This window comes from Bufo gargarizans, chromosome 4, assembly GCF_014858855.1.
Source record: "Bufo gargarizans isolate SCDJY-AF-19 chromosome 4, ASM1485885v1, whole genome shotgun sequence".
Taxonomy (NCBI): Eukaryota; Metazoa; Chordata; class Amphibia; order Anura; family Bufonidae; genus Bufo; species Bufo gargarizans.
This window is the reverse complement of record NC_058083.1, coordinates 536,557,566-536,801,502: the sequence shown is the minus strand read 5'-3', so window position 1 is coordinate 536,801,502 and position 243,937 is coordinate 536,557,566. Positions and strand designations below refer to the sequence as shown.

Here is a 243,937-nt window from a genome sequence, read left to right as displayed (position 1 = left end):
AGCCCCCATTCCCAGGAAGGGCTTTACTTGTCTAGAGGTGGCAGGTCGGGGCAAATTCCGTATCGCCTCTATTTTGCTGACGTGGGGTTTGAGGACGTGTTCCCTGGTACGACGTTTCCGTTCATGTGATGTAAGACCCACATATTGAAGACCGCAGGGAAAGCTTGCAACATAGACTACCCCAATGGTATTACATGTAATCGTGTGGGTAATTTGGTAAGTCTTATGACCAGTGGAATCTGTAAAACTAGTCGTAGTTAGAATGTTGATGCAGGGAACACAATTACCACATGGGCAACAACCCCATTTGGGGCCCTTGGATCCAAATAGTCTGGGGGAACTAGTCCCCTGATAATGACGTTGAACCAGAGCATCCCGAATATTGTTGTCTCGTCGAAAAGTAAGGGAGGGTTTGGAGTATAGATGTTGTTTCAAAGTGGGGCTCATACACAAAATTCCCCAATGTTTCTTCAATGATTCTAGAACATCATGATGACCTGAATGGTATGTAGTGATGAAACGTACCATACTATTCTGGGAGTTTGTGTTGCTTTCGGCCGTTGTTGTAAAAGTTCATCCCTTCTGGATCGTTTGGCTCAGAAATAGCCCCTTTTCAATGAGGATTCATTATAGCCTCTCTCCCTGAATCCTCTTGGTCAATTCTTGAGCTTGCATTTCAAAGAGATCATCCCTAGAACATATTCGCCTGAGCCGCAAGTATTGACCCGTAGGGATACCTTCAATCAATTTCCTTGGATGGGATGACTCTGCATGTAGAAGACTGTTAACAGAGGTGGGTTTACGATAAAGATCAATGTAGATATATCCATCCTGATCTACTTGTAGGAGTACATCTAAGAAGTCCATATTGTCTCGGCCAGATTTATATGCAAGATGGATATTAAGGTCATTTTTATTCAAATTCATCATGAAGGTATCCAACTCTTCAATGGTGCCCTGCCAAATTATGAGCACATCGTCAATATAACGATTCCAAAAGGTGCACCTTGTCAATGAAGGGGACAGGATCAGTGAGAAAAATGCCTCTCTCCCACAGCCCCAGGAAAAGGTTAGCATAGGACGGCGCACAGGCCGCCCCCATGGCTGTTTCCTGGAGCTGTAGGTAGAAAGACCCCTTAAAAATTAAGAAGTTATGACTCAGGGCAAAGTCCAAAATCTGTAAAATAAAAGTGGCATTCTCACCCTCAACATCAGACATTGCCAAAAACTGAGCAACTGCTGCCATTCCATCCTTGTGGCATATGGACATATAGAGTGATTCCACATCACAGGTTACAATCAGCATATCCTCCGCCAGTTGTATACCATTAAGTTGGCATAGAAGTTGGCATAGAATGTCTCCGGTATCCTTAAGATAGGAGGGGAGATTTTTAACCAGAGGTCGTAAGACATGGTCAACTAATTTGCATATGGGTTCACACATTGTTTGTACCTGCCACGATTGGGCGACCTGGTGGTGTTTCCAAATTCTTATGCACTTTAGGTAATAAATAGAATGTAGGTATTGTAGGGTAGTCCACATGTAAACATCTCAATTCCTTTTGATTGATAATGCCTTGGTCATAGGCAATACGCAATATCTTCCCCATGCCTTCTTGAAAGGAGTTCAAAGGGTTAAAATGGCAGCTTTTTGTAGCATGTGGTATTCCTTAGCTGACGAAAAGCCTCCTTTTCATATAATGTGGCTGGCCAAATGACCACATTGCCTCCTTTATCAGAAGGTTTAATGATCAAATCCTTCATACCCCTCAATTGTTTAATCGCCAAACGCAAATTTCCATCCATATTGCTATAACGAAACCTGGTTGAAGTCTTCTTCAAATCAGTCACTAGTTTAACAAAAATTTCTATATTAGGAAACATAGAAATAGGGGGGAACTTTTTGGACTCCGGCAATAGTATACTAGGTAATCTACTTACTGGGTCAGGGTCCTGTTCATCCAGCAGGTCACATAAATCTTGTATCGCTCCTTGTTCGTTATCTGAAAGTGTAGTCAAACGGTCTCCGTCCTTGTGAAAAATCTTTTTAAAAACCAAGTTCCTTGCAAACAGATTCAAATCCTTTATCGCTGTAAAAATATCAAATTTAGTAGTGGGGACGAAATTAAGACCCAAACTCAGAACTTCTAATTGGGTTTCCGTAAGGGACATATCTGAAAGATTACTTACCCTTGCTCTGGCTGGGCCTGATTCACCTGTGAGATATCGTTTATTGATATTCCGATTGTTGGACAACTCCTTCCGTTTTACACCTTGTCTCGTGGGGCGAGACCTAGCCACATCATTACTTCTTGCCCCTTCGGCATCGGTGGAGACATAGGAAGAGACTGACGTACTTCTGCTCCATGGTGCCATTCTATATTGTTTCCATCGGTAAACCCGTTTCTGCTCATAATCCTGACAATCCCTTTGAAATTTATTGGCCTTGCGTTCCTTAATTAGTTTTTCCCACAGGCCATGAGTACCCTCCATTTCTTGTTTGAAAGCCTCCAGATCCGTACTACTGAGTATCTAAGCTGGATATCAACAGTCATCAATTCTTTATCAACATCAGCCAGCATAGTATCATTTGCTGAAATAAGGAGTTTAAGAAAGGTAATAGAGCAAACATTGTATGCCTCTTCCCACTTAGTGTTCAACTGATCAAAATCAAGACCATAAGAAGGAAAAACTTGTACCCGTAGACCATGTGGAATCAGGTTTTTAGATACATACTGTTCCATAGAGGTCTTTGTGGCGAAACCAACCTCGCCACGGTGTTTTGGAGGGGGCTGTTTGCCAGCCTCCTGCCCTGGGATTATGGTCCCTTAAGTTATTGGGTCTTAAGGCACTTGGGACGGAGCCCTCTGTCCCTGGATTGCATCCTCTGCCTTACTTGCTTGGATGAAGCACATGGTGAGAACAATAGATAGCGGCCATTTTACCTCACAGACACTGTTCTGACTTTCCACACGGTGCTATCTTGCCTGTATTTGGTGCACAGAGACATCATTCAGGAGTTTGAAACTACCAAACAGGGGACACATTTATTAGTGACTATTTTCTGTATAACTTGTATACTTTCAGTGTAACTGTATCTTCCAAACTACTGAACGGATGTGGGTGAATTTTGGATATGTGGTTCACCCAGATCCCCCGGTTCCGAGGATATATTGGTTATGGGGTTATTGCATGTTTTGGGGTTCCTGTGATATGTTTTATAAAACTGTATTTCTCTGCCTTGATAATTATATTCGCCCTTGTGTTCAATAATCATCAGCGGCAGAGGGGAGGATTTTGTGTGGGTGTTTCTATTGTCCCATTGTGTGTTTAAATGGTGATGTCTGTCCTGTTGTCTCCACATGTGTATTGGCAATTTCCCTTTGTCCTGAGAGATAATTGGATTGCCTTCGGTTGTCTCCGGGACAGAGAGGAGGAAACCATGATGCATTGTGGGGATGTGTTGTATCTGTCCTGTATTTGCAAACAACTGTAATAAAAACCAGGCTGGGTGTGCCAGCACGTCAGACCACTGCTTGACCCTCAACACGGAGCCTTGTCTCGTTGTTGGGGGGATTCCCTGTATGCTGTTCGTCTGCTGGCGGCTATTCGCGAGGTTCCAGTTTGGAGTGCTGTTTTGTATCCAGTTCGGGATTTTGGTGTTCTGCAGTGGCTGTGCCTGTCTCTCAGAGAGGGGGCATGTCGCTTAGACGGATTTTGTCCCCTTGTCTGCTGAAACGGTCCGTTACAATTGGTGGCAAGCAGCGGGATCGTTCCTACAGCCAGAAGGACAGCTACAGGAGACACCATTTCTTTGGATTTTACAACTTAAGGGCAACGCATGTCCCAGTACAGCGACCCTAAAAGCACCAGGTTGGAACCAGCAGTGGAGTACAGATCCTCTGTTGAGGAATTTGACTGTATGATGTGGTTGCGGCTGAACTTCTTCGGACCCAATCCAGCTGAGAAATCCGTGAAGTACGTGAGGAGTCTAGTGTTCAAGACCCTACTATACCGGGCAGAAGGTGACGGTCAGCTGCCACGTTGGGTGGACCTCCATCGGAAGTTACAGTTGCGGGACAGAGGGAGCCCAGTCTCCATTCCCCAGCGGCAGTGTGAAGTGCAGGGAGAGGAGAGCAGCATCCTCCCTCCCCAGCGGCAGGCTGAGTTACAGGGGGCAGAGGTAGTTGTTCCTGCACCCCAGCAGCAGAGTGATATGCCGGGAAGGCAGTGTGAAGTGCAGGGAGAGGAGAGCAGCGGCCTCCCTCCCCAGCGGCAGGCTGAGTTACAGGGGGCAGAGGTAGTTGTTCCTGCCCCCCAGCAGCAGCATGATTTTTTGGGAATTGGGAGCCCAGTCTCCATTCCCCAGCGGCCGAGTGATGTACAGGGAATTGGGAGCCCAGTCTCCATTCCCCAGCGGCCGTGTGATCTACAGGGAATTGGGAGCCCAGTCTCCATTCTCCAGCGGCAGGCGGAGTTACAGGGGGCAGAGACAGTCGGTCCTGTCCCCCAGCGGCAGAGTGTCCAGCAGGGAATAGAGAGCCCAGTCTCCTTTCCCCAGCAGCAGGACACTGTATTGGGAGAAGAGACAGTCGGTTTCCCCCTCCAACAACCAGGCTCCAACCAGGCTTCTTCCATGGTAACGCTGGTACCAGGGCAGAGTACCGCTGATACCTGCCCACAAAGCAACCTCCACTCCAAGCCAGGGAGCAACTCAGAGACCGGGAGTACCAGCTACCAATATAACCTTGGTGAATTCACTGGACAGAGACAGGCTACTAAATTCAACAGGTCCAGTATTGGGTTGTGGGTGGGCTGCCAGACTAACTCAGGTACCGACCGGCGTGAGGTCAGGTATCTGGTTAGTCTTCCCTGGGGGGGGGGGGGGGATGTGTGGCGAAACCAACCTCGCCACGGTGTTTTGGAGGGGGCTGTTTACCAGCCTCCTGCCCTGGGGTTATAGTCCCTTAAGTTATTGGGTCTTAAGGCACTTGGGACGGAGCCCTCTGTCCCTGGATTGCATCCTCTGCCTTACTTGCTTGGATGGAGCACATGGTGAGAACAATAGATAGCGGCCATTTTAACTCACAGACACTGTTCTGACTTTTCCACACGGTGCTATCTTGCCTGTATTTGGTGCACAGAGACATCATTCAGTACTTTGAAACTACCAAACAGGGGACACATTTATTAGTGACTATTTTCTGTATAACTTGTATATTTTCAGTGTAACTGGCATAAAACTGCATCTTCCAAACTACTGAACGGATGTGGGTGAATTTTGGACATGTGGTTCACCCAGATTCCCTGGTTCCGAGAATATATTGGTTATGGGGTTATTGCATGTTTTGGGGTTCTTGTGATATGTTTTATAAAACTGTATTTCTCTGCCTTGATAATTATATTCGCCCTTGTGTTCAATAATCATCACCGGCAGAGGGGAGGATTTTGTGTGGGTGTGTTTCTATTGTCCCATTGTGTGTTTAAATGGTGATGTCTGTCCTGTTGTCTCCACATGTGTATTGGCAAACTCCCTTTGTCCTGAGAGATAATTGAATTGCCCTCGGTTGTCTCCGGGACAGAGAGGAGGAAACCATGATGAATTGTGGGGATGTGTTGTATCTGTCCTGTATTTGCAAACAACTGTAATAAAAACCAGGCTGGGTGTGCCAGCACGTCAGACCACTGCTTGACCCTCAACACGGAGCCTTGTCTCGTTGTTGGGGGGATTCCCTGTATGCTGTTAGAGACTGATTGCCAGGAGTGTAAGCTGATTGTATGCTTTTCCTGTTCGTCTGCTGGCAGCTATTCGCGAGGTTCCAGTTTGGAGTGCTGTTTTGTATCCAGTTCGGGAGTTTGGTGTTCTGCAGTGGCTGTGCCTGTCTCTCAGAGAGGGGCATGTCGCCTAGACGGATTTTGGCCCCTTGTCTGCTGAAACGGTCCGTTACAGTCTTATTCCACCAAATACGTAACCGTTTGTGTGAGAGATTATTGAATAAAATCTTGAAATAACGTGTGTTTCTTTGATGATCGATATCCTGTGTGAACTCACCACCAGAATTAAAAATAGCATCCACCTGGGACCTCCAGGAGGCTTCCCGAGCTAAAAAATCCATAGTACTGGAACGTCAGCAAAAAAGACAAATCAATGCCTGCAGGAAATAACCAAACACTTATAGTGAACAGCTCACAAAGTGAGTGTAAGTGCTAGGCCTACATAGCAGATATCAGCCCTAAGAGGGGAAAAAGGCATAGCACAGCTAGCAATGTATATAAACTTTATTAATGTACCAAAAAGAAAATAAGATAAAAACAATGACAAACAATACAATGGTGGATGAACGACACACAGGATGGATACAGGGATCACAATCTGGACAATGTACTAGAACAATTAATGAATAGGTCAAAGGAATACTAAATAGTTAATACCCAAACTGGGAATGTAATACAAAGACCTGATCAAAACCAAGATACTGGAGCCAGATACAATATATATATATAGTGCAAAGTGCAAAAGTACAATGTAAATAGACAATATAATGGACGGTATAATAAATAGGCATTCACATAAATACTCTGTAGACAGAGTTCAGATGGGACCAGTTCTCAATAACTTTCCTAGTAATTTTGTTTTCTTTTTGAGCTTCTTTTGGTCTTGATTGAATGAATGGATCAATGGATCTATGCATCTCCCTTGCTACTCCGCACACGAGCAAATATTCCCCCCCTTATCTAAGAATCCACCCCCTTTAGATTAGGGATTTACAATCAGGTAAGGTGGGTGTATTCGCATGCTAATAACACCATGATGTCATATTAACTAATATGGCATAAAACAAATGATACAATTATATATTGCAGGTGAACATCACAACTTTTAAGCATTTAAAACTGAATATCTAATAATACGTTCACATGACCTTCTTAATATACATCATTGAGGAAGGTCTTTTCCTGACACTTTTAATTACCTATATCCTGGACTTGTTGGAGTTGGCCGTCTTCTCCTATCGTTTTGAAATATGTGTTAACTTGATAAAAATTTTATATAACGGCTTTGATGCTTGGCATCGGAACTTGTATATTTCACTTATCTACATCCATGAATAACTATTGTTTTCAAATAACATTTACTCTTCTCAGAAATCCAATTAACATAAACTTACTTCATTGTTTCTGTACCTTCTACAATACCTTCTAAATGATAAATACATGGTATAATATATATATATAGTTAACTCTGCATGCAGCCTGTAATTGTGGGAGGAGCGCAATCCCCCTATTTATACCCTCTCCTACAAGCAGGAGGGCGCCCGTTTCCTTGCTTACCAGCACCTGCGCCTGACGTAACTTCCGGTCGCGTCTTTGGTCGTCATTTCGGTCCGGGTTCGTGCAGCCAAGGCGCATCGCCTCCTGTGAGTATCACCGCTCTGTGGCCCGGGCCTGCCACCGGCACCTCGTTTCCCTGCTTCACAACCCCAGCCAGAAGCTCCACGCAGGCTCCCGGCCTTGCGCCGGCTGCCGGATCCCGCGCCGGCCAGTCGCCTCCCCCTCCAGGTACCGGGCACCCTCCGGCGCATGCGCCGCAGGTTGGTGCGGCGCGGCGCAGCCCGGCGAAAGGGGGCGGGGCAGCGGCGCCGCTCGGCGAAAAGGGGGGGGCAGCGGCGCCTCAGGCTGGGATCAGGAGTCTGGCGGCCACACGGAGCGCTGTGGACAGGCTTCTCAGCATCCAGCTGGGGGGCCAGGGCTGATCATGTGGGGAGGTTCTGCGTTCCCATGGTCACTCAGATGCTTGGTCACTAGGGATGAGCGAACTCGAACTGTATAGTTCGGGTTCGTACCGAATTTTGGGGTGTCCGTGACACGGACCCGAACCCGGACATTTTCGTAAAAGTCCGGGTTCGGGTTCGGTGTTCGTCGCTTTCTTGGCGCTTTTTGAAAGGCTGCAAAGCAGCCAATCAACAAGCGTCATACTACTTGCCCCAAGAGGCCATCACAGCCATGCCTACTATTGGCATGGCTGTGATTGGCCAGAGCACCATGTGACCCCGCCTCTATTTAAGCTGGAGTCACATAGCGCCGCCCGTCACTCTGCTCTGATCAGTGAATGGAGAGGTTGCGGCTGCGACAGTAGGGCGAGATTAGGCAGATTAACTCCTCCAAAGGACTTGATTATTGATCGATCTGCAGCTGTGGATCATTGAGCTGCTGATACTCAATTGCTAACTGTTTTTAGGCTGCCCAGACCGTTTGTCAGTCACTTTTTTCTGGGGTGATCGGCGGCCATTTTGTGTCTTGTGGTGCGCCAGCACAAGCTGCGACCAAGTGCATTTAACCCTCAATGGTGTGGTTGTTTTTTGGCTAAAGCCTACATCAGGGTGAAGCTGTCACACCAAGTGCATTTAACCAGCAATAGTCTGGTTATTTTTTGGCCATATACTACATCAGGGGCAAGCTGCGCCCGTCACCAAGTGCATTTAACCCTCAGTAGTGTGGTTGGTCAAGCTGTGACACCAAGTGCATTTAACCAGCAATAGTGTGGTTATTTTTTGGCCATATCCCAGTCTAATTCTGTCAGTAAACGTATACCTGTCACCCAGCGCCTAAATACTAGGCCTCAAGTTTATATCCAGCTAAATCTGTGGTTATTGCTGTGGCTGGTCAAGTTATTTAGTGTCCGTCAAAGCACAGTTTTTGTTCTGGGTTGAAATACAATTCCCAATTTAGCAATTCCCTAAATCAGTGGTTTCTGCTGTATCAGGCCTACTTTAAATACATCCCTAAAAGGGTATTTAATATTCAAGGTGCAGATAGGGTCATTCAGAATAACTTCACACACACCCGCTACTGTGCATATCCCAGTCTAATTCTGTCTGTAAACCTATACCTGTCACCCAGCGCCTAAATACTAGGCCTCAAATTTATAGTCAGCTAAATCTGTGGTTACTGCTGTGCCTGTATTAGTGTAATACGGGACGTAAATAGATGCCAGATAGTGTTAGGTGTCTGTAACAAAAGGCCTGAATTTGAATTCAATACATTGGGTCAAATAATATATTTGTTGTTGTGGTGAACGGTAACAATGAGGAAAACATCTAGTAAAGGACGCGGACGCGGACATGATCGTGGTGGTGTTAGTGGACCCTCTGGTGCTGGGAGAGGACGTGGCCGTTCTGCCACATCCACACGTCCTAGTGTACCAACTACCTCAGGTCCCAGTAGCCGCCAGAATTTACAGCGATATTTGGTGGGGCCCAATGCCGTTCTAAGGATGGTAAGGCCTGAGCAGGTACAGGCATTAGTCAATTGGGTGGCCGACAGTGGATCCAGCACGTTCACATTATCTCCCACCCAGTCTTCTGCAGAAAGCGCACAGATGGCGCCTGAAAACCAACCCCATCAGTCTGTCACATCACCCCCATGCATACCAGGGAAACTGTCTCAGCCTCAAGTTATGCAGCAGTCTCTTATGCTGTTTGAAGACTCCGCTGGCAGGGTTTCCCAAGGGCATCCACCCAGCCCTTCCCCAGCGGTGGAAGACATAGAATGCACTGACGCACAACCACTTATGTTTCCTGATGATGGGGACATGGGAATACCACCTCAGCATGTCTCTGATGATGACGAAACACAGGTGCCAACTGCTGCGTCTTTCTGCAGTGTGCAGACTGAACAGGAGGTCAGGGATCAAGACTGGGTGGAAGACGATGCAGGGGACGATGAGGTCCTAGACCCCACATGGAATGAAGGTCGTGCCACTGACTTTCACAGTTCGGAGGAAGAGGCAGTGGTGAGACCGAGCCAACAGCGTAGCAAAAGAGGGAGCAGTGGGCAAAAGCAGAACACCCGCCGCCAAGAGACTCCGCCTGCTACTGACCGCCGCCATCTGGGACCGAGCACCCCAAAGGCAGCTTCAAGGAGTTCCCTGGCATGGCACTTCTTCAAACAATGTGCTGACGACAAGACCCGAGTGGTTTGCACGCTGTGCCATCAGAGCCTGAAGCGAGGCATTAACGTTCTGAACCTTAGCACAACCTGCATGACCAGGCACCTGCATGCAAAGCATGAACTGCAGTGGAGTAAACACCTTAAAACCAAGGAAGTCACTCAGGCTCCCCCTGCTACCTCTTCTGCTGCTGCCGCCTCGGCCTCTTCTGCTGCTGCTGCCTCGGCCTCTTCTGCTGCTGCCGCCTCTGCCTCTTCTGCTGCTGCCGCCTCGGCCTCTTCTGCTGCTGCCGCCTCGGCCTCTTCTGCTGCTGCTGCCGCCTCGGCCTCTTCTGCTGCCGCCGCCTCGGCCTCTTCTGCTGCCGCCGCCTCGGCCTCTTCTGCTGCCGCCGCCTCGGCCTCTTCTGCTGCCGCCGCCTCGGCCTCTTCTGCTGCTGCCGCCTCGGCCTCTTCTGCTGCCGCCTCGGCCTCTTCTGCTGCTGCCGCCTCGGCCTCTTCTGCTGCTGCCGCCTCGGCCTCTTCTGCTGCTGCCGCCTCGGCCTCTTCCTCCGCCTCTGGAGGAACGTTGGCACCTGCCGCCCAGCAAACAGGGGATGTACCACCAACACCACCACCACCTCCGTCACCAAGCATCTCAACCATGTCACACGGCAGCGTTCAGCTCTCCATCTCACAAACATTTGAGAGAAAGCGTAAATTCCCACCTAGCCACCCTCGATCCCTGGCCCTGAATGCCAGCATTTCTAAACTACTGGCCTATGAAATGCTGTCATTTAGGCTGGTGGACACAGACAGCTTCAAACAGCTCATGTCGCTTGCTGTCCCACAGTATGTTGTTCCCAGCCGCCACTACTTCTCCAAGAGAGCCGTGCCTTCCCTGCACAACCAAGTATCCGATAAAATCAAGTGTGCACTGCGCAACGCCATCTGTGGCAAGGTCCACCTAACCACAGATACGTGGACCAGTAAGCACGGCCAGGGACGCTATATCTCCCTAACTGCACACTGGGTAAATGTAGTGGCGGCTGGGCCCCAGGCGGAGAGCTGTTTGGCGCACGTCCTTCCGCCGCCAAGGATCGCAGGGCAATATTTTTTGCCTCCTGTTGCCACCTCCTCCTTCTCGGCTTCCTCCTCCTCTTCTTCCACCTGCTCATCCAGTCAGCCACACACCTTCACCACCAACTTCAGCACAGCCCGGGGTAAACGTCAGCAGGCCATTCTGAAACTCATATGTTTGGGGGACAGGCCCCACACCGCACAGGAGTTGTGGCGGCGTATAGAACAACAGACCGACGAGTGGTTGCTGCCGGTGAGCCTCAAGCCCGGCCTGGTGGTGTGTGATAATGGGCGAAATCTCGTTGCAGCTCTGGGACTAGCCGGTTTGACGCACATCCCTTGCTTGGCGCATGTGCTGAATTTGGTGCAGAAGTTCATTCACAACTACCCCGACATGTCAGAGCTGCTGCATAAAGTGCGGGCCGTCTGTTCGCGCTTCCGGCGTTCACATCCTGCCGCTGCTCGCCTGTCTGCGCTACAGCGTAACTTCGGCCTTCCCGCTCACCGCCTCATATGCGACGTGCCCACCAGGTGGAACTCCACCTTGCACATGCTGGACAGACTGTGCGAGCAGCAGCAGGCCATAGTGGAGTTTCAGCTGCAGCACGCACGGGTCAGTCGCACTGCGGAACAGCACCACTTCACCACCAATGACTGGGCCTCCATGCGAGACCTGTGTGCCCTGTTGCGCTGTTTCCAGTACTCCACCAACATGGCCAGTGGCGATGACGTCGTTATCAGCGTTACAATACCACTTCTATGTCTCCTTGAGAAAACACTTAGGGCGATGATGGAAGAGGAGGTGGCCCAGGAGGAGGAGGAGGAGGAGGAGGAGGAAGAGGGGTCATTTTTAGCACTTTCAGGCCAGTCTCTTAGAAGTGACTCAGAGGGAGGTTTTTTGCAACAGCAGAGGCCAGGTACAAATGTGGCCAGCCAGGGCCCACTACTGGAGGACGAGGAGGACGAGGATGAGGAGGAGGTGGAGGAGGATGAGGATGAAGCATGGTCACAGCGGGGTGGCACCCAACGCAGCTCGGGCCCATCACTGGTGCGTGGCTGGGGGGAAAGGCAGGACGATGACTATACGCCTCCCACAGAGGACAGCTTGTCCTTACCCCTGGGCAGCCTGGCACACATGAGCGACTACATGCTGCAGTGCCTGCGCAACGACAGCAGAGTTGCCCACATTTTAACGTGTGAGGACTACTGGGTTGCCACCCTGCTGGATCCACGCTACAAAGACAATGTGCCCACCTTACTTCCTGCACTGGAGCGTGATAGGAAGATGCGCGAGTACAAGCGCACGTTGGTAGACGCGCTACTGAGAGCATTCCCAAATGTCACAGGGGAACAAGTGGAAGCCCAAGGCCAAGGCAGAGGAGGAGCAAGAGGTCGCCAAGGCAGCTGTGTCAATGCCAGCTCCTTTGAGGGCAGGGTTAGCATGGCAGAGATGTGGAAAAGTTTTGTCAACACGCCACAGCTAACTGCACCACCACCTGATACGCAACGTGTTAGCAGGAGGCAACATTTCACTAACATGGTGGAACAGTACGTGTGCACACCCCTCCACGTACTGACTGATGGTTCGGCCCCATTCAACTTCTGGGTCTCTAAATTGTCCACGTGGCCAGAGCTAGCCTTTTATGCCTTGGAGGTGCTGGCCTGCCCGGCGGCCAGCGTTTTGTCTGAACGTGTATTCAGCACGGCAGGGGGCGTCATTACAGACAAACGCAGCCGCCTGTCTACAGCCAATGTGGACAAGCTGACGTTCATAAAAATGAACCAGGCCTGGATCCCACAGGACCTGTCCGTCCCTTGTGCAGATTAGACATTAACTACCTCCCCTTAACCATATATTATTGGACTCCAGGGCACTTCCTCATTCAATCCTATTTTTATTTTCATTTTACCATTATATTGCGGGACAACCCAAAGTTGAATGAACCTCTCCTCTGCCTGGGTGCCGGGGCCTAAAAATATATGCCAATGGACTGTTCCAGTGGTGGGTGACGTGAAGCCTGATTCTCTGCTGACATGAAGCCAGATTCTCTGTTACGGGACCTCTCTCCTCTGCCTGGGTGCTGGGCCTAAATATATGACAATGGACTGTTACAGTGGTGGGTGACGTGAAGCCTGATTCTCTGCTATGACATGAAGACTGATTCTCTGCTGACGTGAAGCCAGATTCTCTGCTATGGGACCTCTCTCCAATTGATATTGGTTAATTTTTATTTATTTTATTTTTATTCATTTCCCTATCCACATTTGTTTGCAGGGGATTTACCTACATGTTGCTGCCTTTTGCAGCCCTCTAGCTCTTTCCTGGGCTTTTTTACAGCCTTTTTAGTGCCGAAAAGTTCGGGTCCCCATTGACTTCAATGGGGTTCGGGACGAAGTTCGGGTCGGGTTCGGGACGAAGTTCGGCCAAACTTCTCGAACCTGAACATCCAGGTGTTCGCTCAACTCTATTGGTCACTAATTATGTGTTTATCATGATGGTTCTCTGGGTTGCCTTGTTATCTGTCAGGGAAGGTATGGCACTGTTGCGGTTATGCCTTCTCTCCTGCTTGTTATCACGCAAGGGCTGGGGGGGGGCCCGGCTGATGCGGGGGTCCCGGGCGGCAGAACTAGCAGCACAACCGCCCTGTCCAGTCAGCGGGCGCCGCTTCTCCGCCCTGTCCTTTTTCAAAGGTGTTGGTCCTGAAAATGTCCATGGGTCTGGCGCTCTACGTTATCACGCCAGTGGCAGGTCCCAGTTCACCCTGTGCTTCCTGATCCAATCACTCATATTACGTTTTTGTCAATATTCACCCTCTGGGTTGTTTAGGGTTGTGGTCTTCCTTGAATCTCAGGGGTCAGGTGTTCCCTGAACCACTCAGGTGCCATGTCTGCCCTTAAATTGCTCAGGGGTCCCGTCTTCCCTGAATCGCTCAGGTGAATGTCTTCCCTCGGTCGCTCAGGGGTCACGTCTTCCCTGAATTCTCAGGTGTTACGTCATTCCTGATACCGCTCAGGTGTCACGTGTTCCCTGATTCGCTCAGATGTTATGTTGTCCCTGAAACCACCAGGTGTCATGTGTTCCCTGAATCGCTCAGGTGTTATGTCTTCCCTGAATCGCTCAGGTGTAATGTCTTCCTGAATCGCTCAGGTGTAATGTGTTCCCTGAATCGCTCAGGTGTAATGTGTTCCCTGAATCGCTCAGGTGTAATGTGTTCCCTGAATCGCTCAGGTGTAATGTGTTCCCTGAATCGCTCAGGTGTAATGTGTTCCCTGAATCGCTCAGGTGTAATGTCTTCCCTGAATCGCTCAGGTGTCATGTGTTCCCTGAATCGCTCAGGTGTTATGTCTTCTCTGAATCGCTCAGGTGTAATGTGTTCCCTGAATCGCTCAGGTGTAATGTCTTCCCTGAATCGCTCAGGTGTAATGTCTCCCTGAATCGCTCAGGTGTAATGTCTTCTCTGAATCGCTCAGGTGTAATGTGTTCCCTGAATCGCTCAGGTGTAATGTGTTCCCTGAATCGCTCAGGTGTAATGTGTTCCCTGAATCGCTCAGGTGTAATGTGTTCCCTGAATCGCTCAGGTGTATTGTGTTCCCTGAATCGCTCAGGTGTTATGTCTTCTCTGAATCGCTCAGGTGTAATGTGTTCCCTGAATCGCTCAGGTGTAATGTCTTCCCTGAATCGCTCAGGTGTAATGTGTTCCCTGAATCGCTCAGGTGTAATGTCTTCTCTGAATCGCTCAGGTGTAATGTGTTCCCTGAATCGCTCAGGTGTAATGTGTTCCCTGAATCGCTCAGGTGTAATGTGTTCCCTGAATCGCTCAGGTGTAATGTGTTCCCTGAATCGCTCAGGTGTATTGTGTTCCCTGAATCGCTCAGGTGTAATGTGTTCCCTGAACCGCTCAGGTGTTATGTCTCCCCGTATTCGCTCAGGTGTCATGTGTTCCCTGAGTCGCTCGGGTGTCATGTGTTCCCTGAGTTGCTCGGGTGTCATGTGTTTCCTGAGTCGCTCAGATGTCATGTGTTCCCTGAGTCGCTCGGGTGTCATGTGTTCCCTGAGTCGCTTGGGTGTCATGTGTTCCCTGTTCGTTCAGGGGTCATGTGTTCCCTGTGTTGGTCAGGTGTCGTTTTTTTTTGCTGTTTTGCTCAGGTGTCATGTGTTCTCTGTAGCGCTCGAGTGATATGTGTTACCTGAATCGCTCAGGCATGGTGTATTCCCTGATTCGCTCAGGTGCCGTTTTTTTTCTGATTCACCAAGGTACTTCGGGTTCAGATCCACGCAGGGGTGATGGGTTCACCCCAGGTTGGGGCCCCTCCCCCTTTTTTCATGTTGTATTCCCCAAAATAGCATGGGTCAGGGTCTCGCAGTCTCCCCCTTCGCTCCATGAGGGACCGGCTGTTCGCATCCATCGCCGGGTATCATTCCAACACAGCTCATTTCTTCACGCAAACAGGGCCTCAGGCCACCAGAACTGCAAGCAAGCCACTGTCGTAGCGCCAGGTTCCTCCTTGTCCAGGTAAGATCCAGCCACAAGGCTGCTGTTGCATCCTGTCCCTGCGTTAAGTATACTTCTTCACGAGCTTCCATTCATAGGTCTTCAGCTCACCACAGAAATGAGTAGTGTTGTTCATTTCATTTCAGGTAAGTAGCGATCCTCACTCTTCGGTCAAACCCGTCCTCCTGCAGCTCTCGTTCTTGTTGTCTGGGGGAGGGGAATTTTTTTTCATCTGTTGTTTTCATACCCCCTCCATACAGCGTAAAGATGTCGCAGGCCCCGGAATCGGACGATAGCCTGTCTTTACCCGGGACCTCCTTGTTGGGGCGCGCCAGTAACCCCTCTCTGCGGAGCTGGACCATCCCGAAGCTCTCGTCAATCCAGCTGTCCCTGCTGCAGTTGCAGGCTACCATCGGCAGTCTGGCGGGTTCGGTAGCGGATATCCAAACCAGGATGGGGGAATTGGAGTCCTGGCCTTCGGCGGCGCCACCTTCCCCAGCCCCTCCTGCCTTACCTTTTACTTCCCAGGATACGGCGCCAGGTATGGTCCATGCCAGCCCCCAGATTGCCCCCTCGCACTTCATCCCGGAAAATCTGAAAAGGGGCATTCTGGCAGGGAGGGACGTCGACCTGGCGTCCATTCTCATCGCGTCTCAGGACGTGTCTGAGAATAAGGTGATCAATTGCGGGGAGGTCTCGGTGGTTCTCCGGGCCAAGGACGCCCGCCTTAACCGTAAGCGTTCAGCCTCGGGATACCATCTGCGGCGTCCAGCCACACAGGCGCGAGGAGCTGGACTCATACTTGTACCGAGTCACCGACTTAGGGTACAAGTACGGCGGAACCAACTTTTATGACTATCACCGGTCATTTTCGGCCAAGGCAGCCGCGGCCCTCGCCCAGTTCCAATTCATCACGGACTGGGCGAACCTCAACATGGAGTTGTTCTGTCGCCATTTCGCAGGGTTACAGGCTCCAACGTGCGCTGCGTGTCAATCTATTCAGCATACTGCCGAATGGTGTCCCAACCTCCCCACCCCGGCCCGGGAAGGCTTCCTGCCAGGCCCCTCTGGCTCTCAGCGGTTCCAGGGTTCTACTGACAAGCTGAGCAGGCCCATCAGATACTTGGGGCAGAGTCAGGTCTGCAACAACTTCAACGCGGGGGGTTGTGGTTTTAATAGCTGTCGAGCATTGCACATCTGCTCCCTCTGTTTCAGGGCCCACCCCCGCCCCAGCTGTCCGAAGAGACAATGCAAGAACCTATGACTAGCCGACATTAGCATCGAGCTCTTGGGCATCCTGCTGCAAGACCACCCTGGTCGCCAGTCAGTCCAGTTCCTTCTCGCCGGATTCGAGAGGGGCTTCCATACGGGCTTCATTGCCCTCCCTCAAGTTTCCTGGGAAGGAAGGAACCTGCAGTCGGCTAGTCAAGACCCGGAGGCAGTAGCCACCCTGTTGCAGGACGCGGTTCGGAAGGGTTTCCTGCTGGGCCCGTTCAAGTCCATCCCCTTCGCCACTTGGAGGATGAACCCCATTGGTTTGGTCTCCAAGCAGGCTTTTAATAAAAAGCGTTTAATTTATGACTTGTCGGCTCCACACATGTCACCTATCCCCAGCCTTAACTCCCTGATCCCGTCAGAGGAGTTCTCTATGTATTACGCTTCCATCGACGAAGCCATCTAGTACATACTGCTGGCCGGGGAAGGGGCTTGGTTGGCCAAGGCCGACAATGCGGACGCCTTTAAGCTGCTCCCCATCCTTCCCCAGTTGTGGCAATATTACGGGTTGCATTGGGCAGACGGGTATTATTTTGCCAACCGGCTCACCTTTGGGTCGAAAAGCAGCCCGTGGCTGTTCGACAGGTTCGCCTGTGCGCTGCACTGGATCCTTGTCCATCACGGGGGTCTGAACCTGGTCATCCATTATCTGGATGACTTCCTGGTCGTCGAGAGGCCCCAAGGCTCCCCCTCGGGGTTGGCGAGCTTGCTTCAGCTGTTCGCCGGTCTCGAGGTCCCCGTGGCATCCGCCAAGACATAGGGTCCAGGCACCAGGGTTACCTTCTTGGGCATCACCCTGGATTCGATCCGCATGGAGGCCAGCCTCCCCGCAGCCAAGCTGGCTAAGATCCAGGCCGCCGTTTCCTCCGCGGCCTCTTCCGGGGTCCTGTCCAAGCGGGAGCTCCAGTCCCTGCTAGGGTGTCACGGAAGGTGTACAGAAAACTAGAAGACACAAAATGAAGATCCGACTGACTGGATCCAAAACTAAGGAACCAAAGGGAGAGCCCTGCAACAGACCTGGCTCTCTCCCTAACTGCTCAGCCTATGCAAAAATCTCAATGGTAGATGATTGCATATCCTCGTTCCTCGACTGTATAACACCTAAACACCCTATAATAGTGAGGGGACACGACCACCGGCTCCCTACACTTGATACGGAGGGAGTCAGGGTCACCTGGGATCCAGCAAACAGGAAAACACGAATGAATGAACAAAACTTATCTGTAGAAGACTCAGTAGTAGCATCCAGCATGCACACACTCCAGGAAAATGTATAAACCGCAAAGTGATGCAGTATGGGAAGGGATTTAAAGGGATGCAATCAGTGCAACTACATGACAGCTGAGAGAGGCTAACAAGATGAGAAAACGAAAGCAAAACAAAAGGAACCTCAAGGAGGAGGTTCTAAAGAACATCTGTCAGAGCTTCTCAGATGTCTGGTGGTGACAGTACCCCTCCTTCTATGAGTGGACTACGGAGACTCAGAGCCCACCTTCTCAGGATGGGACCTATGGAAAGCCCTGATGAGACGAGTGGCCTTAATGTCCGTCACTGGGACCCACATCCTCTCCTTAGGACCATAACCCTCCCAATGAACGAGGTACTGGAGAGAACCGCGGACAACACGAGAATCCACAATCCTAGAGACCTGAAATTCAAGATTACCATCAACCACAATCGGAGGAGGAGGCAAAGACGAGGGTACAATGGGTTGGACATAAGGTTTTAATAAGGACTTATGAAAAACATTATGGATCTTCCAAGTCTGAGGAAGATCAAGACGGTAGGCAACAGGATTGATGACGGACAAGATTTTGTAAGGCCCAATAAACTTAGGACCCAACTTCCAGGAGGGAACCTTCAATTTGATATTCTTAGTAGACAACCACACCAGATCACCAACATTCAGGTCCGGACCAGGCACACGTCTCTTATCCGCCACACGCTTATATCTCTCACTCATGCTCATTAGATTATCCTGAATCTTTTGCCAAATAGATGACAAAGAGGAGGAGAATCTGTCCTCATCAGGTAAACTAGAAGACCCCTCTCCAGAGAATGTCCCAAACTGCGGATGAAACCCATATGCACCAAAAAATGGTGACTTATCAGAGGACTCCTGACAACAATTATTTAAAGCAAAGTCAGCAAGGGACAAAAAAGAACACCAATCCTCCTGATTCTCCGCCACAAAACAGCGCAGATATGTCTACAGATTCTGATTGACGCGCTCTGTCTGGCCATTCGACTGAGGATGGAAAGCAGAAGAGAATGACAACCGAACCCCCAAGCGAGAACAGAAGGCCTTCCAGAATCTGGAAACAAACTGTGCGCCCCTATCAGAGACTATGTCTGAAGAAATACCATGCAATTTGACAATGTGATCAATAAATGCCTGCGTCAGCGTCTTAGCATTGGGCAAGCCAGGAAAAGGAATGAAATGCACAATTTTGCTAAAACGGTCCACCACCACCAGAATCACAGTCTTCCCCGAGGAACGAGGCAGGTCCGTAATGAAGTCCATGGACAGATGTGTCCAAGGACGGGAAGGAATGGGTAACAGAAGGAGGTGACCTGATGGCCGTGAATGAGGGACTTTGGCACAAGCGCAGGTCTCGCAGGCTGCCACAAAACCCTCAAACGACTTACGAAGCGCCGGCCACCAGAATCTCTGAGCGATGAGATACACTGTGGCTCTTGCCCCCAGGTGCCCAGCAAGGACAGTATCGTGGTGCTCCTTAAAAATCTTGTGTCTTAAAGCGAGAGGTACAAAAAACCTCCCAGGAGGACTAAGATCAGGAGCCTCTGCCTGGGCTGCCTGCACCTCTGCCTCCAATTCAGGATAAAGAGCAGAGACCACCACACCTTCAGCCAAAATGGGACCCGGGTCTTCAAAATTCCCACCTCCCGGAAAACAACGTGACAGGGCATCCGCCTTCACATTCTTAACCCCAGGGCGGAACGTGACAACAAAATTAAACCTTGAAAAGAACAAAGACCATCTGGCCTGTCTCGGGTTCAGGCGCTTGGCTGACTCCAAGTAGGCCAGATTCTTATGGTCAGTAAACACGGTAATAGGGTGTCTGGCTCCCTCTAGCCAATGGCGCCATTCCTCAAAAGCCAACTTGATGGCCAACAATTCCCTATCTCCCACATCGTAATTTCTCTCTGCGGAGGAGAGTTTCTTCGAGAAAAAGGCACACGGTCGCCATTTGGCAGGAGAGGAACCCTGAGACAAGACCGCACCCACACCCACCTCAGAAGCATCAACCTCAACTATGAAGGGTAGAGAAATATCAGGTTGTACCAAGATGGGAGCGGAAGCAAAACTCTCCTTGATATTAGAAAAGGCCTTACGCGCCTCTACCGACCAGGAGGAAAAATCTACCCCCTTTCTAGTCATATCAGTGAGTGGTTTAACAACCGAATAATAATTTAAAATAAACTTCCTGTAATAATTGGCAAAACCCCAAAAACGCATCAGCGCCTTCTGATTCTCAGGAAGCTCCATGCGAAAACCAGAAGCGGAGAGAAGAAACCCCAGAAATTGAATTTCTGGAACCGCAAATACACATTTTTCCAGTTTAGCGTACAATTTATTCTCCCGCAGGATGAGCAAGACCTGACGTAAGTGTTCCTTATGAGTTTTGAAATCAGGAGAAAAAATCTAAATGTCATCTAGATACACTAATACAAATTTCCCCATTAAATGATAAAAAATGCTGTTCACAAAATGCTGAAAGACGGCTGGAGCATTCATCAAACCAAAAGGCATAACCAAATTCTCAAAATGGCCCTCAGGGGTATTGAAGGCCGTCTTCCATTCGTCTCCTTCTCTGACCCTGACCAGGTTGTATGCCCCTCTTAGATTCAACTTGGAAAAAACTTTAGCCCCAACAATCTGGTTAAACAGGTCCGGGATCAGAGGAAGCGGATAAGGGTCACGAATTGTGATACTGTTCAGCTCCCTGAAATCCAGACATGGTCTTAAAGAACCATCTTTTTTCTTAACAAAGAAAAGAACAGTGGCAACGGGTGACTTCGAGGGTCGTATGTGTCCCTTTCTCAGGCTCTCAGAGATATAAGCACGCATAGCGATCCTCTCAGGTTGGGAAAGATTGTATAAACGAGATTTAGGCAGCTTGGCGCCTGGGATGAGATTAATAGGGCAATCGTACTCCCTGTGCGGGGGCAAGTCCTGAACTCCACTCTCAGAGAAGACATCCGAAAATTCAGAGAGAAAAGATGGTACAGTCTTAGTAGCAACCTCAGAAACAGATGTCGTGAGGAAATTCTCTCTGCAAAAGTCACTCCAACCATTTATTTGCCTCGCTTGCCAATCAATGGTGGGGTTATGTTTAGTGAGCCAGGGTAGCCCCAACACTAGAGGAGTAGGCAACCCGCTTAGGATGAAACATGACACATCCTCAACATGAGTATCACTCACAATCAAACGGATATTGTGAACTATGCCCTTTAACGATTTCTGAGAAAGTGGAACGGAATCAATAACAAAAACAGGTATATCCTTTCCCAAAGTGCGCACCTGGAAACCATGAGTTATCGCAAATTGATTATCAATGAGATTGACAGCTGCTCCACTATCTACAAAAATCTCACAAAGAATGTTCTTGCTCTCTAGCGCCACCCTGGCAGGTAGGACAAAACGGGAACTACAAGCAAACGGAAAACCTTCAATTTCCACATCAACCTTGCCAATAGTAACAGATGGAACGTTTTTAGAGGATTTTTTTCTTTTTGTTCCTTTATTACTCTCAAAAAACTGCCTGAATCTCCTAGAGGGACAAATATTTGCCAAATGATTTATACCTCCACAACAGAAACAAACCTTCCTATGAGAGCTGAATCCTCTATTGTCAGAGGCAAGCAAACCCAGCTGCATGGGCTCCTGCTCAGAAGGGATTGAGAGCGACTGAGACCCCTGTGCACTGAATGAGACCGCCGCACTGTCCTTGGACTGAGTATGACAGGAAGGAGTGATCTCTCCTCTCTCTCCAAGACGCCTGTCAATACGAACGGCCCGAGACATGGCAGAGTCCAAGGAGGTAGGTCTCTCATGAAAGGCAAATGCATCTTTCAATCCCTCTGAAAGACCATGGCAAAATTGACTTCGGAGTGCAGCATCATTCCAACCAGTATCAGCTGCCCATCTCCGAAATTCTGAACAGTATATCTCTGCGGACTGTTTACCCTGGCATAAAAGACGTAGACTAGACTCAGCCAGAGCAATACGATCCGGATCATCATATATCTGACCCAGGGCTAAAAAAAATTCATCCACTGAACAGAGGTGCTGTGCCCCCACCGGCAGCGAAAAGGCCCAGGACTGAGCGTTATCCCTGAGCAGCGAGATGATGATCCCCACCCTCTGCTCCTCATCACCAGAGGAATGGGGAAGTAGGCGAAAATGGAGTTTGCAAGCCTCTCTAAAACGCACAAAATTCTCACTACCCCCGGAGAACGTATCCGGGAGCGAGATCTTAGGCTCAGAACAAACTCCATGAACGCAAGCTGAACCGGTCACCTGAAACTGAGAAACAGTCCTACGGAGATCTGCTACCTCCAATGAAAGACCCTGCATGTGTTCAGTCAAAAGTGAAACCGGATCCATGCTTGAGACGATTTTGGCGGTTTATAATGTCACGGAAGGTGTACAGAAAACTAGAAGACACAAAATGAAGATCCGACTGACTGGATCCAAAACTAAGGAACCAAAGGGAGAGCCCTGCAACAGACCTGGCTCTCTCCCTAACTGCTCAGCCTATGCAAAAATCTCAATGGTAGATGATCGCATATCCTCGTTCCTCGACTGTATAACACCTGAACACCCTATAATAGTGAGGGGACACGACCACCGGCTCCCTACACTTAATACGGAGGGAGTCAGGGTATCCTGGGATCCAGCAAACAGGAAAATACAAATGAATGAACAAAACTTATCTGTAGAAGACTCAGAAGTAGCACCCAGCATGCACACACTCCAGGAAGTTGTATAAACCGCAATGTGATGCAGTATGGGAAGGGATTTAACCGCCTCCGGACCGCCTAACGCAGGATCGCGTTCCGGAGGCGGCAGCTCTGCGCACAGTCACGCATATACGCGTCATCTCGCGAGACGCGAGATTTCCTTTGAACGCGCGCACACAGGCTGGTCACTTATTAACCCCTTATTAACCCCTGATCACCCCATATAGACTCCCTGATCACCCCCCTGTCATTGATCACCCCCCTGTAAGGCTCCATTCAGACATTTTTTGGGCCCAAGTTAGCGGAATTGTTTTTATTTTTTATTTTTTTCTTTCAAAGTCTCATATTCCACTAACTTGTGTCAAAAAATAAAATCTGACATGAACTCACCATACCCCTCACGGAATCCAAATGCGTAAATTTTTTTTGACATTTATATTCCAGACTTCTTCTCACGCTTTAGGGCCCCTAAAATGCCAAGGCAGTATAAATACCCCACATGTGACCCCATTTCGGAAAGAAGACACCCCAAGGTATTCCGTGAGGGGCATATTGAGTCCATGAAAGATTGAAATTTTTGTCCCAAGTTAGCGGAAAGGGAGACTTTGTGAGAAAATACTAAAAAAAATCAATCTCCGCTAACTTGTGCCAAAAAAAATAAAAATCTATGAACTCGCCATGCCCCTCATTGAATACCTTGGGGTGACTTCTTTCCAAAATGGGGTCACATGTGGGGTATTTATACTGCCCTGGCATTTTAGGGGCCCGAAAGCGTGAGAAGAAGTCTGGGATCCAAATGTCTAAAAATGCCCTCCTAAAAGGAATTTGGGCCCCTTTGCCCACCTAGTCTGCAAAAAAGTGTCACACATGTGGCATCGCCGTACTCAGGAGAAGTTGGGGAATGTGTTTTGGGGTGTCTTTTTAGATATTCCCATGCTGGGTGAGATAAATATCTTGGTCAAATGCCAATTTTGTATAAAAAAATGGGAAAAGTTGTCTTTTGCCAAGATATTTCTCTCACCCAGCATGGGTATATGTAAAATGACACCCTAAAACACATTGCCCAACTTCTCCAGAGTACGGCGATACCACATATGTGACACTTTTTTGCAGCCTAGGTGGGCAAAGGGGCCCACATTCCAAAGAGCACCTTTAGGATTTCACAGGTCATTTTTTACACATTTTGATTTCAAACTACTTATGACACATTAGGGCCCCTAGAATGCCAGGGCAGTATAACTACCCCACAAGTGACCCCATTTTGGAAAGAAGACACCCCAAGGTATTCCGTGAGGGGCATGGCGAGTTCCTAGAATTTTCTATGTTTTTAAGTTAGCGGAAAAATGATGATTTTATTTTTATTTTTTCTTACAAAGTCTCATATTCCACTAACTTGTGACAAAAAATAAAAAATTCTAGGAACTCGCCATGCCCCTCACGGAATACCTTAGGATGTCTTCTTTTCAAAATGGGGTCACTTGTGGGGTAGTTATACTGCCCTGGCATTTTAGGGGCCCTAATGTGTGCGAAGTAGTTTGAAATCAAAATCTGTAAAAAATGGCCGGTGAAATACTAAAGGTGCTCTTTGGAATGTGGGCCCCTTTGCCCACCTAGGCTGCAAAAAAGTGTCACACATCTGGTATCGCCGTGACAAAAAATAAAAAGTTTTATGAACTCACTATGCCCATCAGTGAATACCTTAGGGTGTCTACTTTCCGAAATGGGGTCATTTGTGGGGTGTTTCTACTGTCTGGGCATTGTAGAACCTCAGGAAACATGACAGGTGCTCAGAAAGTCAGAGCTGCTTCAAAAAGCGGAAATTCACATTTTTGTACCATAGTTTGTAAACGCTATAACTTTTACCCAAACATTTTTTTTTATCAAAGACATGTAGAACAATAAATTTAGCGAAAAATTTATATATGGTTGTCGTTTTTTTTGCACAATTTTACAACTGAAAGTGAAAAATGTAATTTTTTTGCAAAAAAATAGTTAAATTTCGATTAATAACAAAAAAAGTTAAAATGTCAGCAGCAATGAAATACCACCAAATGAGAAGAAAAGGAGGTAAAATTCATTTAGGTGGTAAGTTGTATGACCGAGCAATAAACGGTGAAAGTAGTGTAGAGCAGAATTGTAAAAAGTGGCCTGGTCATTAAGGGGGTTTCAGCTAGCGGGGCTGAGGGGGTTAAAGGGATGCAATTAGTGCAACTACATGACAGCTGAGAGAGGCTAACGAGATAAGAAAACGAAAGCAAAACAAAAGGAACCTCAAGGAGGAGGTTCTGAAGAACGTCTGTCAGAGCTTCTCAGATGTCTGGTGGTGACATAGGGTCCCTCAACTGTGCGTTCAAAATCATGCCACAGGGCAGGTCCTTCACTTCCCGGCTACTTAATCTCCTCCCGGCAGCCCCGGATCAGGACTCCACCGTCCAACTGGACAGTCACGCCATGGCGGATCTTCAGATGCGGCAGGCTTTCCTGGCCGGGTGGAATGGCATCTCCTTGTTTGTGCCATCCCCGGATGCAGCATCCCCCACGGTTTTCACCGTCGCCGCGGCCTCCCGCGGGTTTGCGGCCATCTTCTATCCGCAGTGGTTGGTCGGCAGTTGGCCGGTGGAACTTCTATCCGAGGCTGAGGCTATGAAATCCTCTCCGCTGTTGGAGCTGTACCCAATAGTGGCGGCCGCCCACGTTTGGGGTCCACTCTGGGCAAACAAATCGGTCATCTTCAGGACAGACAGTCAGGTCCTGGTAGAGGTAATTTCTAAGAGGAGAGCCAAGTCTCTCAGGATCATGTCCCTGCTGCGTAGACTTGTCTGGCTGTCCCTAACGTTCAACTTCCATATCTTCACTTTCCATATCCAGGGAGCACAGAACGTGGCGGCCGACGCCCTGTCCTGTTTTAATCTCAATGTTTTCTTTCAGGAACTCCCAGAGGCAGACCTCGTCGGCGTTCCAGCTCCGCCATTCAGCTCCCTCCTGCTGGACTAGAGCCCCTGATAGCAACCGCACGGTCATTAGTCCAGCGTTCGCTAGCCGCCAACACCGCCAGGAACTATGACGCCGGGTTCAGAATGTACAAGCAGTTCATTGACACCCATCCCCGGGGACTTCATAGCCCATTGCCACGCCCAACGCCACCTCTCATTTAACACCATCAAGCTGTATTTTGCTGGCATTCAGCACCATCGGATGCTCTGCGACCCCTCTGCCAAATCCATCTTTTCGAATCAGGCCATAAAAGCCACCCTCAGGGGCATTCAGAAAGTTAGCGCGGCAGTCCAGGTGCGCAGGCAACCAGTGTCAGGTGAGCTTTTCCACAGATTATCCATAGCCCTAGACGGTCTCCCTTTTGGGCACTCAGCGAGCATCATCACCAAAGCAGCCATGTACCTCGGGTTCTATGGGTTTCTCAGACCCGGGGAGTTCACCTGCGGCGCCATCTCCCGAACAACCCTGCTCAGGCGACATCTCGTCTGGCACTCCGACCACTTCATCCTGTCCATTCCATCCTCCAAGACCAATCAAGCTGGTCCTCCCACCGAGGTGGAATTCTTCCCTACGGCCAACTGTTGGTGTCCCATAAAGGTGCTCCAGGAGCTCCTGGCCTCCCTCCAGTCTCCCGCGTTAGACGACCCATTGCTCCCGATTAACGGTAGGCCCCTTTCTTTGGCCCTGTTTGTCTCCAATATCTGCACCCTGGCGGCAGGGTTGGGGTACAACCCTAGCACGATATCCGGGCACTCCTTTCGCATAGGGGCCGCTTCCGCAGCATCCAGTCATCAGGTACCGGCGCACGTCATCCGCAAGATGGGTCGTTGGCGGTCATCCTGCTACGCAAGGTACATTCCGAATCCGCGGGTTGAGATCTCCAGAGCTTTTCGTTCTTTGGCGGTATAGGTCCCATAATGCTCCAATAAATGCATTGCACCCTACTCCGTGCCAGTTCTCTTTTTGCCCACTTATTCAGGCCTTAACTCGTCACTGGCTCCGGGCACACTCCAGCCAGTTTAGGTCAGGGCAGTAGGTAGGCATGCCTATTCTGTTCCTCTCTCAGCTCCTACCACAAATAGTTAAAGCTGCATGCAGCCTGTAATTGTGGGAGGAGCGCCCTCTCCCTATTTAAACCCCCTACTACAAAGCTATGAATTAACACATGTGGAATTATATACATAACAAACAAGTGTGAAACAACTGAAAAGATGTCATATTCTAGGTTCAAAGTAGCCACCTTTTGCTTTGATTACTGCTTTGCACACTCTTGGCATTGTCTTGATGAGCTTTAAGAGGTAGTCACCTGAAATGGTCTTCACTTCACAGGTGTGCCCTGCCAGGTTTAATAGGTGGGATTTCTTGCCTTATAAATGGGGTTGGGACCATCAGTTGCGTTGTGGAGAAGTCAGGTGGATACACAGCTGATAGTCCTACTGAATAGACTGTTAGAATTTGTATTATGGCAAGAAAAAAGCAGCTAAGTAGGTGGCCATCATTACTTTAAGAAATGAAGGTCAGTCAGTCTGAAAAATTGGGAAAACTTTGAAAGTGTCCCCAAGTGCAGTCATAAAAACCATCAAGCGCTACAAAGAAACTGGCTCACATGCGGACCGCCCCAGGAAAGGAAGACCAAGAGTCACCTCTGCTGCGGAGGAGAAGTTCATCCGAGTCACCAGCCTCAGAAATCGCAGGTTAACAGCAGCTCAGATTAGAGACCAGGTCAATGCCACCCAGAGTTCTAGCAGCAGACACATCTCTAGAACAACTGGTAAGAGGAGACTGTGTGAATCAGGCCTTCATGGTAGAAGATCTGCTAGGAAACCACTGCTGAGGACAGGCAACAAGCAGAAGAGACTGGTTTGGGCTAAAGAACACAAGGAATGGACATTAGACCAGTGGAAATCTGTGCTTTGGTCGGATGAGTCCAAATTTGAGATCTTTGGTTCCAACCACCGTGTCTTTGTGCGACGCAGAAAAGGTGAACGGATGGACTCTACATGCCTGGTTCCCACCGTAAAGCATGGAGGAGGAGGTGTGATGGTGTGGGGGGGGTGCTTTGCTGGGGACACTGTTGGGGATTTATTCAGAATTGAAGGCATACTGAACCAGCATGGCTACCACAGCATCTTGCAGCGGCATGCTATTCCATCCGGTTTGCGTTTAGTTGGACCATCATTTATTTTTCAACAGGACAATGACCCCAAACACACCTCCAGGCTGTGTAAGGGGTATTTGACCATGAAGGAGAGTGATGGGGTGCTGCGCCAGATGACCTGGCCTCCACAGTCACCGGACCTGAACCCAATCGAGATGGTTTGGGGTGAGCTGGACCGCAGAGTGAAGGCAAAAGGGCCAACAAGTGCTGAGCATCTCTGGGAACTCCTTCAAGACTGCTGGAAGACCATTTCAGGTGACTACCTCTTGAAGCTCATCAAGAGAATGCCAAGAGTGTGCAAAGCAGTAATCAAAGCCAAAGGTGGCTACTTTGAAGAACCTAGAATATGACATATTTTCAGTTGTTTCACACTTTTTTGTTATGTATATAATTCCACATGTGATAATTCATAGTTTTGATGCCTTCAGTGTGAATCTACAATTGTCATAGTCATGAAAATAAAGAAAACTCTTTGAATAAAAAAGGTGTGTCCAATTTTTTGGTCTGTATTGTATGTTCTGTGTGTGTAGTGTTACATTGTATAATTGCTGTGTATAGTGTTACATTGTATAGGTTCTGTGTGTAGTGTTACATTGTATAATTGCTGTGTATAGTGTTACATTGTATAGTTGCTGTGTGTAGTGTTACATTGTATAGGTGCTGTGTATAGTGTTACATTGTATAGGTGCTGTGTATAGTGTTACATTGTATAGGTGCTGTGTATAGTGTTACATTGTATAGGTGCTGTGTATAGTGTTACATTGTATAAGTGCTGTGTATAGTGTTACATTGTATAGGTGCTGTGTGTAGTGTTACATTGTATAGTTGCTGTGTATAGTGTTACATTGTATAGTTGCTGTGTATAGTGTTACATTGTATAGTTGCTGTGTATAGTGTTACATTGTATAGTTGCTGTGTATAGTGTTACATTGTATAGGTGATGTGTATAGTGTTACAATGTATAGATGCTGTATATAGTGTTACATTGTATAGTTGCTGTGTGTGTAGTGTTACATTGTGTAGTTGCTGTGTATAGTGTTACATTGTATAGGTGCTGTGTGTAGTGTTACATTGTATAGTTGCTGTGTATAGTGTTACATTGTATAGTTGCTGTGTGTATAGTGTTACATTGTATAGGTGCTGTGTATAGTGTTACATTGTATAGATGCTGTGTATAGTGTTACATTGTATAGATGCTGTGTATAGTGTTACATTGTATAGTTGCTGTGTGTAGTGTTACATTGTATAGTTGCTGTGTATAGTGTTACATTGTATAGTTGCTGTGTGTATAGTGTTACATTGTATAGGTGCTGTGTATAGTGTTACATTGTATAGATGCTGTGTATAGTGTTACATTGTATAGATGCTGTGTATAGTGTTACATTGTATAAGTGCTGTGTATAGTGTTACATTGTATAGGTGCTGTGTATAGTGTTACATTGTATAGATGCTGTGTATAGTGTTACATTGTATAGATGCTGTGTATAGTGTTACATTGTATAAGTGCTGTGTATAGTGTTACATTGTATAGGTGCTGTGTATAGTGTTACATTGTATAGTTGCTGTGTATAGTGTTACATTGTATAGGTGCTGTGTATAGTGTTACATTGTATAGGTGCTGTGTATAGTGTTACATTGTATAGTTGCTGTGTATAGTGTTACATTGTATAGATGCTGTGTGTCGTGTTACATTGTATAGGTGCTGTGTGTAGTGTTACATTGTATAGGTGCTGTGTGTAGTGTTACATTGTATAGTTGCTGTGTATAGTGTTACATTGTATAGGTGCTGTGTATAGTGTTACATTGTATAGTTGCTGTGTATAGTGTTACATTGTATAGTTGCTGTGTATAGTGTTACATTGTATAGAAGCTGTGTATAGTGTTACATTGTATAGATGCTGTGTATAGTGTTACATTGTATAGGTGCTGTGTATAGTGTTACAATGTATAGATGCTGTATATAGTGTTACATTGTATAGTTGCTGTGTGTGTAGTGTTACATTGTGTAGTTGCTGTGTATAGTGTTACATTGTATAGGTGCTGTGTGTAGTGTTACATTGTATAGTTGCTGTGTATAGTGTTACATTGTATAGGTGCTGTGTATAGTGTTACATTGTATAGATGCTGTGTATAGTGTTACATTGTATAGTTGCTGTGTGTAGTGTTACATTGTATAGTTGCTGTGTATAGTGTTACATTGTATAGTTGCTGTGTGTATAGTGTTACATTGTATAGGTGCTGTGTATAGTGTTACATTGTATAGATGCTGTGTATAGTGTTACATTGTATAGATGCTGTGTATAGTGTTACATTGTATAGTTGCTGTGTATAGTGTTACATTGTATAGAAGCTGTGTATAGTGTTACATTGTATAGGTGCTGTGTATAGTGTTACATTGTATAGATGCTGTGTGTCGTGTTACATTGTATAGGTGCTGTGTGTAGTGTTACATTGTATAGGTGCTGTGTGTAGTGTTACATTGTATAGTTGCTGTGTATAGTGTTACATTGTATAGGTGCTGTGTATAGTGTTACATTGTATAGTTGCTGTGTATAGTGTTACATTGTATAGTTGCTGTGTATAGTGTTACATTGTATAGAAGCTGTGTATAGTGTTACATTGTATAGATGCTGTGTATAGTGTTACATTGTATAGATGCTGTGTATAGTGTTACATTGTATAGTTGCTGTGTGTGTAGTGTTACATTGTATAGTTGCTGTGTGTAGTGTTACATTGTATAGGTGCTGTGTATAGTGTTACATTGTATAGGTGCTGTGTGTAGTGTTACATTGTATAGATGCTGTGTATAGTGTTACATTGTATATGTGCTGTGTATAGTGTTACATTGTATAGATGCTGTGTATAGTGTTACATTGTATAGGTGCTGTGTATAGTGTTACATTGTATAGGTGCTGTGTATAGTGTTACATTGTATATGTGCTGTGTATAGTGTTACATTGTATAGATGCTGTGTATAGTGTTACATTGTATAGGTGCTGTGTGTAGTGTTACATTGTATAGATGCTGTGTATAGTGTTACATTGTATATGTGCTGTGTATAGTGTTACATTGTATAGGTGCTGTGTATAGTGTTACATTGTATAGGTGCTGTGTATAGTGTTACATTGTATAGTTGCTGTGTATAGTGTTACATTGTATAGGTGCTGTGTATAGTGTTACAATGTAAAAGTGCTGTGTATAGTGTTACATTGTATAGGTGCTGTGTATAGTGTTACATTGTATAGGTGCTGTGTATAGTGTTACATTGTATAGGTGCTGTGTGTAGTGTTACATTGTATAGTTGCTGTGTGTAGTGTTACATTGTATAGGTGCTGTGTGTAGTGTTACATTGTATAGGTGCTGTGTGTAGTGTTACATTGTATAGGTGCTGTGTATAGTGTTACATTGTATAGTTGCTGTGTATAGTGTTACATTGTATAGATGCTGTGTATAGTGTTACATTGTATAGTTGCTGTGTATAGTGTTACATTGTATAGGTGCTGTGTATAGTGTTACAATGTATAGGTGCTGTGTGTACAGTGTTACATTGTATAGTTGCTGTGTATAGTGTTACATTGTATAGTTGCTGTGTATAGTGTTACATTGTATAGGTGCTGTGTGTAGTGTTACATTGTATAGGTGCTGTGTGTAGTGTTACATTGTATAGGTGCTGTGTGTAGTGTTACATTGTATAGGTGCTGTGTATAGTGTTACATTGTATAGGTGCTGTGTGTAGTGTTACATTGTATAGGTGCTGTGTGTAGTGTTACATTGTATAGGTGCTGTGTATAGTGTTACATTGTATAGTTGCTGTGTATAGTGTTATATTGTATAGTTGCTGTGTACAGTGTTACATTGTATAGTTGCTGTGTATAGTGTTACATTGTATAGGTGCTGTGTGTAGTGTTACATTGTATAGGTGCTGTGTGTAGTGTTACATTGTATAGTTGCTGTGTATAGTGTTACATTGTATAGATGCTGTGTGTAGTGTTACATTGTATAGATGCTGTGTGTAGTGTTACATTGTATAGGAGCTGTGTATAGTATTACATTGTATAGGTGCTGTGTATAGTGTTACATTGTATAGGTGCTGTGTGTGTAGTGTTACATTGTATAGTTGCTGTGTGTAGTGTTACATTGTATAGTTGCTGTGTATAGTGTTACATTGTATAGGTGCTGTGTATAGTGTTACATTGTATAGTTGCTGTGTGTAGTGTTACATTGTATAGGTGCTGTGTGTAGTGTTACATTGTATAGGTGCTGTGTATAGTGTTACATTGTATAGTTGCTGTGTGTAGTGTTACATTGTATAGTTGCTGTGTGTAGTGTTACATTGTATAGTTGCTGTGTGTAGTGTTACATTGTATAGGTGCTGTGTGTAGTGTTACATTGTATAGTTGCTGTGTGTAGTGTTACATTGTATAGTTGCTGTGTATAGTGTTACATTGTATAGATGCTGTGTATAGTGTTACATTGTATAGGTGCTGTGTATAGTGTTACATTGTATAGGTGCTGTGTGTAGTGTTACATTGTATAGTTGCTGTGTATAGTGTTACATTGTATAGGTGCTGTGTATAGTGTTACATTGTATAGTTGCTGTGTATAGTGTTACATTGTATAGGTGCTGTGTGTAGTGTTACATTGTATAGGTGCTGTGTGTAGTGTTACATTGTATAGGTGCTGTGTGTAGTGTTACATTGTATAGTTGCTGTGTGTAGTGTTACATTGTATAGGTGCTGTGTGTAGTGTTACATTGTATAGGTTCTGTGTGTAGTGTTACATTGTATAAGTGCTGTGTATAGTGTTACATTGTATAGGTGCTGTGTATAGTGTTACATTGTATAGGTGCTGTGTATAGTGTTACATTGTATAGGTGCTGTGTGTAGTGTTACATTGTATAGTTGCTGTGTGTACAGTGTTACATTGTATAGGAGCTGTGTATAGTGTTACATTGTATAGGAGCTGTGTATAGTGTTACATTGTATAGGTGCTGTGTATAGTGTTACATTGTATAGATGCTGTGTGTAGTGTTACATTGTATAAGTGCTGTGTATAGTGTTACATTGTATAGGTGCTGTGTGTAGTGTTACATTGTATAGTTGCTGTGTATAGTGTTACATTGTATAGTTGCTGTGTGTAGTGTTACATTGTATAGGTGCTGTGTATAGTGTTACATTGTATAGATGCTGTGTATAGTGTTACAATGTATAGGTGCTGTGTATAGTGTTACATTGTATAAGTGCTGTGTATAGTGTTACATTGTATAGGTGCTGTGTATAGTGTTACATTGTATAAGTGCTGTGTATAGTGTTACATTGTATAGGTGCTGTGTATAGTGTTACATTGTATAGGTGCTGTGTATAGTGTTACATTGTATAGGTGCTGTGTGTAGTGTTACATTGTATAGATGCTGTGTGTAGTGTTACATTGTATAGGTGCTGTGTATAGTGTTACATTGTATAGTTGCTGTGTGTAGTGTTACATTGTATAGTTGCTGTGTATAGTGTTACATTGTATAGGTGCTGTGTGTAGTGTTACATTGTATAGGTGCTGTGTGTAGTGTTACATTGTATAGGTGCTGTGTATAGTGTTACATTGTATAGTTGCTGTGTGTAGTGTTACATTGTATAGGTGCTGTGTGTAGTGTTACATTGTATAGGTGCTGTGTATAGTGTTACATTGTATAGGTGCTGTGTATAGTGTTACATTGTATAGGTGCTGTGTATAGTGTTACATTGTATAGGTGCTGTGTGTAGTGTTACATTGTATAGTTGCTGTGTGTAGTGTTACATTGTATAGTTGCTGTGTATAGTGTTACATTGTATAGGTGCTGTGTATAGTGTTACATTGTATAGTTGCTGTGTATAGTGTTACATTGTATAGATGCTGTATATAGTGTTACATTGTATAGGAGCTGTGTATAGTGTTACATTGTATAGTTGCTGTGTATAGTGTTACATTGTATAGGTGCTGTGTGTAGTGTTACATTGTATAGTTGCTGTGTATAGTGTTACATTGTATAGGTGCTGTGTATAGTGTTACATTGTATAGTTGCTGTGTATAGTGTTACATTGTATAGGTGATGTGTATAGTGTTACATTGTATAGGTGCTGTGTATAGTGTTACATTGTATAGGTGCTGTGTGTAGTGTTACATTGTATAGATGCTGTGTGTAGTGTTACATTGTATAGATGCTGTGTATAGTGTTACATTGTATAGGTGCTGTGTATAGTGTTACATTGTATAGTTGCTGTGTATAGTGTTACATTGTATAGGTGCTGTGTATAGTGTTACATTGTATAGGTGCTGTGTATAGTGTTACATTGTATAGGTGCTGTGTGTAGTGTTACATTGTATAGATGCTGTGTGTAGTGTTACATTGTATAGATGCTGTGTGTAGTGTTACATTGTATAGTTGCTGTGTATAGTGTTACATTGTATAGTTGCTGTGTATAGTGTTACATTGTATAGTTGCTGTGTATAGTGTTACATTGTATAGGTGCTGTGTATAGTGTTACATTGTATAGGTGCTGTGTGTAGTGTTACATTGTATAGATGCTGTGTATAGTGTTACATTGTATAGTTGCTGTGTATAGTGTTACATTGTATAGGTGCTGTGTATAGTGTTACATTGTATAGTTGCTGTGTGTATAGTGTTACATTGTATAGGTGCTGTGTGTAGTGTTACATTGTATAGATGCTGTGTGTAGTGTTACATTGTATAGATGCTGTGTGTAGTGTTACATTGTATAGTTGCTGTGTATAGTCTTACATTGTATAGATGCTGTGTATAGTGTTACATTGTATAGGTGCTGTGTATAGTGTTACATTGTATAGGTGCTGTGTATAGTGTTACATTGTATAGATGCTGTGTATAGTGTTACATTGTATAGGTGCTGTGTATAGTGTTACATTGTATAGGTGCTGTGTATAGTGTTACATTGTATAGTTGCTGTGTGTAGTGTTACATTGTATAGGTGCTGTGTGTAGTGTTACATTGTATAGATGCTGTGTGTAGTGTTACATTGTATAGATGCTGTGTATAGTGTTACATTGTATAGGTGCTGTGTGTAGTGTTACATTGTATAGGTGCTGTGTATAGTGTTACATTGTATAGGTGCTGTGTGTAGTGTTACATTGTATAGGTGCTGTGTGTAGTGTTACATTGTATAGGTGCTGTGTGTGTAGTGTTACATTGTATAGATGCTGTGTGTAGTGTTACATTGTATAGGAGCTGTGTATAGTGTTACATTGTATAGTTGCTGTGTATAGTGTTACATTGTATAGTTGCTGTGTATAGTGTTACATTGTATAGTTGCTGTGTATAGTGTTACATTGTATAGGTGCTGTGTATAGTGTTACATTGTATAGGTGCTGTGTATAGTGTTACATTGTATAGGTGCTGTGTGTAGTGTTACATTGTATAGATGCTGTGTATAGTGTTACATTGTATAGGTGCTGTGTGTAGTGTTACATTGTATAGGTGCTGTGTGTAGTGTTACATTGTATAGGTGCTGTGTGTGTAGTGTTACATTGTATAGGTGCTGTGTATAGTGTTACATTGTATAGGTGCTGTGTGTAGTGTTACATTGTATAGGTGCTGTGTGTGTAGTGTTACATTGTATAGGTGCTGTGTATATTGTTACATTGTATAGGTGCTGTGTATAGTGTTACATTGTATAGAAGCTGTGTATAGTGTTACATTGTATAGATGCTGTGTGTAGTGTTACATTGTATAGATGCTGTGTATAGTGTTACATTGTATAGGTGCTGTGTATAGTGTTACATTGTATAGTTGCTGTGTATAGTGTTACATTGTATAGGTGCTGTGTATAGTGTTACATTGTATAGGTGCTGTGTATAGTGTTACATTGTATAGTTGCTGTGTGTAGTGTTACATTGTATAGGTGCTGTGTGTAGTGTTACATTGTATAGATGCTGTGTGTAGTGTTACATTGTATAGATGCTGTGTATAGTGTTACATTGTATAGGTGCTGTGTATAGTGTTACATTGTATAGGTGCTGTGTATAGTGTTACATTGTATAGGTGCTGTGTGTAGTGTTACATTGTATAGGTGCTGTGTGTAGTGTTACATTGTATAGGTGCTGTGTGTGTAGTGTTACATTGTATAGGTGCTGTGTATAGTGTTACATTGTATAGGTGCTGTGTGTAGTGTTACATTGTATAGGTGCTGTGTGTGTAGTGTTACATTGTATAGGTGCTGTGTATAGTGTTACATTGTATAGGTGCTGTGTATAGTGTTACATTGTATAGGTGCTGTGTGTAGTGTTACATTGTATAGATGCTGTGTGTAGTGTTACATTGTATAGATGCTGTGTGTAGTGTTACATTGTATAGTTGCTGTGTGTACAGTGTTACATTGTGTCAGTGGGTGTGTTGCAGGCCGTGACGTCAGTGCAGTGGTCGCGGTGCATTGTGGGAGTATCCGGATCCTCTGCAGCACCAGGGACAGCGCCGGAGCCGGACACGCTGGAGACTGGGGCGGCCGGGTCACCGCTGCGCCTGGAAGATGCCGCCCGCCTTCACATGAGCCGCCCGGCGCCGCCCTCTGCTCACACCCGGCACAAAATCCGGGCAGGACCGGAGCCCAGAGGTGAGACCGAGCGGGTGACCTCTGCGGGCGGGGGCGGCGTGTGCCCGGGGGTGACAATGACACCCGAGGGGCTGAGCTGTTTGTGGGGGGTCGGCAGTGTGTGTACGGGGGTGGTGGGGAGCAGAATGTGAAGGGGGCACATTATTATTATTACTGACAGGTGTAACTTGTATGTTTGGGTGTGATTATTAGTGACAGGTGTAACTTGTAGGTTTGGGTGTGATTATTACTGACGGGTGTAACTTGTAGGTTTGGGTGTGATTATTAGTGACGGGTGTAACTTGTAGGTTTGGGTGTGATTATTAGTGACGGGTGTAACTTGTAGGTTTGGGTGTGATTATTACTGACGGGTGTAACTTGTAGGTTTGGGTGTGATTATTAGTGACGGGTGTAACTTGTAGGTTTGGGTGTGATTATTAGTGACGGGTGTAACTTGTAGGTTTGGGTGTGATTATTAGTGACGGGTGTAACTTGTGGGTTTGGGTGTGATTATTAGTGACGGGTGTAACTTGTGGGTTTGGGTGTGATTATTAGTGACGGGTGTAACTTGTAGGTTTGGGTGTGATTATTAGTGACGGGTGTAACTTGTAGGTTTGGGTGTGATTATTAGTGACGGGTGTAACTTGTAGGTTTGGGTGTGATTATTAGTGACGGGTGTAACTTGTAGGTTTGGGTGTGATTATTAGTGACGGGTGTAACTTGTAGGTTTGGGTGTGATTATTAGTGACGAGTGTAACTTGTTGGTTTGGGTGTGATTATTAGTGACGAGTGTAACTTGTTGGTTTGGGTGTGATTATTAGTGATGGGTGTAACTTGTAGGTTTGGGTGTGATTATTAGTGACGGGTGTAACTTGTAGGTTTGGGTGTGATTATTAGTGAGGATCTATTATTACTCCTTACGTTAACATGTAGATTTTGGTGTTTTTTTGGGGGCGTATTTACTGCTCACACTGATGGTTCCAGGTGTCATTTATGGTGAGTGGCACTGCTAGCACTAGGTTTAATTTGGGCTGATTCTGATGGTTTTTATGTCTATTACTACTGCTAGGTGTAATTTATGTTCCAATTATTATTTGAGGTTGACATTTATGATTCCAAGTGCATTACTGCTCTGTGATGTTGACTTTAGTGATTCCAGGTGTTATTGGATGATACTGGTGATTCCAGGTGTTTTTGGTGGACACTGGTGATTCCTTGTATTTTTGGTTGACACTGGTGATACCAGATAGTTTTGGTTGACACTGGTGATTCCAGATAGTTTTGGTTGACACTGGTGATTCCAGATAGTTTTGGTTGTCACTGGTGATTCCAGGTGTTATTAGATGATACTGGTGATTCCAGCTGTTATTGGATGACACTGGTGATTCCAGGTGTTATTAGATGATACTGGTGATTCCAGCTGTTATTGGATGACACTGGTGATTCCAGGTGTTATTAGATGATACTGGTGATTCCAGCTGTTATTGGATGACACTGGTGATTGCAGGTGTTATTGGATGACACTGGTGATTGCAGGTGTTATTGGATGACACTGGTGATTGCAGGTGTTATTGGATGACACTGGTGATTCCAGGTGTTATTGGATGATGCTGGTGATTCCAGGTGTTATTGGATGACACTGGTGATTCCAGGTTTTATTGGATGACGCTGGTGATTCCAGGTGTTATTGGATGACGCTGGTGATTCCAGGTGTTATTGGATGATACTGGTGATTCCAGGTGTTATTGGATGACACTGGTGATTCCAGGTGTTATTGGATGACACTGGTGATTCCAGGTGTTATTGGATGACACTGGTGATTCCAGGTGTTATTGGATGATGCTGGTGATTCCAGGTGTTATTGGATGACACTTTTTATTCTAGGTGTTATTGGATGATACTGGTGATTCCAGGTGTTATTGGATGACACTTTTTATTCTAGGTGTTATTGGATGATACTGGTGATTCCAGGTGTTATTGGATGATACTGGTGATTCTAGGTGTTATTGGATGATACTGGTGATTCCAGGTGTTATTGGATGATACTGGTGATTCCAGGTGTTATTGGATGATACTGGTGATTCCAGGTGTTATTGGATGATACTGGTGATTCCAGGTGTTATTGGATGATACTGGTGATTCCAGGTGTTATTGGATGATACTGGTGATTCCAGGTGTTATTGAATGATACTGGTGATTCCAGGTGTTATTGGATGATACTGGTGATTCCAAGTGTTATTGGATGATACTAGTGATTCCAGGTGTTATTGGATGATACTGGTGATTCCAGGTGTTATTGGATGATACTGGTGATTCTAGGTGTTATTGGATGATTTCAGGTGTTATTGCTTTACACTGGTGATTCCAGATGTTCTTGTTGGACACTGGTGATTCCAGTTGTTATTGGATGATATTGGTGATCCCATGTTTTATTGGATAAGTCTAGTAATTCCAGGAGTTAGTGGATGACACAGGTGATACTGGTGATTCCAGGTTTTATTGGGTGGCACTGGTGATTCCAGGTTTTATTGTGTGGCACTGGTGATTCCAGGTTTTATTGGGTGGCACTGGTGATTCCAGGTTTTATTGGGTGGCACTGGTGATTCCAGGTTTTATTGGGTGGCACTGGTGATTCCAGGTTTTATTGGGTGGCACTGGTGATTTCAGGTGTTATTGGATGATACTGGTGATTCCAGGTGTTATTGGGTAACATTAGGCTACTTTCACACTAGCGTTCGGGGCTCCGCTTGTGAGTTCCGTTCAAAGGCTCTCACAAGCGGCCCTGAACGCTTCCGTCCAGCTCTAATGCATTCTGAGTGGACGCGGATCCTTTCAGAATGCATCAGTCTGGCAGCGTTTGGCCTCCGCTCCGCTCAGCAGGCGGACACCTGAACGCTGCTTGCAGCCTGGCCGTGCGGAGGCAAACGGATCCGTCCAGACTTACAATGTAAGTCAATGGGGACGGATCCGTTTGAAGATGACACACTATGGCTCAATTTTCAAACGGATCCGTCCCCATTGACTTACAGTGTCTGAAGCTACTTTGACACTTAGAATTTTTTTTACAATATAATGCAGACGAATCCGTTCTGAACGGATCCACCATCTGCATTATATGAGCGGATCCGTCTCAGATGGATCTGCTCTGAACGCAAGTGTGAAAGTAGCCTTAGTGATTCCATTTGTTTTTGGTTGACACTGGTGATTCCGAATGTTTTTGGTTGACACTGGTGATTCCGAATGTTTTTGGTTGACACTGGTGATTCCTGGTGTTTTTTTGTTGACACTGGTGATGACACTGGTGATTCCAGGTGTTATTGGATGACATTGATTCCAGATGCTTTTGGTTGACACTGGTAATTCCAGGTGTTATTGGGTAACACTGATTCAAGGTGTTACTGGATGACACTGGGTATTACAGGTGTTATTTGATGATGCTGGTGATACCAGTTGTTATTGGTTGACACTGGTGATTCCAGGTGTTATTGGATGACACTGGTGATTCCAGGTGTTATTGGATGACATTGGTGATTGCAGGTGTTATTGGATGATACTGGTGATTCCAGGTGTTATTGGATGACACTGGTGATTCCAGGTGTTATTGGATGACACTGGTGATTCCAGGTGTTATTGGATGACACTGGTGATTCCAGGTGTTATTGGATGACACTGGTGATTCCAGGTGTTATTGGATGACACTGGTGATTCCAGGTGTTATTGGATGACACTGGTGATTCCAGGTGTTATTGGATGACACTGGTGATTGCAGGTGTTATTGGATGACACTGGTGATTCCAGGTGTTATTGGATGACACTGGTGCTTCCAGGTGTTATTGGATGACACTGGTGATTCCAGGTGTTATTGGATGACACTGGTGATTCCAGGTGTTATTGGATGACACTGGTGATTCCAGGTGTTATTGGATGACACTGGTGATTCCAGGTGTTATTGGATGACACTGGTGATTCCAGGTGTTATTGGATGACACTGGTGATTCCAGGTGTTATTGGATGACACTGGTGATTCCAGGTGTTATTGGATGACACTGGTGATTCCAGGTGTTATTGGATGACACTGGTGATTGCAGGTGTTATTGGATGACACTGGTGATTGCAGGTGTTATTGGATGACACTGGTGATTCCAGGTGTTATTGGATGACACTGGCGATTGCAGGTGTTATTGGATGATACTGGTGATTCCAGGTGTTGTTGGATGACACTGGTGATTCCAGGTGTTGTTGGATGACACTGGTGATTCCAGGTGTTGTTGGATGACACTGGTGATTCCAGGTGTTGTTGGATGACACTGGTGATTCCAGGTGTTGTTGGATGACACTGGTGATTCCAGGTGTTGTTGGATGACACTGGTGATTCCAGGTTGTTGTTGGATGACACTGGTGATTCCAGGTGTTGTTGGATGACACTGGTGATTCCAGGTGTTACTGTATGACACTGGTGATTCCAGGTGTTACTGGATGACACTGGTGATTCCAGGTGTTACTGGATGACACTGGTGATTCCAGGTGTTACTGGATGACGCTGGTGATTCCAGGTGTTATTGGATGACGCTGGTGATTCCAGGTGTTATTGGATGATACTGGTGATTCCAGGTGTTATTGGATGACACTGGTGATTCCAGGTGTTATTGGATGACACTGGTGATTCCAGGTGTTATTGGATGACACTGGTGATTCCAGGTGTTATTGGATGATGCTGGTGATTCCAGGTGTTATTGGATGACACTTTTTATTCTAGGTGTTATTGGATGATACTGGTGATTGCAGGTGTTATTGGATGACACTTTTTATTCTAGGTGTTATTGGATGATACTGGTGATTCCAGGTGTTATTGGATGATACTGGTGATTCTAGGTGTTATTGGATGATACTGGTGATTCCAGGTGTTATTGGATGATACTGGTGATTCCAGGTGTTATTGGATGATACTGGTGATTCCAGGTGTTATTGGATGATACTGGTGATTGCAGGTGTTATTGGATGATACTGGTGATTCCAGGTGTTATTGGATGACACTGGTGATTGCAGGTGTTATTGGATGATACTGGTGATTCCAGGTGTTATTGGATGATACTGGTGATTGCAGGTGTTATTGGATGATACTGGTGATTGCAGGTGTTATTGGATGACACTGGTGATTCCAGGTGTTATTGGATGATACTGGTGATTCCAGGTGTTATTGAATGATACTGGTGATTCCAGGTGTTATTGGATGATACTGGTGATTCCAGGTGTTATTGGATGATACTAGTGATTCCAGGTGTTATTGGATGATACTGGTGATTCCAGGTGTTATTGAATGATACTGGTGATTCTAGGTGTTATTGGATGATTTCAGGTGTTATTGCTTTACACTGGTGATTCCAGATGTTCTTGTTTGACACTGGTGATTCCAGTTGTTATTGGATGATATTGGTGATCCCATGTTTTATTGGATAAGTCTAGTAATTCCAGGAGTTAGTGGATGACACAGGTGATTCCAGTTGTTCTTGGGTGATACTGGTGATTCCAGGTTTTATTGGGTGGCACTGGTGATTCCAGGTTTTATTGTGTGACACTGGTGATTCCAGGTTTTATTGGGTGGCACTGGTGATTCCAGGTTTTATTGGGTGGCACTGGTGATTCCAGGTTTTATTGGGTGGCACTGGTGATTCCAGGTTTTATTGGGTGGCACTGGTGATTCCAGGTTTTATTGGGTGGCACTGATGATTTCAGGTGTTATTGGATGATACTGGTGATTCCAGGTGTTATTGGGTAACATTAGGCTACTTTCACACTAGCGTTCGGGGCTCCGCTTGTGAGTTCCGTTCAAAGGCTCTCACAAGCGGCCCTGAACGCTTCCGTCCAGCTCTAATGCATTCTGAGTGGACGCGGATCCTTTCAGAATGCATCAGTCTGGCAGCGTTTGGCCTCCGCTCCGCTCAGCAGGCGGACACCTGAACGCTTCTTGCAGCCTGGCCGTGCGGAGGCAAACGGATCCGTCCAGACTTACAATGTAAGTCAATGGGGACGGATCCGTTTGAAGATGACACACTATGGCTCAATTTTCAAACGGATCCGTCCCCATTGACTTACAGTGTCTGAAGCTACTTTGACACTTAGAATTTTTTTTACAATATAATGCAGACGAATCCGTTCTGAACGGATCCACCATCTGCATTATATGAGCGGATCCGTCTCAGATGGATCTGCTCTGAACGCAAGTGTGAAAGTAGCCTTAGTGATTCCATTTGTTTTTGGTTGACACTGGTGATTCCGAATGTTTTTGGTTGACACTGGTGATTCCGAATGTTTTTGGTTGACACTGGTGATTCCTGGTGTTTTTTTGTTGACACTGGTGATGACACTGGTGATTCCAGGTGTTATTGGATGACATTGATTCCAGATGCTTTTGGTTGACACTGGTAATTCCAGGTGTTATTGGGTAACACTGATTCAAGGTGTTACTGGATGACACTGGGTATTACAGGTGTTATTTGATGATGCTGGTGATACCAGTTGTTATTGGTTGACACTGGTGATTCCAGGTGTTATTGGATGACACTGGTGATTCCAGGTGTTATTGGATGACATGTGATTGCAGGTGTTATTGGATGACACTGGTGATTCCAGGTGTTATTGGATGACACTGGTGATTCCAGGTGTTATTGGATGACACTGGTGATTCCAGGTGTTATTGGATGACACTGGTGATTCCAGGTGTTATTGGATGACACTGGTGATTCCAGGTGTTATTGGATGACACTGGTGATGCAGGTGTTATTGGATGACACTGGTGATTCCAGGTGTTATTGGATGACACTGGTGATTCCAGGTGTTATTGGATGACACTGGTGATTCCAGGTGTTATTGGATGACACTGGTGATTCCAGGTGTTATTGGATGACACTGGTGATTCCAGGTGTTATTGGATGACACTGGTGATTCCAGGTGTTATTGGATGACACTGGTGATTCCAGGTGTTATTGGATGACACTGGTGATTCCAGGTGTTATTGGATGACACTGGTGATTCCAGGTGTTATTGGATGACACTGGTGATTCCAGGTGTTATTGGATGACACTGGTGATTCCAGGTGTTATTGGATGACACTGGTGATTCCAGGTGTTATTGGATGACACTGGTGATTGCCAGGTGTTATTGGATGACACTGGTGATTGCAGGTGTTATTGGATGACACTGGTGATTGCAGGTGTTATTGGATGACACTGGTGATTGCAGGTGTTATTGGATGACACTGGTGATTGCAGGTGTTATTGGATGACACTGGTGATTCCAGGTGTTGTTGGATGACACTGGTGATTCCAGGTGTTGTTGGATGACATGGTGATTCCAGGTGTTGTTGGATGACACTGGTGATTCCAGGTGTGTTGGATGACACTGGTGATTCCAGGTGTTGTTGGATGACACTGGTGATTCCAGGTGTTGTTGGATGACACTGGTGATTCCAGGTGTTGTTGGATGACACTGGTGATTCCAGGTGTTGTTGGATGACACTGGTGATTCCAGGTGTTACTGTATGACACTGGTGATTCCAGGTGTTACTGGATGACACTGGTGATTCCAGGTGTTACTGGATGACACTGGTGATTCCAGGTGTTATTGGATGACGCTGGTGATTCCAGGTGTTATGGATGACGCTGGTGATTCCAGGTGTTATTGGATGATACTGGTGATTCCAGGTGTTATTGGATGACACTGGTGATTCCAGGTGTTATTGGATGACACTGGTGATTCCAGGTGTTATTGGATGACACTGGTGATTCCAGGTGTTATTGGATGATGCTGGTGATTCCAGGTGTTATTGGATGACACTTTTTATTCTAGGTGTTATTGGATGATACTGGTGATTGCAGGTGTTATTGGATGACACTTTTTATTCTAGGTGTTATTGGATGATACTGGTGATTCCAGGTGTTATTGGATGATACTGGTGATTCTAGGTGTTATTGGATGATACTGGTGATTCCAGGTGTTATTGGATGATACTGGTGATTCCAGGTGTTATTGGATGATACTGGTGATTCCAGGTGTTATTGGATGATACTGGTGATTCCAGGTGTTATTGGATGATACTGGTGATTCCAGGTGTTATTGAATGATACTGGTGATTCCAGGTGTTATTGGATGATACTGGTGATTCCAGGTGTTATTGGATGATACTAGTGATTCCAGGTGTTATTGGATGATACTGGTGATTCCAGGTGTTATTGAATGATACTGGTGATTCTAGGTGTTATTGGATGATTTCAGGTGTTATTGCTTTACACTGGTGATTCCAGATGTTCTTGTTGGACACTGGTGATTCCAGTTGTTATTGGATGATATTGGTGATCCCATGTTTTATTGGATAAGTCTAGTAATTCCAGGAGTTAGTGGATGACACAGGTGATTCCAGTTGTTCTTGGGTGATACTGGTGATTCCAGGTTTTATTGGGTGGCACTGGTGATTCCAGGTTTTATTGTGTGACACTGGTGATTCCAGGTTTTATTGGGTGGCACTGGTGATTCCAGGTTTTATTGGGTGGCACTGGTGATTCCAGGTTTTATTGGGTGGCACTGGTGATTCCAGGTTTTATTGGGTGGCACTGGTGATTCCAGGTTTTATTGGGTGGCACTGATGATTTCAGGTGTTATTGGATGATACTGGTGATTCCAGGTGTTATTGGGTAACATTAGGCTACTTTCACACTAGCGTTCGGGGCTCCGCTTGTGAGTTCCGTTCAAAGGCTCTCACAAGCGGCCCTGAACGCTTCCGTCCAGCTCTAATGCATTCTGAGTGGACGCGGATCCTTTCAGAATGCATCAGTCTGGCAGCGTTTGGCCTCCGCTCCGCTCAGCAGGCGGACACCTGAACGCTTCTTGCAGCCTGGCCGTGCGGAGGCAAACGGATCCGTCCAGACTTACAATGTAAGTCAATGGGGACGGATCCGTTTGAAGATGACACACTATGGCTCAATTTTCAAACGGATCCGTCCCCATTGACTTACAGTGTCTGAAGCTACTTTGACACTTAGAATTTTTTTTACAATATAATGCAGACGAATCCGTTCTGAACGGATCCACCATCTGCATTATATGAGCGGATCCGTCTCAGATGGATCTGCTCTGAACGCAAGTGTGAAAGTAGCCTTAGTGATTCCATTTGTTTTTGGTTGACACTGGTGATTCCGAATGTTTTTGGTTGACACTGGTGATTCCGAATGTTTTTGGTTGACACTGGTGATTCCTGGTGTTTTTTTGTTGACACTGGTGATGACACTGGTGATTCCAGGTGTTATTGGATGACATTGATTCCAGATGCTTTTGGTTGACACTGGTAATTCCAGGTGTTATTGGGTAACACTGATTCAAGGTGTTACTGGATGACACTGGGTATTACAGGTGTTATTTGATGATGCTGGTGATACCAGTTGTTATTGGTTGACACTGGTGATTCCAGGTGTTATTGGATGACACTGGTGATTCCAGGTGTTATTGGATGACATTGGTGATTGCAGGTGTTATTGGATGACACTGGTGATTCCAGGTGTTATTGGATGACACTGGTGATTCCAGGTGTTATTGGATGACACTGGTGATTCCAGGTGTTATTGGATGACACTGGTGATTCCAGGTGTTATTGGATGACACTGGTGATTCCAGGTGTTATTGGATGACACTGGTGATTGCAGGTGTTATTGGATGACACTGGTGATTCCAGGTGTTATTGGATGACACTGGTGATTCCAGGTGTTATTGGATGACACTGGTGATTCCAGGTGTTATTGATGACACTGGTGATTCCAGGTGTTATTGGATGACACTGGTGATTCCAGGTGTTATTGGATGACACTGGTGATTCCAGGTGTTATTGGATGACACTGGTGATTCCAGGTGTTATTGGATGACACTGGTGATTCCAGGTGTTATTGGATGACACTGGTGATTCCAGGTGTTATTGGATGACACTGGTGATTCCAGGTGTTATTGGATGACACTGGTGATTGCAGGTGTTATTGGATGACACTGGTGATTGCAGGTGTTATTGGATGACACTGGTGATTGCAGGTGTTATTGGATGACACTGGTGATTCCAGGTGTTATTGGATGACACTGGCGATTGCAGGTGTTGTTGGATGATACTGGTGATTCCAGGTGTTGTTGGATGACACTGGTGATTCCAGGTGTTGTTGGATGACACTGGTGATTCCAGGTGTTGTTGGATGACACTGGTGATTCCAGGTGTTGTTGGATGACACTGGTGATTCCAGGTGTTGTTGGATGACACTGGTGATTCCAGGTGTTACTGTATGACACTGGTGATTCCAGGTGTTACTGGATGACACTGGTGATTCCAGGTGTTACTGGATGACACTGGTGATTCCAGGTGTTACTGGATGACACTGGTGATTCCAGGTGTTACTGGATGACACTGGTGATTCCAGGTGTTACTGGATGACACTGGTGATTCCAGGTGTTACTGGATGACACTGGTGATTCCAGGTGTTGTTGGATGACACTGGTGATTCCAGGTGTTGTTGGATGACACTGGTGATTCCAGGTGTTGTTGGATGACACTGGTGATTCCAGGTGTTGTTGGATGACACTGGTGATTCCAGGTGTTACTGTATGACACTGGTGATTCCAGGTGTTACTGTATGACACTGGTGATTCCAGGTGTTACTGGATGACACTGGTGATTCCAGGTGTTACTGGATGACACTGGTGATTCCAGGTGTTACTGGATGACACTGGTGATTCCAGGTGTTACTGGATGACACTGGTGATTCCAGGTGTTACTGGATGACACTGGTGATTCCAGGTGTTACTGGATGACACTGGTGATTCCAGGTGTTACTGGATGACACTGGTGATTCCAGGTGTTACTGGATGACACTGGTGATTCCAGGTGTTACTGGATGACACTGGTGATTCCAGGTGTTACTGGATGACACTGGTGATTTCAGGTGTTACTGGATGACACTGGTGATTTCAGGTGTTACTGGATGACACTGGTGATTCAGGTGTTACTGGATGACACTGGTGATTCCAGGTGTTACTGGATGACACTGGTGATTCCAGGTGTTATTGGATGACACTGGTGATTGCAGGTGTTATTGGATGACACTGGTGATTGCAGGTGTTATTGGATGACACTGGCGATTGCAGGTGTTGTTGGATGACACTGGCGATTGCAGGTGTTGTTGGATGACACTGGTGATTCCAGGTGTTGTTGGATGACACTGGTGATTCCAGGTGTTGTTGGATGACACTGGTGATTCCAGGTGTTGTTGGATGACACTGGTGATTCCAGGTGTTGTTGGATGACACTGGTGATTCCAGGTGTTACTGTATGACACTGGTGATTCCAGGTGTTACTGGATGACACTGGTGATTCCAGGTGTTACTGGATGACACTGGTGATTCCAGGTGTTACTGGATGACACTGGTGATTCCAGGTGTTACTGGATGACACTGGTGATTCCAGGTGTTACTGGATGACACTGGTGATTCCAGGTGTTACTGGATGACACTGGTGATTCCAGGTGTTACTGGATGACACTGGTGATTCCAGGTGTTACTGGATGACACTGGTGATTCCAGGTGTTACTGGATGACACTGGTGATTCCAGGTGTTACTGGATGACACTGGTGATTCCAGGTGTTACTGGATGACACTGGTGATTCCAGGTGTTACTGGATGACACTGGTGATTCCAGGTGTTACTGGATGACACTGGTGATTCCAGGTGTTACTGGATGACACTGGTGATTCCAGGTGTTACTGGATGACACTGGTGATTCCAGGTGTTACTGGATGACACTGGTGATTCCAGGTGTTACTGGATGACACTGGTGATTCCAGGTGTTACTGGATGACACTGGTGATTCCAGGTGTTACTGGATGACACTGGTGATTCCAGGTGTTACTGGATGACACTGGTGATTCCAGGTGTTACTGGATGACACTGGTGATTTCAGGTGTTACTGGATGACACTGGTGATTTCAGGTGTTACTGGATGACACTGGTGATTCCAGGTGTTACTGGATGACACTGGTGATTCCAGGTGTTACTGGATGACACTGGTGATTCCAGGTGTTACTGGATGACACTGGTGATTCCAGGTGTTACTGGATGACACTGGTGATTTTTAGGTGTTACTGGATGACACTGGTGATTTTTAGGTGTTATTGGATGACACTGGTGATTTCAGTTGTTACTGGATGAGACCAATCATTCCAGGTTTTATTGGAAGACGGTAGTGATTGTTTGTGCTCCTACCTCTGGGGTTACTAATACTGCGGGGTAACACTGATGACTCCAGGGTTCATTATTACTGCCTGGTGACACTGATAATTAGATGGCTTATGATTACTGCAAAGTGACACCTACGATTAGAGGGTTCATTATTACTGCGTGGTGACACTGATGATTAGAAGGTGCATTATTACTTCCGGGTGACACTGATGATTAGAGTTATCCTGATTACTGGGGGGGGTGACACTGATGATTAGAGGGTTCATTATTACTGTAGGGTGACACTGATGATTAAAGTGTTGATTATTACTGCGGGGTGACACTGACGATTAGAGGGTTCATGAATACTGCCAGGTGACACTGACGATTAGAGGGTTCATGAATACTGCCAGGTGACACTGATGATTCGAGTGTTGATTATTACTGCGGGGTGACACTGACGATTAGAGTGTTGATTATTACTGCCGGGTGACACTGACGATTAGAGGGTTCATGAATACTGCCAGGTGACACTGATGATTAGAGGGTTCATTTTTGCTGTGGGGTGAGTGACACTGATGATTAAAGTGTTGATTATTACTGCGGGGTGACACTGACGATTAGAGGGTTCATGAATACTGCCAGGTGACACTGATGATTCGAGTGTTGATTATTACTGCCGGGTGACATTGATGATTAGAGGATTCATTATTACTGCCGGGTGACACTGATGATTAGAGGGTACTTTATTACTGCGGGGTGACACTGATGATTAGAGGGTTCATGAATACTGCCAGGTGACACTGATGATTAGAGAGTTCATCATTACTGCCGGGTGACATTGACGATTAGAGGGTTCTTTATTACTGCCGGGTGACACTGACGGTTAGAGATTTCATGATTACTGCGGGGTGTCACTGATGATTAGAGGGTTCATTATTACTGCGGGGTGTCACTGATGATTAGAGGGTTCATTATTACTGCGGGGTGTCACTGATGATTAGAGATTTCATGATTACTGCGGGGTGACATTGACGGTTAGAGATTTCATGATTACTGCGGGGTGTCACTGATGATTAGAGGGTTCATTATTACTGCGGGGTGTCACTGATGATTAGAGGGTTCATTATTACTGCGGGGTGTCACTGATGATTAGAGGGTTCATTATTACTGCGGGGTGACACTGATGATTAGAGGGTTCATTATTACTGCGGGGTGACACTGACGGTTAGAGATTTCATGATTACTGCGGGGTGACACTGATGATTAGAGGGTTCATTATTACTGCGGGGTGACACTGACGGTTAGAGATTTCATGATTACTGCGGGGTGACACTGATGATTAGAGGGTTCATGATTACTGCGGGGTGACACTGATGATTAGAGGGTTCATGATTACTGCGGGGTGACACTGATGATTAGAGGGTTCATTATTACTGCCGGGTGTCACTGATGATTAGAGGGTTCATTATTACTGCGGGGTGTCACTGATAATTAGAGGGTTCATTATTACTGCCGGGTGTCACTGATGATTAGAGGGTTCATTATTACTGCGGGGTGTCACTGATGATTAGAGGGTTCATTATTACTGAGGGGTGTCACTGATGATTAGAGATTTCATGATTACTGCGGGGTGACACTGATGATTAGAGGGTTCATGATTACTGCGGGGTGACACTGATGATTAGAGGGTTCATGATTACTGCGGGGTGACACTGATGATTAGAGGGTTCATTATTACTGCGGGGTGACACTGATGATTAGAGGGTTCATTATTACTGTGGGGTGACACTGATGATTAGAGGGTTCATTATCACTTCGGACTTGAGTGACACTGACGGTTAGAGATTTCATGATTACTGCGGGGTGTCACTGATGATTAGAGGGTTCATTATTACTGCGGGGTGACACTGACGGTTAGAGATTTCATGATTACTGCGGGGTGACACTGATGATTAGAGGGTTAATGATTACTGCGGGGTGACACTGATGATTAGAGGGTTCATTATTACTGCAGGGTGACACTGATGATTAGAGGGTTCATGATTACTGCGGGTTGACACTGATGATTAGAGGGTTCATTATTACTGCCGGGTGACACTGATGATTAGAGGGTTCATTATTACTGCGGGGTGACACTGACGGTTAGAGATTTCATGATTACTGCGGGGTGACACTGATGATTAGAGGGTTCATGATTACTGCGGGGTGACACTGACGGTTAGAGATTTCATGATTACTGCGGGGTGACACTGATGATTAGAGGGTTCATGATTACTGCGGGGTGACACTGATGATTAGAGGGTTCATTATTACTGCGGGGTGTCACTGATGATTAGAGGGTTCATTATTACTGCGGGGTGTCACTGATGATTAGAGGGTTCATTATTACTGCGGGGTGTCACTGATGATTAGAGGGTTCATTATTACTGCGGGGTGACACTGATGATTAGAGGGTTCATTATTACTGCGGGGTGACACTGATGATTAGAGGGTTCATTATTACTGCGGGGTGTCACTGATGATTAGAGGGTTCATTATTACTGCGGGGTGTCACTGATGATTAGAGGGTTCATTATTACTGCGGGGTGACACTGATGATTAGAGGGTTCATTATTACTGCGGGGTGTCACTGATGATTAGAGGGTTCATTATTACTGCGGGGTGACACTGATGATTAGAGGGTTCTTTATTACTGCAGGGTGACACTGATGATTAGAGGGTTCATTATTACTGCGGGGTTGTCACTGATGATTAGAGGGTTCATTATTACTGCCGGGTGACACTGATGATTAGAGGGTTCATTATTACTGCGGGGTGACACTGATGATTAGAGGGTTCATTATTACTGCGGGGTGACACTGATGATTAGAGGGTTCTTTATTACTGTGGGTTGTCACTTATGATTAGAGAGTTTATTATTACTGCCGAGTGACACTAATAATTAGCGGGTTTATAATTACTGTGTGGTGACATTAACGATTAGAGGGTTCATTATTACTTCCGGGTGACACTGACGATTGGAGGGTTCATGATTACTGCAGGTGACACTGGTGATTAGAGAGTTCATGATTACTGTGGGGTGACACTGACAAATAAAGGTTTTATTATTACTGCGGGGTGACACTGATGATTTTAGGGGTTATTATTAGTGGAGGTGTGTCACCACCAGATCTCTGAGAAGTTCTGATAGACGTTCTTCAGTACCTCCTGCATGATCTTCTGTTGTTTTGCTTTCATTTTGACATCTCTCCTCCCTCTCCCAGCTGTCATCTATTAGCAGTGATTGCCTCCCTATATATCTCCTCCCCATACTGCCTCACCTTGCGGTTTATATTACATCCTGGATTGTGCTCACTGCTAGAAGTTGCTACAGCTGGGTTTTCAGATAAGTCTATTTCTGTATTTGTTGTTTTCCTGTTGGCTTGGTTCTAGGTGACCCTGACTCCCTCCGTATTAAGTGCAGGGAGCTGGTGGTCGTGTCCCCTCACTGTTATAGGGTTTGCAGGTGTCACTCAGTCTAGGTACGTGGACATGCAACCTTCTATCACTGAGATCTTTGCATGGGCTGAGCAGTCAGGGAGAGCTTCAGGGCTTTAATAGGGGTCACCCTTTTGTTCCTTAGTTTTGGATCAAGTCAGTCGGATCCTTATTTGTAACTTCTTGTTTTCTGTTACACCATCCATGACATTATAAACCGCCAAAACCGTCTTAAGCATGGATCCGGTTTCAACCTTCATTGACCGCATGCAGGGCCTTTACTGGAGGTAGCAGATCTCCGGAAAACCGTCTCTCAGTTTGAGGCGACCGTTTCTGCTTGCGTTCATGGAATTTGTTCTGAGCCTAAGATCTCGCTCCTGGATACGTTCTCTGGGGGTAGTGAGAATTTTGTTCGTTTTAGAGAGGCTTGCAAACTCCATTTTCGCCTTCTTCCCCATTCCTCTGGTGATGAGGAACTGAGGGTGGGGATCATCATCTCGCTGCTCAGGGATAACGCTCAGTCTTGGGCCTTTTCGCTGCCGGTGGGGGCACGGCCCCTCCGTTCAGTGGATGATTTTTTTTTAGCCCTGGGTCAGATATATGATGATCCGGATCGTATTGCTCTGGCTGAGTCTAGACTGCGTCTTTTATGCCAGGGTAAACAATCCGCAGAGATATACTGCTCAGAATTTTGGAGATGGGCAGCTGATACTGGTTGGAATGATGCTGCACTCCGAAGTCAATTTTGCCATGGTCTTTCAGAGGGATTGAAAGATGCATTTGCCTTTCATGAGAGACCTACCTCCTTGGACACTGCCATGTCTCGGGCCGTTCGTATTGACAGGCGTCTTGGAGAGAGAGGAGAGATCACTCCTTCCTGTCATACTCAGTCCAAGGATAGTGCGGCGGTCTCATTCAGTGCATAGGGGTCTCAGTCGCTCTCAATCCCTTCTGAGCAGGAGCCCATGCAGCTGGCTTTGCTTGCCTCTGACAATAGAAGATTCAGCCCGCATGGGAGGGTTTGTTTCTGTTGCGGGGGTATAAATCATTTGGCAGTTTTTTGAGAGTAATAAAGAAACAAAAATAAAAAAGTCCTCTAAAAATGTTCCATCTGTTACTATTGGCAAGGTTGATGTGGAAATTGAAGGTTGTAGTGCTTGTAGTTCCCGTTTTGTCCTACCTGCCAGGGTGGCGCTAGAGAGCAAGAACATTTTTTGTAGATAGTGGAGCAGCTGTCAATCTCATTGATAATCAATTTGCTATAACTCATGGTTTCCAGGTGCGCACTTTGGGAAAGGATATTCCTGTTTTTGCTATTGATTCCGCTCCACTTTCTCAGAAATCATTAAAGGGCATAGTTCACAATATCCGTTTGATTGTGAGTGATACTCATGTTGAGGATGTGTCATGTTTCGTCCTAAGCGGGTTGCCTACTCCTCTAGTGTTGGGGCTACCCTGGCTCACCAAACATAACCCCACCATTGATTGGCAAGCGAGGCAAATAAATGGTTGGAGTGACTTTTGCAGAGAGAATTGCCTCACGACATCTGTTTCTGAGGTTGCTACTAAGACTGTGTACCATCTTTTCTCTCTGAATTTTCGGACGTCTTCTCTGAGAGTGGTGTCCAGGAGCTGCCCCCTCACAGGGAGTACGATTGCCCTATTAATCTCATCCTAGGCGCCAAGCTGCCGAAATCTCGTTTATACAATCTCTCCCAACCTGAGAGGATCGCTATGCATGCTTATATCTCTGAGTCTGAGAAAAGGGCACATACGACCCTCGAAGTCACCTGTTGCCGCTGTTTTTTCTTTGTTAAGAAAAAAGATGGTTCTTTAAGACCTTGTCTGGATTTCAGGGAGCTGAAGAGTATCACAATTCGTGACCCTTATCCGCTTCCTCTGATCCCGGACCTGTTTAACCAGGTTGTTGGGGCTAAAGTTTTTTCCAAGTTGGATCTAAGAGGGGCATACAACCTGGTCAGGGTCAGAGAAGGAGACGAATGGAAGATGGCCTTCAATACCCCTGAGGGCCATTTTGAGAATTTGGTTATGCCTTTCGGTTTGATGAATGCTCCAGCCGTCTTTCAGCATTTTGTGAACAGCATTTTTTATCATTTAATGGGGAAATTTGTATTAGTGTATCTAGATGGCATTTTGATTTTTTCTCCTGATTTCAAAACTCATAAGAACCACCTACGTCGGGTCTTGCTCATCCTGCGGGAGAATAAATTGTACGCTAAACTGGAAAAATGTGTGTTTGCGGTTCCAGAAATTCAATTTCTGGGGTTTCTTCTCTCCGCTTCTGGTTTTCGCATGGACCCCGAGAAGGTCCGCGCTGTGCTTGAGTGGGAGCTTCCTGAGAATCAGAAGGAGCTGATGCGTTTTTTGGGTTTTGCCAATTTTTACAGGAAGTTTGTTTAGAATGATTCCTCTATTGTTAAACCACTCACTGATATGACCAGAAAGGGGGTAGATTTTTCTTCCTGGTCGGTAGAGGCGCGTAAGGGCTTTTTTTTGGGAATCATGGAGAGTTTTTCTTCCACTCCCATCTTGGTACAACTTGATATCTCTCTGCCCTTCATAGTTGAGGTGGACGCTTCTGAGGTGGGTGTGGGTGCGGTCTTGTCTCAGGGTCCCTCTCCTGCCAAATGGCAACCGTGTGCCTTTTTCTCGAAGAAACACTCCTCCGCAGAGAGAAATTACGATGTGGGAGATAGGGAGTTGTTGGCCATCAAGTTAGCTTTTGAGGAATGGCGCCATTGGCTAGAGGGAGCCAGACACCCTATTACCGTGTTTACCGACCATAAGAATCTGGCCTACTTGGAGTCAGCCAAGCGTCTGAACCCGAGACAGGCCAGATGGTCTTTGTTCTTTTCAAGGTTTAATTTTGTTGTCACGTTCCGCCCTGGGGTTAAGAATGTGAAGGGAGATGCCCTGTCACGTTGTTTTCAGGGAGGGGGGAACTTTGAAGACCCGGGGAGGGGGGAACTTTGAAGACCCGGGTCCCATTTTGGCTGAAGGGGTGGTTGTGTCTGCTCTTTTTCCTGAATTGGAGGCAGAGGTTCAGGCAGCCCAGGCAGAGGCTCCTGATCTTTGTCCTCCTGGGAGGTTGTTTGTGCCTCTCGCTTTACGACACAAGGTTTTTAAGGAGCACCACGATACTGTCCTTGCTGGGCACCCGGGGGGTAGAGCCACAGTGGATCTCATTGCTCGGAGATTCTGGTGGCCGGCTCTTCGTAAGTTGGTTGAGGGTTTTGTGGCAGCCTGCGAGACCTGCGCTCGTGCCAAAGTCCCTCATTCACGGCCATCGGGTCCTCTCCTTCCGTTACCCATTCCTTCCGTCCTTGGACACATCTGTCCATGGATTTCATTACGGACCTGCCTCGTTCCTCGGGAAAGACTGTGATTCTGGTGGTGGTGGACCGTTTTAGCAAAATTGCGCATTTCATTCCTTTTCCTGGCTTGCCCAATGCTAAAACGCTGGCGTAGGCATTTATTGATCACATTGTCAACCTGCATGGTATTCCTTCAGACATAGTCTCTGATAGAGGCACGCAGTTTGTTTCCAGATTCTGGAAGGCCTTCTGTTCTCGCTTGGGGGTTCGGTTGTCATTCTCTTCTGCTTTCCATCCGCAGTCGAATGGCCAGACAGAGCGCGTCAATCAGAATCTGGAGACATATCTGTGTTGTTTTGTGGCGGAGAATCAGGAGGATTGGTGTTCTTTTTTGTCCCTTGCTGAGTTTGCTTTAAATAACAGTCGTCAGGAGTCCTCTGATAAGTCACCATTTTTGGTGCATATGGGTTTCATCCGCAGTTTGGGACATTCTCTGGAGAGGGGGCTTCTGGTTTACCTGATGAGGAGAGATTCTCCTCGTCTTTGTCATCTATTTGGCAAAAGATTCAGGATAATCTAATGAGCATGAGTGAGAGATATAAGCGTGTGGCGGATAAGAGACGTGTGCCTGGTCCGGACCTGAATGTTGATGATCTGGTATGGTTGTCTACTAAGAATATCAAATTGAAGGTTCCCTCCTGGAAGTTGGGTCCTAAGTTTATTGGGCCTTACAAAATCTTGTCCATATATCAATCCTGTTGCCTACCTTCTTGATCTTCCTCAGACTTGGAAGATCCATAATGTTTTTCACAGGTCCCTATTAAAACCTTATGTCCAACCCACCGTACCCTCCTCTTTGCCTCCTCCTCCGATTGTGGTTGATGGTAATCTTGAATTTCAGGTCTCTAGGATTGTGGACTCTCGTATTGTCCACGGTTCTCTTCAGTACCTCGTTCATTGGGAGGGTTAAGATCCTGAGGAGAGAATGTGGGTTCCAGTGGCAGACATTAAGGCCACTCGTCTTCTCAAGGCGCTCCATAGGTCCCATCCTGAGAAGATGGGCTCTGAGTGTCTGGAGTCCACTCGTAGAGGGAGGGGTACTGTCACCACCAGATCTTTGAGAAGTTCTGATAGACGTTCTTCAGTACCTCCTGCATGATCTTCTGTTGTTTTGCTTTCCTTTTGACATCTCTCCTCCCTCTCCCAGCTGTCATCTATTAGCAGTGATTGCCTCCCTATATATCTCCTCCCCATACTGCCTCACCTTGTGGTTTATATTACATCCTGGATTGTGGTCTCTGCTAGAAGTTGCTACAGCTGGCTTTTCAGATATGTCTATTTCTGTATTTGTTGTTTTCCTGTTGGCTTGGTTCTAGGTGACCCTGACTCCCTCTGTATTAAGTGCAGGGAGCTGGTGGTCGTATCCCCTCACTATTATAGGGTTTGCAGGTGTCATTCAGTCTAGGTACGTGGACATGCAACCTTCTATCACTGAGATCTTTGCATGGGCTGAGAAGACAGGGAGAGCTTCAGGGCTTTAATAGGGGTCACCCTTTTGTTCCTTAGTTTTGGATCAAGCCAGTCGGATCCTTATTTGTAACTTCTTATTTTCTGTTACACCATCCGTGACAAGGTGACACTGACGATTAGAGGGTTAATTATTACTGCGGGTGACACTGACGATTTTAGGGATTGTTATTAGTGGGGATGACACTGATGATTAGAGGGCTCTTTATTACTGCGGGGTGACACTGTTGATTTATGGGGTTATTATTACTGCAGGGTGACACTGAAGATTCCAAGGTTTCTTATCACTGCACTGTGAAAATTAGGATTTGTTCTGTTATTATTAATGCAGGGTGACACCTGTGATTACTGGGGTTATTTTTTCTGCAGGGTGACGCTGATGATTTCTGGTGTTAATATTAATGGGGGGTGATACTGGTGATTCCAGGGGTTATTATTACTGTGGGTGACACTGATCATTCCGGGTGTTGTTATTCTGTCTCAGTGTTATTACTACCGCCTGATAACACTGATGATTCCTGGTGTTGTTGTTGTTATGTCTGTGGTATTACTACCGCCTGATAATACTTATGATACCGGGTGTTGTTATCATGTCTCAGTGTTGTTACTAGCGTCTGATAACACAGATGATTCCGGGTGTTGTTATTATGTCTAGTATTATTAATACCACCTGAAAACACTGATGATTCCGTGTGTTATGATGTCTCAGTGTTATTACTACCGCCTGATAACACTGATGATTCCGGGTGTTGTTGTTATGTCTCAGTGTCATTACTACCGCCTGATAACACAGATGATTCCGGGTGTTATAATGTCTCAGTGTTATTACTACCACCTGATAACACAGATGATTCCGGGTGTTGTTATTCTGTCTCAGTGTTATTACTACCGCCTGATAACACTGATAGTTCCGGGTGTTATAATGTCTCAGTGTTATTTCTACCGCCTGATAACACTGATGATTCTGGGTGTTATAATGTCTCAGTGTTATTACTACCGCCTGATTACACAGATGATTCCGGGTGTTGTTATTCTGTCTCAGTGTTTTTACTACCGCCTGATAACACTGATGATTCTGGGTGTTATAATGTCTCAGTGTTATTTCTACCGCCTGATAACACTGATGGTTCCGGGTGTTGTTATTCTGTCTCAGTGTTATTACTACCGCCTGAAAACACTGATGGTTCCGGGTGTTGTTATTATGTCTCAGTGTTATTACTACCGCCTGATTACACAAATGATTCCGGGTGTTGTTATTCTGTCTCAGTGTTATTTCTACCGCCTGATAACACTGATGGTTCCGGGTGTTATAATGTCTCAGTGTTATTTCTACCGCCTGATAACACTGATGGTTCCGGGTGTTGTTATTCTGTCTCAGTGTTATTACTACCGCCTGAAAACACTGATGGTTCCGGGTGTTGTTATTATGTCTCAGTGTTATTACTACCGCCTGAAAACACTGATGGTTCCGGGTGTTGTTATTATGTCTCAGTGTTATTACTACCGCCTGATTACACAGATGATTCCGGGTGTTGTTATTCTGTCTCAGAGTTTTTACTACCGCCTGATAACACTGATGATTCTGGGTGTTATAATGTCTCAGTTTTATTACTATCGCCTGATAACACTGATGATTCTGGGTGTTATTATGTTCAGTGTTATTACTATCGCCTGAGAACGCTGATGATTCCGTGGAACACAGTCCGTGAGATACCGCACTGGCATTGCAGGAGCGCACATGCCATTGGTTGCTATGACACCGTGCGCTCCCGCAATGCCAGTCTGGTATCTCACGGACCGTGTTCCACGGACGTCTGCATGAGGCTTTATCCGGAGGTAGTAATAACACTGAGACATAATAACAGCACCCAGAATCATCAGTGCTACCAGATAGTAGTAATATCACTGAGACATAATAACTAAACCCGGAATTACTACCGCCTGATACTGATGATTCTGTGTGTTGTTATTATGTCTCAGTGTTATTACTACCTCCTAATAACACTGATGATTCTGTGTGTTGTTATTATATCTCAATGTCATTACTACCTCCTGATAACACTGATGATCTGGGTGTTGTTATTATGTCTCGATGTTATTACTACCTCCTGGTGACACAGATGAGTCTGATTGCTATTACTTTTGCATTTACTAATGGGTGGGTTTTGTTGATACTGGCAATTCTAGGTGTCATTCTTAGACCTCTTTCACACTGATGTTTAGTAGGGGTAGTCTGATGGAGCTTTTTGTATCAGGCATTTCTGGATGTTACCAGAAGAGCAGCTGGCCCTATTGACTATATTAGTTCTGGCAGAGATACAGCCGCATGCAGTGGTTTTTGTGTGGCCGGATCCTGGCATCTTTGGTGGATAGCGGGCGGATGTTGGGTATTCCCCATTAGAGTCAATGCAGCAGGGGGCATTCTGGTACCACCTGTCGGTGCTGGACACAGAAAGCTCCGGCAGGCTGCTCTTCTGGAACAGTCTGCCACAACTAGTAACGGCAGTATGAAACTAGCCTTAATGTCTGTTGTTACTAATCTTTCTTACTTATATTATTAATACTAGGTGTTGATATTACTGCCAGGTATAACCATTACTGTTTAACATTATTGATAATTCTGGGATTATATTATCACTGCCGGGTGTAACGATTTCCATAGGACATCACAGATTATTCCAGGTTCTATTACTTCCAGGTGTATCAGTTACTTTTGGACATCACTTAATATTTTAGTTTGTACGATTGTACCTATTACAGTTAGACATCACTGATGATTCTGGGTTCTACTATTACTTCCAGGTGTATTAGTTACTGTTGGACATCTCTGATAATTCTGGGTTCTACTATTACTTCCAGGTGTATCAGTTACTGTTGGACATCTCTGATAATTATGGGTTCTACTATTACTTCCAGGTTTATTAGTTACTGTTGGACATCACTGATTATTCCGGGTTCTCCTATTACTTCCAGGTGTATCAGTTACTGTTGGACATCACTGATTATTTTAGGTTGTACGATTGTACCTATTACAGTTAGACATCACTGATGATTCTGGGTTGTACTATTACTTCCAGGTGTATCAGTTACTGTTGGACATTACTGATGGTTCTGGGTTCTACTATTACTTCCATGTGTATCAGTTACTGTTGGACATTACTGATGGTTCTGGGTTCTACTATTACTTCCATGTGTATCAGTTACTGTTGGAAATCACTGATGGTTCTGGGTTCTACTATTACTTCCAGGTGTATCAGTTACTGTTGGACATCACTGATTATTTTAGGTTGTACGATTGTACCTATTACAGTTAGACATCACTGATGATTCTGGGTTGTACTATTACTTCCAGGTGTATCAGTTACTGTTGGACATTACTGATGGTTCTGGGTTCTACTATTACTTCCATGTGTATCAGTTACTGTTGGAAATCACTGATGGTTCTGGGTTCTACTATTACTTCCATGTGTATCAGTTACTGTTGGACATCACTGATTATTTTAGGTTGTACGATTGTACCTATTACAGTTAGACATCACTGATGGTTCTGGGTTGTACTATTACTGCCAGTTATAACTATTATTGTAGATCATTAGATCATTAGTGATGATTCTAAGTTATAATTTTGCTGCCGCTGTTACTATTACTGTTTGATGTCGCTAATTATTCTGGGTTGTACTATTACTATTGGATGTTACTGACAATTCTGGCCTTTACTGCCTTGTGTAACTACTAAATTACTGTTGGATGTCACTGATGATTTTTGGTTGTACTTTAACTCCTGAGTGTAACTATTAGTGTTTGACATCACTGACTGTTCTGGTTTTTCTCTTGCTGTTGGACTTCACTGATGATTCTGGTTTGTACTATTTCTGCCAGGTGTAACTATTACTGTCGGACATCAATTTTCACCCTCTCCACTCTACAGAAACTGCCTTTACTAAAGTGTCTAATGATCGGACAGAAAAAAGGAATGGCAACTATTCTCTACCGATTCTTCTGGATCTCTCTGCAGCTTTTGACACTGTAGACCACCATCTGCTCCTCACCATGCTCCACTCAATTGGCCTTAAGGACACTGCTCTTTCCTGGTTCTCTTCCTATCTCGCTGGCCGCTCCTTTAGTGCTTTCATCGGACAGACTATGAGTAGATTTGGCTTTTAGTATTTTCATGATGCTGATGACACCCAGCTATACACCCTATCCCCTGACATCACCCCTGCTTTACTCCAAAACACCAGTAATTGTCTCTCAGATGTCTCTAACATCATGTCCTCTCTGTATCTAAAACTGAATTTCTTTCTCCCATCTACTAACCCACCTAAACCTGATATTTCAGTTTCGGTCTGAGGCACTATCATAACACCTGGGCAGCACGCCCGCTGTCTTGGGGTCATGTTTGACTCAGATCTTTCCTTCATTCCCCATATCCAATCACTTACACACTCTTTTCGTCTGCACCTCAAGAATATTGCCAGAATCTGCCCTTTTCTTATGGTAGAAACGGCCACAACTATTGTTGCTTTGATTCATTCTCCCCTGGACTACTGCAAATAATTACTAATCGGTCTCCCTCTCACTAAACTCTTCCCCCTTCAGTCTGTCCTAAATGCTTCATCCAGGCTCATCTATCTGTCCACCCCCTATACTGATGCTACTAGCCTATGCCACTCACTTCACTGGTTGCCCATCCACCACTGAATACAGTTCAAACTTCTCACCCACAAATCTCTCCACAGTGCTGAACCTCCCACATCTCCTCCTCATCTCTGTCTACCACCCTACTCCTGCTCTCAACAGTGCTGCACCCCCATACATCTCCTCCTCATCTCTGTCTACCATCCTACCTGTACTCTCCACAGTGCTGCACCCCCTACATCTCCTCCTCATCTCTGTCTACCATCGTACCCATGCTCTCCACAGTGCTGCACCTCCTACATCTCCTCCTCATCTCTGTCTACCATCGTACCCATGCTCTCCACAGTGCTGCACCTCCTACATCTCCTCATCTCTGTCTACCATCCTACCTGTGCTCTCCACAGTGCTGCACCTCCTACATCTCCTCCTCATCTCTGTCTACCATCCTACCCATGCTCTCCACAGTGCTGCACCTCCTACATCTCCTCCTCATCTCTGTCTACCATCCTACCCATGCTCTCCACAGTGCTGCACCCCTACATCCCCTCCTCATCTCTGTCTACCATCCTACCTGTACTCTCCACAGTGCTGCACCTCCTACATCTCCTCCTCATCTCTGTCTACCATCCTACCTGTGCTCTCCACAGTGCTCCACCTCGTAAATCTCCTCCTCATCTCTGTCTAACATCCTACCTGTACTCTCCACAGTGCTGCACCCCCCTACATCTCCTCCTCATCTCTGTCTACCATCCTACCTGTACTCTCCAGAGTGCTGCACCTCCTACATCTCCTCCTTATCTCTGTCTACCATCCTACCTGTACTCTCCACAGTGCTGCACCTCCTACATCTCCTCATCTCTGTCTACCATCCTACCTGTGCTCTCCACAGTGCTGCACCCCCTACATCTCCTCCTCATCTCTGTCTACCATCCTACCTGTACTCTCCACAGTGCTGCACCTCCTACATCTCCTCCTCATCTCTGTCTACCATCCTACCTGTGCTCTCCACAGTGCTGCACACCCTACATCTCCTCCTCATCTCTGTCTACCATCCTACCTGTGCTCTCCACAGTGCTGCACCCCTACACTCCTCCTCATCTCTGTCTACCATCCTACCTGTGCTCTCCACAGTGCTGCACCCCCTACATCTCCTCCTCATCTCTGTCTACCATCCTACCTGTGCTCTCCACAGTGCTGCACCCCTACACCTCCTCCTCATCTCTGTCTACCATCCTACCTGTGCTCTCCACAGTGCTGCACACCCTACATCTCCTCCTCATCTCTGTCTACCATCCTACCTGTGCTCTCCACAGTGCTGCACCTTCTACATCTCCTCCTCATCTCTGTCTACCATCCTACCTGTGCTCTCCACAGTGCTGCACCCCCTACACCTCCTCCTCATCTCTGTCTACCATCCTACCTGTGCTCTCCACAGTGCTGCACCCCCTACATCTCCTTCTCATCTCTGTCTACCATCCTACCTGTACTCTCCACAGTGCTGCACCCCCTACATCTCCTCCTCATCTCTGTCTACCATCCTACCTGTGCTCTCCACAGTGCTGCACCCCCTACATCTCCTTCTCATCTCTGTCTACCATCCTACCTGTACTCTCCACAGTGCTGCACCTCCTACATCTCCTCCTCATCTCTGTCTACCATCCTACCCGTGCTCTCCACAGTGCTGCACCCCTACATCTCCTCCTCATCTCTGTCTACCATCCTACCTGTACTCTCCACAGTGCTGCACCTCCTACATCTCCTACTCATCTCTGTCTACCATCCTACCTGTGCTCTCCACAGTGCTGCACCCCCTACATCTCCTCCTCATCTCTGTCTACCATCCTACCTGTACTCTCCACAGTGCTGCACCCTCTACATCTCCTCCTCATCTCTGTCTACTATCCTACATGTGCTCTCCATAGTGCTGCACCTCCTACATCTCCTCATCTCTGTCTACCATCCAACCTGTACTCTCCACAGTGCTGCACCTCCTACATCTCCTCCTCATCTCTGTCTACTATCCTACATGTGCTCTCCATAGTGCTGCACCTCCTACATCTCCTCATCTCTGTCTACCATCCTACCTGTACTCTCCACAGTACTGCACCCCCTACATCTCCTCCTCATCTCTGTCTACCATCCTACCTGTACTCTCCACAGTGCTGCACCTCCTACATCTCCTCCTCATCTCTGTCTACCATCCTACCTGTACTCTCCACAGTGCTGCACCCCCTACATCTCCTCCTCATCTCTGTCTACCATCCTACCTGTACTCTCCACAGTGCTGCACCTCCTACATCTCCTCCTCATCTCTGTCTACCATCCTACCTGTGCTCTCCACAGTGCTGCACCTCCTACATCTCCTCCTTATCTCTGTCTACCATCCTACCTGTGCTCTCCACAGTGCTGCACCTCCTACATCTCCTCCTCATCTCTGTCTACCATCCTACCTGTGCTCTCCACAGTGCTGCACCTCCTACATCTCCTCCTCATCTCTGTCTACCATCCTACCTGTGCTCTCCACAGAGCTGCACCTCCTACATCTCCTCCTCATCTCTGTCTACCACCCTACCTGTGCTCTCCACAGTGCTGCACCTCCTATATCTCCTCCTCATCTCTGTCTACCATCCTACCTGTGCTCTCCACAGTGCTGCACCTCCTACATCTCCTCCTCATCTGTCTACCATCCTACCTGTACTCTCCACAGTGCTGCACCCCCTACATCTCCTCCTCATCTCTGTCTACCATCCTACCTGTGCTCTCCACAGTGCTGCACCCCCTACATCTCCTCCTCATCTCTGTCTACCATCCTACCTGTACTCTCCACAGTGCTGCACCCCCTACATCTCCTCCTCATCTCTGTCTACCATCCTACCTGTGCTCTCCACAGTGCTGCACCCCCTACATCTCCTCCTCATCTCTGTCTACCATCCTACTCCTGCTCTCCACAGAGCTGCACCTCCTACATCTCCTCCTCATCTCTATCTACCATCCTACCTGTGCTCTCCACAGAGCTGCACCTCCTACATCTCCTCCTCATCTCTGTCTACCACCCTACCTGTGCTCTCCACAGTGCTGCACCCTTACATCTCCTCCTCATCTCTGTCTACCATCCTATCTGTACTCTCCACAGTGCTGCACCCTTACATCTCCTCCTCATCTCTGTCTACCATCCTACCTGTGCTCTCCACAGTGCTGCACCTCCTACATCTCCTCCTCATCTCTGTCTACCATCCTACCTGTGCTCTCCACAGTGCTGCACCTCCTATATCTCCTCCTCATCTCTGTCTACCATCCTACCTGTGCTCTCCACAGTGCTGCACCCCCTACATCTCCTCCTCATCTCTGTCTACCATCCTACCTGTACTCTCCACAGTGCTGCACCCCCTACATCTCCTCCTCATCTCTGTCTACCATCCTACCTGTGCTCTCCACAGTGCTGCACCCCCTCCATCTCCTCCTCATCTCTGTCTACCATCCTACCTGTGCTCTCCACAGTGCTGCATCCCCTACATCTCCTCCTCATCTCTGTCTACCATCCTACCTGTACTCTCCACAGTGCTGCACCTCCTACATCTCCTCCTCATCTCTGTCTACCATCCTACCTGTGCTCTCCACAGTGCTGCACCCCCTACATCTCCTCCTCATCTCTGTCTACCATCCTACCTGTACTCTCCACAGTGCTGCACCCCCTACATCTCCTCCTCATCTCTGTCTACCATCCTACCTGTGCTTTCCACAGTACTGCACCTCCTACATCTCCTCATCTCTGTCTACCATCCTACCTATGCTCTCCACAGTGCTGCACCCCTACATCTCCTCCTCATCTCTGTCTACCATCCTACCTGTACTCTCCACAGTGCTGCACCCCCTACATCTCCTCCTCATCTCTGTCTACCATCCTACCTGTACTCTCCACAGTGCTGCACCCCCTACATCTCCTCCTCATCTCTGTCTACCATCCTACTCCTGCTCTCCACAGTGCTGCACCCCCTACATCTCCTCCTCATCTCTGTCTACCATCCTACCTGTACTCTCCACAGTGCTGCACCCCCTACATCTCCTCCTCATCTCTGTCTACCATCCTACCTGTGCTCTCCACAGTGCTGCACCCCCTACATCTCCTCCTCATCTCTGTCTACCATCCTACTCCTGCTCTCCACAGTGCTGCACCCCCTACATCTCCTCCTCATCTCTGTCTACCATCCTACCTGTGCTCTCCACAGTGCTGCACCTCCTACATCTCCTCATCTCTGTCTACCATCCTACCCGTGCTCTCCACAGTGCTGCACCTCCTACATCTCCTCCTCATCTCTGTCTACCATCCTACCTGTACTCTCCACAGTGCTGCACCCCCTACATCTCCTCCTCATCTCTGTCTACCATCCTACCTGTCTCTGTCTACATCCCTACCTGTGCTCTCCACAGTGCTGCACCCCCTACATCGCCTCCTCATCTCTGTCTACCAATCCTAACCTGTGCTCTCCACAGTGCTGCACCCCCCCTACCATCTCCTCCTCATCTCTGTCCTACCATCCTACTCCTGCTCTCCACAGTACTGCAACCCCCTACATCTCCTCCTCATCTCTGTCTACCATCCACCTGTACTCTCCACAGTGCGGCACCCCCTACATCTCCTCCTCATCTCTGTCTACCAGCCTACCTGTGCTCTCCACAGTTGCTGCACCCCCTACATCTCCTCCTCATCTCTGTCTACCATCCTACTCCTGCTCTCCACAGTGCTGCACCCCCTACATCTCCTCCTCATCTCTGTCTACCATCCTAACCTGTGCTTTCCACGTGCTGCACCTCCTACATCTCCTCATCTCTGTCTACCATCCTACCCGGCTCCTCCACAGTGCTGCCCCCCTACATCTCCTCCTCATCTCTGTCTACCATCCTACCTGTACTCTCCACAGTGCTGCACCTCCTACATCTCCTCCTCATCTCTGTCTACCATCCTACCTGTGCTCTCCACAGTGCTGCACCTCCTACATCTCCTCCTCATCTCTGTCTACCATCCTACCTGTGCTCTCCACAGTGCTGCACCTCCTACATCTCCTCCTCATCTCTGTCTACCACCCTACCTGTGCTCTCCACAGTGCTGCACCCCCTACATCTCCTCCTCATCTCTGTCTACCATCCTACCTGTACTCTCCACAGTGCTGCACCTCCTACATCTCCTCCTCATCTCTGTCTACCATCCTACCTGTGCTCTCCACAGTGCTGCACCTCCTACATCTCCTCCTCATCTCTGTCTACCATCCTACCTGTGCTCTCCACAGTGCTGCACCTCCTACATCTCCTCCTCATCTCTGTCTACCATCCTACCTGTGCTCTCCACAGTGCTGCACCCCCTACATCTCCTCCTCATCTCTGTCTACCATCCTACCTGTACTCTCCACAGTGCTGCACCTCCTACATCTCCTCCTCATCTCTGTCTACCATCCTACCTGTACTCTCCAGTGCTGCACCTCCTACATCTCCTCCTCATCTCTGTCTACCATCCTACCTGTACTCTCCACAGTGCTGCACCTCCTACATCTCCTCATCTCTGTCTACCATCCTACCCGTGCTCTCCACAGTGCTGCACCCCCTACATCTCCTCCTCATCTCTGTCTACCATCCTACCTGTGCTTTCCACAGTGCTGCACCCCCTACATCTCCTCCTCATCTCTGTCTACCATCCTACCTGTGCTCTCCACAGTGCTGCACCCCCTACATCTCCTCCTCATCTCTGTCTACCATCCTACCTGTACTCTCCACAGTGCTGCACCCCCTACATCTCCTCCTTATCTCTGTCTACCATCCTACCTGTGCTCTCCACAGTGCTGCACCTCCTACATCTCCTCCTCATCTCTGTCTACCATCCTACCTGTGCTCTCCACAGTGCTGCACCTCCTACATCTCCTCCTCATCTCTGTCTACCATCCTACCTGTACTCTCCACAGTGCTGCACCTCCTACATCTCCTCCTCATCTCTGTCTACCATCCTACCTGTACTCTCCACAGTGCTGCACCTCCTACATCTCCTCCTCATCTCTGTCTACCATCCTACCTGTACTCTCCACAGTGCTGCACCTCCTACATCTCCTCCTCATCTCTGTCTACCATCCTACCCGTGCTTTCCACAGTGCTGCACCTCCTACATCTCCTCATCTCTGTCTACCATCCTACCCGTACTCTCCACAGTGCTGCACCTCCTACATCTCCTCCTCATCTCTGTCTACCATCCTACCTGTGCTCTCCACAGTGATGCACCTCCTACATCTCCTCCTCATCTCTGTCTACCATCCTACCCGTACTCTCCACAGTGCTGCACCTCCTACATCTCCTCCTCATCTCTGTCTACCATCCTACCCGTACTCTCCACAGTGCTGCACCTCCTACATCTCCTCCTCATCTCTGTCTACCATCCTACCTGTACTCTCCACAGTGCTGCACCCCCTACATCTCCTCCTCATCTCTGTCTACTATCCTACCTGTGCTCTCATTCACATTCACACATAGCCTGCCTGCACTGATTGTGGATTGCACATGGTTTTTCTACGCAGAGTCTCGTGCAGAGAAAATGCAGTGTAATATAGTACCAGCAAGGTGTAAAGGATGATCTTTAGGATAGGTCATCAATATCCGATCTGCTTGCACCCTTCTCCTGTCTCATGGCCTAGTTGCAGTTCAGTCCTATTCAAGTGAAAGGAGATGATGTCCATTACCAATCATGGCTGCTGTCTGATGTACGGCGCTGGGCTTGGTGAACTCTTGTGAGATCAGTGGCCTTTTTAAACAGCTGGGGTGTCAGGAGACGGATCCCCACTGATCTGAGACTGATGACCTATCCTGAGGATAGACCATTCATATCAAATTCCCAGTTAAACCCTTTACGTGAAAAAAACAAGAAGCAGGTTGGAAGGACAAACATAGTGTAACTCTCCTTTAAAAACACTTCCTAGATGTCCTAGTGACCTGACAATTTTGATTGGTGGGAATCGGGGTATTAAGACCCTGCAAGGAGGCAGAAATACTCAGCCTTGCACTGTGCCTCCTCACTAACCAAAGATTCGATCACAGACATTCTAGAAGGCCTCAAGCACATGACAGTATTTATGGTCGGCATGCATTCCATCGGACGCGGACACATTCATTTCAATGAGCTTCCACGTCCGTACTTCTGTTCCATGTCCCTCCATAAAAACAGGACACGTTCTTTTCTCTAGACTGGAAGAAACTGGTGGCATGCTCATGGCCAGGATCCGTTTTTTGTGGACCGGTCATGTGCATGAGGCCTTACCGCGTCTTCAGTTAGCGAGGAGGGACAAGACTCGACTGAGCTCCTCTGCCTATTGTTGACTTCCATAAGAGAATATATATTTCTACTGTATATACAGTATCTCCATATCTATACAGTATGTACACACATATTTACACATGTATACTCACATCAATGTATATAGGAACATACAGTAGATTTGTTTACACATATATACTCACACAACATACATATTACATTATAAACAGTCATACAAAATATACATACAGTGTGTATATAAGTATATATACTTGCACACATTTTTATATATATACCTACACACACATACTTACATAAAAACTCACAATACAAAAACAACTACACTTAAAGGGTAACTGTCATGTTTTAATAAAAATAAATCAATTTTAGCATATGTTACTGCAGCAGCATTATGCATAAAGCAATCTTTAGTTTCTTCACATTCCACTGTTTTCCTTGAGTTTTTCCCTTAGTTACATCTGTTTAAATTAAACATTTACAGTATGAGGACCTTCTCAGTATGGCTCCTCTGCCAGTTCTCTGAGGCCAAAACTGCTTTCCCTCACTTCCCATACACACGTGCTGTAGCCAGCAGCTCCCTGCCAGCCAATCAGATTGGATTACTGAGAGACACGCCTCCTCACTCTGAAGCCTAATGCAGGCATGCAGTGGAAAGGACCGCCCCTCCGTCTTCTGTTTACATTAAAGGGGTTGTCTGGGGTCAGAGCTGAGCCTGGATATGCCTCCATTTTCACCCCGGCAGCCCCCCTCGAAGCAGTTCATGCTCTGATGCCCTCCTTTGCCCTGCGCTAAATCGCGCAGGGCAAAGGCATTTTCAGGAGTTCCGGTGACGAACCGGGCTCTCCATGGGGCTGCCAGGAAGCCCGGTGACGTCACCGGCACTGATGGGCAGGCTTTAGTGCTGCCCTAGCTATTAAAATGGCTAGGGCAGCACGAAAGCACGCCCATCAGAGCCGGTGACCTCACCGAACACACTGCCGGGCGGAAGCCTCTGCCCGGCAGTGTGTTATCGTAAACAAAAGAGCCCGTGCCCTGCGCAATCTAGCACAAGGCAAGGGAGTGCATCGGAGCATGAGATGCTCCGATGCCAACATCAGGGGGGCTGCCCGGGTGAAAATAAGGGTATGTCCGGGTTTAAGTTGGGAGACAGATGAGCCCTAGCAATAGTCTTTTAAAGGAGCAGTGGAAAGGGACAGAGGACATTAATGAAAGCTGCTATTATAAGGTAATTACAGATCTTCTGACAATCATTGACAGACTGAGGGATACATGCCGAGCTCTAATAAACTAGCAAATAAAAACATAAAATGACAGTTACAAATTTGCCCTCACATATGCACATAATTACATTCACTTTACACACATACACATGGCGGGGTGAGCTGGAGGGAGAGTTAGCTGGCAGGATCCAGAGTGGATGAGAACCTCCTCCCCCATCCTCTCTGTCCCGACATCTGATGTGCGGTCGGGGGAGCGGGAGTCTATGACGGGAGCGCAGGCAGTAAATCAGCTGCTATCAGAGGAACCTCCGCTAGATAATTGATGGGCAGACTGATTCCAGGTTCACCTCTGCTCCTGAGTCCAGCCTCCAGAGCTCCATAACATTGTATTCTCTAAAGATTGGAGGAAGACCATTGGTGACGGGGGCCCAGGGCAACTACTCAGTTTGCCTTCCCCTAACGCCGGCCCTGACTGTTGGACATCATTGATAGTTCTGGTTTTCTTTTGCTGTCGCATGTAATAAGTTATGTTGGGTGTCACTGATGATTCTGGGTTTTCTATGACTGCCGGGTGTAACTGTTATTGTTAGACATCACTGATGATTCTGGGTTTTACAATTACTACCGGGTGTAACTGTTGTCATTTGATGTTACTGATATATCTGGGTTGTACTATTACTGCCGGGTGTAACTGCAGTGGCTGGGTTTGGGGTGGCCCCAACGCTATGCTGGGTCACCCGGACACCGTCGAGGTGTCACCACATGTTGCTGCTCTCCTGAAAGTCCAAAGAGTCAGGGTCTGCAGTAACCAGGGGGCTTCTTTATTAGAGGAATTCAGGTACAAAACAATACAGGCGAGGCATCGGGACGGCTTCTCCAGTCTCCTCACTAGGATGAGGCATAGGACTGGCTTCTCCAGTCTCTTTCCTAGGATGAGGCATAGAGCTGGCTTCTCCAGTCTCTGTCACGGCTGAGAATGGGTAAAACCCTCAGCCGTGCGGTGCCAGAAGATGGAGTCGCTGCAAGGCCAGGACAGAGAATTAGGGAGCAGGTCACCTCCTATTGCGTCCCTAATCTGACCCTAAACCGTATGAGCCAACCCTGATGGTAGGAGGGCTCATACACCGGAACCTAATAGTCCCTGCTAGCCCTCAGGGTGGCCCTGGACTAGGAGCTGGGAAGACAACCTGTTCCTTCTGGATACGGAGGAACAGGAGGCTCACTGGCCAAGCTGCAAGGAATGGGGGAACAAATACAACATATAGATATGACAGGCGAACTAAAGCAGTTCCAAACCTACCTGCCACAGCCACGCTGACTGGAACCCATGCATGACTACTGATGTCCACAAAACACTAAGGGACACAGCACACATATCACATATCACACAGGTAACCAGGACATCCATAGTTGCAATAAACAGATAAACCATAAAGACATAATCTAACACCAGACATAAAGTTTATGACCACCAGGGTGGCCCTCACTGGCAGATGGTAAATAACCAGGAGGATGTCTCCAGCACTGCATGGCTGAAGAACCCCTCAGCTTCCGATCACCACAGAGACTTTATAGCCCAAAGTGGCCACACCCACACACAGACACACCCAGTGCACACACACTGAGGGAGTTAACCCTTCCTTAACCAGGGAGTGTAGTGAAACCACATAAAGGGGAATAAACAAACAAACTCCCACTGCAGCTGTTACCGTCGACAACGACATGCGTGGCAAACGTGTCCTGGGAGCCGGCCAAAAGGCCGAGACACTGCCACCACATGTACAAACACCACATGTTGCCACGGGCAGCCACAGGCGAAGGGAAGCTGTCAGAGTGCACACAAAACATAAAACACAGTGCACACCAGACATACAAAGTGCATACAAACACCCACACAAACCAAAGGCAACCGCACACATACCTGTTGTCCGCGGCAACCGCACTTGAGGCAAACAGCAAAGTGCCCCCAGCTGCGGTTGACACAACACCAGACCGCGGGCAACTGTATGCGGCTCCCAAGGAGTCACGGCCATAAACATGGTCGTGACAGTCTCCTTCCTAGGATGAGGCATAGGACTGGCTTCTCCAGTCTCATTTCTAGGATGAGGCATAGAGCTGGCTTCTCCAGTCTCCTTTCTAGGATGAGGCATAGAGCTGGCTTCTCCAGTCTCCTCCCTAGGATGAGGCATAGGACTGGCTTCTCCAGTCTCCTCCCTAGGATGAGGCATAGGACTGGCTTCTCCAGTCTCCTCCCTAGGATGAGGCATAGGACTGAATTCTCCAGTCTCCTCCCTAGGATGAGGCATAGGGCTGGCTTCTCCAGTCTCCTCCCTAGGATGAGGCATAGGGCTGGCTTCTCCAGTCTCCTCCCTAGGATGAGGCATAGGGCTGGCTTCTCCAGTCTCCTCCCTAGGACGAGGCATAGGGCTGGCTTCTCCAGTCTCCTCCCTGGCAGAAGAAGGGTTTGATGCTGAGGAAAGTCCTGAGCTAACTGTCCCTCTCTCTCTCAGAAGTCTGGCATCCTGGTCAAGGGCCCACAGTCTGTAGCTCAGTGGTCCGGGTGGCTTCATGGTCACAGGGCTGGTGACCCATGGTCTGTGGCTCAGCGTCCCTATCTCAGCATCTTCTGGTCACTCAGTAGTCTGGCAGAGTTTCCCCCTCCAAGCACTGGGGTGGCTCTGACTGCTCTCCTTATATACCATTTCTATCTAGAGTAGAACCTTCTAGTGGAAGGGGTGGAGTGGAGAAACTCAGCACAAACAGATAAAATGTTACACTTTCCGTCTCTCATAGACTTACATTAGAGCTTCAATGATACTTAATAGTAATGACACAGCAGATTTTCCCGACAAAAACAAGTTTCCAGACATGACAACAGAGCTAAGGGTGGGTTCACACTAGCGTTAGGGATAACCATGTTATAATGGAAAATAACGGAATGGCCAGACAGAATGCAAAACAGAAACCTTTAAAAGCATTCCGTTTGCTTTCCATCTTAATAGAATTCTATGGGAAAGCGTAACGGATCCGTCTGGGTCCCGTTATGCAAGACGAAAAACAAAGTCCTGTCGACAGGACTTTGTTTTCCGTCTTGCATAACGGGACCCAGACGGATCCACTTTGACTCCCATAGTCTTCTATAAGGACGGAAAGCAAACGGAATGCCTTTTAAAGGCTTCCGTTTTGCATTCCGTCATAATACAAGTCTATGGGCAAAAGAACGGATCCGTCCTTCCGTCTTATGGATTCCGTTATTTTCCGTTATAACCATGTTATATCAAAGCCATAACGGAATCCCTAATGCTAGTGTAAACCCACCCTAAACCAGACATTTAAAAGGTCAGTCTGTCTTATTTTGGTGGTAAACAAGTCTGGCTTTTTCCCTCCAAAACACGCTCTTCTTTAAAGCCTAGACCAGCTGTGGAAAATTACCAGCTTCTCATTCAAAGTCCCAAAAGTCTCTCCGTATTCATTAACCCATTCCACAGAGCCATGTAAATACAGTGATAATGAACAGGATATATATCACATCATATATATATATATATATATATATATATAAAATCCAGGTACACAGTATTAAACAGTATAAGTTAACCCTTTCAAGAGAAATAAAGTAAGAAGTTTTAACTTTGCTTAGGGGATATAGGCAAATATCCACAAATGTCCAAATGTCAAAGTACTCCCTGCTCTAGGGCACTACATAACTGTTACTTTTGGATATCACAAATTATTCTGGTTGTACTATTACTGCCGGGTGTAACTATTACTGTTGGATGTCACTGATCAGTCTGGGTTTTCTATTACTGCCAGGTGTAACTATTATTGTTGGATGTCAGTGATATATCTGGGTTGTACTATTACTGTCAGGTGTAACTATTACTATTGGATATCACTTATGATTCTGGGTTGTACTATTACTGCCGGGTATAACTATTACTGTTGATGTCACTGATATATCTGAGTTGTACTATTACTGCCGGGTGTGACTGTTACTGTTGGATATCACTGATATATCTACGTTGTACTATTACTGCTGGGTGTAACTATTACTGTTGGATGTCACTTAGGAGACCTGCCATACGCGTTAGGGTTGCCTAGGGCCTTGATAATAGGGTAAGGTTCCGGACGGGCCGCTCTTTCCAGTGCAATGACTCCGTATTAGGAGGTCATTAGGGTGTACTAGCCAGAGCAGGACATACTAGCGACAGTATAGTACCGCTAGCCCCGTCTTCGCACTGGCAACGTATGAGCACATCAGTGGATGTGACAGCAAGTACCCTCAAGCGCAGGAACATCTGAGACCTCATTGAGTGTCTGAGCTACATTGACATGACGCAATTCAACGGGACTGGTAAGATCCACCCATTTTTACCAGTCTGACTTTAGACATATCTTTCAGGGTCGTTGTAAGTGCAGAACCATTGTAGCACCCTTATGGGGTTGCAGACTCTTTTTTTTTTTCCTAGCACGATTATTAATTTCTTGGTTAAGGTTTTTTTTGTTTGTTTTTGTAGAGGTTCTTTACTCTTAAATGTACTTTATTAAAAGTTTTGTTTTATATGCTATACTGCCCCCTTTAAATACTCTAAGGATGAACCTATCACTTTGGACCGAACCGGTTTCAGTCCGAACTTTGCTATTTTTTGGACGAATCCACTATAACAGTGAGTAGAAAAAAGCTCCAGAAAGGAAGAAGGATTCTCACATGACCCTGAGAGGAAGTGGGCGGTAAGGCTGGTCCTGATTGGCTCCCAGGCTGACAGACAGCCTGGATGAGCCAATCAATGCCTCAGCAGGCAAGGAGGTGTCCTAGCAGAACGAGCGGAAGGCCATTCTGTGCTGGGCTGTGAATGAGGGTGGATGGGTCTATACAGTGACTGCCAGGAAAACTATCTTAGGGAGTCAGGAAGAGTCAGAAATCAATCAAGGGAAAGGCTAGAATTACAAAAAAGAAGAAGAATTGTGTGTGTAGAATAGGGACAGGCAGGGAAAGCTGTCAGCCAGGGAGGAGTGAGGAGATGAGTCCGCTGTCCCTCCTAGCAGAACTGCAGCTGCTGAAACCCTCAAAAGCTGTGACCTGCAATGAAATCCTTTTATTTTTTTCCCTTTTTCACAGAAATCCTTTTTTTTGGGGGGGGGGGGGGGGTGAAATAAGCGAAAACTATACCAACTTGTGTTGTGCCATCAATCTAGCATAGCTATAGAATACTAGTGAGAACTCAGTGTCGGGTAATTTCACGTGTATATCAATGATTGAGAACAAAATATTAGGGCTCAAACCCGTTTAGCTACACACACAATTCAGTTTCAATTTATTTATTTTTTTGGGAAGAAAGAGGGAGTTGAATTTAATGAAACCAGCATATACAGTTGCAAGAAAAAGTATGTGAACCTGTCACTACCAGATCTTTGAGAAGTTCTGTTAGACGTTCTTCAGTACCTTCTGCATGATCTTCTTTTGTTTTGCTTTCGTTTTGACATCTCTCCTCCCTCTCCCAGCTGTCATCTATTAGCAGTGATTGCCTCCCTATATGTATCTCCTCCCCATACTGCCTCACCTTGTGGTCTATACAACTTCCTGGACTGTGCTGATGCTAGAAGCTGTTACTGCTGCATCCACAAGATAAGTCTGTTTCTTTATTTCTGTTTTCCTGTGGGCTTGATCCTAGGTGACCCTGACTCCCTCCGTATTAAGTGTAAGGAGCCGGTGGTCGTGTCACCTCACTATTATAGGGTGTTCAGGTGTCGTACAGTCGAGGAACGAGGGTATGCAATTTTCTACCATTGAGATTTTTGCATAGGCTGAGCAGTAAGGGAGAGAGCTAGGGCTGTTACAGGGCTTACCCTTTTGTTCCTTAGTTTTGGATCAAGTCAGTCGGATCTTCATTTGTGTCTTCTAGTTTTCTGTAACGCCATCAGTGACAGAACCCTTTGGAATGATCTGGATTTCTGCACAAATTGGTCATAAAATGTGATCTGATCTTCATCTAAGTCACAACAATAGATAATCACAGTCTGCTTAACCTAATAACACACAAAGAATTCAATGTTACCATGTTTTTATTGAACACACCATGTAACCATTCACAGTGCAGGTGGAGAAAGTATGTGAACCCTTGGATTTAATAACTGGTTGAACCTCCTTTGGCAGCAATAACTTCAACCAAACGTTTCCTGCAGTTGCAGATCAGACGTGCACAACGGTCAGGAGTAATTCTTGACCATTCCTCTTTACAGAACTGTTTCAGTTCAGCAATACTCTTGGGATGTCTGGTGTGAATCGCTTTCTTGAGGTTATGCCACAGCATCTCAATCGGGTTGAGGTCAGGACTCTGGGCCACTTCAGAAGGCGGATTTTCTTCTGTTTAAGCCATTCTGTTGTTGACTTACTTCTATGCTTTGGGTTGTTGTCCTGTTGCAACACCCATCTTCTGTTGAGCTTCAGCTGGTGGACAGATGGCCTTAAGTTCTCCTGCAAAATGTCTTGATAAACTTGGGAATTCATTTTTCCTTCGATAATAGCAATCCGTCCAGGCCCTGACGCAGCAGAGCAGCCCCAAACCATGATGTCCCCACCACCATACCTCACAGTTGGGATGAGGTTTTGATGTTGGTGTGCTGTGCCTCTTTTTCTCCACACATAGTGTTGTGTGTTTCTTCCAAACAACTCAACTTTGGTTTTATCTGTCTACAGAATATTTTGCCAGTACTGATGTGGAACATCCAGGTGCTCTTGTGCAAACTGTAAACATGCAGCAATGTTGTTTTTTTTTTGGACTGCAGTGGCTTCCTCTGTGGTGTCCTCCCATGAAATCCATTCTTGTTTAGTGTTCTACGTATCGTAGATTCGCTAACAGGGATGTCAGCATATGCCAGAGACTTCTGTAAGTCTTTAGCTGACACTCTAGGATTCTTCTTCCCCTCATTGAGCAGTCTGTGCTGTGCTCTTGCAGTCATCTTGACAGGACGGCCACTCCTAGGGAGAGTAGCAGCAGTGCTGAACTTTCTCCATTTATAGACAATTTGTCTTACCGTGGACTGATGAACAGCAAGGCTTTTGGAGATACTTTTATAACCCTTTCCAGCTTTATGCAAGTCAACAATTCTTAATCGTAGGTCTTCTGAGAGCTCTTTTGTGTGAAGCATCATTCACATCAGGCAATGCTTCTTGTGAAAAGCAAACCCAGAACTGGTGTGTGTTTTTTATAGGGCAGGGCAGCTGTAACCAACACCTCCAATCTCATCTCATTGATTGGACTCCAGTTGGCTGACATCTCACTCCAATTGGCTCTTTGAGATGTCGTTAGTCTAGGGGTTCACATACTTTTTCCACCTGCACTGTGAATGTTTACATGGTGTGTTCAATAAAAACATGGTAACATTTAACTCTTTGTGTGTTATTAGTTTAAGCAGACTGTGATTGTCTATTGTTGTGACTTAGAAGAAGATCAGATCACATTTTATGACCAATTTGTGCAGAAATCCATATCATTCCAAAGGGTTCACATACTTTTTCTTGCAACTGAAGGTCATGAGTACACAATACACACTAGGGTAACTATTTACCTGTGAGTGTTAATGTGATATTAAGAGTCAGGCCTCAATCGTCCGTTTCGTGAATTCCATTTCCACACGTTTGAATATAATTTTTTGAGGGGATTTTTAAAATTTAATTAAACCAGCATACATATGTGATTACTGCAACACACAGGATAGGACAGCAATCTACCTGTGAGTGATGACGAGAAATTGAGCGTCAGGCCTCAGTCGTCCCGGAATTTTATTTCCATTTCTGGGGTGGTGCGAGGGCTGTTCAATTTCAGTTTATTAAACCAGCATATAGGTGATCAGAACACCAGTACACAGGCTAAGGTAACAATTTACCTGTGAGTGTTAATGCAATATTAACCCATTCAAGACCAAGCCAGTTTTCACCATAAGGACCAAGCCACATTTAGCAAATCTGACCTGAGTCACTTTATGTGGTAATAACTCTGGAACACTTTTACTTATCCAAGCCGTTCTGAGAAATATATATTTTTTTTATATTTTTTTGTGACATATTGTACTTTATGTTAGTGGTAAATTTGGTGGTGGTCAGCCGGCACTCTGTTCAAGAGGCGTGGTGCACGAGTCCGAGACAACGATCCCACTTGTATAGACAGAAAAGACCGGCACTCACTTTATCTTCTGCTGATTAAATCTCTTTATTCGTCACATATGAGATATTCTGTGACGCGCGTTTCGGCTCCAATACGAGCCTTTCTCAAACAGATATAGCATACAAAATGACACAGTATACACGATTTAAATAGACCGCCTAAGCGGAAATGACATCAAGTAACCATGGTCTATACAAGTGGTAAATTTGAGTCAATATGTTTTACCTTTATTTATTAACCACCTTCCGACCGCCTAACGCAGGGATGCGTCCTGCGGGCGGCCGGGTTATTCCTCCTAGATGCATCGGCGCGTCATCTCGCGAGAGGCATGCACGCGCGTTCGGAGCACTGCTAAGCCGAGAAGTTGATCTACAGCCTGCCAGCGGCGATCGTTCGCTGGCAGGCTGTAGATGCGATTTTTTTTTAACCCCAAAAAGGTATATTAGACGCTGTTTTGTTAACAGCGTCTAATATACCTGCTACCTGGTCCTCTGGTGGTCCCTTTTGCTTGGATCGACCACCAGAGGACACAGGCAGCTCTGTAAGTAGCACCAATCACCACACTACACTACACCCCCCTTATTAACCCCTGATCACCCCATATAGACTCCCTGATCACCCCCCGTCATTGATCCCTGATCACCCCCCCGTCCATTCAGATGTCCCTATGTGTTTTGCGGATCCGCGGACACCGGCAATGTGCTTTCCGCATTTTGCGTATCCGCACATTGCCAGAACTATATAGAAAATGCCTTTTCTTGTCCGCGATCGCGGACAAGAATAGGACATGTTCTATAGGCTCTACAAAAAACGCAGTGTTCGCCCGATCCGGCCTGATCTTGAGCTTGTGATTTTTGCGCACCTAGGCTGCAAAAAAGTGTCACACATGGGGAATGTGTTTTGGGGTGTATTTTTACATATACCCATGCTGGGTGAGAGAAAACTATCTGTAAATAACAACTTTTCCCATTTTGTTATACAAAGTTGTCATTTTACAGAGATATTTCTCTCACCCAGCATGGGTATATGTAAAAATACACCCCAAAACACATTCCCCAACTTCTTCTGAGTACGGCGATACCACATGTGTGACACTTTTTTGCAGCCTAGATGCGCAAAGGGGCCCAAATTCCAATGAGTACTTTTAGGATTTCACAGGGCATTTTTACGCATTTGGATTCCAAACTACTTCTCACGCTTTAGGTCCTCTAAAATGCAAGGGCAGTATAAATACCCAAGTAACCCCATTTTGGAAAGAAGACACCCCAAGGTATTCCATGAGGGGTATGGTAAGTTCATGTAAAATTAATTTTTTTTGTCACAAGTTAGTGGAATATGAGACTTTGTAAGAAAAAAAAAAGAAAACAAATACAATCATTTTCCGCTAACTTGTGACAAATAAAAAAAACTTCCATGAACTCACTATGCCCATTAGCGAATACCTTAGGGTGTCTACTTTCCGAAATGAGGTCATTTGTGGGGTGTTTCTACTGTCTGGGCATTGTAGAACCTCAGGAATCATGACAGGTGCTCAAAAAATCAAAGTGCGTAAATTAATTTTTTTGCACCATAGTTTGTAAACGCTATAACTTTTACCCAAACCAATAAATATACACTTATTGCATTTTTTTAAATCAAAGACATGTAGAACAATAAATTTAGAGAAAAATTTATATAGAAATGTAGTTTTATTTGAAAAATTTTACAACAGAAAGTTTGATTAATATAAAAAAAAGTAAAAATGTCAGCAGCAATGAAATACCACCAAATGAAAGCTCTATTAGTGAGAAGAAAAGGAGGCAAAATTCATTTGGGTGGTAAGTTGCATGACCGAGCAATAAACGGTGAAAGTAGTGGAGTGCAGAAGTGTAAAAAGTGGTCTGGTCATTAAGGGGGTTTAAGCTAGCGGGGCTGAAGTAGTTAAAAACTTCCAAATTTAATTGAAATTTGGAAAGATTCACTATTTTCTAAATTTGAATTTCTCTACTTTTAAGGCAAATAGTGATAACTCAATACTTAACATTCCCCATATGTCTACTTTATTTCGCCATCATTTTGTAAATGTCATATTTTTTATTTATTTTTTAGAACATTAGGCTTAGAATTTTAGAAGCAATTTTTTAATTTTTCATTACATTTTCCAAACCCACCTTTTTAAGGACTATTTCAGTACTGAAGTCACTTTGTGAGGCTGACATAGTAGAAAATCAACCATAAGTGTCCGTATTTTTGAACCTACTCCCCTCAAATTATTCAAAACTGAATTTACAAACTTTGTAATCCCTTTAGGTGTTGCATAAAAATTAAAGGATCACAATCACACACGGACATGCACGTGCGGATGCAGCAAGAGACGCATGTACGTGAAAATACACACATGGGTTAAGGGTCATACCTTAATTGTCTGTTTCCATATATTCAGTTTCCACAGGGTTGGAATATTGTGTTTGGTACTTTTCAATTTAATTAAACCAGCATATATATGTGATTACTACAGCAATACACACGGTAGGGCAGCAATCTACCTGTGAGTGTTAACGTGAAAATGAGCGTCAGGCCTGACTCTTAATCATCCGTTAATGTTCATTTATTTCTCCATATAGGCGATTAACACCAATATACAGGCCAGCACACAAAAGTATCTGTGAGGGATAACGAGTTAAGGCCTATGTCAGTTTCCCTTTAGTTTCCAGTCAAATTTTTTTTTTCCACTGGGGACTGTTTATGTTCAAACTAGCAGTGTGTGTGTATATATAATATATATATATATATATATATATATATATACAGTACAGACCAAAAGTTTGGACACACCTTCTCATTCAAAGAGTTTTCTTTATTTTCATGACTATGACAATTGTAGATTCACACTGAAGGCATCAAAACTATGAATTATCACATGTGGAATTATATACATAACAAACAAGTGTGAAACAACTGAAAATATGTCATATTCTAGGTTCTTCACAGTAGCCACCTTTTGCTTTGATTACTGCTTTGCACACTCTTGGCATTCTCTTGATGAGCTTCAAGAGGTAGTCACCTGAAATGGTCTTCACTTCACAGGTGTGCCCTGTCAGGTGTAATAAGTGGTGACACTGTTGGGGATTTATTCAAAATTGAAGGCATACTGAACCAGCATGGCTACCACAGCATCTTGCAGCGGCATGCTATTCCATCCGGTTTGCGTTTAGTTGGACCGTCATTTATTTTTCAACAGGACAATGACCCCAAACACACCTCCAGGCTGTGTAAGGGCTATTTGACCATGAAGGAGAGTGATGGGGTGCTGCGCCAGATGACCTGGCCTCCACAGTCACCGGATCTGAACCCAATCGAGATGGTTTGGGGTGAGCTGGACCGCAGAGTAAAGGCAAAAGGGCCAACAAGTGCTAAGCATCTCTGGGAACTCCTTCAAGACTGTTGGAAGACCATTTCAGGTGACTACCTCTGGAAGCTCCTCAAGAGAATGCCAAGAGTGTGCAAAGCAGTAATCAAAGCAAAAGGTGGCTACTGTGAAGAACCTAGAATATGACATATTTTCAGTTGTTTCACACTTGTTTGTTATGTATATAATTCCACATGTGATAATTCATAGTTTTGATGCCTTCAGTGTGAATCTACAATTGTCATAGTCATGAAAATAAAGAAAACTCTTTGAATGAGAAGGTGTGTCCAAACTTTTGGTCTGTACTGTATATACACGTGATTACTACACCAGTTGACAGGGTATCACAGAAAGGTATATGGGATTTCGAGTTTCCTTTCATTCACACATTTTTTATAAATTTTTCCATTTCACCACCATGACAGCATACAACTGGAGATTGACCCCTGACCACTGTAGGGGCAGGAAACATGTATGTTTATTAGATTCCCCTGCTCGCCGGCGGTAACTTACCAATGTTGGGCAGGGAGACAGATTGGCCTCGCATTCCGTTAATCGGATGCCTGTCCACATGCTGCCGTAAGCCACCTTTCCACTAGTGGGACAAGCTGGCGTGAGGACGCAAGCTCCGCATGGTGATCGCGGGCGTCTGATGTCACTTCCGGGTTCGGGATGGCGCACGCGTACCTGGAAGTTCTTCTGAATACAGGGCCGACACATTTCAAAAAGGGATCAACGGGAAAGCCACGGAGCTTCTGATCTGAGGTCTGATGAGTATCATGTCGGGCCCTGAGATGCAGGCACCTAGAGAGCTGAATTTACAAACCACCAATTTAGAGACCACCAACTGTAAGTCCTCATGTGGAGAGACACAAATGGCAGAAAAGATGTATACAGTATGTGTATATATATATATATATATGTGTGTGTTTTATGGGCATCTGCAACTGCCTTCAACTGGATAGCCTTTATATGGAAGTGTGTATGTGTGTGTGTGTGTGTATATATATAATATATATATATATATGAGAGAGAGAGATATGTGGACCTTACAATGATGGGGTTGCTCTCTTACTGATAGGTCTCTAAGGATGCTCAGAAGATGCCTAAGAAGAGTATCAAGTGCATATCATGCTATAATAATTTACTAGACCAATATACAAAAAAACTCTGTAAGGAGTATATTTCTAATATTGTAAGAGAGGAACAACCATCTATCATGGAAGAGTTCAGGTTTATGATACATGAAGAAGTAAAATCTTCTCTGGCTTCAATGAGAGATGTGATTCCAGGTCTACAGCCTCCTAAATGCCAAAAGCTGGCAGTCAATTCCTCCTCGAACTCCGATGGTCTAGAGCAGGGGTAGGCACCCTCCGGCACTCCAGCTGTTGTGAAGCTACAACTCCCAGCATGCATAATTACTCTGCTCTTCTCAGAATTCCCATAGAAATGAATGGAGCATGCTGGGAATTGTAGTTTCACAACAGCTGGAGTGCCGGAGGTTGCTGACCACTAGTCTAAAGGATGAAGCATCTTCATCAAGGCAGTGGGATGATGAGGATCCTTTATCTGAGGGGGAGATAGTGGAGGAATAAAAAATGTTCTATTTCTCTACGGACAAGATGAATGACCTACAGCTACAATGGATATCGTGGAAATACAAAAACCCCATTCAATGCAAGAGAAAATGTTTGTGGGATTAAGAATGGAAAGGTTATGGTGCTTGATGAATGGTTAGACGCAGAAAAAAGGCTGGGTATATCTAGAGAGCTTTAGAGTAGACTTTTTTTTGATCCAAGTGAATCAAAATGATTTGAAATACCCAAAGTTGATGTCCAGGTAGCTAAAGTAAATAAAAAGACCTCATTACACTTCGAGGACTCATCTCAATTAAAAGATCCCATGGAAAGGAAGGCGGATAGTCTCCCTACACAAATCTTGGGAAGCAGCTATGTTTGGTTTGAAGACAAAAATAGCAGCAACGTCAGTGGCCAGATCAATGTATCTTTGGTTAAATGAACTAGAAAATCACCTAAATAATAAAACAGCCAGAGAAGAGATAATGGATGCAATACCCCTGCTAAAGTCAGCAATAGCTTTCCTAGCAGTCACTTCAGGAGAAATGGTCAGATTTTCAGCAAAAGATGCGTCGCTATCTAATGCAGCTAAAGGAGCGCTGTGGATGAAGTCTTGGACTGGAGATAAAACTTCCAAGATGAAACTGTGCTCCATAGTATTTACTGGGGAATATGTCTTTGGTCCAGTTTTGGACAAGATGCTTGAAAAAGCGGCTGACAAGAAAATGGGGTTTCACTAAGAAAAACCTCTCAAAAGGAAACTGCCCTTTCGCCCCTTCAGTAACCGAGAGAGATCATACAGGGTGAAAGGAGAAGTTTGGAGTCACCAAAGGGTGGACGAGGAAGAAGATTTCTCCTTAATCCTCAAAATAGACCAAATGAAAAACAATGAAGCCAGGATCGGGGGAAGACTGAAGATTTTTTTTATCCCAATGGGAGACAATAACAAATCCTTGGGCCCTAAATATTGTAAGAGAAGGGTACAAGATAGAGTTTTCTTCTTCTCCCCCAAGCCGATTCCATATCACAGATCAAAACTGCTCATAAGGAAAATCTGGGAAGCAGTCCAGAATCTTCTAAGGTTAGGAGTAGTAGATCTGGTTCCACAATATCAAGACAGGGTTATTACTAAAATATTTTCCTTGTAACAAAACAGACGGTTTCTACCGAAATATAATACATTTTAAAAATCTAAACAAATACATAAAATATAGGAAATTCAACATGGAAACCCTAAACTCTACCATTCCACTAATAAAGAGAAATGCGTTAATGAGTACAGTCGACCTAAAAGACGCATACTACCACATACCGATCCTGGATCAGTCTCAGAAATACCTAAGGTTTGTCCTAAAAAATCCTACGGGAGGCATATCTAATTTTCTGTTTATCGCTCGCCCGTTTGGCATATCATCGGCTCCCAGAGTTTTTCCCAATCTTGTTATAGAGATGGTGTCGTATGTAAGAAAGGAAGGGTTAAAAATAATTCCCTATCTAGATGATTTCCTAATAGTAGCAGACACGAGGACTCAGAAGTAGCCTCAGATTCTTACACCTGCTAAAAAAATCTAGGATGGGTAAAGAAGTCCTGTCTTCATCCTCTGCCAAGGGTAAAATTCTTGGGAATTCTTCTGGACTCAGAGAAACAAACATCCTTTCTTCTAAAGGAGAAAATAGTATCTCTACAACAGAAGGTCCACATATTTCTAAAGAAAGGATCATGCTCCATAAGGGAAGCTATGAGTCTCCTGGGGTGACATCATGCATAACCTCTGTAACCTGGTGCCATATCCATTTCGGAGTTCTCCAATTCTGGTTGCTAAGGAAATGGGACAGACACCAGGCGTCTCTAGATCAGAAGATTCCTATTCGGGAACATGTAAAAACATCTCTTCACTGGTGGACGATACCATCAAAACTCAGGAAGGGAGTGGTATGGCAAAATAACCCATCAATCCTAATCCAAACAGATGCAAGCGAGTCAGGTTGGGGAGCAAAGGTAGAGAACAAATTCTATCAGGCCGACCAGAATGACCAGTCAATCATCAAATTACTGAGAACTTTGTGCGGTATGGGAGACTTTGAAAGCAGCATTAGAGATCTTGCAGGGTCATCATATAAAGATTCTCTCAGACAACATGCAGTGGCTGGGTTTGGGGTGGCCCCAACGCTATGCTGGGTCCCCCGAACACCGTTGAGGTCTCACTACGTGTTGCTGCTTTCCGGAAGGGATGGTAAGGCGTGGTGTACTCCAATGGGAAATAAGTCCAGAGAGTCAGGGTCTGCAGTAAACCAGGGGGCTTCTTTACTGGAGGAATTCAGGTACAAAACAATACAGACGGGGAATAGGGCTGGCTTCTCCAGTCTCCTCCCTGGCAGAACAAGGGTTTGATGCTGAGGAAAGACCTGAGCTAGCTGTCTCTCTCTCTCAGAAGGCTGGTACCCTGGTCCAAGGCTGATGATCCAGGGTCTTAGGCAGCGTTTCCCCGTCTCAGCATCTTCTGGTCACTCAGTAGTCTGGCAGAGTCTCCCCTCCAAGCACTGTTCCCTAATTGCAGCACACTAGGGGCTCTGACTGCTGTCCTTATATACAGTTTTACAGAGAAAAAAAGGGGGAAAAAGGAGGAGGGTGAGCAAAGCAGGGAGGGGCGCCAAAGGATGCCTGGGTATTTTATATGAAATGGGAGGTCAGGAAGTACGTAAGGAAGGCTGCTTCACACCAAACAGTGGTTTGACAAGCAGACCGTAGTTTGCAAAATTCGTTCGGAATGAGGAAAAAGGAAGTTAGTGGAGCGCCAAGAAGAATTATCAAAGGTTAAATTGCTATATAGGAGCTGAATATATCAGATGGAGAACTCCCGATGGTGAATTAGAGGCCTCAAAGTTCCCAAGTTATGAGAATAGACGGTTGTTCAGCACAGTTTCAGGGTGTCAAACCCCCTTCATCAGGAGCAGAGTATGGACCATACTCTTCTCCTGATGAAGGGGGTTTGACACCCTGAAATGAGTTGAGCTTATTGAATAAAGAACCACCTTGTTGCATCGTGTGAGTCCACCGGGTCATCTGTTTGGAGGACACCAAGGAGTTAAAATCTACGTGCGAACTCGGCGAGCGAGGGTATGGCGACAAGTGTCTTATGCTTATCTTGCACCCCCCTCCCTGGTGAAGTGAGTACTCATCACAGTGTGTACACATGGACACACTTTTGATTTTATTTGGCTATTCCATGTGAGATTTTATTTACAAGATATTTTATTATATATATTTTTATATGTAATCCTAATTCTGACAGCACTTGGGTATTTCGCATCTATCACTTTATAATAGGCGTTTATCAATTGGTGAAAAATTGGTGCTGAACAACCGTCTATTCTCATAACTTGGGAACTTTGAGGCCTCTAATTCACCATCGGGAGTTCTTCATCTGATATATTCAGTTCCTATATAGCAATTTAAGCTTTGATAATTCTTCTTGGCGCTCCACCACCTTCCTTTTTCCTCCTTCTGAACGTATTTTATATAAAGTTTTTGCTAGACTCGAACCTTCTATTCAGAGGGGTGGAGTGGAGAAACTCAGCACAAACAGATACAATGTTTCATCTCCCGTCTGGTATAGACTTACTTTAAAGCTTCATTGATACTCAATGGTAATGACACAGCAGGTTTTCCAGACATAACAACAGAGCTAAAACCAGACATTTAATAGGTCAGACTGTCTGCTTTTTGTTGGTAAACAAGTCTGGGTTTTTTCCTCCAAAACATGGTCTTCTTTAAAACCTATGGCAGTTGTGGAAAATTACCAGCTTCTCAATCAAAGCCCTAATAGCCTCTCAGTGATCATTAATCCTTTTCACAGAGCCATGTGATAATGAACAGGATATATATCACAACATATATAATGCAGTAACATAGTATTGAACAGTATTATAGAAGTCTAGGGAAAGCATAACGGATCTATCTGGGTCCCGTTATGTAAGACGGAAAACAAAGTCCTGTCGACAGGACTTTGTTTTCCGTATTGCATAACGGGACCCAGACGGATCTGTTTTGACTCCTATAGACTTCTATTAGGACAGAAAGCAAACGGAATGCCTTTTAAAAGGCTTCCGTTTTGCATTCCGTCATAATACAAGTCTATGGGCAGAAGCAGGGAATCGTCCTTTCATCTTATGGATTCTGTTATTTTCCAGAAAGCCATAACAGAATCCTTAACGCTAGTGTGAACCCACCCTTAACCAGACATTTAAAAGTTCAGTCTGTCTGATTTTGGTGGTAAACAAGTCTGGCTTTTTCCCTCCAAAACACGCTCTTCTTTAAAGCCTAGACCAGCTGTGGAAAATTGCCAGCTTCTCATTCAAAGTCCCAAAAGTCTCTCACTATTCATTAACCCATTCCACAGAGCCATGTAAATACAGTGATAATGAACAGGATATATATCACAACATATATATCACAACATGTATATAAAATGCAGGTACACAGAATTAAACAGTATAAGTTAACCCTTTCAAGAGAAATAAAGTAATAAGTTTTAACTTTGCATAGGGCAGGCATCCTCAAACTGTGGCCCTCCAGCTGTTGTAAAACTACAACTCCCACAAGGCCCTGCTGTAGGATGATACCTGAAAGCTGTTCGGGTATGCTGGAAGTTGTAGTTTTGCAACAGCTGGAGGGCCGCAGTTTGAGGATGCCTGGCATAGGTGATATAGGCAAATGTCCACAAATGTCCAAATGCCAAAGTACTCCCTGCCCTAGGGCACTACAAACACAACAACAGTGTCGTACCTCAAAGATCAAGGAGGGACAAGGTCAAAAAAAATGTATAAACCTTTCGGAGAGAATATTCTACTGGGCAGATAGGACAGTGAGCTCCATAACAGCGGTACATCTAAAGGGAAGTCAAAACTATGTAGCAGATTTTCTCAGCAGGGAGAAGCTAGATCAAGGAGAGTGGTCTCTAAATACGGAGGTATTCAAAATGATAAAGAACAGATGGGGTTCTCCATCAATGGACTTGTTTGCCTCAAGAGAAAATACAAAGACCCAGATGTTCTGTTCACTAAACCTCAGGGACAGGCCCTGGGCAGTAGACACATTCTCCCAAAACTGGAATTGGGATCTTTCTTATGCCTCTCCTCCATTCCTATTGATCCCGAGAGAAATTCAAAAAGCCCTTCATGGCCAAAAAGGAGTTGATTCTCCCTACTCAAGAGACTATCCTTCAAGAACCTTGGATCCTTGCCAACAGGATGTCACAACCAGACAGCTGAGAAGCTCTGACAGAGGCCTTTCAGAACCTCCCCCTTGAGTTTCTGTGTTGTGGTATTCAGCTCCTCCTCTCGTTAGTCTCTCTCAGCTGTCATGTGTTGGACTAATTGCTTCCCTTTAAATTCTTCCCCAGAAGGCTTTTCTGGGCGGCTTATATTTCTTCCTGGAGTATGTGTGCATGCCCATCTGGTTCTCCTCTCCTCTACAAAGCTAAGTGTTTAACTGTTATCTGTTATTTTCTCTTTGCTGGATCCCAGGTGACCCTGACTCCCTCCGTGTCTGGTGTAGGGAGCCGGTGGTCGTGTCCCCTCACTATTGTAGGGTGCTCAGGGGTTATATAGCCAAGGTACATGGATATGCATACCTCCACCATTCGGATCTATGCATAGGCTGAGCAGCCAGGGAAAGTGCCAGGTCTTCTGCAGGGGTCTCCCTTGGTTCCTTCGTTTTTGGATCCAGCGAGTCATTTATACATGTTGCTTTGCCTTGTTTCCTGTACACATTCCGTGACATTATAAGCCGCCAAAACCGTCTTAAGCATGGATCCGGTTTCACTTTTGGCTGAACGCTTCCAGGGTCTTTCATTGGAGGTAGCTGATCTCCGCAGGACTTTTTCTCAGCTTCAAGTGACCGGTTCAGCTTGCGTTCATGAAGCTTGTTCTGAGCCTAAGATCTCGCTCCCGGATACGTTCTCCGGGGGTAGTGAGAATTTTGTGCGTTTTAGAGAGGCTTGCAAACTCCATTTTCGCCTTCTTCCCCTTTCCTCTGGAGATGAGGAACGGAGGGTGGGGATCATTATATCGCTGCTCAGAGGTAACGCTCAGTCCTGGGCCTTTTCGCTGCCGGAGGGGGCACGGCCTCTCCGTTCAGTGGATGAATTCTTTTTAGCCCTGGGTCAGATATATGATGATCCGGATCGTATTGCTCTGGCGGAGTCTAGACTACGTCTCTTATGCCAGGGTAAACAATCCGCAGAGATATACTGCTCAGAATTTCGGAGATGGGCAGCTGATACTGGTTGGAATGATGCTGCACTCCGAAGTAAATTTTGCCATGGTCTTTCAGAGGGATTGAAAGATGCATTTGCCTTTCATGAAAGGCCTATTTCCTTGGACTCTGCCATGTCTCAGGCCGTTCGTATTGACAGGTGTCTTAGAGAGAGAGGAGAGATGTCTCCTTCCTGTCATACACAGTCCCAGGACAGTGCAGCGGTCCCGCTCTGTGCGCAGGGGTCTCAGTCGCCGTCAGCCCCTTCTGAGCAGGAGCCCATGCAGCTGGGGTTGATTGCTTCTGACAATAGAAGATTCAGCCCGCATGGGACGGTTTGTTTTTGTTGTGGAGGTATTAATCATTTGGCAAATATTTGTCCCTCTAGGAGATTCAGGCAGTTCTCTGGGTATAATAAAGAAACAAAGAGGAACAAATCTTTGAAAAATGTTCCGTCTGTTACTATTGGCAGGGTTGAGGCGGAAATTGAAGGTTTTCCGTTTGCTTGTAGTTCCCGTTTTGTCCTGCCGGCTAGGGTGGCGCTAGAGAGCAAGAACATTTTTTGTGAGATTTTTGTGGATAGTGGAGCAGCGGTCAATCTCATTGATAATCAATTTGCGATAACTCATGGTTTCCAGGTGCGCACTTTGAGAAAGGATATTCCTGTTTTTGCTATCGATTCCGCTCCACTTTCTCAGAAATCATTAAAGGGCATAGTTCACAATATCCGTTTAATTGTGAGTGATGCTCATGTTGAGGATGTGTCATGTTTCGTCCTTAGCGGTTTGCCCACCCCTCTGGTGTTGGGGCTGCCCTGGCTCACTAAGCATAACCCCACCATTGATTGGCAAGCGAAGCAAATAAATGGTTGGAGTGACTTTTGCAGAGAGAATTGCCTCATGACATCTGTTTCTGAGGTTGCTACTAAGACTATACCATCTTTTCTCTCTGAATTTTCGGATGTCTTCTCTGAGAGTGGAGTTCAGGATTTGCCCCCGCACAGGGAGTACGATTGCCCTATTAATCTCATCCCAGACGCCAAGCTGCCTAAATCTCGTTTATACAATCTCTCCCAACCTGAAAGGATCGCTATGCGTGCTTATATCTCTGAGAGTCTGAGAAAAGGACACATACGACCCTCTAAGTCACCTGTTGCCGCTGGTTTTTTCTTTGTTAAGAAAAAAGATGGTTCTTTAAGACCTTGTCTGGATTTCAGGGAGCTGAACAGTATCACAATTCGTGACCCTTATCCGCTTCCTCTGATCCCGGACTTGTTTAACCAGATTGTTGGGGCTAAAGTCTTTTCCAAATTAGATTTAAGAGGGGCATACAACCTGGTCAGGGTCAGAGAAGGAGACGAATGGAAGATGGCCTTCAATACCCCTGAGGGCCATTTTGAAAACTTGGTTATGCCTTTTGGTTTGATGAATGCCCCAGCCGTTTTTCAGCATTTCGTGAACAGCATTTTTTATCATTTGATGGGAAAATTTGTATTGGTGTATTTGGATGACATTTTGATTTTTTTCTCCCGATTTCAAAACTCATAAGGAACATTTACGTCAGGTCTTGCTCATTCTGCGGGAGAATAAATTATATGCGAAACTGGAAAAATGTGTGTTTGCGGTTCCAGAGATTCAATTTCTGGGGTTTCTTCTCTCCGCTTCTGGTTTTCGCATGGACCCCGAGAAGGTCCGCGCTGTGCTTGAATGGGAGCTTCCTGAGAATCAAAAGGCGCTGATGCGTTTTTTGGGCTTTGCCAATTATTACAGGAAGTTCATTTTGAATTATTCTTCTATTGTTAAACCACTCACTGATATGACCAGAAAGGGGGTAGATTTTTCTTCTTGGTCAGTAGAGGCGCGTAAGTCTTTTTCTGATATCAAGGAGAGTTTTGCTTCCGCTCCCATCTTGGTGCAACCTGATGTTTCGTTACCCTTCATAGTTGAGGTTGATGCTTCTGAGGTGGGTGTGGGGGCGGTCTTGTCTCAGGGTTCCTCTCCTGCCAATTGGCGACCGTGTGCCTTTTTCTCAAGAAAACTCTCCTCCGCAGAGAGAAATTACGATGTGGGAGATAGGGAATTGTTGGCCATGAAGTTGGCTTTTGAGGAATGGCGCCATTGGCTAGAGGGAGCCAGACACCCTATTACCGTATTTACTGACCATAAAAATCTGGCCTACTTGGAGTCAGCCAAGCGTCTGAACCCGAGACAGGCCAGATGGTCGTTGTTCTTTTCTAGGTTTAATTTTGTTGTCACGTTCCGCCCTGGAGTTAAGAATGTGAAGGCAGATGCCCTGTCACGTTGTTTTCCGGGAGGCGGGAATTTTAAAGACCCGGGTCCCATTTTGGCTGAAGGTGTGGTGGTCTCTGCTCTTTTTCCTGAATTGGAGGCAGAGGTGCAGGCAGCCCAGTCAGAGGCTCCTGATCTTTGTCCTCCTGGGAGGTTGTTTGTGCCTCTCGCTTTAAGACACAAGATTTTTAAAGAACACCATGATACGGTCCTTGCTGGGCACCCGGGGGTAAGAGCCACACTGGATCTCATCGCTCGGAGATTCTGGTGGCCTGCGCTTCGTAAGTCGGTTGAGGGTTTTGTGGCAGCCTGCGAGACTTGCGCTCGTGCCAAAGTCCCTCATTCACGGCCATCAGGTCCTCTCCTTCCCTTACCCATTCCTTCCCGTCCTTGGACACATCTGTCCATGGACTTTATAACGGACCTGCCTCGTTCCTCGGGGAAGACTGTGATTCTGGTGGTGGTGGACCGTTTTAGCAAAATGGTGCATTTCATCCCTTTTCCTGGTTTGCCCAATGCTAAGACGCTGGCGCAGGCATTTGTTGATCACATTGTCAAATTGCACGGTATTCCTTCAGACATAGTCTCTGATAGGGGCACACAGTTTGTTTCCAGATTCTGGAAGGCTTTCTGTTCTCGCTTGGGGGTTCGGTTGTCATTCTCTTCTGCTTTCCACCCGCAGTCGAATGGCCAGACAGAGCGCGTCAATCAGAATCTGGAGACATATCTGCGTTGTTTTGTGGCGGAGAATCAAGAGGATTGGTGTTCTTTTTTGTCCCTTGCTGAGTTTGCTTTAAATAACCGTCGTCAGGAGTCCTCTGATAAGTCACCATTTTTTGGTGCATATGGGTTTCATCCACAGTTTGGGACTTTCTCGGGAGAGGGGTCTTCTGGTTTACCTGATGAGGACAGATTCTCCTCGTCTTTGTCATCTATTTGGCAAAAGATTCAAGATAATCTAAAGAGCATGAGTGAGAGATATAAGCGTGTGGCTGATAAGAGACATGTGCTTGGTCCGGACCTGAATGTTGGTGATCTGGTGTGGTTGTCTACCAAGAATATCAAATTGAAGGTTCCCTCCTGGAAGTTGGGTCCTAGGTTTATTGGGCCTTACAAAATCCTGTCTGTCATCAATCCTGTTGCATACCGTCTTGATCTTCCTCAGACTTGGAAGATCCATAATGTTTTTCATAAGTCCTTATTTAAACCTTATGTTCAACCCATTGTACCCTCGCCTTTGCCTCCTCCTCCGATTATGGTTGATGGGAATCTTGAATTTCAGGTCTCTGGGATTGTGATTCTCGTCTTGTCCGCGGTTCTCTTCAGTACCTTGTTCACTGGGAGGGGTATGGTCCTAAGGAGAGGATGTGGGTCCCAGTGACGGACATTAAAGCCTCTCGTCTCATCAGGGCTTTCCATAGGTCCCATCCTGAGAAGGTGGGTTCTGAGTGTCCGGAGTCCACTCATAGAGGGAGGTGTACTGTCACAACCAGACAGCTGAGAAGCTCTGACAGAGGCCTTTCAGAACCTCCCCCTTGAGTTTCTGTGTTGTGGTATTCAGCTCCTCCTCTCGTTAGTCTCTCTCAGCTGTCATGTGTTGGACTAATTGCTTCCCTTTAAATTCTTCCCCAGAAGGCTTTTCTGGGCGGCTTATATTTCTTCCTGGAGTATGTGTGCATGCCCATCTGGTTCTCCTCTCCTCTACAAAGCTAAGTGTTTAACTGTTATCTGTTATTTTCTCTTTGCTGGATCCCAGGTGACCCTGACTCCCTCCGTGTCTGGTGTAGGGAGCCGGTGGTCGTGTCCCCTCACTATTGTAGGGTGCTCAGGGGTTATATAGCCAAGGTACGTGGATATGCATACCTCCACCATTCGGATCTATGCATAGGCTGAGTAGCCAGGGAAAGTGCCAGGTCTTCTGCAGGGGTCTCCCTTGGTTCCTTAGCTTTTGGATCCAGCGAGTCATTTATACATGTTGCTTTGCCTTGTTACCTGTACACATTCCGTGACACAGGAAGGACATTATAGTTCAGGGTCCCATTGTCCATCCCCATCCAGAACTCTCAAATTGACTGCATGGATCCTGAGTACGACATTCTTAGGCATCAAGGTCTTTTGGATAAAGTAATATCCACATTAAGATCTAGCAGGAAGAAAATTACATCAGCAATCTATCTGAAGATCTGTAAAAAAAACTATGTTCTTGGTCAGGTGAAACAGCTCCAAATCACGCAAAACCAAAGTTCCAAAAACTTTAGAGTTTCTTCAACAAAGTCTAGACTTGGGTCTTAGACCCTCCACCTTAAAAGTACAAATATCGGCACTTGGCACACACAGACACAGATCTAGCAGGCCATAGATGAATAAAAAGGTTTGTCAGGACAGCCTCTAGGTTAAGGCCTTTCATTAGACCACGTGTCCCTTTTTGGAATCTAAACATTGTCCTTACAGGTCTTACAAAAAGTCTCTTTGAACCATTAGACAACAGTTAGTTAAGTCCCTTTCTTGATAGCCATCTCGTCGGCAAGAAGACTATGGGAGATCCAGGCCCTCTTAATTTGTGAACCTTACCTTACAGTCCTACCCAAGGTGGTTACAAATTTCCATAGAGACCAGGAGATAATCCTTACATCCTTCTGCGATAACCCTAAAAATCCTAGAGAAAAAAGTTCCATTCTTTAGATGGAAGAAGGACAGTTCTGAGATACCTTGAGGATACCAAAGAATTTAGACTAGTTGATAATTTTTTAGTCCAGTTTGCATGGAAGAACAGAGGAAAAATGGTATCCAAGGCATCCATTGCCAGATGGATTATTCAGACTATTTATAACCCTAATGTCCAGGGTCGGGATTGTCCTGTAAATGTTAGAGCCCATTCCACTAGTGCAGTGTCTTCCTCTTACGATGAAAAAGCTGGTGCATCTTTGGAACAGATCTGCAAGGCTACGACCTGGTCCAATATGCACACCTTTGTCAAACATTATAGACTTGATCTATCTTTGTCATCAGATCTGTCCTTCGGATGGAAAGTTCTTCAAGCTGTAGCCCCCCCTTAAAGATTGGTGATCTGTTAGGTCTCCAGTTGTATGCCGTCTTGGTGGTGAAATAGAAAATAGGAATTAGTCTTACCAGTAATTCTGTTTCCGTGAATCCACCATGACTGCCCGATTCCCAAATTCTCCCCCCCCCCCCCCCCAAAAAAAAAAAAAAAAAAAAATACAATTTATGTAGATATATTGACTCTATAATTATTGGGTATGAAGAAATACTCAAAAAAAAATGCAAAAAAATAAAATAAAAAAATAAAATATATATCTTGGGCACTGAAGTAATTTATAAATACACTAGGGAATGGTGGTGGGCGGTGGCAATTTAACCTTTCTCTGTTTGCTGCCCCTACCGTGGTCAGGGGTCAATCTCCAGTTGTATGCCATCATGGTGGATTTATGGAAACAGAAATAGCGGTAAGACTAATTTCGATTATTATTATTATTTTTTGGGGGGGGTGTTGATTGTATATAAACTAGCAGCATATATACGTCATTACTACACAGGATAGTGCACAACCTTATCTGAGAGGCCCTAAAATGCCCGAGCTACGGAAGGTTTCCGAATGAAAGACCCAGAGCCAGAATGTGGGTAGTATATCAATATCACTGATGAAATGATGGATTCCTATTTGGATGCTATTTCTTCTCCAGTTCTTACAGATACTCGAAGAGAATCGCTTGAGGTAGATTTCTCCTTACAAGAAGTAGAGGCTGCAATAAAATCATGTTCTAGTAACTCCTTCCCTGGGTGAGATGGATTTCCATGTGAATTTTAGCGTAGATATCAGGAAGTTATCCTCTCTAGCCTACTAAAGGTATTTGTTGATTCATTAAAGGATGGGATTCTACCAGAGTCAATGATAGAAGCTGTAATAACATTCATACTTAAAAAAGGTAATATAGACCTATATCCTTACTGAATACCTATGTTAAGCTTTTTTCATGGATTCTGACTACAAGATCTCTAAGATTGTCTCTTCGGTGATACACCCTGACCAGAATGGGTTTATTCCAGATGAGGGTACCCATTCTAATCTTCATCGGTTGTTTACTAACATTCAGTCTTCTGGGAAGGGGGGTCTCTTGTTCTTTTTTGTCTTTAAAAGCCTCTAAGGCCTTTGACAGGGTGGAGTGGAGATTCCTGTGGAAGTTTTTGGGTAGGATGGGGTTTGGGGACAGATTTATCGATATGATTAAATTATTGTATAGATCTCCCTTGGTGAGATTGAATAATAATGGGAGTTTGACAACGAGCTTCACCTTGAATGGGGACACTCGCCAAGGCTGTCCTCTCTCCCCATTGTTATTTGAGCCCTTAGCTCTGGCTGTTAGGCAAGACTCTAAGATTGAAGGGTTTGGAGCAATTGGGGTGGAGGACCGCATTTCTTTATATGTGGATGATGTCTTATTTTCTATAGATCACACTAACCCAACTCTTCCAAGACTCATCCATTTAGTTAATTCTGGCAAGGTTTCCGACCTAGATATAAAATCTTATGCCAGTGGATAGTTTTGTGCTCGCTACTGAAGGAACTCTGACTATGTTGAATGTTTCTAACTCTTTTCAATATCTGGGCATGAACATATCACCTAAGACTGAAGATTTTGTACAGCTTAACTTGATTCCATTATTATCTAAGTTGAGATCCAAAATTGGGATATGGCTCCGACTTCCCTTATACAGAGCTGATAGTCTCTCTGGTCAAGATGTTGATTTTGCCCCAGCTCCTCTATATTCTTAGGCATTCCCCTAAATGCATTGAGGATACGTTTTTTAAGCTTATCAAGAGAATTATTAATAATTTGTTGTGGGGATGAAAGAGGGTAAGGGTTAAACTGGAATATTTATAGAAGCCCCTGGATCAGGGAGGTTTGAATCTTCCCTACTTTAAGGGCTATTTTATAGCTGGAAGAAAAGTGTATTGTGTGTTGCTGGTGAGGAGATCTCCGTATAACAACATTTTCACATTATTAGAATTGGGGCAATTGATTAATATGCATCAGGAGTACTTTTTTTACAAAAAGTAACTATCTAAGGCAGGCATCCTCAAACTGCGGCCCTCCAGCTGTTGCAAAACTACAACTCCCAGCATGCCTGAACAGCCTACAGGTATCAGCCTACAGCAGGGCATTGTGGGAGTTGCAGTTTTACAACAGCTGGAGGGCCGCAGTTTGAGGATGCCTGATCTAAGGTATTAGATACCATTAGAAGATGGTTGGAAATAACAGGATCTCTTCAGTGTACTCGCCTTTGGTATAATTCCCAATTACAGGCTTTAGACAAAATAGCCGGGGACCAGTATTGGCAAAAAAATAATATTTTGTATATAGCACAAGTGGTGAAGAATGTAGAGACACCTCCGTTCTCGGTGTTGGCACAAACTGAGACTATGGTTGGTTTGTCTTGGTTTAGATATTTTCAACTCCGTTTCTAGTGTAAAGAATAAATCACAGTTGGAGATGGATATTTTTACCTCCTGTGGGGATTCGCTGTGGTAGTTAGGACTAGCGGATCTAGTATAGAGGCAAAGTGCACAGTTCTGGAATCAAACAGCGGTGTTTATTCACACATTGGTGTATCACGAAACGCAGGAGGCTTGGTGTTTGTTCACACACAAGGAAAGTCCTTAAACAATAAAAGTCACCTCTTCTCCTGCCTGTTAATTCACACCCTGTTAGCAGTTCAGCCTTATCAAGTCCATCGGCGGCCTGTTCGCCTTTAGAGGGGCCGGAGTCCTCCAGCCCGGCTCAAACCTCAAATCCCAGCACAGCCCTCGGTTCACAGCACACAGACTCTTGAGCTCCACTGCCAGAGGGAGGTAAATCCAAACATCTGGCAGTGCTGGCTGGTTTTTATGCCTGGCAAAACCCGGCCTGGAACATGGGGAGTAGTCACCCACCCAGCACTTTGACTACTCCCAGTAAGAGCCGTCCCGGATCAGCTATGACAGCCATGCTAAATCTCACGGTGTCGATTAGAAATAGCTGCTGCTGACACATAAAATACCGGCTCTTACTTCACCGAGGCCAGGAACCTCGGTGACACATACCATCCATCCACGATCATTCCAGGTACCTTCTTACACTCCTTAAATGAATTTTTAGGGAACTTACACCACAGGGTTAACATTGCACACTTGTATACATTTTTACTTAAGGTGCTATTTAATAAAACACAATCACCTGGACAAAGGGCCTGGGGAGTCGATTGTCCAAGGATTCAATTAGAGGGATGGGGAAATATATTAGCGAATTTAAGTTCAATATGTCATAACTTTAATCACGTAGTAATACAATTTAATATTTTACATAGACTATATGTCACGCCTTTGTGGCAAAAAAAATGCGAGTTAAGAGATAGTTCTAAGTGTCCACGGTGTTTTCTTTTTGGGGGTGATCACTTGCACATGCTCTGGTCTTGTCCAGAATTAAAAGAATATTGGTCTGCCATTAGTAATTTTATTAATCCGAAATTGAGACTCCCGATTCCATTTTTGGTTGACTGTTGTATATCGAGTGATCTCTCTAAGGTAGATTGCCATAAGTATAGGAAGATTCTTTTGAATAGAATATTGTTTTTGGCAAGACTTTTGATTACTCGAGGTTGGTTCTCACGAGATGTTCCACATTTGAATACTTGGAAAAACCTGGTTAATAGGGTTAAAAACGATGAGAAGGTCCTATGTAAGCAAAGAGATAGTCAGGAGAAGTGGACTAACATATGGGAGGCTTGGAAGCCTTGATCCTCTTTTTTTTTCGCCACCAAACTTATGTTTCTATTATTAGTTATTTGAGTAGGATCATAGTGGTTTTGGAAACGCATCTCAAGGGTAGGGAGGGGTGTGAGATAGATGGTTATGGGGAATTGAAAATAATTACAATTTCATGTTGTAACTCTGAATGAAAAATATAATGCCTTGTATATGTTTCTTTTTTTACTATAAAAATGTCGGTAGTAGCAGCACCAACTATCCGTCCAGAAATAGTAGTGGTAGGCCACAGTGCAACATTATAGTTGAGGGGAAAGCGGATGAGATTGTGGATTGGATGGCTCACTCCTCCTCTCATTCGCAGCAGGATGATGTGGAGGTGACTTCAGAGTCCGACACCGTGCCGTGGAGCCAGAGGTCATAGCGTTCCTCCTGTTCCTCCTCTTTGCAGCCCCAGAGAAGCCTTTCAGTGGAGTCCTGTCAGTATTCACTGCCTCTTCCTAGAGAGGTGCCTTCCTTTTTCCTAAGAAGTAACAAAAAAACCCTACCTCACCCTACGGCAGATAGTCAAGAGGGTCTTCCTGTTGATGACTTGTGTGAGAGCAGTCAGCGTTTGGGCTGCCCTGAGGAGGAGGCTGGTGACCCCAGGCATAGCCGTGTTGGAAGTGGTGGTACCAATAGCCGCGGTATTGGCGTTGGGGGCAGTGATAGTGGAGGTTAAGAGCAGCGCAAGGGGCCCAAAGAACCCCCCATGATATCACACAATCTGATAGAAGCAGCAGGGAAGGTGAGGACTCCGGTGACGATTGTGTGACAGGACCTGGGAGCCGGAGCGGGGTGCTGAGGAGGCAATATCAGTGGACAAGGGCGGTGGCGGCAGAAATAAAGAGCAGAAGCCACGTACCTCCCCAAAAAACAGCCAGGGTCCTGTTTGCCTTGGGATTTAGTGATGCCACTGACACTGTGGGTGGGTTAGGCCCAAGACATGCCAGAGCTAAGCCAAGCTTTGATGCCTCTAGCTCTGTGCAAATCCCATATGACGCTTTTTCTCCACAAGGCGGGCCCACAAAACCACAGTCATGTGCAAGATGTGCAGGGTTAAAAAAAGCCGTGGCCGTTCAAACACAATCATAGGTACCAGGGCTCTATTGCTGTCCTCCTGCTCCTGGTCCTCTGTGGCAGCCAACCTGCATCCCCAAGCAATACGGTATCTTTTTCATCATCATCACCTTCTTTTCCTGCTAAGACTCCTTCTTGTCCTCCACTACTCCATCTTGAGACATCTAAAACAGAATGTTTGGCCATGAAAAAACTTTTCTTCACCAGCAATTAGCTTGTCTACAAGCTGAACCCCCACCTGGCATCATTGCTGGCGGTGCAGTCACTGCAGTACCATTGTAGCAGTGCCTTGTACTCTCACGTGGCGGAGAATGTGGACCACTCCTTGCACTTCTCCACATTGGACACCTTGAGCATCTGTTACGGAAGGGATAGTATATGTCTTTCACTGGGTTCAAGTTTTTTGCAGCAGTGGAGCAGCAGCACCCCAGCAACAGCCAAGTCCTTTTGACACCCTCCTACCATATCATGGGGCTGGCTCTCACAGCAGGTCCTTATCTACCATCTCCTTCTCCATGGACACGTTCCCGACCCCAACAGCAGCGGGGCACAGGGTCGCTTGCACTACCCCTCCTTCCTATCACATGTGTCAGGTCAACTGTTGCCACACCTTATTAGGGCTGATTGGCCTGGGAGAGATTAGCCACACCAACGAGCAGTTGCTCAAGTACAGCAAGCAGAAACATCCTGGTTGCTGTCTCTCCGCCAACTCCAACTGGGCAAGGTTGTCAACGACAATGGGCACAACATCCTGGCCGCCCTGAACCTGGGTGAAATAACACATGCTCCCTGCATGGCCTTTCAAAAAAATGCACTTACTTGTGCAAGGTGCTGGCAGTGTCCAGGAGACTGTCCCTCTTTTCAGCCATTCTCATGTGCTGAGGAACGCTCTCCTGGACTTGCAGCAACCGAATGGTCTGCAGCTACACTGCGTAATCTGCGAAGTTCAAACTGAATCCCAACTGGTATTCAACATAACGCATGCTCAAGCAGTGGAAAGCCGTGAACAATTTGGTCATGCTTCAGACCGCAGCAGGGAGCATGTGTTGTTTCCAGGTCAGGCAGTGGCAGCTGATGCCATTCATGCTGCAGTTGTCCCTCATCCCCCTCATATGTATTTTTGAAGAGACTCGTGCAACAGGTGGCCTTTTAGCTGTTGGGGACCCACATTGAGAAACTCCCATGGGGGGGGAAGGGGGGAGTTGGAGGAGAAAGAGGACGATGATGAAGATGGTGACACCGGCCACGACACCCAGTCGTCTGAGTGGGGAATGGAGGTAGAAAGAACTGGCCAAAATGGCGACCTGTAGACTCACTTGCTTATGCAGTGACAGGCGGATCGGTAACATCAAGCTGTCTGATGATTACTGGACAGCCATGCTTTTAGACCCTCGCCATCAAAGCAAAATGGGGGGATGTTTTCTTTTTGCAGAAAGGGAGGACAAATTACGTTATCAGGGGGCGGGGGGGTTGTGATGACACCTAAACGGACCAAGTTGTCTTTCACCAGTGTCCAAAACTTTACTTTTATCAAATTGAATCAAGCCTGGATTGGGGAGGATTTTCAGGCTAAGGCCGATGAATAGATTTGGCCTTGTGACCTGCCTACCATTACATTCTATGTGGCTGATGCCGTCGTCTCCATCATGCCACCAACGTCATCATGCCACTGCTGCGACCTGCCAACCATCACATTCTGTACGCCTGCTGCTGAGACCTGCCTACTATCATGTTCTATACGCCTGCTGCTGCCTCCATCATGCCAATGCTGTGACCTGCCTACCATTACGTTCTGTACGCCTGCTGCTGCCTCCATCATGCCCTTAATGCGACCTGCCAACCATCATGTTCTGTACGCCTGCTGCTGCCTCCATCATGCCCTTAATGCGACCTGCCAACCATCATGTTCTGTACGCCTGCTGCTGCCTCCATCATGCCAATGCTGACACCTGCCTACCATCACGTACGCCTGCTGCTGACACCTGCCTACCATTACGTTCTGTATGCCTGCTGCTGACACCTGCCTACCACTACGTTCTGTATGCCTGCTGCTGACACCTGCCTACCACTACGTTCTGTACGCCTGCTGCTGACACCTGCCTACCATTACGTTCTGTACGCCTGCTGCTGACACCTGCCTACCATCACGTTCTGTACGCCTGCTGCTGACACCTGCCTACCATTACGTTCTGTACGCCTGCTGCTGACACCTGCCTACCATTACGTTCTGTACGCCTGCTGCTGACACCTGCCTACCATTACGTTCTGTACGCCTGCTGCTGACACCTGCCTACCATTATGTTCTGTACGCCTGCTGCAGACACCTGCCTACCATAACGTTCTGAACGCCTGCTGCTGACACCTGCCTACCATCACGTTCTGTACGCCTGCTGCTGACACCTGCCTACCATTACGTTCTGTATGCCTGCTGCTGACACCTGCCTACCATTACGTTCTGTACGCCTGCTGCTGACACCTGCCTACCATTATGTTCTGTACGCCTGCTGCAGACACCTGCCTACCATAACGTTCTGAACGCCTGCTGCTGACACCTGCCTACCATCACGTTCTGTACGCCTGCTGCTGACACCTGCCTACCATTACGTTCTGTATGCCTGCTGCTGACACCTGCCTACCACTACGTTCTGTACGCCTGCTGCTGACACCTGCCTACCATCACGTTCTGTACGCCTGCTGCTGACACCTGCCTACCATTACGTTCTGTACGCCTGCTGCTGACACCTGCCTACCATCACGTACGCCTGCTGCTGACACCTGCCTACCATCACGTTCTGTACGCCTGCTGCTGACACCTGCCTAACATTACGTTCTGTACGCCTGCTGCTGACACCTGCCTACCATCACGTACGCCTGCTGCTGACACCTGCCTACCATAACGTTCTGAACGCCTGCTGCTGACACCTGCCTACCATCACGTTCTGTACGCCTGCTGCTGACACCTGCCTACCATTACGTTCTGCATGCCTGCTGCTGACACCTGCCTACCACTACGTTCTGTACGCCTGCTGCTGACACCTGCCTACCATTACGTTCTGTACGCCTGCTGCTGACACCTGCCTACCATTACGTTCTGTACGCCTGCTGCTGACACCTGCCTACCATTATGTTCTGTACGCCTGCTGCAGACACCTGCCTACCATAACGTTCTGAACGCCTGCTGCTGACACCTGCCTACCATCACGTTCTGTACGCCTGCTGCTGACACCTGCCTACCATTACGTTCTGTACGCCTGCTGCTGACACCTGCCTACCATTACGTTCTGTACGCCTGCTGCTGACACCTGCCTACCATTACGTTCTGTACGCCTGCTGCTGCTGCCTCCATCATGCCCTTAATGTGACCTGCCTACCATCATGTTCTGTACGCCTGCTGCTGCCTTCATCATGCCAATGCTGTGACCTGCCTACCATTACGTTCTGTACGCCTGCTGCTGCCTCCATCATGCCATTGCTGCGACCTGCCAACCATCAAACGCTTCCAAGAGGGGAGATTGTCCTGTGCGAGTATAGGCTGAAAGTAATTGGTTATATCGAAACCAACTCATTCCTCGTACCACCTCCTTTTGGGAATATCTTCATTTTTTGCTAAACACCCGTCTCTAAATATCTGTGAAATATACTGAATGCCTGTACCTTTCCATGCTGGGTATATTAATACTACTACTTATAAAGATCTTTTAGTGGATTTAGTGGAGGTTGCGGGAGCTGAATGAGCTTGGGGGTCTGATCTGAGGTCTGATGAAGAATGGGGGTCTGATGGAGATTGGGGGTCTGATCTGAGGTCTGATGAAGAATGAGGGTCTGATGGGGATTGAGGGTATGATCTGAGGTCTGATGAAGATTTGGTGTGTGGGATTGAGGGTCTGATCTGTGGTCTGGTGATAAATGGGGGTCTGGAGATTGGGGGTCTTATCTGAGGTCTGATGAAGAATGGGGGTTTGATGGGGATTAGGGGTCTTATCTGAGGTCTGGTGATGAATGGGGGTCTGATGGAGATTGGGGTCTTATCTGAGGGCTGATGAAGAATGGGGGGCTGATGGGTATTGAGGGTCTTATCTGAGGTCTGGTGAAGAATGGGGGTCTGATGGGGATTTAGGGTCTTATCTGAGGTCTGGTGATGAATGGGGGTCTGATCTGTGGTCTGATGAAGAATGAGGGTCTGATGGGGATTGAGGGTATGATCTGAGGTCTGATGAAGATTTGGGGTGTGATGGGATTGAGGGTCTGATCTGTGGTCTGGTGATGAATGGGGGTCTGGAGATTGGGGGTCTTATCTGAGGTCTGATGAAGAATGGGGGTTTGATGGGGATTAGGGGTCTTATCTGAGGTCTGGTGATGAATGGGGGTCTGATGGAGATTGGGGTCTTATCTGAGGGCTGATGAAGAATGGGGGGGCTGATGGGTATTGAGGGTCTTATCTGAGGTCTGGTGATGAATGGGGGTCTGGAGATTGGGGGTCTTATCTGAGGGCTGATGAAGAATGGGGGTCTGATGGGGATTGAGGGTCTGATCTGTGGTCTGATGAAGAATGGGGGTCTGAAGGGGATTGAGGGTCTGATCTGTGGTCTGGTGATGAATGTGGGTCTGATGGAGATTGGGGGTCTTATCTGAGGTCTTATGAAGAATGGGGTCTGAAGGGGATTGAGGGTCTGATCTGTGGTCTGGTGATGAATGTGGGTCTGATGGAGATTGGGGGTCTTATCTGAGGTCTGATGAAGAATGGGGGTCTGATGGAGATTGGGGGTCTTATCTGAGGTCTGATGAAGAATGGGGTCTGATGGGGATTGAGGGTCTGATCTGTGGTCTGATGGGGGTTGAGGGTCTTATCTGAGGTCTGCTAAAGAATGGGGGTCTGATGGGGATTGAGGGTCTTATCTGAGGTCTGATGAAGAATGGGGGTCTGATTTGGGGGTCTGCTCTGAGATTGATTTGACTCAGCATTAATATACCAACACTTGGCATAAATTGAACAGTGGAATGGAAAAAAGGATATGGTGGCTCTCTCCGTTTATAGCTGTGGATAAGGTGCTACTAAGCCTAATGACTCACCCAGTCATAGGAAAAGTAAAAATGTGGGAGATAGAGAGGCTGAGCACTCACCACGTGGACCACACAGAGATACCAACACAAATGGGTAATGGGGACAATATTTATTACACCTGATGCAGATTCAACAATTAAAATATTGAAACAATAATAACATGAAATATTTAAGAACAATTCAAGATAAAAGACGCATCAATACATCTAAACATGGAATAAAAGTGTAAGGAAATGCATTACAGTCATAAAAGGTGCTATAATATAGATTCAATGGCATAAAAAACCCTTGGAAAATAATATTATCGGTTAAAATTCGATGATTCGAAAAATCGATAAATATTCGTCAATGAGGTACTCAATTGACACTATACAAACCGTGAATAAAAACTGAATGCAATGATGTGGAGGTGCCAACTTCTAATATTTTATTCAGAATAGAACATAAATCACGGAACAAAAGTTTAAACTGAGAAAATGGACCATTTTAAGGGAAAAATATGTTGAATCAGAATTTCATGGTGTCAACAAATCCCCAAAAAGTTGGGACAAGGCCATTTTCCCCGCTGTGTGGCATCTCCCCTTCTTCTTACAACACTCAGCAGACGTCTGGGGACCGAGGAGACCAGTTTCTCAGGTTTAGAAATAGGAATGCTCTCCCATTCTTGTCTAATACCGGCCTCTAACTGTTCCATCGTCTTGGGCCTTCTTTGTTGCACCTTCCTCTTTATGATGCGCCAAATGTTCTCTATAGGTGACAGATCTGGACTGCAGACCGGCCATTTCAGTGCCCGGATCCTTCTCCTACGCAGCCATGATGTTGTGATTGATGCAGAATGTGGTCTGGCATTATCTTGTTGAAAGATGCAGGGTCTTCCCTGAAAGAGATGACGTCTGGATGGGAGCAGATGTTGTTCTAGAACCTGAATATATTTTTCTGCATTGATGGTGCCTTTCCAGACATGCAAGCTGCCCATGCCACACGCACTCATGCAACCCCATACTATACATACATACATATTATTGGATTTATAACCAATGCTGAGTATATTAATACTCCTGGTTATAAAGAAGTATTAGTGTATTTATACCCAGTGCTGATTATTTTAATGCTCCTAGTTATAAAGAAGTATTAGTGGCTTTATAACCAGTGCTGAGTATATTAATACTCCTGGTTATAAAGACGTATTAGTGCATTTATATCCAGCACTGAGTATATTAATACTCCTAGTTATAAAGAAGTATTAGTGGCTTTATAACCAGTGCTGAGTATATTAGTTATAAAGAAGTGTTAGTGGATTTATACCCAGTGCTGAGTGTACATTGAGTATTATATTGTTCTAGAGTTATTGGTGGGGCTGTTTGGGTTGGGGGTAGGTGTGTGGCCCTCTGTGGCTGGCTCTGTTGAGGATAATCCTGCTCTCCGTTCCCTCCGGGCGGCCAGGCTGAATGAATGCTCTCATGGCTTCATTTACAGGATCATAGCTGAATGAGCATCCGACGGCTCTGGGATCACTAGGAAGATGGTGAGAGACACGGGTAACTCCTGGCATGTTTACTGGTTGGCATCACTATCTCCCAGTGCTGGATCGGGGCACCCCAATGATACACCTGATGTATCTGATGTAAGGGCTTGTGCATGGCAAGCTGACCTAACTCCCCCCGGGGGCAGCGCTGCTGGCGGCGGGGGAGTTAGAGGGTGCATGAGGCTGACCGGGGCGAGGTGGGCAATTCCCATTATGGCTCCACTTATTGAAGGAGTCCCCGTTCCCTCCTGACATGTCTGTTTTAGTATGTGCATGCAGTACCCGTGTAGTAACAGTTTATCTTTCCTATGTTATTCCTACTAGAAGTTTATGAATAAAGGTGAATTTTGGTGTTGCTAGTGGGGGGGGAAGTGTCAGCACGGATTAGATGAGTGCAGGGACCCTCTCCTCCTCCAGCCAGAGGGACCTTCCATTGTATCAGGAATCAGTCATAGGAATAGATACTCCAGGATTGTTATTACATGGGGAATGCAAGCGGATCCTAAAACCAACCGATGTTCATCACTATTATCCTCCCAAAACCACACTGGGAACCACAGCATTACAGAAGTATAGTGTCCCGAAGTGGAGTCATATAAAGTAATAGAAGGCGTTACCGAGAGTCACAGGGTATATTGGGAGGAGTAATATGGAGTAAAAGGAGGGGTTAATAGTACTAGGTGGAGTTATATAGAATAATGGGAGGGGTTACAGAGTAATAGGAGGAGTTATATGCAGTAATAGAAATTATATGTGAAGTAATAGGAGGAGTTATATGCAGTAATAGAATAAGTTATATAGATTAATTGGAGTTGTACATGAAGTAATAGGAGTTATATATAAAGGAATATGAGGAGTTATATGGAGTAATAGAATGAGTTATATGAAGTAATAGAATGAGTTTTATAGAGTAATAGGAGGAGTTATATATAGGGTAATAGGTGGAGTTATATATAAAGTAATATAAGGAGTTATGTGCAGTAATAGGGGGGGGGGTTATATGGAGTAATAGGAGTTATATGCAGCAATAGGAGTAATAGTAGGAATTATATGGAGTTATAGGAGGAGTTATGTGCAGTAATAGGAGGGGTTATATGGAGTAATAGGAGTAATATGCAGCAATTGGAGTAATAGGAGGAGTTATGTGCAGTAATAGGAGGAGTCAAATGCAGTAATAGGAGTTATATGCAGCAATAGGAGGAGTAATAGGAGGAGTTATATAGAGTAATAGGAGATGTTATATGGAGTAATAGCAGGAGTTATATGAGAAGTTATAGGAGGAGTAATAACAGTTATATATGAATTAGTAGGAATTATATGTGAAGTAATAGGAGGAGTTATCTATGTAGTATTAAGAGAAGTCATATATGGAGTAATAGGAGGAAGAAGTAATAGCAGGAGTTATATGTTATATTATGGGGAGTTATATAGAATAATGGAAGAAGTTATATAGAGTAATTGGAGGCGTTAAGTAATATATGGAGTAATAAGAGTTATACATGGCAATAGCAGTAGTTATATGGATTAATAGGGGAGTTACATGGAATAGTATCAGGAGTTATATAGAGTAATAGGGGGAGTTATATGGAGTAATAGGAGATGTTATATGGAGTAATAGCAAGAGTTATATCAGAAGTAATAGGAGGAGTAATAAGAGTTATATATGAATTAGTAGAAATTATATGTGAAGTAATAGGAGGAGTTATCTATGGAGTAATAAGAGGAGTGATATAGAGTAATAGGAGAAGTTATTTATGAAGTAATATGTGAAGTAATAGGAGGAGTCATAGAGTAATAGGAGGAGTAATATATAAAGTAAAAAGGAGTAATAAGAGAAGTCATATATGGAGTAATAGGAGGAATATGAAGTAATAGGAGGAGTTATGTTATATTAGGGGGAGTTATATAGAGTAATGGAAGGAGTTATATATAAAGTAATAAATGGAGTAATAAGTTGTTATACATAGCAAAAGCAGTAGTTATATGGAGTAATAGGAGGAGTTATATATGCCGTAATAGGAGGAGTTATATGCCGTAATAGGAGGAGTTATATAAATAGGAGTTATATATAGTAATAGGGGGAGTTATATGAAGTAACAGGGGGAATTATATATGGCGTAATAGGATGAGTTACATGGAGTAATAGGAGGAGTTATGTGAAGTAATAGGGGGAGTTATATGAAGTAATAGGGGAAGTTATATATGGCGTAATAGGATGAGTTACATGGAGTAATAGGAGGAGTTATATGAAGTAATAGGGGGAGTTATATGAAGTAATAGGGGAAGTTATATATGGAGTAATAGGAGGAGTTATATGAAGTAATAGGGGGAATTATATATGGTGTAATAGGATGAGTTACATGGAGTAATAGGAGGAGTTATATGAAGTAATAGGGGGAGTTATATGAAGTAATAGGGGAAGTTATATGAAGTAATAGGAGGAGTTATATGAAGTAATAGGAGGAGTTATATGAAGTAATAGGGGGAGTTATATTAAGTAATAGGGGAAGTTATATGAAGTAATAGGAGGAGTTATATGAAGTAATAGCAGGAGTTATATGAAGTAATACGGGGAGTTATATGAAGTGATAGGGGGAGTTATATGAAGTGATAGGGGGAGTTATATGAAGTAATAGGAGGCGTTATATGAAGTAATAGGGGAAGTTATATATGGTGTAATAGGAGAAGTTATATGGAGTAATAGGAGGAGTTATATGGAGTAATAGGGGGAGTTATATGAAGTAATAGGAGGAGTTATATGAAGTAATACGGGGAGTTATATGAAGTGATAGGGGGAGTTATATGAAGTAATAGGAGGAGTTATATGAAGTAATAGCAGGAGTTATATGAAGTAATACGGGGAGTTATATGAAGTGATAGGGGGAGTTATATGAAGTAATACGGGGAGTTATATGAAGTGATAGGGGGAGTTATATGAAGTAATAGGAGGAGTTATATGAAGTAATAGGGGGAGTTATATGAAGTAATAGGATGAGTTACATGGAGTAATAGGAGGAGTTATATGAAGTAATAGCAGGAGTTATATGGAGTAATAGGAGGAGTTATATTAAGTAATAGGGGAAGTTATATGAAGTAATAGGAGGAGTTATATGAAGTAATAGCAGGAGTTATATGAAGTAATACGGGGAGTTATATGAAGTGATTGGGGGAGTTATATGAAGTAATAGGAGGCGTTATATGAAGTAATAGGGGAAGTTATATATGGTGTAATAGGAGAAGTTATATGGAGTAATAGGAGGAGTTATATGGAGTAATAGGGGGAGTTATATGAAGTAATAGGAGGAGTTATATGAAGTGATAGGGGGAGTTATATGAAGTAATAGGAGGAGTTATATGAAGTAATAGCAGGAGTTATATGAAGTAATACGGGGAGTTATATGAAGTAATACGGGGAGTTATATGAAGTGATAGGGGGAGTTATATGAAGTAATACGGGGAGTTATATGAAGTGATAGGGGGAGTTATATGAAGTAATAGGAGGAGTTATATGAAGTAATAGGGGGAGTTATATGAAGTAATATGATGAGTTACATGGAGTAATAGGAGGAGTTTATATTAGTAATAGCAGGAGTTATATGGAGTATAGGAGGAGTTATATTAAGTAATAGGGGAAGTTATATGAAGTAATAGGAGGAGTTATATGAAGTAATAGCAGGGAGTTATATGAAGTAATACGGGGAGTTATATGAAGTGATTGGGGGAGTTATATGAAGTAATAGGAGGCGTTATATGAAGTAATAGGGGAAGTTATATATGGGTAATAGGAGAGTTATATGGAGTAATAGGAGGAGTTATATGGAGTAATAGGGGGAGTTATATGAAGTAATAGGAGGAGTTATATGAAGTAATACGGGGAGTTATATGAAGTGATAGGGGGAGTTATATGAAGTAATAGGAGGAGTTATATGAATTAATAGGAGGTTATATGAAGTATAGCAGGAGTTATATGAAGTAATACGGGGAGTTATATGAAGTAATACGGGGAGTTATATGAAGTGATAGGGGAGTTATATGAAGTAATACGGGGAGTTATATGAAGTAATACGGGGAGTTATATGAAGTAATAGGAGGAGTTATATGAAGTAATAGGGGGAGTTATATGAAGTAATAGGATGAGTTACATGGAGTAATAGGAGGAGTTATATGAAGTAATAGCAGGAGTTATATGGAGTAATAGGAGGAGTTATATGAAGTAATAGGAGGAGTTATATGAAGTAATAGGGGGAGTTATATGAAGTAATAGGGGGAGTTATATGAAGTAATAGGGGGAGTTATATGAAGTAATAGGAGGAGTTATATAGATTTTTATAGGGATGTTTTATAGAGTGATGGGAGACGATGTACGGAGTAATATTGGAGTAATATAGAGTAATAGGGATAAGGATAGGATGTGTGTGATTATGTGGGAGGTGCAGGTAGTATTGGAAGGGCTTCTGTAGAGTATCTGCTAGTATTAGTGCTTGAGTGAAGTAATTGTAGGATGAAGTGGCGCGCCCATTAGTGACAGCAGTCTGGATGTATGGACAGTCTTACATACTAGACAGGGGGGTTGGATGTCTGAACATACATGTGACATGTGAAGAGTCCGGTCACGCACACATGCAGGTGTCCAGGTGAGTCACCAGGGCTTGGATTTGGCTTTTTGAGTCCCAGGAATGGCGACTTCCAGGTGCAGGTTGAGCTTTCTGCAATCCGTTTCTTTTGATGCATGGCTTTAGAAGTCCGAATCCTGCTATGATCTCAGTACTCGGCCTCTTCCCCTCTCCACCCAACTGAGGCTGTCCTCTGACCCAGCTGGGGGGATGGATGCAATATCAGCTTCCTAACTGGTGCTGCATGCTTCTGATACTGTCTACGGAGAGCCAGAAGGTGTGCATGAGCGGTTCCTCCCTCCCCACACAGTAAGATGTCCTGAATGGTCTGTGACTGACCTAGAAGGTACCATCTAAGGGAACCTCAAGAAGAAAGCATCCCTATAGTACTTCCCTGGCCCAATGTAAACCCATGACCTCACATATGAGGACAATGCGAGTCCCCTTTCTGTACACATAGTTGCAGTCCGGTCTGGAGCTGCATGCAGTATAATGTGGCTGCTGGGTACCTTTGCTCTCAGCTGGGCAGAGTTCTTGTTATGGACTCTGTTCTGCTGTACTGAAGCTAGGTCAGAGCTCAGGACAAGAAGCCAGCAGTATTGAGAGTGCAGCTCTGGACGTGACTGATTACTGGGAAACACTTATCAGTAGGACACTTTCACGTAGATTGCTGGCATACTGAAAGGACAATTATCAGAGCTGAAGGCACCGTCCTACTACTGAGATGTTCATGGGAAGGGTTGTGATGAGTAGTGGATGGTGAGGCTCCTGCTTGTGCTCTTTGCTTTGCTTTCTCCACGCTCGTCAAACATTTGCTTTCTACATTCTGCATGTACAGAAGAGTTTATTCTGTGTCTTATTTATGTCTTGTCTTTCTCCCTTACTGTTCCTTGGACTTCCTGTCATCTCAGTCCAGCCACGGCAAGAAAAGCACAGTAAGGACTATGTCTCTGGGAAGTGAGGTGTGGTGGGAAAAGGGTCTTTTGTGTAGGATGTAGTGGAATGTTAATGGAATGCAATATCAGATATGGGTCAGTAGCATAAGATATGTGGGAGGAGGGTAGTGTCTGTGGAAGGGTCAGTAGTGTAAGATATGAGGAGGGGAGGATGGGAGTGTCTGTGGAAGGATCAGCAGTGTAAGATATGGGGGAGGAGGGTAGTGTATGTGGAAGGATCAGCAGTGTAAGATATGGGGGAGGAGGGTAGTGTATGTGGAAGAGTCAGCAGTGTAAGATATGGGGGAGGAGGGTAGTGTATGTGGAAAGGTCAGCAGTGTAAGATATGGGGGAGGAGGGTAGTGTATGTGGAAGAGTCAGCAGTGTAAGATATGGGGGAGGAGGGTAGTGTATGTGGAAGAGTCAGCAGTGTAAGATATGGGGGAGGAGGGTAGTGTATGTGGAAAGGTCAGCAGTGTAAGATATGGGGGAGGAGGGTAGTGTATGTGGAAGAGTCAGCAGTGTAAGATATGGAGGAGGAGGGTAGTGTATGTGGAAGAGTCAGCAGTGTAAGATATGGGGGAGGAGGGTAGTGTATGTGGAAGAGTCAGCAGTGTAAGATATGGGGGAGGAGGGTAGTGTATGTGGAAAGGTCAGCAGTGTAAGATATGGGGGAGGAGGGTAGTGTATGTGGAAGAGTCAGCAGTGTAAGATATGGGGGAGGAGGGTAGTGTATGTGGAAGAGTCAGCAGTGTAAGATATGGGGGAGGAGGGTAGTGTATGTGGAAGAGTCAGCAGTGTAAGATATGGGGGAGGAGGGTAGTATATGTGGAAGGGTCAGTAGTGTAAGATATGGGGGAGGAGGGTAGTGTCTGTGGAAAGGTCAGCAGTGTAAGATATGGGGGAGGAGGGTAGTGTCTGTGGAAAGGTCAACAGTGTAAGATATGGAGGAGGAGGGTAGTGTCCGTAGAAAGGTCAGCAGTGTAAGATATGGGGGAGGAGGGTAGTGTCTTTGGAAAGGTCAACAGTGTAAGATATGGGGGAGGAGGGTAGTGTCTGTGGAAAGGTCAGCAGTGTAAGATATGGGGGAGGAGGGTAGTGTCTGTGGAAAGGTCAACAGTGTAAGATATGGAGGAGGAGGGTAGTGTCCGTAGAAAGGTCAGCAGTGTAAGATATGGGGGAGGAGGGTAGTGTCTGTGGAAGGGTCAGTAGTGTAAGATATGAGGAGGGGAGGAGGGGAGTGTCTGTGGAAGGATCAGCAGTGTAAGATATGGGGGAGGAGGGTAGTGTATGTGGAAAGGTCAGCAGTGTAAGATATGGGGGAGGAGGGTAGTGTATGTGGAAGAGTCAGCAGTGTAAGATATGGGGGAGGAGGGTAGTGTATGTGGAAGAGTCAGCAGTGTAAGATATGGGGGAGGAGGTTAGTGTATGTGGAAGGGTCAGTAGTGTAAGATATGGGGGAGGAGGGTAGTGTCTGTGGAAAGGTCAGCAGTGTAAGATATGGGGGAGGAGGGTAGTGTCTGTGGAAAGGTCAACAGTGTAAGATATGGAGGAGGAGGGTAGTGTCTTTGGAAAGGTCAGCAGTGTAAGATATGGGGGAGGAGGGTAGTGTCTTTGGAAAGGTCAACAGTGTAAGATATGGGGGAGGAGGGTAGTGTCTGTGGAAAGGTCAGCAGTGTAAGATATGGGGGAGGAGGGTAGTGTCCGTAGAAAGGTCAGCAGTGTAAGATATGGGGGAGGAGGGTAGTGTCCGTAGAAGGGTCAGCAGTGTAAGATATGGGGGAGGAGGGTAGTGTCTGTAGAAGGGTCAGCAGTGTAAGATATGGGGGAGGAGGGTAGTGTCTGTGGAAAGGTCAGCAGTGTAAGATATGGGGGAGGAGGGTAGTGTCCATAGAAAGGTCAGCAGTGTAATATATGGGGGAGGAGGGTAGTGTCCGTAGAAGGGTCAGCAGTGTAAGATATGGGGGGGAGGGTAGTGTCTGTAGAAGGGTCAGCAGTGTAAGATATGTGGGAGGAGGGTAGTGTCCATAGAAAGGTCAGCAGTGTAAGATATGGGGGAGGAGGGTAGTGTCTTTGGAAAGGTCAACAGTGTAAGATATGGAGGAGGAGGGTGGTGTCTTTGGAAAGGTCAACAGTGTAAGATATGGGGGAGGAGGGTAGTGTCTGTAGAAGGGTCAGCAGTGTAAGATATGGGGGAGGAGGGTAGTGTCTGTGGAAAAATCAGCAGTGTAAGATATGGGGGAGGAGGGTAGTGTCCGTAGAAAGGTTAGCAGTGTAAGATATGGGGGAGGAGGGTAGTGTCCGTAGAAGGGTCAGCAGTGTAAGATATGGGGAAGGAGGGTAGTGTCTGTAGAAGGGTCAGCAGTGTAAGATATGGGGGAGGAGGGTAGTGTCTGTAGAAGGGTCTGCAGTGTAAGATATGGGGGAGGAGGGTAGTGTCTGTAGAAGGGTCAGCAGTGTAAGATATGGGGGAGGAGGGTAGTGTCCGTAGAAAGGTCAACAGTGTAAGATATGGGGCAGGAGGCTAGTGTCTGTGGAAAGGTCAGCAGTGTAAGATATGGGGGGAGGGTAGTGTCTGTGGAAAGGTCAGCAGTGTAAGATATGGGGGAGGAGGGTAGTGTCTTTGGAAAGGTCAACAGTGTAAGATATGGGGGAGGAGGGTAGTGTCCGTAGAAGGGTCAGCAGTGTAAAATATGGGGGAGGAGGGTAGTGTCCGTAGAAGGGTCAGCAGTGTAAGATATGGGGAGGAGGGTAGTGTCCGTAGAAGGGTCAGCAGTGTAAGATATGGGGGAGGAGGGTAGTGTCCGTAGAAAGGTCAACAGTGTAAGATATGGGGGAGGAGGGTAGTGTCTGTGGAAAGGTCAGCAGTGTAAGATATGGGGGAGGAGGGTAGTGTCCGTAGAAAGGTCAACAGTGTAAGATATGGGGCAGGAGGGTAGTGTCTGTTGAAGGGTCAGCAGTGTCAGATATGATGGAGGAGGGTAGTGTCTGTGGAAGGGTCAGCAGTGTAAGATATGAGGAGGGAAGGAGGGGGGTGTCTGTGGAAGGATCAGCAGTGTAAGATATGGGGGGAGGAGGGTAGTGTCTGTAGAAAGGTCAACAGTGTAAGATATGGGGAGGATGGTAGTGTCTGTGGAAAGGTCAGCAGTGTAAGATATGGGAGGGGGAGGGTAGTGTCTGTGGAAGGGTCAGCAGTGTAAGATATGGGAGGGGGAGGGTAGTTTCTGTGGAAAGGTCAGCAGCGTAAGATATAGGGGAAGAATGGTAGTGTTTGTGGAAGGGTCAGCAGTGTAAGATATGGGGGAGGAGGGTAGTGTCTGTAGAAAGGTCAACAGTGTAAGATATGGGGGAGGAGGGTAGTGTCTGTGGAAGGGTCAGCAGTGTAAGATATGAGGAGGGAAGGAGGGTAGTGTCTGTGGAAGGGTCAGCAGTGTAAGATATGAAGGGAGGAGGGTAGTGTCTGTAGAAGGGTCGGCAGTGTCAGATATGAGGAGGGAAGGAGGGTAATGTCTGTGGAAGGGTCAGCAGTGAAAAATATGGGGGAGGAGGGTAGTGTCTGTGGAAGGGTCAGCAGTGTAAGATATGTGGAAGGAGGGTAGTGTCTGTGGAAGGGTCAGCAGTGTAAGATATGGGGGAGGAGGGTAGTGACTGTGGAAGGGTCAGCAGTGTAAAATATGGGGGAGGAGGGTAGTGTCTGTGGAAGGGTCAGCAGTGTAAGATATGGAGAAAGAGGGTAGTGTCTGTGGAAGGGTCAGCAGTGTAAGATATGGGGGGGAGGGTAGTGTCTGTAGAAGGAAGGGTCAGCAGTTTAAGATATGGAGAAAGAGGGTAGTGTCTGTGGAAGGGTCAGCAGTGTAAGATATGAGGGGAGGAGGGTAGTGTCTGTGGAAGGGTCAGCAGTGTAAGATATGGGGGGAGGAGGGTAGTGTCTGTGGAAGGGTCAGCAGTGTAAGATAGGAGGGAAGGAGGGTAGTGTCTGTAGAATGAAGGGTCAGCAGTGTAAGATATGAGGAGGGAAGGAGGGTACTGTCTGTGGAAGAGTCAGCAGTGTAGAATGTGGGGGGAGGAGGGTAGTGTCTGTGGAAGGGTCAGCAGTGTAAGATATGAGGAGGGAAGGAGGGTAGTGTCTGTGGAAGGGTCAGCAGTGTAAGATATGAGGAGGGAAGGAGGGTAGTGTCCGTAGAAGGAAGGGTCAGCAGTTTAAGATATGGGGAAGGAGGGTAGTGTCTGTGGAAGGGTCAGCAGTGTAGAATGTGGGGGGAGGAGGGTAGTGTCTGTGGAAGGGTCAGCAGTGTAAGATATGGGGGGGAGGGTAGTGTCTGTAGAAGGAAGGGTCAGCAGTTTAAGATATGGGGAAGGAGGGTAGTGTCTGTGGAAGGGTCAGCAGTGTAGAATGTGGGGGGAGGAGGGTAGTGTCTGTGGAAGGGTCAGCAGTGTAAGATATGGGGGGAGGAGGGTAGTGTCTGTGGAAGGGTCAGCAGTGTAAGATATGGGGGGAGGAGGGTAGTGTCTGTGGAAGGGTCAGCAGTGTAGGATATGGGTAAAGATATCATATGGAGATTACTTTACATGGAGAGTCACATGTGCAGGTTTGATTCCAGTAGGCAGTGTGTGGCACAGATATCCAAAAGTAAATCCATCCAGTCCAGGGTGACATTTGGATACCAGTTTGGTCACTGCTGGCGTAGATATCCTCCTGATCCTCCTCCTTGGTCCTATAGTGCTGTGTGTTTTGAGGACACCTTCATTCTACGCTCTGCTTCTTGTTCGCTGACTTTCTGCTTTCAGTTCCGTTGTCCGGGCTCCTGAACACCTTCACTTCATTGATTCCTGTAATGTGACCAAACAGCGGACATTATGACCAAGCTTTGTGCCTAACACAGCAAAGAGGCAGCTAGTATGTGTCTCCTGACTCAGTGATGATGCTGCTGTGATGCCTATCGGTGTCCTCAGTGAGTTGGAGCATGTGGCCATGTGTGGTTTCAGTGCTACCTACCTTATATGCTGACTCATACTGTGTGCCGATGTATGACCCTTCTAGTGCGCTATTTGAAGACCCCTCTGAACATGTGCTTATTTTCAGCCCTAGCTCTTAGATGGACCTCATTTTGCTGCCCCTGCTGTCCTGTATCCGGGTCATTCTCAATGGCTAAGCTCATCTGTACTCTTTTCTTTCACTGTCGCAGATGTCAGCAGGATTCTGACATCTGTCTCCAGTCCGGCATGTGGAGCTGAGCCCCAGGGGATGAGGACAGGCCCAGAATAGCTGTGACTATTCGAGCGTTCTGCAGCATTGGGTGTATTCTCCTCCTGTAGCAGGCTGTGTAATGTAGTGCGTGCCCGTGTGGTCGGCCATCCCTCATCATTTATACATTATCATATAGACCGTGAGATGTGGCTTAGCACTTCCTTATCCTGGTTTCTCTTCCCACAGGTCAATGTCTCTATTAGGTCCGGGGCAGGGCGAATCCTGTCTGGGTGGCCCATGCAGTGTCTAGCGGCTGTTATCAAGGACGACGGAAATATGAGTGGTGGAGCAGAGCAGGCAGACATCCTGCCAGTCAGCTACGTGGTGAAGGACCGCTGGAAAGTGGTGAGGAGTCCTCAGAGATTGTTGAAATATGTATGCAGAAAAGTGTCATAACTCCTGGTATGCTGCTCAAGAATCCATGGTGTGGATTGATGTCTGGTGCTTGGTGTGTTGGTGTAAAAGCTATGGTGAGAATGTCAGGTGTGTTAGTGTAGACACCATGGTGAGAATGTCAGGTGTGTTAGTGTAGACACCATGGTGAGAATGTCAGGTGTGTTAGTGTAGACACCATGGTGAGAATGTCAGGTGTGTTAGTGTAGACACCATGGTGAGAATGTCAGGTGTGTTAGTGTAGACACCATGGTGAGAATGTCAGGTGTGTTAGTGTAGACACCATGGCGAGAATGTCAGGTGTGTTACTGTAGACACCATGGCGAGAATGTCAGGTGTGTTAGTGTAGACACCATGGCGAGAATGTCAAGTGTGTTACTGTATACACCATGGTGAGAATGTCAAGTGTGTTAGTGTAGACACCATGGTGAGAATGTCAGGTGTGTTAATGTAGACACCATGGCGAGAATGTCAAGTGTGTTAGTGTAGACACCATGGTGAGAATGTCAGGTGTGTTAATGTAGACACCATAGTGAGAATGTCAGGTGTGTTAGTGTAGACACCATGGTGGGAATGTCAGGTGTGTTAGTGTAAACACCATAGTGAGAAAGTCAGATGTGTGAGTGTAGACACGACGGTGGGAATGTCAGGTATATTAATGTAGACACCATGGTGAGAATCTCTGGTGTGTTAGTGTAGACACCATGGCGAGAATGTCAAGTGTGTTAGTGTAGACACCATGGCGAGAATGTCAGGTGTGTTACTGTAGACACCATGGCGATAATGTCAGGTGTGTTAGTGTAGACACCATGGTGAGAATGTCAGGTGTGTTACTGTATACACCATGGTGAGAATGTCAAGTGAGTTAGTGTAGACACCATGGTGAGAATGTCAGGTGTGTTAATGTAGACACCATGGTGAGAATGTCAGGTGTGTTAGTGTAGACACCATGGTGAGAATGTCAGGTGTGTTAGTGTAGACACCATGGTGAGAATGTCAAGTGTGTTACTGTAGACACCATGGCGAGAATGTCAGGTGTGTTAGTGTAGACACCATGGTGAGAATGTCAGGTGTGTTAGTGTAGACACCATGGTGAGAATGTCAAGTGTGTTAGTGTAGACACCATGGCGAGAATGTCAGGTGTGTTACTGTATACACCATGGTGAGAATGTCAAGTGTGTTAGTGTAGACACCATGGTGAGAATGTCAGGTGTGTTAATGTAGACACCATGGCGAGAATGTCAGGTGTGTTAGTGTAGACACCATGGTGAGAATGTCAGGTGTGTTAATGTAGACACCATGGTGAGAATGTCAGGTGTGTTAGTGTAGACACCATGGTGAGAATGTCAGGTGTGTTAGTGTAGACACCATGGTGAGAATGTCAGGTGTGTTAGTGTAGACACCATGGTGAGAATGTCAGGTGTGTGAGTGTAGACACCATGGTGGGAATGTCAGGTGTGTTAGTGTAAACACCATAGTGAGAAAGTCAGATGTGTGAGTGTAGACACGACGGTGGGAATGTCAGGTATATTAATGTAGACACCATGGTGAGAATCTCTGGTGTGTTAGTGTAGACACCATGGCGAGAATGTCAAGCGTGTTAGTGTAGACACCATGGCGAGAATGTCAGGTGTGTTACTGTAGACACCATGGCGATAATGTCAGGTGTGTTAGTGTAGACACCATGGTGAGAATGTCAGGTGTGTTACTGTATACACCATGGTGAGAATGTCAAGTGTGTTAGTGTAGACACCATGGTGAGAATGTCAGGTGTGTTAATGTAGACACCATGGTGAGAATGTCAGGTGTGTTAGTGTAGACACCATGGTGAGAATGTCAGGTGTGTTAGTGTAGACACCATGGTGAGAATGTCAAGTGTGTTACTGTAGACACCATGGCGAGAATGTCAGGTGTGTTAGTGTAGACACCATGGTGAGAATGTCAGGTGTGTTAGTGTAGACACCATGGTGAGAATGTCAAGTGTGTTAGTGTAGACACCATGGCGAGAATGTCAGGTGTGTTACTGTATACACCATGGTGAGAATGTCAAGTGTGTTAGTGTAGACACCATGGTGAGAATGTCAGGTGTGTTAATGTAGACACCATGGCGAGAATGTCAGGTGTGTTAGTGTAGACACCATGGTGAGAATGTCAGGTGTGTTAATGTAGACACCATGGTGAGAATGTCAGGTGTGTTAGTGTAGACACCATGGTGAGAATGTCAGGTGTGTTAGTGTAGACACCATGGTGAGAATGTCAGGTGTGTTAGTGTAGACACCATGATGAGAATGTCAGGTGTGTTAGTGTAGACACCATGGTGGGAATGTCAGGTGTGTTAGTGTAAACACCATAGTGAGAAAGTCAGATGTGTGAGTGTAGACACGACGGTGGGAATGTCAGGTATATTAATGTAGACACCATGGTGAGAATCTCTGGTGTGTTAGTGTAGATACCATGGTGAGAATGCCAGATATGTTAGTGTAGACACCATGTTGAGAATGTCAGGTGTGTTAGTGTAAACACCATAGTGAGAATGTCAGGTGTGTTAGTGTAGACACCATGGCCAGAATGTCAGGTGTGTTACTGTATACACCATGGTGAGAATGTCAAGTGTGTTAGTGTAGACACCATGGTGAGAATGTCAGGTGTGTTAGTGTAGACACCATGGTGGGAATGTCAGGTGTGTTAATGTAGACACCATAGTGAGAATGTCAGGTGTGTTAGTGTAGATACCATGGTGAGAATGCCAGATATGTTAGTGTAGACACCATGTTGAGAATGTCAGGTGTGTTAGTGTAAACACCATAGTGAGAATGTCAGGTGTGTTAGTGTAGACACCATGGCCAGAATGTCAGGTGTGTTACTGTATACACCATGGTGAGAATGTCAAGTGTGTTAGTGTAGACACCATGGTGAGAATGTCAGGTGTGTTAGTGTAGACACCATGGTGGGAATGTCAGGTGTGTTAATGTAGACACCATAGTGAGAATGTCAGGTGTGTTAGTGTAGACACCATGGTGGGAATGTCAGGTGTGTTAGTGTAAACACCATAGTGAGAAAGTCAGATGTGTGAGTGTAGACACGACGGTGGGAATGTCAGGTATATTAATGTAGACACCATGGTGAGAATCTCTGGTGTGTTAGTGTAGACACCATGGCGAGAATGTCAAGTGTGTTAGTGTAGACACCATGGCGAGAATGTCAGGTGTGTTACTGTAGACACCATGGCGATAATGTCAGGTGTGTTAGTGTAGACACCATGGCGAGAATGTCAGGTGTGTTACTGTATACACCATGGTGAGAATGTCAAGTGTGTTAGTGTAGACACCATGGTGAGAATGTCAGGTGTGTTAATGTAGACACCATGGCGAGAATGTCAGGTGTGTTAGTGTAGACACCATGGTGAGAATGTCAAGTGTGTTACTGTAGACACCATGGTGAGAATGTCAGGTGTGTTAGTGTAGACACCATGGTGAGAATGTCAGGTGTGTTAGTGTAGACACCATGGTGAGAATGTCAAGTGTGTTAGTGTAGACACCATGGCGAGAATGTCAGGTGTGTTACTGTATACACCATGGTGAGAATGTCAAGTGTGTTAGTGTAGACACCATGGTGAGAATGTCAGGTGTGTTAATGTAGACACCATGGCGAGAATGTCAGGTGTGTTAGTGTAGACACCATGGTGAGAATGTCAGGTGTGTTAATGTAGACACCATGGTGAGAATGTCAGGTGTGTTAGTGTAGACACCATGGTGAGAATGTCAGGTGTGTTAGTGTAGACACCAAGGTGAGAATGTCAGGTGTGTTAATGTAGACACCATGGTGAGAATGTCAGGTGTGTTAGTGTAGACACCATGGTGAGAATGTCAGGTGTGTTAGTGTAGACACCATGGTGAGAATGTCAAGTGTGTTACTGTAGACACCATGGCGAGAATGTCAGGTGTGTTAGTGTAGACACCATGGTGAGAATGTCTGGTGTGTTAGTGTAGACACCATGGTGAGAATGTCAAGTGTGTTAGTGTAGACACCATGGCGAGAATGTCAGGTGTGTTACTGTATACACCATGGTGAGAATGTCAAGTGTGTTAGTGTAGACACCATGGTGAGAATGTCAGGTGTGTTAATGTAGACACCATGGCGAGAATGTCAGGTGTGTTAGTGTAGACACCATGGTGAGAATGTCAGGTGTGTTAATGTAGACACCATGGTGAGAATGTCAGGTGTGTTAGTGTAGACACCATGGTGAGAATGTCAGGTGTGTTAGTGTAGACACCATGGTGAGAATGTCAGGTGTGTTAGTGTAGACACCATGATGAGAATGTCAGGTGTGTTAGTGTAGACACCATGGTGGGAATGTCAGGTGTGTTAGTGTAAACACCATAGTGAGAAAGTCAGATGTGTGAGTGTAGACACGACGGTGGGAATGTCAGGTATATTAATGTAGACACCATGGTGAGAATCTCTGGTGTGTTAGTGTAGATACCATGGTGAGAATGCCAGATATGTTAGTGTAGACACCATGTTGAGAATGTCAGGTGTGTTAGTGTAAACACCATAGTGAGAATGTCAGGTGTGTTAGTGTAGACACCATGGCCAGAATGTCAGGTGTGTTACTGTATACACCATGGTGAGAATGTCAAGTGTGTTAGTGTAGACACCATGGTGAGAATGTCAGGTGTGTTAGTGTAGACACCATGGTGGGAATGTCAGGTGTGTTAATGTAGACACCATAGTGAGAATGTCAGGTGTGTTAGTGTAGATACCATGGTGAGAATGCCAGATATGTTAGTGTAGACACCATGTTGAGAATGTCAGGTGTGTTAGTGTAAACACCATAGTGAGAATGTCAGGTGTGTTAGTGTAGACACCATGGCCAGAATGTCAGGTGTGTTACTGTATACACCATGGTGAGAATGTCAAGTGTGTTAGTGTAGACACCATGGTGAGAATGTCAGGTGTGTTAGTGTAGACACCATGGTGGGAATGTCAGGTGTGTTAATGTAGACACCATAGTGAGAATGTCAGGTGTGTTAGTGTAGACACCATGGTGGGAATGTCAGGTGTGTTAGTGTAAACACCATAGTGAGAAAGTCAGATGTGTGAGTGTAGACACGACGGTGGGAATGTCAGGTATATTAATGTAGACACCATGGTGAGAATCTCTGGTGTGTTAGTGTAGACACCATGGCGAGAATGTCAAGTGTGTTAGTGTAGACACCATGGCGAGAATGTCAGGTGTGTTACTGTAGACACTATGGCGATAATGTCAGGTGTGTTAGTGTAGACACCATGGCGAGAATGTCAGGTGTGTTACTGTATACACCATGGTGAGAATGTCAAGTGTGTTAGTGTAGACACCATGGTGAGAATGTCAGGTGTGTTAATGTAGACACCATGGCGAGAATGTCAGGTGTGTTAGTGTAGACACCATGGTGAGAATGTCAAGTGTGTTACTGTAGACACCATGGCGAGAATGTCAGGTGTGTTAGTGTAGACACCATGGTGAGAATGTCAGGTGTGTTAGTGTAGACACCATGGTGAGAATGTCAAGTGTGTTAGTGTAGACACCATGGCGAGAATGTCAGGTGTGTTACTGTATACACCATGGTGAGAATGTCAAGTGTGTTAGTGTAGACACCATGGTGAGAATGTCAGGTGTGTTAATGTAGACACCATGGCGAGAATGTCAGGTGTGTTAGTGTAGACACCATGGTGAGAATGTCAGGTGTGTTAATGTAGACACCATGGTGAGAATGTCAGGTGTGTTAGTGTAGACACCATGGTGAGAATGTCAGGTGTGTTAGTGTAGACACCATGGTGAGAATGTCAGGTGTGTTAGTGTAGACACCATGGTGGGAATGTCAGGTGTGTTAGTGTAAACACCATAGTGAGAATGTCAGGTGTGTTAGTGTAGACACCATGGTGAGAATGTCAGGTGTGTTAGTGTAAACACCATAGTGAGAAAGTCAGATGTGTGAGTGTAGACACGACGGTGGGAATGTCAGGTATATTAATGTAGACACCATGGTGAGAATCTCTGGTGTGTTAGTGTAGATACCATGGTGAGAATGCCAGATATGTTAGTGTAGACACCATGTTGAGAATGTCAGGTGTGTTAGTGTAAACACCATAGTGAGAATGTCAGGTGTGTTAGTGTAGACACCATGGCCAGAATGTCAGGTGTGTTACTGTATACACCATGGTGAGAATGTCAAGTGTGTTAGTGTAGACACCATGGTGAGAATGTCAGGTGTGTTAGTGTAGACACCATGGTGGGAATGTCAGGTGTGTTAGTGTAGATACCATGGTGAGAATGCCAGATATGTTAGTGTAGACACCATGTTGAGAATGTCAGGTGTGTTAGTGTAAACACCATAGTGAGAATGTCAGGTGTGTTAGTGTAGACACCATGGCCAGAATGTCAGGTGTGTTACTGTATACACCATGGTGAGAATGTCAAGTGTGTTAGTGTAGACACCATGGTGAGAATGTCAGGTGTGTTAGTGTAGACACCATGGTGGGAATGTCAGGTGTGTTAATGTAGACACCATAGTGAGAATGTCAGGTGTGTTAGTGTAGACACCATGGTGGGAATGTCAGGTGTGTTAGTGTAAACACCATAGTGAGAAAGTCAGATGTGTGAGTGTAGACACGACGGTGGGAATGTCAGGTATATTAATGTAGACACCATGGTGAGAATCTCTGGTGTGTTAGTGTAGACACCATGGCGAGAATGTCAAGTGTGTTAGTGTAGACACCATGGCGAGAATGTCAGGTGTGTTACTGTAGACACCATGGCGATAATGTCAGGTGTGTTAGTGTAGACACCATGGCGAGAATGTCAGGTGTGTTACTGTATACACCATGGTGAGAATGTCAAGTGTGTTAGTGTAGACACCATGGTGAGAATGTCAGGTGTGTTAATGTAGACACCATGGCGAGAATGTCAGGTGTGTTAGTGTAGACACCATGGTGAGAATGTCAAGTGTGTTACTGTAGACACCATGGCGAGAATGTCAGGTGTGTTAGTGTAGACACCATGGTGAGAATGTCAGGTGTGTTAGTGTAGACACCATGGTGAGAATGTCAAGTGTGTTAGTGTAGACACCATGGCGAGAATGTCAGGTGTGTTACTGTATACACCATGGTGAGAATGTCAAGTGTGTTAGTGTAGACACCATGGTGAGAATGTCAGGTGTGTTAATGTAGACACCATGGCGAGAATGTCAGGTGTGTTAGTGTAGACACCATGGTGAGAATGTCAGGTGTGTTAATGTAGACACCATGGTGAGAATGTCAGGTGTGTTAGTGTAGACACCATGGTGAGAATGTCAGGTGTGTTAGTGTAGACACCATGGTGAGAATGTCAGGTGTGTTAGTGTAGACACCATGGTGGGAATGTCAGGTGTGTTAGTGTAAACACCATAGTGAGAATGTCAGGTGTGTTAGTGTAGACACCATGGTGAGAATGTCAGGTGTGTTAGTGTAAACACCATAGTGAGAAAGTCAGATGTGTGAGTGTAGACATGACGGTGGGAATGTCAGGTATATTAATGTAGACACCATGGTGAGAATCTCTGGTGTGTTAGTGTAGATACCATGTTGAGAATGCCAGATATGTTACTGTAGACACCATGGTGAGAATGTCAGGTGTGTTAGTGTAGACACCATAGTGAGAAACTGGTGTGTTAGTGTAGACTCTATTGTGAAGATTGATGTCTGCTGTTTATTGTGTAGGTGTAGACTCTATGGTGAGAATCTCTGGTGTTTTAGTATGTATACCATAGTGAGAATCTCTGGCGTAGTGATGTAGACGACATGGTGTAGGCAATGTCTGGTGCTTGGTGTGTTTGTGTAGATGCTATGGTGAGAATGTCTGGTATTCACATAGCCACCATGGTGAGAATATCTTTTTTAATAGTCTATTTTTATTTAAATTTTGAGAAATAGAACAAGCAAACATACCATTGCATGTCTCGTGTGGGTGTAGACACTATTGTGAGAATGTCTGCTGTGTCGGTGTAGACACTGTTATAGAATGTCTGCTGTGTCGGTGTAGACACTGTTATAGAATGTCTGCTGTGTCGGTGTAGACACTGTTATAGAATAGAACAAGATACGGATACCGCGCTATATCTAGAGCAATGTATGGAAATGATTGTTACTAAGAACCAAAAAGACAAAGAGCCGAATAATCTGCTACAAAAATGGCTATCACAAGTCCATATTACGCATGTGGAAAGACAGATGTCACAAGTCTATGTTCCCCACGTGAATTTTCAGCAACAACTTTGCTTTGCTTGCATGTACAAAGCAAAATTGTTGCTGAAAATTCACGTGGGGAACATAGACTTGTGACATCTGTCTTTCCACGTGCGTAATATGGACTTGTGATAGCCATTTTTGTAGCAGATTATTCGGCTCTTTGTCTTTTTGGTTCTTAGTAACAATCATTTCCATACATCGCTCTAGATATAGCGCGGTATCCGTATCTTGTTCTATTTTGCATCAAGGAGTCTTGAACCTACTCCATTAAGGGCACCGCAGCTTTTTAGTCCATTAGTCCACATCCACTATTTTTTGCACTGTTATAGAATGTCTGCTGTGTCGGTGTCGGTGTAGACACTGTTATAGAATGTCTGCGGTGTCGGTGTCGGTGTAGACACTATTATGGTTCCGGGAAGAGGAGCCTTTGTTTCCCTCCTTTATACTTTCTCTACTTTTATCATCCGCTCCTGGTTTTGTTTTAAAAAATTGCATCAAACAACCTGCAGGTGTAAACTCAGCCTTAGGGCTCATGCACACGGCCATGTTTTGTGGATCCGCAAAGCATGGATACCGGCCGCGTGCATTCCGACTGCTATCCCCTTATGGAACAGTCCTATCCTTATCCGTAATGTGGTCAAGAATAGGATGTGACCTATTTTTTTGGAATGCATATGGTGTCTTTTTTTTTTTTTGCGGCCCCATTGTCTTTTACGTTTTTTGGGGTGTTTTTTTGCGGCCCCAAATCTCATGGTCCTGGGCCACAAAAAAAAATGCAACAGAATAAAAAATATATGTTTGTGTGCATGAGCCCTTAGGATACTTTCAAACCAGAAAATGTGTGCGTTTTTTCGTGCGGATTTCTGTGCTTTTTCGCTCCAAACACCTGATGAGTTTTTGGTGCAGTTTTGCCGCAGATCTCACCTTCTCAAACACTTGACCTGCTGCGGAGTTCAAATTCTGCACGAAGAAAGAAGCAGAGTGTGGATTAGATTTGTGTGTTCTCACTCGGCGTGCGCCGGTTCCGGTAAGAGTCCTCCTGATTATCCCGCTTTCTTTCAGCTGAAGAAGATTGGCGGGGGAGGGTTTGGAGAAATCTACGAGGCCATGGACTTGCTGACTCGGGAGAACGTTGCTTTAAAAGTGGAGTCAGCACAACAACCGAAGCAAGTTCTGAAGATGGAGGTGGCTGTCCTGAAGAAGCTTCAAGGTGATTGCAAGACCCAGTCTTGTCTCATGGTCTCGATGAAGAGCTAGCCCCCAGAATGTGCAAAGTGTCTCAGCCCCTCGGTCACCTGTGGTCCTGGATCTTCACCTGCTGTTTGGGGCTCCATTGGTAATGCTGCCATCGAGGTGCGCCAGGCCTCGGCGGTGTATACGCGGACCCTGTGTACTGCCGGCCAATAGTTTTCAGACTGACAGTGCTTGGTTTCTATGGTAACTGAGGGACAATTGTCAGCAGTTCAGAAGTTTTTTCACTTTCCTTGACAAATCCATAAAGTTTATGCAAAGACCCAATGGGCTGTCAAAACTTTTTGTGCCAGTTTTTGCAGCTGGGGGAAGCACCTAATTTATAATGAGGCCTCATCGTAAATTAGGTGCACCTCTGGCAGTCCCTGCATCGGGAGTGAAAGCTATGCCAACCCCTGACTGATACCTCCTGACTGATCCCTCCTGACTGATACCTCCTGACTGATAGCCCCTGACTGATAGCCCCTGACTGACAGCCCCTGACTGACAGCCCCTGACTGACAGCCCCTGACTGACAGCCCCTGACTGACAGCTCCTGACTGACAGCTCCTGACTGACAGCTCCTGACTGACAGCTCCTGACTGACAGCTCCTGACTGACAGCTCCTGACTGACAGCTCCTGACTGATAGCTCCTGACTGACAGCTCCTGACTGATAGCTCCTGACTGATAGCTCCTGACTGATAGCTCCTGACTGATAGCTCCTGACTAATACCTCCTGACTGATAGCTCCTGACTGATAGCTCCTGATTAATACCTCCTGACTGATACCTCCTGACTGACACCTCCTGACTGACACCTCCTGACTGACACCTCCTGACTGACAGCTCCTGACTGATAGCTCCTGACTGATAGCTCCTGACTGATAGCTCCTGACTGATAGCTCCTGACTGATAGCTCCTGACTGATAGCTCCTGATTAATACCTCCTGACTGATACCTCCTGACTGATACCTCCTGACTGACACCTCCTGACTGACACCTCCTGACTGACACCTCCTGACTGACACCTCCTGACTGACAGCTCCTGACTGACAGCTCCTGACTGACACCTCCTGACTGATAGCTCCTGACTGATAGCTCCTGACTGACACCTCCTGACTTACACCTCCTGACTGATACCTCCTGACTGATAGCCCCTGACTGAAAGCCCCTGACTGACAGCCCCTGACTGACAGCCCCTGACTGACAGCCCCTGACTGACAGCCCCTGACTGACAGCTCCTGACTGACAGCTCCTGACTGACAGCTCCTGACTGACAGCTCCTGACTGATAGCTCCTGACTGACACCTCCTGACTGACAGCTCCTGACTGACAGCTCCTGACTGACAGCTCCTGACTGACAGCTCCTGACTGATAGCTCCTGACTGACACCTCCTGACTGATAGCTCCTGACTGATAGCTCCTGACTGATAGCTCCTGATTAATACCTCCTGACTGATACCTCCTGACTGACACCTCCTGACTGACACCTCCTGACTGACACTTCCTGACTGACACCTCCTGACTGACAGCTCCTGACTGATAGCTCCTGACTGACACCTCCTGACTGACACCTCCTGACTTACACCTCCTGACTTACACCTCCTGACTGATAGCTCCTGACTGACAGCTCCTGACTGATAGCTCCTGACTGACACCTCCTGACTGACACCTCCTGACTGACACCTCCTGACTGACACTTCCTGACTGACACCTCCTGACTGACAGCTCCTGACTGATAGCTCCTGACTGACACCTCCTGACTGACACCTCCTGACTTACACCTCCTGACTGACACTTCCTGACTGACACCTCCTGACTGACAGCTCCTGACTGATAGCTCCTGACTGACACCTCCTGACTGACACCTCCTGACTTACACCTCCTGACTTACACCTCCTGACTGATAGCTCCTGACTGACAGCTCCTGACTGATAGCTCCTGACTGACCGCTCCTGGCTGACCGCTCCTGGCTGACCGCTCCTGGCTGATCGCTCCTGGCTGATCGCTCCTGGCTGATCCCTCCTGGCTGATCCCTCCTGGCTGATACTTCTTTTTTTTGTCCAGCTATTTTTTGAGAACTGACCACAGGTTCTTAATGGGATTGAGAACCTGGCCAAGGGTTATTATGGAGCCATTAGTGTGCAGGGTTATTATGGAGCCATTAGTGTGCAGGGTTATTATGGAGCCATTAGTGTGCAGGGTTATTATGGAGCCATTAGTGTGCAGGGTTATTATGGAGCCATTAGTGTGCAGGGTTATTATGGAGCCATTAGTGTGCAGGGTTAGTATGGAGCCATTAGTGTGCAGGGTTAGTATGGAGCCATTAGTGTGCAGGGTTATTATGGAGCCATTAGTGTGCAGGGTTATTATGGAGCCATTAGTGTGCTCTGTTATTATGGAGCCATTAGTGTGCTTGGTTATTATGGAGCCATTAGTGTGCAGGGTTATTATGGAGCCATTAGTGTGCAGAGTTATTATGGAGCCATTAGTGTGCTCGGTTATTATGGAGCCATTAGTGTGCAGAGTTATTATGGAGCCATTAGTGTGCAGGGTTATTATGGAGCCATTAGTGTGCAGAGTTATTATGGAGCCATTAGTGTGCTCGGTTATTATGGAGCCATTAGTGTGCAGGGTTATTATGGAGCCATTAGTGTGCAGGGTTATTATGGAGCCATTAGTGTGCAGGGTTATTATGGAGCCATTAGTGTGCAGGGTTATTATGGAGCCATTAGTGTGCAGGGTTATTATGGAGCCATTAGTGTGCAGGGTTATTATGGAGCCATTAGTGTGCAGGGTTATTATGGAGCCATTAGTGTGCAGGGTTATCATGGAGCCATTAGTGTGCAGGGTTATTATGGAGCCATTAGTGTGCAGGGTTATTATGGAGCCATTAGTGTGCAGGGTTATTATGGAGCCATTAGTGTGCAGGGTTATTATGGAGCCATTAGTGTGCAGGGTTATTATGGAGCCATTAGTGTGCAGGGTTATTGTGGAGCCATTAGTGTGCAGGGTTATTATGGAGCCATTAGTGTGCAGGGTTATTATGGAGCCATTAGTGTGCAGGGTTATTATGGAGCCATTAGTGTGCAGGGTTATTATGGAGCCATTAGTGTGCAGGGTTATTATGGAGCCATTAGTGTGCAGGGTTATTGTGGAGCCATTAGTGTGCAGGGTTATTATGGAGCCATTAGTGTGCAGGGTTATTATGGAGCCATTAGTGTGCAGGGTTATTATGGAGCCATTAGTGTGCAGGGTTATTATGGAGCCATTAGTGTGCTCGGTTATTATGGAGCCATTAGTGTGCAGGGTTATTATGGAGCCATTAGTGTGCAGGGTTATTATGGAGCCATTAGTGTGCAGGGTTATTATGGAGCCATTAGTGTGCAGGGTTATTATGGAGCCATTAGTGTGCAGGGTTATTGTGGAGCCATTAGTGTGCAGGGTTATTATGGAGCCATTAGTGTGCAGGGTTATTGTGGAGCCATTAGTGTGCAGGGTTAGTATGGAGCCATTAGTGTGTGACGCAAAAAAAAATCCTTTTTTTTAATACTTTGTGTAAAAGTGGTAAAATATAAAAAAATATTATAACTTGGTGTCTCTGTAACCGTAGTGACCGGCAGAATAAAGATAATGTCGTTTTTCCTGCTCGGTGGACGCTGCTATAATAAAACCCCAAAAGCAATGGCGGAATTACGGCCTTTTCTTTATCCTGCTTCCCAAAAAGTGTATGTATGTACCCAAAATAGAACCAAAAATGATGTGAGCCTGCCCTGCAAAAACTAAGCCCTGACACAGCTGCATCGAGAGAAAAGGAAACTATGGTTCTCAGAAGAAGGCTTCACTGAGTCCCCGAGGGTGTTCAATAGCAACATGGCGCCCATAACCAATCTGTAAAAGCCAAAAGGTGGCCTTTCCCTTCTGAACTCTGCAGCATTCACGAACCGCAGTCTACACCCACATTTATGGCATTTTAGTGCCCGGTAGAACCCGCCTTATAATTAAAGGATGTGTCTTTGATGGCACGAGATGGGCACAACATACTGGGCACTGAAACGGTAGATCTGTTGAAAAATCTAAATTTTCACAGATATAAACACAGAAGAAAAAGCCTCCCTGGTCCATCTCGTCTGCTCTTATGTTATTTTTCATTTAAGGGCAGATTTATCCTGGGAAAGTTTCCATTCACTTACGGTAGATTTCCCAACCACATCTGCTGGGATTTTGTTCCAAACTTCAGCCAATCTTTCAGTAAAATAATACTTCCTGCAATGCTACTGATGTTACCCCCGCTAATTTCAGATTGTGCCCTTGTGCCCCCTTGTTCTTGTGTTTAGCTTCTTACTGAGAACACTTCTCTCCTGAACCTTATTTAACCTTTAAGCTATGTAAAGGTTTCGATCATTTCCCTTCTTTCCTTGTGTAACATATATAAAGGTTATGGTCATGTCCCCCTTTCCCTTCTTTCCTCATGTAGCATATACAAAGGTTTCTATCATGTCCCCCTTTCCCTTCTTACTCGTGTAACATATACAAAGGTTTCGGTCATGTCCCCCTTTCCCTTCTTTCCTTGTGTAACATATATGAAGGTTTCGGTCATGTCCCCCTTTCCCTTCTTACTCGTGTAACATATATGAAGGTTTCGGTCATGTCCCCCCTTTCCCTTCTTTCCTCGTGTAACATATATGAAGGTTTCGGTCATGTCCCCCTTTCCCTTCTTACTCGTGTAACATATACAAAGGTTTCGGTCATGTTGCCCCTTTCCCTTCTTTCCTCGTGTAACATATATGAAGGTTTCGGTCATGTCCCCCTTTCCCTTCTTTCCTCATGTAACATATATATATAAAGGTTTCGATCATGTCCCCCCTTTCCCTTCTTTCCTCGTGTAACATATATGAAGGTTTCGATCATGTCCCCCTTTTCCTTTTTTCCTCGTGTAACATATATGAAGGTTTCGGTCATGTTGCCCCTTTCCCTTTTTTCCTCGTGTAACATATATGAAGGTTTCGGTCATGTTGCCCCTTTCCCTTCTTTCCTCGTGTAACATATATGAAGGTTTCGGTCATGTCCCCCTTTCCCTTTTTTCCTCGTGTAACATATATGAAGGTTTCGGTCATGTTGCCCCTTTCCCCTCTTTCCTCGTGTAACATATATGAAGGTTTCGGTCATGTTGCCCCTTTCCCTTTTTTCCTTGTGTAACATATACAAAGGTTTCGGTCATGTCCCCCCTTTCCCTTCTTACTCGTGTAACATATATGAAGGTTTCGGTCATGTCCCCCCTTTCCCTTCTTTCCTCGTGTAACATATATAAAGGTTTCGGTCATGTCCCCCTTTCCCTTCTTTCCTCATGTAACATATATATATAAAGGTTTCGATCATGTCCCCCCTTTCCCTTCTTTCCTCGTGTAACATATATGAAGGTTTCGATCATGTCCCCCTTTTCCTTTTTTCCTCGTGTAACATATATGAAGGTTTCGGTCATGTTGCCCCTTTCCCTTTTTTCCTTGTGTAACATATATGAAGGTTTCGGTCATGTTGCCCCTTTCCCTTCTTTCCTCGTGTAACATATATGAAGGTTTCGGTCATGTCCCCCTTTCCCTTTTTTCCTCGTGTAACATATATGAAGGTTTCGGTCATGTTGCCCCTTTCCCCTCTTTCCTCGTGTAACATATATGAAGGTTTCGGTCATGTTGCCCCTTTCCCTTTTTTCCTTGTGTAACATATATAAAGGTTTCGATCATGTCCCCCCTTTCCCTTCTTTCCTCGTGTAACATATATGAAGGTTTCGATCATGTCCCCCTTTCCCTTTTTTCCTCGTGTAACATATATGAAGGTTTCGGTCATGTTGCCCCTTTCCCTTTTTTCCTTGTGTAACATATATGAAGGTTTCGGTCATGTTGCCCCTTTCCCTTCTTTCCTCGTGTAACATATATGAAGGTTTCGGTCATGTTGCCCCTTTCCCTTTTTTCCTTGTGTAACATATATGAAGGTTTCGGTCATGTTGCCCCTTTCCCCTCTTTCCTCGTGTAACACATATGAAGGTTTCGGTCATGTCCCCCTTTCCCTTCTTTCCTCGTGTAACATATATGAAGGTTTCGGTCATGTTGCCCCTTTCCCTTTTTTCCTCGTGTAACATATATGAAGGTTTCGGTCATGTTGCCCCTTTCTCTTCTTTCCTCGTGTAACATATATGAAGGTTTCGGTCATGTTGCCCCTTTCCCTTCTTTCCTCGTGTAACATATATGAAGGTTTCGGTCATGTCCCCCTTTCCCTTTTTTCCTTGTGTAACATATATGAAGGTTTCGGTCATGTTGCCCCTTTCCCCTCTTTCCTCGTGTAACATATATGAAGGTTTCGGTCATGTTGCCCCTTTCCCTTTTTTCCTCGTGTAACATATATGAAGGTTTCGGTCATGTTGCCCCTTTCCCCTCTTTCCTCGTGTAACATATATGAAGGTTTCGGTCATGTCCCCCTTTCCCTTTTTTCCTTGTGTAACATATATGATGGTTTTGATCATGTTGCCTGTGACGAATACCGCACCTCGCTGCACCGCTTGATGTCAACTATGTTGAGCTCACGAGATACGGTTTAGTCACTGGTTTCCAAGACATAACGTTACGCTCTCCCTGGGAGCACAGTTTACACAGACGCCTCCTATCTCTTTGGGCAGGGGAATGAGATACGTTGGTCCACACGGCCCCTGGCGTAACTCCACACTCGCTCACAACCCTGACGAGCTGAGAAAGCCTTTTCACTGCCCCAGTGAAACAGCACTTTCTCAGCCTGGTAGACTGCCACCAGTTCCTCGTTTGATAAAATCCAGGTCCACTAACGGGATTATATAGGGTGAGAAACCAACCCGGGGTAGCGTATAACTAGGCCGAAACACGGACGTGGGAATTTGTGATCGAGATACAAGAACAGCACAAGATTAAATTATATATTTAATTGCCTGAAGGGTGCACTAGACAATACACGATACATACAGTGGTCGGATGTGCAAATACAGGCGGTATGATACAACAGAGTTAAACAGAGCAAGGGTCAGTTAACAGATGGATGAGTCGTCCTTTGGGTTATGATGAGTTCTAGGGTGCTGTAATGCTTGGCTGTAGTCACATGGAGGCAGCGATTTCAGAAGTTTGTCCACGGTTCCTCTAAACGCATTACTCGATGTGACCCCCTTCAGAAAAAGACCCTGGCCTCTGGCCTGCATGGGCCTTTTCACCCTTCCTTGTCCTGGTAGCCAAAGACCCACAACATCCATTATGGCCCATAGCTCCAGACTGGAAGGTCACAGGGAGATTGTTCTGGGACCAACGGGTCCGTCTTGGTTCCGGGTACAGGTGGAGACCAAACATTGTGCGGTTATTAGGTTCCTGCTAGGAGATCTCTGTATCTCCCCTTCCCGGCACCCGACCCCCAAACTACGACTAGGGGCATGTCCGTCTTGACCCCAGGGTCGCAGATATATAACTGGTTTATGCCTGTGATGGACAGGCAATTCATAATTCCTTATGAATCTCCGGTTCCATGATGTCTGATGGATTTGAGTGATCTGGGTGTATGCTGAGACCCCCTACAGGGGTGTTTTCCTGTAGGATGAATTGGCCTCCGTGCTGGCTGAGTGAGGTTTGAATTGTACGCATGTGGCCTGCTTGAAGCCAGGACCCCTGCGGAGTTCACTCCCTCTGCTATCTGACAGCAAATGGCTGGAATTGGATCATAATTCCACATTCCTCACATTGCCCCTTTCCCTTCTTTCTTTGTGTAACACATTTAAAGGTTCTGGTCATGTCGCCTCTTTCGCTTCTTTCCTCAAGGCTATGCAGATTATGTTCTTTTAATAGGACCTTTCACCGGTCCTGACATTATCATGTAAATAGCTGGCAGGGTGGGGCATGCTGATAGCATCTGAGATCGCTTACTATTTTCCCTATGCGCTGCTCTGTTCCTCCGTTGTGCCCCCCGTTCTGGTTTTCCGCCTGGTATGTAAATCCATACCATCGGTACAGGGGTGAGGAGACGGCCCTGTTTCTCAGGGGACATCTTCTTCTCCCTGGCTATAAGCTGTCCAAACGCAACAGAGCGCCTCACAGCCATGGAGAAAAAAAAAGCTTACCTTCTCCCTGGCTGTGACGCTCCCTGCTGGGATTGGTCATCTCACAACTAGGGAGGAGATGCCCCTTGAGAAATACGGCAATCTCCTCCCTATACTGATGGAATAAATTTACATACCAGGCGGGAAATCAGAACGGGGTGGCACAGCGGGGGAACGGAGCAGCGCATAGGGAAAATAGTAAGTGATCTCACGTGCCATCAGTATGCCATACCCTGCATGATAATATCAGGACCGGTGAAAGTTCCTCTTTAAGTCTCTCCTGTTGTGTTTGATGCTTAAAGGGATTCTGTCAGCACATTTACCCCTTTTTAACAGTTCCCATAGCGCTGTAGCCGCAACACAGATGATTAAAACGGTACCTTTATATGCTTTTGATGCATATGTAAATGAGGGCTCGCAAGTGCCCAGGGCGGCGTCCACCGCGTTGGAGCCCAGGCAGCTCGGCCTCTTCGGCTCTTATCCCTGCCCAGCCTCTTCCTCTGCCCGCCCATCTGTTTTCTCTCCCCCTCAGCGAGATCCCGCGCCGACGCGGTAACTTCCTTGGTCGGGGCATGCGCATAAGCTACTGCGATGCCGTGCCAGCAATGGGCATCGCAGTGTGCATGCCCCGTCCAAGGAAGTCATCGCGCAGGCGCGGGATCTCGCTGAGGGGGAGAGAAAACAGATGGGCGGGCAGAGGAAGAGGCTGGGCATGGATAAGAGCCGAAGATGCCGAGCTGCCTGGGCTCCAACGCGGTGGACGCCGCCCTGGGCACTTGCGAGCCCTCATTTAGATACGCATCAAAGTTAGTTTTTGGCAGTTTTAAAAGTCCACAAAAGCATATAAAGGTACCGTTTTAATCATCTGTGTTGCGGCTACAGCGATATGGGAACTGTTAAAAAGGGGTAAATGTGCTGACAGACTCCCTTTAAGACCCTCCACCATTTTCGTAGCCTGTCTCTGCACCCGTTCCATTTCATCCATGTCTTTTTTTTTAGGTGTGGTCTCCTGAACTGGACCCAGTATTCCAGATGTGGTCCCGCTAACGCTCTGTAGAGTGGGATCACAATCTCTAGTTTCCTACTGGTTATACCGCTAGCTATACAGCCAAGCACCCTACTTGCTTTCCCTTTGCCTCTCCATCCTGTGCACTCATATTGAAGCCGTCTGATATCAGAACACTTAAATCCTTCTCTTCTGATGTCCTCACGTTGCACATTGTGTTGTGAATTTAATACCTAATCACTGTTATTCACTAGTGTTGAGCGCGAATATTCGAATATCGAATTTTTTTCGCGAATATCGCCACTTCGCTAATTCGCGAATATTTCGAATATAGTGATATAAATTCGATATTTCGAATATTCGTATTTTTTTATTGTTATATTTTTTTCTTTCCCACTTCCCTAAAGTTGTTCTTGCCTGTCCTTTGGATTCCTGGCTTCCTGGCTGCTCCAGTCAGTGCCCGTTGCCGCTTCTGCCGACTTCCGTGCTCATGGAGCGTCCCCATCACCATGGGAACGTCTCCATATACTAGAATGTACTGTCGGATTTGAGAATTACGTTGAAATCGCAATTTGATTATTTCAAGTTATAATAATCGAATTTCGATTTTCACTTAGCGCTGCTATATTCCATATTCGTTAATTCTAGCCTAATATGGAATATAGCAGCGCTAAGCTGAAATCGCAATTCTATTATTATAACTTGAAATAATCAAATTGCGATTTCAACTTGGACCTGGTTTCCTATGGTTGGCTTGGTAGAATTAGCGAATATGACGAATGTATTCGTCATATTCCACAAAACGAAGATAACAAAGTATTCTCCATCTTCGTTTTAGCTCCATATTCGTCAACTTCGCGAATTCTAGCAATCATATAGGAAAGTTTACTATAGAGACAGCTGAGTTTAATTCGCTATGCGATTATATTACTTTGCTTTTTTTTATAAATAGAATAATTATAATAATTATCAGGTATTATAATTATTCTATTTTTTTTTTTTTAAAGCAGTCATATAATCGCATAGCGAATTAAACGTAGCTGTCTCTATAGTAAACCTTCCTGTATGATTGCTAGAATTAGCGAAGTTGATGAATATGGAGCTAAAACGAGGATGCAGAATACTTCGTTATCTTCGTTTTGTGGAATATGACGAATACATTCGTCATATTCGCTAATTCTACCAAGTCAACCATAGTAAACCAGGTCCAAGTTGAAATCGCAATTCGATTAATTCAAGTTATAATAATCGAATTTCGATTTCAGCTTAGCACTGCTATAGTCCATATTAGGCTAGAATTAACGAATATGGAATATAGCAGTGCTAAGTTGAAATCGAAATTCGATTATTATAACTTGAATTAATCGCATTGCTATTTTTAATAGGAGAGTAGCCTTTAAGTTACAATCGCTATACGCAATTATTTAAATCGCATATTAATCGCGATAACAAGAATAATGACGAATATTCGATTTCGATGAATATAAAACGAATATTCTATCGAATATTCGCGAATTTAGTCGAAATGGAATATGGCACCTGCCGCTCATCACTATTATTCACTGGCGCTTACTCCTCTATATTTTATTTCTAACGCTGCGGTACCGCAGTAGTAAGGTCAGTACTGCAAACGGGCACAAAATTATAAAAATATTGTGGTTCTGCGCGATACACCATAAACACCGTATTGCTTTCAAATATGTAAGTGCATACCCGCTTCAGCTTCGCTGTATTTCTTTTGCGCGTGCCAAGTATCTTGCTTGCCATATGGCTTTTGGAGCGCAGATTTTGTTGGAATGGTTTTAGGGTGCCATGTTGCATTTTGTAAACCTCCAAAAAGTGACCCCATTTTGAAAACAACACTCCTCAGGGAATTAATTGAGGGCTGTACCATGACATCATAGTTCTTTCATAGAAGTTAGAAACACTTTTTTCAGGTAAAATGCTGCTTTAACCCCAGATCGTGCATTTTTCACAAGGGTTAACAAGAGAAAAATCACCTCACAAATTGTTACCCATTTTCTCCTGAATATGGGAACACCCCCTATGTGGTCGTAAACTGCTGTATGGACACACTGCGGGTCTCAGAAGGGAAGGAGCGCAATGTGCATTTGAGGCCTAGTTTGGTGATTTATACCGCACTGGCCGACAACTGCAGAGGCTCTGAAGTGAAGTAAAAAAAGAAACCGCCAAGAAATGACCCCATTTTAGAAACCTCACCCATCACAGAATTTACCAAGGGGTGGAGTGAACATTTAGACCCAACAGGTATTAAATTCACCGTATTGCTTTTAAATATGTAAGTGCACACCTGCTTCAGCTTCGCTGTATTTCTTTTGCGCGTGCCAAGTATCTTGCTGTATAGGTAGGTGTATATAGTAGTGGGATAAGGAGCCCTATGTTCTGTCTTCAACACGAGCCCCGGCCGGTGGCAATGCTCAAAGTTTGACTACTAGTTCGCGCTCGGTTTTGAGCGCCATGTGCCGTTACTGAAGTAGGTACGTTGTTTCTGCTTTAGACATTTTTTTGATAAACCCCCCCCCTCTTGTCTCTCCTAACAATTTCGATCTCACCGAATAAAGTTCCCAAACCCCTGTGTTTCTCCTTTAGTGTCTAGACAGGGGGTGACCATCATATTTTCTGTGGCTATTATAAATATGTAATATGTCAGAAATTGAGTTATTTGCATTTGAGTGACGCAGATAGGTATAAGTAAAATGGGAGGAGTAAGATGCCCTATATAATGAACATCATAAGCAGGAGTCCATATCCCTGACGAAGGATAACGTTTTATCCAAAACGCGTTGGATTTTGACACTCCTGGGCTTCCGTACCTAGTTCAGTGACGTCACATGGCGCTCGAAACCCAGTGCGAACTAGTAGTCAAACTTTGAGCATTGCCACCGGCCGGGCAAGCTCGTGTTGAAGACAGAACATAGGGCTCCTTATCCCACTACTATATACACCTACCTATACAGCAAGATACTTGGCACGCGCAAAAGAAATACAGCGAAGCTGAAGCAGGTATGCACTTACATATTTGAAAGCAATACAGTGACTTTAATACTTGTTCGGTCTAAATGTTCACTCCACCCCTTGGTAAATTCTGTGATCGGTGAGGTTTCTAAAATGGGAAGGTGCAGTAGACATCGCTTATCTGGACTTTAGTAAGGCTTCTGATACTGTCCCACATAGAAGGCTTATCAATAAACTGCAGTCATTGAGCTTGGACTCCCATATTGTTGGATGGATTAGGCAGTGGCTGAAGGACAGACAACAGAGGGTTGTAGTCCATGGAGTATATTCAGACCAAGGTCTTGTTACCAGTGGGGACCTCAGGGATCTGTTCCGGGACCCATATTGTTTATTATCTTTATCAGCGACATTGCAGAAGGCCTCGATGGTAAGGTGGGTCTTTTTGCTGATGACACAAAGATGTGTAACAGGGTTGATGTTCCTGGAGGGATACACCAAATGGAAAAGGACTTAGGAAAACTAGAGGAATGGTCAAAAATCTGGCAACTAAAATGTAATGTTGATAAGTGCAAGATAATGCACCTGGGACGTAAAAACCCAAGAGCAGAATATACAACCAGTGATACAGTCCTGACCTCAGTATCCGAGGAAAGGGGTTTAGGGGTCATTATTTCAGAAGACTTAAAGGTAGGCAGACCATGTCATAGAGCAGCAGGAGATGCTGGCAGAATGCTGGGTGTATAGGGAGAGGCATTACCAGTAGACAGAGGGGGGCGCTCATGCCGCTCTACAGAGCACTAGTGAGACCTCATCTGGAGTATTGTGCGCAGTACTGGAGGCCATATCTCCAGAAGGATACTGATACTTTGGAGAGAGTTCAGAGAAGAGCTACTAAACTGGTCCATGGATTGCAGGATAAAAACTTACCAGGAAAGATGAAAGGACCTTAACATGTAGAGCTTGGAAGAAAGACGAGACAGAGGGGAGATGAGAGAGACGGCTAAATACATAAAGGGAATCAACAAGGGAAAAGAGGAGAGAAGATTTACAAGAAGGAAAACTGCTACAAGAGGACAGAGTGTTACCTTAGAGGGGCAAAGGGTTAACAGTAATATCAGGAAGTATTACTTTACTGAGAGAGTAGTGGATGCAGGGAATAGCCTTCCTGCAGAAGTGGCAGCTGCAAATACAGTGGAGGAGGTTAAGCATGCATGGGATAGGCATAAGGCCATCCTTCATATAAGATAGGGCCGGGGCTATCCATAGTATTCAGTATATTGTGCAGACTAGATGGGCCAAATGGGTCTTATCTGCCGACACATTCTAGGTTTCTAGGTTTCTTTTTTTACTTCACTTCAGAGCCTCTGCAGTTGTTGGCCAGTGCGGTATAAATCACCAAACTAGGCCTCAAATGCACACGGCGCTCCTTCCCTTCTGAGACCCGTAGTGAGTCCATACAGCAGTTTATGACCACATAGGGGGTGTTCCCATATTCAGGAGAAAATGGGTAACAATTTGTGAGGTGATTTTTCTCTTGTTAACCTTTGTGAAAATGCAATATCTGGGGTTAAAGCAGCATTTTACCTGAAAAAAGTGTTTTTAACTTCTATGAAAGAACTATGATGTCATGGTACAGCCCTCAATTAATTCCTTGAGGAGTGTTGTTTTCAAAATGGGGTCACTTTTTGGAAGTTTACAAATTGAAACATGGCACCCTAAAACCATTCCAACAACATCTGCGCTCCAAAAGCCATATGGCATTCCTTCCCTTCTGATCCTTGCTGTGCGTCCCTACAGCCCTTTACAAACATGTCCGGGGTCTCACCGTATTAAGGAGAAAATGGGTAAAACTGTTTTTGGGGTGCATTTTCTCCTGTTGCCCTTTGCGGAAATGAAAAACTTGGGCCTAAAATATAATTTTCAAATATAATTTTCTTGTAAAATATGTAATTTTTCATTTTCACATCTAAGTGTATCTAAAATCTTTTAAAGTGCCTGTTGGGTCAAAGTGCCTGTTGGGGTAACAACAAAGTCCCAATACCTGTTGGGATTTTCACTGTTGGGTTGCATCAGTGGGTTATCCCAGTGAAATCTGCCCTCCTTCCCTTCTGAGCCTTGCAGTGGGCCTATATAGCAGTAGATGACCACATAAGGGATGTTCCTGTAAACTGCTTGATGTTAGCCATAGCTGTTTTACAGTAAAATGGAAGATCTGCAAAAAAAAATAAAAAATTACATTTTTTTATTTCTCCTCCATTTTACTTTCATTCTTTTGGCAGACCTAAAGGGATTTGCTTCAATCCAATAAGCATCCGAGTTTATACAGCTTGGAGATGGATAATGTACAGAAAAATGATGATATGGTCAAAATGTTCACCTGCCTAATAATTGTTCACACAATATACCCCACATATATCCCATAGTCACCCTGCATATACCAGATATACTGTACACCTCATATAAATCCCATACACAACCCGTCTATATCCCATGTACATCCTATATACGCCCCATATGTATCCTATATTCACACACGCTGTATATATTCCATACACAACCCATATAAATCCCATACACATAATCCCATATAGACAGTGCCTTTTACCTCTTGAACTTTTCCAAATTTTTTCACGTTACTGCCACAAATGTATTTTATGTGATCTACCAACACAAAGTACCAAGTACCATAGGTAAAAGAAAATGAGAAGTCACCTCATTAGTAAATCGAGTCCACATGTGTGTAATGTAATTTTAGGCTAACTCCAGCTGTTCTGTGAAGGCCTCAGAGGTTAGTTGAAACCTCATCATGAAAACCAAGGAACACACCAGACAGTTCAGGGATAAAGTTGTGGAGAAGTGTAAAGCAGGGCTAGGTTATAAAAAATATCCCAAGCTCTGAACATCTCATAGAGCTCTGTTCAATCCATAATTTGTAAATGGAAGGAGTATGGCACAACTGCAAACCTACCAAGACATGGCCATCCACCTAAACTGACAGACCAGACAAAGAGAGCACTAATTAGAGGCCACTACGGAGGAGCTGCAGAGATCCACAGCTCAGGTGGGAGACTGTCCCCAGGACAACTATTAGTCATGTACTCCACCAATTTGGCCTTTATGGAAGAGTGGCAAAAAGAAAGACATTTCTGAAAGAAGCCATAAGAAGTCTTGCCTGCAGTTTGCCACATGCTATGTAGGGAACACAGAAAACATATAGAAGAAGATGCTCAGGTCAGAGAAGACCAAAAGTGAACTTTTTTGCCCTAAATGCAAAACACTGTGTGTGGTGGAAAACTAACCCTGCACATCCCCCTGAACCCACCATCCCCACCGTGACACATGACGGTGGTGGCATCATGCTGGGGGGGGCTTTTCTTCAGCAGGGACAGGGAAGCTGGTCAGAGGTGATGGGAAGATGGATGGAGCTAAATGCAGGGAAATCCTGGAGGAAAACTCCAATCATTATATAGACAACCATCTCGGCTATCACACACATACATTGGATGTGCAGCTATTCAGCATATGATTAGTTCTGCAGATTCTTCTCATGTAACTGCATCGTTACTCTTTTGCTTGTCAGTATAACTGCATTGTCACTCTGTTGCTTGTCAGTATAACTGCATTGTCACTCTGTTGCTTGTCAGTATAACTGCATTGTCACTCTGTTGCTTGTCAGTGTAACTGCATTGTTCCTGTTTTTCTCCTGGTGGTGGAACAATCTTCTCCTTGTTTACTACAAATTACAGCCTGTCCTCACATTCCCTAATAGCTCAGTGTGTTATTAGGTGGATTCCCAAGCGAAAGGTCACTGGTTTGGATCCAGGAGCCGCCATGAAGATTTCCCAAGAAAAGAGAACAGCATCATCCAGCTCATCGATAGCGGTATCTCGGCCAAAAAAATTGCCAAACTGCATCATGTGAGCGCTGTGACAGTAGGAAGAATACAAAATGAAGTCCGTCCATCCATTCCAAAGCCAAGAGGTGGACGTCCAGGCAAAATATCGGAGTCAACAAGTCGGCTCATCACAAGGTCTATCAGTTCTGGTATGACAAACACGGCAGTACAGGCGGCTCGTATGCTTTGTAATAGTGAGATCACAGACGTCGATGCAAGAACCGTGCGACACACATTAAACAAGTCTGGAATGGTGGCCCGAAAAAAAGCTGAAGAAGCCTCAACTTCAATATCATCATAAGAACCGTCGGCTCGAGTTTACAAAAAAGTACAAACAGTCGAAGATTGGAAACAGGTGATTTGGAGCCATGAGATGAAAGTCAATAGACTGGGCTCTGATGGGAGAAAATGGGTCTGAAAGAAACAAGGAAAAAGAGGATAGCGGATCGAGAAACTGAAGGAACTGTCATGTACGGTGGAGGAAGCCTGATGATATGGGGTTGTCTCACAGCCAAAGGCGTTGGATACTTGACCAGGATCGATGGTGGTCTCAATGCTGAGCTATATGTGAGTGTCCTACAAGACAAGTTACTTTCTACACTCGAGTACTACAGTATGGGTATGAAAAATACGATATAGTGTTCCAGCAGGACAACAACCCGAAGCATACATCGAGATTGGCCAAAAAATGGTTCAGTGACAATGGAGTAGAAGTGCTGGATCGGCCCCAACTACCAGAAGCATATGTCGGGATTGGCCAAGAAATGGTTCAGTGACAATGGAGTAGAGGTGCTGGATCGGCCCCACAGTCCCCAGACCTTAACCCAATCCAAGACTTGTGGGTAGAGGTGAAGAAAAAGCCGTATTCATACCCAAGTGAGTCGACCAGTATGACCAACACTGGGAACGTGTATAAGAGACCTGGGGAGATATTTTGGTTGAGACTTGAATCTGATGAAGAGCTTGCCCAGAAGGATTCAGGTCGTGCTGAAAGCCAAAGCTAGATTTACAAAATATAAAAAATTTAAATTTAGAATTTTAGGAGCAAAAGAGTAACAATGCAGTCACATGAGAAGAATCTACAGAACTAATCATATGCTAAATAGCTGCAAGTCCAATGTGTGTATGAGATAGTCAAGAAGATTGTCTATAAGATGATGGGAGTCTCAGGTCCGAAGCTGTAGTGGATGATGAGATAAGGAGCCTGAAAGTCAAAAGTTCTCAATATTGTTACCCTTCTGCTCATCAGTGTATCCTGTATATATCCCATACACACCCTCTATATATGCCATATAGACCTGATAGATATCCATAATATATCCCATATATACCCCCACATGTCCCATAGACACCCTTTATAAATCTCACATTCACACACCCTGTAAATATTCCATACACACCCAACATATATTCCATATAGACCTGATATATACTTAATATATCCCATATACACCACATAGATTGTATATATAGCCTGTATATATCCCCTACATAACATATATATCCTATACACAAGCCATATATATCCCATATACACCCTGTTTATATTCCCTTTACACCCCATATATATCCCATATCCCAGTGTACCTCGGCTCTCACATCCTCAATCAGGTTAGGGCGGAGTGATGACTAGAGCCATGGTTGATGCGCTGACACAGAAGATCTCACTAGGAGCTCCTGTTAGAGAACACAGCGTCCTCCCCCTGAGCCTCTCTGCTTATGTCTCTACAGGAAAGGATCATGTGTGTAGATTCATAGGCTGTGGAAGAAACGAGAAGTTCAACTATGTCGTCATGCAACTTCAGGTAAAACAGTGAACTAAGAATATAGAGGTAGTATATCACCAGGTATAGCAGGTGTCAGCAGAGGGTTTGGAGTGTACGGAGATGAGAGGGTAGAGGTAGTATAGCACCAGATATAGCAGGTGTCAGCAGAGTTTTTGGCGTTGATGGAGACTAGAGGGTAGAGGTATTATAGCACCGGGTATAGCAGGTGTCAGCAGAGGGTTTGGCGTTGATGGAGACTAGAGGGTAGAGGTATTATAGCACCGGATATAGAAGGTGTCAGCAGAGGGTTTGGAGTTGATGGAGACTAGAAGGTAGAGGTAGAATAGCACCGGGTATAGCAGGTGTCAGCAGAGGGTTTGGAGTTGATGGAGACTAGAGGGTAGAGGTATTATAGCACCGGATATAGAAGGTGTCAGCAGAGGGTTTGGAGTTGATGGAGACTAGAAGGTAGAGGTAGAATAGCACCGGATATAGCAGGTGTCAGCAGAGGGTTTGGAGTTGATGGAGACTAGAGGGTAGAGGTATTATAGCACCGGATATAGAAGGTGTCAGCAGAGGGTTTGGCGTTGATGGAGACAAGAAGGTAGAGGTATTATAGCACCGGGTATAGCAGGTGTCAGCAGAGGGTTTGGAGTTGATGGAGACTAGAGGGTAGAGGTATTATAGCACTGGGTACAGCAGGTGTCAGCAGAGGGTTTGGAGTTGATGAAGACTAGAGGGTAGAGATAGAATAGCACCAGATATCAGCAGGTGTCAGCAGGGGGTTTGGTGTTGATGTAGGCTAGAGGGTAGAGGTATTATAGCACCGGGTATAGCAGGTGTCAGCAGATGGTTTGGAGTTGATGGAGACTAGAGGGTAGAGGTATTATAGCACCAGATATCAGCAGGTGTCAGCAGAGGGTTTGGCGTTGATGGAGACTAGAGGGTAGAGGTATTATAGCACCAGATATCAGCAGGTGTCAGCAGGGGGTTTGGAGTTGATGGAGACTAGAGGGTAGAGGTATTATAGCACCGGGTATAGCAGGTGACAGCAGAGGGTTTGGAGTTGATGGAGACTAGAGGGTAGAGGTATTATAGCACCGGGTATAGCAGGTGTCAGCAGAGGGTTTGGAGTTGATGGAGACTAGAGGGTATAGATAGAATAGCACCAGATATCAGCAGGTGACAGCAGAGGGTTTGGAGTTGATGGAGACTAGAGGGTAGAGGTATTATAGCACCGGGTATAGCAGGTGTCAGCAGGGGGTTTGGAGTTGATGGAGACTAGAGGGTAGAGGTATTATAGCACCGGGTATAGCAGGTGTCAGCAGAGGGTTTGGAGTTGATGGAGACTAGAGGGTAGAGGTATTATAGCACCAGATATCAGCAGGTGTCAGCAGAGGGTTTGGAGTTGATGGAGACTAGAGGGTAGATGTATTATAGCACCAGATATCAGCAGGTGTCAGCAGAGGGTTTGGAGTTGATGGAGACTAGACGGTAGAGGTATTATAGCACCAGGTATAGCAGGTGTCAGCAGATGGTTTGGAGCTGATGTAGACTAGAGGGTAGAGGTATTATAGCACCAGGTATAGCAGGTGTCAGCAGAGGGTTTGGAGTTGATGGAGACTAGACGGTAGAGGTATTATAGCACCAGGTATAGCAGGTGTCAGCAGAGGGTTTGGAGTTGATGGAGACTAGAGGGTAGAGGTATTATAGCACCAGGTATAGCAGGTGTCAGCAGAGGGTTTGGAGTTGATGGAGACTAGAGGGTAGCGGTATTATAGCACCAGGTATAGCAGGTGTCAGCAGAGGGTTTGGAGCGTACAGAGACTAGATGGTAGAGGTATTATAGCACCGGGTATAGCAGGTGTCAGCACAGGGTTTGGAGTTGATGAATACTAGAGGGTAGAGGTATTATAGCACCAGGTATACCAGGTGTCTGCAGGGGGATTGGAGTTGATGGAGACTAGAGGGTAGAGGTATTATAGCACCGGGTATAGCAGGTGTCAGCGGAAGGTTTGGAGTTGATGGAGACTAGAGGGTAGAGGTATTATAGCACCAGGTATAGCAGGTGTCAGCAGAGGGTTTGGAGTTGATGTAGACTAGAGGGTAGAGGTATTATAGCACCAGGTATAGCAGGTGTCAGCAGAAGGTTTGGAGTTGATGGAGACTAGAGGGTAGAGGTATTATATCACCAGGTATAGCAGGTGTCAGCAGAGGGTTTGGAGTTGATGTAGACTAGAGGGTAGAGGTATTATAGCACCAGGTATAGCAGGTGTCAGCAGAGGGTTTGGAGTTGATGGAGACTAGAGGGTAGAGGTATTATAGCACCGGGTATAGCAGGTGTCAGCAGGGGGTTTGGAGTTGATGGAGACTAGAGGGTAGAGGTATTATAGCACCGGGTATAGCAGGTGTCAGCAGAGGGTTTGGAGTTGATGTAGACTAGAGGGTAAAGGTAGAATAGCACCGGGTATAGCAGGTGTCAGCAGAGGGTTTGGAGCGTACAGAGACTAGAGGGTAGAGGTATTATAGCACCGGGTACAGCAGGTGTCAGCAGAGGGTTTGAAGTTGATGAAGACTAGAGGGTAGAGGTATTATAGCACCGGGTATAGCAGGTGTCAGCAGAGGGTTTGGAGTTGATGGAGACTAGAGGATAGAGGTATTATAGCACCAGGTATAGCAGGTGTCAGCAGAGGGTTTGGAGTTGATGGAGACTAGAGGGTAGAGGTATTATAGCACCAGGTATAGCAGGTGTCAGCAGAGGGTTTGGAGTTGATGGAGACTAGAGGGTAGAGGTATTATAGCACCAGGTATAGCAGGTGTCAGCAGAGGGTTTGGAGTTGATGGAGACTAGAGGGTAGAGGTATTATAGCACCGGGTATAGCAGGTGTCAGCACAGGGTTTGGAGTTGATGAATACTAGAGGGTAGAGGTATTATAGCACCAGGTATACCAGGTGTCTGCAGGGGGATTGGAGTTGATGGAGACTAGAGGGTAGAGGTATTATAGCACCAGGTATAGCAGGTGTCAGCAGAGGGTTTGGAGTTGATGGAGACTAGAGGGTAGAGGTATTATAGCACCAGGTATAGCAGGTGTCAGCAGAGGGTTTGGAGCGTACAGAGACTAGATGGTAGAGGTATTATAGCACCGGGTATAGCAGGTGTCAGCACAGGGTTTGGAGTTGATGAATACTAGAGGGTAGAGGTATTATAGCACCAGGTATACCAGGTGTCTGCAGGGGGATTGGAGTTGATGGAGACTAGAGGGTAGAGGTATTATAGCACCAGGTATAGCAGGTGATAGCAGAGGGTTTGGAGTTGATGGAGACTAGAGGGTAGAGGTATTGTAGCACCAGGTATAGCAGGTGTCAGCAGAAGGTTTGGAGTTGATGGAGACTAGAGGGTAGAGGTATTATAGCACCAGATATCAGCAGGTGTCAGCAGAGGGTTTGGAGTTGATGGAGACTAGAGGGTAGAGGTATTATAGCACCAGGTATAGCAGTGTCAGCAGAGGGTTTGGAGTTGATGGAGACTAGAGGGTAGAGGTATTGTAGCACCAGGTATAGCAGGTGTCAGCAGAAGGTTTGGAGTTGATGGAGACTAGAGGGTAGAGGTATTATAGCACCAGATATCAGCAGGTGTCAGCAGAGGGTTTGGAGTTGATGTAGACTAGAGGGTAGAGGTATTATAGCACCGGGTATAGCAGGTGTCAGCAGAGGGTTTGGAGTTGATGTAGACTAGAGGGTAGAGGTATTATAGCACCAGGTATAGCAGGTGTCAGCAGGGGGTTTGGAGTTGATGGAGACTAGAGGGTAGAGGTATTATAGCACCAGATATCAGCAGGTGTCAGCAGAGGGTTTGGAGTTGATGGAGACTAGAGGGTAGAGGTATTATAGCACCGGGTATAGCAGGTGTCAGCAGAGGGTTTGGAGTTGATGGAGACTAGAGGGTAGAGGTATTATAGCACCGGGTATAGCAGGTGTCAGCAGAGGGTTTGGAGTTGATGTAGACTAGAGGGTAAAGGTAGAATAGCACGGGTATAGCAGGTGTCAGCAGGGGGTTTGAAGTTGATGAAGACTAGAGGGTAGAGGTATTATAGCACCGGGTATATCAGGTGTCAGCAGAGGGTTTGGAGTTGATGGAGACTAGAGGGTAGAGGTATTATAGAACCAGGTATAGCAGGTGTCAGCAGAGGGTTTGGAGTTGATGTAGACTAGAGGGTAGAGGTAGAATAGCACCGGGTATAGCAGGTGTCAGCAGAGGGTTTGGAGTTGATGGAGACTAGAGGGTATAGATAGAATAGCACCAGATATCAGCAGGTGTCAGCAGAGGGTTTGGAGTTGATGGAGACTAGAGGGTAGAGGTATTATAGCACCAGGTATAGCAGGTGTCAGCAGAGGGTTTGGAGTTGATGGAGACTAGAGGGTAGAGGTATTATAGCACCAGGTATAGCAGGTGTCAGCAGAGGGTTTGGAGCGTACAGAGACTAGATGGTAGAGGTATTATAGCACCGGGTATAGCAGGTGTCAGCACAGGGTTTGGAGTTGATGAATACTAGAGGGTAGAGGTATTATAGCACCAGGTATACCAGGTGTCTGCAGGGGGATTGGAGTTGATGGAGACTAGAGGGTAGAGGTATTATAGCACCGGGTATAGCAGGTGTCAGCGGAAGGTTTGGAGTTGATGGAGACTAGAGGGTAGAGGTATTATAGCACCAGGTATAGCAGGTGTCAGCAGAGGGTTTGGAGTTGATGTAGACTAGAGGGTAGAGGTATTATAGCACCAGGTATAGCAGGTGTCAGCAGAGGGTTTGGAGTTGATGGAGACTAGAGGGTAGAGGTATTATAGCACCGGGTATAGCAGATGTCAGCAGGGGGTTTGGAGTTGATGTAGACTAGAGAGTAGAGGTATTATAGCACCGGGTATAGCAGGTGTCAGCAGGGGGTTTGGAGTTGATGGAGACTAGAGGATAGAGGTATTATAGCACCAGATATCAGCAGGTGTCAGCAGAGGGTTTGGAGTTGATGGAGACTAGAGGGTAGAGGTATTATAGCACCGGGTATAGCAGGTGTCAGCAGGGGGTTTGGAGTTGATGTAGACTAGAGGGTAGAGGTATTATAGCACCGGGTATAGCAGGTGTCAGCAGAGGGTTTGGAGTTGATGTAGACTAGAGGGTAAAGGTAGAATAGCACCGGTTATAGCAGGTGTCAGCAGAGGGTTTGGAGCGTACAGAGACTAGAGGGTAGAGGTATTATAGCACCGGGTATAGCAGGTGTCAGCAGAGGGTTTGGAGTTGATGGAGACTAGAGGGTATAGATAGAATAGCACCAGATATAAGCAGGTGTCAGCAGAGGGTTTGGAGTTGATGGAGACTAGAGGATAGAGGTATTATAGCACCAGGTATAGCAGGTGTCAGCAGAGGGTTTGGAGTTGATGGAGACTAGAGGGTAGAGGTATTATAGCACCGGGTATAGCAGGTGTCAGCAGAGGGTTTGGAGTTGATGTAGACTAGAGAGTAGAGGTATTATAGCACCAGATATCAGCAGGTGTCAGCAGAGGGTTTGGAGTTGATGGAGACTAGAGGGTAGAGGTATTATAGCACCAGATATCAGCAGGTGTCAGCAGAGGGTTTGGAGTTGATGGAGACTAGAGGGTAGAGGTATTGTAGCACCAGGTATAGCAGGTGTCAGCAGAAGGTTTGGAGTTGATGGAGACTAGAGGGTAGAGGTATTATAGCACCAGATATCAGCAGGTGTCAGCAGAGGGTTTGGAGTTGATGTAGACTAGAGGGTAGAGGTATTATAGCACCAGGTATAGCAGGTGTCAGCAGAGGGTTTGGAGTTGATGTAGACTAGAGGGTAGAGGTATTATAGCACAGGTATAGCAGGTGTCAGCAGGGGGTTTGGAGTTGATGGAGGACTAGAGGGTAGAGGTATTATAGCACCAGATATCAGCAGGTGTCAGCAGAGGGTTTGGAGTTGATGGAGACTAGAGGGTAGAGGTATTATAGCACCGGGTATAGCAGGTGTCAGCAGAGGGTTTGGAGTTGATGGAGACTAGAGGGTAGAGGTATTATAGCACCAGGTATAGCAGGTGTCAGCAGAGGGTTTGGAGTTGATGTAGACTAGAGGGTAAAGGTAGAATAGCACCGGGTATAGCAGGTGTCAGCAGGGGGTTTGAAGTTGATGAAGACTAGAGGGTAGAGGTATTATAGCACCGGGTATATCAGGTGTCAGCAGAAGGTTTGGAGTTGATGGAGACTTGAGGGTAGAGGTATTATAGAACCAGGTATAGCAGGTGTCAGCAGAGGGTTTGGAGTTGATGTAGACTAGAGGGTAGAGGTATTATAGCACCAGATATCAGCAGGTGTCAGCAGAGGGTTTGGAGTTGATGGAGACTAGAGGGTAGAGGTATTGTAGCACCGGGTATAGCAGGTGTCAGCAGAGGGTTTGGAGTTGATGTAGACTAGAGGGTAAAGGTAGAATAGCACCGGGTATAGCAGGTGTCAGCAAAGGGTTTGGAGCGTACAGAGACTAGAGGGTAGAGGTATTATAGCACCGGGTATAGCAGGTGTCAGCAGGGGGTTTGGAGTTGATGGAGACTAGAGGGTAGAGGTATTATAGCACCGGGTATAGCAGGTGTCAGCAGGGGGTTTGGAGTTGATGTAGACTAGAGAGTAGAGGTATTATAGCACCGGGTATAGCAGGTGCCAGCAGAGGGTTTGGAGTTGATGGAGACTAGAGGGTAGAGGTATTATAGCACCGGGTATAGCAGGTGTCAGCAGGGGGTTTGGAGTTAATGGAGACTAGACGGTAGAGGTATTATAGCACCGGGTATAGCAGGTGTCAGCAGAGGGTTTGGCGTTGATGGAGACTAGAGGGGGGAGGTATTATAGCACCGGGTATAGCAGGTGCCAGCAGAGGGTTTGAAGTTGATGAAGACTAGAGGGTAGAGGTATTATAGCACCGGGTATAGCAGGTGTCAGCAGAGGGTTTGGAGTTGATGGAGACTAGAGGGTAGAGGTATTATAGCACCAGATATCAGCAGGTGTCAGCAGAGGGTTTGGAGTTGATGGAGACTAGAGGGTAGAGGTATTGTAGCACCGGGTATAGCAGGTGTCAGCAGAGGGTTTGGAGTTGATGTAGACTAGAGGGTAAAGGTAGAATAGCACCGGGTATAGCAGGTGTCAGCAAAGGGTTTGGAGCGTACAGAGACTAGAGGGTAGAGGTATTATAGCACCGGGTATAGCAGGTGTCAGCAGGGGGTTTGGAGTTGATGGAGACTACAGGGTAGAGGTATTATAGCACCGGGTATAGCAGGTGTCAGCAGGGGGTTTGGAGTTGATGTAGACTAGAGAGTAGAGGTATTATAGCACCAGGTATACCAGGAGTCAGCAGGGGGTTTGGAGTTGATGTAGACTAGAGAGTAGAGGTATTATAGCACCAGGTATAGCAGGTGTCAGCAGAGGGTTTGGAGTTGATGGAGACTAGAGGGTAGAGGTATTATAGCACCAGGTATAGCAGGTGACAGCAGAGGGTTTGGAGTTGATGGAGACTAGAGGGTAGAGGTATTATAGCACCAGGTATAGCAGGTGTCAGCAGAGGGTTTGGAGTTGATGGAGACTAGAGGGTAGAGGTATTATAGCACCAGGTATAGCAGGTGTTAGCAGAGGGTTTGGAGTTGATGTAGACTAGAGGGTAAAGGTAGAATAGCACCAGGTATAGCAGGTGTCAGCAGAGGGTTTGGAGTTGATGTAGACTAGAGGGTAAAGGTAGAATAGCACCAGATATCAGCAGGTGTCAGCAGAGGGTTTGGAGTTGATGGAGACTAGAGGGTAGAGGTAGAATAGCACCGGGTATAGCAGGTGTCAGCAGAGGGTTTGGAGTTGATGGAGACTAGAGGGTAGAGGTATTATAGCACCGGGTATAGCAGGTGTCAGCAGAGGGTTTGGAGTTGATGGAGACTAGAGGGTAGAGGTATTATAGCACCGGGTATAGCAGGTGTCAGCAGAGGGTTTGGAGTTGATGGAGACTAGACGGTAGAGGTATTATAGCACCAGGTATAGCAGGAGTCAGCAGGGGGTTTGGAGTTGATGGAGACTAGAGGGTAGAGGTATTATAGCACCGGGTATAGCAGGAGTCAGCAGAGGGTTTGGAGTTGATGGAGACTAGACGGTAGAGGTATTATAGCACCAGGTATAGCAGGTGTCAGCAGAGGGTTTGGAGTTGATGGAGACTAGAGGGTAGAGGTATTATAGCACCAGATATCAGCAGGTGTCAGCAGAGGGTTTGGAGTTGATGGAGACTAGAGGGTAGAGGTATTATAGCACCAGGTATAGCAGGTGTCAGCAGAAGGTTTGGAGTTGATGGAGACTAGAGGGTAGAGGTATTATAGCACCAGGTACAGCAGGTGTCAGCAGAGGGTTTGGAGTTGATGGAGACTAGAGGGTAGAGGTATTATAGCTCCAGGTATAGCAGGTGTCAGCAGGGGGTTTGGAGTTGATGGAGACTAGAGGGTAGAGGTATTATAGCACCGGGTATAGCAGGTGTCAGCAGAGGGTTTGGAGTTGATGGAGACTAGAGGGTAGAGGTATTATAGCACCGGGTATAGCAGGAGTCAGCAGAGGGTTTGGAGTTGATGGAGAATAGACGGTAGAGGTATTATAGCACCAGGTATAGCAGGAGTCAGCAGGGGGTTTGGCACAGCCACACGATGCAGTCTTTCTTGGTGTGTATATGGTGCTGTATAGTTCGGTATCTATAATGTCAGATTGCTGTGTAGAAAGCGCCATGATTATGTCATGGACACTGTATGTGACAGGACCAGCCTCCTGCTGCCTACTTGACGCTATTGATTATGTTGATTTGGTCACAGGGCCGGAACTTGGCAGATCTGCGCAGGAGTCAGCCCCGCGGCACCTTCACCATGAGCACCACTCTCCGACTGGGAAAACAGATCCTTGAGTCTATAGATTCCATTCACTCTGTGGGCTTCCTGCACCGTGACATCAAACCTGTGAGTTCTGTATCCTGGTTGCAACAGGGGCTTAAAGGGGTATTCTGGTTATTAGAAGTTATCCACTATCAGTTCAGTCAGGTTCCTACCATTGGGGACCCCCACCGATCACAAGAACAGGGGACCCATATCCCCTGCAGCCCCCCTGGAATGAATTGAGTAGCCGGTTGCACATACGTGTGGCCGCTCTATTCATTTCTACGAGAGTTTGAGAGCCAAGTACAGCGCTCCGCTGTATCCAGAACTCCCATAGAGATGCCACCCATACACAGCCAGCCGCTCTGTCCATTTCACGGGGGCTGCTTGGGGTATGGGTCCCCGTTCTCGTGATCAATGGGGGTCCCAGCAATAGAATAGAGGAAAACTACTAACAACCGGAATACCCCTTTAATTGTGAAGATATCTGCTGGAGGGACAATGTTTGGTGATACCTGCTGGAGAAAGGATATGTGGAGGTATCTGCTGGAGGGCCGATGTGTGGAGGTATCTGCTGGGGGGACAATTTGTGGAAATACCTGCTGGAGGGACAATGTGTGGAGGTATCTGGTGAAGGGAAGATATGTGGAGGTATCTGCCAGAGGGACGATGTGTGGTGGTATCTGCTGGAGGGATGATGTGTGAAGATATTTGCTGGGGAGGAAGATGTGTGCGTGCATCTACTGGAGGAACAGTTTGAGAAATTACCTGCTGGAGGGATGATGTGTGGAGGTATCTGCTGGAGGGATGATGTGTGGAGGTATCTGCTGGAGGCAGGATGTGTGGAGGTATCTGCTGGAGGGAGGATGTGTGGAGGTATCTGCTAGAGTGGTGATGTGTGGAGGTATCTGCTGGAGTGGTGATGTGTGGAGGTATCTGCTGGAGTGGTGATGTGTGGAGGTATCTGCTGGAGTGGTGATGTGTGGAGGTATCTGCTGGAGAGATGATGTGTGGAGGTATCTGATGGAGGGATGATGTGTGGAGGTATCTGCTGGAGTGGTGGTGCGTGGAGGTATCTGCTGGAGAGATGATGTGTGGAGGTATCTGCTGGAGTGGTGATGTGTGGAGGTATCTGCTGGAGGGATGATGTGTGGAGGTATCTGCTGGAGGGATGATGTGTGGAGGTATCTGATGGAGGGATGATGTGTGGAGGTACAGTACAGACCAAAGTTTGGACACACCTTCTTATTCAAAGAGTTTTCTTTATTTCCATGACTATGACAATTGTAGATTCACACTGAAGGCATCAAAACTATGAATTAACACATGTGGAATTATATACATAACAAAAAAGTGTGAAACAACTGAAAATATGTCATATTCTAGGTTCTTCAAAGTAGCCACCTTTTGCTTTGATTGCTGCTTTGCACACTCTTGGCATTCTCTTGAGGAGCTTCTAGAGGTAGTCACCTGAAATGGTCTTCACTTCACAGGTGTGCCCTGTCAGGTGTAATAAGTGGGATTTCTTGCCTTATAAATGGGGTTGGGACCATCAGTTGCGTTGTGGAGAAGTCAGGTGGATACACAGCTGATAGTCCTACTGAATAGACTGTTAGAATTTGTATTATGGCAAGAAAAAAGCAGCTAAGTAAAGAAAAACGAGTGGCCATCGTTACTTTAAGAAATGAAGGTCAGTCAGTCCAAAAAATTGGGAACACTTTGAAAGTGTCCCCAAGTGCAGTCACAAAAACCATCAAACGCTACAAAGAAACTGGCTGACATGCGGACTGTCCCAGGAAAGGAAGACCAAGAGTCACCTCTGCTGCGGAGGAGAAGTTCATCCGAGTCACCAGCCTCAGAAATCGCAGGTTAACAGCAGCTCAGATTAGAGACCAGGTCAATGCCACCCAGAGTTCTAGCAGCAGACACATCTCTAGAACAACTGTTAGGAGGAGACTGTGTGAATCAGGCCTTCATGGTAGAAGATCTGCTAGGAAACCACTGCTAAGGACAGGCAACAAGCAGAAGAGACTTGTTTGGGCTAAAGAACACAAGGAATGGACATTAGACCAGTGGAAATCTGTGCTTTGGTCTGATGAGTCCAAATTTGAGATCTTTGGTTCCAACCACCGTGTCTTTGTGCGACGCAGAAAAGGTGACCGGATGGACTCTACATGCCTGGTCCCCCCCCGTGAAGCATGTAGGAGGAGGTGTGATGGTGTGGGGGGGCTCTGCTGGTGACACTGTTGGGGATTTATTCAGAATTGAAGGCATACTGAACCAGCATGGCTACCACAGCATCTTGCAGCGGCATGCTATTCCATCCGGTTTGCGTTTAGTTGGACCATCATTTATTTTTTAACAGGACAATGACCCCAAACACACCTCCAGGCTGTGTAAGGGCTATTTGACCATGAAGGAGAGTGATGGGGTGCTGCGCCAGATGACCTGGCCTCCACAGTCACCGGACCTGAACCCAATCGAGATGGTTTGGGGTGAGCTGGACGCAGAGTGAAGGCAAAAGGGCCAACAAGTGCTAAGCATCTCTGGGAACTCCTTCAAGACTGTTGGAAGACCATTTCAGGTGACTACCTCTTGAAGCTCATCAAGAGAATGCCAAGAGTGTGCAAAGCAGTAATCAAAGCAAAAGGTGGCTACTGTGAAGAACCTAGAATATGACATATTTTCAGTTGTTTCACACTTGTTTGTTATGTATATAATTCCACATGTGATAATTCATAGTTTTGATGCCTTCAGTGCGAATCTACAATTGTCATAGTCATGTAAATAAAGAAAACTCTTTGAATGAGAAGGTGCGTCCAAACTTTTGGTCTGTACTGTATCTGCTAGAGTGGTGATGTGTGGAGGTATCTGATGGAGTGGTGGTGTGTGGAGGTATCTGCTGGAGGGATGATGTGTTGAGGTATCTGCTGGAGGGATGATGTGTGGAGGTATCTGATGGAGGGATGATGTGTGAAGGTATCTGCTAAAGTGGTGATGTGTGGAGGTATCTGCTGGAGTGGTGATGTGTGGAGGTATCTGATGGAGGGATGATGTGTGGAGGTATCTGATGGAGTGGTGATGTGTGGAGGTATCTGATGGAGTGGTGATGTGTGGAGGTATCTGATGGAGGGATGATGTGTGGAGGTATCTGATGGAGGGATGATGTGTGGAGGTATCTGATGGAGGGATGATGTGTGGAGGTATCTGATGGAGGGATGATGTGTGGAGGTATCTGATGGAGGGATGATGTGTGGAGGTATCTGATGGAGGGATGATGTGTGGAGGTATCTGATAGAGGGATGATGTGTGGAGGTATCTGATAGAGGGATGATGTGTGGAGGTATCTGCTGGAGTGGTGATGTGTGGAGGTATCTGATGGAGGGATGATGTGTGGAGGTATCTGCTGGAGTGGTGATGTGTGGAGGTATCTGCTGGAGTGGTGATGTGTGGAGGTATCTGATGGAGGGATGATGTGTGGAGGTATCTGATGGAGGGATGATGTGTGGAGGTATCTGATGGAGGGATGATGTGTGGAGGTATCTGATGGAGGGATGATGTGTGGAGGTATCTGCTGGAGTGGTGATGTGTGGAGGTATCTGATGGAGGGATGATGTGTGGAGGTATCTGATGGAGTGGTGATGTGTGGAGGTATCTGCTGGAGTGGTGATGTGTGGAGGTATCTGCTGGAGTGGTGATGTGTGGAGGTATCTGATGGAGTGGTGATGTGTGGAGGTATCTGATGGAGGGATGATGTGTGGAGGTATCTGATGGAGTGGTGATGTGTGGAGGTATCTGATGGAGTGGTGATGTGTGGAGGTATCTGCTGGAGTGGTGATGCGTGCAGGTATCTGCTGGAGTGGTGATGTGTGGAGGTATCTGATGGAGTGGTGATGTGTGGAGGTATCTGATGGAGGGATGATGTGTGGAGGTATCTGATGGAGTGGTGATGTGTGGAGGTATCTGATGGAGTGGTGATGTGTGGAGGTATCTGCTGGAGTGGTGATGTGTGCAGGTATCTGCTGGAGGGTGGATGTGTGGAGGTATCTGCTGGAGTGGTGATGTGTGGAGGTATCTGATGGAGTGGTGATGTGTGGAGGTATCTGCTGGAGTGGTGATGTGTGGAGGTATCTGCTGGAGTGGTGAGGTGTGGAGGTATCTGATGGAGGGATGATGTGTGGAGGTATCTGATGGAGTGGTGATGTGTGGAGGTATCTGATGGAGTGGTGATGTGTGGGGGTATCTGATGGAGTGGTGATGTGTGCAGGTATCTTCTGGAGGGTGGATGTGTGGAGGTATCCTTTGACCTTCTGACTTATTTCGGTGTCAGGGCTGCTTGCTGTTATGTGCACTGTAGTCTGTGTTTTGGTTTTTTCTTCTGTTGGACCTGTGTTTTGTGCAGAGACGTGAATGCTCTTCTGCCGATCCTGACTTACTGTGATCTCTTTGCTCCGCAGTCTAACTTTGCCATGGGGCGACTCCCCTCCACGTACAGGAAGTGCTTCATGCTGGACTTCGGTTTGGCACGGCAGTACACCAACACCAATGGGGAGGTCCGGCCGGTGAGTAGGCCTGACGGCTGCGGGTGTGAGCGAGGTGCCGCGCCATGTGCCACTCTTATCGGGGCCTTTTGTTGCTCATTTGACGTTGATGAATTGTTTGGTTTCCATTATTTTATTCTTTCTGTTTTTCAGTTTATTTTTCGAGCCGTTGCGCCGCGGTTTAGTTTTGGCGACTGGGACGTGCAGTGTGAGTGTCCATCATTCATCCTCTCGTTCTGCTTTCTGATATGTCACATTTGTGCCTGGATTGAGTGATGGGGATCAGAGAGACGTTACAGCCTTCAGCACTGGACGTTTCCACTAGTCCCCAGCAGATACAAGTCCTGCAGGGGCGGCCGTCATCACAGGAGTCTGGGAAAGCTGGGTGACTGTCCCTGTGGGACTCATATCTGTTGTCTGTATGGACTGACTGCGCCCGAATCCTTCTTCTAGTCTTTCGTTCAATTCTGATGATTTCCGATTTTTTTATTCTTTGTGTCTTTTTTATTTAATACACATTGAGGGATGATTGGCCTCAGTGCCTCGTGAGTGCGGTTCAGAGGGGGCGACCGGGGGGATATGGGGTTCACTCATGATTACACAGGTGAGACAGGACACATTAATCGCCAGCGGCCGCCATGTCCAGCACAGTCTGTACCTCATCATCATGCTGGCCATTGTAGTCCAACAGCAGTAGAGGACACATAGATTATGGCGGTTCAGTCCTCAGTACTGCCCCCAGTGTCCATGTTGTGAACTACAACCTGGTGGTCGGTGGAAAGACCACCAGGTTGCAGTAAATCAGGCAAATGGAAGAATCAGACTGCACAGGGTATGATTGTAGTCTGTAACCATGGAAACATATAGGTCTTTGTTGATGCTGAACACACAAAACGGGGAAAGTTCCATGGAGGCAGCCAGAGCGGGAGGTGGTAGAACCTCTGTGGGTTTTCTCCCATCCACAAGATATATAAGCTACCAGCGTTCTCTAGGGTGGTGGGCTCTACAGTAGTAGGGGGGACATTTTGATGAATGTGGTGTGATGTAGACGAGCGTTGATGGGTCTGAGGATTCCATGACCAGCACACTGAACTAGCATCACGTGAGGCAGAGAAGAACGCACGGTGGACACGGAGGGCTCATCTCTTCTGGCTGCATGGTCATCGGCCCATAGTCTGCTCTGCACTTATCACTTCTCTACATCCTCCCCCACAGCCTCGAAACGTGGCTGGATTCCGAGGGACTGTCCGCTACGCTTCCGTCAACGCACACAAGAACAGGGTAAGTGTGACACCTGGGTTGTGGGGGTCTTCTACTGCTCCAGCCCCGGTCAGCATTCCTGATGTGAAGTAGATCCAGAGCTGGCGGAGCAGAAGGGGTGAATATCGGTGAGATATCGCACCCAAGGCTGCGGATCCTGGGAGTTAGACTCGGGCTGCACGGGTCCTGTGACATGAGGGACGCAATGTCATTGCCAATAATGATTGTAAATATGGTTGTGCCACAAAATCTGCAACATGACCCTGTACAGAAGCTCCTCGTTGTTGTGCGTCGGTTAGGTCAGAGCCCCCTTCCTGTCAGTGCGCTGCAATAGCTGGCCCTGACTAGAGTACCCTCCTATGTCTCTTGCTCTTCCAGGAGATGGGGCGACACGATGACCTATGGTCGTTATTCTATATGCTGGTGGAGTTTGCCGTGGGCCAGCTGCCTTGGAGGAAGATCAAGGACAAGGTAAGATCTAGGAAGAAGGTGATGTGTCCTGCAGCTAGCGCCCACGTCCTGTACACTGACCACATCACTTTATCTTGTCCACAGGAGCAGGTAGGCATGATCAAGGAGAAATACGACCACCGGATGCTGCTGAAGCACATGCCATCAGAATTCCACCTCTTCCTGGAGCACATCTCCAATCTGGACTACTTCACTAAGCCAGACTACCAGGTAACACCTTGTCCTCACCCCGATATGAACACACAGAAAGGAAGTGAAATGTAGAGACTGTACCCCCTCCAAAACCAAAATGTTCCCTTAATATCGCCCCCTATAGATGAGAAGGGGAGTTCCAATAGAGGAACCCTTGTAAATGCAGAACACATAGGACAGAAATACATACCTGACACAACCTGCAGACCATGACAGGAGCTGGAAATGCTGAATATGTCAGTACATGGGGTGTGCGGTCACTGCTGGGGGTACGAGACCATACACCGGGGCAGGAGGAGATAGAAATGCTGAATATGGCACTGCTGGGGGTACGAGACCATACACCGGGGGCAGGAGGAGGTAGAAATGCTGAATATGTCAGTACATGGTGTGTGCGGTCACTGCTGGGAGTACGAGACCATACACCGGGGGCAGGAGGAGATAGAAATGCTGAATATGTCAGTACACGGTGTGTGCGGTCACTGCTGGGAGTACGAGACCATACCCCGGGGCAGGAGGAGGTAGAAATGCTGAATATGTCAGTACACTGTGTGTGCGGTCACTGCTGGGGGTACGAGACCATACACCGGGGGCAGGAGGAGGTAGAAATGCTGAATATGTCAGTACACGGTGTGTGCGGTCACTGCTGGGGGTACGAGACCATACACCGGGGCAGGAGGAGGTAGAAATGCTGAATATGTCAGTACACGGTGTGTGCGGTCACTGCTGGGGGTACGAGACCATACACCGGGGCAGGAGGAGGTAGAAATGCTGAATATGTCAGTACACGGTGTGTGCGGTCACTGCTGGGGGTACGAGACCATACACCGGGGGCAGGAGGAGGTAGAAATGCTGAATATGTCAGTACACGGTGTGTGCGGTCACTGCTGGGGGTACGAGACCATACACCGGGGGCAGGAGGAGGTAGAAATGCTGAATATGTCAGTACACGGTGTGTGCGGTCACTGCTGGGAGTACGAGACCATACACCGGGGCAGGAGGAGGTAGAAATGCTGAATATGTCAGTACACGGTGTGTGCGGTCACTGCTGGGGGTACGAGACCATACACCGGGGCAGGAGGAGGTAGAAATGCTGAATATGTCAGTACATGGTGTGTGCCGTCACTGCTGGGGGTACGAGACCATACACCGGGGGCAGGAGGAGATAGAAATGCTGAATATGTCAGTACACGGTGTGTGCAGTCACTGCTGGGGGTACCAGACCATACACCGGGGCAGGAGGAGATAGAAATGCTGAATATGTCAGTACACAGTGTGTGCGGTCACTGCTGGGGTACGAGACCATACACCGGGGCAGGAGGAGGTAGAAATGCTGAATATATCAGTACACGGTGTGTGCGGTCACTGCTGGGGGTACCAGACCATACACCGGGGCAGGAGGAGATAGAAATGCTGAATATGTCAGTACACGGTGTGTGCGGTCACTGCTGGGGGTACCAGACCATACACCGGGGCAGGAGGAGATAGAAATGCTGAATATGTCAGTACACGGTGTGTGCGGTCACTGCTGGGGGTACCGGACCATACACCGGGGGCAGGAGGAGGTAGAAATGCTGAATATGTCAGTACACTGTGTGTGCGGTCACTGCTGGGGGTACGAGACCATACACCGGGGCAGGAGGAGGTAGAAATGCTGAATATGTCAGTACACGGTGTGTGCGGTCACTGCTGGGGGTACGAGACCATACACCGGGGGCAGGAGGAGGTAGAAATGCTGAATATGTCAGTACACGGTGTGTGCCATCACTACTGGGGGTACGAGACCATACACCGGGGCAGGAGGAGATAGAAATGCTGAATATGTCAGTACATGGTGTGTGCAGTCACTGCTGGGGGTACGAGACCATACACCGGGGGCAGGAGGAGATAGAAATGCTGAATATGTCAGTACATAGTGTGTGCAGTCACTGCTGGGAGTACGAGACCATACACCGGGGCAGGAGGAGATAGAAATGCTGAATATGTCAGTACACGGTGTGTGCGGTCACTGCTGGGGGTACGAGACCATACACCGGGGGCAGGAGGAGATAGAAATGCTGAATATGTCAGTACATGGTGTGTGCGGTCACTGCTGGGGGTACCAGACCATACACCGGGGGCAGGAGGAGGTAGAAATGCTGAATATGTCAGTACACGGTGTGTGCGGTCACTGCTGGGGGTACGAGACCATACACCGGGGGCAGGAGGAGATAGAAATGCTGAATATGTCAGTACACGGTGTGTGCGGTCACTGCTGGGGGTACGAGACCATACACCGGGGGCAGGAGGAGATAGAAATGCTGAATATGTCAGTACACGGTGTGTGCGGTCACTGCTGGGGGTACGAGACCATACACCGGGGCAGGAGGAGGTAGAAATGCTGAATATGTCAGTACACGGTGTGTGCGGTCACTGCTGGGGGTACGAGACCATACACCGGGGGCAGGAGGAGGTAGAAATGCTGAATATGTCAGTACATGGTGTGTGCGGTCACTGCTGGGGGTACCAGACCATACACCGGGGGCAGGAGGAGGTAGAAATGCTGAATATGTCAGTACACGGTGTGTGCAGTCACTGCTGGGGGTACGAGACCATACACCGGGGCAGGAGGAGGTAGAAATGCTGAATATGTCAGTACATGGTGTGTGCAGTCACTGCTGGGGGTACGAGACCATACATCGGGGGCAGGAGGAGGTAGAAATGCTGAATATGTCAGTACACGGTGTGTGCGGTCACTGCTGGGGGTACCAGACCATACACCGGGGCAGGAGGAGGTAGAAATGCTGAATATGTCAGTACATGGTGTGTGCGGTCACTGCTGGGGGTACGAGACCATACACCGGGGGCAGGAGGAGGTAGAAATGCTGAATATGTCAGTACACAGTGTGTGCGGTCACTGCTGGGGGTACGAGACCATACACCGGGGCAGGAGGAGGTAGAAATGCTGAATATGTCAGTACACGGTGTGTGCGGTCACTGCTGGGGGTACGAGACCATACATCGGGGGCAGGAGGAGATAGAAATGCTGAATATGTCAGTACATGGTGTGTGCGGTCACTGCTGGGGGTACGAGAACATACACCGGGGGCAGGAGGAGGTAGAAATGCTGAATATGTCAGTACATGGTGTGTGCGGTCACTGCTGGGGGTACGAGACCATACACCGGGGGCAGGAGGAGGTAGAAATGCTGAATATGTCAGTACACGGTGTGTGCGGTCACTGCTGGGAGTACGAGACCATACACCGGGGCAGGAGGAGGTAGAAATGCTGAATATGTCAGTACACGGTGTGTGCGGTCACTGCTGGGGGTACTAGACCATACACCGGGGGCAGGAGGAGGTAGAAATGCTGAATATGTCAGTACACGGTGTGTGCGGTCACTGCTGGGGGTACGAGACCATACACCGGGGGCAGGAGGAGGTAGAAATGCTGAATATATCAGTACACGGTGTGTGCGGTCACTGCTGGGGGTACGAGACCATACACCGGGGCAGGAGGAGGTAGAAATGCTGAATATGTCAGTACACGGTGTGTGCGGTCACTGCTGGGGTACGAGACCATACACCGGGGCAGGAGGAGGTAGAAATGCTGAATATGTCAGTACACGGTGTGTGCGGTCACTGCTGGGGGTACGAGACCATACACCGGGGGCAGGAGGAGGTAGAAATGCTGAATATGTCAGTACACGGTGTGTGCGGTCACTGCTGGGGGTACGAGACCATACACCGGGGCAGGAGGAGGTAGAAATGCTGAATATGTCAGTACATGGTGTGTGCGGTCACTGCTGGGGGTACGAGACCATACACCGGGGCAGGAGGAGGTAGAAATGCTGAATATGTCAGTACACGGTGTGTGCGGTCACTGCTGGGGGTACGAGACCATACACCGGGGGCAGGAGGAGATAGAAATGCTGAATATGTCAGTACACGGTGTGTGCGGTCACTGCTGGGGGTACGAGACCATACACCGGGGGCAGGAGGAGATAGAAATGCTGAATATGTCAGTACACGGTGTGTGCGGTCACTGCTGGGGGTACCAGACCATACACCGGGGCAGGAGGAGGTAGAAATGCTGAATATGTCAGTACACGGTGTGTGCGGTCACTGCTGGGGGTACGAGACCATACACCGGGGCAGGAGGAGGTAGAAATGCTGACTATGTCAGTACACGGTGTGTGCGGTCACTGCTGGGGGTACCAGACCATACACCGGGGCAGGAGGAGGTAGAAATGCTGAATATGTCAGTACACGGTGTGTGCGGTCACTGCTGGGGGTACGAGACCATACATTGGGGCAGGAGGAGATAGAAATGCTGAATATGTCAGTACACGGTGTGTGCGGTCACTGCTGGGGGTACGAGACCATACACCGGGGCAGGAGGAGGTAGAAATGCTGAATATGTCAGTACACGGTGTGTGCGGTCACTGCTGGGGGTACGAGACCATACACCGGGGGCGGGAGGAGGTAGAAATGCTGAATATATCAGTACACGGTGTGTGCGGTCACTGCTGGGGGTACGAGACCATACACCGGGGCAGGAGGAGGTAGAAATGCTGAATATGTCAGTACACGGTGTGTGCGGTCACTGCTGGGGGTACGAGACCATACACCGGGGCAGGAGGAGGTAGAAATGCTGAATATGTCAGTACACGGTGTGTGCGGTCACTGCTGGGGGTACGAGACCATACATTGGGGCAGGAGGAGATAGAAATGCTGAATATGTCAGTACATGGTGTGTGCGGTCACTGCTGGGGATACGAGACCATACACCGGGGCAGGAGGAGGTAGAAATGCTGAATATGTCAGTACATGGTGTGTGCGGTCACTGCTGGGGGTACGAGACCATACACCGGGGCAGGAGGAGGTAGAAATGCTGAATATGTCAGTACACGGTGTGTGCGGTCACTGCTGGGGGTACGAGACCATACACCGGGGGCAGGAGGAGATAGAAATGCTGAATATGTCAGTACATGGTGTGTGCGGTCACTGCTGGGGGTACCAGACCATACACCGGGGCAGGAGGAGATAGAAATGCTGAATATGTCAGTACACGGTGTGTGCGGTCACTGCTGGGGGTACCAGACCATACACCGGGGGCAGGAGGAGGTAGAAATGCTGAATATGTCAGTACACGGTGTGTGCGGTCACTGCTGGGGGTACGAGACCATACACCGGGGCAGGAGGAGATAGAAATGCTGAATATGGCACTGCTGGGGGTACGAGACCAAAAACCGGGGGCAGGAGGAGGTAGAAATGCTGAATATGTCAGTACACGGTGTGTGCGGTCACTGCTGGGGGTACCAGACCATACACCGGGGGCAGGAGGAGGTAGAAATGCTGAATATGTCAGTACACGGTGCGTGCGGTCACTGCTGGGGGTACCAGACCATACACCGGGGCAGGAGGAGGTAGAAATGCTGAATATGTCAGTACACGGTGTGTGCGGTCACTGCTGGGGGTACCAGACCATACACCGGGGCAGGAGGAGATAGAAATGCTGAATATGTCAGTACATGGTGTGTGCGGTCACTGCTGGGGGTACGAGACCATACACCGGGGCAGGAGGAGATAGAAATGCTGAATATGTCAGTACACAGTGTGTGCGGTCACTGCTGGGGGTACGAGACCATACCCCGGGGCAGGAGGAGATAGAAATGCTGAATATGTCAGTACACGGTGTGTGCGGTCACTGCTGGGGGTACGAGACCATACACCGGGGCAGGAGGAGATAGAAATGCTGAATATGTCAGTACACAGTGTGTGCGGTCACTGCTGGGGGTACGAGACCATACATCGGGGGCAGGAGGTAGAAATGCTGAATATGTCAGTACACGGTGTGTGCGGTCACTGCTGGGGGTACGAGACCATACACCGGGGGCAGGAGGAGATAGAAATGCTGAATATGTCAGTACACGGTGTGTGCCGTCACTGCTGGGGGTACGAGACCATACACCGGGGCAGGAGGAGGTAGAAATGCTGAATATGTCAGTACATGGTGTGTGCGGTCACTACTGGGGGTACGAGACCATACACCGGGGCAGGAGGAGATAGAAATGCTGAATATGTCAGTACACGGTGTGTGCGGTCACTGCTGGGGGTACCAGACCATACACCGGGGCAGGAGGAGGTAGAAATGCTGAATATGTCAGTACACGGTGTGTGCGGTCACTGCTGGGGGTACCAGACCATACACCGGGGCAGGAGGAGGTAGAAATACTGAATATGTCAGTACACGGTGTGTGCGGTCGCTGCTGGGGGTACGAGACCATACACCGGGGCAGGAGGAGGTAGAAATGCTGAATATGTCAGTACACGGTGTGTGCGGTCACTGCTGGGGGTACGAGACCATACACCGGGGCAGGAGGAGGTAGAAATGCTGAATATGTCAGTACATGGTGTGTGCGGTCACTGCTGGGGGTACGAGACCATACACCGGGGGCAGGAGGAGGTAGAAATGCTGAATATGTCAGTACATGGTGTGTGCGGTCACTGCTGGGGTACGAGACCATACACCGGGGGCAGGAGGAGATAGAAATGCTGAATATGTCAGTACATGGTGTGTGCGGTCACTGCTGGGGGTACGAGACCATACATCGGGGCAGGAGGAGGTAGAAATGCTGAATATGTCAGTACACGGTGTGTGCGGTCACTGCTGGGGGTACGAGACCATACACCGGGGCAGGAGGAGGTAGAAATGCTGAATATGTCAGTACATGGTGTGTGCGGTCACTGCTGGGGGTACGAGACCATACACCGGGGGCAGGAGGAGATAGAAATGCTGAATATGTCAGTACACGGTGTGTGCGGTCACTGCTGGGGGTACGAGACCATACCCCGGGGCAGGAGGAGGTAGAAATGATGAATATGTCAGTACACGGTGTGTGCGGTCACTGCTGGGGGTACGAGACCATACACCGGGGGCAGGAGGAGGTAGAAATGCTGAATATGTCAGTACATGGTGTGTGCGGTCACTGCTGGGGGTACGAGACCATACACCGGGGGCAGGAGGAGATAGAAATGCTGAATATGTCAGTACACGGTGTGTGCGGTCACTGCTGGGGGTACGAGACCATACCCCGGGGCAGGAGGAGATAGAAATGCTGAATATGTCAGTACATGGTGTGTGCGGTCACTGCTGGGGGTACGAGACCATACACCGGGGGCAGGAGGAGGTAGAAATGCTGAATATGTCAGTACACGGTGTGTGCGGTCACTGCTGGGGGTACGAGACCATACACCGGGGGCAGGAGGAGGTAGAAATGCTGAATATGTCAGTACATGGTGTGTGCGGTCACTGCTGGGGTACGAGACCATACACCGGGGCAGGAGGAGATAGAAATGCTGAATATGTCAGTACACGGTGTGTGCGGTCACTGCTGGGGGTACGAGACCATACACCGGGGCAGGAGGAGATAGAAATGCTGAATATGTCAGTACACGTTGTGTGCGGTCACTGCTGGGGGTACGAGACCATACACCGGGGCAGGAGGAGGTAGAAATGCTGAATATGTCAGTAAACGGTGTGTGCGGTCACTGCTGGGGGTACGAGACCATACACCGGGGCAGGAGGAGGTAGAAATGCTGAATATGTCAGTACACGGTGTGTGCGGTCACTGCTGGGGGTACGAGACCATACACCGGGGGCAGGAGGAGATAGAAATGCTGAATATGTCAGTACACGGTATGTGCCGTCACTACCTCCCATGTACTATTGCCCATCTGTGGTCGGACATATAGAGGTTGCTGACTCCCTATGTGAGCGTGTCCTGGCTGCTGCACTCACTTCTTCTCACTGCAGATGATCATGTCCGTGTTTGAGAATAGTATGAAGGAACGTGGAATTACGGAGAACGAGGCCTTTGACTGGGAGAAGGGAGGAACTGACATTTTACTGTCCACCAGTACGTCTACGCCTCCACAGCAGAACACACGACAGACGGCCGCCATGTTTGGGTAAGAAGGGTCTCCTTTGTTTGGGGAGTTGTCGGGTTGCATCAGTTCTTCCTTATCGTCTTCTCTGATTTGAGGGCCGTATTACATTTCCCAAATTTCCAAGGATCACACTTGTCCCAATCCTTTCCTAATGTATTAACCCTTTATTCTTCTGTAACTTTCAGAGTCGTTAATGTGACACCAGTTCCAGGAGACTTACTTCGCGAGAACACTGAAGATGTCCTGCAAGGAGAGCACCTCAGTGACCAGGAGAATGCACCCCCTGTCCTTCCCGGCCGGCCAGCAGACATCACTGGTCAGGTCCCTAATGTTGGCTTCAATGACACTGAGGTTTGGGAGGAGACGGATGTGAATCGGAACAAGCTAAGAATTAGTATCAGCAAGGTATGTGGTCACCTCTGTGAGGAGCGTCGGTGGTGCCAGTACTGGGAAGTTTCTCTGCTCATCCTTACATGACATGACTTAATAGTCCTGCTTGTGGTTTCCTCTCCCTAGACACAATGCCTAATGGAAGATGAACAGAGTCGACATGGTTGTCCTAGTTCTCCCATCCGGGCTCCTCCAGAGTCCCCCAACACACAAGCCCGTTCCCTACGTTACAGGCGCATCAACAGCCCTGAATCAGACCGGCTGTCCACGGCTGACCGAGCGGATCTCCCAGAGAGGAGGTGAGATCCCAGGAAAAGGTGCAGGACAGCTGAGGGGTCAGGTATACTTCTTGCCCAGCATCTGCATTTTGAAGGTTGTCTATGTTCTTGTGGTGATTTTCATAAAGATGCTGCAGGTCAAGTACATACATGAGCAATCTCCTTAGCCATAGTGTGTCCTGCAGCAGAATCACTGGTACTGTAAAGTTTCTCCAGGACATCAATTTCCCCACACAACCAGTGTGTCATGCTCTACCCCTTAGGTTCACTTATTTCTGGTCACCTACAAGAGTTCCCATTGGTTACCTTCATTTGTAAGATGTTCATGGTAGACTCCCATGGCTCTCAGCAAAGTTTATAAAGTGAGACCTGTGGGGATGCTTGTTCTCATGTCACATTGGTGAGTCTTTTGGACTTTCTTTATTCTAGTTCTATTTGTTTTTCTCCTCCAGATCCCGCATGGACCTGCCAGCATCGCCTTCACGCCAAGTATGCTCTTCACAACCAGCTCAGATGTTGTCCATTGATACAGGTCAGGTTGACCGACAAGCCAGTGGCCGTATGGAGGTTTCAGCGTCTGTAGAGCACGAAGCCCTGAGTAACGCATTCCGCTCTGTACCACTTGCAGAGGAGGAGGACTTTGACAGCAAGGAATGGGTTATCATTGACAAAGAGACTGAGCTGAAGGACTTCCACCCTGGGGCAGAGCCAACAACCTCAGGCACAACAGATGAGGAGCCCGAAGAACTTCGACCCTTGGATGATGGGGAAGAAAGACGAAAGTCTGGGGGGGCAGATGCAGCAGTAAGGCCAAAAGTACACGAAGTAAGGCCCCGTGCCATGCAGACTGTAGCTGAGGAAGAAACATCCTCCCGAAATGAGGAGAACAGGGCAGAACTCCCACCGGCCAGTCCATCCCACTCCCATTCAGCATCAGCAACACGACAGCGAAGGAGGGAGTCTGATCCCACGGGACCTCAGAGACAGGTAAGAGATGACCGAAGAGGCTGCCGACTGACCGCTGCATTGCTCGGAAGAGCAGGTGACGATACTACTAACCATATATCTATGTAAGGATTTGGCCAGGTGTCATTACTAGTAGAAAGACCTCCTTATTCTCTCCTGTGGGTTCAAAGGTAGAACATGGTGAGCCTGGAGGTAAAGGGTGATATGTGTGTTATATGTGGTACTGGAAGTGGTAATAAGGGGTTATATAGGTGGTGTTAAATGTGGTTGAAGGATAAGGGATTATATCAGATGGGCGGTTACCTGGAGTCATAACATATTTATATAAAGGAGTTATAATGAGAAACCAACATGAGCTACGTCCAGAAAGGTAGAAGGTAGAGTATATGTATGATGGGTTCTATTGTAGATGTGACATTATATGAAGGGTTCTATTGTAGATGTGACATTGTATGATGGGTTCTCTTGTAGATGTGACATTGTAATGATGGGTTATATTGTAGATGTGCCTGTATGATGGTATCTCTTGTAGATGTGACATTGTAATGATGGGTTGTATTGTAGATGTGACTGTATGAAGGGTTATATTGTAGATGTGACGCTATATGAAGGGTTATATTGTAGCTGTGACACTGTATGAAGGGTTCTATTGTAGATGTGACTGTGTGAAGGGTTCTATTGTAGATGTGACATTGTATAATGGGTTCTCTTGTAGATGTGACATTGTATGATGGGTTCTCTTGTAGATGTGACATTGTAATGATGGGTTATATTGTAGATGTGACTGTATGAAGGGTTATTTTGTAGATGTGACTGTATGAAGGGTTATATTGTAGTTGTGACACTGTATGAAGGGTTATATTGTAGATGTGACTGTATGAAGGGTTGTATTGTAGATGTGACTGTATGAAGGGTTATTTTGTAGATGTGACTGTATGAAGGGTTATATTGTAGTTGTGACACTGTATGAAGGGTTATATTGTAGATGTGACACTGTATGAAGGGTTGTATTGTAGATGTGACTGTATGAAGGGTTCTATTGTAGATGTGACTGTATGAAGGGTTATATTGTAGATGTGACTGTATGAAGGGTTCTATTGTAGAAGTGACATTGTATGAAGGGTTATATTGTAGATGTGACTGTATGAAGGGTTCTATTGTAGAAGTGACATTGTATGAAGGGTTCTATTGTAGAAGTGACATTGTATGAAGGGTTCTATTGTAGAAGTGACATTGTATGAAGGGTTATATTGTAGAAGTGACATTGTATGAAGGGTTATATTGTAGATGTGACATTGTATGATGGGTTATATTGTAGATGTGACATTGTATGAAGGGTTATATTGTAGATGTGACTGTATGATGGGTTATATTGTAGATGTGACTGTATGAAGGGTTATATTGTAGATGTGACTGTATGAAGGGTTACATTGTAGATGTGACTGTATGAAGGGTTACATTGTAGATGTGACTGTATAAAGGGTTATTTTGTAGATATGACTGTATGAAGGGTTATATTGTAGATGTGACACTATGAATGGTTATATTGTAGATGTGACTGTAGGAAGGGTTATATTGTAGAAGTGACATTGTATGAAGGGTTCTATTGTAGAAGTGACATTGTATGAAGGGTTATATTGTAGATGTGACACTGTATGAAGGGTTGTATTGTAGATGTGACTGTATGAAGGGTTCTATTGTAGATGTGACTGTATGAAGGGTTCTATTGTAGATGTGACTGTATGAAGGGTTCTATTGTAGAAGTGACATTGTATGAAGGGTTATATTGTAGATGTGACTGTATGAAGGGTTCTATTGTAGAAGTGACATTGTATGAAGGGTTCTATTGTAGAAGTGACATTGTATGAAGGGTTATATTGTAAAAGTGACATTGTATGAAGGGTTATATTGTAGATGTGACATTGTATGATGGGTTATATTGTAGATGTGACTGTATGAAGGGTTACATTGTAGATGTGACATTGTATGAAGGGTTATATTGTAGATGTGACTGTATGATGGGTTATATTGTAGATGTGACTGTATGAAGGGTTATATTGTAGATGTGACTGTATGAAGGGTTACATTGTAGATGTGACTGTATGAAGGGTTACATTGTAGATGTGACTGTATAAAGGGTTATTTTGTAGATATGACTGTATGAAGGGTTATATTGTAGATGTGACACTATGAATGGTTATATTGTAGATGTGACTGTAGGAAGGGTTATATTGTAGAAGTGACTGTATGAAGGGTTCTATTGTAGAAGTGACATTGTATGAAGGGTTATATTGTAGATGTGACACTGTATGAAGGGTTGTATTGTAGATGTGACTGTATGAAGGGTTCTATTGTAGATGTGACTGTATGAAGGGTTCTATTGTAGATGTGACTGTATGAAGGGTTCTATTGTAGAAGTGACATTGTATGAAGGGTTATATTGTAGATGTGACTGTATGAAGGGTTCTATTGTAGAAGTGACATTGTATGAAGGGTTCTATTGTAGAAGTGACATTGTATGAAGGGTTATATTGTAGATGTGACATTGTATGATGGGTTATATTGTAGATGTGACTGTATGAAGGGTTACATTGTAGATGTGACATTGTATGAAGGGTTATATTGTAGATGTGACTGTATGATGGGTTATATTGTAGATGTGACTGTATGAAGGGTTATATTGTAGATGTGACACTATGAATGGTTATATTGTAGATGTGACTGTAGGAAGGGTTATATTGTAGAAGTGACATTGTATGAAGGGTTCTATTGTAGAAGTGACATTGTATGAAGGGTTATATTGTAGATGTGACACTGTATGAAAAGTTCTATTGTAGATGTGACTGTATGAAGGGTTATATTGTAGATGTGACACTATGAATGGTTATATTGTAGATGTGACTGTAGGAAGGGTTATATTGTAGATGTGACTGTATGAAGGGTTATATTGTAGATGTGACTGTATAAAGGGTTATTTTGTAGATATGACTGTATGAATGGTTATATTGTAGATGTGACTGTAGGAAGGGTTATATTGTAGATGTGACTGTATGAAGGGTTATATTGTAGATGTGACTGTATAAAGGGTTATTTTGTAGATATGAATGGTTATATTGTAGATGTGACTGTAGGAAGGGTTATATTGTAGATGTGACTGTATGAAGGGTTATATTGTAGATGTGACTGTATAAAGGGTTATTTTGTAGATATGACTGTATGAATGGTTATATTGTAGATGTGACTGTAGGAAGGGTTTTATTGTAGATGTGACTGTATGAAGATTCAATTGTAGAAGTGACATTGTATGAAGGGTTATATTGTAGATGTGACACTGTATGAAAAGTTATATTGTAGATGTGGCTGTATGAAGGGTTTTTATTGTAGAAGTGACATTGTATGAAGGGTTATATTATAAATGTGACTGTATGATGGCTTATATTGTAGATGTGACATTGTATGAAGGGTTATATTGTAGATGGAACATTGTATGAAGGGTTATATGGTAGATGTGGCACTGTATGAAAGGGCTATATTGTAGTCGTGACTTTGTATAAAGGGTTATATTATAGATGTGACTTTAGGAAGGATTATATTGTAGATGTGACTGTATGAAGGGTTATATTGTAGATGTGACTGTATGAAGGGTTATATTGTAGATGTGACTGTATGATGAGTTATATTGTTGATGTGACATTGTTTGTTTGAAGGGTTATTTCGTAGATGGGACATTGTATTAAAGGTTATATTGTAGATGTGACTTTATGATTAGTTATATTGTAGATGTAACTGTATGAAGAATTTTATTGTAGATGTGAAACTGTATGAAGGGTTATATTGTAGCTGTGACATTGTATAAAGGATAATATTGTACGTAGTTATCACATTGTGTGGTTATTTATGTAGTACTTGTGACATTGTATGATGGGACATATTGTAGTTGTCATGTTGTGTGAAGGGTTATATTGTAATTGTCACATAGCAGGGTTATATTGTAGTTTAAGGCATTGAATGTTAGGTTATATTGTAGCGGTGGCATTGTGTAGTGGGGTATGTAGTAGTTGTGGCATTCTGTGGTGGGCTATGTAGTAGTTGTGACATTGTGTGGTGGGTTACATAGTAGTTGTGACATTCTGTGGTGGGTTGCATAGTAGTTGTGACATTGTGCTGGGTTATGTAGTAGTTGTGACATTGTGTGGTGGGTTACGTAGTAGTTGTGACATTCTGTGGTGGGCTATGTAGTAGTTGTGACATTGTGTGCTGAGTTACATAGTAGTTGTGACATTGTGTGGTGGGCTACGTAGTAGTTGTGACACTGTGTGGTGGGCTACATAGTAGGTGTGACATTGTGTGCTGGGTTACGTAGTAGTTGTGACATTGTGTGCCAAGTTACGTAGTAGTTGTGACATTGTGTGGTGGGTTACGTAATAGTTTTGAAATTGTGTGGTGGGCTGTGTAGTAGTTGTGACATTCTGTGGTGGGTTACGTAGTAGTTGTGACATTGTGTGCCGAGTTACACAGTAGTTGTGACATTGTGTGGTGGATTACATAGTAGTTGTGATATTGTGTGCCTAGTTACGTAGTAGTTGTGAGATTGTGTGCTGGGTTATGTAGTAGTTGTAACATTGTGTGGTGGGCTATATAGTTGTTGTGACATTGTGTGGTGGGTTATGTAGTAGTTGTGACCTTGTGTGGTGGGTTACGTAATAGTTTTGACCTTCTGTGGTGGGTTATGTAGTAGTTGTGACATTCTGTGGTGGGTTATGTAGTAGCTGTGACATTGTGTGGTGGGTTACGTAGTAGTTGTGACATTGTGTGGTGGGTTACATAGTAGTTGTGACATTCTGTGGTTGGTTACATAGTAGTTGTGACATTGTGCTGGGTTATGTAGTAGTTGTGACATTCTGTGGTTGGTTACATAGTAGTTGTGACATTGTGCTGGGTTATGTAGTAGTTGTGACATTGTGCTGGGTTATGTAGTAGTTGTGACATTGTGTGGTGGGTTGCTTAGTAGTTGTGACATTGTGTGGTGGGTTACGTAGTAGTTGTGACATTGTGTGGTGGGTTACGTAGTAGTTGTGACATTGTGTGGTGGGTTACATAGTAGTTGTGACATTGTGTGGTGGGTTACATAGTAGTTGTGACATTCTGTGCTTGGTTACATAGTAGTTGTGACATTGTGCTGGGTTATGTAGTAGTTGTGACATTGTGCTGGGTTATGTAGTAGTTGTGACATTGTGTGGTGGGTTGCATAGTAGTTGTGACATTGTGTGGTGGGTTACGTAGTAGTTGTGACATTGTGCTGGGTTATGTAGTAGTTGTGACATTCTGTGGTTGGTTACATAGTAGTTGTGACATTGTGCTGGGTTATGTAGTAGTTGTGACATTGTGTGGTGGGTTGCGTAGTAGTTGTGACATTGTGTGGTGGGTTGCGTAGTAGTTGTGACATTGTGTGATGGGTTACGTAGTAGTTGTGACATTGTGCTGGGTTATGTAGTAGTTGTGACATTGTGTGGTGGGTTGCTTAGTAGTTGTGACATTGTGTGGTGGGTTACATAGTAGTTGTGACATTGTGTGGTGGGTTACGTAGTAGTTGTGACATTGTGTGGTGGGTTACGTAGTAGTTGTGACATTGTGTGGTGGGTTACATAGTAGTTGTGACATTCTGTGGTTGGTTACATAGTAGTTGTGACATTGTGCTGGGTTATGTAGTAGTTGTGACATTGTGCTGGGTTATGTAGTAGTTGTGACATTGTGTGGTGGGTTGCGTAGTAGTTGTGACATTGTGTGGTGGGTTACATAGTAGTTGTGACATTGTGCTGGGTTATGTAGTAGTTGTGACATTCTGTGGTTGGTTACATAGTAGTTGTGACATTGTGCTGGGTTATGTAGTAGTTGTGACATTGTGCTGGGTTATGTAGTAGTTGTGACATTCTGTGGTTGGTTACATAGTAGTTGTGACATTGTGCTGGGTTATGTAGTAGTTGTGACATTCTGTGGTGGGTTACGTAGTAGTTGTGACATTCTGTGATGGGTTACATAGTAGTTGTGACGTTGTGTGGTGGGTTATGTAGTAGCTGTGACATTGTGTGGTGGGTTACGTAGTAGTTGTGACATTGTGTGGTGGGTTACATAGTAGTTGTGACATTCTGTGGTGGGTTATGTAGTAGTTGTGACATTCTGTGGTTGGTTACATAGTAGTTGTGACATTGTGCTGGGTTATGTAGTAGTTGTGACATTGTGCTGGGTTATGTAGTAGTTGTGACATTCTGTGGTTGGTTACATAGTAGTTGTGACATTGTGCTGGGTTATGTAGTAGTTGTGACATTGTGCTGGGTTATGTAGTAGTTGTGATATTGTGTGGTGGGTTGCGTAGTAGTTGTGACATTGTGTGGTGGGTTACGTAATAGTTGTGACATTGTATGGTGGGTTACATAGTAGTTGTGACATTGTATGGTGCCCAGCACAATGTCACAACTATTATTTAACCAACCACATAATGTAACAACTACTACGTAACCCACCACACAATGTCACAGCTACTACATAACCCAGCACAATGTCACAACTACTATGTAACCCACCACAGAATGTCACAACTACTACGTAACCCACCACACAATGTCACAACTACTACATAACCCACCACACAATGTCACAACTACTACATAACCCACCACACAATGTCACAACTACTACGCAACCCACCACACAATGTCACAACTACTACATAACCCAGCACAATGTCACAACTACTACATAACCCAGCACAATGTCACAACTACTATGCAACCCACCACAGAATGTCACAACTACTACGTAACCCACCACACAATGTCACAACTACTACATAACCCAGCACAATGTCACAACTACTATGCAACCCACCACAGAATGTCACAACTACTATGTAACCCACCACACAATGTCACAACTACTACATAGCCCACCACAGAATGCCACAACTACTACATACCCCACTACACAATGCCACCGCTACAATATAACCTAACATTCAATGCCTTAAACTACAATATAACCCTGCTATGTGACAATTACAATATAACCCTTCACACAACATGACAACTACAATATGTCCCATCATACAATGTCACAAGTACTACATAAATAACCACACAATGTGATAACTACGTACAATATTATCCTTTATACAATGTCACAGCTACAATATAACCCTTCATACAGTTTCACATCTACAATAAAATTCTTCATACAGTTACATCTACAATATAACCAATCATAAAGTCACATCTACAATATAACCTTTAATACAATGTCCCATCTACGAAATAACCCTTCAAACAAACAATGTCACATCAACAATATAACTCATCATACAGTCACATCTACAATATAACCCTTCATACAGTCACATCTACAATATAACCCTTCATACAGTCACATCTACAATATAATCCTTCCTAAAGTCACATCTATAATATAACCCTTTATACAAAGTCACGACTACAATATAGCCCTTTCATACAGTGCCACATCTACCATATAACCCTTCATACAATGTTATGTAGTAGTTGTGACATTGTGCTGGGTTATGTAGTAGTTGTGACATTGTGCTGGGTTATGTAGTAGTTGTGACATTGTGTGGTGGGTTGCATAGTAGTTGTGACATTGTGTGGTGGGTTACGTAGTAGTTGTGACATTGTGTGGTGGGCTATGTAGTAGTAGTTGTGACATTTACTTGTGATATATTGAGCTATAGTGTTAGGCTACATTTACAGTGATGTTTGGTAGATTCCTTTCCATTGGTATTCACCAGGAACAGTCTTCATCCCTAAATACCTCCTGAGGACTTCTTTGCCTTCTTTTCTATGTTGGTTTCTCTTTCTGTTCCTGGTGAATAATGGCAGTCCCCTCCTCACACTGTTCCTTCCATGAGATGTTCAGTAATGGTACCAACATGACTGGCAGCTTCTGAATGCCTGACATTGTACCCCTTGCACATTGGTGTCATAGACCTCTCCCCAGTGAAGGTGGTCCTCTCTTACAGGATTTCCATCCATGTGTAGCATGAGGGATGGCAGTCTTGTGTTTGTCTGACTGTAACACTGTAATGTTCTCCTGTGTGTATAATGTGAACTGGCTCCACACAGACGACTGGGACTGTTCTCCACCGCTCGCTCCACTGCTCCACTCCACCGTGCTGTCGGGGTAGGCCCTGGGCACTTGTCACCTGTAACACGTTGCAGTTAACTGGAGTTGGGTGATCAGCTTGTGTTCTTTATGGGAAGGCTGTAGGGGAGATTACGGGCTCAAAAGGAGACCACATACCGGATGAGTAACACTGACCTCACTGTGCAGCTCGAGCGCATGCTCACGTCATTCCTGCCTCATGCCATCCAATAAAACTGCTGTATTCTGACTGCTCCTCAGATCTCACCCACTCCCAGCTAAGGGGGAGGGGCAGGTGGTGCAGGGTGCCCGCCGAAGACGCCCACAGCATGCACTAACGCAACACGTAGCTAGAAGCAGGAAGAAAGTCTCTTCATTGCCTGACTCCTTTCCCTCCGCTCTTCTTGATGTTTTTCAGCTGGAGGAGGACAGGCTCTCCCAGCACCCCCTGCCGAGGTACAGCCCCCTTCGTAGACTGGCATCTTCCGTCTTCTCATCCTCTACACTGGAGACAGAGCATTACCCACATCCTACAGGCACCTTCATCCAGCGCAGCCGCTCTGCAGAGAGCAGTCCCATACGTCTGCCTCACCGTCGGCACCCACCTCTGCCTGCTGGTAACCACAGACTGGTGCCCTCTGTGCTGCGTATCTCCCGCTCTCAGCTTCAGCAGGTGTGGGCACGCTTCACTCACAAAACATAGCTGTGCAGGGCTGTCCACGGGAGGCACAAGGGCCCAGAGGAACGAAGAGCCTTGATATAATGCAATACAATCATGTGAAGGCTGTGCCCACCTCCTCCATCTGCCATTTCTGGAGATGTCCTCCTTCCTTCTCCCTCAGGAGATTCACACCTTCTCATCTCCACAAACCACCAGTGATAATCCTGGCGTCGTCTGACGGGTTCAGCATAGTGTGTGCCCAAGATGGCGTCTTCTCTTCCTTTATAAACCAGCACTAGAGCTGTACACGGGTGCCACTTCGGAGACAGCGGTGTCTTCTGCCATTCTGATTGAACGAGGACAATGTCTCTGCATCAGTCACATGCCTCACTCCAAAGTTTCCTGTAGCCAGACTCTCCCCTCTTACCGCTGCTTCATCTCGGCCCGCGGAGCTTCCTGCGCAGCCGCTGCTTCCACCTTGGACACTGAGATAGACTACGGACTTTGTGGATCTTGCTGCGCAGTCTTCTTTCAGTTATTGGTCTCTGAGAGACCATTTGCACTGCAGAAGGAAGAATGAACTGGGCACTGAGAACTGCATGCTTCACTTTGCACGCCTGCACCATCTGCCCGCCCCCATACCACCCTGCTGTGCCTAACTGTGTCCCCCGCAATGCATTCTAAGCCCCCTACCCAAAGGGCTCTTTATCAGAGGTGTGCTGAGAAAAGGACGGACAGCGGCAAACAGAATGACGGAGTATTCGCGCTCTTGCTGCAGGAAGTGACATCAGTGTTACCGGTGGATCATAGATGCGCGCTCCGCCCACACCCAGGATGTGCAGAGATCGCCCCCATTACCCGCTTCTCTCTAATTATACCCTAGACCCCCATATGCAAAATGTTATTGATGATCATCCCCAACCCTTCTCCCGTCACCTCCCTATATAAGCCATATACCCCCATCATTCCATATTCCACCGTATACCCCCATCATTCCATATTCCACCGTATACCCCTATCATTCCATATTCCACCGTATACCCCCATCATTCCATATTACATCGTATACCCCCATCATTCCATATTCCACCGTATACCCCCATCATTCCATATTACACCGTATACCCCCATCATTCCATATTCCACCGTATACCCCCATCATTCCACATTACACCGTATACCCCTATCATTCCATATTCCACCGTATACCCCCATCATTCCATATTCCACCGTATACCCCCATCATTCCATATTCCACCGTATACCCCCATCATTCCATATTCCACCGTATACCCCCATCATTCCACATTACACCGTATACCCCCATCATTCCATATTCCACCGTATACCCCCATCATTCCATATTCCACCGTATACCCCCATCATTCCATATTCCACCGTATACCCCCATCATTCCATATTACACCGTATACCCCCATCATTCCATATTCCACCGTATACCCCCATCATTCCATATTACACCGTATACCCCCATCATTCCATATTCCACCGTATACCCCCATCATTCCATATTCCACCGTATACCCCATCATTCCATATTACACCGTATACCCCCATCATTCCATATTACACCATACCCCATCATTCCACATTACACCGTATACCCCCATCATTCCACATTCCACCGTATACCCCCCATCATTCCATATTACACCGTATACCCCCATCATTCCATATTACACCGTATACCGCCATCATTCCATATTACACCGTATACCCCCATCAATTATTCCATATTACACCGTATACCCCATCAATCATTCCATATTACACCGTATACCCCATCAATCATTCCATATTACACCGTATACCGCCATCATTCCATATTACACCGTATACCCCATCATTCCATATTACACCGTATACCCCATCATTCCATATTACACCGTATACCCCATCATTCCATATTACACCATATACCCCCATCATTCCATATTACACCGTATACCCCCATCATTCCATATTACACCGTATACCCCATCATTCCATATTCCACCGTATACCCCCATCATTCCATATATACACCATATACCCCCATCATTCCATATTACACCGTATACCCCCATCATTCCATATTACACCGTATACCATCATTCCAATACACCGTATACCCCCATCATATTACACCGTATACCCCCATCTTCCATATACACCGTATACCCCCCTCATCCATTACACCTATACCCATCTTCCATATACACCGTATACCCCCAATCATTCCACATTACACCGTATACCCCCATCATTCCAAATTACACCGTATACCCCCATCATTCCAAATTACACCGTATACCCCCATCATTCCATATTACACCGTATACCCCCATCATTCCAAATTACACCGTATACGCCATCCATTCCATATTACACCGTATACCCCCATCATTCCACATTACACCGTATACCCCCATCATTCCACATTACACCGTATACCCCCATCATTCCATATTACACCGTATACCCCCATCATTCCAAATTACACCGTATACCCCCATCATTCCATATTACACCGTATACCCCCATCATTCCATATTACACCGTATACCCCCATCATTCCATATTACACCGTATACCCCCATCATTCCATATTACACCGTATACCCCCATCATTCCATATTACACCTTATATCCCCACTAGGGCTGCCGTAAACGATTATTTCAGTAATCGAGTATTCTGTCGATTATTTTTTACGATTAAGTTAGTAATCTAATAAGAATAAAATTAATTAATAGACTGTTTTCCTTAATATAAAAACTCATCAGTCCCCAACACCCTTCGTTCCTCCCTGTGCGGTCAGCCCCTCCATTCCAGCCCTAACCTCTCCATGTCCTCCAGTGCCATCAGATCAGCCCCTCCATGTCCCCCAGTGCCATCAGATCAGCCCCTCCATGCCAGCCCCTCCATGTCCCCCAGTGCCATCAGATCAGCCCCTCCATGTCCCCCAGTGCCATCAGATCAGCCCCTCCATGTCCCCAGTGCCATCAGATCAGCCCCTCCATGTCCCCCAGTGCCATCAGATCAGCCCTCCATGTACCCCAGTGCCATCAGATCAGCCCCTCCATGTCCCCCAGTGCCATCAGATCAGCACCTCCTTGTCCCCCAGTGCCATCAGATCAGCCCCTCCATGTCCCCCAGTGCCATCAGATCAGCCCCTCCATGTCCCCCAGTGCCATCAGATCAGCCCCTCCATGTCCCCCGGTGCCATCAGATCAGCCCCTCCATGTCCCCCAGTGCCACCAGATCAGCCCCTCCATGTCCCCCAGTGCCACCAGATCAGCCCCTCCATGTCCCCCCAGTGCCATCGGATCAGCCCCTCCATGTCCCCCCAGTGCCATCGGATCAGCCCCTCCATGTCCCCCAGTGCCATCGGATCAGCCCCTCCATGTCCCCCCAGTGCCATCGGATCAGCCCCTCCATGTCCCCCCAGTGCCATCAGTCAGCCCCTCCATGTCCCCCAGTGCCATCAGATCAGCCCCCCCATGTCCCCCAGTGCCATCGGATCAGCCCCTCTGTCCCCCAGTGCCATCAGTCCAGCCCCTCCATGTCCCCCAGTGCCATCAGATCAGCCCCTCCATGTCCCCAAGTGCCATCAGATCAGCCCCTCCATGTCCCCCAGTGCCATCAGATCAGCCCCTCCATATCCCCAGTGCCATCAGTCCAGCCCCTCCATGTCCCCCAGTGCCATCAGTCAGCCCCTCCATGTCCCCCAGTGCCATCAGATCAGCCCCCCCCATGTCCCCCAGTGCCATCGGATCAGCCCCTCTGTCCCCCAGTGCCATCAGTCCAGCCCCTCCATGTCCCCCAGTGCCATCAGATCAGCCCCTCCATGTCCCCAAGTGCCATCAGATCAGCCCCTCCATGTCCCCCAGTGCCATCAGATCAGCCCCTCCATATCCCCCAGTGCCATCAGTCCAGCCCCTCCATGTCCCCCAGTGCCATCAGTCAGCCCCTCCATGTCCCCCAGTGCCATCAGATCAGCCCCCCCATGTCCCCCAGTGCCATCGGATCAGCCCCTCTGTCCCCCAGTGCCATCAGTCCAGCCCCTCCATGTCCCCCAGTGCCATCAGATCAGCCCCTCCATGTCCCCAAGTGCCATCAGATCAGCCCCTCCATATCCCCCAGTGCCATCAGTCCAGCCCCTCCATGTCCCCCAGTGCCATCAGTCAGCCCCTCCATGTCCCCCAGTGCCATCAGATCAGCCCCCCCATGTCCCCCAGTGCCATCGGATCAGCCCCTCCATGTCCCCCAGTGCCATCAGATCAGCCCCCCCATGTCCCCCAGTGCCATCGGATCAGCCCCTCTGTACCCCAGTGCCATCAGTCCAGCCCCTCCATGTCCCCCAGTGCCATCAGATCAGCCCCTCCATGTCCCCCAGTGCCATCAGATCAGCCCCTCCATGTCCCCCGGTGCCATCAGATCAGCCCCTCCATGTCCCCCAGTGCCATCAGATGAGCCCCTCTATGTCCCCCCAGTGCCATCGGATCAGCCCCTCCATGTCCCCCACTCCCATCTGCCCCTCCATGTCCCCCACTCCCATCTGCCCCTCCATGTCCCCCACTCCCATCTGCCCCTCCATGTCCCCCACTCCCATCTGCCCCTCCATGCCATCCATTGCCGGCTGTCCCCCTTCAGTGACATGTCCCCAGCACCAGTGAAATAAAATACCTTTCCAGTAGGGGCGCCGCTCTACAGCTCCTTCCTCTTCTTCTCCGCGCTGCACTGGATCCTGACGTCACACAGCATCGGGTCATAGTGGTCCCGCTCCGTGGTCACATGACACAAACAAATCTTAGATGCAAAAAATTTGCATAGATTATATTTTTGTGTCAAATTACTCGATTCAATCGAGTAATCGTTTCAGCCCTAACCTCCACCATTCCACCATATACCCCCATCATTCCATATTACACCGTATACCCCCATCATTCCATATTCCACCGTATACCCCCATCATTCCATATTACACCGTATACCCCCATCATTCTATATTACACCGTATACCCCCATCATTCCACATTACACCGTATACCCCCATCATTCCACATTATACCGTATACCCCCATCATTCCATATTCCACCGTATACCCCCATCATTCCATATTACACCGTATACCCCCATCATTCCATATTACACCGTATACCCCCATCATTCTATATTACACCATATACCCCCATCATTCCATATTACACCGTATACCCCCATCATTCCATATTACACCGTATACCCCCATCATTCCATATTACACCGTATACCACCATCATTCCATATTACACCGTATACCACCATCATTCCAAAATATACCCCCATCTTTCCATATTACACCGTATACCCCCATCATTCCATATTCCACCGTATACCCCATCATTCCATATTACACTGTATACCCCCATTATTCCATATTACACCGTATACCCCCATCATTCTATATTACACCGTATACCCCCATCATTCCATATTCCACATTCCACCGTATACCCCCATCATTCCGTATTCCACCGTATACCCCGATCATTCCATATTACACCGTATACCCCCATCATTCCATATTCCACCGTATACCCCCATCATTCCATATTCCACCGTATACCCCCATCATTCCATATTCCACCGTATACCCCCATCAATCCATATTACACCGTATACCCCCATCATTCCATATTCCACCGTATACCCCCATCATTCCATATTCCACCGTATACCCCCATCAATCCATATTACACCGTATACCCCCATCATTCCATATTCCACCGTATACCCCCATCATTCCACATTCCACAGTATACCCCCATCATTCCACATTACACCGTATACCCCCATCATTCCATATTCCACCGTATACCCCCATCATTCCATATTACACCGTATACCCCCATCATTCCATATTCCACCGTATACCCCCATCATTCCATATTCCACCGTATACCCCCATCATTCCATATTCCACCGTATACCCCCATCATTCCATATTCCACCGTATACTCCCATCATTCCATATTCCACCGTATACCCCCATCATTCCATATTACACCGTATACCCCCATCATTCCATATTACACCGTATACCCCCATCATTCCATATTCCACCGTATACCCCCATCATTCCATATTCCACCGTATACCCCCATCATTCCACATTCCACCGTATACCCCCATTATTCCACATTACACCGTATACCCCCATCATTCCACATTCCACCGTATACCCCCATCATTCCACATTCCACCGTATACCCCCATCATTCCACATTCCACCGTATACCCCGATCATTCCATATTCCACCGTATACCCCGATCATTCCATATTACACCGTGTACCCCCATCATTCCATATTCCACCGTATACCCCCATCATTCCATATTCCACCGTATACCCCCATCATTCCATATTCCACCGTATACCCCCATCATTCCACATTCCACCGTATACCCCCATCATTCTATATTGCACCGTATACCCCCATCATTCCATATTACACCGTATACCCCCATCATTCCATATTCCACCGTATACCCCCATCATTCCATATTCCACCGTATACCCCCATCATTCCACATTACACCGTATACCCCCATCATTCCATATTCCACCGTATACCCCCATCATTCCATATTCCACCGTATACCCCCATCATTCCATATTCCACCGTATACCCCCATCATTCCACATTACACCGTATACCCCCATCATTCCACATTACACCGTATACCCCATCATTCCACATTCCACCGTATACCCCCATCATTCCACATTCCACCGTATACCCCCATCATTCCATATTCCACCGTATACCCCCATCATTCCATATTCCACCGTATACCCCCATCATTCCACATTCCACCGTATACCCCCATCATTCCACATTCCACCGTATACCCCCATCATTCTATATTGCACCGTATACCCCCATCATTCCACATTACACCGTATACCCCCATCATTCCACATTACACCGTATACCCCATCATTCCACATTCCACCGTATACCCCCATTATTCCATATTCCACCGTATACCCCCATCATTCCATATTCCACCGTATACCCCCATCATTCCATATTCCACCGTATACCCCCATCATTCCACATTCCACCGTATACCCCCATCATTCCACATTACACCGTATACCCCCATCATTCCACATTACACCGTATACCCCATCATTCCACATTCCACCGTATACCCCCATCATTCCATATTCCACCGTATACCCCCATCATTCCATATTCCACCGTATACCCCCATCATTCCACATTCCACCGTATACCCCCATCATTCTATATTGCACCGTATACCCCCATCATTCCACATTACACCGTATACCCCCATCATTCCACATTACACCGTATACCCCATCATTCCATATTCCACCGTATACCCCCATCATTCCATATTCCACCGTATACCCCCATCATTCCATATTCCACCGTATACCCCCATCATTCCATATTCCACCGTATACCCCCATCATTCCATATTCCACCGTATACCCCCATCATTCCACATTCCACCGTATACCCCCATCATTCCACATTACACCGTATACCCCCATCATTCCATATTCCACCGTATACCCCCATCATTCCATATTCCACCGTATACCCCCATCATTCCACATTCCACCGTATACCCCCATCATTCCATATTACACCGTATACCCCCATCATTCCATATTCCACCGTATACCCCCATCATTCCATATTCCACCGTATACCCCATCATTCCATATTCCACCGTATACCCCCATCATTCCATATTGCACCGTATACCCCCATCATTCCATATTACACCGTATACCCCCATCATTCCACATTCCACCGTATACCCCCATCTTTCCATATTCTACCATATACCCCCATCATTCCATATTACACCATCTACCCCCATTTTTCCACATTTTACCCCCATGCCCCCTCCTATTGTTCTGTGTCACTCCACCCTATAACCCCCCGTATCCCAGGTAGGTGGATGCTATGGGGTGGAGGGTAGGTGCTTTCTGTGAGGTCCTGGACATTATGTGGGGAGGGGGCTTCTGCGCTGCCTCCGCAGTGTTCTATTAATGCAGACCTCATTAGAGGAGGGGATGGGTCCTCTCTGAGCTGCTGCTGAAGGTCACAGGGTCTGCGGGCGCCCTGCACCCGACCAGGGGGGTGTCAGCTCTGCTGTCCTGGTCGCCCCTCTTGGGCCACCTGCGTTCTGCTGACCCCATAACTTTTATATATTAAAGGTCTTAAGGGAATTTGTGCACTAGAGGGTGTGAGGCCGAGCCCCCGAGGAACGCGCTTGATTAGTTGGATTACATGATGAGGGGTGGATTCTGATTGGCTCGGCTCGCACCCTCATGTGATGGGGACTTGGAGGAAAATAGATTTGTTTTTGTTTTTTTCTTTTTTGTAAATTATTTAGAAACATTTTTACAATATCCAAAGGGATCGCTGAGATGAGCGGGCGCGGCGCCCGGCGATCATAGTCACAAAGGGAAATGTATTGTATGCAATAATAAAGAGCGTAAAGACCCCGCGTGTCATGTGACTGGTGCCCCACGGAGCGTTCATGTCCTGCTCTGCAGCCATGCTGGACACAGGTTGTGGTCAGTAACGTGGGGGTCATCAGACCGTACCAAGGAGTCGGCCTCATTCACACAGTCAGGCTGGTCTGTCTTTGGGCTTTCTATCAGACGCCATGTTCCCTTTGTCTTTCTTTTGCCGAATATTTATGGAGCTGTTCATGAATTAGATTCGGCGTATTGCGTTAGTCTGACCTCTAGTGGTTCTTCATCAGTACGACAGGTTCATATTCACTGAGACTGGTCTAATCGCTATGTGCATGAAAATGTGGTGCTGAACGTAGGCAAAACGAAGAGTCCGCCTGGGGTGGGGCAGACTACACCTACATAAATAGGACGGAAAATAGGCGCAAAACTTCTCAATTAGTCTAAAAGTCAAAATAGGCACAATATCAGTTGGTAAATAAGACTGCAGTAATAAGACAGTCAGAAAACAGGTGCAGTCACACGGGCAAGATGAACGCATTGCACCCGCACTGAATACCGACCCATTCATTTCTATGTGGCTGTTCACATGAGCAGTGATTTTCACGCATCACTTGTGCGTTGCGTGAAAATCGCAGCATGCTCTATATTCTGCATATTTCATGTAACGCAGGCCCCATAGAAGTGAATGGGGTTGCGTGAAAATAGCAAGCATCCGCAAGCAAGTGCGGATGCGGTGCGATTTTCACGCACGGTTGCTAGGAGACGATCGGGATGGAGACCCGATCATTATTATTTTCCCTTATAACATGGTTGTAAGGGAAAATATTAGCATTCTGAATACAGACTGCATAGTACAATAGCGCTGGAGGGGTAAAATAAATAAATAATTTAACTCACCTTAATCCAGTTGATCGCACAGCCCGGCTTCTCGTCTGTCTCCTTTGCTGAACAGGACCTGTGGTGACGTCACTCCGGTCATCACATGATACATCACATGATCTTTTACCATGGTGACGGACCATGTGATGACCGGAGTGACGTCATTACAGGTCCTGTTCCATGCTCACCACAGGTCCTGTTCAGCAAAAGAGACAGAAGAGATGCCGGCTGCGTGATCAACTGGACTAAGGTGAGTTAAATTATTATTATTTTTTTTTAACCCCTCCAGCGCTATTTTACTATGCATTCTGTATTCAGATTGCTATTATTTTCCATTATAACATGGTTATAAGGGAAAATAATACAATCTACAGAACACCGATCCCAAGCCCGAACTTCTGTGAAGAAGTTCGGGCTTGGGTGCCAAACATGCGCGATTTTTCTCACGCGAGTGCAAAACGCATTACAATGTTTTGCACTCTCGCGGAAAAATCGTGTGTGTTTCCGCAACGCACCGGCACATTTTCCCGCAACGCCCGTCTGAAAGAGTCCTGCCCTTAACCCTATGGAGATGCTACGACAGGGCCTGAAGAGTCCTGCCCTTAACCCTATGGAGATGCTATGACATGACCTGAAGAGTCCTGCCCTTAATCCTATGGAGATGCTATGACATGTCCTGAAGAGTGCTGCCCTTAACCCTATGGAGATGCTATGACATGTCCTGAAGAGTCCTGCCTTTAACCCTATGGAGATGCTACGACAGGGCCTGAAGAGTCCTGCCCTTAACCCTATGGAGATGCTATGACATGTCCTGAAGAGTCCTGCCCTTAACCCTATGGAGATGCTATGACATGACCTGAAGAGTCCTGTCCTTAACCCTATGGAGATGCTACAACAGGACCTGAAGAGTCGTGCCCTTAACCCTATGGAGATGCTACAACAGGACCTGAAGAGTCCTGCCCTTAACCCTATGGAGATGCTATGACATGTCCTGAAGAGTCCTGCTCTTAACCCTATGGAGATGCTATGAGATGACCTGAAGAATCCTGCCCTTAACCCTTTGGAATAAGTGTATTATTATTTATTTGAAAGCACCATTAATTCCATGTACATCCAGCTTGGGTTACACAAATATAAAAATACTTGTACAGAGGGGTAGAGGACCCTGCCCACAAGTGCTTACAATCTTTAAGGGAAAGGGAGAACACAGTAGGTGATGGTATTGTCTGCTCATGTGGCTGTCGTGGCAGCATGCTCATTGCAGGGGGTAGACCTTTCTGAAGAGGTGAATTTTCAGATTACTCTTAAAGGTTTGGATGTTGGGGGAGAGCCTGATGTGTTGTGGGTAGTGAGCTACAGAGTAGAGGAGAGGCACGGGAGAAATCTTGTAGATGATTGTGTGAAGAACAGATCAGAGGAGATCAGAGGAAGAGGTCCTGTGAGTATTGGAGATTACGAGTGGAGATGTATCGGGAGGTGAGAGATATAAGGCGGGGACAGATTGTAATAAGAGTAGAGGAGGAGGTCCTCTGAGGATCGTAGATTACGTGTGAGAAAGCAGGTCAGAGATGTAAGGAGGGGACAAGTTGTTGACAGCTTTATATGTAGTTGTAAGTATTTCAAACTAAATTCACTGGGCAGTGGGGAGCCAGTGAAGGGATTGGCAGAGGGGGAGGCAGAGGAGAAACGAGGGGAGAGGTGAATTTACTGGGCAGGGTAGTTGAGAATAGATTGGAGGGGAGCAAGAGTGGTGGATGGAAGGCCACACAGGAGGATGTTGTAGTAGTCCAGACGGGAGATGACGAGTGCATGCATTAGTATTTACCGTATGTTGACTCGTGTTGAGGAAGGAGCAAATGTGAGAGATGTTCTTGATTTGAAAATGGCAGGTGGAGGTGAGGGTTTAAATGTGTGACATGAAGGACAGGGCAGGATTGAATATTATCCCCAGGCAGTGTACCTGCGAGACTGGAGAAAATGGGGTGCTATTAACTGTAATGGACAGGTCAGGTGGGGGGGGCTAAGTGATATGGGGGGAAAGACAATGAATGTGTACTGATCTTAACCTTATCGAGATGCTGTAACATGACCTAGAGAGTCCTGACATTAACTCTCTGGAGATGCTGTGACGTGACCAGAAGAGTCCTGACCTTAACCCTATTGAGATACAGTTACATGACCTGCATAGTCCTGACCTTAACCCTATGGAGATGCTGTGACATGACCTAAAGATTCCTGACCTTAACTCTATAGAGATGCTGTGACATGACCTGAAGAGTCCTGACCTTAACCCCATGGAGATGTGCAGTTGCTAGGTATGGGGTGGCCCCAACGCTACGCTGGATCGCCTGGACACCATCGAGGTGTCACCGCGTGTTGCTGCTCTCCAGAAGGTATGGTAAGGCGTGCTGCACCCCAATGGGAAAAAAGTCCAGAGAGTCATGAAGCGCAGTTAACCAGGGGGCTTCTTTACTGAAGGAATTCAGGTACAAAACAATCCAGTCTCCTCCCTGGCAGAAGAAGATGCTAAGGAAAGGCCTGAGCTATCTGTCCTTCTCTCTCTTCAGAAGGCTGGTACCCTGGGCCAAAGCTGGTGATCCAGGGTCTGTGACAGAGTAAGGCTACTTTCACACTAGCGTTTTAGCTTTCCGGTATTGAGATCAGTCATAGGGGCTCAATACTGGAAAAAATGCTTCCGTTTTGTCCCCATTCATTCTCAATGGAGACAAAACTGAACAGAACGTAATGCTCCAAAATGCATTCCGTTCTGTTTAATTGCGTTCCCATACCGGAGAGCAAACCGCAACATCTTGTAGTTTTTTTTCGTCCTGGGATGCGGAGCAAGCCGGATCCGGCATGACCCCTAATGCAAGTCAATGGGGACAGTTCTGTTTTATCTGCCACAATAGAAAACGGATCCGTCCCCCATTGACATTCAATGGAGTTCATAAAGGCTCCGTCTTGGCAATGTTAAAGATAATACAACCAGATCCGTTCATAACGGATGCAGACGGTTGTATTATCAGTAACGGAAGCATTTTTGCTGAACCCGGCCGGATCCAGTAAAAACGCTGGTGTGAAAGTGGCCTAACCACATCTCAGCGTCTTCTTCTGGTCACTCATGCACTGGTCCTTAACTTCAGCACACTAGGGGCTCTGACTGCTCTTCTTATATACCATTTCTATCTAGACCGGAACCTTCTAGTGGGAGGGGTGAGGTGGAGAAGCTCAGCACAAACAGATACAATGTTACACTTTCCGTCTCTCATAAACTTACATTAGAGCTTCAATGATACTCAATGGTAACGACACATCAGTTTTTCCAGACAAAAACAAGTTTCCAGACATAACAACAGAGTTAAAACAGACATTTAATAGGTCAGGCTGTTTTGTTTTGGTGGTAAAAAGGTCTGTTTTTTTCCCTCCAAAACATGGTCTTCTTTAACCCTATGGCAGCTGTGGAAAATTACCAGCTTCTCAATCAAAGCCCTAACAGTCTCTCACTATTCATTAACCTTTTCCACAGAGCCATGTAAATACAGTGATAATGAACAGGATATATCACAACATATAAAATGCAGTTACACAGTATTAAACAGTATCAGTTAACCCTTTCAAGAGAAATAAAGTAGAAGTTTTACCTTTGCATAGGGGAAATAGGCAAATGTCCACAAATGTCCGAACGTCAAGTACCCCCTGCTCCGGGGCACATGCTGTGACATGTCCTGAAGAGGACTGTACACACAAGTTATTCCAGAAATATTCCAGAAATGCTCCAAAATTCCACCCCAATTCTGGAATTTCTAATCTTTGCAGCTATTGACCATCTCCATTTGGTGCAGGCAATTTCTCGTAAAGGGAAGTCTAATTGTTATTAAATTCAAGGGTTCACTTACTTCTCTCTGCTCTGTGAATGTTTACTCCATGTGCTCAGTAACAGACATAAACTGTCTGCGTGCCATTATTGCATTGTGTTTGTCTATGACAATCAGAAATCCAGGTAATTCCAAAGGGTTCACTTACTTTTTCTTACAGTCGAACTACAGATGAACAAACCTGTCGAGGTTCAGTTCAGGTTTGATGATTTTTTTTAAATATTAAGTTCGGACCCAAACCAAACTGGCTCCAATAGCCCTGAAAATTGGTAAATAACAACCTCTAATCTCCTGTCAGAATGCCCATGCGACACGCACAAGTGTTGATTGTCAGAAAAAACAGTGGCTTGTTGTGAACAAGCCGAAAAAAATCTTGCTTTTAGTTAGGAGCAGCAGCAGTGTGGATATGGAAAGGGTAGGGAATTAGAGGCACGTGGCTGCAATAGTAGCAGAAGCAGCATAGCATGAAACATTCAAGGCAGTAGTTCTACTCTATATATGGGTAGTAGTAGAAGGTGCAGTGTGAATGTGGAAAGGGTAGGGTATTAGAGGCATGTGGCTACAGTTGTAGCAGCAGAAGCAGCCTAGCATGGAACAGACAAGGCAATAGGTTGGCTGTCTATGGGTAGTGGTAGTAGTGGCAGATGTGTAGCGTTAATAGTGGTGGCAGAAAGGATTTAGCAACAAGGAACAACCATATGGTACATCTTCGCAGGCAGAAACCAGCAATATGGAACATCTTGGTAGGCAGGCAGTGGAGTGATGGAGGCAGCTGTCGCAGCAGCTACACGTAATATGATAGTAGGCAGGCAGCAGCTGTACAGAACATGATGATAGGCATGCAACATGATGGTAGGCAGAACGGCAGGCAGACAGCAACAGTAGGAAATGGGGCACCGTCAGCAAGGCCAGATCTATTTATCAGCCACAGCCTAGGGAAAGAAAAAAGAAAGAGAACGTGCTGTACTAGTTCGGGCCACTTTTCCAGTCTGCCTGCCCAGAACTCCATGGGGTCAAGGTACAGGGTATGTGTTAGAGACTGGCCAGAGTGTAGATAGGTCTGAACCTGGGAATTGAGGCGAGAGCTGTCAGCTTGCTGGTTGGCTATGTTTTTCCACGTGCCACACAGGCTCTGGCATGGCACATGAAAAACAGCTCCATCATGTTGAGGAGACTAAACTGGCTGCTGCTGCGGGTTTTGCTGCTTGTCGCAGAAGGAGGAGGTGACTCTGCGGGTGGCGAAGATGGGCCTCCCTCTCAGACATGCTGGCGGCAGGCATCTGCTCACCGTAAAATGTGGCAAGCTGCGTACACAGTGTTTCCTGGTAATAACGTAATTTGTCCTCCCTTTCTGTGGGAGAAAAACATTCCCCATTTTGCTGATGGCGAGGGTCTAAAGGCATGGCTATCCAGTAATCATCAGACTGCTTGATGTCACTGATACACCTGTCACTGCATAAGCAACTCTACAGGTCGCCATTCTGGCCAGTGTGCCCAAAATACTAGTTCTTTCCGCTCCACCACCCACTGAGACGATTGGGTGTGATGGCCTGCCTGGTGCAATCTTCATCATGATCCACTTCCGACTCCTCCTCTTCCAGTGGTAGCTCCTCTTCCTCCTTGGGAGTTTCTCCTTGTGAGTCTCCAACAGCTATAGATCGTACAACAACATATGCTCCCTGCTGAGGCTGTCAGGTGCATGACAAAATTGTCTGCTTGTACAGACACTCTAGCATATGCAATATTGAATTCCAGCTAGTTGGAACGTCACAGAGTAAGTGGTGTAGTGGCAATCCGTTCTGTCACTGCAAGTCCAGGGGAGCGTTCCTCGCTACATAAGAATGGCTGAAATGCTTGGACAGTCTCTTGGACATTGCCAGCCTCTAGTGCAGTGGCCGGGTTTGGTGTGGCCCCAACGCTATGCTGGGTCTCCGGGACACCGTTGAGGTGTCACCACGTGTTGCTGCTCTCTGGTAGGGATGGTAAAGCGTGGTGTACCCCAATGGGAAATACGTCCAGAGAGTCAGGGTCTGCAGTAAACCAGGGGGCTTCTTTACTGGAGGAATTCAGGTGCAAAACAATACAGGCGGTGTACTGAGCGGCTTCTCCAGTCTCCTCCCTGGCAGAAGAAGGGTTTGATGCTAGAGGAAAGGCCTGAGCTAGCTGTCCCCCTCTCTCAGAAGGCCGGTACCCTGGTCCAAGGCTGGAGGCCCACAGTCTGTAGCTCAGTGGTCCAGGTGGCTCCTTTGTCACAGGGCTGATGACCCATGGGCTGTGGCAGCATATCCCCATCTCAGTGTCTTTTTCTGGTCTGTCATATATCTTCTATATAAAAGAATCTTCATATAAAAGAGAGGATTTAACAAAAAACATAAAAATTATATTATCCTTCGGGAGGACATAAACACGCCTCTAAGTTCTTTTTATCAAGTATCTTAATTTGATTTGTGCAAGCAGTGAAACAAAGGGACAATTGTATATGCAAAAATATACACAAAACAAAGAATATAAAAATCAATACAATTGCAAAACAAATGATGAAATTACAAAATAATACCCAAAATGTACCGCACGGTGGTGCTAACACACCCCTATCTGATCAGCACGGTGTGACTTGGTGATTTATGACGACCAGTGTTATACTTTTAACAAACGGACTCATATACCAAGAGACACTTAGGATCTTCTGTTTATAAAACAGGATATAGCAATAAAACACGGATTATACAGGAAAATAACTGTTACACCTTGACTCTGTTTTCCTATGACCAATCAAATATATATGATATTAATATGATAAAATATTCAGCTCGCAAATCAGACTATGGACAATAACTTTCCACGGGCTTAGTCCTCTTCTCAAATAATGTCAGATCTTCCATTAACAATATGCATCTTTGCTAAGAGAATAATCAGCATTATGGAGGCGCCTAACACTATATATTCCCACAGTATGGGGACTCTTGGCTATATACCGAGAGGAATATCTTATTAATATCACGAGCAGTAAACAAAATATACGTTACCGGTCAACGGTAGACAGAGTTCAGATGGGACCAGTTCTGAAGAACTTTCCTAGTAATCCAAAAAAATTATCCAAGTTTCTTCTGGTAAAGTTTCCTTTTTGATTGAATGAATGGAAGGATGGATGGATGGATGGCTTAATATGGATCTATATGGATCTCTCTTGCTGCTCCGCACACGAGTACTTATTCCCCCCCTTATCTAAGAATAATCTTCTTTAGATTAGGGATTCCCAATCAGGTAAGGTGGGTGTATTTGCATGCTAATAACACCATGATGTCATATTAACTCCTAATATGGTATAGAACAAATAATGAAATAATATAATATTGTCCATCTGCCTCCAGATGGCACTGCGGTACTTCAGATGAACATCACAACTTTTAAGCATTAAAACGAAATATCTAATAATACGTTCACATGACCACCTTGACCTTCTTAATATAAATCATTGAGGAAGGTCTTTTCCTGACACTTATAATTACCTATATCCTGGACTTGTTGGAGTTGGCTGTCTTCTCCTATCGTTTTGAAATATAAGTTGACTTGATGAAAATTGTATATAACGGCTTTGATGCTTGGCATTGGAACTTGTACATTTCACTTATCTACATCCATGAATAACTATTGTTTTGAAATAACATTTACTCTTCTCAGAAATCCAATTAACATAAACTTACTTCAATGTTTCTGTACCTTCTACAATACCTTCTAAATGATATATACATGGTATAACATATATATAAATCTATACATTGTTACACATAGATAACACATTATATGAATTATTGATTAACATATGTTGTAAACTAAATATACCATGCAGAGATATATATAATATAATTAAGAATATATAAATTGAACCTCATGCAGCAGGTGTGCCTCAAGGATATGAATCCTTATCACGTCATGGCTTAGCCATGAAACAACCTTGTTCCCTCCAGACAGACATGTCTTAGGAAGTTAGTATACTCCCCATAGATAAACCCATAACCTTTGCAATAACTTTTAAATACAATGTCCGTTTATGTTCACAATTATTTTTATATAAGCTGAACTTGCCATGAACTCATCTTGGCTTCCTCAGCCACATAATAGAACTTTGGTTCAGGCTGATTTTATTCTTAAAGGCAATGAGATGAGCATTCATTTTGATTATAATGTCATTAGATAACATTGTATACGTATGAAAATGCACAACAAATCCCTCTTCATTCCAAAATGTTCCAGAACGTGTGAATGTATTTGGAATGTCTAAAAGGGCTTTTCATATGTCTTCTTCTAAAGATTGGGTGCGTGAACCTTGCTTGTACCATAACTTGGCCAAAGTCTTTTTGAAGAATCTTATCCAACGCACCACTTGGATGGTCAATAAGCTCAACCATCCCAGGATCCTGCAAAACAGTATATAAGTTTGATGAGTGTTTCTTCTGCTTCTTCATCTCCACACGTATACTTAGTAGGTTACTCTTTAATGAACCGATTTCAAGTTCCAATGTCTTGATAGAGATGGAATTGGCAACTGTTACACTTGTGACAATGACAGCGCCTATTACGCTAAAAATTATAGCGGCTACGATTGCAGAAATGAATCGCTTTGGTCTTTGGTTTGTAGAAAACTGCTTTCTGGTCAAGGTCTTTCTCGCTTGCTCCAGGATTTGCGTAATCCGTTCTTGGGAATATCCGATGTGCGTCTGGTACCAGGCTTGGATTTCCGGTGACATGATCTCAGACACGTTGAATTGTCTTTCAACGAAAACGCGTGGATCCAGGCTGATGTAGATCTTCTGGGATAGAATCCTCTTGTTCGTCAGTATGAATCCTGCAGCATGATCCCGGATGAAGGGCCTGGCACATCAATTGGCTCGGCGTGGAACTTCTCCCCCAAGATTAGGATGACATAAACGATGGCGATCATCTTAGTCGGCATCTTGTACCTATTAAATTGTATGACACATATGAATACATGCATCTTTCACTTTTTATCCTGCAAGAAAAGAGTTAAAGGGAGTCTGTCACCTCCATATGGCTATATACAGTGCTTACATGGCTCTGTAGCACACCTATACAGGATTGTAATGGTACCTTTGTCTTTTTATTTAGACTTGCACCAGCAGGAAAAACAAAGTTTAATTCATATGCAAATGAGCACTCACAAGTGCCCAGGGGCGGCATTCAGTGTGTAGGTGTCCAGGCTGCTCTGCCTTCTTTTCACTTTACTCCTCCCCAGTCTCTGCCTTTGCCCACCCTCCAAGTCTGGACCTATCGATGAGGCAAGAGACTTGGAGGGCGGGCAAAGGCAGAGCCTGGGGAGGAGTAAAGTGAAAAGAAGGCAGAGCAGCCTGGACACCTACACACTGAACGCCGCCCCTGTGCACTTGCGAGTGCTCATTTGCATATGAATTAAACTTCGTTTTTCCTGCTGGTGCAAGTCTAAAGAAAAGAACAAAGGTACCATTACAATCCTGTATAGGTGTGCTACAGAGCCATGTAAGCACTGTATATGGCCATATGGAGGTGACAGACTCCCTTTAATGCTATCATGTATCTTTGATTGGCATAGGTTATTTTCTTGAACAGAGCAAATTCTCAGTTTCAGAGGTAAGTTAAGAGATGTTTAGTTACGGAGGAAACACACATGAGGATGGTTAGTATACATGTTTGTTCATATAATACCAATCCTGGTTTCTGTCTTTAGCTGGAACCATAAAATCTCTCCACCTCTCTTCATCCAACTCCTTCTATTTTGCGAAGTCGTGAGCTAGGATGACAAATACGCAACTGGTTAATGTGCACCCATTTTTCTACAAATTCATCCCCCCTGGGATTTTTATCTTGTAGACCACAGGTGACAACTTGTCAGTGATGACATAAGGTCCTTTCCAGGAAGGTAAGAACTTTCTCTCCTTCATTTGATCACGAGCGAAGTTATAGAGATAAACCTGATCGGAAATTTGATATTCCTTCTGTGTGGTCTTCAGATCGTAGTATGTCTTAGCACTTATCACGGCTTTCTCTATATTCTTCTAGGCGAATGCAAAAGCATGCTGAAGGTGCTTGCGTAGATTTTCCACATATTGATGAGATGTAGCATTTATTAAATTGTGGTCTGTCGTCGGTATAGAAAATGCTGGGGTAACACCATCCTCCTGCCTGTGATCATTTTGAAGGGAGAAAGTTTGGTTGCTGCGCTTGGGGTGGCTCTGATGGCCATAAGAACCAAAGGCAATTTGACATCCCAGTCCTTACCGGATTCATTGACAAACTTTTTTAGAATGTTCACAATGGATTGGTTGTAGCGTTCCACTCCACCACTAGAGGCTGGCCGATAAGCTATATTTAGCTTCCTTTTTACCCCCAGTATCTCCCACATCTTTGTCATCACCTCAGTAGTGAAATGACTTCCGCGATCAGACTCGATGCGTTGGGGAAGACCAAACCTGGAAAATATGTGGTTAATGAGAAGATATGCACATATGCTTGAACTGCATGTTTTACACGGCAAACATTCCACCCATTTTGTGAACAAGCAAGTCACGGTTAACATATATCTGTTGCCTTTTGATAAGGTTGATACTGGTCCGATGAAGTCAATTTGGATGTCTGGCCATGGCATGGACATCCCCCTTCTCATCAGCGGCGCTCGATGAATGGGTGTCTGTGGCTGGAATTGAGGGCAGATTAGACATCCTTGACAATATGTGCGAACCTTTTGCAACATATGTGTCCAATAAGCGTAGTCCCGTAACAACTCCTACGTCAACTTCTCACCTCGGTGACCAGCTGTCGGGGCATCATGGGCGTGTTGTAGCATCAAACCTCGGTATGTTGCGGGCACTACACATTGCGTGATACCATTCTTCGAAGTCCTAATCAACAATCCATCCTGTAATGAGAATTGGGACTTACCCTTAATCAAAATCCGTAACTCCTCTTTGCCATCGAAATCTTCCGTATTTATGGGACAATTCTGTGGATCTTCAATGTGTTTAAAAAAAGTACCAATAATTGGATCCCCCTTTTGGCTTGCGATGAGATCCTCACTAGAGGAGTCTTGGCTCCATTGCAACACATTGGCTTCAGTTCCCTTTTGGGCATGACTTCTTCTTGTTGCATCCACTTGGACAGTTCCCATGAGATCATCCACATCCAAAACTTCTCCATTGATGGCTGCTTGTTTAGCGAGGGAGTCTGCTAGATCATTTCCTTCCTTATCCATACCTGGATACTTTGAATGACCCTTTACCTTTTTCCAATAAAGTGGGTAATAACCATTTCATCGATTTTACAAAACATCTTACCATGCTTGACTGGCTTGTTATTACTTCTCATCATGTTGGATCTTTTCCATCCGGATAAATACTCCACAAAGCTATTATGAATATAATCAGAATCTGTGATTATGGAAAACTCTTTAATATCACATTCGATAGCCATTTGTACGGCTTTGTACACAGCGGTGAGTTCTGCGACTTGGCTACTTTTGGGGCCAATTTTGTATCCAACGGATATGTCCGGGAATATATTATTCCATGCAATTCCGACACCTGCAACCAGTGTACGCTCATTTCCTACATCCGTATGGAAAGAACAGCCGTCTACATATACATATGGTAGTGATTTGCAGTACTCCTCTTCATAAGATTTATATGGGGATGATGATTGTTCCTCCAAGAAATCATTTTCTGGTGACTTACCTCCCTGTTCCGCATTGGAACAATCTTGAAGTTCAGCTAATCCTTGAGCAACTGGGTTCTTATTATTTTGTTTATACCTGATCTCCAATGGCCATCCCATTAAGGACACTGTCCAGGCGGTTATCCTGCTGTTTGACAGATTCCCATCCTTGATCCTGTCACTTTGCAAATATTGCAGTGGTTGATGTGCAGTTTCCACAATGATCTTTTCACCTTGAATAAAGCTCCTGAAATATTGTAAAGCCCACACTGTTGACAGTAAGGCTTTCTCACAACTGTTGAATTTTACCTCAACCGGCGATAAGGATTTACTGGCATAGGCGATGATCTTGTTCAGGTTTTCCTTTTTCTGGAAAAGGACTGCACTCATGCTTTTGTTGGTGAAACCTGTTTCCATGAAGAAAGGTTTTCCACCTTCTGGATATGCAAGGCATGGGGCCTGGACAAGCTTGGCCTTGAGTTCCTTCACAGCTTGCTCATGACGTCCACTCCATTCCCATTTCACTCCTTTCTTCAGCAGCTGCAAAAGAGGTTTTGTAATTTCGGCATAATTATCTATAAACTTATGGGAATAGTTCATCATGCCCAAGAAACTCCTTGAGATTTGTAGGTGACTTGGTGTTGATCACTGCTTCCACCTTATTCTTCTGTGGGTTGATTCCATCAGCAGTGATTTCGTGACCTTGGAAATTTGCCTTGGCACGACACCATTGAGTCCTCTGCAAAGAAAGTTTCACACCAGCTGTGGTGGAACCCGCCTCGCCACATCTGGGCCGGCTGACTATCAGAGCCCCAGACCGCCTGGAGGTCTGGAGTCTGGATAGTCTCAATGGGAAAGGGGAGAAATGTGGCGGAACCCGCCTCGCCACTGGGCATTGGAGAGGCCTGGCTGGCCGCCTCCTACCTACTGACTATGGCCCCTGGTGATTTGGTACGTTTGAATGCAATATTTGGGCATGTGCTATTTTATATTGCTGCTACTGGCCCTTTAATGGCCATCCGTGGACATGTCTGACTTTTAGGAGCAATGCCCCTTTAAGACTGTGTAGCAGATTGCATTCAGGCTGTCTTAAATACTATGTATGTTATTATGTGTTCGGTTACATTGTATCTGTGTATGCCAGGGGTCAAGTTAGTCCATTACGTTTGGTAATTGTATTTTGTGGATTGCGTCTGAGACAATGCTTATTGTGTTGGTTAATTACGTCTCAGACAATGCTCATTGTGTTTTGTTTATTGCGTTACAGACAGAGGGGAGGGGATTTTGTGTACAATTGCTGGGAAGGTTTAAATACTGTAGATACATATGATTGGCTGTGGGTGGTACCTTGCTGGAAGATGTGTATAAATCAATGCTTGTGTTAAAATAGTTCCTGTTTTAAACCTCAAGGTGAAGTGTCGTCTCATTCTTGGGGGAGGATTTATTGCATGCTGTCCCAGTTTGACTGCTAGGAGTGAAAACCTATTCGTATGGTTCCTATTCAACTGCCTACAGCATTCATTGCTGGGAGAGGATTTATATGCTGGTTCGGTGATTGTGGTGTCTGCCAGAGTGCTTGGAAGCCTCAGGAAAACGCTAGGCGCATCCGTAAACGGAGGTACTCAGTCGGGGTGCCAGGAGATCCGTTACACCAGCTTTTCTCAGTTGGGTTAGTACATATCTCAGTTCTACAATGTGTTCCTCAAAAGTCGAGCTTTTGATTAGAATGTCATCCACATAGGATAAGGTTCCTCGTTCAGTGGCATCAGGCATTGCCTTATGCATAAATACGGAAAATTCATGGCCCGCATTTATGTACCCGAAGGATAGTCGGGTCCATGCATATTGTGTCTTTCCAAATGTAAAGGCCAGTTTGTACTGATCCCTTTCGTCCACTTTAATCGTCCAATATCCTTGTGCACAGTCAAGGGCGGTGAAAATTTTGGATCCTTGAATTTGTGCCAAACACTGGTCAATATATGGCACGGGCCATCCGGACATGTAAACACGTTTGTTTAATTGTCTTAGATCCGAGCAGAGACGAAATTGACCGTTGAGTTTGAGGACTCCAAATATAGGATGGTTGAATGAGCGATGTATTGGATGGATAATGCCCCTCCTTTCCAGGTTTTTGACGATTTCAGATAGGGACTCGTAAGCCGCCAGCGGAAGTCGGTATTGTTTGATAAAGACAGGGGGTGCTGTTTCCCCACAATCATAAGAATCCTGGAATTCTGTGAAGAGCTCCTTTAGCTGTTGACACTCTGACTCATTGGAGCACACGTTAGCTATGGATATTTGCTCTTCTACCCGTTCCTGGAATTCTTGAAAGATTTCAGGTTGACTTAACTCATAAGTTTCTTCAAGCTCACTGGTTAAATCATTTTGGGTGTAGCGTACCTTATCCTTTCCTTGTTGGCATGACTTGTACTCCTTTTCATCGATCTCCTGGTTAAAAACCAATGATGACTCTTCGATGTGGCATGTACCTTCTTCAGAACTGAAAGGATAAACAGAGTGGATATTGAATAATCCCTCAGGTGTTGAGGAAAAACATTGTTCCACTACCTTTTCTCCTGTTAGGTATTCATCAGGAATAAGTCCAATTATATCATTCTGGAACCCAAAAGTAAAGTATTCCAAATCCATAGCTAGACCAATTACTGTGTTCTTCTGCAGGGATATGCTATGGGGAGCCATGTTATGGATTATCATGTGCAATGGATCCTGATGGATGTTAATTATAGGAGAGAGTTTTACCTGTAGGCCGAGTTGCTGCATCCGGTTGGACAAACAGATTGAAGCATCTGCGTTCTTTATAGTTTGTCCCTTCACTTGAATGGAAAGAAGAAATGGTTTACATCCTTCAGGGATTTTAACCTCCTCGGCATAGGGCATCTGATACTCATGGCATAGGGCATCTGTTGTCCCCATCTCAAGGCTTGCCTCTCATCCTGGAATCCTTCTGGGTCTCCCGGTAATCTGGACCAGAGGGTATTATTTACCAGATCAATCTGCACGGCAAATCGGTGTAGAAGGTCATTACCCATATATATCTGATGCCGTGGTTCATTCAACACGATGAAAACGTGTTCTATAGTCTTACTTCCTATGGAGATAGACAAAAGACATTTTGCAACCACCTTATGACTCTGGGAATCTCTATCCAGATCATGAAGCCATTGTTCCTCTGGAGAGGAATTTTTAATCATTTTAGGATTGGTGACCTGTTTTAAGAGTCCTAAGCTTATGTAGCTGGCTTCGGATTTTAGATCCAACTTGGCATATTTTTCCCGGGCTATATTGTTCCCCTGTATGGGAATCAATAAATTGTCATTGACCTTTTCAATCCGTACCATGGATTGAGTATACTTGGCCAGGTCCGCGACTTCGTGACTTCCCCCTTCAAGGGAAATAGTCAATACATTCTCATCCAGGGTTACCTTCTCGATTCTGTCCTTCTGGATAGTAATGATATGAGCGGCACCGTTGACGGCTTCCTCGGGCTTACCATTTTTCAGGATTGTGACATCCGGTGTTTGACTGTTCCTAAAATGAACTTCAACAGAGTTAGGCCTTTCTTCAATCACATGACAACTACGTTGGGTTTGTGCATTGCAAGAATAATCATAGGCAATGGGTGCCTTTACCTGAGTCCAGACTGCTTCATTAATGAAGTCTATTATGGAGCTCAACCTTTTCAGAAGGTCAATTCCTATGATCAGCCGATCATATGGAAGGTCCACAATCAATGTGGAGTGTTTAATTGTCTTTTTGCCAATTCTGAATGTCAACTATGATGTGCCTTTTACCTGCAAAGCGTCTCCACCTACACTTATCAGAGAGCCATTGAACAATTTCAATCTCTGTCTCTTTGCTGTTAAATCCAGAACCTGTTGGAAATAACTATGTGATAAGATAGTGGCCTGTGATCCTGTATCAATTAAACCCCTGATCGGCCCGATATGCTCATCTTGAAGATAAGAGTCCACAAAATATTGGACTTTGACCTGAAACAAATCACATAGGAGGTTAGGGTGAGTGTTCTTTTCCTGTTTTCTGAGAGTGTGACCCCTCTGCAGCGTCGAGACAGGAGTGGTAGCCCCCACCTTAGGGGACAGCCGGGCTATGCCACAGTTTATAGACTGTTCACAGCCTGACGCTGATATGATAGGATCACTTGTGGGAGAAGACACAGGATTGTATGGATCAACAAGATTAGTCTGCAAAATAGATAATATATTAGACACCTCCTCCCTGGCCCCAACTTTAGGGTCAGGAGCACTGCAAGGCAAAATATGGTTAGAAATCAATTTAGATTCTTCCTCAACCACCTTGATAACCTTGCGTTGGCCTGGGCTCTGACCCTGCCCTATTTGTTTTATGGGGCTGAGCTGGGACCTGGAGTTGCCCCTAAAAAAGGTTCAGGCTGTTTTCCTTGGGACCCCTGGGACGACTTACTTACAATGTCACACAGCTGGGTCATTTGTTCAGCCAGTTGATCAAACCTGTTTGGTTTGCGCACATTTTGATTTTGATTTTGTGGGGCCTGGTTATTGGTGGGTGACCTACTCCTAGGTGAATATGAGCGTTTCTGCCTATCTTCCCTTTGTTGTCTGGGCCTGCTGTTCCAGTTCCTGTATCCCTGGGAACCCCTATTGTTAAAGGACCTAGATCCCTGGGGACCCCTATTGTAATAGGGACGGTAGTTAGACCTCCCAGCACCAGAATTATCCCCCTCTGACGCATTGAGGTTTTGGGCTTTTATCTGTTTGGGTCTTACCTGTTGTCGCTGGGTTTGTTGGACAGGTCCTGTAGATTGAGGGTATTTACGTGGCTGCGTTTCAAATCCCAAGCTAGGGTTTACCTTAGCTTCAGCTACATTTTTCTCTGGGGACTTTTTGGACCTCCTCTCACCTGTAGCATGGCACTCACTGATATTATACAGAGTGGTGGCAGCCGTCACCAACCTGTCCAAGGGAGTGTCAATATCCAGATCTATGGCTAGGCTGAGTTTGATTTGGGTTGGCATTGCATCATAGAACAGCTGCTTAAACTCTTCAGATTCCCAGTTTGGGGACCTATATGCTAACCCATAGGCATTTTTAAGAGCAGAGAGGAATTCACGGGGACTCTGATTAGGCCTACATGTGAGCTTAGATATCTCACGTTTTGCAGCAGTAAGGGTTCGGTAAGGTCCGAATTCTAGTTTAATTTCATGCAAAACATCCTGCCAATTTTGAATTCCTCTATCCCTAAAGGAAATAAAATAGTGACGGTACCGATCATCAAATGCCCATGGTAGGAATCTGATCCAGTCAACATCAGAGTACAACTTTAAAGAATCCATAGTGGACTCGTACGGTTCTAAGTGGTTTGCTATTTGAGGAGAACCTTTCTTAGAGAACTTGGGCACAGTGGCATTCAGAAACTTAATGATGCTTGAGGATCCTTTTCTGAATACTGAGGATTTTTCCTCCTAGAGACCACCTCAGCATATGTTGGTCGCCTGATCTTTCTTATGGGCAAACCCATGCCTGCGTGGTAGGGAATAAGACACACGCTTTGCCGTATCACTGTCAGAATCACATGCACTTTGATCACTTCCATGAGACACATATGGCGCAGGGGATTTAACCCTTACATCTCTCTCCAGGGGAATATGTGGAGAGACACTTCTAGGGGCTTCTGTGTTGCTGGCACCTTGTGAGGTGGTTACAGTTTGGAATGCCCAACTTAATTGGGTCAATGCCTCCTGTGTCATCATGCCATCGCTTCTGGGTGGCTTGTGGTCTGGAATGGAGTCTGCTTTAAGAGCATGTGACGACATGTCTAGATGTTGGGCGTAAGATTTGGAGGGGTCTGGAAATCCCTCAGTATCAGACGGATATTGATCAATATCAATTATAGTATGGCTGGATTTGCCTGTTTGCTGAATTTTGGAATGCCGGAGATGTATCTCCTCTAAGTAACTTTTTGCCCTTTGGTATGCATCATGGCTGTGATCAAGGTTGTATTTTAAGTCCTTAATCTCGGCCTGTGCAACTCTGAGATCTGCTTCTAGCTGGGCCATATAGTGCTCCATTCCCTGCACAGACCTGCACTGACCGCCAGTAATGCATACAGAACAGGTGGCAATGGGCATAAAAGGTGTTGGTCCTTTTTGTTTTTATCTTGCAGCACATCAATATATGTCAGGTATCTTTCAACCCTGCCCCCTGACTGCCACATCTCCCCACGCTCTTCCTTGGCTTTCTCCTGCAGCTCATTAATCCATTAATTTATATCTTTATCAATTTTATTCCGTGAGTGCATATATTCAACAACATTATGGACCAGCTGCGTTGGGCTAGGTGGACGGCCTGCTGTAGCATAGCCACTACCCGGGTCACTGCCTGTAGCACCCATCTTTCTGATCAGTAATCAATACACAGATGTAACACCACACTGGCTAGCCAAGAAGAAAGGTGGAACCTGTCACTATTTGCACAATCAATTAAAGAATTGCTCGATCTCGGTGTGGACCTCCATTTACAGTGCTGCCCATAATTATTCATACTCCTGGCAAATTTTGACTTAAAGTTACTTTTATTTAACCAGTAAGTAATTTTTTGATGGGAAATGACATCGGTGTCTCCCAGAAGATAACAAGACGATGTACAAGAGGCATTATTGTGGAAAAAACATTTCTCAGCTTTTATTTACATTTGAGCAAAAAGTGTCCAGTCCAGAATTATTCCTCCCCTTCTCAATAATCAGTAGAAAAGCCTTTATTGGCTATTACAGCAATCAGACGCTTCCTGTAATTGCAGACCAGCTTTTTGCAGGTCTCCACAGGTATTTTTGCCCATTCATCTTCAGCAATGAGCTCCACATCTTTCAGGTTGGAGGGTCTTCTTGCCATCACCCTGATCTTTAGCTCCTCCACAGATTCTCCATTGGATTCCAGTCTGGACTCTGGCTGGGCCGCTCCAAAACGTTCATGTTGTTGTCTGCTGACCATTTCTTCACCACTTTTGCTGTGTGTTTTAGGTCATTGTCCTGCTGAAATGTCCACTGGTGCCCAAGGCCACGTTTCTCTGCAGACGGCCTGATGTTGTCGGTGAGAATCCTCATGTATTGCTCTTTTTTCTTGGTGCCGTTTACTGTGATTAGGTTCCCTGCTTCATTGGCTGAAAAACACCCCCAAAGCATTAGGTTCCCACCACCATGTTTGACAGTGGGGATGGGGTTCTTTGGGTTGAAAGCTTCTCCTTTTTACGCCAAATGAAGGAAACATCATTGTGACCAAACAATTACATTTTTGTTTCATCTGACCATAACACAGAAGACCAGAAGTCTTCTTCTTTGTCCAGATAAGCTTTTGCAAAGGCCAAGCGAGCTTTTGTGTGCCTTATCTGGAGAAGTGGCGTCCTCCTTGGTCTGCAGTGTCCGTTGGCTTGTCTGCCTTGAGACATTGGCACTAGCAGAGCCCAGATTCACCAGGATGGCCTTGGTGGTGATCCTTGGATTCTTTTTCACCTCTCTAACTATCCTCCTGGCAGCACAGGTGTCACTTTTGGCTTCCGACCACGTCCTCTGAGATTTTTCACAGTGCGGAACATCTTGTATTTTTTGCTCAAATGTAAATAAAAGCTGAGAAATGTTTTTTCCACAATAATGCCTCTTGTACATCGTCCTATTATCTTTTGGGAGACACCGATGTCCTTTCCCAGAAAAAAATTGCTTGCTGGTTGAATAAAAGTTACTTTAAGTCAAAATTTGCCAGAGGTATGAATAATTATGGGCAGCACTGTCTGTCATATATCTTCTATATAAAAGAATCTTCATATAAAAGAGAGTATAAAAAAAAAACATTAAAATTATATTATTCTTCGGGCGGACATAATCGCCTCTAAGTTCTTTTTATCGAGTATCTTCATTTGATTTGTGCAGTGAAACAAAGGGACAATTGTATATGCAAAATATATATAATCGTTTATTATAAAACAAAGAATATAAAATCAATAAAATTGCAAAACAAATGATGAAGTTACAAAATAACACCCAAAATGTACCGCACGGTGGTGCTCACACACCCCTATCTGATCAGCATGGTGTGACTTGGTGATTTATGACGACCAGTGTCATACTTTTAACAAACAGACTCATATACCAAGAGAAAGTTAGGATCTTCTGTTTATCAAACAGGATATAACAATAAAACACGGATTATACAGGAAAATAACTGTTACCCCTTGACGCTGTTTTCTTATGACCAATCAAAAATATATGATATTAATATGATAAAATATTCAGCTCTGCAATCAGACTATGGAAAATAACTTTCCAAGGGCTTAGTCCTCTTCTCAAATAATGTCAGATCTTCCAGTAACAATATGCATCTTTGCTAAGAGAATAATCAGCATTATGGAGGCGCCTGACACTATATATTCCCACAGTATGGAAACTCTTGGCTATATACCGAGAGGAATATCTTATTAATATCACGAGCAGTAAACACAAATATACGTTACCGGGTCAAAGGTAGACAGAGGTCAGATGGGACCAGTTCTCAAGAACTTTCCTAGTAATCCAAAAAAATAATCCAAGTTTCTTCTGGTAAAGTTTTCTTTTTGATTGAATGAATGGAAGGATGGATGGATGGATGGATGGATCTATGGCTTTATATGGATCTCTCTTGCTGCTCCGCACACGAGTAATTATTCCCCCCCCCCCTTATCTAAGAATCATCCCCTTTAAATTAGGGATCCCAATCAGGTAAGGTGGGTGTATTCGCATGCTAATAACACCATGATGTCATATCAACTCCTAATATGGTATAGAACAAATAATGAAATAATATAATATTGTCCATCTGCCTCCAGATGGCACTGCGGTACTGCAGATGAACATCACAACTTTTAAGCATTAAAACTAAATATCTAATAATACGTTCACATAACCACCTTGACCTTCTTAATGTAAATCATTGAGGAAGGTCTTTTCCTGACACTTTTAATTACCTACAGTACAGACCAAAAGTTTGGACACACCTTCTCATTTAAAGAGTTTTCTTTATTTTCATGACTATGGAAATTGTAGATTCACACTGAAGGCATCAAAACTATGAATTATCACATGTGGAATTATATACATAACAAAATGTGTGAAACAACTGAAAATATGTCATATTCTAGGTTCTTCAAAGTAGCCACCTTTTGCTTTGATTACTGCTTTTCACACTCTTGGCATTCTCTTGATGAGCTTCAAGAGGTAGTCACCTGAAATGGTCTTCCAACAGTCTTGAAGGAGTTCCCAGAGATGCTTAGCACTTGTTGGCCCTTTTGCCTTCACTCTGCGGTCCAGCTCACCCCAAACCATCTCGATTGGGTTCAGGTCCGGTGACTGTGGAGGCCAGGTCATCTGGCGCAGCACCCCATCACTCTCCTTCATGGCCAAATAGCCCTTATACAGCCTGGAGGTGTGTTTGGGGTCATTGTCCTGTTGAAAAATAAATGATGGTCCAACTAAACGCAAACCGGATGGAATAGCATGCCGCTGCAAGATGCTGTGGTAGCCATGCTGGTTCAGTATGCCTTCAATTCTGAATAAATCCCCAACAGTGTCACCAGCAAAGCACCCCCACACCATCACACCTCCTCCTCCATGCTTCACGGTGGGAACCAGGCATGTAGAGTCCATCCGTTCACCTTTTCTGCGTCGCACAAAGACACGGTGGTTGGAACCAAAGATCTCAAATTCTGACTCATCAGACCAAAGCACAGATTTCCACTGGTCTAATGTCCATTCCTTGTGTTCTTTAGCCCAAACAAGTCTCTTCTGCTTGTTGCCTGTCCTTAGCAGTGGTTTCCTAGCAGATCTTCTACCATGAAGACCTGATTCACACAGTCTCCTCTTAACAGTTGTTCTAGAGATGTGTCTGCTGCTAGAACTCTGGGTGGCATTGACCTGGTCTCTAATCTGAGCTGCTGGTAACCTGCGATTTCTGAGGCTGGTGACTCGGATGAACTTCTCCTCCGCAGCAGAGGTGACTCTTGGTCTTCCTTTCCTGGGGCGGTCCGCATGTGAGCCAGTTTCTTTGTAGCGCTTGATGGTTTTTGTGACTGCACTTGGGGACACTTTCAAAGTTTTCCCAATTTTTCGGACTGACTGACCTTCATTTCTTAAAGTAATGATGGCCGCTCGTTTTTCTTTACTTAGCTGCTTTTTTCTTGCCATAATACAAATTCTAACAGTCTATTCAGTAGGACTATCAGCTGTGTATCCACCTGACTTCTCCACAACGCAACTGATGGTCCCAACCCCATTTATAAGGCAAGAAATCCCACTTATTAAACCTGACAGGGCACACCTGTGAAGTGAAGACCATTTCAGGTGACTACCTCTGGAAGCTCATCAAGAGAATGCCAAGAGTGTGCAAAGCAGTAATCAAAGCAAAAGGCGGCTACTGTGAAGAACCTAGAATATGACATTTTCAGCTGTTTCACACTTTTTTGTTATGTATATAATTCCACATGTGTTAATTCATAGTTTTGATGCCTTTAGTGTGAATCTACAATTGTCATAGTCATGAAAATAAAGAAAACTCTTTGAATGAGAAGGTGTGTCCAAGCTTTTGGTCTCTACTGTATATCCTGGACTTGTTGGAGTTTGCTGTCTTCTCCTATCTTTTTGAAATATACTTGATGAAAATTTTATATAACGGCTTTGATGCTTGGCATCGGAACTTGTATATTTCACTTATCTACATCCATAAATAACTATTGTTTTGAAATACAAAGAAAACAATGAGACCAGGCACTCAAATATGGAGTAAAATTTAGAAAACTATTTAATGGAGGTTTTACTCCCTAAATGACAATGTATAAAACAATAAAAAGCAATACAATATGTCAATACAATAAAATCGTATATAAACAACAGCGTATTGGTAACAGCAGCAATCATTAAGATGTATCAGACCAAGATAATATTTATCAACAGTGTAGATATAAAAAGCGCAGATATAAAGAAACCGCAATTCCTACTTCTACTAGATGTTACTCTTTCAGATAATCGTAGAATCGCATATAACTCCAATGGGATGATAAGTCCTATGTATCGTTCCTACCAACGGAGCATAAGCGAGTGTCACCAGCACTTTTTGAACAGTCAAAAAGACACAGTGCGATAATACATCAAGGTGGCGTCCCACCTATTCACGCAACTGCGTTGATTTTACCTAGATCAGGCCGGATAAGGACAAGAGGACTCCGACCTGATCTAGGTAAAATCGACGCAGTTGCGTGAATAGGTGGGACGCCACCTTGATGTATTATCGCACTGTGTCTTTTTGACTGTTCAAAAAGTGCTGGTGACACTCGCTTATGCTCCGTTGGTAGGAACGATACATAGGACTTCCCATTGGAGTTATATGCGATTCTACGATTATCTGAAAGAGTAACATCTAGTAGAAGTAGGAATTGCGGTTTCTTTATATCTGCGCTTTTTATATCTACACTGTTGATAAATATTATCTTGGTCTGATACATCTTAATGATTGCTGCTGTTACCAATACGCTGTTGTTTATATACGATTTTATTGTATTGACATATTGTATTGCTTTTTATTGTTTTATACATTGTCATTTAGGGAGTAAAACCTCCATTAAATTGTTTTCTCAATTTTACTCCATATTTGAGGACCTGGTCTCATTGTTTTCTTTGCATTTCCTCTTTTGTGACAGGGTGGGTCACATAGACCAAGAGCACCTTATCCTAATTACCCAGCTGTAGTGATCCAGAGATACCTTGTCTGGATTGTTTTGAAATAACATTTACTCTTCTCAGAAATCCAATTAACATAAACTAACTTCAATGTTTTTGTACCTTCTACAATACCTTCTAAATGATAAATACATGGTATAACATATATATATAAATCGATACATTGCTACACATAGATAACACATTATATGAATTATTGATTATCATATGTTATAAACTAAATATACCATACAGATATATATATGATATAATTATGAATATATAAATTGAACCTCATATAGCAGGCGTGCCTCAAGGATATGAATCCTTATCACGTCATGGCTTAGCCATGAAACAACCTTGTTCCCTCCAGACAGACATGTCTTAGGAAGTTGGTTTACTCCCCATAGATAAACCCATAACTTTTGCAATAACTTTTAAATACAAGTTCCGTTTATGTTCACAATTACTTTTATATAAACTGAACTTGCCATGAACTCATCTTGGCTTCCTCAGCCACATAATAGAACTTTGGTTCAGGCTGATTTTATTCTTAAAGGCAACGAAATGAGCATTCATTTTGATTATAATGTCATTAGATAATATTGTATACATATGAAAATGCACAACAGGTCCCTCAGTAGTCTGGCAGAGTCTTCTCTCCAAGCACTGGTCCCTACCTGCAGCACACTAGGGGCTCTGACTGCTCTCCTTATATACCATTTATAGCTAGACTGGAACCTTCTAGTGGGAGGGGTGAGGTGGAAAAACTCAGCACAAACAGATACAATGTTTTAACTCCTGTCTGGAATAGAATTTAGACATTAGACCGTTACTCCCAAATTGAAAAGAAGGAAGAGGGACACTATGTGCGAAGTGCTCCACGGCAGGTTTTTTCTGTACTAGGCCACGCTTCTAACTCCGTCTAAAACATAGCTAAACACCTAATCCCACCCAGTCCCCTAAATGCCCCCACATAGTAATTATTCCCTCTTTATGCCACCACACAGTAGTTATGCCAGCATTGTGCCCCCTTCACACATTATGAGCAGATATGTGCTGCCTCACAGAAGTTATATCCAGATATGTGCCCCCTCACAGTAGTTATGACCAGATATGTGCCCCCTCACAGTAGTTATGCCCAGATATGTGCCCCACCACAGTAGTTATGCCCAGATATGTGCCCCACCACAGTAGTTATGCCCAGATATGTGCCCCCTCACAGTAGTTATGCCCAGATATGTGCCCCCTCACAGTAGGTATGCCCAGATATGTGCCCCCTCACAGTAGGTATGCCCAGATATGTGCCCCCTCACAGTAGGTATGCCCAGATATGTGCCCCCTCACAGTAGGTATGCCCAGATATGTGCCCCCTCACAGTAGGTATGCCCAGATATGTGCCCCCTCACAGTAGTTATGCCCAGATATGTGCCCCCTCACAGTAGGTATGCCCAGATATGTGCCCCCTCACAGTAGGTATGCCCAGAAAAGTGCGCCCTCACAGTAGTTATGGCTATATATATTCCCCCTCAAAGTAGTTATGGCCAGATATGTGCCCCCTCACAGTAGTTATGCCCAGATATGTGCCCCTCACAGTAGTTATGCCCAGATATGTGACCCTCACAGTTATGTCCAGATATGTGCCCCCTCACAATAACAATGCCCAGATATGTGCCCCCTAACAGCAATATGCTGTTATGTGCCCCCTCACAGTAATATGCCCAGTTTTGCCCCCTCACAGCAATATGCCCAGATATGTGCCCCCTCACAGTAATATGCAAAGTTGTTCCCATCACAGTATTATGCTCAGATATGTGCCCCCTCACAGTAATATGCCCAGCTGTGCCCTCTCACAGTAATATGCCCAGATATGTGTCCCCTCACAGTAATATGCCCAGATATGTGTCCCCTCACAGTAATATGCCAAGTTGTTCCCCTCACAGTAATATGCCAGATATGTGCCCCCTCACAGTAATATGCCCAGATATGTGCCCCCTCACAGTAATATGCCCAGCTGTGCCCTCTCACAGTAATATGCCCAGATATGTGCCCCCCTCACAGTAATATGCCCAGATATGTGCCCCCTCACAGTAATATGCCCAGCTGTGCCCTCTCACAGTAATATGTCCAGATATGTGCCCCCCTCACAGTAATATGCCCGTGTTGAAGATGCCCTCAATCAGGACTGATTACGTTTGCTCTACTGCTCCAAATTAATAGTAGCCCAAGGGTTTTACGTGCACGGAAGAAAATAACTGTGATATACACACTGGGGTCAAAACAAATTCTCATTTATTACAGGAAGTACAGCAGTTTAAAAAGACACCAGAGGGGCATTCCCCCTGAGGCATGTGGCATTGTTACATTGGCTAGAATATGAAAATAAGAAAAGAGATAACACTTGGCATCTGCACATTATATCCACATCTCTATCACCCGGTTTTGCCCCCTCACAGTAATATGCCCAGTTATGTGCCCCCTCACAGTAATATGCCCAGTTATGTGCCCCCTCACAGTAATATACCGGATATGTGCCCCCTCACAGTAATATGCCCATTTATGTGCCCCCTCACAGTAATATGCCCAGTTATGTGCCCCCTCACAGTAATATACCAGATATGTGCCCCCTCACAGTAATATACCAGTTATGTGCCCCCTCACAGTAATATGCCCAGTTATGTGCCCCCTCACAGTAATATGCCCAGTTATGTGCCCCCTCACAGTAATATACCGGATATGTGCCCCCTCACAGTATTTTGCCCAGATATGTGCCCCCTCACAGTAATATGCCCAGTTATGTGCCCCCTCACAGTAATATGCCCAGTTATGTGCCCCCTCACAGTAATATACCGGATATGTGCCCCCTCACAGTAATATGCCCATTTATGTGCCCCCTCACAGTAATATGCCCAGTTATGTGCCCCCTCACAGTAATATACCAGATATGTGCCCCCTCACAGTAATATACCAGTTATGTGCCCCCTCACAGTAATGTGCCCAGTTATGTGCCCCCTCACAGTAATATGCCCAGTTATGTGCCCCCTCACAGTAATATACCGGATATGTGCCCCCTCACAGTAATATGCCCATTTATGTGCCCCTCACAGTAATATGCCCAGTTATGTGCCCCCTCACAGTAATATGCCCAGTTATGTGCCCCCTCACAGTAATATGCCCAGTTATGTGCCCCCTCACAGTAATATGCCCAGTTATGTGCCCCCTCACAGTAATATACCAGATATGTGCCCCCTCACAGTAATATACCAGTTATGTGCCCCCTCACAGTAATATGCCCAGTTATGTGCCCCCTCACAGTAATATGCCCAGTTATGTGCCCCCTCACAGTAATATACCGGATATGTGCCCCCTCACAGTAATATGCCCATTTATGTGCCCCCTCACAGTAATATGCCCAGTTATGTGCCCCCTCACAGTAATATGCCCAGTTATGTGCCCCCTCACAGTAATATGCCCAGTTATGTGCCCCCTCACAGTAATATGCCATGTGCCCCCTCACAGTAATATGCCCAGGAATGGTCCCCCTCACAGGCAGTAAAATAATAATAATAAACTCCACATACTCACCTCGTTCCCCAGCAGCAGAAGCAGGATACGCGGAGCTGCCGGCCGGCCCTTTGCCCAGAGCAGTAGTGTGGAGGGCAGACAGGAGGATGAATGATGGAGCAGGGAGCCGACACATGGTTCTTTCTTCATCATTATAGGCAGCTGTCTCTCAGTCCTATGGAAGACAGCTGCCAGAGAGGGGGAAATACCTCCTGGGTACCAGGACCGTGGGACAGCCACCAAAATCTGGGACTGTCTCACTGGATCCGGGACAGTTGGGAGATATTTTAGAACTTCAATGATACTCAATGGCAATGACAAAAACAAGTTTCCAGACATAACAACAGAGCTAAACCAGACATTCACAAGGTCAGTCAGTCTGGTTTTGGTGGTAAACAACGTTTGGCTTTTTCCCACCAAAACTGGCTCTTCTTTAAACCCTATGGCAGGTGTAAAAAATTACCAGCTTCTCATTCAAAGTCCCAAAAGTACCCCTGCTACAGGGCACTACACCAGCGCAAGCCAGTGTACTTATTTGGAAAGTGTTGCACCACAAGGTTGATGACGTGCGCCATTCAGGGAGGATGTTATTTCCCCCAGGGTCAGAGTGGCCACCATGTTGTGGCCATTGTTGCTGACCACCTTGCCGGGTTGTAGACGGCAGGGTGACAGCCAGTGGATTGTTTGCTACTTGATGTACTTGAGAAATTGCAACTCTCACCCAGACCAATCAGCTCCAACAACACATGGCAACCCTTGACTTGACACGTGTGATAGGAAGGAGGGGTAGTATGAGCGATGCTGTGCCCTGCTGCTGTTAGGAACGGGAGCGTGTCCATGGAGGAGGCAGATAAATGCATGGTGTCGGAGCCAGGCTGACACAATCTTTGGGGGGGTGGGGGGGGGGCAAAAAAAACCTGAACTTGAACTGGCTCTGAAATACATGTATTGTCCCTTCCCGTAACAGCTGCTCCAGGTGTCCACCATGGCGTAAACCTTGCCACACAGCAAGAATTCCAGGGAATGGCCCACATTGTCCGCCTCATGAGAGTACAAGGCAGGGATGGCTAGCTATCGTCCAGCGAAGCTGAGCGTATGCCATTAGCTCCCTAAAGGCAGCAGACGCGACTGAATGGTGTGGCAGCAACTTGGCCAGGTGGGATTAAGCTTGCACACCAGTGGATTGCTGGGGGGGGTGGGGGTGTACAGTTGTTTCCTGGCCACTCTTTCCATTATCGATGGCTGACGATGGAACAGAGGAGGAGTCGAAGTGGGAGAAGCAGAAAACAAGGGTGACAATGTGAAAGACACTGTACTGCCCGTGGATGCAGCCTGGCGGACACAAGAGTCCGGAAGGAGGAGGGAACTCCTGTTAAGGTAGCTGGCTTCCACCTTGGCTTGCCCACAAGATGGAGTGGTGCCTACATCATTTTATGTTCTTGCAGAGCTTGCACAAGGCAATGCTTTTGTCTTCCGGCAGTGTGGAGAAAAACTGCCATACAGTAGATACTTGCGCAGAACTAGAGGCAGCCAAGCTTGGATTAGCTCTGGCATGTTTTGGGCCTAACCCACCCACAGTGTCAGCAGCATCAACAGATCCTGAGGCAGACGTGGCCCTGTGTGTTCTCTAATGTTACAGCTTCCTCCTCAGCACTCAGATCTGGCTCCTAAGTCCTGTCCAACACACAATCATCATCGTAGACCTCACCCATCCCTGCCACTTTTATCAGACTGTTGGCCCTCCTTCCCATTCCCTGCTCTGCATTTGCCCCGACTTGCACTGTTTCTGCCCCCACCATCAAAATACCGTACCTACAGGTGCCACTATTACCACCACCAACACAGCTATGCATGAGGTCCCCCACTTCCTCCTGAACCTCCTCAGAGCAGTCCAAACACTGACTGCTCTCACACAAATCCTCAACAAGGAGACTATCTGCCGTAGGGCATAGTGTTGGTTTTTTTTTGCCACTTCTTAGCAAAAAGGAAGTAGCCCCACTATGAAGGTTACCTAGAAGAAAACACAAATCGATAAACCCAAGGGTCCGATGCCCAGTACATGTCAGGAACAATAAATCACAGTACTTACATTCAAATGTACCGCTAGCCGGCGCCCAGCCCCACCCGAGGTCCAGGATAACTGCGGACCTACGATGTGGCCAAGGACGCCGGCTAAAATAGCTAGACTGTGTCACACTTCCGGTTACAGGTGCGTTCCAAGATGGAATGTCCCAGCCTCAGTGTACATGGAGCGCAAAGTTGTCGGGCGTGTGAATTCCAGGCCGCACTCCCGATTGCGGTTGCACTCCACACTGGAACACAGCGGTCTCTGCCACATGTGGAACACACATCAGTGCGCAGAGCCATACTTTTGGTTCCAGTTGCGTTCCATGACGGAGCGCAGGGATTCACCTCCTATTGGAGCGCATACTTTAGTGCAAAAGGGACTAAGTGTAAGGTACATGAGCAGGTAATAAACAAGAAACAAAAACAAAAAGCATCTATACTTCCCACAGGATGGTAAGGGGATAAGGCCAACGTATCAATGAGGCAACGATAATTACGGATTTACTTACTGAGCAATATACAGACATGACGCAAGGAACGCAAAAAAATATAAAAAATCCCACTAATTATCTACATGAAAAGGGAAGACTTCCCACTGAGATTTACAGGGAGTCAAAAAGGTATGGCTGTAAAGGTAACGAGATAAATGTTACCTCATTCAAAAGAGGAATACTTCACGTCTCCATGACCGCTAATGGGATTGAATATACAGCTAATACAGACAGCACTACATTCTCCAGAACGGAAGACAACCCAGTTATAGGACGCAGCTAAAGGTTAATCTTTCATTCAGACCCCTGGGGGACTGGGAACGGAAACAGTAAATCCATTCCACTTCCTTTCGAAGGATTTTTCTATCCCAGTCCCCCCTCCTAAGTGGTGACGGAATTGTTTCCAACACTGAGAATTGCAACACACTCAGGTCCCCTAAGTGTTTATCAATCACGTGTTCAGCAATCGGGGTCTCTTTCTTATTTAGAACATTGTTGACATGTTCACAGATTCTCCTCCTAAATTCACGACTTGTTTTGCCAATCTAGTCCAGGGGCACAATGGCATATATATACCACCCCCCTGGTTTTACAATTGGCAAAATCCCTGATGGAATAAGTACGGTGAGTAGCACGTGACAGTTTTGGCAGTAGAGATGAAGTTGCATGCCTTGCATCTTCCATATCTAAATACCCCAGTAGGTTTCCTGGAAAGCCAAGTCTCCTTGGTGGGAGGAGCCACATAGTGGCTACGGACCAGACAGTCACGGAGGCTTCTGCCTTTTTGGTAAGTGATACTGGGATACTTTGTAATGGTATCTGTGAGATCAGAGTCCATTAATAAAATGGACCAGTATTTATTGAGAATACTTTTCATCTCCCTATTGGCATTATCAAACATTGAAATTAGTCGAATATAAGTTTGGTCTGGCCGAGGTGTTCTAGGGATGAGGAGATCGCTTCTGTTGCCCTGGCCTCCTTGAAGGCATTCCTAAGGACACTCTGCGGATACCTGTGATCCCTCAACCGATTGTAGAGTCCTCTGGCCTCACTATTAAACTCATCTTTGTTAGAGCAGTTTCTTTTAACCCAAAGGTATTGACCCTTAGGGATGCCCCTCTTAAGTTGGAGGGGGTGGCAATTATCCATCTGTAATATACTGTTGGTAGCAGTAGGCTTTCTGAAAATAGTGGTTGCCAACCTCTCCCCCCGTTTAGAGACCCTGACATCCAAAAACGTAATGAAGTCCTCATGAATCTCATGGGTAAAGCGCAGGCCAAATTCATTGTCATTAAGACTGTCAACGAACCGAGTGAATTCGGTATTGGTCCCATTCCTTAAGATGAAAACGTCATTGATATACCGAGCCCATAATCCAATCTTGTCGTGCCATCATTGATGACAATCAGGGAACTCAATGGTGTCCTCCCACCAGCCAGAAATAAATTTGCGTAAGTGGGGGCACAAGGGCTCCCCATGGCGGTACCTCTGAGCTGGTGGTAGAGACGTCCATTGAACTGGAAAAAGTTGCGAGTGAGGACAAATCTAAGGAGCTCGAGAATAAATTTGTTATGCAGTTTACAATGGATATCCCGAGTACATAAGTAGTACCCAACTGCTCGTATACCTTTCTCATGGGGGATGCTACTGTATAAGGATTGAACGTCGATGATCGCCAACAAGCATGAGGAGTCGATACTAATTGTTTCTATTTTACTCAGAAAATCTATAGTGTCGCGTGTATATGATGGCAACGAGAGTACAAATTCTCTTAATACACGATCTATATAAATGCCACAGTTTTGTATTAAGGATTCCACCCCTGAGACAATCGGGCGACCTCGCAATGGGTTAGTCCCTTTGTGTACTTTCGGCAATAAATAAAATGTGGCAATTTGTGGATTTTCTGAAAAGATGAAATTGGCCTCTGCTTGGCCAATCACCCTGTTATCAATCCCTACCCGGAGGATATTATTCAATTCCCTCTGTTATACAGTGCTCGGGTCAAAGGAATCCACAAACTGTGTCTCCGAGCTGCTTCTCCTCACACTAGGACGCCATCCCACTGCTGCTATGTCCGCCTCTGTATTCTTCCTTACTTAGGAGATATTGCAAACCGCTGATCTGTAGCTCCCAGTTTCCCCAGTCACTGGTCGAGACTCAGTGTGGGTGAAACAAAAATCTCTTTTATTGGGCAACTGCACAAACTTGTATACAGAAATTGAGATCAGATAAAACTAAAATCCCATCAAATTCCCCTCCCCCTCCCTAGAACGTCTGTCTGTACCACACCACAGGGGTCCACCTGCTAATAGCTCCAGACAGCCCTAGCAGGAGACTGTGGCATTGTTCTGACCTCCTTCAGAGTACAAGGGGAGATAATGAGGGGGGGGGGGGGGTAAAGAGGGGTGCTGACTGTCTTTTCATAACCAGGTCACACAATTGCACCCAACACCAATACACATGTATCTCTTTACCAAGTCGTCATAATAGCTACATTTAAATGTTGCAAACTAACTTTTCTATATTTCCCCCACTGTGATTTTGAGACAAAGAAAGAAAGAACATGCGCCTTTACTTCGCTTATTAGCTCCCTCTGGTGGTGAAGTATAAGTAATATATACGGTATAATATACCATTTATACATTTTATATAAGAACCTAGCTCTCACATTACCATGAAGTGCAAGGAAATTCGGCTTTCCGTTGAATTGATTTTTTCCAGAATTTTTCCTGATTGAATTTTTTTATTCGCTTAACACTAATTTTATATATTTACATCTTTTCATGATTTATATATTGACCATTATAAATAGATACTTTATTGCGGAGATATAAACCGCCACCTTCTGTATTGTAAGACACACTTACTTTATACGCTATTTTCCCAAACACAAAAAATAAATAAATTTGAACGGTCTGGTGTTGCATGCAAACAGAGATCCCCCCCCAGTGTCTTAATGAAAGAATAGGGAGAGAGGAGACACATGTAATGGGATTATCTCCTGAGTGTATCATAGGACGATCTACTCCTCTACACCGGAGTCGGCTACTCCTAGAGTCAGTGCAGAGTTAACCCTTTTTGTGTTGCGGGATGGACACCCTGCACCTTTAATGGGCAATAGGAAAGATGTGGCCTATAAATCCAAACATAAATCAGGGTTAATAGTTCCTTGAAACCCCAAGAGGTCTGAGGGGGGTCTCCATAGTTCTGGGTCCATAGATCTTCGTTTTCTCGTCCTCCTCCTCCGCCATCATATCAACATGCTTGTTAGGCTGCCCTCACTTCTAATGTTTTAGAGGGTCACCAGCAGGCCCTCGCCCCTAATTTTTTAGAGGGTCACCAGCAAGCTCTCAACCTCAATGATTTAGATGGTCAGATCAGCAGCAGGCCCTCGCCCCTAATGTTTCAGATGGTCAAATCAGCAGCAGGCCCTCACCCCTAATGTTTTAGAAGGTCAGATCAGCAGCAGGCCCTCACCCCTAATGTTTTAGAAGGTCAGATCAGCAGCAGGCCCTCACCCCTAATGTTTTAGATGGCCAGAAAAGCAGCAGACCCTCACCCCTAATGTTTTAGAAGGTCAGGTCAGCAGCAGGCCCTCGCCCCTAATGTTTTAGATGGTCAGATCAGCAGCAGGCCCTCGCCCCTAATGTTTTAGATGGTCAGATCAGCAGCAGGCCCTCACCCCTAATGTTTTATATGGTCAGATCAGCAGCAGGCCCTCGCCCCTAATGTTTTATATGGTCAGATCAGCAGCAGGCCCTCGCCCCTAATGTTTTAGATGGTCAGATCAGCAGCAGGCCCTCGCCCCTAATGTTTTATATGGTCAGATCAGCAGCAGGCCCTCGCCCCTAATGTTTTAGATGGTCAGCTCAGCAGCAGGCCCTCGCCCCTAATGTTTTAGATGGTCAGATTAGCAGCAGGCCCTCACCCCTAATGTTTTAGATGGCCAGATCAGCAGCAGACCCTCGCCCCTAATGTTTTATATGGTCAGATCAGCAGCAGGCCCTCGCCCCTAATGTTTTATATGGTCAGATCAGCAGCAGGCCCTCGCCCCTAATGTTTTAGATGGTCAGCTCAGCAGCAGGCCCTCGCCCCTAATGTTTTGGATGGTCAGATCAGCAGCAGGCCCTCGCCCCTAATGTTTTATATGGTCAGATCAGCAGCAGGCCCTCGCCCCTAATGTTTTATATGGTCAGATCAGCAGCAGGCCCTCACCCCTAATGTTTTAGAAGGTCAGATCAGCAGCAGGCCCTCACCCCTAATGTTTTAGAAGGTCAGATCAGCAGTAGACCCTCACCCCTAATGTTTTAGAAGGTCAGATCAGCAGCAGACCCTCACCCCTAATGTTTCAGATGGTCAGATCAGCAGGCCCTCACCCCTAATGTGTCAGATAGTCAGATGAGCAGCAGGCCCCCACCCCTAATGTGTCAGATAGTCAGATGAGCAGCAGGCCCTCACCCCTAATGTGTCAGATAGTCAGATGAGCAGCAGGCCCCCACCCCTAATGTGTCAGATAGTCAGATGAGCAGCAGGCCCTCACCCCTAATGTGTCAGATAGTCAGATGAGCAGCAGGCCCTCACCCCTAATGTGTCAGATGGTCAGATGAGCAGCAGGCCCCCACCCCTAATGTGTCAGATAGTCAGATGAGCAGCAGGCCCTCACCCCTAATGTGTCAGATAGTCAGATGAGCAGCAGGCCCTTGCCCCTAATGTGTCAGATGGTCAGATCAGCAGGCCCTTGCCCCTAATGTTTCAGATAGTCAGATGAGCAGCAGGCCCTTGCCCCTAATGATTTAGACCATCACCAGCAGGCCCTTACTCCTAATGTTTCAGATGGTCAGATGAGCAGCAGGCCCTTGCCCCTAATGTTTCAGATGGTCAGATGAGCAGCAGGCCCTTGCCCCTAATGATTTAGAGCATCACCAGCAGGCCCTTACTCCTAATGTTTTTGAGGGTCACCAGCAGCAGGCCCTCACCCCTAATGTGTCAGATGGTCAGATGAGCAGCAGGCCCTCGCCCCTAATGTATCAGATGGTCAGATGAGCAGCAGGCCCTTGCCCCTAATGATTTAGAGCATCACCAGCAGGCCCTTACTCCTAATGTTTTTGAGGGTCACCAGCAGGCCATCAATCATAATGTTTCAAGGCTGTGTATGATGCCCTCCTGTATGTGTAATAAAGGGTGTATTGGAGCGCCGGATCCTTGTAGTTTTTGGCAGCCCTTTCCCTTAGTGCATAGGCTTTATGAGTGTAGGAGTCCCACTACCTGAACACAATGTGGATGAGGCCCTCCTTTATGTGATATACAGGTTGTATCGGAGCCTCTTCCGTGTAATATTTGGCAGAACTTGCACTTTATATACAAGTAAATATACAGGAAAGAATGTTTCCTAACAATTTTTTCACTAAAATTGATTTTATCTTTGGTTTTGTGCGTATTTTTGTCAGTCAGTAAAAGTGGCGTACTACTCGGACATCATCATTCCCAGCAGCGATGCATCGAGACATCGTCCCCACGCTGTTCCCGAACCATTTCAGTTTCCATAAATTTCTGACCTTTTTCTGTCAACCAGGCACCCTCCCCTCCTCAGAGCAGGGGGCGCCTGGTGTAATGCTCGGGTTCTCCCATTGACTTCCATTGTGCTCGGGTGCTCAGCAGAGCACCCAAGCATCCCAAAGTGTTATACTCAAGCACTTTGGTGCTCGATCAATACTAGTCACTACAGATTTAACTTTATACAGTCTATTAAGGGCCGCTCTTACTGTTCCTGCTAGCAAGAGATGGACCCTTCTGGTGCTCGATCTCTATCTCTCCAAGACAGGACCTTTCTCTTTGCTGCAATGGAGACTCTGGCAGGGCACTTCTGAGGCCTTGCTGCTCAGCCACGTGTGCTCCACACTCTGCTCCCTTGCACTGGTCCATGTTGCACTCTTCCTTTAGTGCCACACAATGCTCTGCCTGCCTTAGCCTCTCTGTACCTGTCTGGGCTGCACTGCTTCACTTGGGGGGCCACATCACACCACCCCTGTGGTCTGGTAACAGACCCTGCTTTGACTCTTCTGCACTGCACTCTCCTTCTCCAGGCCCTGGCTGAACTGCTCTTCCTGTGTATCAAGCTTTGTCTTCCCCTGTTTATCTCTAGCTGGGTACCTCTGCTGGACTTGAATGATGACAGCAAGTCCAAGCACTGCAACAGCTCCTCCTGACACTACAGCCTCCCTCCCTGGTTTTCACAACTGGTCCTTCCCTTCTTTCCAAGAGGACTGGTTCTGGTTGCAGTGATACCCACCATTGTTCTTCCCCAGACGGCATTGTTATCGTGGAGGAGCGTTCTGGTATAGGCTCAGGAGCCTTTCCCAGAAAACTACATGGCCTGAGCATATTTCGGTGCACAGGTCATGCATCGCTTGTATCTTCTTTTGATGGTCTCCCACCCAAGTTTCGGGGGTCCACCCCTTATATTCTTCACTAGCAGGCCTCATCATATTTAGAGGGCACCTTCCATTACTCCTGAAAATCAGCAAGAAGGGTGAATAGCCAGTGGCAGAGTGTACTGTGTTGTTGTACACCCACACAAGCTCTGCAGTGTAGTCTGGCAATCTCTTCTTCTGTTCCTCCATGGTTCACAACAGCTGTAGTAGAGTTCTGTTTAGGCGCTCACATGCACCATTCCCCTGTGGATGGTAGGGTGTAGTGTGTGTCTTTTGAATCTGGTACAACCAACACAGCTCTCTTATCACTCTGCCTTTAAAGCAAGCCTCCTGGTCCAAGTGCAGTTGTGTAGGACAGCCATGAGGCAGGATGAAGTTCTTCCACAGAGCTTGTGCTGTCAATTCAGCAGTTTGGTGCATTTGGTGCTGTGCAGAGGTCAGCAGTGCACTGCCCTGATGCCAGCTCTTCAGCTGGGACTAGTAGTTCCTCGGCATCTGTGGTTGCTGGGGCATGCTGTTGAGCAGTGTCGAACAGTCTTTGGTATGCCTGTTCCAGCTCTCATTCCTGTGTAACTAAAAAGTCCAAATCAGTCCTCAATCCGAGCTCACTGGGGAGTTCCAACTCCCTAAAATCGCGTATGTCCTCCCTCCTCCACTCCTGTGCACTCCCAAATTGTGGATCCTCCTGGAGTGCCTCAAATATAAGTCTCGGGCCGCTGAAGTCATAGCCCTCTGTGGGATCATTGTTATCCACCCATGGACACAATTGGGTGACATACCACTGTAGCGTCCGATACCCATCATCCAGCATCAGTTCTGTTTGGACCAGCCCATCCATCTCCGACAGCCATTCCTTTCGGGGCTGCTCTCCCAGGAAAGAAACACGCAAGTCCCATTGTTGCCAGTATCGTTCCTCAGATGTAGTGAGGACCTTGTCACAATAGTGCTGCTGCAATTGAAGAGTCTCCCTCCAGATCTCCCGGCGCAAAGCGTCTCTCCTTCTCAGCATGTCCTGGGCAGAACCAGGATTCTGGAGCTGGGCCAGCACTTCCATGGCCGTAGGCAACTGTGGCTCTTCTCCTATGTCAGCAGAAAACTTGGTCCCGGTGGTGGTTTGAATGTCTCCTTAGGCAAGGAAGAGCATCCCACTGCTGCCACCAATGTGACGGACCCCTAGTACTCAGGAAGAGTATGTCCACCTCTGTATTCTTCCTTACTCAGGAGATTTTGCCAACCGCTGATCTGTAGCTCCCAGTTTCCCCGAGTCTGGTTGAGACTCAGTGTAGGTGAAACAAAAATCTTTTTTATTGAGCAACTGCACAAACCTATATGCAGAAATTGTGATCAGATAAAACTAAAATCCAATCACATTCACCCCCTAGACATTCTGTCTGCACCACACCACAGGGGTCCACCTGCTAATAGCTCCAGACAGCCCTAGCAGGAGCCTGGTCAGGATGGCATTGTTCTGAGCTCCTTCAGAGTACAATGGGAGATAACGAGGGGGGGGGGGGGCTGACAGTCTTTTCATAACCAGGTCACACAACAGAACATAATTACACCCAACACCAATACACATATAACTCTTCACCATGTCGTCACACACGCAGTCTGTTCCTGGCCAGACTAGCTTGCCGTATCTGTTTATTGCAAATGTGAAACAGACCTTAGACCGAGGAGAAACTGATCTTGCAGGATCACTGCCGTATTAGTAAAGGTTGTGAGTTCCTGTCCTTTTCTTTGTAGTGTGGCCATGAGCTCTTGTAATTTCATCTTCTTTCATCTTCCCCCTAGTATCTGGTGAGGAATTTCTTTCTCAGCATAGCTTTAGCGTTATATCCCCAGGTCTGTCTCATCCTCGCCCTTAATCAAGGCTAGCTCTGCTTTCAGATCTGGGGCAACATTACACAGACGTGCGGTTCCCTCCAGACTCACTTTCCAGTCTTCTAGTAACATATTGGATCTGTTAAACTTGGGTAGGTGGCTCAGTAGCGCCCCCACCGGGGTCATGGGCTGTGTGCTGCTCACGGAGGATGTTGCACCTTCTGTTGCCATATCCATATCCACCCTGCCAAGTACTGCCACGTGTAAGCTATGCAGGTGGATGGCGACAAACTCATTCTGACAACTGAGGAACACTAGAATGGCTTTACTGATGATGATTTAGCAGTACAACAAACTCTTGTACTTGTGAAACAGGTAAATTTATATTCAATAGGTAACGCTGTCTGTTTAAGAAACTGAGTTGGTAGCATGGAGAGTAGAACTGCAGTCTCTGTAGAATTGGTTTAACTTTATGCAATTATACTCTCAGGGGCCGCACTTACTGTTTCTGCTAGCGGGTGAGGGACCCCCTGGTGCTTAATCTCTTTCTCTCCAAGACAGGACCTTTCTCTTTGATGCAGTGGAGAATCTGGCCGGGCACTTCTGAGGCCTTGCTGGTCTGACACGTGTGCTCCACACTCTGCTCCCTTGCACTGGTCCATGTTGCACTCTTCCTTTAGTGCCACACAATGCTCTGCCTGCCTTAGCCTCTCTGTACCTGTCTGGGCTGCACTGCTTCACTTGGGGGGCCACATCACACCACCCCTGTGGTCTGGTAACAGACCCTGCTTTGACTCTTCTGCACTGCACTCTCCTTCTCCAGGCCCTGGCTGAACTGCTCTTCCTGTGCATCAAGCTTTGTCTTCCCCTGTTTATCTCTAGCTGGGTACCTCTGCTGGACTTGAATGATGACAGCAAGTCCAAGCACTGCAACAGCTCCTCCTGACACTACACCCTCCCTCCCTGGTTTTCACAACTGGTCCTTCCCTTCTTTCCAAGGGGACTGGTTCTGGTTGCAGTGATACCCACCATTGTTCTTCCCCAGACGGCATTGTTATCATGGAGGAGCTCTCTGGTCCAAGCACTGCAACAGCCCCCTTGCACTGGTCCGTGTTGCGCTCTTTTTTTTTTTGTTTCACACAATGCTCTACTTGTCGAAGCCTCTCTGTACCTGTCTGGGCTACACTGCTTTACTTGGGGGGCCACATCACACCACCCTGAGATCTGGTAACAGACTCTGCTCTGGATCTCCTACACTGCTTCACTTGGGGGGCCACATCACACCACCTCTGAGCTCTGGTAACGGACCCTGCTCTGGATCTCCTGCACTGCTTTACTTGGGGGGCCACATCACACCACCCCGAGATCTGGTAACGGACTCTGCTCTGGATCTCCTGCACTGCTTCACTTGGGGGGCCACATCACACCACCCCGAGATCTGGTAACGGACTCTGCTCTGGATCTCCTACACTGCTTCACTTGGGGGGCCACATCACACCACCCCGAGATCTGGTAACAGACCCTGCTCTGGATCTCCTGCACTGCTTCACTTGGGGGGCCACATCACACCACCCCTGAGCTCTGGTAGTGGACCCTGCTCTGGATCTCCTGCACTGCTTCACTTGGGGGGCCACATCACACCACCCCTGAGCTCTGGTAACGGGCCCTGCTCTGGATCTCCTGCACTGCTTCACTTGGGGGGCCACATCACACCACCCCGTGATCTGGTAACAGACCCTGCTCTGGATCTCCTGCACTGCCTCACTTGGGGGGCCACATCACACCACCCCGTGATCTGGTAACAGACCCTGCTCTGGATCTCCTGCACTGCTTCACTTGGGGGGCCACATCACACCACCCCGTGATCTGGTAACAGACCCTGCTCTGGATCTCCTGCACTGCTTCACTTGAGGGGCCATATCATACCACCTCTGAGCTCTGGTAGTGGACCCTGCTCTGGATCTTCTGCACTGCTTCACTTGGGGGGCCACATCACACCATTCCTGAGCTCTGGTAGCGGACCCTGCTCTGGATCTCCTGCACTGCTTCACTTGGGGGGCCACATCACACCACCCCGTGATCTGGTAACAGACCCTGCTCTGGATCTCCTGCACTGCTTCACTTGAGGGGCCATATCATACCACCTCTGAGCTCTGGTAGTGGACCCTGCTCTGGATCTCCTGCACTGCTTCACTTGGGGGGCCACATCACACCACCCCTGAGCTCTGGTAACGGGCCCTGCTCTGGATCTCCTGCACTGCTTCACTTGGGGGGCCACATCACACCACCCCGTGATCTGGTAACAGACCCTGCTCTGGATCTCCTGCACTGCCTCACTTGGGGGGCCACATCACACCACCCCGTGATCTGGTAACAGACCCTGCTCTGGATCTCCTGCACTGCTTCACTTGGGGGGCCACATCACACCACCCCGTGATCTGGTAACAGACCCTGCTCTGGATCTCCTGCACTGCTTCACTTGAGGGGCCATATCATACCACCTCTGAGCTCTGGTAGTGGACCCTGCTCTGGATCTTCTGCACTGATTCACTTGGGGGGCCACATCACACCATTCCTGAGCTCTGGTAGCGGACCCTGCTCTGGGTCTCCTGCACTGCTTCACTTGGGGGGCCACATCACACCACCCGTGACCTCTGGTAGTGGACCCTGCTCTGGATCTTCTGCACTGCTTCACTGGGGGGGCCACATCACACCATTCCTGAGCTCTGGTAGCGGACCCCGCTCTGGATCTCCTGCACTGCACTCCTCTCCTTCGCCGGACCTTGGCTGAACTGCTCTTCCTGTGCAGCAGGCTTTGTCTTCCCCTGTTATCTCTAGCTTGGAACTGACTCCCTCTGCTGAACTGGAATAATGACAGCAAATCTCTATGTCCCAGCACTGCAACAGCTCCTCTAGACACTACACCCTGATACAGATTTCGAACTAGTATTTCAGGTGTTTTCACTGAGATTTCAAGTGCTATATATATCTTGATGGTAAGACACAAGAGCTTCTGCAGCAGCTGCACCTGTGTATATAATTGCAGCTGGAATGTACTGCCAGACACAGTTAGCCTCATCTCCTCACTTCTCAATCCAAGGCCGACATCTTTCCCTGCTTTTTCCTATTCTACTCACGCTATTCTTCTACTTTCTAATTCTAGACTTTCCCTTCACTCTCCCTAGCAGTGGAACACAAGCTTGATTCATTCCTGACTCTCCCTGATTGTTTTTTTCACTCTCCTTGACTTCCTAAGATGTTTTTTCTGGCGGACACTGTAAGACCCATCCATCCATATTCACAGAATGAGGTTCTGCTCTGGCACATCCCTGATTGGCTCATCCAGGCTGTCCATTGACATGTGAGCCAATCTGGGAAAGCCCTTCCCTCCACTTCCTCTCAGGGTCATTTGATCATCCTTCTTCCTCCCTAGTGCTTTTTCCCACAGATATGTGCAGTAAAATGGCACTGCGCCTGTTTTACTGGATTCATCCGAAACGAGCCTGAAAAGCTTCGGGTTCATCTGCCGGACAAAATCCTGAGAAGTTCGTAATGAACTGATTCGCTCATCTCTGAATCCTACATTCACTTCATCATTTTGTTTTATTTTTGGTACTAAGGTTCTTAAAGGCGTGTTGGATTATAAGGGCTCTTTTATGGGGTGGGGTCTCTTTTCTGTCAGGGGTTTGCTGGATTGTTCTTTTAATCTTTGTCTTTTCTCCGTCTCTTTCACAGGTCCTCAACCTGAAGCACTTTGAAATTAATGGGATGCCCAAGGTGGTGCCTTTAAGCTTGTCTTACCAAGACTTTAAGAAAGACATCTCAGACAGTAAAGAACTGCTGCGTGTTCCACACAGGATGAAGAAAGTGGACTTTTCCAGTGTGGTCTTGCCAGCCATGCATGTTTCAGAACCCCACATTATCATCAATGGCAGATGTCCACGAGATGAAGAATCAGAGGAGGAGACAGAAGAAGAGGAGGCTGAATTTCTGGTGGAGGACTTAGATCTGCACAGTGGATCTAGCAGTGATGTAAGTCAGAAGAGTACAGAGAGGAGTCAAGAAGGAGCTCCTTCCACATTACTAGCAGATGACCAGAAGGATTCCCGAGGAAGAGCCTCCACAGCAGAGAATGACCTAGAACTAGAGGAAGGCTCAAAGACCTTAGTGCTGTTTTCTCCTGGAGACATGAAGAAGTCTCCGGTGACTAATGAACTCATGCCAGACCTTGAGCAGGGAATGCTTGCTGCATTGATGCCACAAGGAGAGAAGCTACAACCCACGGGCAGTCAGCTGGATGTGTCTGAGCCAGGTACTTTATCTTCCATACTTAAATCAGAACCAAAACCACTTTGCATTGCTGCTGCCACCGCTGCCACCTCCTCCCCCTTTACCAAAGTCGAGCGCACATTTGTTCACATTGCAGAAAAGACACACTTAAATGTTATGTCTTCCACTGGGCAGCTGATGAGGTTGGAGGAACCTCCAGTCCCTGGACAGTTTGATGAGGCAATTATTGAAGAAACTGAGGAGTGTGATGTGGAGGGTTTCAAGGGTGCTAATACCTCTGCGGTGGGAATAGTTGAGATTGACCCCTATGCACTATCAACTAGTCATGAGGAAATGGCAGCAGATGATCAGCAGGAACCACATGCAGCTGATGCAGTAAGCAAATCTGAACAGCAGCTTGAGAAAGACATTATGAATGAAGTCACCAAGCAGGAAAAGATTGTTCTTTCCACCATTCGCCTTAATGACACCGACTGTGGCACCAGCAAGGCTCTGACCCCGGCTCCTGGGGTACGGTTTAGAAGCCGCATCCCTGTATTCCTGTCAGAGGAGGATACAGGATCAGATAGGTCTATGTCCAGCTCTGCCAAAGAGAGGTTCAAAAAGAGAACAAAGCAACTGGATCTGGCTCGCTTGGTGATGGAGAAAAGGCAGATGCGTCTACAGCGTTTGGCCTCAGCAGGGTCATCATCTGCTTCATCTAGTGAAGACCGGAGAAGAACATCTGAGACACTGTCTACAACTGGGTCTGAAGAAGAGCTTGATGACACTGTCCCCAGAAAAGTTGGCAAGGAGAAACCATTGTGCATGAGAAAGGAGGAGTTTACTAAAAGCCGGATTCCACGTCCGATCACACCAGTAAAGGATCTACGGCTGTTGGTTCTGTCAAAGCCAAGTGTCAGCAAATCGAAAGAATCTACAGGGGTGCTAAGGTAAGAAGTTGCAGGATGGTGAAAGATTGTCTTGGTCATGTGAAAGATGGCAAACACCACCTGTCTAGCAGAGAGCTGGAGTTTACAGTATTAATACAATATTATATGGTTTGATACCAGGGATAAACAGATTATTCTGCCTTCCATTACTGGGTGAACTGGTGATGTAGTGATTCACCCAGTGTCTAGGGAGCCCAATGGACACCATTAGTGAGGCTTAATCACCCCCCAAAACAAAAATTCAGTTTTAGGCCACAACATACTGTGTAACATTTCTTAGACAGAATCTGGAAAGTAGTAATTCTACCGTTCTGGCTCGAGCCAAAGAAATGCTGCAACTGCCTTTATCAGGTGTAGTATTTCCTATATGGGGGGTAGTCCAAGTGCTTCTCAGTGGGCGACATGATAACTGCAGGCTTCAGCTTCAAATATGTAGAGGACAGCCATAACCACTGGAAAGTTAGCTTTTGAGATGTGGAACTCCAGGTTGGCATCCTTGCTGTGGGGTTTCTTAGTAAGAGAACTCAGTCTGGGGATCTCTGGAATTTTTTGATGGCCTTCTTATTTAAGTAGAAGAAAGGTGTCTGTGTTCTCCTCCCCCAATTCTTGACCACATTTGTCTGATATAATTTGTACATTGTTACTCTTTCTCCTTACTTGTTTTTGACTTTCACTTCTTCTGACCTGAATAGGTACCAGCCTCCACAGACAGCTGTTGGTGGCACTACTGGGCTCACACCTGACCACAAGCCTAAAGCCTTACATATGAGGCTCCCTCCTCTTTCAAGTCCAACCCCTTCTAGAACCAATGTACGTAGGTTCAGCCGTGGACCACCCAGGAGTCCAGTGGTTCCGGTAAGAACACTCAGTGGATCTCCACAAAGCCAGTCTCTTTCAAGAACAGAAAGTCCTTCTCCATCCCGGCAGAGAAGAACAGCTGCCACAACTTCCCGTGCACAACCCAATCCAAAACTTCAGCCACGAGCCCAGGTCCCTGGTGAGTGTCCATCAACGCCCGCTGTTGTAAGAAAGGGACAAAGACTGAAGGTGCAAGTGCCGAATCTGGCAACCAAAGCAAAGCAGGGAACAAGTGATGGGAGAAGCAATGGCAGATAATGGCCCCTTTGCACAGGGCCCACACTAGCCTCACTCTAGCTCAGTTAGGGAACATTACTCTTCATTCAACCTGTGCTACGCAATATACACAGTCCCAGACAAGGATTGTACGATGAAAGCAGAGCTCTGATGATCACATAGGAATCATTTTGTTTTCGCATTCAACATCTGTTGCTAAGATTGAGAATTTCAAAACTACAAGAATATTGTGAAGGACTACAAATGACCAGCCCATATTCACTGTGTGGAACTGCTGACTGAGGCTACAGGAGCAACCAGCATGAGAGCGATGATGAACACACGGTTGGAGCAGCCACGTCCATGCTTCTCGCTCTTCTATGTCTATCAGTAGACTGTTAGCACTGTATAACTGCAGCCGCCAGCATACACTAATCATATACTGTATATCGTATGTGTTAATGCTATGCATACCTACAGCAGAGAGCCTTCCAGGGATTTCACCACTTGACCCAGGGATATCTCAGAATCTTGTCCAAGACACAGGGCTCACTAATAAATTGTCTCGGCCAATGAGCCCTGAGCGCCATTTGCTAGGATTCATGAACGCTCAGAATAATAATGCTGAGCACAGATGGGGCACTCCTAGGTAAAGGTGACACCATAACACATAGATGTGTCCACCTCATGCATTCATTCTGTTTTTGTTTGGGGCACCACAGTATACCACAATGCAGCACAAAGTCCAGGTTGTAGGCTTGTACGTACCCCAGTTCCAGAAAGACAACATCTTGGACCGAGTGGAGATCACATGGGATCAGAGGACTTGTCCAAAATTGTTTACACACGGCAACCAGATTGTAACAGTCCCCATGTGTGCCAGGCTGAACCCACACGCATGTCACGGGGAAGCAGCAAATCCATGGAGGACTGAAGATCTGTTCTCCTCACAAGCTCTATAGACTCTGGGGTGGAACAGCAGTACATAATGCTTCTTACTACAGTACGACATGCCATTATATCATGAAATAAAGCCTGCTATGGAATGGCTACACATCTTATTTCAGCTACAAATTACAGGAGTCAGATGTGTGTGCATACTGGAATCAGTGGTGGGAATAGTAATATGATCGGCAGAGTAAACAGTAGTGGCATCAGTGGTGGAAACATTAGTAAGATCAATGGCTTCATCAGTAGTAGGATTAGTGATGGAAATAATATTAGGATCAGAGGTGATGTCACTATTTGGATCAGTGGTAGAATCACTAGTTGGATCAGTGGTGGAATCACTAGTTGGATCAGTGGTGGAATCACTAGTTGGATCAGTGGTGGAATCACTATTTGGATCAGTGGTAGAATCACTAGTTGGATCAGTGATGGAAACAGTACAGTAGTTGGATCAGTGGTGGAAGCAGTAGTTGAATCAGTGATGGAATCACTAGCTGGATCAGTGGTGGAATCAGTAACTGGATCAGTGGTGGAATCACTAGCTAGATCAGTGGTGGAAGCGGTAGCTGGATTAGTAGCTGGATCAGTGGTGGAATCAGTAACTGGATCAGTGTTGGAATCAGTAGTTGGATCAGTGGTGGAATCAGTAGCTGGATCAGTGGTGGAATCAGTAGATGGATCAGTGGTGGAATCAGTAGATGGATCAGTGGTGGAATCAGTAGATGGATCAGTGGTGGTATCAGTAGCTGGATCCGTGGTGGAATTAGTAGTTGGATCAGTGGTGGAAGCAGTAGCTGGATCGGTGGTGGAATCAGTAGCAGGATCGGTGGTGGAATCAGTTGCTGGATCAGTGGTGGAATGAGTAGCTGGATCAGTGGTGGAATCAGTAGCTGGATCAGTGGTGGAATCAGTAGCTGGATCAGTGGTGGAATCAGTATCTGGATTAGTGGTGGAATCAGTAGCTGGATTAGTTGTGGAATCAGTAGCTGGATCAGTGGTGGAATCAGTAGCTGGATCAGTGATGGAATCAGTAGCTGGATCAGTGATGGAATCAGTAGCTGGATTAGTGGTGGAATCAGTAGCTGGATTAGTGGTGGAATCAGTAGCTGGATCAGTGATGGAATCAGTAGCTGGATCAGTGATGGAATCAGTAGCTGGATTAATGGTGGAATCAGTAGCTGGATTAGTGGTGGAATCAGTAGCTGGATCAGTGGTGGAATCAGTAGCAGGATGAGTGGTGGAATCTGTAGCAGGATGAGTGGTGGAATCAGTAGTTGGAATCAGTAGCTGGATCCAGTGGTGGAATCAGTAGCAGTATTAGTGGTTGGATTAGAAGCTGGATCAGTGGTGGAATCAGTATCTGGATCAGTGGTGGTATCGGTAGTTGGAATCAGCAGCTGGATTAGTGGTGGAATCAGTAGCTGGATCAGTGGTGGAATCAGTAGCTGGGTTGGTGTTAAAATCAGTAGCTGAGTTGGTGGTGGAATGAGTAGCTGGGTCAGTGGAGGAATCAATAGCTGGGTCAGTGGAGGAATCACTAGCTGGATCAGTGGTGAAATCGGTAGCTAGATCAGTGGTGGAATCAGTAGTAGGATCAGTGGTGGAATCAGGGGGTGGAATCACTAGCTGGATCAGTGGTGGAATCAGTAGGTGGATCAGTGGTGAAATCAGTAGTAGGATCAGTGGTGGAATCAGTAGCTGGATCGGTGGTGGAATCAGTAGCTGGATCGGTGGTGGAATCAGTAGCTCGATCAGTGGTGGAATCAGTAGCTGAATTGGGGGTTGAATGAGTAGCTGGGTCAGTGGTGGAATCAGTAGTTGGATCAGTGGTGGTATCAGTAGCTGGATCAGTGGTGGAATTAGTAGTTGGATCAGTGGTGGAAGCAGTAGCTGGATCAGTGGTGGAAGCAGTAGTTGGAATCAGTAGCTGGATTAGTGGTGGAATCAGTAGCTGGATCAGTGGTGGAATCATTAGCTGGATCAGTGGTGGAATTTAAAGCTGGATCAATGGTGGAATCTGTAGTTGGGATCAGTATCTGGATCAGTGGTGGTATCGGTAGTTGGAATCAGCAGCTGGATTAGTGGTGGAATCAGCAGCTGGATTAGTGGTGGGATCAGCAGCTGGATTAGTGGTGGGATCAGCAGCTGGATTAGTGGTGGGATCAGTAGCAGGATGAGTGGTGGAATCTGTAGCAGGATGAGTGGTGGAATCAGTAGTTGGAATCAGTAGCTGGATCCAGTGGTGGAATCAGTAGCTGGATCTAGTGGTGGAATTAGTAGCAGTATTAGTGGTTGGATTAGAAGCTGGATCAGTGGTGGAATCAGTAGCTGTATTAGTGGTTGGATTAGAAGCTGGATCAGTGGTGGAATCAGTAGCTGTATTAGTGGTTGGATTAGAAGCTGGATCAGTGGTGGAATCAGTATCTGGATCAGTGGTGGTATCGGTAGTTGGAATCAGCAGCTGGATTAGTGGTGGAATCAGTAGCTGGATCAGTGGTGGAATCAGTAGCTGGATCAGTGGTGAAATCAGTAGCTGGATCAGTGGTGGAATCAGTAGCTGGATCAGTGGTGGAATCAGTAGCTGGGTTGGTGTTAAAATCAGTAGCTGAGTTGGTGGTGGAATGAGTAGCTGGGTCAGTGGAGGAATCAATAGCTGGGTCAGTGGAGGAATCAATAGCTGGGTCAGTGGAGGAATCACTAGCTGGATCAGTGGTGAAATCGGTAGCTGGATCAGTGGTGGAATCAGTAGTAGGATCAGTGGTGGAATCAGTAGCTGGATCGGGGGTGGAATCACTAGCTGGATCAGTGGTGGAATCACTAGCTGGATCAGTGGTGGAATCAGTAGCTGGATCAGTGGTGAAATCAGTAGTAGGATCAGTGGTGGAATCAGTAGCTGGATCGTTGGTGGAATCAGTAGCTCGATCAGTGGTGGAATCAGTAGCTCGATCGGTGGTGGAATCAGTAGCTGAATCGGGGGTTGAATGAGTAGCTGGGTCAGTGGTGGAATCAGTAGCTGGATCAGTGGTGGAATCAGTAGTTGGATCAGTGGTGGTATCAGTAGCTGGATCAGTGGTGGAATTAGTAGTTGGAACAGTGGTGGAATCAGTAGCTAGATCAGTGGTGGAAGCAGTAGCTGGATCAGTGGTGGAAGCAGTAGTTGGAATCAGTAGCTGGATCAGTGGTGGAATCAGTAGCTGGATCAGTGGTGGAATCAGTAGCTGGATCAGTGGTGGAATCATTAGCTGGATCAGTGGTGGAATTTAAAGCTGGATCAATGGTGGAATCTGTAGTTGGGATCAGTATCTGGATCAGTGGTGGTATCGGTAGTTGGAATCAGCAGCTGGATTAGTGGTGGAATCAGCAGCTGGATCAGTGGTGGAATCAATAGCTGGATCAGTGGTGGAATCAATAGCTGGATCAGTGGTGGAATCAATAGCTGGGTCGGTGGTGGAATCAGTAGCTGGATCGGTGGTGGAATCAGTAGCTGGGTCGGTGGTGGAATCAGTAGCTGGGTCGGTGGTGGAATCAGTAGCTGGGTCGGTGGTGGAATCAGTAGCTGGGTCGGTGGTGGAATCAGTAGCTGGGTCGGTGGTGGAATCAGTAGCTGGGTCGGTGGTGGAATCAGTAGCTGGGTCGGTGGTGGAATCAGTAGCTGGGTCGGTGGTGGAATCAGTAGCTGGGTCGGTGGTGGAATCAGTAGCTGGGTCGGTGGTGGAATCAGTAGCTGGATCAGTGGTGGAATCAGTAGCTGGATCAGTGGTGGAAGCAGTAGCTGGATCAGTGGTGGAAGCAGTAGCTGGATCAGTGGTGGAAGCAGTAGTTGGAATCAGTAGCTGGATTAGTGGTGGAATCAGTAGCTGGATCAGTGGTGGAATCAGTAGCTGGATCAGTGGTGGAATCAGTAGCTGGATCAGTGGTGGAATTTAAAGCTGGATCAGTGGTGGTATCGGTAGTTGGAATCAGCAGCTGGATTAGTGGTGGAATCAGTAGCTGGGTTGGTGGTGGAATCAGTAGCTGGATCAGTGGTGGAATCAGTAGCTGGGTTGGTGGTGGAATCAGTAGCTGGATCAGTGGTGGAATCAGTAGCTGGGTCGGTGGTGGAATCAGTAGCTGGGTCGGTGGGGGAATCAGTAGTTGGATCAGTGGTGGAATCAGTAGCTGGATCAGTGGTGGAAGCAGTAGCTGGATCAGTGGTGGAAGCAGTAGCTGGATCAGTGGTGGAAGCAGTAGTTGGAATCAGTAGCTGGATTAGTGGTGGAATCAGTAGCTGGATCAGTGGTGGAATCAGTAGCTGGATCAGTGGTGGAATCAGTAGCTGGATCAGTGGTGGAATTTAAAGCTGGATCAGTGGTGGTATCGGTAGTTGGAATCAGCAGCTGGATTAGTGGTGGAATCAGTAGCTGGGTTGGTGGTGGAATCAGTAGCTGGATCAGTGGTGGAATCAGTAGCTGGGTTGGTGGTGGAATCAGTAGCTGGGTTGGTGGTGGAATCAGTAGCTGGATCAGTGGTGGAATCAGTAGCTGGGTTGGTGGTGGAATCAGTAGCTGGGTTGGTGGTGGAATCAGTAGCTGGATCGGTGGTGGAATCAGTAGCTGGGTTGGTGGTGGAATCAGTAGCTGGGTTGGTGGTGGAATCAGTAGCTGGGTTGGTGGTGGAATCAGTAGCTGGGTCGGTGGTGGAATCAGTAGCTGGGTCGGTGGTGGAATCAGTAGCTGGGTCGGTGGTGGAATCAGTAGCTGGGTCGGTGGTGGAATCAGTAGCTGGATCGGTGGTGGAATCAGTAGCTGGGTTGGTGGTTCTGGAATCATCAGTAAGGTAAGTCGTTAATTCATTGGTAGGATGGGTTTTGCCATCAGTAGTAGGATCGGTGGAATATGTGGTGGGATCGGAATGTGCTCCGCATTCTCCTCCTTATTGCTATTTAACCTGTCCTTGGGTCACATAGCAGTCATTGGGGGTGGGAAGGGTCATGTAATCGATGCTGGCCCTACACATGGACCACCATCTTCTGTGTCCAGTTCCTAGTTGTCCATCGTCTGCTGCAGAAGATCAGATGTGTTTTCTTTGTATCATCAAAGGCATGAGCCTGAGGATGCAGCCAATATGTAGACAGGGATTGAGGATGATGAGGCTAGTCAGATGGCAGCAGGAGCACTGTCTGAGACATCAACCAGAGACCAGATAATATGACATCTGTAGAGAGGAGTGCAAGAAATGAGACATCACTAGAGGGGAGTGCAAGAAATGAGACATCACTAGAGGGGAGTGCAAGGAATGAGACATCACTAGAGGAGAGTGCAAGAAATTAGACATCACTAGAGGAGAGTGCAAGGAATAAGACATCACTAGAGGGGAGTGCAAGGAATGAGACATCACTAGAGGGGAGTGCAAGGAATGAGACATCACTAGAGGGGAGTGCAAGGAATGAGACATCACTAGAGGAGAGTGCAAGGAATGAGACATCACTAGAGGGGAGTGCAAGAAATGAGACATCACTAGAGGGGAGTGCAAGAAATGAGACATCAATAGAGGAGAGTGCAAGGAATGAGACATCACTAGAGGGGAGTGCAAGGAATGAGACATCACAAGAGGGGAGTGCAAGAAATGAGACATCACTAGAGGAGAGTGCAAGGAATGAGACATCACTAGACGGGAGTGCAAGAAATGAGACATCACTAGGGGGGAGTGCAAGGAATGAGACATCACTAGGGGGGAGTGCAAGAAATGAGACATCACTAGGGGGAGTGCAAGGAATGAGACATCACTAGAGAAGAGTGCAAGGAATGAGACATCACTAGAGGAGAGTGCAAGAAATGAGACATCACTAGAGGGGAGTGAAAGAAATTAGACATCCCTAGAGGAGAGTGCAAGGAATGAGACATCACCAGAGGGGAGTTCAAGGAATGAGACATCACTAGAGGGGAGTGCAAGAAATGAGACATCACTAGAGGGAGGGGAGTGCAAGAAATGAGACATCACTAGAGGGGAGTGCAAGGAATGAGACATCACTAGAGGTGCGTGCAAGGAATGAGACATCACTAGAGGGGAGTGCGAGAAATGAGATCACTAGAGGGGAGTGCGAGAAATGAAGCATCACTAGAGGGGAGTGCAAGAAATGAGACATCACTAGAGGGGAGTGCAAGAAATGAGACATCACTAGAGGGGAGTGCAAGGAATAAGATATCATTAGAGGGGAATTCGAGGGATAAAGTCTCACTAGAAGTGACTGAGGATAGAGACATCACTAAAGGGGAGTTCGAGAAAAAAAGCATCTCTTGAGGTGAGTACGAGGAATGAGACATCACTAGAAGCGACTGTGAGGATTGAGACAGCACTAAAGGGGAGTGCAAGGAATAAGACATCATTAGAGGGGAGTGCAAGAAATGAGACATGACTAGAGGGGAGTGCAAGAAATGAGACATCACTAGAGGGGCCTGCAAGGAATGAGACATCACTAGAGGGGAGTGTGAGAAATGAGACATCACTAGAGGGGAGTGTGAGAAATGAGACATCACTAGAGGGGAGTGTGAGGAATGAGACATCACTACAGGGGAGCACAAGGATTGAGATCACTACAGTGGAGTGTGCAGTGGCCTGGTTTTGGATGGCCCCAACGCTAAGCTGGATCCCCCGGACACTGTTGAGGCGTCACCACATGTTGCTGCTCTCCAGAAGGGATGGTAGGGCGTGGTGCACCCAATGGGAAGTATGTCCAGAGAGTCAGGGTCTGCAGTAACCAGGGGGCTCCTCTACTGGAGGAATTTAGGTGCAAAACAATACAGACGAGGCATAGGGCTGGCTTCTCCAGTCTCCTCCCTGAGGCGAGGCATTGGGCTGGCTTCTCCAGTCTCCTCCCTGAGGTGAGGCATGGGGCTGACCTCCCCAGTCTCCTCCCTAGGACGAGGCATAGGGCTGGCTTCTCCAGTCTCCTCCCTGAGATGAGGCATGGGGCTGGCCTCTCCAGTCTCCTCCCTGAGGTGAGGCATTGGGCTGGCCTCTCCAGTCTCCTCCCTGAGGTGAGGCATTGGGCTGGCCTCTCCAGTCTCCTCCCTGAGGTGAGGCATTGGGCTGGCCTCTCCAGTCTCCTCCCTGAGGTGAGGCATTGGGCTGGCTTCTCCAGTCTCCTCCCTGAGACGAGACATAGGGCTGGCTTCTCCAGTCTCCTCCCTGAGGTGAGGCATGGGGCTGGCCTCTCCAGTCTCCTCCCTGAGGTGAGGCATTGGGCTGACCTCCCCAGTCTCCTCCCTAGGACGAGGCATGGGGCTGGCTTCTCCAGTCTCCTCCCTAAGACGAGGCATGGGGCTGGCCTCTCTAGTCTCCTCCCTGAGGTGAGGCATTGGGCTGGCCTCTCCAGTCTCCTCCCTGAGGTGAGGCATTGGGCTGGCTTCTCCAGTCTCCTCCCTGAGACGAGACATAGGGCTGGCTTCTCCAGTCTCCTCCCTGAGGTGAGGCATGGGGCTGGCCTCTCCAGTCTCCTCCCTGGCAGAAGAAGGGTTTGATGCTAAGGCAAGGCCTGAGCTAGCTGTCCCTCTCTCTCTCAGAAGGCTGGTTCCCTGGTCAAAGGCAGGTGACCCATGGTCTGTGGCAGCGTCTCAGCGTCTTCTTCTGGTCACTCAGTAGTCTGGCAGAGTCTTCCCTCCAAGCACTGGTCCCTAACTGCAGCACACTAGGGGCTCTGACTGCTCTCCTTATATACCATTTATAGCTAGACTAGAACCTTCTAGCGGGAGGGGTGAGGTGGAGAAGCTCAGCACAAACAGATACAATGTTACACTTTCCGCCTCTCATCTCATCTTACATTACAGCTTCAGTGATACTTAAAGAGACCCTTTCATTACGATAAAAAATCTAAACTAAGTATGCTGACTTAGAGAGCGGCGCCCAGGGATCTCCCTGCACATACTATTATCCCTGGGCGCCAATCCGTTCTCCCGGTATAGGCTCCCGTATCTTTTTTCGGCTCAACCGGGAGGAGCCTGCTCTTGTTCTCCTGGGCGTCTCCTTCTCCCAGGCTGTAGCGGTGGCCAATCGCAGTGCTCAGCTCATAGCCTGAGAAAGAAACGCCCAGGAGAACAAGAGCAGGCTCCTCCCGGTTGAGCCGAAAATCTGAAGATACCGGAGCCTATACCGGGAGAACGGATTGGCGCCCAGGGATAATAGTGAGTGCAGAGAGATCCCTGGGCGCGCTCTCCATGTCAGCATACTTAGTTTAGATTTTTTTATTGTAATGAAAGGTCCTCTTTAATGACACAGCAGGTTTTCCAAATAAAAACAAGTTTCCAGACATAACAACAGAGCTAAAACCCGACATTTAAAAGGTCAGACTGTCTGCTTTTTGATGGTAAACAAGCCTGGGTTTTTCCCTCCAAAACATGGTCTTTTTAAACCCTATGGCAGCTGTGGAAAATTACCAGCTTCTTATTCAAAGTACTAACAGTCTCTCAGTATTCATTAACCCTTTCCACACAGCCTCACAAATACAGTGATAATGAACAATATATATATCACAACATATGAAATGTAGTTACATAGTAATAAACAGTGCACGTTAACCCTTTCAAGAGAAATTAAGTAAGAAGTTTATACTTTTAAATAAAGTACGGTAAGAAGTGCATAAAGGAAATAGACAAATGTCCAGACTTCACAGTACCCCTACAAGTGCGATAAATAAGACATCACTATAGAGGAGTGAAAGGAATGAAGAATTACTAGAAGTGAGAGCAAGGAATAAGATGTCATTGGAGGGAAGTGTGAGGAATGAGACATCAAAAAAGCTTTGTCATGGTCTTACCTTCTCACTGTTCTCCTTCGTTTGACATGTGCTGGCGGCCATCTTGGTTTCTGGGTTTCTTGTAGCCTCCCACCCTGCGGCTTCTCCTTCCCACTGGGAGGAACTGGATGCCTAGCTCATATATATATAGGAGGTCTGTGGCTTCAGTTCCTTGCTTGGTCCTCCTGTGTTCACATGCTTCTAAGTCTCCGATCACCAAGACAATTGGGTTGACCTCCTGCCTTGGGCTGAGTTTGCCAGGAACACGGCGGTGAACTCTTCCTCTGGGACGTCTCCCTTCATGGCCAATTATGGGTTCCAACCTGCCGTGTTACCGGAGGTATTCTCTCCCCAGGATATTCCGGCTGTGGAGGATCACCTTTCCGTCCTACGTGCTTCTTGGGTACAGATCCAGAGGTCCCTTGAGGTCTCTGCGCAGCGCCAGAGACTCCAGGCTGATCGCAGATGAGCGCCCGCTCCTTCCTACCAGGTCGGAGACCGTGTATGGTTGTCCACCCGCAACCTCAACCTTCGAGTGCCCACTCCCAAGCTGGCGCCTCGCTTTGTTGGTCCCTTCCGAGTGCTTCGCAGGGTAAACCCGGTAGCCTATGCCCTTGCGCTTCCTCCTGGCATGCGGATCTCCAACGTGTTTCATGTCTCCCTGTTGAAGCCATTGGTGTGTAATCGTTTCACTTCCTCGGTTCCTCGGCCCCGTCCGGTCCAAGTGGGCAATCATGAGGAATATGAGGTGAGCAATATCCTGGACTCACGCCTGGTCCGCGGTCGGTTGCAGTTTTTGGTCCATTGGCGTGGTTATGGTCCAGAGGAGCGTTCCTGGGTTCCCTCCGCAGATGTCCATGCTCCTGCTTTGCTCCGAGCCTTCCACGCACGCTTCCCTCAGAAACCGTTCCTTACTCCGCGGAGGAGGGGCCCTTGAGGGGGAGGTACTGTCATGGTCTTACCTTCTCACTGTTCTCCTTCGTTTGACATGTGCTGGCGGCCATCTTGGTTTCTGGGTTTCTTGTAGCCTCCCACCCTGCGGCTTCTCCTTCCCACTGGGAGGAGCTGGATGCCTAGCTCATATATATAGGAGGTCTGTGGCTTCAGTTCCTTGCTTGGTCCTCCTGTGTTCACATGCTTCTAAGACTGCTGCTGCTTCTGGTTCCTGATCCTGGCCTCGTCTGACTACCCCGTTGGTTCCTGATCCTGGCTTCGTCTGACTACCCCGTTGGTTCCTGATCCTGGCTTCGTCTGACTACCCTGCTGGTTCCTGATCCAGGCTTCGTCTGACTACCCTTCTAGTTCCTGACCCCTGTCTACGCAAGACCCTGCTTCGGTTTAGCCATCCGCTTGGACTTTTGCTTACAGCTTGATTTGCAATAAAGCCTTCTTATTTCCACTTATCTCTTGTTGTACGTCTGGTTCATGGTTCCATGACATTAGGACCAAGCCATGAATTTTGACGGTACAGGGCCATCCTCGCTACCTACGCTGGTTGCCAGACTTGATCAGCAGGATCACCTGTTGGGTCGGTTCGCTGTGGCGTTGCAAACCCTGCTTGAACGCACGGCTCATTTCGCTTCCGTTGCCGATGGGTCGGTTGTCGCTCCTGGGCCCGCTCCTACTGCCGCTCCGGTTGTTGCGCAAGAGTCTACCCCGACACCTGTTGCTGCGCCTGCGGTGTCTCGGGGTATGACCGGTTCTGCCCCCCTTCCACAGCGCTTTGGGGGAGAGCCAACTCAGTGCCGAGGTTTCCTTAACCAGGTGGGCATTTATTTCGAGTTGCTGCCACATGCCTTTCCTACTGAGAGATCAAAGGTGGGCTTCTTGATCTCGCTGCTCTCGGACAAGGCCTTGGCCTGGGCCAGCCCTTTATGGGAGAACAACAATCCGGTGGTTGCCGAGTTTTCCGGTTTTGTTGCTTCTCTTCGGAAGGTATTCGATGTGCCGGCTCGTGCTGCCTCTGCTGCGAAGCTCCTTATGTCCATCAGACAGGGTTCACGATCCGTAGCTGAATACGCCATTGAGTTTCGTACCCTGGCAGCAGAGGTGGGCTGGAATAATGAGGCTCTGGTCGCTGCTTTCTCTCATGGTCTCTCGGATGCCTTGAAGGATGAGGTTGCAGCTAAGGACCTACCAGTGGAGCTCGAGTCTCTTATTTCTTTCCTGATTTTGATTGACACCAGACTCAGGGAGAGGCCTTCCTTTAAAGAGAGCCTGCGGAGGTCTTCTAACAGATT

General features: G+C 46.2%; 1 protein-coding gene across 1 annotated transcript; it reads left to right on the top strand.

The window, feature by feature from the left end:
• Positions 1-36,392: 36,392 nt before the first annotated feature.
• TTBK1 (tau tubulin kinase 1) lies at positions 36,393-233,027 on the top strand. The gene is made up of 15 exons (XM_044292297.1): positions 36,393-36,527; positions 117,376-117,534; positions 126,910-127,057; positions 144,788-144,861; positions 153,692-153,832; positions 158,206-158,310; positions 159,505-159,570; positions 159,928-160,020; positions 160,105-160,230; positions 168,010-168,164; positions 168,329-168,548; positions 168,660-168,832; positions 169,264-169,798; positions 229,419-230,905; positions 231,598-233,027. The coding sequence occupies exons 2-15, from the start codon at positions 117,427-117,429 to the stop codon at positions 232,019-232,021; spliced, it is 3,855 nt and encodes a 1,284-aa protein (XP_044148232.1). The 5' UTR covers positions 36,393-36,527; positions 117,376-117,426; the 3' UTR covers positions 232,022-233,027.
• The last annotated feature ends 10,910 nt before the right edge of the window (positions 233,028-243,937 follow it).

Bases quoted from the DNA above. Each gene is read 5' to 3' on its own strand.
- TTBK1 (XM_044292297.1), top strand. From the start codon at position 117,427: ATGCAGTGTCTAGCGGCTGTTATCAAGGACGACGGAAATATGAGTGGT. The intron at 144,862-153,691 runs GTAAAACAGTGA...ATTTGGTCACAG, and splicing joins ATGTCGTCATGCAACTTCAG to GGCCGGAACTTGGCAGATCT. The intron at 168,833-169,263 runs GTGAGATCCCAG...TTTCTCCTCCAG, and splicing joins GCGGATCTCCCAGAGAGGAG to ATCCCGCATGGACCTGCCAG.